Genomic DNA, 288,358 nt, shown 5'->3' with positions numbered 1-288,358 from the left:
CCAGACTTGTGATGAGGCTTCAGGGATGGATATTCTACAGCCAGACATGTGATGAGGCTTCAGGGATGGATGTTCTACAGCCAGACTTGTGATGAGGCTTCATGGATGGATATTCTACAGCCAGACATGTGATGAGGCTTCAGGGATGGATATTCTACAGCCAGACTTGTGATGAGGCTTCAGGGATGGATATTCTACAGCCAGACTTGTGATGAGGCTTCAGGGATGGATATTCTACAGCCAGACTTGTAATGAGGCTTCAGGGATGGATATCAAACAGCCAGACTTGTGATGAGGCTTCGGGGATGGATATCATACAGCCAGCCTTGTGATGAGGCTTCGGGGATGGATATCATACAGCCAGACTTGTGATGAGGCTTCAGGGATGGATATTATACGGTCTGTATCACAACCGGCCGTGATCAGGAGTCCCATCGGGCGGCGCACAATTGGCCCAGCGTTGTCCGTGTTAGGGGAGTGTTTGGCCAGGGGGGCTGTACAAGTAGGCCATCAGTGTAAATAAGAACTTGCTTAGTCAAATAAACAAAAAATTTAAAAGTTCAGAATCATAACACATACTCAACTTTGACTTGGAATCGAACTTCAATCTTTACAAAGAGAGATATTCATAGTGACAGACGAAGGGTTGTTCTGAATCAGACAGGAATAGAAGTTTTACTGTCTTCTTGGGGATGTATTACAGCTATTTGATTCGATTATCTTCCTTTTCAAAATATCTTTGATAACACACAGGCCTATTGGTACTCTGTGTTGCTGTTCCAGTACTGTTATACTGTACATTAGACCTGTTACTGTTCCAGTACTGTTATACTGTACATTAGACCTGTTACTGTTCCAGTACTGTTATACTGTACATTAGACCTGTTACTGTTCCAGTACTGTTATACTGTACATTAGACCTGTTACTGTTCCAGTACTGTTTTACTGTACATTAGACCTGTTACTGTTCCAGTACTGTTATACTGTACATTAGACCTGTTACTGTTCCAGTACTGTTTTACTGTACATTAGGCCTGTTACTGTTCCAGTACTGTTATATCAAATCAAATCAAATGTATTTATATAGCCCTTCTTACATCAGCTGATATCTCAAAGTGCTGTACAGAAACCCAGCCTAAAACCCCAAAGGGCAAACAATGCAGGTGTAGAAGCACAGTGGCTAGGAAAAACTCCCTAGAAAGGCCAAAACCTAGGAAGAAACCTAGAGAGGAACCAGGCTATGAGGGGTGGCCAGTTCTCTTCTGGCTGTGCCGGGTGGAGATTATAACAGCACATGGCCTAGATGTTCAAATGTTCATAAATGACCAGCATTGTCAAATAATAATAATAATAATAGTAGTTGTCGAGGGTGCAACAAGTCAGCAACACAAGAGTAAGTGTCAGTTGGCTTTTTCATAGCCGATCTTTGAGAGTATCTCTACCGCTCCTGCTGTCTCTAGAGAGTTGAAAACAGCAGGTCTGGGACAGGTAGCACGTCCGGTGAACAGGTCAGGGTTCCATAGCCGCAGGCAGAACAGTTGAAACTGGAGCAGCAGCACAGCCAGGTGGACTGGGGACAGCAAGGAGTCATCATGTCAGGTAGTCCTGAGGCATGGTCCTAGGGCTCAGGTCCTCCAAGAGAGAGAAAGAAAGAAAGAAAGAAAGAAAGAAAGAAAGAAAGAAAGAAAGAAAGAAAGAAAGAAAGAAAGAAAGAAAGAAAGAAAGAAAGAAAGGGAGAGAGAAAGAGAGAATTAGAGAGAGCATACTTAAATTCGCACAGGACACCGGATAAGACAGGAGAAATACTCCAGATATAACAGACTGACCCTAGCCCCCTGACACAAACTACTGCAGCATAAATACTGGAGGCTGAGACAGGAGGGGTCAGGAGACACTGTGGCCCCATCCGACGATACCCCCGGACAGGGCCAAACAGGAAGGATATAATCCCACCCACTTTGCCAAAGCACAGCCCCCACACCACTAGAGGGATAGCTTCAACCACCAACTTACCATCCTGAGACAAGGCCGAGCGTTGCCCACAAAGATCTCCGCCACGACACAACCCAAGGGGTTGTTCATTAGACCTGTTACTGTTCCAGTACTGTTATACTGTACATTAGACCTGTTACTGTTCCAGTACTGTTATACTGTACATTAGACCTGTTACTGTTCCAGTACTGTTATACTGTACATTAGACCTGTTACTGTTCCAGTACTGTTATACTGTACATTAGACCTGTTACTGTTCCAGTACTGTTATACTGTACATTAGACCTGTTACTGTTCCAGTACTGTTATACTGTACATTAGACCTGTTACTGTTCCAGTACTGTTATACTGTACATTAGACCTGTTACTGTTCCAGTACTGTTATACTGTACATTAGACCTGTTACTGTTCCAGTACTGTTATACTGTACATTAGACCTGTTACTGTTCCAGTACTGTTATACTGTACATTAAGCCTGTTACTGTTCCAGTACTGTTATACTTTACATTAGACCTGTTACTGTTCCAGTACTGTTATTCTGTACATTAGACCTGTTACTGTTCCAGTACTGTTATACTGTACATTAGACCTGTTACTGTTCCAGTACTGTTATACTGTACATTAGACCTGTTACTGTTCCAGTACTTTTGTACTTTACATTAAGCCTGTTACTGTTCCAGTACTGTTATACTTTACATTAGACCTGTTACTGTTCCAGTACTGTTATACTGTACATTAGACCTGTTACTGTTCCAGTACTGTTATACTGTACATTAGACCTGTTACTGTTCCAGTACTGTTATACTGTACATTAGACCTGTTACTGTTCCAGTACTGTTATACTGTACATTAGACCTGTTACTGTTCCAGTACTGTTATACTGTACATTAGACCTGTTACTGTTCCAGTACTGTTATACTGTACATTAGACCTGTTACTGTTCCAGTACTGTTATACTGTACATTAGACCTGTTACTGTTCCAGTACTGTTATATTGTACATTAGACCTGTTACTGTTCCAGTACTGTTATACTGTACATTAGACCTGTTACTGTTCCAGTACTGTTATACTGTACATTAGACCTGTTACTGTTCCAGTACTGTTATACTGTACATTAGACCTGTTACTGTTCCAGTACTGTTATACTGTACATTAGACCTGTTACTGTTCCAGTACTGTTATACTGTACATTAGACCTGTTACTGTTCCAGTACTGTTATACTGTACATTAGACCTGTTACTGTTCCAGTACTGTTATACTGTACATTAGACCTGTTACTGTTCCAGTACTGTTATACTGTACATTAGACCTGTTACTGTTCCAGTACTGTTATACTGTACATTAGACCTGTTACTGTTCCAGTACTGTTATACTGTACATTAGACCTGTTACTGTTCCAGTACTGTTATACTGTACATTAGACCTGTTACTGTTCCAGTACTGTTATACTGTACATTAGACCTGTTACTGTTCCAGTACTGTTATACTGTACATTAGACCCATGTTAACAGTAACATACATAGAGGTTATCAATTTCATGCAAACATGTAAATATCATCATTCAGCATCTAGGAACCCAACAATAAAAAGCCTGACCTCTGTCTGTTTGGTCCATGGAAAGATAATCAGGTTCAATGTTATCAATGACTTACACCATGTTGATGTTTAGCAAAAGACTCCTCATCATTATGAAAGCATTTCATTAAAATGCTGAAAGTCCAGTGGTTCATTCTGTCTAGTTTGTCCTAAACATACTCATTAAGAATGGTGGGTCATTTTTACATAGCTCCGATCAGATAGGTAGTGAACAGCTGTTTCGTTACTGCAGCCTTTGTCCTGGTGAGACCTAGTCAACTAACTAATGACACAGAGGTCCTTTACATCACAAAACATGAACGTGGATATATCTGGACGAGGGAAAACGTAGCGAAGGTAAAATTAGCCCGTAACAAATGAACAATATGGGACTAGGTCTTCCTGGCATTAATTGTCATCTAAAGAGTACGGTTCATTAGATGACTATTAAAGGGTTTGACAAAATATATTCTCTGCTCATTGGGGTATGCATGCTTTGTTATCTTCCTCCTTTGATGTAAAATGTATAAATAACGTGAATAACGATAGCGGTGTGTCTATGAGCTATTCATGTCAGATGGATTCAGGAAGCCTATTGGCCGAGACGTTATCAAGAGGTTTGCACTATTAACAAACCTTTTGTTCTCCTTGAATACATGAAGTAATGAAAATTATATAAATTGATATCAAATGAATAGTGCGGCCAAAATGGGGACAGTATAATTTGATTGAAATGGGGACAGTATAATTTGATTGAAATGGAATGAAAGTAACGGTATTAATTATTCAAGATGTATGTGTTGAATATTATTGAAAACGTCTCCATGCAAAGTTATTTGTGGTTGGAGGTTTGACCCACATTTCATACTGTATATATCAGGGACAGCTATGTAAGAAAGCCTCCAGCAAACATCTGCTCTCACACACACACACACACACACACACACACACACACACACACACACACACACACACACACACACACACACACACACACACACACACACACAGAGAGAGACAAAAGACAGATGGAGACAAAGAAAGATTTCCGTTTCCATGTGTGTGTTTAAGAGAAAGAGTGAGAGAAAAGGAGAGAAAGAACGAGATGGAGAGAGTACGGATGAATAAGAAATTGAGAGACAGAGACAGGACTCGGGTGGACAGACATGATTCCCCCAGGTGCATGTTGGGTAAGTCTTGGATAACTAGGAGTGACAGGGAACAGAAGGAAGTGATCTCCTCTCATGTCATATCCTCTATCTCTTCTCACTTCCTGCCCACTGTCAACAGGACTTTAAACAGGTGTTTGCTGAATTGGGACGTCAGGAGCAACCAATGGAAGGATTTGTTACACCCAATGACGCTGGGTGTAAACTGGTGTGTGTGCTGTTGCGTTTTACATGGTGTGGTGTGTGTGCACACGCATATGTGTGTGTGTGTGTCTTCCAGCATGCTGTGGACACACTAACATGTTGTCGTCCAGGGTTAGGGGGGACTGAGCAAGTGAGTGAGAAACAGCCTCTAAAGTCCTTAGCTCCAGACATCAAGCAGCCATACTGAATGAATAAGATACACACAACCACCTAAAACATCAAGCAGCCATACTGAATGAATAAGATACACACAACCACCTAAAACATCAAGCAGCCATATTGAATGAATAAGATAGACAAAACAACCTAAAACATCAAGCAGCCATACTGAATGAATAAGATACACACAACCACCTAAAACATCAAGCAGCCATACTGAATGAATAAGATAGATACAACCACCTAAAACATCAAGCAGCCATACTGAATGAATAAGATACACACAACCACCTAAAACATCAAGCAGCCATACTGAATGAATAAGATAGACACAACCACCTAAAACATCAAGCAGCCATACTGAAGGAATAAGATACACACAACCACCTAAAACATCAAGCAGCCATACTGAATGAATAAGATACACACAACCACCTAAAACATCAAGCAGCCATACTGAATGAATAAGATACACACAACCACCTAAAACATCAAGCAGCCATACTGAAGGAATAAGATACACACAACCACCTAAAACATCAAGCAGCCATACTGAATGAATAAGATACACACAACCACCTAAAACATCAAGCAGCCATACTGAATGAATAAGATACACACAACCACCTAAAACATCAAGCAGCCATACTGAATGAATAAGATACACACAACCACCTAAAACATCAAGCAGCCATACTGAATGAATAAGATACACACAACCACCTAAAACATCAAGCAGCCATACTGAATGAATAAGATACACACAACCACCTGAAACATCAAGCAGCCATACTGAATGAATAAGATAGACACAACCACCTAAAACATCAAGCAGCCAAACTGAATGAATAAGATAGACACAACCACCTGAAACATCAAGCAGCCATACTGAATGAATAAGATACACACAACCACCTAAAACATCAAGCAGCCATACTGAATGAATAAGATAGACACAACCACCTAAAACATCAAGCAGCCATACTGAACGAATAAGATAGACACAACCACCTAAAACATCAAGCAGCCATACTGAATGAATAAGATACACACAACCACCTGAAACATCAAGCAGCCATACTGAAGGAATAAGATGCACACAACCACCTAAAATACCAAGCAGCCATACTGAAGGAATAAGATACACACAACCACTTAAAACATCAAGCAGCCATACTGAATGAATAAGATACACACAACCATCTAAAACATCAAGCAGCCATACTGAATGAATAAGATACACAAAACCACCTAAAATATCAAGCAGCCATATTGAATGAATAAGATACACACAACCACCTAAAACATCAAGCAGCCATATTGAATGAATAAGATACACACAACCACCTAAAATATCAAGCAGCCATATTGAATGAATAAGATACACACAACCACCTAAAATATCAAGCAGCCATACTGAATGAATAAGATAGACACAACCACCTAAAACATCAAGCAGCCATACTGAATGAATAAGATAGACACAACCACCTAAAACATCAAGCAGCCATACTGAATGAATAAGATAGACACAACCACCTAAAACATCAAGCAGCCATATTGAATGAATAAGATACACACAACCATCTAAAACATCAAGCAGCCATACTGAATGAATAAGATACACACAACCACCTAAAATATCAAGCAGCCATATTGAATGAATAAGATACACACAACCACCTAAAATATAAAGCAGCCATATTGAATGAATAAGATACACACAACCACCTAAAACATCAAGCAGCCATACTGAATGAATAACATACACACAACCACCGAAAACATCAAGCAGCCATACTGAATGAATAAGATACACACAACCACCTAAAACATCAAGCAGCCATACTGAAGGAATAAGATACACACAACCACCTAAAACATCAAGCAGCCATACTGAATGAATAAGATACACACAACCACCTAAAACATCAAGCAGCCATACTGAATGAATAAGATACACACAACCACCTAAAACATCAAGCAGCCATACTGAATGAATAAGATACACACAACCACCTAAAACATCAAGCAGCCATACTGAATGAATAAGATACACACAACCACCTAAAACATCAAGCAGCCATACTGAATGAATAAGATACACACAACCACCTGAAACATCAAGCAGCCATACTGAATGAATAAGATAGACACAACCACCTAAAACATCAAGCAGCCATACTGAATGAATAAGATAGACACAACCACCTAAAACATCAAGCAGCCATACTGAATGAATAAGATACACACAACCACCTGAAACATCAAGCAGCCATACTGAAGGAATAAGATGCACACAACCACCTAAAATATCAAGCAGCCATACTGAAGGAATAAGATACACACAACCACCTAAAACATCAAGCAGCCATACTGAATGAATAAGATAGACACAACCACCTAAAACATCAAGCAGCCATATTGAATGAATAAGATACACACAACCATCTAAAACATCAAGCAGCCATACTGAATGAATAAGATACACACAACCACCTAAAATATCAAGCAGCCATATTGAATGAATAAGATACACACAACCACCTAAAACATCAAGCAGCCATATTGAATGAATAAGATACACACAACCACCTAAAATATCAAGCAGCCATACTGAATGAATAAGATACACACAACCACCTAAAACATCAAGCAGCCATACTGAATGAATAAGATACACACAACCACCTGAAACATCAAGCAGCCATACTGAATGAATAAGATAGACACAACCACCTAAACCATCAAGCAGCCATATTGAATGAATAAGATACACACAACCATCTAAAACATCAAGCAGCCATACTGAATGAATAAGATACACATAACCACCTAAAACATCAAGCAGCCATATTGAATGAATAAGATACTCACAACCACCTAAAACATCAAGCAGCCATATTGAATGAATAAGATACACACAACCATCTAAAACATCAAGCAGCCATACTGAATGAATAAGATACACACAACCACCTAAAACATCAAGCAGCCATATTGAATGAATAAGATACACACAACCACCTAAAACATCAAGCAGCCATACTGAATGAATAAGATAGACACAACCACCTAAAACATCAAGCAGCCATACTGAATGAATAAGATACACACAACCACCTAAAATATCAAGCAGCCATACTGAAGGAATAAGATAGACACAACCACCTAAAACATCACGCAGCCATACTGAATGAATAAGATACACACAACCACCTAAAGCATCAAGCAGCCATACTGAATGAATAAGATAGACACAACCACCTAAAACATCAAGCAGCCATACTGAAGGAATAAGTTACACACAACCACCTATAACATCAAGCAGCCATACTGAAGGAATAAGATACACACAACCACCTAAAACATCAAGCAGCCATACTGAATGAATAAGATAGACACAACCACCTGAAACATCAAGTAGCCATACTGAATGAATAAGATAGACACAACCACCTAAAACATCAAGCAGCCATACTGAATGAATAAGATAGACACAACCACCTAAAACATCAAGCAGCCATACTGAATGAATAAGATAGACACAACCACCTAAAACATCAAGCAGCCATACTGAATGAATAAGATAGACACAACCACCTAAAACATCAAGCAGCCATACTGAATGAATAAGATACACACAACCACCTGAAACATCAAGCAGCCATACTGAAGGAATAAGATACACACAACCACCTAAAATATCAAGCAGCCATACTGAAGGAATAAGATACACACAACCACCTAAAATATCAAGCAGCCATACTGAATGAATAAGATACACACAACCACCTAAAACATCAAGCAGCCATATTGAATGAATAAGATACACACAACCACCTAAAACATCAAGCAGCCATATTGAATGAATAAGATACACACAACCACCTAAAACATCAAGCAGCCATATTGAATGAATAAGATACACACAACCACCTAAAATATCAAGCAGCCATACTGAATGAATAAGATACACACAACCACCTAAAACATCAAGCAGCCATACTGAATGAATAAGATACACACAACCACCTGAAACATCAAGCAGCCATACTGAATGAATAAGATAGACACAACCACCTAAAACATCAAGCAGCCATATTGAATGAATAAGATACACACAACCATCTAAAACATCAAGCAGCCATACTGAATGAATAAGATACACACAACCACCTAAAACATCAAGCAGCCATATTGAATGAATAAGATACACACAACCACCTAAAACATCAGGCAGCCATATTGAATGAATAAGATACACACAACCATCTAAAACATCAAGCAGCCATACTGAATGAATAAGATACACACAACCACCTAAAACATCAAGCAGCCATATTGAATGAATAAGATACACACAACCACCTAAAACATCAAGCAGCCATACTGAATGAATAAGATAGACACAACCACCTAAAACATCAAGCAGCCATACTGAATGAATAAGATACACACAACCACCTAAAATATCAAGCAGCCATACTGAAGGAATAAGATAGACACAACCACCTAAAACATCAAGCAGCCATACTGAATGAATAAGATACACACAACCACCTAAAACATCAAGCAGCCATACTGAATGAATAAGATAGACACAACCACCTAAAACATCAAGCAGCCATACTGAATGAATAAGATAGACACAACCACCTAAAACATCAAGCAGCCATACTGAATGAATAAGATAGACACAACCACCTAAAACATCAAGCAGCCATACTGAATGAATAAGATACACACAACCACCTGAAACATCAAGCAGCCATACTGAAGGAATAAGATACACACAACCACCTAAAATATCAAGCAGCCATACTGAAGGAATAAGATACACACAACCACCTAAAACATCAAGCAGCCATACTGAAGGAATAAGATACACACAACCACCTAAAACATCAAGCAGCCATACTGAAGGAATAAGATACACACAACCACCTAAAACATCAAGCAGCCATACTGAATGAATAAGATAGACACAACCACCTAAAACATCAAGCAGCCATATTGAATGAATAAGATACACACAACCACCTAAAATATCAAGCAGCCATACTGAATGAATAAGATACACACAACCACCTAAAACATCAAGCAGCCATACTGAATGAATAAGATACACACAACCACCTGAAACATCAAGCAGCCATACTGAATGAATAAGATAGACACAACCACCTAAAACATCAAGCAGCCATATTGAATGAATAAGATACACACAACCACCTGAAACATCAAGCAGCCATACTGAAGGAATAAGATACACACAACCACCTAAAATATCAAGCAGCCATACTGAAGGAATAAGATACACACAACCACCTAAAACATCAAGCAGCCATACTGAATGAATAAGATACACACAACCACCTAAAACATCAAGCAGCCATATTGAATGAATAAGATACACACAACCACCTAAAACATCAAGCAGCCATATTGAATGAATAAGATACACACAACCACCTAAAACATCAAGCAGCCATATTGAATGAATAAGATACACACAACCACCTAAAATATCAAGCAGCCATACTGAATGAATAAGATACACACAACCACCTAAAACATCAAGCAGCCATACTGAATGAATAAGATAGACACAACCACCTAAAACATCAAGCAGCCATATTGAATGAATAAGATACACACAACCATCTAAAACATCAAGCAGCCATACTGAATGAATAAGATACATACAACCACCTAAAACATCAAGCAGCCATATTGAATGAATAAGATACACACAACCACCTAAAACATCAAGCAGCCATATTGAATGAATAAGATACACACAACCATCTAAAACATCAAGCAGCCATACTGAATAAATAAGATACACACAACCACCTAAAACATCAAGCAGCCATATTGAATGAATAAGATACACACAACCACCTAAAATATCAAGCAGCCATACTGAATGAATAAGATACACACAACCACCTAAAACATCAAGCAGCCATATTGAATGAATAAGATACACACAACCACCTAAAACATCAAGCAGCCATATTGAATGAATAAGATACACACAACCATCTAAAACATCAAGCAGCCATACTGAATAAATAAGATACACACAACCACCTAAAACATCAAGCAGCCATATTGAATGAATAAGATACACACAACCACCTAAAATATCAAGCAGCCATACTGAATGAATAAGATACACACAACCACCTAAAACATCAAGCAGCCATACTGAATGAATAAGATACACACAACCACCTGAAACATCAAGCAGCCATACTGAATGAATAAGATAGACACAACCACCTAAAACATCAAGCAGCCATATTGAATGAATAAGATACACACAACCATCTAAAACATCAAGCAGCCATACTGAATGAATAAGATACACACAACCACCTAAAACATCAAGCAGCCATATTGAATGAATAAGATACACACAACCACCTAAAACATCAAGCAGCCATACTGAATGAATAAGATAGACACAACCACCTAAAACATCAAGCAGCCATACTGAATGAATAAGATACACACAACCACCTAAAATATCAAGCAGCCATACTGAAGGAATAAGATAGACACAACCACCTAAAACATCAAGCAGCCATACTGAATGAATAAGATACACACAACCACCTAAAACATCAAGCAGCCATACTGAATGAATAAGATAGACACAACCACCTAAAACATCAAGCAGCCATACTGAAGGAATAAGATACACACAACCACCTAAAACATTAAGCAGCCATACTGAATGAATAAGATACACACAACCACCGAAAACATCAAGCAGCCATACTGAATGAATAAGATAGACACAACCACCTAAAACATCAAGCAGCCATACTGAATGAATAAGATAGACACAACCACCTAAAACATCAAGCAGCCATACTGAATGAATAAGATAGACACAACCACCTAAAACATCAAGCAGCCATACTGAATGAATAAGATACACACAACCACCTGAAACATCAAGCAGCCATACTGAAGGAATAAGATACACACAACCACCTAAAATATCAAGCAGCCATACTGAAGGAATAAGATACACACAACCACCTAAAACATCAAGCAGCCATACTGAATGAATAAGATACACACAACCACCTAAAACATCAAGCAGCCATATTGAATGAATAAGATACACACAACCACCTAAAACATCAAGCAGCCATATTGAATGAATAAGATAGACACAACCACCTAAAACATCAAGCAGCCATACTGAATGAATAAGATAGACACAACCACCTAAAACATCAAGCAGCCATACTGAATGAATAAGATAGACACAACCACCTAAAACATCAAGCAGCCATACTGAATGAATAAGATACACACAACCACCTGAAACATCAAGCAGCCATACTGAAGGAATAAGATACACACAACCACCTAAAATATCAAGCAGCCATACTGAAGGAATAAGATACACAAAACCACCTAAAACATCAAGCAGCCATACTGAATGAATAAGATACACACAACCACCTAAAACATCAAGCAGCCATATTGAATGAATAAGATACACACAACCACCTAAAACATCAAGCAGCCATATTGAATGAATAAGATACACACAACCACCTAAAACATCATGCAGCCATATTGAATGAATAAGATACACACAACCACCTAAAATATCAAGCAGCCATACTGAATGAATAAGATACACACAACCACCTAAAACATCAAGCAGCCATACTGAATGAATAAGATAGACACAACCACCTAAAACATCAAGCAGCCATACTGAATGAATAAGATACATACAACCACCTAAAACATCAAGCAGCCATATTGAATGAATAAGATACACACAACCACCTAAAACATCAAGCAGCCATATTGAATGAATAAGATACACACAACCATCTAAAACATCAAGCAGCCATACTGAATAAATAAGATACACACAACCACCTAAAACATCAAGCAGCCATATTGAATGAATAAGATACACACAACCACCTAAAACATCAAGCAGCCATACTGAATGAATAAGATAGACACAACCACCTAAAACATCAAGCAGCCATACTGAATGAATAAGATACACACAACCACCTAAAATATCAAGCAGCCATACTGAAGGAATAAGATAGACACAACCACCTAAAACATCAAGCAGCCATACTGAATGAATAAGTTACACACAACCACCTAAAACATCAAGCAGCCATACTGAATGAATAAGATAGACACAACCACCTAAAACATCAAGCAGCCATACTGAAGGAATAAGATACACACAACCACCTAAAACATCAAGCAGCCATACTGAATGAATAAGATACACACAACCACCGAAAACATCAAGCAGCCATACTGAATGAATAAGATACACACAACCACCTAAAACATCAAGCAGCCATACTGAAGGAATAAGATACACACAACCACCTAAAACATCAAGCAGCCATACTGAATGAATAAGATACACACAACCACCTAAAACATCAAGCAGCCATACTGAAGGAATAAGCTACACACAACCACCTAAAACATCAAGCAGCCATACTGAATGAATAAGATAGACACAACCACCTGAAACATCAAGTAGCCATACTGAATGAATAAGATTGTCACAACCACCTAAAACATCAAGCAGCCATACTGAATGAATAAGATAGACACAACCACCTAAAACATCAAGCAGCCATACTGAATGAATAAGATAGACACAACCACCTAAAACATCAAGCAGCCATACTGAATGAATAAGATAGACACAACCACCTAAAACATCAAGCAGCCATACTGAATGAATAAGATACACACAACCACCTGAAACATCAAGCAGCCATACTGAAGGAATAAGATACACACAACCACCTAAAATATCAAGCAGCCATACTGAAGGAATAAGATACACACAACCACCTAAAACATCAAGCAGCCATACTGAATGAATAAGATACACACAACCACCTAAAACATCAAGCAGCCATATTGAATGAATAAGATACACACAACCACCTAAAACATCAAGCAGCCATATTGAATGAATAAGATACACACAACCACCTAAAACATCAAGCAGCCATATTGAATGAATAAGATACACACAACCATCTAAAACATCAAGCAGCCATACTGAATTAATAAGATACACACAACAACCTAAAACATCAAGCAGCCATATTGAATGAATAAGATACACACAACCACCTAAAACATCAAGCAGCCATATTGAATGAATAAGATACACACAACCATCTAAAACATCAAGCAGCCATACTGAATCAATAAGATACACACAACCACCGAAAATATCATGCAGCCATACTGAAGGAATAAGATACACACAACCACCTAAAACATCAAGCAGCCATACTGAATGAATAAGATAGACACAACCACCTAAAACATCAAGCAGCCATACTGAATGAATAAGATACACACAACCACCTAAAACATCAAGCAGCCATACTGAAGGAATAAGATACACACAACAACCTAAAACATCAAGCAGCCATACTGAATGAATAAGATAGACACAACCACCTAAAACATCAAGCAGCCATACTGAATGAATAAGATAGACACAACCATCTAAAACATCAAGCAGCCATACTGAATGAATAAGATACACACAACCAGTCTCCTGAACCATGTTGAATATAGATCTGACCCCACTGGAGTGTCCTGAACCATGTTGAATATAGATCTGACCACACTGGAGTGTCCTGAACCATGTTGAATATAGATCTGACCACACTGGAGTGTCCTGAACCATGTTGAATATAGATCTGATTACACTGGAGTCTCCTGAACCATGTTGAATATAGATCTGACCCCACTGGAGTGTCCTGAACCATGTTGAATATAGATCTGACCACACTGGAGTGTCCTGAACCATGTTGAATATAGATCTGATGACACTGGAGTGTCCTGAATCATGTTGAATATAGATCTGACCACACTGGAGTGTCCTGAACCATGTTGCATATAGATCTGACCCCACAGGAGTCTCCTGAACCATGTTGAATATAGATCTGATGACACTGGAGTGTCCTGAATCATGTTGAATATAGATCTGACCACACTGGAGTGTCCTGAACCATGTTGAATATAGATCTGACCCCACAGGAGTCTCCTGAACCATGTTGAATATAGATCTGACCCCACTGGAGTCTCCTGAACCATGTTGAATATAGATCTGATGACACTGGAGTATCCTGAACCATGTTGAATATAGATCTGACCCCACTGGAGTCTCCTGAACCATGTTGAATATAGATCTGACCACACTGGAGTCTCCTGAACCATGTTGAATATAGATCTGATGACACTGGAGTCTCCTGAACCATGTTGAATATAGATCTGACCCCACTGGAGTCTCCTGAACCATGTTGAATATAGATCTGACCACACTGGAGTGTCCTGAACCATGTTGAATATAGATCTGATGACACTGGAGTCTCCTGAACCATGTTGAATATAGATCTGACCCCACTGGAGTCTCCTGAACCATGCTGAATATAGATCTGACCCCACTGGAGTCTCCTGAACCATGTTGAATATAGATCTGACCCCACTGGAGTGTCCTGAACCATGTTGAATATAGATCTGACCCCACTGGAGTCTCCTGAACCATGTTGAATATAGATCTGACCATACTGGAGTGTCCTGAACCATGTTGAATATAGATCTGACCCCACTGGAGTCTCCTGAACCATGTTGAATATAGATCTGATTACACTGGAGTCTCCTGAACCATGTTGAATATACATCTGACCCCACTGGAGTCTCCTGAACCATGTTGAATATAGATCTGACCCCACTGGAGTGTCCTGAACCATGTTGAATATAGATCTGAACATACTGGAGTCTCCTGAACCATGTTGAATATAGATCTGACCCCACTGGAGTCTCCTGAACCATGTTGAATATAGATCTGACCCCACTGGAGTCTCCTGAACCATGTTGAATATAGATCTGACCATACTGGAGTCTCCTGAACCATGTTGAATATAGATCTGACCCCACTGGAGTCTCCTGAACCATGTTGAATATAGATCTGACCCCACTGGAGTGTCCTGAACCATGTTGAATATAGATCTGATGACACTGGAGTGTCCAGAACCATGTTGAATATAGATCCCCTGGAGCATCCAGTGGACACCCCTGTCTGTGGAGCAGGTCCACCCTGTCTGTCTCTCCAGGAACCTACCAATGAGTACTGCCCCTGGACATCCCTGTTAATCACTCAACCCTAAACAAGCACTTCTAAATGACCTCAGTGAGGAGACTAGAGACAGACAGAGCACCCAGCCAAACAAGGCCCTCAGGCCCAACACCAATCTACTGGATGTCCCAATTAACCTTCCATTTTCTCCTTTTCTGTTGTTCTTGTGTGTGTCAGACAACCAGTTCCATATACTAACAACAGAAGTCATGCCCTGTGTGAGTCTGTGTATGTTGTCCTTATTAGCGTGTGTGATATTGTTTTGACCACTATTGTTAGTCATCAGAGAAATGACCTATAACTGTACAAAAGAATACAGGGCCAAATAACCCTCATTGTCAATGTCTCTCTACATAACAAGGGGATCCCTTTAAAAAGAAGCATTAAAGCCACACTCCAGAGGTTGGGACAGTGGCAGCCTGAAAGGATCAGTGTGACTCAACCCTGCAAGTTCCCATCAGAAGCCCCCTACCTACCAGATATTGCAGATGGAGTAGTTATATATGACATGTTTGGCAGTTACCTGTCTGTACATTATGTCATGTTCTTTCTACATTTTACATGACATGTGCCATGCTCTAACAACTCAGTCAATCTGTACAACCTGTCCATAGCTTAATGTAGAATATCTGTATGCCCCCCCCCCCCCCCCCATTAGGAGGGCAGATGGATCCTCCTCCCCCTCACCTCTAACTCCAAGGTTCCCATGGCGACAGGTCAAACAGGCCCCACCTTAACTGACCATTTCTGGTTCACAGGTGAGCCCCCTCTCTCTGTTTCTATCTCCTGCCTTCTTTCTAGTCATCCCCCATCCCTCTACCTCTCTGATGGTAGATGAGTGCAGGTCAGGATGAGTTCTTCTGTCGGCCAGGTGGGATCAAAGGGAAGGGCATTTGGTAGATGACCCACCTGATGCAACATATTGCAACTAATCCCTAACGTACACAAACACACATGTGCATCCACTTCAAATGTTATCACAGTACGCAACAACGCACATCCAGCAATATCTAGAATAAAAATCCAGTGCTGTTATCGTGAAGGGCTGACATACTGCTGAATAGAGGTGTTCAGTAATCACTACCGCTCTGTTTACATCTGGAGCAATGCACAAGCAAGATCAAATCCCACTAAGACTCATTTTCCCAGAGTCCTCTAGGGGGCAGTGTTGCCATGTCACACAGCCTTATAACATAGAATCTATCTGTGATTTGAACTGCCAAGTCAGACATCCTTATAACATAGAATCTATCTATGATTTGAACTGCCAAGTCACACAGCCTTATAACATAGAATCTATCTATGATTTGAACTGCCAAGTCACACAGCCATATAACATAGAATCTATCTATGATTTGAACTGCCAAGTCACACAGCCATATAACATAGAATCTATCTATGATTTGAACTGCCAAGTCACACAGCCATATAACATAGAATCTATCTATGATTTGAACTGCCAAGTCACACAGCCATATAACATAGAATCTATCTATGATTTGAACTGCCAAGTCACACAGCCTTATAACATAGAATCTATCTATGATTTGAACTGCCAAGTCTCACAGCCATATAACATAGAATCTATCTATGATTTGAACTGCCAAGTCACACAGCCATATAACATAGAATCTATCTATGATTTGAACTGCCAAGTCACACAGCCTTATAACATGATTTTGCACTGTCAAGCTGTGTTTATCTACTGTATGGTTCTGACGCCAATCATCAACACACCTTTTTATTATGACAGGAATACTGTGAACACAGCTAAAGGCTGATTATTGGAAACACCTTCTCTCTAACTCTACATCCCCTTCTCTGTTAACCAGCCTTCGACACACACACACACACACACACACACACACACACCACACACACACACACACACACACACACACACACACACACACACACACACACACACACACACACACACACACACACACACACACACAGTCTTGTACATCTAATCTTGTGCGGACACACAATTCAATCCCATCCCCCTAAGCCTAGCTCCGAACCCTAACTCCTAACCCTAACACTAAAACTAACCCTAACTCCTAACCCTAACACTAAAACTAACCCTAACTCCTAACCCTAACACTAACCCTAGCTCCTAACCCTAACACTAAAACTAACCCTAACTCCTAACCCTAACACTAAAACTAACCCTAGCTCCTAACCCTTACACTAAAACTAACCCTAACTCCTAACCCTAACACTAAAACTAACCCTAACTCCTAACCCTAACACTAAAACTAACCCTAGCTCCTAAACCCTAACACTAAAACTAACCCTAACTCCTAACCCTAACACTAAAACTAACCCTAACTCCTAACCCTAACACTAAAACTAACTCCTAACTCCTAACCCTAAAACTAACCCTAACTCCTAACCCTAAAACTAACCCTAACTCCTAACCCTAACTCCTAACCCTAACACTAAAACTAACCCTAACTCCTAACCCTAACACTAAAACTAACCATAGCTCCTAACCCTAACACTAAAACTAACCCTAGCTCCTAACCCTAACACTAATTCTAACCCTAACACTAATTCTAACCCTAACACTAATTCTAACCTTAACCCTAAACCCCCTAGAAATAGCATTTGACCTTGAGGGGACTAACAAAATGTCCCCAGTTGGTCAAATTTTTGTGAGTTTACTATTTACTATTCTATTCATAAGAATAGTTAAACACGTCCACACACTCATTCACGCACGCACGGACGCACGCACGCACGCACGCAATATTGTTTGTGTATTTCAGCATATTGTGCGAAGTTTAGCATGTTCTATTTGCAGTATACAGTACCAGCTGAAAGTTTCTCTCAACCAGCTTCATGAGGTAGTCACCTGGAATGCATTTAAATTAACAGGTGTGCCTTGTTAAAGGTCATTTGTGGAATTTCTTTCCTTCTTAATGCGTTTGAGCCAATCAGTTGTGTTGTGCCATGTTAGGGGTGGTATACAGAAGATAGCCCTATTTGGTAAAAGAACAAGTCCATATTATGGCAAGAACAGCTCAAATAAGCAAAGAGAAACGACAGTCCATCATTACTTTAAGACATGAAGGTCAGTCAATGCAGAAAATGTGCAAAGCTGTCATCAAGGCAAAGGGTGGCTACTTTATTGTATTGCACATTATGTACAGCAGTGTATGTTCATACTGTAGGCTGGGGTGTGAACTGAACAACACATCCATACAGTTAAATGGACTCTTCAACCCCAACGGCATCTTAACAATCTATATGAGAGAATACCAACCATAGAGATCCTATTAAATGACTAATTCCTAACTCTATGATGCCAACCTGGCCCTATGCATGAGAGAATCCTCCTCTCTTCCCAATCCTAAGGAAGTGCTTTCTATAGAAGCCACCACAAACATGTGAATGGTTAATTATGCAACAACATGTATCTTTTCTTGTGTGACACTGAGGCAGTCATGTTTTCACATGCCAATTCATTCTGTTTGGACAGGAATGTGTTCCACTGGCCTTAGGGCGACCCTTCGTTGCCGTAATGATAGATCCCCACTGGATTTTAACCCTTCTACTGTACATTCTATGGTTGATGACACAAGCACAAAATACCACTCATGAAGCCATGGCTATTGCTGATAATAACAGCTAGTTTAAACAAGGGAGTGACTAGGTTATGAGGCCTACAAAGTGAAGGAGTCAACAGGGTTGAATCATGTTAATGTGTTCTATCATCCTGACAGCTATCAGTCTGTGATGAGTTTTAGCTATCAGTCTGTGATGAATTTTAGCTATCAGTCTGTGGTGAGTTTTAGCTATCAGTCTGTGGTGAGTTTTAACTATCAGTCTGTGGTGAGTTTTAGCTATCAGTCTGTGGTGAGTTTTAGCTATCAGTCTGTGGTGAGTTTTAGCTATCAGTCTGTGGTGAGTTTTTTGGTTAGAGGTTTCTGTCTTAAAGGCCCAGTGCAGTCAAAAACGTGAGTTTCCTGTGTTTCATATATATTTCCACACTATGAGGTTGGAATAACGCCCTTTTAGTTTAAGAGCTGTTTTAGTGGTATGGAGTTTTGGCCTGCCTGGTGACATCACCAATACGAAAGAGAGTTCCAAAGCTCCCTGCTAGTTTTCAGTTTCCCCCTTCCCCACTCAGAACACTCCCAGACAGTCCTAGCAACATTTTTGCTTGAGAAATTGCTCTTTGCTAAGAAGCAATTTTCATTGTAAACAATCATAGTAAGGTAGTTAATTCTTACCCAGAAATGATTTGATATTCAAATGAAAATGTCTACATTGGACCTTCAAACTCAGAGGCCCAATCCCTATTTGTGGGCTAAGAGAGAAAGAGAGGGAGGGGGCAGTGTGAGAAAAGAGACAGTGAGAGAGAGAGAGAGAGAGAGAGAGAGAGAGAGAGAGAGAGAGAGAGAGAGAGAGAGAGAGAGAGACAGGTGGGGTGGAATAACGATTGCGTGCAAAGCAGTGCTCTGATGGGAAAAGCGAGAGGGAGACGAGTCGAAATCAAGCACGTGACAATGTGGACAATAGAGAGACACACAATTAGACTCATTATTGTTGCCGGGAGATCAGAAAGATGCATTGTGGGTGCCCCCTGCTGTGTCCTGGCACCCCAACTGGCAGGAGGTCACGTACCCACGTAGCTTCATCTAGAGGTTACCTGGGAAACACACTCCTCATTCACACGCCATCACACTCACTCACTACTCATCTATAACCTGTTAGGGACAGATGTTCCGCTAGCGGAACGCCTCACCAATATCCAATGGTATAGAGTGGCGCGAATTACAAATACCTCAAAAATGCAAAAACGTCAATTTTTCAAACATATGACTATTTTACACCATTTTAAAGACAAGACTCTCTTTTATCTAACCACATTGTCCGATTTCAAAAAGGCTTTACAACGAAAGCAAAACATTAGATTATGTCAGGAGAGTACCCAGCCAGAAATAATCACACACCCATTTTTCAAGCTAGCATATATGTCACAAAAAACAAAACCACTGCTAAATGAAGCACTAACCTTTGATGATCTTCATCAGATGACACTCCTAGGACATTATGTTATACAATACATGCATGTTTTGTTCAATCAAGTTCATATTTATATCAAAAACCAGCTTTTTACATTAGCATGTTTTGTTCAGAACTAGCATACCCATAGAAAACTTCCAGTAAATGTAATAAATTACTCACGATAAACGTTGACAAAATACATAACAATTATTTTAAGAATTATAGATACAGAACTCCTTTATGCAATCGCTATGTCCAATTTTAAAATAGCTTTTCGGTGAAAGCACATTTTGCAATATTCTGAGTAGATAGCCCGGCCATCATGGCTAGCTATTTTGACACCCACCAAGTTTGGCACTCAGTTACTATAAGAACAATTGGATTACCTTTGCTGTTCTTCGTCAGAATGCACTCCCAGGACTTCTACTTCAACACCCAATGTTGTTTTGGTTCCAAATAATCCATAGTTATATCCAAATAGCTCCGTTTTGTTCGTGCGTTCAAATCACTATCCGAAGGGTGACGCGCCGGCGCGTTTCGTGACAAAAAAATTCTAAATATTCCATTACCGTACTTCGAAGCATGTCAAACGCTGTTTAAAATCAATTTTTATACGGTTTTCTCGTAAAATAGCGATAATATTCCAACCGGGAGAGGTTGTATTCGTTCAAACACTGAAAGAAGAAAATGGAGTCGTCACATGCACGCCCACACCAGTGCCATTGTTCTCAGAAGTACCACTCTCCAAAACCCCTACTGTTTTTCGCCCAGAGACTGCAGAGTTATCATTCCACGTTCTGGCGCCTTCTGAGAGCCAATGAAATCCTTAGAAAATGTCACGTTACAGCAGAGATCCTGTATTTTCGGTAAAGAGGCTACAGAAGGCCAAGAAATGGTCAGACATGGCACTTCCCATATAGAATCTTCTCAGGTTTTGGCCTGCCATATGAGTTCTGTTATACTCACAGACACCATTCAAACAGTTTTAGAAACTTTAGGGTGTTTTCTATCCAAATCTACTAATTATATGCATATTCTAGTTTCTGGGCAGGAGTAATAACCAGATTAAATCGGGTACGTTTTTTATCCGGCCGTGAAAATACTGCCCCCTATCCCAAACAGGATAAAACAACATCAAATCACACTCACTCGCTCTCCTGCCATCCGCCCTCCAGCTGGTGCTCTCTGTCAGCCAGACTCTCTCCAACACAATACCCTGGTGCTCTCTGTCAGCCAGACTCTCTCCAACACAATACCCTGGTGCTCTCTGTCAGCCAGACACTCTCCAACACAACACTGGTGCTCTCTGTCAGCCAGACTCTCTCCAACACAACACTGGTGCTCTCTGTCAGCCAGACACTCTCCAACACAACACTGGTGCTCTCTGTCAGCCAGACTCTCTCCAACACAACACTGGTGCTCTCTGTCAGCCAGACTCTCTCCAACACAAGACCCTGGTTCTCTCTGTCAGCCAGACTCTCTCCAACACAAGGCCCTCGTGCTCTCTGTCAGCCAGACTCTCTCCAACACAAGACCCTGGTGCTCTCTGTCAGCCAGACTCTCACCAACACAAGACCCTGGTGCTCTCTGTCAGCCAGACTCTCTCCAACACAACACTGGTGCTCTCTGTCAGCCAGACTCTCTCCAACACAACACTGGTGCTCTCTGTCAGCCAGACTCTCTCCAACACAATACCCTGGTGCTCTCTGTCAGCCAGACTCTCTCCAACACAAGACCCTGGTGCTCTCTGTCAGCCAGACTCTCTCCAACACAACACTGGTGCTCTCTGTCAGCCAGACTCTCTCCAACACAAGACCCTGGTGCTCTCTGTCAGCCAGACTCTCTCCAACACAACACTGGTGCTCTCTGTCAGCCAGACTCTCTCCAACACAACACTGGTGCTCTCTGTCAGCCAGACTCTCTCCAACACAATACCCTGGTGCTCTCTGTCAGCCAGACTCTCTCCAACACAAGACCCTGGTGCTCTCTGTCAGCCAGACTCTCTCCAACACAAGACCCTGGTTCTCTCTGTCAGCCAGACTCTCTCCAACACAAGGCCCTCGTGCTCTCTGTCAGCCAGACTCTCTCCAACACAAGACCCTGGTGCTCTCTGTCAGCCAGACTCTCTCCAACACAAGACCCTGGTGCTCTCTGTCAGCCAGACTCTCTCCAACACAACACTGGTGCTCTCTGTCAGCCAGACTCTCTCCAACACAACACTGGTGCTCTCTGTCAGCCAGACTCTCTCCAACACAATACCCTGGTGCTCTCTGTCAGCCAGACTCTCTCCAACACAAGACCCTGGTGCTCTCTGTCAGCCAGACTCTCTCCAACACAACACTGATGCTCTCTGTCAGCCAGACTCTCTCCAACACAAGACCCTGGTGCTCTCTGTCAGCCAGACTCTCTCCAACACAACACTGGTGCTCTCTGTCAGCCAGACTCTCTCCAACACAACACTGGTGCTCTCTGTCAGCCAGACTCTCTCCAACACAATACCCTGGTGCTCTCTGTCAGCCAGACTCTCTCCAACACAAGACCCTGGTGCTCTCTGTCATCAGGACTCTCTCCAACACAACACTGGTGCTCTCTGTCAGCCAGACTCTCTCCAACACAACACTGGTGCTCTCTGTCAGCCAGACTCTCTCCAACACAACACTGGTGCTCTCTGTCAGCCAGACTCTCTCCAACACAAGACCCTGGTGTTCTCTGTCAGCCAGACTCTCTCCAACACAAGACCCTGGTGCTCTCTGTCAGTCAGACTCTCTCCAACACAACACTGGTGCTCTCTGTCAGCCAGACTCTCTCCAACACAACACTGGTGCTCTCTGTCAGCCAGACTCTCTCCAACACAACACTGGTGCTCTCTGTCAGCCAGACTCTCTCCAACACAAGACACTGGTGTTCTCTGTCAGCCAGACTTTCTCCAACACAAGACCCTGGTGCTCTCTGTCAGTCAGACTCTCTCCAACGCAAGACCCTGGTGCTCTCTGTCAGCCAGACTCTCTCCAACACAACACTGGTGCTCTCTGTCAGCCAGACTCTCTCCAACACAAGACCCTGGTGTTCTCTGTCAGCCAGACTCTCTCCAACACAAGACCCTGGTGCTCTCTGTCAGTCAGACTCTCTCCAACACAAGACCCTGGTGCTCTCTGTCAGCCAGACTCTCTCCAACACAACACTGGTGCTCTCTGTCAGCCAGACTCTCTCCAACACAACACTGGTGCTCTCTGTCAGCCAGACTCTCTCCAACACAAGACCCTGGTGCTCTCTGTCAGCCAGACTCTCTCCAACACAAGACCCTGGTGCTCTCTGTCAGCCAGACTCTCTCCAACACAACACTGGTGCTCTCTGTCAGCCAGACTCTCTCCAACACAACACTGGTGCTCTCTGTCAGCCAGACTCTCTCCAACACAATACCCTGGTGCTCTCTGTCAGCCAGACTCTCTCCAACACAAGACCCTGGTGCTCTCTGTCATCCAGACTCTCTCCAACACAACACTGGTGCTCTCTGTCAGCCAGACTCTCTCCAACACAACACTGGTGCTCTCTGTCAGCCAGACTCTCTCCAACACAACACTGGTGCTCTCTGTCAGCCAGACTCTCTCCAACACAACACTGGTGCTCTCTGTCAGCCAGACTCTCTCCAACACAAGACCCTGGTGCTCTCTGTCAGCCAGACTCTCTCCAACACAAGACCCTGGTGCTCTCTGTCAGCCAGACTCTCTCCAACACAACACTGGTGCTCTCTGTCAGCCAGACTCTCTCCAAAACAACACTGGTGCTCTCTGTCAGCCAGACTCTCTCCAACACAAGACCCTGGTGCTCTCTGTCATCCAGACTCTCTCCAACACAACACTGGTGCTCTCTGTCAGCCAGACTCTCTCCAACACAACACTGGTGCTCTCTGTCAGCCAGACACTCTCCAACACAACACTGGTGCTCTCTGTCAGCCAGACTCTCTCCAACACAACACTGGTGCTCTCTGTCAGCCAGACTCTCTCCAACACAAGACCCTGGTGCTCTCTGTCAGCCAGACTCTCTCCAACACAACACTGGTGCTCTCTGTCAGCTAGACTCTCTCCAACACAAGACCCTGGTGCTCTCTGTCAGCCAGACTCTCTCCAACACAACACTGGTGCTCTCTGTCAGCCAGACTCTCTCCAACACAACACTGGTGCTCTCTGTCAGCCAGACTCTCTCCAACACAAGACCCTGGTGCTCTCTGTCAGCCAGACTCTCTCCAACACAACACTGGTGCTCTCTGTCAGCCAGACTCTCTCCAACACAAGACCCTGGTGCTCTCTGTCAGCCAGACTCTCTCCAACACAACACTGGTGCTCTCTGTCAGCCAGACTCTCTCCAACACAACACTGGTGCTCTCTGTCAGCCAGACTCTCTCCAACACAAGACCCTGGTGCTCTCTGTCAGCCAGACTCTCTCCAACACAAGACCCTGGTGCTCTCTGTCAGCCAGACTCTCTCCAACACAACACTGGTGCTCTCTGTCAGCCAGACTCTCTCCAACACAACACTGGTGCTCTCTGTCAGCCAGACTCTCTCCAACACAATACCCTGGTGCTCTCTGTCAGCCAGACTCTCTCCAACACAAGACCCTGGTGCTCTCTGTCAGCCAGACTCTCTCCAACACAACACTGATGCTCTCTGTCAGCCAGACTCTCTCCAACACAAGACCCTGGTGCTCTCTGTCAGCCAGACTCTCTCCAACACAACACTGGTGCTCTCTGTCAGCCAGACTCTCTCCAACACAACACTGGTGCTCTCTGTCAGCCAGACTCTCTCCAACACAAGACCCTGGTGCTCTCTGTCATCCAGACTCTCTCCAACACAACACTGGTGCTCTCTGTCAGCCAGACTCTCTCCAACACAACACTGGTGCTCTCTGTCAGCCAGACACTCTCCAACACAACACTGGTGCTCTCTGTCAGCCAGACTCTCTCCAACACAACACTGGTGCTCTCTGTCAGCCAGACTCTCTCCAACACAAGACCCTGGTGCTCTCTGTCAGCCAGACTCTCTCCAACACAACACTGGTGCTCTCTGTCAGCTAGACTCTCTCCAACACAAGACCCTGGTGCTCTCTGTCAGCCAGACTCTCTCCAACACAACACTGGTGCTCTCTGTCAGCCAGACTCTCTCCAACACAACACTGGTGCTCTCTGTCAGCCAGACTCTCTCCAACACAAGACCCTGGTGCTCTCTGTCAGCCAGACTCTCTCCAACACAACACTGGTGCTCTCTGTCAGCCAGACTCTCTCCAACACAAGACCCTGGTGCTCTCTGTCAGCCAGACTCTCTCCAACACAACACTGGTGCTCTCTGTCAGCCAGACTCTCTCCAACACAACACTGGTGCTCTCTGTCAGCCAGACTCTCTCCAACACAAGACCCTGGTGCTCTCTGTCAGCCAGACTCTCTCCAACACAAGACCCTGGTGCTCTCTGTCAGCCAGACTCTCTCCAACACAACACTGGTGCTCTCTGTCAGCCAGACTCTCTCCAACACAACACTGGTGCTCTCTGTCAGCCAGACTCTCTCCAACACAATACCCTGGTGCTCTCTGTCAGCCAGACTCTCTCCAACACAAGACCCTGGTGCTCTCTGTCATCCAGACTCTCTCCAACACAACACTGGTGCTCTCTGTCAGCCAGACTCTCTCCAACACAACACTGGTGCTCTCTGTCAGCCAGACTCTCTCCAACACAACACTGGTGCTCTCTGTCAGCCAGACTCTCTCCAACACAACACTGGTGCTCTCTGTCAGCCAGACTCTCTCCAACACAAGACCCTGGTGCTCTCTGTCAGCCAGACTCTCTCCAACACAACACTGGTGCTCTCTGTCAGCCAGACTCTCTCCAACACAACACTGGTGCTCTCTGTCAGCCAGACTCTCTCCAACACAATACCCTGGTGCTCTCTGTCAGCCAGACTCTCTCCAACACAAGACCCTGGTGCTCTCTGTCATCCAGACTCTCTCCAACACAACACTGGTGCTCTCTGTCAGCCAGACTCTCTCCAACACAACACTGGTGCTCTCTGTCAGCCAGACTCTCTCCAACACAACACTGGTGCTCTCTGTCAGCCAGACTCTCTCCAACACAAGACACTGGTGTTCTCTGTCAGCCAGACTCTCTCCAACACAAGACCCTGGTGCTCTCTGTCAGTCAGACTCTCTCCAACGCAAGACCCTGGTGCTCTCTGTCAGCCAGACTCTCTCCAACACAAGACCCTGGTGCTCTCTGTCAGCCATACTCTCTCCAACACAAGGCCCTGGTGCTCTCTGTCAGCCAGACTCTCTCCAACACAACACTGGTGCTCTCTGTCAGCCAGACTCTCTCCAACACAACACTGGTGCTCTCTGTCAGCCAGACTCTCTCCAACACAACACTGGTGCTCTCTGTCAGCCAGACTCTCTCCAACACAAGACCCTGGTGCTCTCTGTCAGCCAGACTCTCTCCAACACAACACTGGTGCTCTCTGTCAGCTAGACTCTCTCCAACACAAGACCCTGGTGCTCTCTGTCAGCCAGACTCTCTCCAACACAACACTGGTGCTCTCTGTCAGCCAGACTCTCTCCAACACAACACTGGTGCTCTCTGTCAGCCAGACTCTCTCCAACACAAGACCCTGGTGCTCTCTGTCAGCCAGACTCTCTCCAACACAACACTGGTGCTCTCTGTCAGCCAGACTCTCTCCAACACAAGACCCTGGTGCTCTCTGTCAGCCAGACTCTCTCCAACACAAGACCCTGGTGCTCTCTGTCAGCCAGACTCTCTCCAACACAATGCCCTGGTGCTCTCTGTCAGCCAGACTCTCTCCAACACAAGACCCTGGTGCTCTCTGTCAGCCAGACTCTCTCCAACACAACACTGGTGCTCTCTGTCAGCCAGACTCTCTCCAACACAAGACCCTGGTGCTCTCTGTCAGCCAGACTCTCTCCAACACAACACTGGTGCTCTCTGTCAGCCAGACTCTCTCCAACACAAGACCCTGGTGCTCTCTGTCAGCCAGACTCTCTCCAACACAACACTGGTGCTCTCTGTCAGCCAGACTCTCTCCAACACAAGACCCTGGTGCTCTCTGTCAGCCAGACTCTCTCCAACACAAGGCCCTGGTGCTCTCTGTCTGCCAGACTCTCTCCAACACAAGACCCTGGTGCTCTCTGTCAGCCAGACTCTCTCCAACACAAGACCCTGGTGCTCTCTGTCAGCCAGACTCTCTCCAACACAAGTCCCTGGTGCTCTCTGTCAGCCAGACTCTCTCCAACACAAGACCCTGGTGCTCTCTGTCAGCCAGACTCTCTCCAACACAAGACCCTGGTGCTCTCTGTCAGCCAGACTCTCTCCAACACAACACTGGTGCTCTCTGTCAGCCAGACTCTCTCCAACACAAGACCCTGGTGCTCTCTGTCAGCCAGACTCTCTCCAACACAACACTGGTGCTCTCTGTCAGCTAGACTCTCTCCAACACAAGACCCTGGTGCTCTCTGTCAGCCAGACTCTCTCCAACACAACACTGGTGCTCTCTGTCAGCCAGACTCTCTCCAACACAACACTGGTGCTCTCTGTCAGCCAGACTCTCTCCAACATAAGACCCTGGTGCTCTCTGTCAGCCAGACTCTCTCCAACACAACACTGGTGCTCTCTGTCAGCCAGACTCTCTCCAACACAAGACCCTGGTGCTCTCTGTCAGCCAGACTCTCTCCAACACAAAACCCTGGTGCTCTCTGTCAGCCAGACTCTCTCCAACACAATGCCCTGGTGCTCTCTGTCAGCCAGACTCTCTCCAACACAAGACCCTGGTGCTCTCTGTCAGCCAGACTCTCTCCAACACAACACTGGTGCTCTCTGTCAGCCAGACTCTCTCCAACACAAGACCCTGGTGCTCTCTGTCAGCCAGACTCTCTCCAACACAACACTGGTGCTCTCTGTCAGCCAGACTCCCTCCAACACAAGACCCTGGTGCTCTCTGTCAGCCACACTCTCTCCAACACAAGACCCTGGTGCTCTCTGTCAGCCAGACTCTCTCCAACACAAGACCCTGGTGCTCTCTGTCAGCCAGACTCTCTCCAACACAAGACTGGTGCTCTCTGTCAGCCAGACTCTCTCCAACACAAGGCCCTGGTGCTCTCTGTCAGCCAGACTCTCTCCAACACAAGGCCCTGGTGCTCTCTGTCAGCCAGACTCTCTCCAACACAACACTGGTGCTCTCTGTCAGCCAGACTCTCTCCAACACAACACTGGTGCTCTCTGTCAGCCAGACTCTCTCCAACACAACACTGGTGCTCTCTGTCAGCCAGACTCTCTCCAACACAACACTGGTGCTCTCTGTCAGCCAGACTCTCTCCAACACAACACTGGTGCTCTCTGTCAGCCAGACTCTCTCCAACACAAGACCCTGGTGTTCTCTGTCAGCCAGACTCTCTCCAACACAAGACCCTGGTGCTCTCTGTCAGTCAGACTCTCTCCAACACAAGACCCTGGTGCTCTCTGTCAGCCAGACTCTCTCCAACACAACACTGGTGCTCTCTGTCAGCCAGACTCTCTCCAACACAACACTGGTGCTCTCTGTCAGCCAGACTCTCTCCAACACAAGACCCTGGTGCTCTCTGTCAGCCAGACTCTCTCCAACACAAGACCCTGGTGCTCTCTGTCAGCCAGACTCTCTCCAACACAACACTGGTGCTCTCTGTCAGCCAGACTCTCTCCAACACAACACTGGTGCTCTCTGTCAGCCAGACTCTCTCCAACACAATACCCTGGTGCTCTCTGTCAGCCAGACTCTCTCCAACACAAGACCCTGGTGCTCTCTGTCATCCAGACTCTCTCCAACACAACACTGGTGCTCTCTGTCAGCCAGACTCTCTCCAACACAACACTGGTGCTCTCTGTCAGCCAGACTCTCTCCAACACAACACTGGTGCTCTCTGTCAGCCAGACTCTCTCCAACACAACACTGGTGCTCTCTGTCAGCCAGACTCTCTCCAACACAAGACCCTGGTGCTCTCTGTCAGCCAGACTCTCTCCAACACAAGACCCTGGTGCTCTCTGTCAGCCAGACTCTCTCCAACACAACACTGGTGCTCTCTGTCAGCCAGACTCTCTCCAAAACAACACTGGTGCTCTCTGTCAGCCAGACTCTCTCCAACACAAGACCCTGGTGCTCTCTGTCATCCAGACTCTCTCCAACACAACACTGGTGCTCTCTGTCAGCCAGACTCTCTCCAACACAACACTGGTGCTCTCTGTCAGCCAGACTCTCTCCAACACAACACTGGTGCTCTCTGTCAGCCAGACTCTCTCCAACACAACACTGGTGCTCTCTGTCAGCCAGACTCTCTCCAACACAAGACCCTGGTGCTCTCTGTCAGCCAGACTCTCTCCAACACAACACTGGTGCTCTCTGTCAGCTAGACTCTCTCCAACACAAGACCCTGGTGCTCTCTGTCAGCCAGACTCTCTCCAACACAACACTGGTGCTCTCTGTCAGCCAGACTCTCTCCAACACAACACTGGTGCTCTCTGTCAGCCACACTCTCTCCAACACAAGACCCTGGTGCTCTCTGTCAGCCAGACTCTCTCCAACACAACACTTGTGCTCTCTGTCAGCCAGACTCTCTCCAACACAAGACCCTGGTGCTCTCTGTCAGCCAGACTCTCTCCAACACAACACTGGTGCTCTCTGTCAGCCAGACTCTCTCCAACACAACACTGGTGCTCTCTGTCAGCCAGACTCTCTCCAACACAAGACCCTGGTGCTCTCTGTCAGCCAGACTCTCTCCAACACAAGACCCTGGTGCTCTCTGTCAGCCAGACTCTCTCCAACACAACACTGGTGCTCTCTGTCAGCCAGACTCTCTCCAACACAACACTGGTGCTCTCTGTCAGCCAGACTCTCTCCAACACAATACCCTGGTGCTCTCTGTCAGCCAGACTCTCTCCAACACAAGACCCTGGTGCTCTCTGTCATCCAGACTCTCTCCAACACAACACTGGTGCTCTCTGTCAGCCAGACTCTCTCCAACACAACACTGGTGCTCTCTGTCAGCCAGACTCTCTCCAACACAACACTGGTGCTCTCTGTCAGCCAGACTCTCTCCAACACAACACTGGTGCTCTCTGTCAGCCAGACTCTCTCCAACACAAGACCCTGGTGCTCTCTGTCAGCCAGACTCTCTCCAACACAACACTGGTGCTCTCTGTCAGCTAGACTCTCTCCAACACAAGACCCTGGTGCTCTCTGTCAGCCAGACTCTCTCCAACACAACACTGGTGCTCTCTGTCAGCCAGACTCTCTCCAACACAACACTGGTGCTCTCTGTCAGCCAGACTCTCTCCAACACAAGACCCTGGTGCTCTCTGTCAGCCAGACTCTCTCCAACACAACACTGGTGCTCTCTGTCAGCCAGACTCTCTCCAACACAAGACCCTGGTGCTCTCTGTCAGCCAGACTCTCTCCAACACAACACTGGTGCTCTCTGTCAGCCAGACTCTCTCCAACACAACACTGGTGCTCTCTGTCAGCCAGACTCTCTCCAACACAATACCCTGGTGCTCTCTGTCAGCCAGACTCTCTCCAACACAAGACCCTGGTGCTCTCTGTCATCCAGACTCTCTCCAACACAACACTGGTGCTCTCTGTCAGCCAGACTCTCTCCAACACAACACTGGTGCTCTCTGTCAGCCAGACTCTCTCCAACACAACACTGGTGCTCTCTGTCAGCCAGACTCTCTCCAACACAAGACACTGGTGTTCTCTGTCAGCCAGACTCTCTCCAACACAAGACCCTGGTGATCTCTTTCAGTCAGACTCTCTCCAACGCAAGACCCTGGTGCTCTCTGTCAGCCAGACTCTCTCCAACACAAGACCCTGGTGCTCTCTGTCAGCCATACTCTCTCCAACACAAGGCCCTGGTGCTCTCTGTCAGCCAGACTCTCTCCAACACAACACTGGTGCTCTCTGTCAGCCAGACTCTCTCCAACACAACACTGGTGCTCTCTGTCAGCCAGACTCTCTCCAACACAACACTGGTGCTCTCTGTCAGCCAGACTCTCTCCAACACAAGACCCTGGTGCTCTCTGTCAGCCAGACTCTCTCCAACACAACACTGGTGCTCTCTGTCAGCTAGACTCTCTCCAACACAAGACCCTGGTGCTCTCTGTCAGCCAGACTCTCTCCAACACAACACTGGTGCTCTCTGTCAGCCAGACTCTCTCCAACACAACACTGGTGCTCTCTGTCAGCCAGACTCTCTCCAACACAAGACCCTGGTGCTCTCTGTCAGCCAGACTCTCTCCAACACAACACTGGTGCTCTCTGTCAGCCAGACTCTCTCCAACACAAGACCCTGGTGCTCTCTGTCAGCCAGACTCTCTCCAACACAAGACCCTGGTGCTCTCTGTCAGCCAGACTCTCTCCAACACAATGCCCTGGTGCTCTCTGTCAGCCAGACTCTCTCCAACACAAGACCCTGGTGCTCTCTGTCAGCCAGACTCTCTCCAACACAACACTGGTGCTCTCTGTCAGCCAGACTCTCTCCAACACAAGACCCTGGTGCTCTCTGTCAGCCAGACTCTCTCCAACACAACACTGGTGCTCTCTGTCAGCCAGACTCTCTCCAACACAAGACCCTGGTGCTCTCTGTCAGCCAGACTCTCTCCAACACAAGGCCCTGGTGCTCTCTGTCTGCCAGACTCTCTCCAACACAAGACCCTGGTGCTCTCTGTCAGCCAGACTCTCTCCAACACAAGACCCTGGTGCTCTCTGTCAGCCAGACTCTCTCCAACACAAGTCCCTGGTGCTCTCTGTCAGCCAGACTCTCTCCAACACAAGACCCTGGTGCTCTCTGTCAGCCAGACTCTCTCCAACACAAGACCCTGGTGCTCTCTGTCAGCCAGACTCTCTCCAACACAACACTGGTGCTCTCTGTCAGCCAGACTCTCTCCAACACAAGACCCTGGTGCTCTCTGTCAGCCAGACTCTCTCCAACACAACACTGGTGCTCTCTGTCAGCTAGACTCTCTCCAACACAAGACCCTGGTGCTCTCTGTCAGCCAGACTCTCTCCAACACAACACTGGTGCTCTCTGTCAGCCAGACTCTCTCCAACACAACACTGGTGCTCTCTGTCAGCCAGACTCTCTCCAACATAAGACCCTGGTGCTCTCTGTCAGCCAGACTCTCTCCAACACAACACTGGTGCTCTCTGTCAGCCAGACTCTCTCCAACACAAGACCCTGGTGCTCTCTGTCAGCCAGACTCTCTCCAACACAAAACCCTGGTGCTCTCTGTCAGCCAGACTCTCTCCAACACAATGCCCTGGTGCTCTCTGTCAGCCAGACTCTCTCCAACACAAGACCCTGGTGCTCTCTGTCAGCCAGACTCTCTCCAACACAACACTGGTGCTCTCTGTCAGCCAGACTCTCTCCAACACAAGACCCTGGTGCTCTCTGTCAGCCAGACTCTCTCCAACACAACACTGGTGCTCTCTGTCAGCCAGACTCCCTCCAACACAAGACCCTGGTGCTCTCTGTCAGCCACACTCTCTCCAACACAAGACCCTGGTGCTCTCTGTCAGCCAGACTCTCTCCAACACAAGACCCTGGTGCTCTCTGTCAGCCAGACTCTCTCCAACACAAGACCCTGGTGCTCTCTGTCAGCCAGACTCTCTCCAACACAAGGCCCTGGTGCTCTCTGTCAGCCAGACTCTCTCCAACACAAGGCCCTGGTGCTCTCTGTCAGCCAGACTCTCTCCAACACAACACTGGTGCTCTCTGTCAGCCAGACTCTCTCCAACACAACACTGGTGCTCTCTGTCAGCCAGACTCTCTCCAACACAAGGCCCAGGTGATGATCTCCATGCTGGGTAAAGCTCCCAGTCCCTTAAGTTAGCATGGCACTCACCCACCATTGCACATTATACCAAATGGTAGGTTGAACCTCACTTTATATGCACAGAAAGATACATTTGTATATGTTCATCTACAAAGCCCTTTTGGGTAAACTCCCTCTTTACCTCTGTAGTCTGGTCTCCTTCACCACCAGCAGTTACCATACCTCGTCTGCTAGGTGGTTGCTACTTAAAGTCCCCAGGACATTCACAGTATTAGGCAAGACTGCCTTCTCTTCTTGTGCACCAGACACATGGAATAATCTACAATCCATGCTTCATCTAGATATGTTAGTACCACTGAATGAATTTAAAATATTGATGAGAGACTCTGTTACAGAGGAGTGTTAATGCTTTTTTTTAGGCTGGATCATGTTGTTGTATTGTATTGTTGTATGTTTTAATTCTGTAATGTATTGATTGTTGCTGCCTTCTTGGCCAGGTCTCCCTTGAAAAATAGACTCTGGGCCTCAATGGGCTTTTCCTGGTTAAATAAAGGTTAAATAAATAAAAAAATGTAGCATCCTGCAACCTGTAGTGTCCTGGGTCTGTCTCATTGTAGTGTCCTGGGTCTGTCTCATTGCAGTGTCCTGGGTCTGTCTCATTGTAGTGTCCTGGGTCTGTCTCATTGTAGTGATCCTGGATCTATCTCATTGTAGTGTCCTGGTTCTGTCTCATTGTAGTGTCCTGGGTCTGTCTCATTGTAGTGTCCTGGGTCTGTCTCATTGTAGTGTCCTGGGTCTGTCTCATTGTAGTGTCCTGGGTCTGTCTCATTGTAGTGTCCTGGGTCTGTCTCAATGTTGTGATCCTGGGTCTGTCTCATTGTAGTGATCCTGGGTCTGTCTCATTGTAGTGATCCTGGGTCTGTCTCATTGTAGTGATCCTGGGTCTGTCTCATTATAGTGTCCTGATCTGTCCCATTATAGTGTCCTGGTCTGTCCCATTGTAGTGACCTGATCTGTCCCATTATAGTGACCTGGTCTGTCCCATTATAGTGTCCTGGTCTGTCCCATTATAGTGTCCTGGTCTGTCCCATTATAGTGTCCTGATCTGTCCCATTGTAGTGACCTGGTCTGTCCCATTGTAGTGACCTGGTCTGTCCCATTGTAGTGTCCTGGTCTGTCCCATTATAGTGTCCTGATCTGTCCCATTGTAGTGACCTGGTCTGTCCCATTGTAGTGTCCTGGTCTGTCCCATTGTAGTGACCCAGTATGTCCCATTGTAGTGACCTGGTCTGTCCCATTATAGTGTCCTGGTCTGTCCCATTGTAGTGACCTGATCTGTCTCATTATAGTGTCCTGATCTGTCCCATTGTAGTGTCCTGATCTGTCCCATTGTAGTGACCTGGTCTGTCCCATTATAGTGTCCTGGTCTGTCCCATTATAGTGTCCTGGTCTGTCCCATTATAGTGTCCTGGTCTGTCCCATTATAGTGTCCTGATCTGTCCCATTGTAGTGACCTGGTCTGTCCCATTATAGTGTCCTGGTCTGTCCAATTATAATGTCCTGGTCTGTCCCATTATAGTGTCCTGGTCTGTCCCATTATAGTGTCCTGGTCTGTCCCATTGTAGTCACCAGGTCTGTCCCATTGTAGTGACCTGGTATGTCCCATTGTAGTGACCTGGTCTGTCCCATTGTAGTGACCCGGTCTGTCCCATTGTAGTGACCTGGTACTGTACATTATAATGGGACAGACCTGGGCTCCTCCTGTCTCCGTCTCCTCCCAGCCTCCCCCTGTCTCCCTCTCCTCCCAGCCTCCTCCGGTCTCCCTCTCCTCCCAGCCTCCCCCTGTCTCCCTCTCCTCCCAGCCTCCTCCTGTCTCCCTCTCCTCCCAGCCTCCCCCTGTCTCCCTCTTCTCCCAGCCTCCTCCTGTCTCCCTCTCCTCCCAGCCTCCCCCTGTCTCCCTCTCCTCCCAGCCTCCTCCTGTCTCCCTCTCCTCCCAGCCTCCCCCTGTCTCCCTCTTCTCCCAGCCTCCTCCTGTCTCCCTCTCCTCCCAGCCTCCTTCTGTCTCCCTCTCCTCCCAGCCTCCCCCTGTCTCCCTCTCATCCCAGCCTCCTCCGGTCTCCCTCTCCTCCCAGCCTCCCCCTGTCTCCCTCTCCTCCCAGCCTCCTCCTGTCTCCCTCTCCTCCCAGCCTCCCCCTGTCTCCCTCTTCTCCCAGCCTCCTCCTGTCTCCCTCTCCTCCCAGCCTCCTTCTGTCTCCCTCTCCTCCCAGCCTCCTCCTGTCTCCCTCTCCTCCCAGCTTCCCCCTGTCTCCCTCTCCTCCCAGCCTCCCTGTGTGAAGGACTAGTGGGAGTGCCTGTATTACACTCCCCATAGAGCTCTACACTGGTAGATAACAGTTCACTGTATCATCATGGTGTGTACTGATCGGCTTATCCTCTCATTTATCCCAGTTGAATTGGAACCAGCCTTGCTGGATTCAGCCAAGCGTGTAGACATACACATCATTCTGCTGTTATTGAGCCTTCAGGAACAAGTGTGTGAAAAACAGACAAGTACAAAGATTGTTGAAATCAAAGCTCAGTGTCAAATTGCCCATATCAGTTCACTAAAGCCCCACTGTAAGTTCAGTAACAGGATTGCATTGTACTAATGGTTGTCCGGGGTAACGGTGCAAGAGTCAAGAAGCAATTACAGGATTCAGGTATGTTTTGGCTGCACATAAAATTACACTATGTAGCTGGCCTCAGACAATGCCAGCACATAAAATGACAGTATTTACACTGTAACTACATTCAGACAATGCCAACACAAGTGGTGGTTTGGTGACCATCACATTTCTACAATACATGACCAAAGCCTAATGCCCATATTCAGGCTGGTTCCACCTGATTGGCTAAGAATTGCGCATGCCTTCACCTGATTGGCTAAGCATTGCACATTCCCTCAGATCATCAAGACTATTAAGTATCAACCTCTCTTTCGTATCGTCCGAGATCCCTAAAGATTGGAAAGCTGCCGCGGTCATCCCCTCTTCAAAGGGGGTGACACTCTAGACCCAAACTGTTACAGACCTATATCCATCCTGCTCTGCCTCTCTAAAGTCTTCAAAAGCCAAGTTAATAAACAGATCACTGACCATTTCGAATCCCACCGTACCTTCTGCACTATGCAATCCGGTTTCCGAGCTGGTCATGGGTGCACCTCAGCCACGCTCAAGGTCCTAAACGATATCATAACCGCCATCGATAAGAGACATTACTGTGCAGCCGTCTTCATCGACCTGGCCAAGGCTTTCGACTCTGTCAATCACCGTATTCTTATCGGCAGACTCAATAGCCTTGGTTTCTCAAATGACTGCCTCGCCTGGTTCACCAATTACTTCGCAGACAGAGTTCAGTGTGTCAAATCGGAGGGCCTGTTGTCCGGACCGCTGGTAGTCTCTATGAGGGTACCACAGGGTTCAATTCTCGGGCCGACTCTTTTCTCTGTATATATCAACGATGTCACTCTTGCTGCGGGTGATTCCCTGATCCACCTCTACGCAGACGACACCATTCTGTGTACATCTGGCCCTTCTTTGGACACTGTGTTAACTAACCTCCAAACGAGCTTCAACACCATACAACACTCCTTCCGTGGCCTCCAACTGCTTTTAAATGCTAGTAAAACCAAATGCATGATTTTCAACCGTTCGCTGGCCGCACCCGTCCGCCTGACTAGCATCACTACTCTGGACGGTTCTGACCTAGAATACATGGACAACTACAAATACCTAGGTGTCTGGCTAGACTGTAAACTCTCCTTCCAGACTCATATCAAACATCTCCAATCCAAAATCAAATCTAGAATCGGCTTTCTATTTTGCAACAAAGCCTCCTTCACTCATGCCGCCAAACTTACTCTAGTAAAACTGACTATCCTACCGATCCTCGACTTCGGCGATGTCATCTACAAAATAGCTTCCAATACTCTACTCAGCAAATTGGATGTAGTCTATCACAGTGCCATCCGTTTTGTTACCAAAGCCCCTTATACCACCCACCACTGCGACCTGTATGCTCTAGTCGGCTGGCCCTCGCTACATATTCGTCGCCAGACCCACTGGCTCCAGGTCATCTATAAGTCTATGCTAGGTAAAGCTCCGCCTTATCTCAGCTCACTGGTCACGATAGCAACACGCACCCGTAGCACGCGCGCCAGCAGGTATATCTCACTGGTCATCCCCAAAGCCAACACCTAATTTGGCCGCCTTTCCTTCCAGTTCTCTGCTGCCAGTGGCTGGAACAAATTGCAAAAATCGCTGAAGCTGGAGACTTACATTTCCCTCACTAACTTTAAACATCAGCTATCTGAGCAGCTAACTGATCGCTGCAGCTGTACATAGTCCATCTGTAATTAGCCCACCCAATCTACCCACCTCATCCCCATATTGTTTTTATTTACTTTTCTGCTCTTTTGCACACCAGTATCACTACTTGCACATCATCATCTGCTCATCTATCACTCCAGTGTTAATCTGCTGAATTGTAATTACTATGGCCTATTTATTGCCTTACCTCCTCGTGCCATTTGCACACACTGTATATAGACTTTATTTTGTTCTATTGTGTTATTGACTGTATGGTTGTTTATTCCATGTGTAACTCTGTGTTGTTGTTTCTGTCGCACTGCTTTGCTTTATCTTGGCCAGGTCGCAGTTGTAAATGAGAACTTGTTCTCCACTAGCTTACCTGGTTAAATAAAGGTGAAATAAAAAAAATCAAATTAAAAGTATGGCTGTTTCCATACCATTAGATTTGTAGAATTGCCTCCAATGCCTTTGGTGCTGTAAATGCTTTAAATTGCACTGACCACCAGTATAAATGGAGTGGTTTGTAGTGTAAAGCTATCTGTCCAGGTTGGTTTGTAGTGTAAAGCTATCTGTCCAGGTTGGTTTGTAGTGTAAAGCTATCTGTCCAGGTTGGTTTGTAGTGTAAAGCCGTCTGTCCAGGTTGGTTTGTAGTGTAAAGCTGTCTGTCCAGGTTGGTTTGTAGTGTAAAGCTATCTGTCCAGGTTGGTTTGTAGTGTAAAGCCATTTGTCCAGGTTGGTTTGTAGTGTAAAGCCATCTGTCCAGGTTGGTTTGTAGTGTAAAGCTATCTGTCCAGGTTGGTTTGTAGTGTAAAGCTATATGTCCAGGTTGGTTTGTAGTGTAAAGCTATCTGTCCAGGTTGGTTTGTAGTGTAAAGCTGTCTGTCCAGGTTGGTTTGTAGTGTAAAGCTATCTGTCCAGGTTGGTTTGTAGTGTAAAGCTATCTGTCCAGGTTGGTTTGTAGTGTAAAGCTGTCTGTCCAGGTTGGTTTGTAGTGTAAAGCTATCTGTCCAGGTTGGTTTGTAGTGTAAAGCTATCTGTCCAGGTTGGTTTGTAGTGTAAAGCTGTCTGTCCAGGTTGGTTTGTACACAACCCAGTACTGCTGTCCCCTGTCAAAGCTCATTTAGGTAAACACTGATGTCTGTCTGGCAGAGCAGAGTGACAGGCACATGACTGAGGTACTTAGAAGCAGCCCCTCTCAGCAACTCTCCCTCTCCGTCTCCCAATGATATTGCTCAATACTGATTCTCTCTCTCTCTCCGTGACATTGCTCAATACTGGCATACTGTATGCATACTGTATGCATACTGTGTGCATATTCTGTCTATCTCTCTCATGACCTACTCCAGCGGACAGGGCAACCCTTTGGTCATCAAAGAGTACGGAACCTCTTTTTAAAAGCTGTATGTCTCTCTCTCTTCTCCTCTTGAAGACTGCAGGACAGTACCAAAGCCTCTTTAAAGTGAGCGGTAAAAGACATGAAATATGCGTCCGCGTCATCTGCTCGGGCGAGTGGACTGAATCCTTATGAATGGCTAATGTGTTGCAGTGACGGCAAGCGGCACCAGATTGATCACTCATGATGATATCTGCTCCATTGGCCATTAACACCCGGGAGGAGCATATCCACGGCCCCACCACACACCAGGATTAAATTGAGAGTGAAGAAGAAGTGTGGCTGAGATGCAGAGAGTGTGTGTTTCCAGGATCCACTTACAGCACAGCAATGTTACATGGTCAGAAGAACGGTATAGGGAGAGAGAGAGATGCAGAGAGAGAGATGGAGAGAGAGAGATGCAGAGAGAGAGATGCAGAGAGAGAGATACAGAGAGAGAGAGATGCAGAGAGAGAGAGAGAGATGCAGAGAGAGAGAATGCAGAGAGAGAGATGCAGAGAGAGAGATGCAGAGAGAGAGATGCAGAGAGAGAGAGATGCAGAGAGATAGAGAGATGCAGAGAGAGAGATGCAGAGAGAGAGAGATGCAGAGAGAGAGAGATGCAGAGAGAGTGAGATGCAGAGAGAGAGAGAGAGATGCAGAGAGAGAGAGAGAGAGATGCAGAGAGAGTGAGATGCAGAGAGAGCACGTTAAAGGTCCAGGTGTCTTGTATGTATGTAACCAGGTCTCTCATCAGTGATAGTGTCCTGCATTTATCACAGTGACTAAACACACAAAGACACAGTATGTCAGAACAGATCAAAGCCTCATTAACACAGATGGTTGTTGATTTAGCCTGGTTTCTGGATGTTTTGACCAAACCAATGGTTAATGGATGGTCATAGTTCTAAGTTGGATCATCTCCCGCCCTGGATGCTCCGGCTCACAGCTGATCCAGGGAGTGAATGAGACAAATGTAAACCCAAGAGCAAGTTAGGAGGTGTTTCTCTTCAAACGACAAACGCCGCAGGGCTGTTGACGAGAGAGCAGAATTTAATAACCTGGCTTTGACACCTGACACACACACACACATACACACACACTTATTTATGCACACGGACACACAAGTGCACGCGAGCACATACACACCTGCCTCATGTGAGGGATTGATTGCTATTACCTACAGTCCATTAAACCTGTCAATCATCCGATAGTGCAGCTGTCTGGTTTTTGCGTGACCCATCTGCATTCCTACAGAGATTAACTGTGGACCTCTCAGACAAAACGTTTTAAAACAAAGACTGAGACAAAAGTCCTAAAATATGTTGTATTGTCACATACACTAGATGGGTGCAGTGAAATGTGTTGTTTTACAGGGTCAGCCATAGTAGTACGGTGCCCCTGGAGCTAATTAGAGTTAAGTTAGGATTAAGTGCCTTGCTGAAGGGCACATCAACAGATTTTTGACCTTGTCGGCTCAGGGATTCGAACCAGCGACCTTTCTGTTACTGGCCCAACTCTCTAACTGCTAGGCTAGCTGCCGCCCACTCATACATAGGGCCAGGGGCCTAAAGTTTTTCCTGATGCTATGACCTGAAGAGGAAAACCTCTGGGCCCTTGTCATGCCACATACAGTAGTTGTAAGCGATCAAAACTATTTTTACGGATGTACTTAAATAAAGTGTCAAAGGTCATAGCTAGCACCATGTTATAATCTCTGAGAGAGAGGGGAGCTCTTGAATGAATTAATTAATTAATGGGGGGGGGGGGGGGCTCACATTAACCAGCTCCATGCTCATAACAAAGCTCAAACCACTGCTGTCATACATGATGGGACTGCAATGAATGATGGGAATGTCTGTGCTTCCTTTGCCGGTGTCTGTCTGGCTAATAGAGAAACACAACAGGATACAGGAGTTTCTCAACTGTCAGGGATAGAAAGAGCGATTAGAGACCTGAACAGACATGCACACACATTCACAAATACATACAGCACACACACGTATGGGACACATTCAGACACACACACACACACACACACACACACACACACACACACACACTCACAAACAAGAAATCCAGGAAACCACTAGCATACTATTGTCCCACACCCACTAGTCAGTGCTTCGATCACACACTGTCAGAACTTGTTAGCTCACTGGAGAACTCAGAGTGACAGGTGACTCTCTCCTCTACACACACACACACACTTCTTTCCACACTCGTACAGGACATACACAAATGTACACGTGCGCGCACACACACCATACCACACCCACACCACACCACACCCACACCACACACACACACACCACACCACCACACCCACACCCACACCACACCGCCTGGAGGATTTTTCAGCACCAGAGGGGGCCGATGAAGGTGCAGCCAACTTCCCCAGAGAACTGTAGCGTGGCAGTGCCCAAAGACCGGCCATGCGTGTCGTCATGGAAACCAGGCCTGGTCGGTAGTAGTTCAAGAGTTCTGAGGAGAGAGTTGGAGCTCCGCGACAAAGCTCCTTAAATAACCATGAGGGTATGATGGTACTACTGTAGGCCGAGGACAATGACAAAAAACAGACAGACAATATATACACACACAGACACACACAGACACACACACACATATCACTCCCATGCACTAACTAGATTAGACATTGAACTTTAAAAGACTTCTGTGTTCGCGCTAGAATGAACTGTGTCTGAAAAAGAAGAGGTGATCTTGCTTATCCAGATTAGTAAAGGCTGTGAAGTGTTTTCTTTGTGGAGATGTCAGAGTTGCCATGAGTCCTGCTTACTCTTCTCTGCTCTCTCCATGGTCTCTGTTTACACACACAGGCCTCATACAGGGCGAGGGGACCCCTATTCAACCCATCCCAAAGACCACTCTGATGGGATAGCCTCTTCCAGGGGAGAGAGGGGGCATAGTGTCTGCCAAGGTTGTGTGGAGGTCCTTGTGTAGATAATAGCAGTCGGCAGGGGGAACAAAGTAACATTAGCACCAGGCCAGACTGCTGTCACTCAGTCAGATCCTCTACTCTCTCCTGCATCCATCTTCTCTCTTTTCTCTTACAACCGTTTCCTCTCCTCTTCGCTCAACTCCCTCTCTCTCTCTTCTTTCCTGTGCTGGCCCTCTGCTCTCTCTCACCCTCTATCCATAAATCTTATTTCCTAATTTCATGTCTTCTATCCACTCTTCCACTTCTAACCTCTGAACCCAGAATGGACTTGAATAGACCAGAATGGACTTGAATAAACCAGAATGGACCAGAATGGACTTGAATGGACCAGAATGGACTTGAATGGACCAGAATGGACCAGAATGGACTTGAATGGACTTGAATGGACCAGAATGGACTTGAATGGACCAGAATGGACCAGAATGGACTTGAATGGACTTGAATGGACCAGAATGGACTTGAATGGACCACAATGGACTTGAATGGACCAGAATGGACTTGAATATACCAGAATGGACCAGAATGGACTTGAATGGATTTGAGTGGACTTGAATGGACCAGAATGGACTTGAATGGACCAGAATGGACCAGAATGGACTTGAATGGACCACAATGGACTTGAATGGACCAGAATGGACCAGAATGGACTTGAATATACCAGAATGGACCAGAATGGACTTGAATGGACTTGAATAGACCAGAATGGACCAGAATGGACTTGAATAGATTTGAGTGGACTTGAATGGACCAGAATGGACTTGAATGGACCAGAATGGACTTGAATGGACCAGAATGGAATTGAATGGACCAGAATGGAATTGAATGGACCAGAATGGAATTGAATGGACCGGAATGGAATTGAGTGGACCAGAATGGAATTAAGTGGACCAGAATGGAATTGAGTGGACCAGAATGGATTTGAGTGGACCAGAATGGAATTGCGGTGACATTGTGTCTCCTCACAGTGGATTATGGCTCCAGTCATTATCTATGAGGGCGTCTCTGTCTCTCTATAAACTTCAGCTGCATTCGGAGTGAAAGACGACTAATGTGCAGTAAACGTGCTGGGGCATGGAACTCCAACAGGCATTGATTAAACCACAGTTGAAGATAAACATTAATTATAGCTCATTAGGGAAAAAATATGTTTTAAACGGGCCAACAGTCTCCTACTTGTAAGGTCATCTGGGATGAAATAATCAAATAAAACTAGCATCAGAATGTTCCACCACATTCTACTCTCTCGTCTGTTCTCTCCACCTCTCCCCTTCCCACAATCCCACAACAAACAACTATTAACAACTGTTCATCTCTAATATCTAGTTAGTAATCACCAGATTGATAATTAAATCGTTGTGCAGTGGCATGAAACAAAATGCCAGGAGGATAAATAACCACTTCCTCATCAGTTAAATTTGTTCCTTTCAATCCGAATCATCCCTTTCAAAAAACAAAAACAGATCACTTGGAAACAAGAACAGGAAGGAGATTAAAGGGGTGACATTTGATGGAAGGGTTGTGTCTTGTGCCAGCGTTGCGTCATCAGCATGCTCAACGTTCCTCAAACATTCAAAGAATTCCATGAGACTTTGAGGTTGAAACCTTTCATTAGTATTGAAGCAACTTGAGTTCTGAGGTTAGGAAGGTGACAAGTATTGAATAGAAAGATGACAGGTATGGCATATTAAGGTGACAGGTATGGCATACGGATGACTGGCATGGATGGCACCAAGGAGAGTGTGTGCCAGAATGTTTCAGTCTATAATGGGATTACAACAAGGTCAACTGTTTTAAGAGAGAAGACTATGTCCTGAATGTATCTGGTTTGTAACACACATACAGTACCAGGTGTTACCATGAAGAAAGAGAGGCATTAGCAAGCAAAGAGCCTTACATTATAATAATAATAATAATACTCATTTATTCAACTTGTATAGCGCTTTTCATTACAGAAAATAATCTCAAAGAGAACAGAAATCAAAACAAACCAAAACAAATAGAAATTGAGATGGTAGAGATGGAGATTGAATGTCTATTTATATATTTATTGATGTTTATATTTCATCGGCCCTATAGTGACCATTATCGAACACCAACCCATTTCACTATAATCTCATTCATTACTGTTCTACTTATCATAACGTGAGAAGGTACTTAGCTGAACTTTAGACTGGATACAGAGACAGAACTACAGTTTATCACACATTTCTCTAAGTTAAAAACGAAAGAGAAAACCAGCCTTAAAACATCTGAGAGAAGCACCTCATTTCCTGTTCCACATTCCCTTCCAGCATCCTGGGCTGTTGAAACCCAGAGCTCACTTTGGGAGACAGACAAACAGTCATCTCTGTAAATGCCAGCCAAGTTTAGATGGCGAGGCGCATTTGCTTGGGAGATGTCACCGTATCCCTGAGAGACTGGAGAGTAACACCACACATGTTCTTTAGACTAGCACTCTCCCATCACCACCGCCTGGTATGACAGCTACCAGGAGGCACCACGTGTGTGTGTGTGTGTGTGTGTGTGTGTGTGTGTGTGTGTGTGTGTGTGTGTGTGTGTGTGTGTGTGTGTGTGTGTGTGTGTGTGTGTGTGTGTGTGTGTGTGTGTGTGTGTGTGTGTGTGTGTGTGTGTAGAACCACTCATAGCCTTCAGCAAACAGTGAACAATGGACATTTCCAAGAAACGCTCTTTAAATCATTTTAAATGTGTGATGGCTACTAAGCATCCAATTCCAGGAAAGAGACATGAAACACATTGACAGTCTTTTGTGACATACAGTATGATGGCTGAGAACACCAAATCATTGATTTCACATTTTACAGGGGTATGTAGCCTAGGTTAAGTAACCAAAGATGGTGGATAAATGAAGATAGTTCACTCAGGCCGTTTACCATTTAAAAGGTTTTGTTTATGGTCAGTTCTGTTCTGCTTAACAGTGTGGCTCTCCCATAGACATCAGTGCAATAGCAGCTGGGTCTAGTCTACTTAGTTCATTGACTTGTATATGAACCAGAAAACACAGAGTGGGATGTCTAGCTTCCTCTTCCATCTCTGAAGTAACTACACAAATATAAAGTTGCCTGAGTCACCACGACAACCATGCAATGTATTATGGGATGGATCAGTCCAATAAAAGGAGAACGTCACTGCTTTACATTACTTTGAAGTTTGTGTACACTGAGTGTACAAAACTTTAGGAACACCTTTGGTCCTCAGAACAGCCTCAATTCGTTGGGGCATGCTCTACAAGGTGTCGAAAGCGTTCCACAGGGATGCTGGCCAATGTTGACTCCAATGCTTCCCAGAGTTGTATCAAGTTGACTGGATTTCCTTTGGGTGGTGGACCATTCTTGATACACACAGGAAACTGTTGCGTGTGAAAAACCCAGAAGAGTTGCAGTTCTTGACACACTCAAACCGGTGCGCCTGGCACCTACTACCATACACCGTTCAAAGGCACTTAAATATTTTGTTTTGCCCATTCACCCTCTGAATAACACACATACACAATCCATGTCTCAATTGTCTCAAGTCTTAAAAATCCGTATTTAACCTGTCTCCTCCCCTTCATCTACACTGATTGAAGTGGATTTAACAAGTGACATCAATAAGGGATCATAGTTTCCACCTGGATTCACCTGGTCGGTCTATGTCATGGAAAGAGCAGGTTCTGTTAATATGTTGTACACTCAGTGTTATCCTCTGCAGCACTATATGTGAATACAGCAGCATGTACGTGTCAGAGAGTGAATACTTTAAGGTAAAAAAACAAACCGCCAGACTCATGAAATATACCACGCAGATGACACACACACACACACACACACACACACACACACACACACACACACACACACACACACACACACACACACACACACACACACACACACACACACACACACACACACACACACACACACACACACACACACACACACACACACAGCCTGTATGTATGGTGCAGTACCTGAAAATCATAGTGCATCTTAATAGTGTCTGATTGAGACCATTGATGCCTTATGTTTACATAGCTAGGATAATGTCCACCTGTATATAATAATGCCCACCTGTATATGATCATGTCTGCCTGTGGAGGATAATGCCCACCTGTATATGATAATGCTCACCTGTATATGATCATGTACGCCTGTATATGATAATGTCCACCTGTAGAGGATAATGTCCACCTGTATATAATAATGCCCACCTGTATATGATCATGCTCACCTGTATATGATCATGTCCGCCTGTGGAGGATAATGCCCACCTGTATATGATAACATCCACCTGTAGAGGATAATGTCCACCTGTTGATGATAATGTCCACATGTATATGGTAATGTCCACCCATAGATGATGATGTTCACCTGTAGAGGATGATGTCCACCCATAGAGGATAATGTCCACCTGTAGATGATAATGCCCACATGTTTATGATAGTGTCCACCCGTAGAGGATAATGTCCACTTGTAGAGGATAATGGTCACCCGTAGAGGATAATGACCACCTGTAGATGATAATGTCCACCCATATAGGATAATGTACACCCGTAGAGGATAATGTCCACCCGTATATGATCATGTAGAGAATAATGTCCACTTGTAGAGGATCATGTCCATGTGTAGAGGATAATGTCCACGTGTAGAGGAAAATGTTCACCTGTAGAGGATAATGTCTGCTTGTAGATGATAATGTTCACATGTATATGATAATGTCTACCGGTAGATGATAATGTTGACCTGTTTAGGATAATGTCCACCTGTAGATGATAATGTCCACCTGTAGAGGATAATGTCCGCCTGTAGAGGATCATGTACACCTGTTGATGATAATGTCCACCTGTAGAGGATAATGTCCGCTTGTAGAGGATAATAACCACGTGTAGAGGATAATGTCCGCTTGTAGAGGATAATAACCACGTGTAGAGGATAATGTCCGCTTGTAGAGGATAATAACCACGTGTAGAGGATAATGTCCGCTTGTAGAGGATAATAACCACGTGTAGAGGATAATGTCTACCTGTATAGGAGTTTCAGATTGGATGTGGTTTTTCTGCCTGAAATATGATGTGTGAAGAAACCTCTCAGGCCTTCCTTCATTAATGAATTTCCCCATATTAGAGTGCATTGCAGGGAAGTTAGTATTTCTTTCTTTCTTTCTCTCTCAGACTTTGCTTCATCCCTTCCCCTCTGTTGTCTTCCACTGTTTTTATTTCATATCATGTGGTGTGTACTATACTGGACAAGCCAATACTGGACAAGACAAAAGCTTTTAACATTGTCCAGGACTTCCAGCCAAAAGCATTAACTATATTCATCCCACAGTGCACCTCTCAATCTATATAGTTGGGAGTGGATGTAAACCTCTTTGAGGATGGTGTCCACTCTGACCCTTTTAGGTAAATTAAATCAATGGCCACCCGTTCATGTTGTGTTAAATGTGGCAGAAGATGCTTCAAGTCAGTTGTTAAGTAAAGGGAGACCTTGAGGAAAAAAGCCTGAGAGAGTCTAATGATGGTATTTTCTGTCCTCCTTGAGGTGACCCTGTAAGCACCTTTCTAAACTCCTCTTTTACTTCAACGTCCTCTTCCATGGTCATTGAGTTGTTTGGACTCTCTGCCCTCGGGAGCAATTTTAGCTGACACCCATTTTTAATAGAGCAGCAAAGCACTTTGGCATCTACAGAATGGATAGAGCACCCTTCTTACAACAGCAGAAATGCCACCTGGATCGGGTCCCAAGCCCAACAAGCCCCTTTAATGATCAAGTCTCTCAACCCAGGCATGGGGCTGATTTTTGGCTTGTACCGTGGCTGATATCTCCTCCACCCTCCCACTCCATCCTTTCAAGTCTACCCATTTGACAAAGTGAAAACAGCAACAAAAACACAAACAAGAACCTCTCCTCCAAAAGAGCAGGCACGCAGAGCCAACCAAGACATTCTAATTAATTTTTAAAGTAATTGCTTGAAATGATTAGTTGAGTTGGGCACTCTCCCCTGTTACCTCTGAATTGGAAATATAATTGTGGCGGACAGTAATTGGCCAGGCCGAGACTGTTGGTTATTGTAGTCTGCTGTGGCCGACTGCATCATTACCCTGCCTTGGACATGGTTCAGCTTTTGAACTGAAGTGACCGAAGAGGAACACAAACACACACGCAATGCTCTGCTTCCCTGTGCCAGCACTCCATCACCACTCAGCCCCATGCCCCGCTCTAAGGATCTAACTTGTTTTCCATCTCCTCCCTCACTCTTTCCCCCTCTCCCTGTCCTCCTCTAACCCAGGGGCAAATACAAGGCCCGTTGTGGGCCACAGCAGAGCACCTTTCTCTAATAGACGGAGGCACAACTCAAAGATTACGGAGGACAAATTAGAGAGATAGAGAAGGAGAGAGCGATAGAAAGAGGAGGAAAGAGAGAAGGATAGAGAGAGAGTGAAGGAGAGAGAGAAGGTGAGAAGGAGAGAGAGATAGAGAGAAAGGGTGAGGAGAGAGAGGGTGAGAAGGAGAGAGACAGAGAAGGAGAGAGAGAAGGAGAGAAAGATATAGAAGGAGAAAGAGGGAGAAGACAGAGAGAGAGCTGTGAGACTCAGTCCTCCTCAGGCCATTCCAGTCTCGTCAATCAAACACTATCCATCCCCTCTTCTACACTGTTAATATCCTTAACATCTAGAAGAACTACACTGTAAACATTCTTACCATCTAGCAGAACTAGACTGTAAACCTGTGGCTCAGTTGGTAGAGCATGGTGTTTGCAACGCCAGGGTTGTGGGTTCGATTCCCACAGGGGGCCAGTACAAAAAAAAAAACAATGCTTTGGATAAGAGCGTCTGCTAAATGACTAAAATGTAATGTAAATGTAAGCATTTCTATAATCTAGTAGAACTACACTGTAAACATTCTTAACATCTAGTAGAATTACACTGTAAACATCCTTAACATCTAGTAGAACTACACTGTAAACATTCTTAACAGCTAGTAGAACTACACTGTAAACATCCTTAACATCTAGTAGAACTACACTGTAAACATCCTTAACATCTAGTAGAACTACACTGTAAACATCCTTAACATCTAGTAGAACTACACTGTAAACATCCTTAACATCTAGTAGAACTACACTGTAAACATTCTTAACAGCTAGTAGAACTACACTGTAAACATCCTTAACATCTAGTAAAACTACACTGTAAACATCCTTAACATCTAGCAGAACTACACTGTAAACATTCTTAACAGCTAGTAGAACTACACTGTAAACATCCCTGTGTGTTTACTCTTCTCTCAAGCTAAGTGAGAAAGCTTTCTTTTGTTCCCACTGTTTTGTACCGAAGGGACAAGAGAGCATAAGAGAGCAGAGAATACATGACCAATCCTCCAAAACAGAGCAGAAAACACATGACCAATCCTCCAAAACAGAGCAGAGAATACATGACCAATCGTCCAAAACAGAGCAGAGAATACATGACCAATCCTCCAAAACAGAGCAGAGAATACATGACCAATCCTCCAAAACAGAGCAGAGAATACATGACCAATCCTTCAAAACAGGTTAGAGATACATGACCAATCCTCCAAAACTGTCACGACTTCCGCCGAAGTCGGTTCCTCTCCTTGTTTGGGCGGTGTTCGGCGGTCGACATCACCGGTCTTCTAGCCATCGCCGATCCACCTTTCATTTTCCATTTGTTTTGTCTTGTTTTCCTACACACCTGGTTTCAATTCCCTCATTATTTGACGTGTATATAACCCTCTGTTATATACACGTCCTCTACTTCACCCGCCTCCTCGAGTTTCTTTTTTGTTAAGAAGAAGGAGGGAGGTCTACGCCCGTGTATTGACTATCGAGGCATAAACCAGATCACTGTGAGGTACAGTTACCCGCTACCTCTGATAGCCACAGCGATTGAGTCAATGCACGGGGCGCGCTTCTTCACCAAACTAGATCTCAGGAGCGCGTTCAACCTGGTGCGTATTCGGGAGGGAGACGAGTGGAAGACGGCGTTCAGTACTACCTCAGGGCATTATGAGTACCTCATCATGCCATACGGGTTGATGAATGCTCCATCAGTCTTCCAAGCCTTTGTAGACAAGATTTTCAGGGACCTGCACGGGCAGGGTGTAGTGGTGTATATTGATGACATTCTGATATACTCCGCTACACGCGCCGAGCATGTGTTCCTGGTGCGCAGGGTCCTTGGTCGACTGTTGGAGCATGACCTGTATATCAAGGCTGAGAAATGCCTGTTCTTCTAACAGTCCGTCTCCTTCCTAGGGTATCGCATTTCCACCTCAGGGGTGGAGATGGAGAGTGACCGCATTTCAGCCGTGCGTAATTGGCCGACTCCCACCACGGTAAAGGAGGTGCAGCGGTTTCTAGGGTTTGCCAATTACTACCGGAGGTTTATCCGGGGTTTTGGTCAGGTAGCAGCTCCCATTACCTCACTGCTGAAGGAGGGACTGGTATGTTTGCAGTGGTTGGCTGAGGCGGACAGGGCTTTTGAAACCTGAGGGCTCTGTTTACCTCGGCTCCCGTGCTGGCCCATCCGGATCCTTCTTTGGCGTTCATAGTGGAGGTGGACGCGTCGAGGCTGGGATAGGAGCCGTGCCTCTCAGCGCTCGGGTACGCCACCGAAGCTCCGCTCCTGTGCCTTCTCCTCGAGGAAGCTCAGCCCGGTGGAGCGAAACTATGACGTGGGGGACCGGGAGCTGTTGGCTGTCGTCAAGGCTTTGAAGGCGTGGAGACATTGGCTTGAGGGGGCTAAACACCCTTTTCTCATCTGGACTGACCACCGCAATCTGGAGTACATCCGGGCAGCGAGGAGACTGAACCCTCGCCAGGCAAGGTGGGCCATGTTTTTCATCCGTTTTGTTTTCACCCTTTCTTACAGACCAGGTTCCCAGAACATGAAGGCAGACGCACTGTCCTGGCTGTATGACACAGAGGAGCGGCCCATGGATCCCAACCCCATACTCCCGGCCTCCTGCCTGGTGGCACCGGTCGTGTGGGAGCTGGACGAGGACATTGAGCAGGCGCTACGTGCAGAGCACACTCCCCTCCAGTGTCCCGCTGGGCGTCTGTACGTTCCGTCTGCTGTCCGTGACCGGCTGATCTATTGGACCCACATGTCACCTTCCTCTGGTCATCCAGGCATCGGGCGGACGGTGCGCTGAGTGGGAAGTACTGGTGGCCCGCTTTGGCTAAGGATGTAAGGGTTTATGTTTCCTCCTGCTCGGTGTGCGTTTAGTGTAAGGCTCCTAGGCACCTGCCCAGAGGTAAGCTACACCCCTTACCCATTCCACAACGGCCATGGTCGCACCTGTCGATCGATTTCCTTACCGATCTCCCCCCATCACAGGGAAACACCACGATCCTGGTTGTTGTGGATCGTTTCTCTAAGTCCTGCCGTCTCCTTCCTCTGCCCGGTCTCCCTACGGCCCTACAGACTGCGGAGGCCTTGTTTACGCACGTCTTCCGGCACTACGGGGTGCCTGAGGATATAGTGTCTGATCGGGGTCCCCAGTTCACTTTGAGGCTCTGGAGGGCGTTCATGGAACATCTGGGGGTCTCGATCAGCCTTACCCCTGGGTTTTCACCCTGAGAGTAACGGGCAGGTGGAGAGAGTTAACCAAGATGGTAGGTTTCTGCGGTCTTATTGCCAGGACCGGCCAGGGGAGTGGGCAGTGTTCGTGCCCTGGGCAGAGATGGCCCAGAACTCGCTTCGCCACTCCTCCACTAACCTCTCCCCCTTCCAGTGCGTACTGGGGTACCAGCCGGTTCTGGCTCCTTGGCATCAGAGTCAGACCAAAGCTCCTGCGGTGGACGACTGGTTCTGGCACGCGGAGGAGACATGGGACGCCGCCCATGTTCACCTTTAGCGCATCGTGCTGAGCCAGAAAGCCAGCGCAGACTGTCACCGCAGTGAGGCCGGGTCTGGCTCTCGACCCAAAACCTGCCCCTCTGCCTGCCCTGCCGGAAGCTGGGTCCGCGGTTTGTGGGACCGTTCAAAGTCTTGAGGAGACTGAACGAGGTGTGTTACAGGTTACAGAGCTCCCCGATTACCGTATTAACCCCTCGTTCCATGTGTCTCTCCTCAGGCCGGTGGTGGCTGGTCCGCTCCAGGAGTCTGAGGTGCGGGAGGTTTCTCCGCCCCCTCTGCACATCGAGGGGTGTTTGTTGTTTCGTGTATGTGCACGTTATACTGGTTTGCACTGGGTTATGTCAACCCGTATTTTGTTTAGTGTTCTTAGTGCCATGTGTTTTGTTCGCCTTAATAAAAGGCTCCGGTTGCTACCCAAATTCTGCTCTCCTGCACCCGACTTCCCTGCAGCCAGTTACACATACCTTACAAAAACAGAGCAGAGAATACATGACCAATCCTCCAAAACAGAGCAGAGAATACATGGCCAATCCTCCAAAACAGAGCAGAGAGACGAAGAAACCCCCAAAACAAGAATGGTGTCCCAGATGAGAGGAGGGGTTGTATTCTTTCCATCTACTACAGAAAACACTTTCTTAGCAAAGTGTGTGTGTATTTATGCGCATGAGATAGTGTGTGTGTGTGTGTTCTAGTCAGTGTATGTGTGTGTGCGTAAGTGTTGGGTGAGTGGGGTATATAGGTCAGGCATGTCAGACCAAGGCTGCCATTGCCCCCCCCCCCTTTCATCCCTCCATCCCTCCTCCGTCCCCGTCCCCCCCTCCCCCTCCCCCATGCCCTGCAGATAGTGGTCCCAAAGCTTTCCATTAGGACTCTCTCTGAGTGTACAAGACCCCCCCCCCCCCCCCCCCACACACACACACACACACACACACACACACACAGAGTACGTCCCAACATTAGGAGAAGTACAAATAGTGTTGACTGCCTTTAGGGGGGTAACACCAGCCATGACAGGAACATGTACCATGCTGGATGGAAGACTATTACAGAGGAAAAGCTTCTGCATTAGATATTGCATTAGGGAAAGGATTAGCACCTATTGTCTCTCCATGTTATATGTCCAGTTACTATAGACCAGGGATGGGCAACTCCAGTCCTCGAGTGCCGGAATGGTGTCACACAGCTGATTAAACTAATTACGTTCTAAACTGAAGATCTTGATTAGTTGATTATTGGAGTCAGGTGTGTTAGAAGGGGCTGGGGCAAAAGTGTGACACCAGTCAGGCCCCTGAGGACCAGAGTTTCCCATAGCTGCTATATAAACGCTGTTATCAGGCTCACTTTGTGGCTCACTTTGCCGACGTCCTATTGAAACAACAACAACAGACAGAAGAAGTTTGCATCATGTAGTTATTAAAACGCATGTAAATAGAATGAATCTATTCTATGTTAAAACTACACTACATGACCAACAGTAAGAGGACACCTGCTCCTTGAACATCTCATTCCAAAATCATGGGCATTAATATTGGAGTTGCCCCCCCCCTGCCTTTGCTGCTATAACAGCCTCCACTCTTCTGGGAAGGCTTTCCACTAGATGTTGGAACATTGCTGCGGGGACTTTCTTCCATTCAGCCACAAGAGCATTAGTGAGGTCTGGAACTGATGTTAGGCGGTTAGGCCTGGCTCGCAGTCGCCGTTCCAATTCATCCCAAAAGTGTTCGATGGGGTTGAGGTCAGGGCTCTGTGCAGGCTAGTCAAGTTCTTCCACACCTATATCTGTATGGACCTTGCTTTGTGCACAAGGGCATTGTCATGCTGAAACAGGAAAGGGCTCTCCCCAAACTGTTGCCACAAAGTTGGAAGCACAGAATCGTCTAGAATGTCACTGTATACTGTAGCGTTAAGATTTCCCTTCACTGTAACTAAGGGGCCTAGCCCGAACCATGAAAAACAGCCCCAGACCACTATTCCTCATCCACCAAACATTATAGTTGGCACTATGCATTCGGACAGGTAGCGTTCTCCTGGCATCTGACAAACCAAGATTAGTCCAACGGACTGCCAGAGGGTGAAGCGTGATTCATCACTCCAGAGAACACGTTTCCACTGCTCCAGAGTCCAATGCCGGCGAGCTTTACACCCCTCCAGCCGATGCTTGGCATTGCACATGGTGATCTTAGGCTTGCGTGCCGCAGCTCGGCCATGGAAACCCATTTCATGAGGCTCCCGACGAACAGTTATTGTGCTAATGTTGCTTCAAGAGTCAGTTTGGAACTCGGTAGTGAGTGTTGCAACCGAGGACAGACGATTTTTGCGCACTATGCGATTCAGCACTCGGCGGTTCTGTGAGCTTATGTGGCCTACCACTTCACAGCTGAGCCGTTGTTGCTCCTAGACGTTTCCACTTATCAATAACAGCACATATTGTTGACCGGGGCAGCTTTAGCAGGGCAGACATTTTACGAACTGACTTGTTGGAAAGGTGGCATCCTGTGACGGTGCCACAATGAAGGTCACCTGTCAACGACAGGTGTGGCTGAAATAGCCGAATCCACTAATTTGAAGGGGTGTCCACATACTTTTGTAAATATGGTGAATTTGGAATGCACTTCCTCGTGTTTCAGCGTTTCAGCTTTTCATTACATTTCCCAACTTTAGCTGTGCTTGAATAAGATAGTGTTTGTGTTGTACTGCTGCTTTGATCAGTGGGCTGTGAGTAGACAACCTTGTGTGTGTCTGATCACAACAAACAGACATCCCACCCATCCCCCTGAGCACACCAATACCATCTGTCTGGTATGGATCTCTGGGGCTGCCTGAGTGTGTGTGTGTTTGGGAAGTCTGTGTATGTGTGTCTGTGTGTGTGAGCAACTTCAAACTGACAACAGAAGTGATGTCAGATGTCCGCCCCGCGACACAGGCGGGAACACGCACGCACACGCAGGCGCATGCACACACAGAGCTGAAATCTGCTGAGTTCAAACAGGACTGTGAAGTCTTAATTAAGAAGCTCTAACGGAGGAGTGATTAAAAGAAGAACCTGAAAGGATTCGTTAATGAAAGGAGTGATTCCCTCATCAGCTAAAAGAGAGGAGGGGAAGGAGAAGAGAGGGATGAGAGAGATGAGGGGGTGGGATGGAGAGAAGGAAAGAGATAAAGAGCCAGAAAGGATGAGTAGAGGGAGATGATATTATATCTTCCTGAGTGGAGCAGCTGTCCCCTGTGTTGCTATAGGAGTGATATGGCCAGGGTAAATAACAGTATTTACACAAAGAGCAATGTCTGATAACTATTTGAAACAGATTGTACTATTGACCTCCCTCCTGATTCTATTTGTTTGGGAGAGCGATGTACTATGTCTCAGGGCTCTCCAACCCTGTTCCTGGAGAGCTACTCTCCTGTAGGTTTTAACTCCAACCCTGTTCCTGGAGAGCTACCCTCCTGTAGGTTTTAACTCCGACCCTGTTCCTGGAGAGCTAGCCTCCTGTAGGTTTTCACTCCGACCCTGTTCCTGGAGAGCTACCCTCCTGTAGGTTTTAACTCCAACCCTGTTCCTGGAGAGCTACCCTCCTGTAGGTTTTCACTCCGACCCTGTTCCTGGAGAGCTACCCTCCTGTAGGTTTTAACTCCAACCCTGTTCCTGGAGAGCTACCCTCCTGTAGGTTTTAACTCCAACCCTGTTCCTGGAGAGCTACCCTCCAGTAGGTTTCTGCTCCAACACCAGTTTTAACTAACCTGGTTCAGCTTATCAACCAGCTAATTATTAGAATCAGATGTGCTAGATTAGGGTTGGAGTTAAAACCTACAGGAGAGTAGCTCTCCAGGAACAGGGTTGGAGGGAAAGACGAACGGAGCAAAGTACAGAGAGATCCTTGATGAAAACCTGCTCCAGAGCACTCAGGACCTCCAACTGGGGTGAAGGTTCACCTTCCAACAGGACAACAACTCTAAGCACACAGCCAAGACAACGCAGGATGGCTTTGGGACAAGTCTCTGAATGTCCTTGAGTGACCCAGCCAGAGCCTGGACTTGAAACTGATCGAACATCTCTGGAGAGACCTGAAAATAGCTGTGCAGCAACCCTCCCCATCCAACCTGACAGAGCTTGAGAGGATCTGCAGAGAAGAATGGGAGAAACTTCCCAAATGCATGTGTGCCATGCTTGTAGCGTCATAGCCAAGAAGACTCGAGGCTTCAACAAAGTACAGGGGTCTAAATACTTTCAGTTTTTAAGTTTTTATTACATTTGTCTAATCTTCTAAAAATCTTTTTTTGCTTTGTCATTATGGGGTCTTGTGTGTAGATTGATGAGGAAGAAAAACAATTTAATCCATTTCAGAATAAGGCTGTAACGTAACAAAATGTGGGAAAAGTCAAGGGGTCTGAGTACTTTCCAAATGCGCTGTGCACCTCTACTCTCCTCTCCTATTATATCCCTTCCTCACATCCTACACTCCTACCACCATAACTTATACTAGCTGGTAATATTCTAAATTATATGTTGGTCAAAGAATTCCCAATCATAACAGCATTAAAAAAGTGTTGCTAATTTAAAATAGGGGTCTTCATTTTTCTTCAAGAGCACTGACGTCCATCCAGCTGTTTACGTACTGGCTAGGTAGTGTACATAGCTAGAGACATGTCCATAGGTGGGAATTCATCCGTCTCTCTCTCTGTATCTCTCTCTCTGGATTCCTCTCTGGACCTCTCTCTCTGTGGACCTCTCTCTGGCTGGTGATCTCCCCTGGCTGGACCTCTCTCTGGGATCTCTCTGGCTCTGGATTCCTCTCTGGTGGAGATCTCTCGGCTCTCTGGACCTCTCTCTGCTGGACCTCTCTCTCTGTGATCTCCCTCTGGACCTCTCTCTGGATCTCTTTGCTCTGGATTCCTGGCTCTGGACCTCTCTGGGCTCTGTATCTCCCTCTGGACCTCTCTCTGGATCTCTCTCTCTGGATTCCTCTCTGTATCTCTCTCTCTGGACCTCTCTCTCTGGACCTCTCTCTCTGTATCTCCCTCTGGACCTCTCTCTGGATCTCTCTTTCTGGATTCCTCTCTGGACCTCTCTCTCTGGACCTCTCTCTCTGTATCTCCCTCTGGACCTCTCTCTGGATCTCTTTCTCTGGATTCCTCTCTGGACCTCTCTCTCTGTATCTCCCTCTGGACCTCTCTCTGGATCTCTTTCTCTGGATTCCTCTCTGTAACTCTCTCTCTGGACCTCTCTCTCTGGATTTCTCTCTGGACCTCTCTCTCTGGACCTCTCTCTCTGGACCTCTCTCTGGAGCGGAAGACATCTCTCTCCAGATAACACACAGCCTGACCCCGTGCTGCTGCATACCTCAGCACAGCTCTGTCTGTTTCTTCCCTTCCCTCTCTCTCTACTTTCCTCACTCCCTTCTCCTTCCCTCACTCTCTCTCCTTCTCTCACTCCCTCTCTTCTGCTCAATCAGCATAATTGTGACATACTGCACACATCTATGCCCTTCATCTCTTCAGTGATTATGTGAGGTACATCTCTGCCACGTCATCTCTTCAGTGATTATGTGAGGTACATCTATGCCCTTCATCTCTTCAGTGATTATGTGAGGTACATCTATGCCCTTCATCTCTTCAGTGATTATGTGAGGTACATCTCTGCCCCTTCATCTCTTCAGTGATTATGTGAGGTACATCTCTGCCACGTCATCTCTTCAGTGGTTATGTGAGGTACATCTCTGCCCCGTCATCTCTTCAGTGATTACGTGAGGTACATCTCTGCCCCTTCATCTCTTCAGTGATTATGTGAGGTACATCTCTGCCACGTCATCTCTTCAGTGATTATGTGAGGTACATCTCTGCCACTTCATCTCTTCAGTGGTTATGTGAGGTACATCTCTGCCCCGTCATCTCTTCAGTGATTATGTGAGGTACATCTCTGCCACTTCATCTCTTCAGTGGTTATGTGAGGTACATCTCTGCCACGTCATCTCTTCAGTGGTTATGTGAGGTTGTACAGCTGTGTGGGTGGGTGTCATTGCTGGAATTCAACTTCATTAAATAAAGTATGCATCTCCAAGGGTGACTTTGGGACTTTGGGGTCAGTAGACCTGCCATTAAATAGAGATCAATTGTGGTTATCACTTTACAGTTGATATGGAATTTCATGTCTGTATTTCAAACGTGGTGGAATTCAATTTAAACTGTGAAAGGTAGACAGGAATGATCTCCTAGTAGTAAATTAAGTGTTATATGCCTAGTTATATGCTCATCATGTATCTGTGGGAGCTAATCCCCAAATTAACAGTATCCACCATCTGTGGGAGCTAATCCCCAAGTTTACAGTATCCACCATCTGTGGGAGCTAATCCCCAAGTTAACAGTATCCACCATCTGTGGGAGCTAATCCCCAAGTTAACAGTATCCACCATCTGTGCCCCCGGGGAGCTAATCCCCAAGTTAACAGTATCCACCATCTGTGGGAGCTAATCCCCAAGTTAACAGTATCCACCATCTGTGGGAGCTAATCCCCAAGTTTACAGTATCCACCATCTGTGGGAGCTAATCCCCAAGTTAACAGTATCCACCATCTGTGTATCCACCATCTGTGGGAGCTAATCCCCAAGTTAACAGTATCCACCATCTGTGGGAGCTAATCCCCAAGTTAACAGTATCCACCATCTGTGTATCCACCATCTGTGGGAGCTAATCCCCAAGTTAACAGTATCCACCATCTGTGGGAGCTAATCCCCAAGTTAACAGTATCCACCATCTGTGGGAGCTAATCCCCAAGTTAACAGTATCCACCATCTGTGGGAGCTAATCCCCAAGTTTACAGTATCCACCATCTGTGGGAGCTAATCCCCAAGTTAACAGTATCCACCATCTGTGGGAGCTAATCCCCAAGTTAACAGTATCCACCATCTGTGTATCCACCATCTGTGGGAGCTAATCCCCAAGTTAACAGTATCCACCATCTGTGTATCCACCATCTGTGGGAGCTAATCCCCAAGTTTACAGTATCCACCATCTGTGGGAGCTAATCCCCAAGTTTACAGTATCCACCATCTGTGGGAGCTAATCCCCAAGTTAACAGTATCCACCATCTGTGGGAGCTAATCCCCAAGTTTACAGTATCCACCATCTTGTATCCACCATCTGTGGAGCTAATCCCCAAGTTTACAGTATCCACCATCTGTGGGAGCTAATCCCCAAGTTAACAGTATCCACCATCTGTGGGAGCTAATCCCCAAGTTTACAGTATCCACCATCTGTGGGAGCTAATCCCCAAGTTAACAGTATCCACCATCTGTGGGAGCTAATCACCAAGTTTACAGTATCCACCATCTGTGGGAGCTAATCCCCAAGTTAACAGTATCCACCATCTGTGGGAGCTAATCCCCAAATTAACAGTATCCACCATCTGTGGGAGCTAATCCCCAAGTTTACAGTATCCACCATCTGTGGGAGCTAATCCCCAAGTTTACAGTATCCACCATCTGTGGGAGCTAATCCCCAAGTTTACAGTATCCACCATCTGTGGGAGCTAATCCCCAAGTTTACAGTATCCACCATCTGTGGGAGCTAATCCCCAAGTTTACAGTATCCACCATCTGTGGGAGCTAATCCCCAAGTTAACAGTATCCACCATCTGTGGGAGCTAATCCCCAAATTAACAGTATCCACCATCTGTGGGAGCTAATCCCCAAGTTAACAGTATCCACCATCTGTGGGAGCTAATCCCCAAGTTAACAGTATCCACCATCTGTGGGAGCTAATCCCCAAGTTAACAGTATCCACCATCTGTGTATCCACCATCTGTGGGAGCTAATCCCCAAGTTAACAGTATCCACCATCTGTGGGAGCTAATCCCCAAGTTTACAGTATCCACCATCTGTGGGAGCTAATCCCCAAGTTTACAGTATCCACCATCTGTGGGAGCTAATCCCCAAGTTTACAGTATCCACCATCTGTGGGAGCTAATCCCCAAGTTTACAGTATCCACCATCTGTGGGAGCTAATCCCCAAGTTAACAGTATCCACCATCTGTGGGAGCTAATCCCCAAATTAACAGTATCCACCATCTGTGGGAGCTAATCCCCAAGTTTACAGTATCCACCATCTGTGGGAGCTAATCCCCAAATTAACAGTATCCACCATCTGTGGGAGCTAATCCCCAAGTTAACAGTATCCACCATCTGTGTATCCACCATCTGTGGGAGCTAATCCCCAAGTTAACAGTATCCACCATCTGTGTATCCACCATCTGTGGGAGCTAATCCCCAAGTTTACAGTATCCACCATTGCTTGTGCAGCAGATCACAGTGCGATTCTCCCTCTAGTCCTCAAACTGCCGAAGGACAGTGAGCTCCCTCTATGGGGCACTAGGTTATGAAAATATAAACAGATTCCCTGTGTCAGCATTTCACTTGGACACTGGCACTGTGTTGACACACAGCAGATGAAGTTAAGATAGGAAAAATAGATGTGCTTCAAGCCAAACCCTCTCTGCTACTGTAAATAAAACATGTATACACACACATATGCAAATGATGTCACGCACACAAACACACGAGTGGCCCTCCCAGAAGGCACGATCACACTCAGGCAGAGAATTCAGTGTCACAGAAAGCCAGTTTCTGACCCTACATCCCCGCCAGACAGATGAGGCAGCTGGACAGGGACGGGCAGCCGTCTGGCCCTCACAGCCCCTGGGGAACTGTGAGGAGGAGGCCCTCTCTCTTCTGGAGAGTGACCAGCTGAGCTGCTTTACTAGGTGTATGAGAACGGCGTCATGTCCTTAGGTCAGGGCTGTCTAAGCAGGATAAACAGTGGGCTTTGAACTACTGCTGAAGAAGGCCTTGTGGAGGAGCCAGCCCAGTAAGACAGTCTTTACTTTATCTTAAAGAGGAAATCAGGACAGAAGAAAAAGGATATCAAAGTGAAACAGTTCTCTAAAGACACAAGAGACAATAATACAAGAAACAACACTTCTGTAGCTTGTCAACTATGTGTCTGTCTATCCCTGTTCTCTCCTCTCTGCACAGGCCATACAAACGCTTCACACCGCGTGGCCGCTGCCACTCTAACATGGTGGTCCCAGCGCGCACGACCCACGTGGAGTTCCAGGTCTCCGGCAGCCTCTGGAACTGCCGGTCTGCAGCCAACAAGGCTGAGTTCATCTCAGCCTATGCTACCCTCCAGTCCCTAGACTTCCTGGCGCTGACGGAAACATGGATTACCACAGATAACACTGCTACTCCTACTGCTCTCTCCTCGTCTGCCCACGTGTTCTCGCATACCCCTAGAGCATCGAGCCAGCGGGGTGGTGGCACTGGAATCCTCATCTCTCCCAAGTGGACATTCTCTCTTTCTCCCCTGACCCATCTGTCTATCTCCTCATTTGAATTCCATGCTGTCACAGTTACCAGCCCTTTCAAGCTTAACATCCTTATCATTTATCGCCCTCCAGGTTCCCTTGGAGAGTTCATCAATGAGCTTGACGTCTTGATAAGTTCCTTTCCTGAGGATGGCTCACCTCTCACAGTTCTGGGTGACTTTAACCTCCCCACGTCTACCTTTGACTCATTCCTCTCTGCCTCCTTCTTTCCACTCCTCTCCTCTTTTGACCTCACCCTCTCACCTTCCCCCCCTACTCACAAGGCAGGCAATACGCTTGACCTCATTTTTACTAGATGCTGTTCTTCCACTAATCTCATTGCAACTCCCCTCCAAATCTCCGACCACTACCTTGTATCCTTTTCCCTCTTGCTCTCATCCAACACTTCTCACTCTGCCCCTACTCGGATGGTATTGCGCCGTCCCAACCTTCGCTCTCTCTCTCCCGCTACTCTCTCCTCTTCCATCCTATCATCTCTTCCCTCTGCTCAAACCTTCTCCAACCTATCTCCTGATTCTGCCTCCTCAACCCTCCTCTCCTCCCTTTCTGCATCCTTTGATTTTCTCTGTCCCCTATCCTCCAGGCCGGCTCGGTCCTCCCCTCCTGCTCCGTGGCTCGACGACTCACTACGAGCTCACAGAACAGGGCTCCGGGCAGCCGAGCGGAAATGGAGGAAAACTCGCCTCCCTGCGGACCTGGCATCCTTTCACTCCCTCCTCTCTACATTCTCCTCTTCTGTCTCTGCTGCTAAAGCCACTTTCTACCACTCTAAATTCCAAGCATCTGCCTCTAACCCTAGGAAGCTCTTTGCTACCTTCTCCTCCCTCCTGAATCCTCCTCCCCCTCCCCCCCTCCTCCCTCTCTGCGGATGACTTCGTCAACCATTTTGAAAAGAAGGTTGACGATATCCGATCCTCGTTTGCTAAGTCAAACGACACCGCTGGTCCTGCTCACACTGCCCTACCCTGTGCTTTGACCTCTTTCTCCCCTCTCTCTCCAGATGAAATCTCGCGTCTTGTGACGGCCGGCCGCCCAACAACCTGCCCACTTGACCCTATCCCCTCCTCTCTTCTCCAGACCATTTCCGGAGACCTTCTCCCCTTCCTCACCTCGCTCATCAACTCATCCTTGACCGCTGGCTACGTCCCTTCCGTCTTCAAGAGAGCGAGAGTTGCACCCCTTCTGAAAAAACCTACACTCGATCCCTCCGATGTCAACAACTACAGACCAGTATCCCTTCTTTCTTTTCTCTCCAAAACTCTTGAACGTGCCGTCCTTGGCCAGCTCTCCTGCTATCTCTCTCAGAATGACCTTCTTGATCCTAATCAGTCAGGTTTCAAGACTGGGCATTCAACTGAGACTGCTCTTCTCTGTGTCACGGAGGCTCTCCGCACTGCTAAAGCTAACTCTCTCTCCTCTGCTCTCATCCTTCTAGACCTATCTGCTGCCTTTGATACTGTGAACCATCAGATCCTCCTCTCCACCCTCTCCGAGTTGGGCATCTCCGGCGCGGCCCACGCTTGGATTGCGTCCTACCTGACAGGTCGCTCCTACCAGGTGGCGTGGCGAGAATCTGTCTCCGCACCATGCGCTCTCACCACTGGTGTCCCCCAGGGCTCTGTTCTAGGCCCTCTCCTATTCTCGCTATACACCAAGTCACTTGGCTCTGTCACATCCTCACATGGTCTCTCCTATCATTGCTATGCAGACGACACACAATTAATCTTCTCCTTTCCCCCTTCTGATAACCAGGCGGCGAATCGCATCTCTGCATGTCTGTCAGACATATCAGTGTGGATGACGGATCACCACCTCAAGCTGAACCTCGGCAAGACAGAGCTGCTCTTCCTCCTGGGGAAGGACTGCCCGTTCCATGATCTCGCCATCACGGTTGACAACTCCCTTGTGTCCTCCTCCCAGAGTGCTAAGAACCTTGGCGTGATCCTGGACAACACCCTGTCGTTCTCCACTAACATCAAGGCGGTGACCCGATCCTGTAGGTTCATGCTCTACAACATTCGCAGAGTACGACCCTGCCTCACACAGGAAGCGGCGCAGGTCCTAATCCAGGCACTTGTCATCTCCCGTCTGGATTACTGCAACTCGCTGTTCGCTGGGCTCCCTGCCTGTGCCATTAAACCCCTACAACTCATCCAGAACGCCGCAGCCCGTCTGGTGTTCAACCTTCCCAAGTTCTCTCACGTCACCCCGCTCCTCCGCTCTCTCCACTGGCTTCCAGTTGAAGCTCGCATCCGCTACAAGACCATGGTGATTGCCTACGGAGCTGTGAAGGGAACGGCACCTCCATAGCTTCAGGCTCTGATCAGGCCCTACACCCAAACAAGGGCACTGCGTTCATCCACCTCTGGCCTGCTGGCCCCCCTACTTCTGAGGAAGCACAGTTCCCGCTCAGCCCAGTCAAAACTGTTCGCTGCTCTAGCACCCCAATGGTGGAACAAGCTCCCTCACGACGCCAGGACAGCGGAGTCAATCACCACCTTCCGGAGACACCTGAAACCCCACCTCTTTAAGGAATACCTAGGATAGGATAAAGTAATCCTTCTAACCCCCCCCCCCCCCTTAAAAGATTTAGATGCACTATTGTAAAGTGGTTGTTCCACTGGATATCATAAGGTGAATGCACCAATTTGTAAGTCGCTCTGGATAAGAGCGTCTGCTAAATGACTTAAATGTAAATGTAAATGTTTACACTGGTGTCATAAAAATCCTGGTTGACTGACAGTTGGGCTACATACAGTCCTAGTTCACCTCTTGACAAACCAAATCATTGTTGTTGAGGAAAATGTGTTTAATAATATATTTGGCTGCATTATGTTAAATAGGTACATTTGTACTGCGGAACATATAGTGCATTCAGAAAGTGTTCAGACCTCTTGATGTTTTCCACATTTTGTTACGTTATAGCCTTATTCTTAAACGGATAAACAAATTAAATACTCAATCTACACACAATACCCCATTATGACAAAGCGAACACAGGTTTTTAGAAATGTTTGCTAAATAATTAAAAATAAAAAACATAAATACCTCCATATACATATACCTTATTTACATAAGTATTCAGACCCTTTGCTATGAGACTCAAAACTGAGCTCAGGTGCATCCTGTTTCCATTGATCATCCTTGAGATGTTTCTACAACTTGATTGGAGTCTACCTGTGGTAAATTCTATTGATTAGACAGGATTTGGAAAGGCACACATCTGTCTATATAAGGTCCCACACTTGACAATGCTGTAGCGTCATGCTGTGGGGATGTTTTTCAGTGGCAGGGACTGGGAGACTAGTCAGGATCGAGGGAAAGATGAACGGAGCAAAGTACAGAGAGATCCTTGATGAAAACCTGCTCCAGAGTGCTCAGGACCTCAGACTGGGGTGAAGGTTCACCTTCCAACAGGACAACAGCCCTAAATATACAGCCAATACAAAGCAGGAGTGGCTTTGGGACAAATCTCTGAATGTCCTTGAGTGGCCCAGCCAGAGCCCGGACTTGAACCCGATCGGACATCTCTGGAGAGACCTGAAAATAGCTGTGCAGCGACGCTCCCCATCCAACCTGACAGAGCTTGAGAGGATCTGCAGAGAAGAATGGGAGAAACTTGCCAAATACAGATGTGCCAAGCTTGTAGCGTCATACCCAAGAATTGAGGCTGTAATTACTGCCAAAGGTGCTTCAACAAAGTACTGGTCTGAAAACTTACATAAATGTGATGTTTTTTATTTTTAATACATTTGCAAACATTTCTAAAAACCTGTTTTGAGGAGGAAAAACACCAATTTAATAAATTTTTGGAATAAGGCTATAAAAGTTAAGGGATCTCAGCACTTCCTGAATGCACTGTATGCAGTCATATTTTCAGCGGCTGATGGTGGACTGGACATGTTATAGGTTTGATATTAAAGATATTTTGTGTATTTGCAGTTGACCCTGAAAACTTGTCACACGGATTGCAAAGCATTCCCAAAAATGCCAAACATCCCTCTTCCTCCCCACATCAATTGAAGAGTAGTGTAGAGTGTATACACTACCTATTCAGTTGTGAGCTTTGCCTTACTAAGTGCTTATAAATATTCAATGGCTAAATGGGAAATGTTAACATTTGTCCAATTGCCTTGTTGGCCCAATGAAATATTAATCAGCAAGAAAAGCTTTTGTTTTACCACAACAGTGAGAAAAGGTAAACCTGAAATGAATAACACTTTTTTGTATCCCTTTGTAGATGTTGAGCTTCTTTGATCCTTCTTGATTCCCATTTTCCATGTCTGTCAGGGATGATACATACAGCACGCCCTGCATTGTGGGCCAGTCAATTATACATGTAGAGATTCTAAAAGTAGGGATCTCAGGTCTACAGTGGCAGAAGATGTCAAATCCAGGACAATTCAACTGATTTAAATGAATGGCCTCTACTTCAGGATGCTGGATTTCAGTTATTCACTGTAATCTGATGAGTTAGCTGGGTCAGAGATGATTTCTTCTGTCATCCCAAGAAATTAACTTAGTCCAAAATCATATCAAAGTGGAGCGTGAGAGAAACAACTCTCTCCTTCTCCTCCCTCTCTCCTTCCCTCCTCTACCACTAGCAGCTCCACAGAGGCACAGTTTACCTCCCTCCTCACGTGATGTTGTTCCTACAGAGCAGGGTGCTGCTCCTGCCAACACACTGGAACCCCCAGATCACTATGCCTGGTACGTTATCAACCTGCAGATCAACTATCCATGCATTTTCACATTTGACTCAAACATACCCTACAATTCAACCCAAATGAACTCAAAAATTGTCAGTCAAATTGAGGGACAAAATTCTTAATGATAAATACGCCTTTATTTAGAAAATATTACAAAATGATGCATGTACACAGGTCAGTAGACTCAGTCACTCCTTTTTACGACTCGTCCTGTGGGACTTTGGTTGAGGGCACCAACATGATGTAGAGGCCAGAGCTGGAAAGAGAGAAAAACACCAAAACAAACAAAGGAGAAGGAGAAGACAGAAGACGTTGGGTTAATAGGACTCTCATAAAAGAAGAACAAACAACATTTATCCGTTACATAATGTGTTTATCATGACTATTCCAACATCCTCACTTCCTGGATACGCTTGGTAACGTGGATTTTAATGTTGTATGCGACTTCATAAAACCGTCGTCAAGTCTCGTCATTGGGCCCCCAGCGGACGGCTGCTGTCCAGTCAAACGGACAGAAGGTTGGCTGACCTGTTTCCAGGGTCATGGTTGCTATGACATCCAGTGACATGACAACACAGCAGAATGGACAGCTAGACAATAGGTTGCCCAGGCCTTGGTCTACGAGACAGATCTGCCTTGAACTTCCAACTTGTTTGAGTGTTTGCATTTACTCAACTTGCCACAGAATGGGGAATAAGGAATATTTGGAATCCAGGCAAAGCACCAGTAAACCTACAATCAATTTCAGTGCAAGGCATTTCATATTTCATCACGGCCATGGGCAAAGTCAAAAGGAGGCTGTGATATCGTAAAAGTGGCACAGATCTCTCTTTATACAGACTAGAGCATTCTACTAACTCTTTATACAGACCAGAGCATTCCACTAACTCTTTACACAGACCAGAGCATTCTACTAACTCTTTACACAGACCAGAGCATTCTACTAACTCTTTACGCAGACCAGAGCATTCTACTAACTCTTTATACAGACCATTAGACTAACTCTTTATACAGACCATTAGACTAACTCTTTATACAGACCATAAGACTAACTCTTTATACAGACCATTAGACTAACTCTTTATACAGACCATTATACTAACTCTTTATACAGACCATTATACTAACTCTTTATACAGACCATTATACTAACTCTAAAGGTTCAAATTAATGTGAGCCGGGTCGGGCGATGTTGCCCTCCTTACCTTTAAGCAGACACGACCTCGTATCAGGGCATAGGGAACTGGGCCGTAGCTCCTGGAGTCTGTGGAATTCCTAAGATTATCCCCTTCCAGCCACACGTGCCCTTTTGGAACCTAGACACACACCCACGGCAAGACACACACCCACGGCAAGACACACACCGACGGGATGACACGGGAAAAAACACAACGATAGAAAATATTGAATTTGTTCCACGACGACTGCAACAGCCAGCTATACTGTAAACAACACCATTCCCTGACCTAGCTTTTAAACTTTGTTTACATGAAGGAGTGAGACACTACAGAGCTAGCACCCGTCACCCACCATTATGTAAAGAGAGCCCACCTCAGCCGCCTCACCCCCTACCTTCCCTCACCCCAACTGAACATCACCCCCTACCTTCCCTCACCCCAACTGAACATCACCCCCTACCTTCCCTCACCCCAACCCCTGGTCTGTCCTCCTTTAACCCCGGACGGTCATAGGAGCAAGGGGTCATGGGTAACGGGGCAGAGGGATTTAGTGGGACTTCAAAAGGGGCCATTAGGCTGTTGGCTGAGATCTAACCCCCTCTTACCAAGAGAGGGGGGGGAAAGTAGGAGCGAGAGAGTGAGCGAGCGAGAGAGAGAGCGAGAGAGAGAGCGAGAGAGAGAGCGCGAGAGAGGCCAGGGCTGAAGCTTTTCAGTCAGAATCGTCCACGGGTCTCCACTAGTGAGGCCCGAGCTGCCAGTGGGGCGGCCAATCGGAGCGAGCGCTAATCCACAGTGACACCAATTATGATTAATCTCATCACTTTACTAGAGTAATCTTGTCAAGGCCATAATTAAGTTCCTCGTCCCTCCTATATGTGAAGACAGGATCAACAACACATTATATTGTCATAATGGGCATCACAATCTGCAACTCTATGTTTGTGTTGCCTAACTTTTTAATGGACAAAGTCTTGGGGAGAAAGGAGAGGGAGATGAAATCAGATGAGAATATTATCAGAACAGAGGGTGGGGGGGGAGACACAAACACTGATGTCTTGATTCCAATTGTGCACATCCATCGTATCGCAATCGTCCCAACATCCAGAATCATTATGCAGTATTAACCTATGCATTGTGTTGCGGTTCATATTCCATAGATGAGCTGACACTAATCGTGATGCAGTGACATATTGACCTAACACGAGGTAAACAACTCGGCCCCCGAGAACAACGATGACACAAACGAATGTCACTAAGAGAGTCATCTGAGAAGCATATGTCAGCCTGCTGCATTCCCACCATTACCCCTCAGTAGCATGGCAACATATGGCCGCTCCCAAGGACACGGGAACCAGAGAGGAACGCCGGCGCCATTTGTCATCTGCTGGACCATAAGCCCCTGCTACGCTCCAGCCTCAGCCTCCATCTTAGACTGACTCACTGCCTTTGTCCTGCTCAGAAAGGTCAGAGGTGTGATATCATCAACACCACCCTGTCGGTAGGCACGCTCATCTATGTTTTAGGAGACACAAAAGGGCCGGCTGCTTGAACACAGGTTCAGACTACTTCTGGGTTCAAAGCAGGTTCAAGTCTCCATAGAAACACATGACAATGTCGTTATTGAAAGTGCTTTTTAGTCTAGCAGAAGGTCTAATCTGAGTCCATTACACTGCCTCAAAGTTTAGCAAACACTTTAATACTAGTTAGCATACACTAGTGGTGGTCAAAGTTTAGGGCCCATGGAGTGAAGGTTTGGAGGAACTCTACCTAACTAATCCAACATAAAGGTATAGGTCAACTCTATTCAGGATCTAGACTCCATTCTGTCCACTACTAACAAGGTCAATCAATTTAGATCCATCTGTTGCGGGTCAATCAAGAGTGATCAACAAATACACAGACACACAAACACCAAAGCTCCGATTGATTCGGAGCATCAAACTAATGACCCTGTAGAGAACATTCCACAGGCAGGGCATCGCAAAGTAACTTCTCTGAAATCTATAGTTAGATTTATTTACCACTAATGAACTGGTAATTAATTGGTTATTGTTAAAAGGCCTGTAAAAGGCCTGTGAAAGCTGATCTGCCATGTGTGGCTCAGTTGGAAGAGCATGGTGCTGGCATCGACAGGGTTGTGGGTTCGATTCCCTGGGCCACCCATATGTTTAAATGTATGCATGCATAACTGTAATCCGCTTTGGATAAAAGCGTCTGCTAAATGCCATATATTATTATTCCAGTATATTATGATGTGGTGAAAGACAGAGGGTTTACACATCACCTTGCAGGTTAACACATGTCAGAAACGTACACTTTATTATGAATGAGAGGGTGTAAAGAGAGGTGAGACTATCATTTGTAGAAACGGACGTCCCTGACGTTCTCCTCTTGAACCCTAACTTAACCAGAGGGTAGAACAAACCTCCCCTTTCATTTTACCTGCACCGGATGTTCAAATGGATCCTTGTTATTACCTAGGGGTATGATATCGGGGTGTGGTTAGAGTGTTGGACTAGTAACCGAAAGGTTGCAAGATCGAATCCCCGAGCTGACAAGGTAAAAATCTGCCGTTCTGCCCCTGAACAAGGCAGTTAACCCACTGTTCCTAGGCTGTCATTGAAAATAAGAATTTGTTCTTAACTGACTTGCCTAGTTAAATAAATCCAAAATACTGGAGGTAGTGGAAGGAGGTAGACATGTTTAAATTCTGTCCCCGTCATAGTTGGTGGAACTCTTCTTCCCTGATTAAACACCTGCAAGCTCACCGCAGGCCATCGTAACCACAGCAGTCTCTGAAAACTCATTTATGGATCACACACCAGTGTTGAGTGAAGGTAGAGAGGAGGATGTCAAGGATAAGCACCTGCATGATTGACAAGCAGAGAAGCAAACACTCCTCATGAACTGTTTACCTACTTCTCCATGACACTAAGCCCTGAGTCTGACATGCCCTCTCCCAACTCCCTACACTGAGTCACCAGAACAGAATGAGAGCGCTCAGTCAAAGCATAATCAACAGGCATTGTTACTTCCCACAACACACTTCCAGCCAGCCCAGTCATCCAGTCAGGCTGTGTGCCCAGCTAGGGTTTAGGGTTGAGTGGCGTATCTTAGCTCAGCCTGGCGGCTATGTTGTGATGGGACTCTGTTCTGAGGGAGTGATGGAACCTGAGGGAGTGATGGAACCTGTTCTGTGGTTGGGTGGTTGAAGGGGTGGGGGCGAGGCTATGTGTACCTGTCAGAGACGTGTCAAGGTGGGAAAGCTGAGCTCACCTAGATAGTGAAGTCTGCCGTTCAACAGCCTGGTCTGGCCTCACCCTGCTCCGCTCATTAAGCTAACATGATTGAGGTACAGTGCTGTTTAAGGCCTTACCCTGCTCCGCTCATTAAGCTAACATGATTGAGGTACAGTGCTGTTTAATGCCCCACCCTGCTCTGATCATTAGAATAATATCATTGAGGTACAGTGCTGGTTAAGGCCTCACCCTGCTCTGATCATTAGACTAATATCATTGAGGTACAGTGTTTTGTCTAACATGGAGGGAATAGCTTTAGACTCTGAAGGCTCTCTCTCTCACTCCCCCTCTGTCTCTCTCATCTCTCTCAAAGACACCCACCATCATATCATGGATCAAATGTCTGTTGTGACAATGCATCAGACATACTGTAGGAAAGACTCCTAAGAGGTGACAAGCCAATTTGTCCATCTCCTCATCATCAACGTGGGAGGAAAGAACCTGCCTGCCTGTCAGAAGAAAGAGGAGGTGAGGACAGGCTCTCATATAGTACACAAACAAAAACACACACGCCTAACGTCTAGGTGCATGGTGGGATGCCTTATGTCACACAAGGCTTCTATTTCATTAACACCACAACCAACTGTGTTGACAGACATTTTGGTGTGTGTTTTGACAGGGGAAATCCTACAGAGATTGGTCTGGTCTTATTCATTGTTGACCCATGTCTTGCACTGAGACACATTTCAGAGGTACAAATCTGCCATCTTAATTTGACCAGTTTCTCACAGCAGGGAAATAATCCTGCAGTATCAGGAAATGTGAATTATTATGTGGATTATTATTATTATTATGGACATTTTTGTATGGGTTGATACATTTTACGTAAGGGTAAATCAAGTCTGATATTTTAAAGTGTGAATTACAAACATTAGAATACATTTTAAAACTTGAATACACAACATGTATGCATTTTCTGCGACAACAGAGTGATCCAATTAAGAGAGTACATCTGTAGGCTGAGACCTTTGACCAACACATGTGTAGAGATTAAACCTGTTCTGCAGTAACCAGTTCAATATAGCTTTACTGCCTGTGTGTAGAGATGAAACCTGTTCTGCAGTAACCAGTTCAATATAGCTTTACTGCCTGTGTGTAGAGGTGAAACCTGTTCTGCAGTAACCAGTTCAATATAGCTTTACTGCCTGTGTGTAGAGATGAAACCTGTTCCCAGAGGAAAATTAGTTTCTTTCATTTCCTGGATGACACCAGCACATCCTGTGTGTGGTTACATTCCCCTATACCTCCACTGTTCATGTGAGAGTGTGTGTACACACACACACACACACACACACAACACACACACCTCAGCCCACCCATCAACCTGTCCACTCGGTTGGCACTAACTCTAACAGGCTTCAGAGAGATTGGTAGGCTGAGCGGTGGCTGAGGGCGGCGTGGCCGGGGGAGAGCAGTAATAAGAATGCAATGACAGTGGTTCCACAACAACCACGGCTCTGAGGAAATGCAGTCGCTGTCAAAGCATGATATTTGGACTGACGACACAAGATGGATGTGCATGGTCTAGAATGTAAACACCCAGAACACACTGGGATTGAGTTGAAGACACAGGGGTTTGGCTACTTATGAAGATGATTTACTGAAATGAGAGACTATCTGAAACACAACATGAAGTGTCTTGACAAGGCTTAATCATTCATCCAGAATGTATTGCTTTACTGGCTCATTTCAAGCCCTCGTCTGAAACTCTTCTCTAGGTTGTTGTTGTAAATGTGCTCTCAATACTCTTACCTGGTAAACTAAAGGTAGAATACTGTACATGTGGCTGAGAGTCCTGGAGAGTCCTGGGGCATGACTGCTGATGAATACTTACGTATTGGTGGGTCTTGAAGATATCCGAGGGGCCACTGGTACAGACTTTGTCTCCCTCCAAACCGATGACTCTTTTACAGACGTTCATATGTGGATCAAACGGACTCTTAGCGATGACTATATCACCACTGAAGACAGAGAAGACAGGATCCATGGGGTGTGATGTCATTGACAGACATTAGGGAGAACATCAAGGGGTTATGGTGCAAAAAGCCACCACTTAGGGTAAGCTACGTTTCGCTTTACCAACTTTGAGAATTTCAAATTGAAAACTAAAACACACTTCTCGATTCTGCAGAGATGGTGGCTCAAGCGTTCTGAGAAGACAACGTCGTGGCTTGTGATGGTGGGCTCCATAGAAGGACCAGAGCACTGTGGGTAAATTCACAGACATTAACATTGAAGTTGTTACTCGGGAATTCACAGACCATGACCACAGAGGGAAAAGTATCCTACACACCGCAACAAACTCTCCGATGTACTCAAAGGCACAGTGGGCGATGCAGCCGTACTGGATGGTGTATCCCACGAAGCCCAGGGTCTTCCCCAGCGCACTGCGGAACATCTCACCACCTACAAAAACACAACACACATCATTACAGCGCTTCATTCAGGGGACAGAGAGGTGAGGGGTGGGCTGTCACTGCAGCTAGTCTATTAGCAGCTCTAGGAGCAGTGTGCAGCGGAGACGAGTGTCACACTCCCTGGTGTTTCATTCTCAGGGGCTCTACAGCCTGTTGACACCACAGAACCAGCCTAACCTTAGACCCTGTGTGAGATTGACCAATCGACACCTTGCAGGGGACGGACAAACATACCAGCCTAGCAGCTTCATATGAGCATCAGTCCCTAACACTGCCCTCCCTGCATCAGCCATGCTGACCAGGGTTTTCAGTACAGCTTCATACGAGCATCAATCCCTAACACTGCCCTCCCTGCATCAGCCATGCTGACCAGGGTCTTCAGTACAGCTTCATACGAGCATCAATCCCTAACACTGCCCTCCCTGCATCAGCCATGCTGACCAGGGTTTTCAGTACAGCTTCATACGAGCATCAATCCCTAACACTGCCCTCCCTGCATCAGCCATGCTGACCAGGGTTTTCAGTACAGCTTCATACGAGCATCAGTCCCTAACACTGCCCTCCCTGCATCAGCCATGCTGACCAGGGTCTTCAGTACAGCTTCATACGAGCATCAATCCCTAACACTGCCCTCCCTGCATCAGCCATGCTGACCAGGGTCTTCAGTACAGCTTCATACGAGCATCAATCCCTAACACTGCCCTCCCTGCATCAGCCATGCTGACCAGGGTCTTCAGTACAGCTTCATACGAGCATCAATCCCTAACACTGCCCTCCCTGCATCAGCCATGCTGACCAGGGTCTTCAGTACAGCTTCATACGAGCATCAATCCCTAACACTGCCCTCCCTGCATCAGCCATGCTGACCAGGGTCTTCAGTACAGCTTCATACGAGCATCAGTCCCTAACACTGCCCTCCCTGCATCAGCCATGCTGACCAGGGTCTTCAGTACAGCTTCATACGAGCATCAGTCCCTAACACTGCCCTCCCTGCATCAGCCATGCTGACCAGGGTTTTCAGTACAGCTTCATACGAGCATCAGTCCCTAACACTGCCCTCCCTGCATCAGCCATGCTGACCAGGGTCTTCAGTACAGCTTCATATGAGCATCAATCCCTAACACTGCCCTCCCTGCATCAGCCATGCTGACCAGGGTCTTCAGTACAGTTATCCAGTTCTGTGGGAGCCATGGAAATGGAACGAGTAGTCTTTGTTGACTGCCACACACACACACACACACACACACACACACACAACAGTGTGTCGTCTGAACAAACACTGCAGCACCACTCAGGGTATTGACTTTTACTCAGAACACAACCTGCCGGATGGGGAGAGAGTGACTCAATCTTTACACACACGGTCAAGACACACACACACACACACACGCAAAAAAACTGAAATATAATTTTTTTTCCCCAACGTAAGGGACATTTCAAAGGAAATATCAACTGCATAATAAAAGGTATGGTAGAGATAATACATCTAATGTTTCCCCCAAAAAATATAGCCTTGCTCTAGCCCTGGTGAGAATGACTTCCATATACACTACCATTCAACAGTTTGGGGTCACTTAGAAATGTCCTTGTTTTTGAAAGAAAAGCACAGATACTCAACTAGTCTAAAGAAGGCCAGTTATATTGCTTCTTTAATCAGAACAACAGTTTTCAGCTATGCTAACATAATTGCAAAAGGGTTTTCTAATGATCAATTTGCCTTTTAAAATGATAAACTTGGATTAGCTAACACAACGTGCCATTGGAACACAGGAGTGATGGTTGCTGATAATGGGCCTCTGTATGCCTATGTAGCTATTCCATTAAAAATCGACCGTTTCCAGCTACAATAGTCATTTACAACATTAACAATGTCTACACTGTATTTCTGATCAATTTGATGTTATTTTAATGGACAAAATGTTTTGCTTTTCTTTCAAAAACAAGGACATTTCTAAGTGACCCCACACTTTTGAACGGTAGTGTTGATCCTGATGGAGGGATTACAAAGTAGGCTACACAGCCAGTAGACTATGTGTTCTGCAAAGGGTTTAGAGGTGTACGTGTTCCGGGGAGGGTTTAGAGGTGTACGTGTTCCGGGGAGGGTTTAGAGGTGTACGTGTTCCGGGGAGGGTTTAGAGGTGTACGTGTTCCGGGGAGGGTTTAGAGGTGTTCGTGTTCCGGGGAGGGTTTAGAGGTGTTCGTGTTCCGGGGAGGGTTTAGAGGTGTACGTGTTCCGGGGAGGGTTTAGAGGTGTTCGTGTTCCGGGGAGGGTTTAGAGGTGCTCGTGTTCCGGGGAGGGTTTAGAGGTGTTCGTGTTCCGGGGAGGGTTTAGAGGTGTTCGTGTTCCGGGGAGGGTTTAGAGGTGTTCGTGTTCCGGGGAGGGTTTAGAGGTGTTCGTGTTCCGGGGAGGGTTTAGAGGTGTTCGTGTTCCGGGGAGGGTTTAGAGGTGTTCGTGTTCCGGGGAGGGTTTAGAGGTGTTCGTGTTCCGGGGAGGGTTTAGAGGTGTTCGTGTTCCGGGGAGGGTTTAGAGGTGTTCGTGTTCCGGGGAGGGTTTAGAGGTGTACGTGTTCCGGGGAGGGTTTAGAGGTGTTCGTGTTCCGGGGAGGGTTTAGAGGTGTTCGTGTTCCGGGGAGGGTTTAGAGGTGTACGTGTTCCGGGGAGGGTTTAGAGGTGTTCGTGTTCCGGGGAGGGTTTAGAGGTGTACGTGTTCCGGGGAGGGTTTAGAGGTGTACGTGTTCCGGGGAGGGTTTAGAGGTGTTCGTGTTCCGGGGAGGGTTTAGAGGTGTACGTGTTCCGGGGAGGGTTTAGAGGTGTACGTGTTCCGGGGAGGGTTTAGAGGTGTTCGTGTTCCGGGGAGGGTTTAGAGGTGTACGTGTTCCGGGGAGGGTTTAGAGGTGTACGTGTTCCGGGGAGGGTTTAGAGGTGTACGTGTTCCGGGGAGGGTTTAGAGGTGTACGTGTTCCGGGGAGGGTTTAGAGGTGTTCGTGTTCCGGGGAGGGTTTAGAGGTGTTCGTGTTCCGGGGAGGGTTTAGAGGTGTTCGTGTTCCGGGGAGGGTTTAGAGGTGTTCGTGTTCCGGGGAGGGTTTAGAGGTGTACGTGTTCCGGGGAGGGTTTAGAGGTGTAGGCTACTTTATAGAGCATATCACACCTGCCTATATTCAGACACCATACTTTTGGTTTAGGACTCTGTCCTGCAAGACCACCACAGGCTAATGAATTCCTCTCTTTCTCTCTATTCATCCCTCTTTCTCTCCATGTCTCACATCCCACCCATAGCATGATTAACCAAAGCTAGCAGAGCGGAAACCAAAGCCCCAAATCCTCAGAGCTCTGGGAATGACTTCCCAAAGATGGACACGGATTAGACCCCCGCATCCTGTACCCCGTCCCTCCCTCTGTCCCCCACAATCCCCAGATCCCCAACAGACCGAGTGTCAGGTGGCTCTCCCTGCGCCCGCGAGAGGCGTTACTCCTAATCCCATTACTCTGTCTTTTCAACACACACACACACACACACACACACACACACACACACACACACACACACACACACACACACACACACACACACACACACACACACACACACACCTCTCACCCAAAATACAAACTGAATCCATATCCTGTTGCTGATATCGCTCATATACCCCTGCCTCTATCCCTACATCCTGCTCATATACCCCTGCCTCTATCCCTACATCCTGCTCATATACCCCTGCCTCTATCCCTACATCCTGCTCATATACCCCTGCCTCTATCCCTACATCCTGGTCATGCTTCATCCCTCCACCCTGACATGTCTTTACCTCTACACTAGGAGTCCTGGAATAATCTGTGGTGAATGTGTGTGACTGTCTCTCGATGTGTGTCACTGTGAAAATATGCTCTTATTGGAGGAAAGAGAAAAGGGTCTGACGAACAGCAGTGAACCCAGTTGTGTGAACTTCTCTGATCATAGCAGCCCCCTGGTCCTACAGGTCAGTCCAGTCCTACTAGGAACCTAGAGTAGAACTGAATCCTACAGGTCAGTCCAGTCCCACTAGGATCCTAGAGTAGAACTGAATCCTACAGGTCAGTCCAGTCCTACTAGGAACCTAGAGTAGAACTGAATCCCACAGGTCAGTCCAGTCCTACTAGGATCCTAGAGTAGAACTGAATCCTACAGGTCAGTCCAGTCCTACTAGGATCCTAGAGTAGAACTGAATCCCACAGGTCAGTCCAGTCCTACCAGGAACCTAGAGTAGAACTGAATCCTACAGGTCAGTCCAGTCCTACTAGGAACCTAGAGTAGAACTGAATCCTACAGGTCAGTCCAGTCCCACTAGGATCCTAGAGTAGAACTGAATCCCACAGGTCAGTCCAGTCCTACTAGGATCCTAGAGTAGAACTGAATCCTACAGGTCAGTCCAGTCCTACTAGGATCCTAGAGTAGAACTGAATCCTACAGGTCAGTCCAGTCCTACTAGGAACCTAGAGTAGAACTGAATCCCACAGGTCAGTCCAGTCCTACTAGGATCCTAGAGTAGAACTGAATCCCACAGGTCAGTCCAGTCCTACTAGGAACCTAGAGTAGAACTGAATCCTACAGGTCAGTCCAGTCCTACTAGGAACCTAGAGTAGAACTGAATCCTACAGGTCAGTCCAGTCCTACTAGGATCCTAGAGTAGAACTGAATCCTACAGGTCAGTCCAGTCCTACTAGGAACCTAGAGTAGAACTGAATCCTACAGGTCAGTCCAGTCCTACTAGGAACCTAGAGTAGAACTGAATCCCACCACCACAGACTAAATCAAGGGCCTTTACCGAGGGCCCTCTGAACACCTATCATGGAGTATCAAGGATCAGAGAACATTTAGGACTATCACAACCACTCAACATCACACAGCCATATCCCTACAGTATCCCCCAAACCAGTGTACAATCCCCTATATCCTTCATTATCTCTCCATTTCATCCCTCCATTCCACTGTGCATTCATCATAGGTTGGGATTAGGGTCTTAACATAATAAGATCACACAGCCAGTGACTGATATCAAGAGAGAGGCCACATGCAGCCACCTGGTTTTATCTGGCAGCCTCTGTCACCCATGGGGTGTGTGTGTTACATTACACAAGGAACTCAAATTGGGATTGAGAATGAGTTGGGACACACCACCAGAGACATCTGATAGGATCTCTACCCCCCGATCCCCCTGGCTGTGGGTCCAGGACAAACCCCACTGGGCTATCTCCTCCATAATACCCTGCCTGTGTCTTTGGGGTAGCTGTTGACATTCAGCTGGAAATTAAACACTAAATCTCTGTCTGTTAATCCAGGATTACACACCAAACATGTTCCTGGAAAAACAATGAGTGGTAGCGGCATCTGAGTGGAACCATCTGTGTCAGCCGTCTCCTACAGTCACATGGCTCCCAGAGCCGCCGGCCTCCTACAGTCACAGGCTCACAGACCCGCCGGCCTCCTCCAGGCTCACAGACCCGCCGGCCTCCTCCAGGCTCACAGACCCGCCGGCCTCCTACAGTCACCCGCCGGCCTCCTACAGTCACCCGCCGGCCTCCTACAGTCACCCGCCGGCCTCCTACAGTCACCCGCCGGCCTCCTACAGTCACCCGCCGGCCTCCTACAGTCACCCGCCGGCCTCCTACAGTCACCCGCCGGCCTCCTACAGTCACCCGCCGGCCTCCTACAGTCACAGGCTCCCAGCGACAGCGGTCGCGCAACTACAGGGGATCCCAAATCCACCAGTCAATAGAAACGCCCCATTGGGTGTCTTTTACCTCTATGATCATTGCCTGGGGGACAACATTCAGACAATAGTTCAGGAATCACAAGCAGCTGAATTTACATTCAACTTAATTACATTTGTCAACTGTATGATTGTCAAGTGTCAACATGGAGCACAGTTCGACACTAAAAACATTCATACACCCAAAACTAGGCCTAAATAGGCCTAGACCAAGGCCTATATCATCATTACCAGTCAGTAAGAAAGGGGCTTCTAACAGAGAGAATAGGGATAACAGAACCAGCTGGCTGAAGCTCTATTTACATGTTGTGTCATTTAGCAGATGTTCTTAACCAGATCGACTTACAGTAGTGAGTACATAATACATTTACCTACTGGTCCCCCGTGGGAATCCAACCCACAACCCTGTCGTTGCAAGCGCCATGTTCTACCAACTGATCCACACGGGACTGCAGTAGGTTCATTACATTTACATTTTAGTCATTTAGCAGACGCTCTTATCCAGAGCGACTTACAGTAGTGAATGCATACATTTCATACATTATTATTATTTTTTTCCCGTACTGGTCCCCCGTGGGAATCGAACCCACAACCCTGGCGTTGCAAACACCATGCTCTACCAACTGAGCCACACGGGACCCATTGGAATCACTGCCCCTGGTCTCCAAAAGTTATTTTATATAAAAGTCTGTAACGTCTATGTTTTAAATGTATGTCAATTGTAAAGTATTTTTGTCTGTAATGTATTTTTCGTTAGGCCTATGTGTCAGACCCCAGGAAGACTAGCTGTCTCTAATGGGGATCTAATAAAATCACAGAAAAAGGTTCCACTCTACGAAGGCAGTCATTATCAAACATGACCAGTCTATTAGGAGCACAAAGGGAGTCCCAATTCAAACAGCCTACAAGGCCCTTGCTCTCTTTACAAGCCTACATTAGGAAAACATGGGCTGAAAGAGGGCTGGGCCACTGGAGGGCTAAGAGGCTTACAGACCCCATGTCAGAGATGGTGCTTCTCCCTGTGGACCCCAGATGGGGAGGGAATGAATCCCACCTCTGATGTCCCCTCTCTGGGCAGCAGAAGGCAGCGGAAGGGTGGGTGCTAAAGCTCGATTTGATCTTAATGGGAGTTTTAAAGGGGGACTGACCAGGGATCTGTGTGCAACTATCAGCCCAATCAGAGGTAATCCTACTGATTTAGACACGGACACCTGTCTGGGACCGAGAGTGACAGATGCAAAACAAATCACAAGTCACAGCCTTACAATGTAGCCATCTAGCCCCCCCTCTCCCCTGTTCCTGAACACAGAGATGATTGAACAGACTGATCTGCACATTGCTCTTTTCATTGTTGCTAGCAGCAACCCAGCCGCCAAACAGCTGAGCAGGGTGCCTATTTGAGGAGTCGGAGGCTTAGAGCCAGCAATCAATGGGTCAGCCCAGAGCAAATAACAGTCTAGTGATATGAATACGACTGCTTTGAATTGAAACGGACGTGTCTGGGGCTGCTGGGCCCATGTCCCCATACAATGACATGGAATAGAATACTAGTGACTAATCTTTATTGTATTGGCCGCTGGCTGGTGTGTGCGGTGCTGGGCCGGTGTTGAGAGAGTGGACTGATCTTATCAGGGTCTTGTATTGCTTTCACAATTAGGTCGGTGTTCATGCCAATGACTCAGACACCTCAACAGACTAGAACTAGTCATTATAAATGTTTCACTCGGCATCTGTTGGAAATTCAAAGAAAGCCAAAAATATATACATTTTGAAAAAATTGCTATTGGAAAAAAGTCCTTAAATACAACGTCCTGAAGAAAAACCCTAGCCCCACTAATTGTCCATGAAGACCATTACTTTCCTTTCAATGCTACTCAAACAAACATGGAGTACATTGATGGAGATCTGACTTCCCCTCTAGTCACAGCCATTCTATTCCCTCTCCCAGTGACACACAGCTAGCGCTATAGCGGAATAAGACTGGAGAAACCAGAACAATATACAGCGGAAGAGGCTGACATGTTATGACTGCCTGCATTATATGGCACAATCAGATACACTGATGGATAAAACTGATATAATATAAATAATACACAGGGACGGATGACATTCAAAATGGAGGGAAAGAGATGTTATTTTAGAAATCCTGGCGGTCATGTTGATACTACTGCCACACATTGACCTGTAAGGCCACATACAGTAGGCCCCAGGGTTCAATTGGGAATTTAGACGTGGTGGAATTATTCACTGTTAAAACAGGTTGATTTAGGCCTCCCGAGTGGTCTAAGGCAATGCATCGCAGTGCTAGAGGAGTCACTACAGACACGGGTTCGATTCCGGGCTGTATCACAACCGGCCGTGATCAGGAGTCCCATAGGGCGGCACACAATTTGCCCAGTGTCGTCCGGGTTAGGGGAGGGTTTGGCCGGAGGGGGGGGGGGGCTTTACTTGGCTCATCGCGCTCTAGCGACTACTTATGGCGGGCCGGGCGCCTACAGGCTGACCTCGGTCGTCAGTTGAACTGTGTTTCCTCCGACACATTGGTGCAGTTTGCGGGCGGGTGTTAAGAAGTGCAGTTTGGCAGGTCATGTTTTGGAGGATGCATGACTCAACCTTCGCCTCCCGAGCTCTTTGGGGAGTTGCAGCGATGAGACAAGATAAAAAGGGGGTCAAAATTAAAATAAAATAATAAAGGGGTGATTTTCCCACTGACACTGTCCTCTCCTACAATTCAATAGTGACGAAACTTGACACTATATCCTAACCCCTGGTAATACCCTTATTATTATACATTAAACAGTCAATTATTTTATCGTTTTCATTTTTAGATGTCTCTTAGATCCAGCTTACCTCTTGTGGGTCTTGCACAATGCCCTGTGTTGTCAGTAGAAGGCCTGGCTATATTCCCCGGGTCTCCTGTCAGCCCATGTTTACCTCAAAGCGCTGTCACAACAACAGGACTGCCTCTGCTAAGAGCATTTTGTAAAGTGAGCAGTTGGGCCATCACTTCTAGCCTAGAGCATATCAGCATCCTTACTGAGCTGTAAGTCTCTCTCATCTTAACCCACCACACATACAGCTCCCTATGAGAGGCATGCCTCTTCTCTTGCAGTGCGCATAGAGCTCTCTGGAGTAGGATGAAGTTTCCCATAGACACTGGTCTACAGTTTTACGTTTTCCCTCCTAATGGGTATGGTTACAATTTGGGAAGGTTAGCTGATCCCAGATCGGTGTCTAAGGACAAATTCTACCAGGAGCTACTGTACCTCTGTTTTATAGTATTGGATCTGTGTGACAGGGAAAGTTAGCTGAGACTCAGTCTGTGTTCCCTCTGCAAGGGGTCAGACCCTGACCGGAGATGACTGGAGTCACAGTATGAGAGAGACAGAGGTTAACAAAGACTAGTCTCCTTCATCAGACTGTCCAACAGCTCCTTGTTTTGATAACACTGAGTCTAATTAGGAAAGTAGCTTGAGAGACAAAGACAAAGGCTAATTTGAAGACTAATGTCAATCCCCAAAACTTCAGCTCAAACTGTGGCCGACTGGATACATATAGCCACTCCTCCCAACCCCACCCCTGTCATGCTAGATTTAACCCCTTCCACCCACCGCACACCTGCTCAGCAAATGAGTGTCTAGTCACAGGCATGATTTTTTTATGTCATGTAGAATAGGAAATTGTGTCAGTTCTACAAATTAGGCTGCATTTATATGTGTAGACATTGCACCCCACTAATTAAGTCCTGGCGTTGCCATGGTTCTGCCCCAAGGTCACATGACCAGAAACGAATCTCATTTGCTGGCTGATGTGGCCCTCTGCTTGCTGCCTACTACAGTATCTTTAAGTAGTAAAGTGGTTGTGAACATGATAAACATAATGTCCAATAGTTCAAATAATCACTTTAAGATTAATAAATGGGGGTATAAGGAAGGTTGTGATGTTACACATGCATGTATTTAACTTCATGTAATTTTAGGTTCTTGACCAAATGGCTGTCCAGGCATCAGTGAGGGTAACCTGGCAAAGGTTTGGAGGGGGAAAATTAAAAAAATAAAAAATAAATAAATAAATAAAAAAAAGAGTAAACTTTACTAGCTTATGTATCACAAAATACTAGTTGGCATGAGGTCTGAAAGGGGGGACTTTTGGTTTGAGGCTTTGAGCAGCCTCTTTAAAATATAGCCAAGATGAAAGATTGATGAAAGATGACAAAAGAGATTCTTTCTGATGATTAGAACAACATGATTGCAACATGCATTTGGCTGATTTCATAACACATATGATAAAACATAGATCTAAATCTTTGTTAGGCTAGATCAGGACTCTCCAACCCTGTTCCTGGAGAGTTACCCTCCTGTAGGTTTTTGTTTCAACCCCAGTTGCAACTAACCTGGTTTATTAAGCAGCCAATTATTAGAATCAGTTGCGCTAAATTAGGGTTGGAGCGAAAACCTACAGGACGTAGTTCTCCCGATACAGGGTTGGAGAGCCCTGGGCTATATGCAATATTTATGCACATCAAATATTATAGATCTATAAAAGCCTATGTTTGAAGGTCATAGCCTGCTACTTTCTAGTCTAGAATAGTCTACATGTGTGTCATTTGAAAGCTAAGTGTCTACCCACATTGCAGACCGATGACCGTATTCCCTAGAATGCAAATGAGCTGGCAGGCTGGGATATTTTATTTAAAATACATTATTGTAACCCTAATCTAAAGATAAACAAAGCTGTAATCGTTTTGTACGGTTGAAGACTGGGCAAAACAAAGGCAACTCACAAACAGAACCCCATCTACATGTTCGAGTTTCCTAACCAGCAGTTTGTTGTAAATCAGAGTTATGTCTTTATTTCACAGAATCGCAGCTTCTTATTCAGCAAAATACGTTCACTAAATGTTAATAGACATTTAAAACATGTATTTGTCTTATTGGATAATCAACTCACCGCTATCCAGCGCCGACAGCTACAGAAGCTGCCCTCACCCAGACGCGCTATCTAACAACCGCTTCTGTGATTGGTAGCGACTGAGCAATCCCAGCTCTGATTGGGTTGATGTAATTCAAAACATCAACATTCGTCACCACGGGAAAAAAAAAGCATGGCGGCCCCCAAGATGAGCATGGGTAAACCTACCGCGGACCGTTTACCGTGCAATACCACCAGTTTTCAGAAGAAATCACGAAGCAAATTAGTTTCAATACCTGGCACAAGACCTTCGATTCAAAATGGGCAACTTATTGTTTCGACTGGTGTCACATCTCTCGACTACGTGATTGGTCAGTCTGCCACGAATGTGTTGACAGCTAGCTAACGCGAGTTGTTTTGCTATTTCTGATGGATTAAACTATCTAACAATAATAATTGTTTTAAAGGAATGTTATCGTTGTCACTATTCGACTGCATGTCTTCAACCACTGAGTCGCATGAAGGTAGCCGGCTAGCTTCACGTTATTTACTATAACATTCATGTAACGTCAACAATAATTCGTGTGCTCCATTTGAAACAACCGGCACACCTTCACGCCATGGTAAAGGTTGTCAGCTGGCTCTGGAGTATTCGTCAGTCATGGTACTGGGCACTCGTAACTAGTTTATAGGTTTTTGTTCCAGTCCAACACTTATTCAACAATTAGTTTGATTAGTTAGAGCTGGATCAAAACCAGGACCACATTTTTAAATCAAAATACCAATCGTGTTTCAGAGCAAGCAGTCATTTTTGCTTTTTAACACCTACATATGAAACAGGCCTATGTAAGGACAAAATGTGAAATATGCTAATATTAATTCTCTATGTTTTGTCAAATATATTTCAACAATCCTTCCTCCAAAGAACCATTCTATGGATGAAATGTTGTGAAAATCCCTCCAAATCATGGTCTTTAAAAAAAAAAAAAAATCCTGCTTTCGTGAGGAATCACCCTGCATGTCAGGCCTATGCTACACTTGGTTATCTGTAAATGATATGGCGTTGTCATGAACAAAAATCAACCTATTTGTAATATTTTTTTTATTCTTGAAATAGGTGGTGGTTTAGCAGTTGGAACCCTTCTACTCATAGGTAAGTCTAATTCTACATTTTCTATTGTACATTTAGACCATTTATGAGTAGAGGTACTACTGTACCTTGTCCAAGATGTACTAGCCTAGGTAACCTACTCCTTTTAATATCCAAGAACCTTATGATCAGACATAAACTGGCTCTGGCAGCCAAAACAGCCAAATAATCTATCTAAACGGGAATCGATTCTCAATTGCGATACAGTTCTATAAGGCACTCTATGGGCGTCTCTCTTCCGTTACACACTGGTGATTGGAGACGCTAGATAGCTAATTAGAACTGGTGGGCGCCTCTCTCTTCCATAAACAAGCTGTAACATCAACAGTGTTAAGTGTTAAAAAGGTGTATAGTAATTTAATCTTTCTCGATGATATGAGAGTAAAGTTCCAAAAGTTTCCAAAACCTAGTAAAGTTCCAAGTTTCCAAGTTAAGAGTATTAAAGTGTAGACAGAGCGTCAGGACTGTTATACACATTGGCCGCGCTGTCGTCAATGTTTCGAATGAGCCCCAGGGATTATTGCAGTCACTATCTCCACCTGAAAGTACCCGAGACTGATGCTATGGCATTAGATTGTCCTTATCACTTAGATTACCTTTGACCTGTGCTTCTCACTTGCTTTAGTGGGTTCAGCAGAGGGCACTGCTTGTTTTTGACCAACAAGCACAAAGCTGTTTTGCCTGACACCTGCCATCCAAGTCCCTTAAAACAATACACCCTTGTAGATAAGTTGATCCTTCTGATCACCCAGAAAGCGAATGATCTGGCCCTCATTGGTTCAGGTGTGTATAACCTAGCCTGGCAGTCAGATGTGTTTGTTCTTAGCCAACTCCCCCATCATGTTTGGCATGACAAACAGTAGTGTAATGGAGGGTAAACGCATTTTACCCATCTTTTTTATTTAGTGATAATTTACCCATCTTTTTTATTTTGTGATAATTTACCCACCTTTTTTATTTTTTGATAATTTACCCATCTTTTTTATTTTGTGATAATTTACCCACCTTTTTTATTTTTTGATAATTTACCCACCTTTTTTATTTTGTGAAAGTTTACCCACCTTTTGCAGAGAAAAAAACTAACATTTTAGAGCAATTTAGGGTGGTGTATATAATATTACTGGTCTAAGGCTCCCTAGGTGTATATAATATTACTGGTCTCAGGCTCCCTAGGTGTATATAATATTACTGGTCTCAGGCTCCCTAGGTGTATATAATATTACTGGTCTCGGGCTCCCTAGGTGTATATAATATTACTGGTCTCAGGCTCCCTAGGTGTATATAATATTACTGGTCTCGGGCTCCCTAGGTGTATATAATATTACTGGTCTCAGGCTCCCTAGGTGTATATAATATTACTGGTCTCAGGCTCCCTAGGTGTATATAATATTACTGGTCTCAGGCTCCCTAGGTGTATATAATATTACTGGTCTCGGGCTCCCTAGGTGTATATAATATTACTGGTCTCAGGCTCCCTAGGTGTATATAATATTACTGGTCTCGGGCTCCCTAGGTGTATATAATATTACTGGTCTCGGGCTCCCTAGGTGTATATAATATTACTGGTCTCAGGTTCCCTAGGTGTATATAATATTACTGGTCTCGGGCTCCCTAGGTGTATATCATATTACTGGTCTCGGGCTCCCTAGGTGTATATAATATTACTGGTCTCGGGCTCCCTAGGTGTATATAATATTACTGGTCTCGGGCTCCCTAGGTGTATATAATATTACTGGTCTCGGGCTCCCTAGGTGTATATAATATTACTGGTCTCAGGTTCCCTAGGTGTATATAATATTACTGGTCTCGGGCTCCCTAGGTGTATATAATATTACTGGTCTCCCTAGGTGTATATAATATTACTGGTCTCCCTAGGTGTATATAATATTACTGGTCTCCCTAGGTGTATATAATATTACTGGGCTCCCTAGGTGTATATAATATTACTGGTCTCCCTAGGTGTATATAATATTACTGGGCTCCCTAGGTGTATATAATATTACTGGGCTCCCTAGGTGTATATAATATTACTGGTCTCGGGCTCCCTAGGTGTATATAATATTACTGGTCTCGGGCTCCCTAGGTGTATATAATATTACTGGTCTCGGGCTCCCTAGGTGTATATAATATTAATGGTCTCAGGCTCCCTAGGTGTATATAATATTACTGGTCTCAGGCTCCCTAGGTGTATATAATATTACTGGTCTCGGGCTCCCTAGGTGTATATAATATTACTGGTCTCGGGCTCCCTAGGTGTATATAATATTACTGGTCTCGGGCTCCCTAGGTGTATATAATATTACTGGTCTCGGGCTCCCTAGGTGTATATAATATTACTGGTCTCGGGCTCCCTAGGTGTATATAATATTACTGGTCTCGGGCTCCCTAGGTGTATATAATATTACTGGTCTCGGGCTCCCTAGGTGTATATAATATTACTGGTCTCGGGCTCCCTAGGTGTATATAATATTACTGGTCTCGGGCTCCCTAGGTGTATATAATATTACTGGTCTCAGGTTCCCTAGGTGTATATAATATTACTGGTCTCGGGCTCCCTAGGTGTATATAATATTACTGGTCTCCCTAGGTGTATATAATATTACTGGTCTCCCTAGGTGTATATAATATTACTGGTCTCCCTAGGTGTATATAATATTACTGGGCTCCCTAGGTGTATATAATATTACTGGTCTCCCTAGGTGTATATAATATTACTGGGCTCCCTAGGTGTATATAATATTACTGGGCTCCCTAGGTGTATATAATATTACTGGTCTCGGGCTCCCTAGGTGTATATAATATTACTGGTCTCGGGCTCCCTAGGTGTATATAATATTACTGGTCTCGGGCTCCCTAGGTGTATATAATATTAATGGTCTCAGGCTCCCTAGGTGTATATAATATTACTGGTCTCAGGCTCCCTAGGTGTATATAATATTACTGGTCTCGGGCTCCCTAGGTGTATATAATATTACTGGTCTCGGGCTCCCTAGGTGTATATAATATTACTGGTCTCGGGCTCCCTAGGTGTATATAATATTACTGGTCTCGGGCTCCCTAGGTGTATATAATATTACTGGTCTCGGGCTCCCTAGGTGTATATAATATTACTGGTCTCAGGTTCCCTAGGTGTATATAATATTACTGGTCTCGGGCTCCCTAGGTGTATATCATATTACTGGTCTCGGGCTCCCTAGGTGTATATAATATTACTGGTCTCGGGCTCCCTAGGTGTATATAATATTACTGGTCTCGGGCTCCCTAGGTGTATATAATATTACTGGTCTCGGGCTCCCTAGGTGTATATAATATTACTGGTCTCAGGTTCCCTAGGTGTATATAATATTACTGGTCTCGGGCTCCCTAGGTGTATATAATATTACTGGTCTCCCTAGGTGTATATAATATTACTGGTCTCCCTAGGTGTATATAATATTACTGGTCTCCCTAGGTGTATATAATATTACTGGGCTCCCTAGGTGTATATAATATTACTGGTCTCCCTAGGTGTATATAATATTACTGGTCTCCCTAGGTGTATATAATATTACTGGGCTCCCTAGGTGTATATAATATTACTGGTCTCCCTAGGTGTATATAATATTACTGGTCTCGGGCTCCCTAGGTGTATATAATATTACTGGTCTCGGGCTCCCTAGGTGTATATAATATTACTGGTCTCGGGCTCCCTAGGTGTATATAATATTACTGGTCTCGGGCTCCCTAGGTGTATATAATATTACTGGTCTCGGGCTCCCTAGGTGTATATAATATTACTGGTCTCGGGCTCCCTAGGTGTATATAATATTACTGGTCTCGGGCTCCCTAGGTGTATATAATATTACTGGTCTCGGGCTCCCTAGGTGTATATAATATTACTGGTCTCAGGCTCCCTAGGTGTATATAATATTACTGGTCTCAGGCTCCCTAGGTGTATATAATATTACTGGTCTCAGGCTCCCTAGGTGTATATAATATTACTGGTCTCAGGCTCCCTAGGTGTATATAATATTACTGGTCTCGGGCTCCCTAGGTGTATATAATATTACTGGTCTCGGGCTCCCTAGGTGTATATAATATTACTGGTCTCGGGCTCCCTAGGTGTATATAATATTACTGGTCTCGGGCTCCCTAGGTGTATATAATATTACTGGTCTCAGGCTCCCTAGGTGTATATAATATTACTGGTCTCAGGCTCCCTAGGTGTATATAATAATACTGGTCTCGGGCTCCCTAGGTGTATATAATATTACTGGTCTCAGGCTCCCTAGGTGTATACAGTGTAAGTCAGAAGTTTACATACACCTTAGCCAAATACATTTAGGCAAAGGTAACTGGATTTAATGACTATCGCCCCATAGCACTCACCTCTGTCATCATGAAGTGCTTTTAGAGACTAGTCAAGTATCACGTCACCTCTACCTTACCTGCCACCCTCGACCCACTTGGCTTACTGCCCCAATAGATCCACAGATGATGCAATCACCATCACTCTGCTCTATCCCATCTGGACAAGAGGAATACCTACATAAGAATATTGTTTATTGACTATAGCTCAGCATTCAACACCATAGTACCCTCCAAGCTCATCATTAAACTGGAGGCCCTGGGTCTGAACCCCGCCCGTGCAATTTGGTCCTGGACTTCCTGGGGGCAGCCCGTCAACGTATCCGTGTATGCGTCTAGATTATTTTCGCAAGCTACCCGGAACATATCCCAGTCCATGTGATCAAAACAATCCTGAAGCGTGGCTAACCATCTCCACCCCCCCCCACCATTTCCACCCCCTTCAGCTACGTGAGACAGGGCCATTCTATCTCCATGTTAAAAGCCAAATCCTAGAGTTCACTCCCCTTTACAATCCCACGTCAAAATGAGCAAAATTAGAGCACCAAAAAAGGAAAACCTGTTAAGACAAAAAGGAATTCCCCCTCTAACTGTTCAGAGAGTGACTGAACTTTCCTGGAGTCCTGTGGTCACGACCCACCAAGAGGTGACTCTGCCGCCTCACCCCTCCATACCCTGCCCCCCTTCACTCCCCACTCTCTCTTCTTTTCTCAGCCCCCTCCTCCTCAGCAGCCTAATGACTCCCTCAGGTTCTATTTGGAAGGGCTCCCATAGAAAGGCAGGGCACAATGGGCCTCATCTGGAGAGGGCCAATTTGGGAGGCTTTGTGGGCCCTGCTGAAAGCCACAAAGGTCCCACTGACCTAGAAAGCCATCAATAAGAGGATGGGGAGCCCCACCGACGACAAATTGAAGAGGCAGGGAATTTCCTGGGCCATCCCGGGAGCTGTCCCATCATGGGTGAGGAATGAGGAAACAGGCCAGGAACGTCGGGGGGCGGAGAGGGAAGTACATTCTCCAGGTGTTCCTGGATGGCTCTGCGTTATTCCCGAGCTGTCGGATGTGATGTCAGCTGTATGGCCTTCACCTTTAACTGTCACTGTCCTTTGTGTGTGTGCCCACTGTCTGCCATTGTGTGTAGAGGCCAGAGACTGCTTTACAAAATGGTGGTTTGTGGCTGTGACAAGAAGCAGCAGTGGCATGCTGAGTAGTGGTATGTGGGGGCGTGGAAGCTGGAAGTGGGCCTACGTTGTGGTTCTGTGGTTGGGTGGTGGGTGCTTTGTGTGGTCTGAGGTAGCCATCCGTGGTGGAATGTGTCCCTCACTCACTAGTCACTAGTCCTCACTGTCACTCAGGATTTCAATACAGACGTAAATAAGACCAGAATGCAAGCTCTTCCAAGTGTTAGCCTATTTTGTCCTGAAGCTGCAAACAGCTCTCAGAGTTCCACTAGAATTAGGCCTGGTGTCTCACTGTTGTGTTGTGTTTGACATTTAGACTGCACGTCTTTTTGGATGTAAATGTCACCTGATGCCATTTTATACACACCTAAACCAGCATTATCTTCTGAATTGAATAGTGTTCATATGAATTACATCAACAAACACAAGGCCATCTGAAAAGCCATCATCACCATCCTAATCCTGAGAGAACAACAGTGAATTAAAGTGAGCTGGATGTCAAGAAATTGGCTACCATTGAAATGAGTTGACTTGACTCACACATCAACAAAATAAACAGACAACAGTCATTTCATTGGCGTGAAGAAACACTCCCGACTCTGAATGCATGGTTGAGTTCCATATCCCTATGTCATTTAGCTGACAGGGCTCATACCTCCATGAGAACTCTGGTGAATCCTCCACACAGGATGTCCTATCCTCTCTTCAAGATGGTGGAGGAGATGATGTGTGGCTCACCCCTTTCTGTGAGAGGTGTGGCTGTCGTCTCATATGATTGGGAGCTCTGGTTCAGGAGATGACACCTGTGTCTCTGTGTCGTGTCCATTCTCCCCACCTCCCTCACTAAGCGTGACTGGTCATTACATCCATTCCAGACAGGCAGTGTGACAGATCCCCATCTGTTGTGTTGTAATTAGGCTCAGCCAGGTGTAAGGTGTTACGTTGGGAAACACTGTGGCTTTATGTGAACAGTGAATCCTGTCTTTTACTGTCAATGTATATAGACATTTAAACTTCATCACCTCTATGCTGTGTACATGATGTGTTTATAATGTCATTTGTTTCTTCCATTTTTGAGACTAAAGTGGCAGTGATCTGTGTCAATGACGCTGTTCTCTGTGTAGGTAGGAGGACACTATGACAGTGGGACCTAATGTTATGTTGTATGTGTTGTCTCTCAGAGGAGGACCGATATGACAGCTACTCTCGTATGCTGCTCAAGTACTTCCTGGCAGAGGGGGTGGTGTGTGGACATGAACTCTACGTGGCGTCTGCTCTGGACCACCCCAATGACATCCTACAGGTGTGTGTGTGTGCATGCGTGCATACTGTCAGTCTGTCCCACTGGCCTGCACATCTTTTACCATACGGTCTTTATGGATTTGTAGTCCATGATGCTATGGATTTCAGGAGCTCCCACAGCAATGATGCTGCCTTGTTTTTGGGGGGTTCGAGGGTGGTGTGTGTTGGGGGGGTTGGCATTGTTGAGATGTTTCCGGATACATCACTCTGAAGGGGAGCAGAGCTCCTAAAGCTGTTTCCCACTCGGCACCACAGGATTGATAGTGGGAGGGGTCACAACTTAACCCCCTCTTTACATATCAAAGGGTTAGAGGTGGAGAGTAAGAGAGGAGGGAGGTCTCTGGTCTGGCATAATCAAATCATATTGGTCCCCAATTCAATCAATTGCAGAAAAGGAAAGTTGCTGAGCCAGGAACTGTACGGCAGTTTCTTTTCTCTGCGATTAATTGAACTGCGACTCTAGAAAGATGGGGCCAATGGAGAAGTTCCAACCCAACTTTGCTATATAGTGACTTTTATTGTGTTTATCTTGACTTTTTTGTACAGAAAGTTCATACTATTATCACATATGACCGCCAAGTACTTCTGGACATCAGATCGACAGTTACTACCCTTGATTTCGACTTCAAATACGACTTCAACTCCGACTCAGCTGTTCCACTGATCATACCGGACCCTATTCCTTTGTTCCATGGGCTAGCAAAACGCCGCAGGTAGAAACGTGGGAGATGCTGCAATGTTATGTCTTACTGAAACGTGGCTGGAAGATGACGCTCTGCACCCAGTACTCTGTGGATTCTCCATGCAGCGGCAGGATCGCAAGGCGGCTTCGGGGAGAACAAAAGGAGGCTGTGTGTTTTTTCCTAAATAACAACTGGTGTGCTGCTTCAGGTGTGAAGGAAATCTGGAGCTTTTGCTCACCTGATATAGAATACCTAATGGTAAGCTGCAGACCCTTATCTACCAAGAGATTTCTCAGCTGTAATTATCACGGCTGTCTACATTCCTCCACAGGCCAACACCACTCTGGTTCTCAACAAACTGTATGGGGCCATAAACAAACAAGAAACCTCTCACCCAGAGGCAGCGTTCCTGGTGGGTGAGACTTTAAGGCAGTGAGACTTAACCTCACTTCTACCAACACGTCTCCTGCACCACTAGGGGTGATAAAACTCTAGACTACTTTTATTCTATCCACAGAAATGCATACAAGACCCTCCCTCGTCCTCCGTTCAGCAAATCTGACCATGACTCCATTCTCCTGCTTCCTGTTTACAAACAAAAGCTCAAACAGGAAGTACCAGTGACGCGCTCTATGCGGAAGCGGTCAGACGAAGCAGATGCGAGGCTACAAGACTGTTTTGCTAGTACAGACTAGGATGTGTTGTGCGATTCATCCGATAACATTGAGTAGTTTACTACAACAGTCATGGGCTTCATTAATAAGTGAATAGTTGATATCGTCCAGACAGTGACTATAAGAACGTATCCCAACCAAAAACCATGGATTACAGGCAATATCCATGCTGGACTAAAGGCTAGAGCTACCGCTTACAATGAACAGGACACGGACATGAAATCCTGCTACGACCTTCGAGACATCAAACATGCAAAAGGCCAAGGAGGAAGGTGGAATCCTATTACACCGGCTATGATGCTCGCCGTATGTGGCAGGGCTTGCAGACGATAACGGATTACAAAGGGACACCCAACCATGAGGTTCCCAGCGACGCAGAACTCCCAAACGAGCTAAATGCCTTTTATGCTCTCTTCAAGGAATATAAAACTGTGCCTTGCGCGAAAGCCCATGTTTTTCTGGATGACTGTGTGATCTCGCTTTCCATGGCAGATGTGAGCAAAACTTTTAAACAGGTTAACAATCACAAGGCCGGAATACCAGGGCGCGTTCTCAAAGCATGCGCACACCAGCTGGCAGGTGTCTTCAGAGATTTTAAATATCTCCTTGTCCCAATCTGTAATGCCAATGTGTTTCAAGCTGACCACCATTGTCCCTGTTCCCAAGAGCTCCAAGGTAACCTGCCTACATGACTATCACCCTGTAGCACTCACATCTGTAATTCTGAAGTGATTTGAAATAGACGTCGACCAATTATGATTTTTCAACGCCGATACCGATTTATTGGAGGACCAACCAAATCCGATACCGATTAATCGGCCGATTCTTTTATTATTTTTTATATATATATATTTGTAATAAGGACAATTACAATAATACTGAATGAACACGTATTCTAATTTAATATAATGCATCAATAAAATCTATTTAGTCTCAAATAAATAATGAAACATGTTCAATTTGGTTTAAATAATTAAAAACAGTGTTGGAGAAGAAAGTTAAAGTGCAATATGTGCCATGTTAAAAAGCAAAAGTTTAATTTCCTTGCTTAGAACATGAGAACATATGAAAGCTGGTGGTTCCTTTTAACATGACTCTTCAATATTCCCAGATAAGAAGTTTTAGGTTGTAGTTATTATAGGACTATTTCTCTCTATACCATTTGTATGGTGGAACAAGCTCCCTCACGACGCCAGGACAGCGGAGTCAATCACCACCTTCCGGAGACACCTGAAACCCCACCTCTTTAAGGAATACCTAGGATAGGATAAAGTAATCCTCCTAACCCCCCCCAAAAGATTTAGATGCACTATTGTAAAGTGGTTGTTCCACTGGATATCATAAGGTGAATGCACCAATTTGTAAGTCGCTCTGGATAAGAGCGTCTGCTAAATGACTTAAATGTAAATGTATTTCATATACCTTTGACTATTGGATGTTCTAATAGGTACTTTAGTATTGCCAGGCTAATCTCGGGAGTTGAATGGCTTGAAGTCGTAAACAGCGCAATGCTTGAAGCACAGCAAAGAGCTCCTGGCAAGTGCTGTTTGAATGAATGCTTACGAGCCTGCTGCTGCCTACCACCGCTCAGACTGCTCTATCAAATCATAGACTTGATTATAATATAATAACACTCAGAAATACGAGCCGTAGTTCATTAATATGGTCAAATCCGGAAACTTATCATTTCGAAAACAAAACGTTTATTCTTTCAGTGAAATACGGAACCATTCCGTATTTTATCTAACGGGTGGCATCCATAAGTCTAAATATTGCTGTTACATTGCACAACCTTCAATGTTATGTCATAATTACGTAAAATTCTGGCAAATTAGTTCGCAACGGGCCAGGCGGCCCAAACTGTTCTATATACCCTGACTCTGCGTGCAATGAATGCAAGTGACACAATTTCCCTATTTAATATTGCCTGCTAACATGAATTTATTTTAACTAAATTTGCAGGATTATATGCAACGCAGGACAAGCTAGATAAACTAGTAATATCATCAACCATGTGTAGTTAACTAGTGATTGTTAAGATTGATTGTTTTTTATAAGATAAGTTTAATGCTAGCTAGCACCTTACCTTGGCTCCTTGCTGCACTCGCATAACAGGTAGTCAGTCTGCCACGCAGTCTCCTCGTGGAGTGCAATGTAATCGGCCATAATCGGTGTCCAAAAATGCAGATTACCGATTGTTATGAAAACTTGAACATGGCCCTAATTAATCAACCATTCCGATTAATCAGTCGACCTCTAATTTGAAAGACTGGCTATGACACACATCAACACCATAATCCCAGATACCCCACTCCAATTTGCATACCGCCCCAACAGAACCACAAATGACGCGATCTCAATTGCACTTCACACTGCCCTCTCCCACCTCGCCCAACGCTCTAACCATTAGGCTACCTGCCGAAATAACTATGTAAGAATGCAGTTCATAGACTACAGTAGAGGTCGACCGATTATGATTTTTCAGCGCCGATACGATTATTGGATGGCCAAAAAAACCCGCTACCGATTAATCGGTCAATTTTAAATTGAAAATGTATTCATTTATTTGTAATAATGACAATTACAACAATACTGAATGAACACTTATTTTAACTTAATATAATACATCAATAAAATCAATTTAGCCTCAAATAAATAATGAAACATGTTCAATTTGGTTTAAATAATGCAAAAACAAAGTGTTGGAGAAGAAAGTAAAAGTGCAATATGTGCCATGTAAAAAAGCTAACGTTTAAGTTCCTTGCTCAGAACATGAGAACATATGAAAGCTGGTGGTTCCTTTTAACATGAGTCTTCAATATTCCCAGGTAAGAAGTTTTAGGTTGTAGTTATTTTCGGAATTATAGGACTATTTCTCTCTATACGATTTGTATTTCATATACCTTTGACTATTGGATGTTCTTATAGGCACTTTAGTATTGCCAGTGTAACAGTATAGCTTCCATCCCTCTCCTCGCTCCTACCTGGGCTCGAACCAGGAACACATCGACAACAGCCACCCTCGAAGCAGCGTTACCCATGCAGAGCAAGGGGAACAACTACTCCAAGTCTCAGAGCGAGTGACGTTTGAAACGCTATTAGCTCGCACCCGGCTAACTAGCTAGCCATTTCACATCGGTTACACCAGCCTAATCTTGGGAGTTGACAGGCTTGAAGTCATAAACAGCGCAATGCATTGCGAAGGGCTGCTGGCAAACGCATGAAAGTGCTGTTTGAATGAATGCTTACGAGCCTGCTGCTGCCTACCATCACTCAGTCAGACTCCTCTATCAAATCATAGACTTAATTATAACATAATAACACACAGAAATACGAGCCTTTGGTCATTAATATGGTCAAATCCGGAAACTATCATCTCGAAAACAAAATGTTTTTCCTGTCAGTGAAATACGGAACCGTTCTGTATTTTATCTAACGGGTGGCATCCCTAAGTCTAAATATTCCTGTTACATTGCACAACCTTCAATGTTATGTCATAATTACGTACAATTCTGGCAAATTAGTTCGCAATGAGCCAGGCGGCCCAAACTGTTGCATATACCCTGACTCTGCGTGCAATGAACGCAAAATGACACAATTTCACCTGGTTAATATTGCCTGCTAACCTGGATTTCTTTTAGCTAAATATGCAGGTTTAAAAATATATACTTCTGTGTATTGATTTTAAGAAAGGCATTGATGTTTATGGTTAGGTACATTCGTGCAACGGTTGTGCTTTTTTCGCAAATGCGCTTTTGTTAAATCATCCCCCGTTTGGTGAAGTCGGCTGTCTTTGTTAGGAAGAAATAGTCTTCACAGTTCGCAACGGCCCAAACTCCAGGCGGCCCAAACTGCTGCATATACCCTGACTCTGTTTGCAAGAGAAGTGACACATTTTCCCTAGTTAAAGGAGATTCATGTTAGCTGGCAATATTAACTAAATATGCAGGTTTAAAAATAAATACTTGTGTATTGATTTTAAGAAAGGCATTGATGTTTATGGTTGGAGCAACGTGTACCTAAGCGATTATATGCAACGCAGGACAGGCTAGATAAACTAGTAATATCATCAACCATGTTTTTTTACATTTTACATTTTAGTCATTTAGCAGACGCTCTTATCCAGAGCGACTTACAGTAGTGAATGCATACATTTCATACAATTTCATAATTTTTTTTGCTGGCCCCCCGTGGGAATCGAACCCACAATCCTGGTGTTGCAAACACCACGCTCTACCAACTGAGCTACATGTGTAGTTAACTAGTGATTATGATTGATTGATTGTTTTTTATAAGATAAGTTTAATGCTAGCTAGCAACTTACCTTGGCTTCTTACTGCATTCGCGTAACAGGCAGGCTCCTCGTGGAGTGCAATGTAAAGCAGGTGGTTAGAGCGTATGACTAGTTAACCGTAAGGTTGCAAGATTGAATCCCCGAGCTGACAAGGTAAAAATCTGTCGTTCTGCCCCTGAACAAGGCAGTTAACCCACCGTTCCTAGGCCGTCATTGAAACTAAGAATGTGTTCTTAACTGACTTGCCTAGTTAAATAAAGGTCTAAAAAAAAAAAAAGATTCCGCCAAATCGGCTGCCAAAAATAACAATTTCCGATTGTTATGAAAACTTGAAATCGGCCCTAAGTAATCGGCCATTCCAATTAATCGGTTGACCTCTAGACTACAGCTCAGCGTTCAACACCATTGTCCCCTCCAAGTTTATCACCCAGCTAGGGACCCTGGGACTGAACTCCTCTCTGCAATTGGATCCTGGACTTCCTGATGGGTCGTCCCCAGGTGGTGAGGGTAAGCAACAACACCTCCACCACACTAAACCTCAACACGGAGGCCCCTCAGGGGTGTGTGGCTAGTCCCTTCCTGTACTCCCTGTTCACCCATGACTGCGTGGCGTGCACGACTCCAACACCATCATCACGTTTGCTGACAACACGACGGTGGTAAGCCTGATCACCAACGGCGATGAGTCAGCCTACAGGGAGGAGGTCAGAGACTTAGCAGTGTGGTGCCAGGACAACAACCTCTACCTCAATGTCAGTAAGATCAAGGAGCTGATCATGGACTACAGGATAAAGAGGGGAGAGCACACCCCCATTCAAATCAATGGGGCTGTTGTGGAGCGGGTTGAGAGCTTTAAGTTCCTTCGCGTCCACGTCACTAAGGACTTGACATGGTCCACACACACCCGCACAATCGTGAAGAGGGCACGCAATGCCTCTTCCCCCTCAGTAGGCTGAAAAGATTTGGCATGGGCCCTCAGATCCTCAAAACGTTCTATAGCTGCACCATCAAAAGCGTCTTGACCGGCTGCATTATCACTTGGTATGGCAATTGCACCGCCCTTGACCACAAAGAACTACAAAGGGGGGTGCGGACAGCCCAGTACATCACTGGGGCCGAGCTCCCTGCCATCCAGGACCTCTATATCAGGCGGTATCAGAGGAAGGCCCGAAAAACTGCCAAAGACTCTAGCCACCAAAGCCATAAACTGTTCACTCGGCTACCCTCCGGCAAACGGTACCGGAGCATCGGCTTTTGGACCAACAGGCTCCGAGATAGCTTCTACCCCCAAGCCATAAGACTGCTAAAAAGCCAGACTGCTAAATAGTAAATTGTTAATGGTTCCCAAACTATCTGTACTGACTCTATCTTGCACTGACCCTTCACACACTCACTAGACTTTATGTAAACACCATATACACACTCACTAGACTACATTTATACACTCACTGGACTATATATACACACACACCGAATACACACTCACTAGACTATATATACACACACACTAGACTATATATAGACACACACCCTATACACACTCACTAGACTCTAAATACACATTATACTATATATACATACACCCTATGCACACTCACTAGACTATATATACACACTAGACTATATATACACATACCGTATACACACTCACTAGACTATATATACACACTAGACTATATACACACTCACTAGACTATATATACACACACCGTATACACACTCACTAGACTATATACACACACCGTATACACACTCACTAGACTATATATACACACACACTAGACTATATATAGACACACACCCTATACACACTCACTAGACTACATTTATACACTCACTGGACTATATATACACACACCGAATACACACTCACTAGACTATATATACACACACACTAGACTATATATAGACACACACCCTATACACACTCACTAGACTCTAAATACACATTAGACTATATATACATACACCCTATGCACACTCACTAGACTATATATACACACTAGACTATATATATACATACCGTATACACACTCACTAGACTATATATACACACTAGACTATATACACACTCACTAGACTATATATACACACACCGTATACACACTCACTAGACTATATACACACACCGTATACACACTCACTAGACTATATACACACACTAGACTATATATACACACTCACTAGACTATATATACACACTAGACTATATATACACACTCACTAGACTATATATACACACTCACTAGACTATATACACACACCGTATGCACAATCACTAGACTATATATACACACACCGTATACACACTCACTAGACTATATATATACACACTAGACTATATATACACACTCACTAGACTATATATACACACTAGACTATATATACACACACACTAGACTATATATACACACTAGACTATATACACACACCGTATACACACTCACTAGACTATATACACACACCGTATACACACTCACTAGACTATATATACACACTAGACTATATACACACACCGTATACACACTCACTAGACTATATACACACACCGTATACACACTCACTAGACTATATACACACACCGTATACACACTCACTAGACTATATATACACACACACTAGACTATATATACACACTCACTAGACTATATACACACACCGTATACACACTCACTAGACTATGTATACACACTCACTAGACTATATATACACACTCACTAGACTATATATACACACACCGTATACACACTCACTAGACTCTAACCAGGCGGCGAATCGCATCTCTGCATGTCTGTCAGACATATCAGTGTGGATGACGGATCACCACCTCAAGCTGAACCTCGGCAAGACGGAGCTGCTCTTCCTCCCGGGGAAGGACTGCCCGTTCCATGATCTCGCCATCACGGTTGACAACTCCCTTGTGTCCTCCTCCCAGAGTGCTAAGAACCTTGGCGTGATCCTGGACAACACCCTGTCGTTCTCCACTAACATCAAGGCGGTGACCCGATCCTGTAGGTTCATGCTCTACAACATTCGCAGAGTATGACCCTGCCTCACACAGGAAGCGGCGCAGGTCCTAATCCAGGCACTTGTTATCTCCCGTCTGGATTACTGCAACTCGCTGTTGGCTGGGCTCCCTGCCTGTGCCATTAAACCCCTACAACTCATCCAGAACGCCGCAGCCCGTCTGGTGTTCAACCTTCCCAAGTTCTCTCACGTCACCCCGCTCCTCCGCTCTCTCCACTGGCTTCCAGTTGAAGCTCGCATCCGCTACAAGACCATGGTGATTGCCTACGGAGCTGTGAAGGGAACGGCACCTCCATACCTTCAGGCTCTGATCAGGCCCTACACCCAAACAAGGGCACTGCGTTCATCCACCTCTGGCCTGCTGGCCCCCCTACCTCTGAGGAAGCACAGTTCCCGCTCAGCCCAGTCAAAACTGTTCGCTGCTCTGGCACCCCAATGGTGGAACAAGCTCCCTCACGACGCCAGGACAGCGGAGTCAATCACCACCTTCCGGAGACACCTGAAACCCCACCTCTTTAAGGAATACCTAGGATAGGATAAAGTAATCCTTCTAACCCCCCCCCCCCCCCTTAAAAGATTTAGATGCACTATTGTAAAGTGGTTGTTCCACTGGATATCATAAGGTGAATGCACCAATTTGTAAGTCGCTCTGGATAAGAGCGTCTGCTAAATGACTTAAATGTAAAATGTAAATGTAAATACACACTAGACTATATACACACACCGTATACACACTCACTAGACTATATACACTGCTCAAAAAAATAAAGGGAACACTTAAACAACACAATGTAACTCCAAGTCAATCACACTTCTGTGAAATCAAACTGTCCAATCAAACTGTCCTCTTAGGAAGCAACACTGATTGACAATACATTTCACATGCTGTTGTGCAAATGGAATAGACAACAGGTGGAAATTATAGGCAATTAGCAAGACACCCCCAATAAACGAGTGGTTCTGCAGGTGGGGACCACAGACCACTTCTCAGTTCCTATGCTTTCTGGCTGATGTTTTGGTCACTTTTGAATGCTGGCGGTGCTTTCACTCTAGTGGTAGCATGAGACGGAGTCTACAACCCACACAAGTGGCTCAGGTAGTGCAGCTCATCCAGGATGGCACATCAATGCGAGCTGTGGCAAGAAGGTTTGCTGTGTCTGTCAGCGTAGTGTCCAGAGCATGGAGGCGCTACCAGGAGACAGGCCAGTACATCAGGAGACGTGGAGGAGGCCGTAGGAGGGCAACAACCCAGCAGCAGGACCGCTACCTCCGCCTTTGTGCAAGGAGGAGCAGGAGAAGTACTGCCAGAGCCCTGCAAAATGACCTCCAGCAGGCCACAAATGTGTATGTGTCTGCTCAAACGGTCAGAAACAGACTCCATGAGGGTGGTATGAGGGCCCGACGTCCACAGGTGGGGGTTGTGCTTACAGCCCAACACCGTGCAGGACGTTTGGCATTTGCCAGAGAACACCAAGATTGCAAATTCGCCACTGGCGCCCTGTGCTCTTCACAGATGAAAGCAGGTTCACACTGAGCACGTGACAGACGTGACAGTCTGGAGATGCCGTGGAGAACGTTCTGCTGCCTGCAACATCCTCCAGCATGACCGGTTTGGCGGTGGGTCAGTCACGGTGTGGGGTGGCATTTCTTTGGGGGGCCGCACAGCCCTCCATGTGCTCGCCAGAGGTAGCCTGACTGCCATTAGGTACCGAGATGAGATCCTCAGACCCCTTGTGAGACCATATGCTGGTGCGGTTGGCCCTGGTTTCCTCCTAATGCAAGACAATGCTAGACCTCATGTGGCTGGAGTGTGTCAGCAGTTCCTGCAAGAGGAAGGCATTGATGCTATGGACTGGCCCGCCCGTTCCCCAGACCTGAATCCAATTGAGCACATCTGGGACATCATGTCTCGCTCCATCCACCAATGCCACGTTGCACCACAGACTGTCCAGGAGTTGGCGGATGCTTTAGTCCAGGTCTGGGAGGAGATCCCTCAGGAGACCATCCGCCACCTCATCAGGAGCATGCCCAGGCGTTGTAGGGAGGTCATACAGGCACGTGGAGGCCACACACACTACTGAGCCTCATTTTGACTTGTTTTAAGGACATTACATCAAAGTTGGATCAGCCTGTAGTGTGGTTTTCCACTTTAATTTTGAGTGTGACTCCAAATCCAGACCTCCATGGGTTGATAAATTGGATTTCCATTTATTATTTTTGTGTGGTTTTGTTGTCAGCACATTCAACTTTGTAAAGAAAAATTTTTTTAATAAGATTATTTCTTTCATTCAGATCTAGGATGTGTTGTTTAAGTGTTCCCTTTATTTTTTTGAGCAGTATATATTCACACTCACTAGACTATATATACACACTAGACTATATATACACACACCGTATACACACTCACTAGACTATATGTACACACTAGACTATATATACACACTCACTAGACTATATATACACACTAGACTATATAAACACTCACTAGACTATATATACACACTCACTAGACTATATATACATACACCGTATACACACTCACTAGACTATATACACTCACTAGACTATATATACACACCGTATACACACTCACTAGACTATATATACACACTAGACTATATATACACACTCACTAGACTATATATACACACTAGACTATATACACACTCACTAGACTATATATACACACTCACTAGACTATATATACACACCGTATACACACTCACTAGACTATATATACATACACCGTATACACACTCACTAGACTATATATACACACTAGACTATATATACACACACCGTATACACACTCACTAGACTATATATACACACTCACTAGACTATATATACACACTAGACTATATACACACTCACTAGACTATATATAAACACTCACTAGACTATATATACACACCATATACACACTCACTAGACTATATACACACACCGTATACACACTCACTAGACTATATATACACACTCACTAGACTATATATACACACACTAGACTATATACACACTCACTAGACTATATATACACACTCACTAGACTATATATACACACACCGTATACACACTCACTAGACTCTAAATACACACTAGACTATATATACACACTCACTAGACTATATATACACACTAGACTATATATACACACACCGTATACACACTCACTTGACTATATATACACACTAGACTATATATACACACACACTAGACTATATATACACACTAGACTATATACACACACTCACTAAACTATATATACACACACCGTATACACACTAACAAGACTATATATACTCACACCGTATACACACTCACTAGACTATATACACTGCTCAAAAAAATAAAGGGAACACTTAAACAACACAATGTAACTCCAAGTCAATCACACTTCTGTGAAATCAAACTGTCCACTTAGGAAGCAACACTGATTGACAATAAATTTCACATGCTGTTGTGCAAATGGAATAGACAACAGGTGGAAATTATAGGCAATTAGCAAGACACCCCCAATAAACGAGTGGTTCTGCAGGTGGGGACCACAGACCACTTCTCAGTTCCTATGCTTCCTGGCTGATGTTTTGGTCACTTTTGAATGCTGGCGGTGCTTTCACTCTAGTGGTAGCATGAGACGGAGTCTACAACCCACACAAGTGGCTCAGGTAGTGCAGCTCATCCAGGATGGCACATCAATGCGAGCTGTGGCAAGAAGGTTTGCTGTGTCTGTCAGCGTAGTGTCCAGAGCATGGAGGCGCTACCAGGAGACAGGCCAGTACATCAGGAGACGTGGAGGAGGCCGTAGGAGGGCAACAACCCAGCAGCAGGACCGCTACCTCCGCCTTTGTGCAAGGAGGAGGAGGAGAAGCACTGCCAGAGCCCTGCAAAATGACCTCCAGCAGGCCACAAATGTGCATGTGTCTGCTCAAACGGTCAGAAACAGACTCCATGAGGGTGGTATGAGGGCCCGACGTCCACAGGTGGGGGTTGTGCTTACAGCCCAACACCGTGCAGGACGTTTGGCATTTGCCAGAGAACACCAAGATTGGCAAATTCGCCACTGGCGCCCTGTGCTCTTCACAGATGAAAGCAGGTTCACACTGAGCACGTGACAGAGTCTGGAGATGCCGTGGAGAACGTTCTGCTGCCTGCAACATCCTCCAGCATGACCGGTTTGGCGGTGGGTCAGTCATGGTGTGGGGTGGCATTTCTTTGGGGGGCCGCACAGCCCTCCATGTGCTCGCCAGAGGTAGCCTGACTGCCATTAGGTACCGAGATGAGATCCTCAGACCCCTTGTGAGACCATATGCTGGTGCGGTTGGCCCTGGGTTCCTCCTAATGCAAGACAATGCTAGACCTCATGTGGCTGGAGTGTGTCAGCAGTTCCTGCAAGAGGAAGGCATTGATGCTATGGACTGGCCCGCCCGTTCCCCAGACCTGAATCCAATTGAGCACATCTGGGACATCATGTCTCGCTCCATCCACCAATGCCACGTTGCACCACAGACTGTCCAGGAGTTGGCGGATGCTTTAGTCCAGGTCTGGGAGGAGATCCCTCAGGAGACCATCCGCCACCTCATCAGGAGCATGCCCAGGCGTTGTAGGGAGGTCATACAGGCACGTGGAGGCCACACACACTACTGAGCCTCATTTTGACTTGTTTTAAGGACATTACATCAAAGTTGGATCAGCCTGTAGTGTGGTTTTCCACTTCAATTTTGAGTGTGACTCCAAATCCAGACCTCCATGGGTTGATAAATTGGATTTCCATTTATTATTTTTGTGTGGTTTTGTTGTCAGCACATTCAACTTTGTAAAGAAAAATTTTTTTAATAAGATTATTTCTTTCATTCAGATCTAGGATGTGTTGTTTAAGTGTTCCCTTTATTTTTTTGAGCAGTATATATTCACACTCACTAGACTATATATACACACTAGACTATATATACACACACCGTATACACACTCACTAGACTATATGTACACACTAGACTATATATACACACTCACTAGACTATATATACACACTAGACTATATAAACACTCACTAGACTATATATACACACTCACTAGACTATATATACATACACCGTATACACACTCACTAGACTATATACACTCACTAGACTATATATACACACCGTATACACACTCACTAGACTATATATACACACTAGACTATATATACACACTCACTAGACTATATATACACACTAGACTATATACACACTCACTAGACTATATATACACACTCACTAGACTATATATACACACCGTATACACACTCACTAGACTATATATACATACACCGTATACACACTCACTAGACTATATATACACACTAGACTATATATACACACACCGTATACACACTCACTAGACTATATATACACACTCACTAGACTATATATACACACTAGACTATATACACACTCACTAGACTATATATAAACACTCACTAGACTATATATACACACCATATACACACTCACTAGACTATATACACACACCGTATACACACTCACTAGACTATATATACACACTCACTAGACTATATATACACACACTAGACTATATACACACTCACTAGACTATATATACACACTCACTAGACTATATATACACACACCGTATACACACTCACTAGACTCTAAATACACACTAGACTATATATACACACTCACTAGACTATATATACACACTAGACTATATATACACACACCGTATACACACTCACTTGACTATATATACACACTAGACTATATATACACACACACTAGACTATATATACACACTAGACTATATACACACACTCACTAAACTATATATACACACACCGTATACACACTAACAAGACTATATATACTCACACCGTATACACACTCACTAGACTATATACACTGCTCAAAAAAATAAAGGGAACACTTAAACAACACAATGTAACTCCAAGTCAATCACACTTCTGTGAAATCAAACTGTCCACTTAGGAAGCAACACTGATTGACAATAAATTTCACATGCTGTTGTGCAAATGGAATAGACAACAGGTGGAAATTATAGGCAATTAGCAAGACACCCCCAATAAACGAGTGGTTCTGCAGGTGGGGACCACAGACCACTTCTCAGTTCCTATGCTTCCTGGCTGATGTTTTGGTCACTTTTGAATGCTGGCGGTGCTTTCACTCTAGTGGTAGCATGAGACGGAGTCTACAACCCACACAAGTGGCTCAGGTAGTGCAGCTCATCCAGGATGGCACATCAATGCAAGCTGTGGCAAGAAGGTTTGCTGTGTCTGTCAGCGTAGTGTCCAGAGCATGGAGGCGCTACCAGGAGACAGGCCAGTACATCAGGAGACGTGGAGGAGGCCGTAGGAGGGCAACAACCCAGCAGCAGGACCGCTACCTCCGCCTTTGTGCAAGGAGGAGGAGGAGAAGCACTGCCAGAGCCCTGCAAAATGACCTCCAGCAGGCCACAAATGTGCATGTGTCTGCTCAAACGGTCAGAAACAGACTCCATGAGGGTGGTATGAGGGCCCGACGTCCACAGGTGGGGGTTGTGCTTACAGCCCAACACCGTGCAGGACGTTTGGCATTTGCCAGAGAACACCAAGATTGGCAAATTCGCCACTGGCGCCCTGTGCTCTTCACAGATGAAAGCAGGTTCACACTGAGCACGTGACAGAGTCTGGAGATGCCGTGGAGAACGTTCTGCTGCCTGCAACATCCTCCAGCATGACCGGTTTGGCGGTGGGTCAGTCATGGTGTGGGGTGGCATTTCTTTGGGGGGCCGCACAGCCCTCCATGTGCTCGCCAGAGGTAGCCTGACTGCCATTAGGTACCGAGATGAGATCCTCAGACCCCTTGTGAGACCATATGCTGGTGCGGTTGGCCCTGGGTTCCTCCTAATGCAAGACACTGCTAGACCTCATGTGGCTGGAGTGTGTCAGCAGTTCCTGCAAGAGGAAGGGATTGATGCTATGGACTGGCCCGCCCGTTCCCCAGACCTGAATCCAATTGAGCACATCTGGGACATCATGTCTCGCTCCATCCACCAACGCCACGTTGCACCACAGACTGTCCAGGAGTTGGCGGATGCTTTAGTCCAGGTCTGGGAGGAGATCCCTCAGGAGACCATCCGCCACCTCATCAGGAGCATGCCCAGGCGTTGTAGGGAGGTCATACAGGCACGTGGAGGCCACACACACTACTGAGCCTCATTTTGACTTGTTTTAAGGACATTACATCAAAGTTGGATCAGCCTGTAGTGTGGTTTTCCACTTCAATTTTGAGTGTGACTCCAAATCCAGACCTCCATAGGTTGATAAATTTGATTTCCATTGATTATTTTTGTGTGATTTTGTTGTCAGCACATTCAACTATGTAAAGAAAAAAGTATTTAATAAGATTATTTCTTTCATTCAGATCTAGGATGTGTTGTTTAAGTGTTCCCTTTATTTTTTTGAGCAGTATATATTCACACTCACTAGACTATATATACACACTAGACTATATATACACACTCACTAGACTATATACACACTAGACTATATATACATACACCCTATACACACTCACTAGACTCTAAATACACACTAGATTATATATACACACTCACTAGACTATATATACACACTAGACTATATACACACTCACTAGACTCTAAATACACCCTAGACTATATATACACACACCGTATACACACGCACTAGACTATATACACACTAGACTATATACACACTGGACTATATATACATACACCCTATACACACTCACTAGACTATATATATATATATATATATACATACACTCACTAGACTATATAAACATATATATATATATTTATACACACTCACTAGACTATATATACATACACCCTGTACACACTCACTAGACTATATATACACACTAGACTATATATACATACACACAAGACACACTCACTAGACTATATACACTAACTAGACTATATATAAACACCATATACACACTCACTCACATACACTGTCACTCCCACACAAATCCCTCACACATTCACATACACTACATATGCACACCACACACACACACACAGAACACACACGCATACCAACACAGCACAAACATACACACAAACACTTTTACACTCATAATTTGCTGCTGCTGCTCTGTTGTTTATTTGACTCGTATCTATCCTGATGCCTCGTCACTTTACCTTGCCTTCATGTACATATCTACCTCAAATATATCATACCTCTGGTATGATCTGGCACATTGACCCCATAATGACAATGCAAATACATTTTTTTATTACATATTTTTTTAATTATCAAAAATAAAAAACAGAAATGCCATTTATTTACATAAGTATTCAGCCCCTTTGCTATGATATTCGAAATTGAGACCAGGTGCATCCTGTTTCCATTGATCATCCTTCAGATTTCATTTCATTCATTCTTCGTTTTCATCCAAGATGGCGTAGCAGTTCAGACGTCCTCTACCCTCCTCTTGTCGTGTCCCGTGTATATATATATTTACATATTTTTTTCTTCACTAATCTTTTAATATATATATATTTTTTTTTATTCTAAACTCAACCTCAAAGCACTCTCCTGCAACCCGCCTCACCAATTTAAAAAAGAAAGTATTATTTACCTCATCTGAATTCCACAACAGAAGCTAGCAAGAGGTTAGCCATTTTCACTGGCTAACGTTGAAGTTCAGCTAGCCACGGTTAGCTGTCCTCAGCTATCCATTAGCTCGAAAAGCTATCGCCAGTTTTTGTACAGCGCGACTCAGACCAGAGCATACCGGACCTATTCTCTCTCCTTTCCCCGATTTCTACCGCAGGCTCTGGACATTTACACCTGAATCTTGCAGCTAATTAGCTGCTACCTGAGTGACTATTGGCAACGTCGGTCACGGAATTAACACACATTATTACGGAGCTAGCCAGCTAGCCAGCTGAAGAGTTCCGTCAGCCACTCCTGGGCTATTCCTGAGCTAGCCAGCTGAAGTGTCTCCTGGGCTACAACTCACCTATATTGACCCGTTTTACTGCCGATGCGGAGCCCCATCGGGTCTTCACGACTGGACCACCGACGTTATCTGCCCGAGGGAGTTATCCAACTGGCCCCTCCGTCGCGACGTAACCTGATCGCCCATCTGCGGCCCGCTAATCGTTAGCTGTCTTTTCGGCTGCGATCTGAATAGGTCTATCGGACACTTTTCTTGGGCCACTATAACTAACTATTTTGCCAACTTGGACTGGTCCCCCCTTCCACACGGAACCCCACTAACCCACAGACGGAAACTCACGAGGTGGCTAAAAACAGACCTCCCTCCCATCTTCCACCAGCTTGCTACCTATGGCCCGGCTAGCTGTCTGAATCTCACTGGACCCTTTGATCACTCGGCTAAGCATGCCTCTCCTTAATGTCAATATGCCTTCTCCATTGCTGTTCTGGTTAGTGTTTATTGGCTTATTTCACTGTAGAGCCTCTAGCCCTGCTCATTATACCTTATCCAACCTCTCAGTTCCTCCACCCACACATGCTATGACATCTTCTGGTTTCAATGATGTTTCTAGAGACAATATCTCTCTCATAATCACTAAATGCCTAGGTTTACCTCCTCTGTACTCACATCCCACCATAACTTTGTCTGTACATTATACCTTGAAGCTATTTTATCGCCCCCAGAAACCTGCTCCTTTTTCTCTCTATTCTGGACGTCACAGACGACCAATTCTTATAGCTTTTAGCCGTACCCTCATACTTATTCTTCTCTGCTCCTCTGGGGATGTAGAGGTGAATCCAGGCCCTGCAGTGCCTGGCTCCACTCCTACTCCCCAGGCGCTCTCTTTTGATGACTTCTGTAACCGTAATAACCTTGGTTTCATGCATGTTAACATTAGAAGCCTCCTCCCTAAGTTTGTTTTATTCACTGCTTTAGCACACTCTGCCAACCCGGATGTCCTAGCTGTGTCTGAATCTTGGCTTAGGAAGTCCACCAAAAACTCTGAAATCTTCATCCCTAACTACAACGTTTTCAGACAAGATAGAACGACCAAAGGGGGCGGTGTTGCAATCTACTGCAGAGATAGCCTGCAGAGTTCTGTCCTGCTATCCAGGTCTGTACCCAAACAATTTGAACTTCTACTTTTAAAAATCCACCTCTCCAAAAACAAGTCTCTCACCGTTGCCGCCTGCTATAGACCCCCCTCGGCCCCTAGTTGTGCTCTGGACACCATATGTGAACTGATTGCCCCCCATCTATCTTCAGAGCTCGTGCTACTAGGTGACCTAAACTGGGACATGCTTAACACCCCAGCCATCCTACAATCCAAGCTTGATGCCCTCAATCTCACACAAATTATTAATGACCCCACCAGGTACAACCCCAAAGCCGCAAACACTGGCACCCTCATAGATATCATCCTAACCAACGTGCCCTCTAAATACACCTCTGCTGTTTTCAACCAAGATCTCAGCGATCACTGCCTCATTGCCTGCACCCGTAATGGGTCAGCGGTCAAACGACCTCCACTCATCACTGTCAAACGCTCCCCGAAACATTTCAACGAGCAAGCCTTTCTAATCGACCTGGCCCTGGTATCCTGGAAGGATATTGACCTCATCCCGTCAGTAGAGGATGCCTGGTTATTTTTTTTAAATGCCTTCCTCTCCATCTTAAATAAGCATGCCCCTTTCAAGAAATTTAGAACCAGGAACAGATATAGCCCTTGGTTCTCCCCAGACCTGACTGCCCTTAACCAACACAAAAATATCCTGTGGCGTTCTGCATTAGCATCGAACTGCCCCCGCGATATGCAACTTTTTAGGGAAGTTAGAAACCAATACACACAGGCAGTTATAAACGCCAAGGCTAGCTTTTTCAAACAGAAATTCGCTTCGTGCAACTCCAACTCTAAAAAGTTCTGGGACATTGTAAAGTCCATGGAGAATAAGAACACCTCCTCCCAACTGCCCACTGCACTGAGGATAGGAAACTCTGTCACCACCGATAAGCCCACTATAATTGAGAATTTCAACAAGCATTTTTCTACGGCTGGCCATGCTTTCCACCTAACTACCCCTACTGCATTCAACAGCACTGCACCCCCCACAGCTACTCGCCCAAGCCTCCCCCATTTCTCCTTCTCCCAAATCCATTCAGCTGATGTTCTGAAAGAGCTGCAAAATCTGGACCCCTACAAATCAGCTGGGCTTGACAATCTGGACCCTTTCTTTCTAAAATTATCTGCCGAAATTATTGCAACCCCTATTACTAGCCTGTTCAACCTCTCTTTCGTGTCGTCTGAGATTCCCATAGATTGGAAAGCAGCTGCTGTCATCCCCCTCTTCAAAGGAGGTGACACTCTTGACCCAAATTGCTACAGACCTATATCCATCCTACCCTGCCTTTCTAAGGTCTTCGAAAGCCAAGTTAACAAACAGATTACCGACCATTTCGAATCCCACCGCACCCTCTCCGCTATGCAATCTGGTTTCAGAGCTGGTCATGGGTGCACCTCAGCCACGCTCAAGGTCCTAAACGACATCGTAACCGCCATCGATAAGAAACAATACTGTGCTGCCGTATTCATTGACCTGGCCAAAGCTTTTGACTCTGTTAATCACCACATCCTCATCGGCAGACTCAGTAGCCTTGGTTTCTCAAACGATTGCGTCGCCTGGTTCACCAACTACTTCTCTGACAGAGTTCAGTGTGTCAAATCGGAGGGCCTACTGTCTGGACCTCTGGCAGTCTCTATGGGGGTACCACAGGGTTCAATTCTTGGGCCAACTCTTTTCTCTGTATACATAAATGATGTCGCTCTTGCTGCTGGTGAATCTCTGATCCACCTCTACGCAGACGACACCATTCTGTACACTTCTGGCCCTTCTTTGGACACTGTGTTAACAACCCTCCAGACGAGCTTCAATGCCATTCAACTCTCCTTCCGTGGTCTCCAACTGCTCCTAAATACAAGTAAAACTAAATGCATGCTCTTCAACCGATCGCTGCCTGCACCTGCCCGCCTGTCCAGCATCACTTCTCTGGACGGTTCTAACTTAGAATTTGTGGACAACTACAAATACCTAGGTGTCTGGTTAGACTGTAAACTCTCCTTCCAGACTCACAATCAATCATCTCCAATCCAAAGTGAAATCTCGAATCGGCTTCCTATTTCGCAACAAAGCATCCTTCACTCATGCTGCCAAACATACCCTCGTAAAACTGACCATCCTACCAATCCTCGACTTCGGCGATGTCATTTACAAAATAGCTTCCAATACCCTACTCAACAAGCTGGATGCAGTCTATCACAGTGCCATCCGTTTTGTCACCAAAGCCCCATATACTACCCACCACTGCGACCTGTACGCTCTCGTTGGCTGGCCTTCGCTTCATAATCGTCGCCAAACACATTGGCTCCAGGTCATCTACAAGACCCTGCTAGGTAAAGTCCCCCCCTTATCTCCGCTCACTGGTCACCATAGCAGCACCCACCTGTAGCACGCGCTCCAGCAGGTATATCTCTCTGGTCACCCCTAAAGCCAACTCCTCCTTTGGTCGTCTCTCCTTCCAGTTCTCTGCTGCCAATGACTGGAACGAACTACAAAAATCTCTGAAACTGGAAACACTTATCTCCCTCACTAGCTTTAAGCACCAGCTGTCAGAGCAGCTCACAGATCACTGCATCTGTACATAGCCCATCTATAATTTAGCCCAAACTACTACCCCTTCCCCTACTGTATTTATTTATTTTATTTATTTTGCTCCTTTGCACCATATTATTTATATTTTATCTCTGAACTTTCTTCAAACTACAAATCTACCATTCCAGTGTTTTTCTTGCTATACTTTATTTACTTTGCCACCATGGCATTTTTTTGCCTTTACCTCCCTTATCTCACATAATTTGCTCACATTGTATATAATCTTTTTTTTATTATTATTATTTTTTTTTTCTACTGCATCATTGATTGTATGTTGTTTTACTCCATGTGTAACTCTGTGTTTTTGTATGTTGTCGAACTGCTTTGCTTTATCTTGGCCAGGTCGCAATTGTAAATGAGAACTTGTTCTCAACTTGCCTACCTGGTTAAATAAAGGTGAAATAAATAAATAAAAATAAATAAATAAAAGATGTTTCTACATCTTGGAGTCCACCTGTAGTAAATTCAATTGACTGGACATTATTTGGAAAGGCACACACCTGTCTATATAAGGTCCCACAGTTGACAGTGCATGTCAGAGCAAAAAGCAAGCCATGAGGTCGAAGGAATTGTCCGTAGAGCACTGAGACAGGATTTTGTCGAGGCACAGATCTGGGGAAGGGTGCCAAAACGTTTCTGTAGCATTGAAGGTCCTCAAGAACACAGTGGCCTCCATCATTCTTAAATGGAAGACGTTTGGAAGCACCAAGACTCTTCCTAGAGCTGGCCTCCAGTCCAAACTGAGCAATCAGGGGAGAAGGGCCTTGGTCAGGGAGGTGACCAAGAACCCGATGACAGAGCTCCAGAGTTTCTCTGTGGAGATGGGAGAACCTTCCAGAAGGACAGCCATCTCTGCAGCACACCACCAATCAGGCCTTTATGGTAGAGTGGCCAGACGGAATCCACTCCTCAGTAAAAGGCACATGACAGACCGCTTGGAGTTTGGCAAAAAGCACCTAAAGGACTCTGACCATGAGAAACAAGATTCTGTTCTGATGAAACCGAGATTGAACTATTTGGCCTGAATGCCAACTGTCACATCTGGATGAAACCAGGCACCACTCATCATCTGGCCAATAACATCCCTACGGTGAAGCATTGTGGTGGCAGCCTCATTCTGTGGGTATGTTTTTCAGCGGCAGGGACTGAGAGACTAGTCAGGATCGAGGGAAAGATGAATGGAGCAAAGTACAGAGAGATCCTTAATGAAAACCTGCTCCAGAGCGCTCAGGACCTCACACTGGGGCAAAGTTTCACCTTCCAACAGGACAGCCCCCCCTAACACACAGCCAAGACAACTCAGGAGTGGCTTCGGGACAAGTCTCTGAATGTCCTTGAGTGGCCCAGCCGATCTAACATCTCTGGAGAGACCTGAAAATAGCTGTGCAGTGATGCTCCCCATCCAACCTGACAGAGCTTGAGAGGATCTGCAGAGAAGAATGTGAGAAACTCCTCAAATACAGATGTTGCAAGCTTGTAGCGTCATACCCAAGAAGACTCGGCTGTTATCGCTGCCAAAGGTGCTTCAACAAAGTACTGAGTAAAAGGTCTAAATACTTACAGTAGCACTCAAAAGTTTGGACACACCTACTCATTCAAGGATTTATTTTTAAGGGTTTATTTTTACTATTTTATACATTGTAGAATAATATTGAACTCTTTAAAACTATGAAGTAACACATATGGAATCATGTAGTAACCAAAAAAGTGTTAAACAAATCAAAATATATTTTATAATTTGTTTTTCAACAGGACAATGACCTAAGTGTTATTTGACCAAGAAGGAGAGGGATGGCGTGCTGCATCAGATGACCTGGCCTCCACAATCACCAGACCTCAACCCAATTGAGATGGTTTGGGATGAGTTGGATCACAGAGTGAAGGAAAAGCAGCCAACAGGTGCTCAGTGTATGTGGGAACTCCTTCAAGACTGTTGGAAAAGCATTTCAGGTGAAGCTGTTTGAGAGAATGCCAAGAGTGTGCAAAGCTGTCATCAAGGCAAAGGGTGGCTACTTTTGAAGAATCTCAAATATAAAATATATTTTGATTTGTTTAACACCTTTTTGGTTCTACATGATTCCATATGTGTTATTTCATAGTTTAGATGTCTTCACTATTATTCTACAATGTAGAACATTGAGTTAGTAGGTGTGTCAACTTTCAACTGGTACTGTTTGTAAATGTGATATTTCAGTTTCAAACCTGTTTTTGCTTTGTCATTATGGGGTATTGTGTGTAGATCGATTAGGAAAATAAACAATTGAATCCATTTTAGAATAAGGCTGTAACGTAACAAAATGTGGAAAAAGTGAAGGGGTCTGAATACTTTCTGAATGCACTGTAGATCCATTCATGTGTATTTTATTTTATCCCTGTTAGTTTCTGTTAAATGTTTTTTATTGTTTAACTCTGCATTGTTGGGAAATGCTCGTAAGCATGCATTTCAATGTTAAGTCTACACCAGTTGTATTCAACGCATGTGATGAATACCATTAGATTTAATTTAGATTTAGAAGCTTTGGTGTGAACTGGTCATATTGGTGGTGTTTGCAACCCTACACCATGCTTCTGGGCTCTACATTGTTTTGACCAGACTGTTGGTGTAGCCTACGTCATAGCTGTGTGTCTGATGTGTATGAATGAAGGTCAAGCTGGTGTGTGTGTGTGTGTGTGTGTGTGTGTGTGTGTGTGTGTGTGTGTGTGTTACAGTGTAGTTCATGTTAGAGGAGGTGTCTGAGGGGACTGTCTGTCTGAACTCTGAAGGGCAGGTTGCTCAGTCCTGTGTTTTCCATGTCAGTCTCTCTATCTAGCTCTCTCTGTCTCTCAATTCAATTTAAGGGCTTTATTGGCATGGGAAACATATTGTTTACATTGCCAAAGCAAGTGAAATGGATAAACAAAAGTGAAATAAACATGAACAGTAAACATTACATTCACACAAGTTCCAAAATAATACAGAATTTCAAATGTCATTATGTACAAAAGGGGAAGTAAATAAACATAAATATGGGTTGTATTCTCGCTCTCCCTCTGTCTCTATCTCTCGTTCTCTTTCACAATCTCTTTCCATCTCTCTCTCTCCACCCTCCCCCCCTCTCCGTGGCTTATTAAACCTGTCTACTCAGGTGTGTGTGTGTGTTAAACAGTCCCCCTCCTCTCAGGTTCCATCCCATTTGTAACAGACTCAGTCAGCTCTCTGAGAGCTGTGCTCTGAGACCTGTCTAGTCAGTGTCTGCTAATTGATTTAACCTCTGTGTCTCTGTCTGGAGGGACATGCCAAGGTTAATGAGAAAACAACATGACACCTCATATACACCAGCTTCCTAGTCTACTACATGACAAGGACTCTTGTTTCACATAGTAACACAACATTTATGTGTTGATTCAAATTATTTGCCATCATGCTGAATTCCACACAATACAGCTTGAAGACTGAATAAAATACAATAGTTTATAAACAATGCAATTCTGTTATCTATAGGAACTCCCTGCCCCCATCCTGGATGACATCGCCAGCCCCAAAACAGTGGAGGACCAGGCAAAGTCATGTGACCCTGAGAGTCAGGACGCCATGAAGATCGCCTGGCGCTACCAGCACCTGCCAAAAGTACAGGTAAACATGTGTGTGTAGGCAGTCAGGGCATGGGGTCACAGGTCTAGCTCTTGGTGACGATTGTCTTCACCACTAAATCCATCAGCTCCTAAACTCCTGTGTAGCCTCTCCATTCATAGCTGGTGAAGATTACTCACGCTTAGCTGCTGCTAGGTGGGCCCTGTCGACACACCCACACACACACCCTGCCTAGCCTGGGAAACCAGGGTACCTGCAGCCCATCTAATGGCACGCCACCTGCCTTAACCCTCATAACCCAGATCTGTCCCTCTGTCCCCTCTTAAATCCCTGTCTATCCCCTTACCAGGGGTGCTGGCGATACTCTTTCTTCCGCTCTAAGGAATGGTGACCCTCTCCTCCCCTCTCTCCCCTGCCCAGGCTATAATCCACATCGCTATGTGGATTAACAGCACACAGCAAGTCCCTGGAGATCTCTCTTTCTCTGTCTCACTCTGGAAACGTCTTTATCTCTGTGTCTTTCCCTCACCTCTCCCCCTTCCCCACCCTCCCAAACCAGACTTTACAAACCAAACTACCAATAAGCTCCAGCCAGAGGATTTACATCCCAAATTCACTCCCCGAGTCCCCCTCTATCCCCATTCCCCCTACATACCTCTCCTGCCAACCCTTTCCGAGTCGCCCTGTCCAATGAAGACATCAGATCAAAGGTGAGGCGGCCGGGGCGGGCCTGGAACACTAAGCGGTTCTCTCTCCCCCCCCCCGACTCGCCCATCCTGTCAGGAGAGGTGCACACCGGGGGCCCTAATCCAGATTAGTGGTAGATTTAAGAGCCCGTTTGACAATGGGGCCCCTGGCTGCTTTCACTGGGGAGAGCAGGGCTACAGAACTCTCCCTTTCACCCAGGAGAAAACATCCTCCTACTCTCCCCCAGAACCAGACACGGCTGTTTTCACTGGGGAGAGCAGGGCTACAGAACTCTCCCTTTCACCCAGGAGAAAACATCCTCCTACTCTCCCCCAGAACCAGATACGGCTGTTTTCACTGGGGAGAGCAGGGCTACAGAACTCTTCCTTTCACCCAGGAGAAAACATCCTCCTACTCTCCCCCAGAACCAGACATGGCTGTTTTCACTGGGGAGAGCAGGGCTACAGAACTCTCCCTTTCACCCAGGAGAAAACATCCTCCTACTCTCCCCCAGAACCAGACATGGCTGTTTTCACTGGGGAGAGCAGGGCTACAGAACTCTCCCTTTCACCCAGGAGAAAACATCCTCCTACTCTCCCCCAGAACCAGACACGGCTGTTTTCACTGGGGAGAGCAGGGCTACAGAACTCTCCCTTTCACCCAGGAGAAAACATCCTCCTACTCTCACCCAGAACCAGACATGGCTGTTTTCACTGGGGAGAGCAGGGCTACAGAACTCTCCCTTTCACCCAGGAGAAAACATCCTCCTACTCTCCCCCAGAACCAGACATGGCTGTTTTCACTGGGGAGAGCAGGGCTACAGAACTCTCCCTTTCACCCAGGAGAAAACATCCTCCTACTCTCCCCCAGAACCAGACATGGCTGTTTTCACTGGGGAGAGCAGGGCTACAGAACTCTCCCTTTCACCCAGGAGAAAACATCCTCCTACTCTCCCCCAGAACCAGATACGGCTGTTTTCACTGGGGAGAGCAGGGCTACAGAACTCTCCCTTTCACCCAGGAGAAAACATCCTCCTACTCTCCCCCAGAACCAGACACGGCTGTTTTCACTGGGGAGAGCAGGGCTACAGAACTCTCCCTTTCACCCAGGAGAAAACATCCTCCTACTCTCCCCCAGAACCAGACACGGCTGTTTTCACTGGGGAGAGCAGGGCTACAGAACTCTCCCTTTCACCCAGGAGAAAACATCCTCCTACTCTCCCCCAGAACCAGACATGGCTGTTTTCACTGGGGAGAGCAGGGCTACAGAACTCTCCCTTTCACCCAGGAGAAAACATCCTCCTACTCTCCCCCAGAACCAGACATGGCTGTTTTCACTGGGGAGAGCAGGGCTACAGAACTCTCCCTTTCACCCAGGAGAAAACATCCTCCTACTCTCCCCCAGAACCAGACACGGCTGTTTTCACAGCCACAAGTGGACAGTTATGTGGAGACATGATTAAGATGGGGGTTGTAGTAGTTTAACTTCTCTGCAAGTTATTTGATTAAACAGTCATTTGAAACACTTGTATGAACTATGAGCAGGTCATTCTTTTAAAGTTTGTATACTCAAATGGATAAACACGGCTTTTCTCTCAACACTAACTGTTGACCCTCAGACGGCCCTGGCGTCCTCGTCGAGGTTCGGACACTACTACGACGTCTCCAAGACAATGGACCCTGAGATCTGCCAGGCGGCCAGGTGCCACGGCTTCTACCTTCCAGAACACTCCACTGCTGTGACATCACCCACTGCCACCAGGCAGAGGTAACCCGGCAATCCCTGAACACTACCCCACCCTTACCTCTTCATGGTGCTCAGTATTATTTACACAATATATCGTGCAAATGTACTGTATGTCTAAGAGAACTTAGTCAAAACCTGAGAAGCCAACCGTACTATGACCGTGACACACACATTTAGTAGTATACTTATCACGTTCCGGAAGCATCTAAGAGACACTATTGTCATTTCTTAGAGAAGCTTTTGGATTAGGTTGGGATTAACCTACAGTTTGCCCATCCACAATTACTCTTCAATGCTTAGACAGTTACTCTAACCCCCCCACTCCCACCCCCCCATCAGATCAGGATGGTCTATTATGGTCCATTTCTGATGTTTATAACCAGCTAATAAAGCCCGTATAAAAACAGGGTCAGTCTCAAGGTAGGTAGGCTAGTAGGCTGAGATGAGACATTCAGCAGAGTAAAAGGCTTTGGTGGTGAATGTAGAGGGACCGTTTGCTGTGAATTTGTTTTGTTCAACGTTGAGTGTGCTTAGGGTTCAGAGGTCAGGCACACTATTTACATTAGAGTGAGCGGTGAGACACACAAGCGCACACACACACACACACACACGCACACAGTCAGACACTGAGTCAGACACGGTTGGCAAACAGGCCAATCTGGAGCGGAGCGGAGAAGAGGTTTTATTGAACCCCTCTGCTTTCATATCTACAAACAGACACCCTTTAACTCTGGACCATGCAGACGTGAGTGAGTGAGTGTGCCTGGCTAATTTCAGTTGACTCATATTTACTATCACTGAGCAGTGTTGAGTAAATCATTGTCATAGGAAATATTTTTTATATAGTCCTTTACGTTGTTAGACAGAATCCATCCTTCTCCTGTCGTTCTGTGGGTTAGTAATTAAGTCTGACAGTGGCATTGCCATCATAGTGGCATTGCCATCATAGTGGCACTGCACATCAGGTTCTCTGAATAGGACACTGATCTGCCAGACAACATGACAGCTGGTCAGCAGGAAACTATACCTGCACCACACACACACACACACACACACACACACACACACACACACACACACACACACACACACACACATACAGACATCCGCACACACACACATACAGACTGACACACACATACAGACACACACAGACACACACACACACATACAGACACACACACACATACAGACATCTACAGACACACATACAGACATCCACACACATACAGACATCCACACACACACACACATACAGACATCCACACACACACATACAGACACACACACACACACACACATACAGACACACACACACACATACAGACACACACACACACACACACACACATACAGACACACACACACACACATACAGACATCCACACACATACAGACATCCACACACACACATACAGACATCCACACACACACACACACACACACACACACACACACACACTACAGACACACATACAGACACACACACACATACAGACACAAACACACACATACAGACACACACATACAGACACACACACACACACATACAGACACCTACAGACACACATACAGACATCTACAGACACACATACAGACATCTACAGACACACATACAGACATCCACACACATACAGACATCCACACACACAGACACACACACATACAGACATCCACACACACACACACATACAGACATCCACACACACACATACAGACATCCACACACACACATACAGACATCCACACACACACATACAGACACACACACACAGACACACACATACAGACACACACACACACATACAGACACACACACATACAGACACACACACACACACATACAGACACACACACAAACACACACATACAGACATCCACACACATACAGACATCCACACACACACATACAGACATCCACACACACACACACACACACACACACACACACACACACACACACACACACACACATACAGGCACACACACATACAGACACACACACATACAGACACACACACACATACAGACACACACACACACAGACAGACATCTACAGACACACATACAGACATCTACAGACACACATACAGACATCTACAGACACACATACAGACATCCACACACATACAGACATCCACACACACAGACACACACACATACAGACATCCACACACACACATACAGACATCCACACACACACATACAGACATACACATACAGACACACACACACACACACACACACACACACATACAGACACACATACAGACACACACACACACACACACATACAGACATCCACACACATACAGACATCCACACACACACATACAGACATCCACACACACACATACAGACATCCACACACACACACACACACACACACACACACACACACACACACACACACACACACACAGAGAGACAGACATCCACACACACACAGACATCCACACACATACAGACATCCACACACATACAGACATCCACACACATACAGACATCCACACACATACAGACACACACATACAGACACACAAAGACATCCACACACACACACACACACACACACACACACACACACACACACACACACACACACACACACACACACACACACACACATACAGACATCCACATACAGACATACACACACATACAGACATACACACACATACAGACATCCACACACATACAGACATCCACATATATCCACACACATTGAGACAGACAGACAGACGTGGCCAAAAGTTTTGACAATGACACAAATATTAATTTCCACAAAGTCTGCTGCCTCAGTGTCTTTAGATATTTTTGTCAGATGTTACTATGGAATACTGGAGTATAATTATAAGCATTTCATAAGTGTCAAAGGCTTTTATTGACAATTACATGAAGTTGATGCAAAGAGTCAATATTTGCAGTGTTGACCCTTCTTTTTCAAGACCTCTGCAATCAGCCCTGGCATGCTGTCAATTAACTTCTGGGCCACATCCTGACTGATGGCAGCCCATTCTTGCATAATCAATGCTTGGAGTTTGTCCACCCGCCTCCTGAAGATTGTTTACAAGTTCTCAATGGGATTAAGGTCTGGGGAGTTCCCTGGCCATGGACCCAAAATATTGATGTTGTTCCCCGAGCCACTTAGTTGCCACTTTTGCCTTATGGCAAGGTGCTCCATCATGCTGGAAAATACATTGTTCGTCACCAAACTGTTCCTGGATGGTTGTGAGAAGTTGCTCTCGGAGGATGTGTTGGTACCATTCTTTATTCATGGCTGTGTTCTTAGGCAAAATTGTGAGTGAGCCCACTCCCTTGGCTGAGAAGCAACCCCACACATGAATGGTCTCAGGATGCTTTACTGTTGGCATGACACAGGACTGATGGGAGCGCTCACCTTGTCTTCTCCGGACATGCTTTTTTCCGGATGCCCCAAACAATCAGAAAGGGGATTCATCAGAGAAAATGACTTTACCCCAGTCCTCAGCAGTCCAATCCCTGTACCTTTTGCAGAATATCAGTCTGTCCCTGATGTTTTTCCTGGAGAGAAGTGGCTTCTTTGCTGCCCTTCTTTGCTGCCCAGGCCATCCTCCAAAAGTCTTCGCCTCACTGTGCGTGCAGATGCACTCACACCTGCCTGCTGCCATTCCTGAGCAAGCTCTGTACTGGTGGTGCCCCGATCCTGCAGCTGAATCAACTTTAGGAGACGGTCCTGGCGCTTGCTGGACTTTCTTGGGCGCCCTGAAGCCGCCTTCACAACAATTGAACCGCTCTCCTTGAAGTTCTTGATGATCCGATAAATGATTGATTTAGGTGCAATCTTACTGGCAGCAATATCCTTGCCTGTGAAGCCCTTTTTGTGCAAAGCAATGATGATGGCACGTGTTTCCCTGCAGGTAACCATGGTTGACAGAGGAAGAACAATGATTCCAAGCACCACCCTCCTTTTGAAGCTTCCAGTCTGTTATTCGAACTCAATCAGCATGACAGAGTGATCTCCAGCTTTGTCCTCGTCAACACTCACACCTGTGTTAACGAGAGAATTACTGACATGATGTCAGCTGGTCCTTTTGTGGTAGGGATGAAATGCAGTGGAAATGTTTTTGGGGGATTCAGTTCATTTGCATGGCAAAGAGGGACTTTGTAATTCATTGCAATTCATCTGATCCCTCTTCATAACATTCTGGAGTATATGCAAATTGCCATCCTACAAACTGAGGCAGCAGACTTCGTGAAAATGTATATTTGTGTCATTCTCAAAACTTTTGGCCACGACTGTACATACATACATACACACATACATACATACACACAGACATATACACTCTCACTCCCTAGCCTCTCCTCTTGCACGTGGCCACCACCCCATGTTGCTACCCTGGCTGTTAAATTGCTCCGTTTCACTCGCTGGCATAATTGGCAAAAATTGCTCTCTAGGTGATACAGCCCCTGTTGTTGAAGACCAAGCCTCCCCTCTCTCTCCTTTCTCCTTAGAGTGGAGGAGGAGGGAGGTAGCATTGAGCTAATGTGGCCTCCCTGAGTATGATACTAATTAGCACATGCGCTAGCCCCCGTGGCTAAGCACCTAGCCCCCAGCACCACCTGAATGGAGGGTGCCCAGTGGGGGCGGACGATGCACAATGCCCTCAAACACAATGGCCACCAAGTGGAGGAGGCCAGCCCGGGGCTGCCTCTGGCTCCATAGGGAGGGAAGGAAAGCTGCTGGAATGGTTCTGCTATGAACCCCTGCAGGGTCAGAAGGCACCATTGTTTTTGTTAATGATGAACAGTCTGAGGCAATGTGTTTGTTCTATGTGTAGCTATATGAGGAAGTGTGTACTGTGTGTGCCTGGTGTTTGTTTAGGCATACGTATATGTGCCTGCTGTCTGGCAGAAAGTGTGTGTCTGTCTGTTCCCCTGTGGATAAGAATGTTCTGTAGTTCTGTTAGCCTGTAATTGTTGGCTAGCGTAGCGACCTACTATAAGAGAGTGGTTGTTACTATAGCCAGCCTATCTTAAGGAAGGATTTCTGTGTAAAATGACGGGGTTAACTTTACCCTGGCCATGATGTTGGCACATGGTTGACTTGGTTTGTGGTTATTAGGGAGAGGCAGAGATCTATTGTGAGTGACTTGTGTCCCTTGTCAATGGTGCACATCTTACCCTTCATTAACCATTCAAACACTGTGCCCATCCAATCATAACCAGCAACCCATTAAATAACCCTTCTCTGTGTGTGTGTGTGTGTGTGTGTGTGTGTGTGTGTGTGTGTGTGTGTGTGTGTGGTGTGTGTGTGTGTGTGTGTGTGTGTGTGTGTGTGTGTGTGTGTGTGTGTGTGTGTGTGTGTGTGTGTGTGTGTGTGTCACTACACCTCGAATCGGACCCTCAGGGAGCTGACAGGCGAACAGGTTTTAATTAGATTACCTGAATAAATGAATTGAATCTCTTGATAAGGCTCCTCCATTATATTAATCTGCTCTAGTGGTCATTGTAAAGCCCTGTCATGGGGGACAAGGAGCATTTGACTTCATCTGTTGAGACTTGATACATGTCCTGCAATAACCTCATGTTCTACTTCCTCCTTCTCTCTTTCTCCTCTCCTCCTCCTTCCTTCTCTCCTTTCCTCTTCCCTCTCTTTACCTCTCCTCTTCACCCTCTCTCCAGCCCTATGCCAGAGACCTACTCCTCTCTGCTGAACAATCTCCAGGAGGTCATCCACAGGGAAGGCTTTGATGGATCTGTCCCCCAGGTAAGTACACTCACTCTCACACATCCATAGTCCTGTCACTACCCCTACACTCCCAACCCATATTACAGATATCCTCTACCCAAAGAGTTCCCCATACAGGCGTCCCAAAGACCTCCTGCCCTTACAATGACCATATATCCCAGTCCGCCCGGGCAACATTACTGTTAGCTATACTCTAACCTGCTCCTCTCTTCTGTTAGCTATACTCTAACCTGCTCTTCTCTACTGTTAGCTATACTCTAACCTGTTCCTCTCTACTGTTAGCTGTACTCTAACCTGCTCCTCTCTACTGTTAGCTATACTCTAACCTGCTCCTCTCTACTGTTAGCTATACTCTAACCTGCTCTTCTCTACTGTTAGCTATACTCTAACCTGCTCCTCTCTACTGTTAGCTATACTCTAACCTGCTCCTCTCTCCTGTTAGGTATACTCTAACCTGCTCCTCTCTCCTGTTAGATATACTCTAACCTGCTCCTCTCTACTGTTAGATATACTCTAACCTGCTCCTCTCTACTGTTAGATATACTCTAACCTGCTCCTCTCTACTGTTAGCTATACTCTAACCTGCTCCTCTCTACTGTTAGCTATACTCTAACCTGCTCCTCTCTACTGTTAGATATACTCTAACCTGCTCCTCTCTACTGTTAGATATACTCTAACCTGCTCCTCTCTACTGTTAGCTATACTCTAACCTGCTCCTCTCTACTGTTAGATATACTCTAACCTGCTCCTCTCTACTGTTAGATATACTCTAACCTGCTCCTCTCTACTGTTAGCTATACTCTAACCTGCTCCTCTCTACTGTTAGCTATACTCTAACCTGCCCCTCTCCTCTGTTAGCTGTACTCTAACCTGCTCCTCTCTACTGTTAGATATACTCTAACCTGCTCCTCTCTACTGTTAGCTATACTCTAACCTGCTCCTCTCTACTGTTAGCTATACTCTAACCTGCTCCTCTCTACTTTTAGCTGTACTCTAACCTGCTCCTCTATACTGTTAGCTATACTCTAACCTGCTCCTCTCTACTGTTAGCTATACTCTAACCTGCTCCTCTCTCCTGTTAGCTATACTCTAACCTGCTCCTCTCTCCTGTTAGCTATACTCTAACCTGCTCCTCTCTACTGTTAGCTATACTCTAACCTGCTCCTCTCTACTGTTAGCTATACTCTAACCTGCTCCTCTCTACTGTTAGCTATACTCTATCCTGCTCCTCTCTACTGTTAGCTATACTCTAACCTGCTCCTCTCTACTGTTAGCTATACTCTAACCTGCTCCTCTCTACTGTTAGCTATACTCTAACATGCTCCTCTCTCCTGTTAGCTATACTCTAACCTGCTCCTCTCTACTGTTAGCTATACTCTAACCTGCTCCTCTCTCCTGTTAGCTATACTCTAACCTGCTCCTCTCTACTGTTAGCTATACTCTAACCTGCTCCTCTCTCCTGTTAGCTATACTCTAACCTGCTCCTCTCTACTGTTAGCTATACTCTAACCTGCTCCTCTCTCCTGTTAGCTATACTCTAACCTGCTCCTCTCTACTGTTAGCTATACTCTAACCTGCTCCTCTCTACTGTTAGCTATACTCTAACCTGCTCCTCTCTACTGTTAGCTACACTCTAACCTGCTCCTCTCTCCTGTTAGCTATACTCTAACCTGCTCCTCTCTACTGTTAGCTATACTCTAACCTGCTCCTCTATACTTTTAGCTATACTCTAACCTGCTCCTCTATACTGTTAGCTATACTCTAACCTGCTCCTCTATACTGTTAGCTATACTCTAACCTGCTCCTCTCTACTGTTAGCTATACTGTAACCTTCTATACTCTAACCTACTCCTCTCTTCTTTTAGCTATTCTCTAACCTGCTCCACTCATCTGTTAGCTATACTCTAACCTGTTCCTCTCTACTGTTAGCTATACTCTAACCTGCTCCTCTCTACTGTTAGCTATACTCTAACCTGCTCCTCTCCACCGTTAGCTATACTCTAACCTGCTCCTTGCTGCTGTTATTTATACTCTAACCTTCTATACTCTAACCTGCTCCTCCCTGCTGTTAGCTATACTCTAAACTGCTCCTCACTGCTGTTTGCTATACTCAAACCTTCTATACTCTAACCTGCTCCTCTCTGCTGTTAGGTATACTCTAACCTGCTCCTCTCTACAGTTAGCGATACTCTAACTTTCTATACTCTAACATGCTCCTCTCTACTGTTAGCTATAATCTAACCTGCTCCTCTCTTCTGTTAGCTATACTCTAACCTGCTCCTCTCTACTGTTAGCTATACTCTTACCTGCTGCTCTCTTCTGTTAGCTATACTCTAACCTGCTCCTCTCTACTGTTAGATATACTCTAACCTGCTCCTCTCTACTGTTAGCTATACTCTAACCTGCTCCTCTCTACTGTTAGCTATACTCTAACCTGCTCCTCTCTGCTGTTAGATATACTCTAACCTGCTCCTCTCTACTGTTAGCTATACTCTAACCTGCTCCTCTCTACTGTTAGCTATTCTCTAACCTGCTCCTCTCTACTGTTAGCTATACTCTAACCTGCTCCTCTCTACTGTTAGCTATACTCTAACCTTCTATACTCTAACCTACTCCTCTCTTCTTTTAGCTATACTCTAACCTGCTCCACTCATCTGTTAGCTATACTCTAACCTGTTCCTCTCTACTGTTAGCTATACTCTAACCTGCTCCTCTCTACTGTTAGCTATACTCTAACCTGCTCCTCTCCACTGTTAGCTATACTCTAACCTGCTCCTCTCTACTGTTAGCTATACTCTAACCTGCTCTTCTCTACTGTTAGATATACTCTAACCTGCTCCTCTCTACTGTTAGCTATACTCTAACCTGCTCCTCTCTTCTGTTATTTATACTCTAACCTTCTATACTCTAACCTGCTCCTCCCTGCTGTTAGCTATACTCTAACCTGCTCCTCACTGCTGTTTGCTATACTCAAACCTTCTGTACTCTAACCTGCTCCTCTCCACTGTTAGCTATACTCTAACCTGCTCCTCTCTGCTGTTAGATATACTCTAACCTTCTATACTCTAACCTGCTCTTCTCTACTGTTAGCTATACTCTAACCTGCTCCTCTCCACTGTTAGCTATACTCTAACCTGCTCCTCTCTGCTGTTAGCTATACTCTAACCTGCTCCTCTCTCCTGTTAGCTATACTCTAACATGATCCTCTTTACTGTTAGATATACTCTAACCTTCTATACTCTATCCTGCTCCTCTCTACTGTTAGCTATACTCTAACCTTCTATACTCTAACCTGCTCCTCTCTGCTGTTAGATATACTCTAACCTTTTATAGTCTAACCTGCTCCTCTCTACTGTTAGCTATACTCTAACCTGCTCCTCTCCACCGTTAGCTATACTCTAACCTGCTCCTTGCAGCTGTTATTTATACTCTAACCTTCTATACTCTAACCTGCTCCTCCCTGCTGTTAGCTATACTCTAAACTGCTCCTCACTGCTGTTTGCTATACTCGAACCTTCTATACTGTAACCTGCTCCTCTCTACTGTTAACTATACTCTAACCTGCTCCTCTCTACTGTTAGCTATACTCTAACCTGCTCCTCTCTCCTGTTAGCTATACTCTAACCTGCTCCTCTCTACTGTTAGCTATACTCTAACCTGCTCCTCTCTCCTGTTAGCTATACTCTAACCTGCTCCTCTCTACTGTTAGCTATACTATAACCTGCTCCTCTCTACTGTTAGCTATACTCTAACCTGCTCCTCTCTCCTGTTAGCTATACTCTAACCTGCTCCTCTCCACTGTTATCTATACTCTAACCTGCTCCTCTCTCCTGTTAGCTATACTCTAACCTGCTCCTCTCTACTGTTAGCTATACTCTAACCTGCTCCTCTCTACTGTTAGCTATACTCTAACCTGCTCCTCTCTCCTGTTATCTATACTCTAACCTGCTCCTCTCCACTGTTATCTATACTCTAACCTGCTCCTCTCTACTGTTAGATATACTCTAACCTGCTCCTCTCTACTGTTAGATATACTCTAACCTTATATACTCTAACCTGCTCCTCTCTACTGTTAGCTATACTCTAACCTGCTTCTCTCTACTGTTAGCTATACTCTAACCTGCTCCTCTCTACTGTTAGATATACTCTAACCTTCTATACTCTAACATGCTCCTCTCTACTGTTAGCTATACTCTAACCTGCTCCTCTCTACTGTTAGATATACTATAACCTGCTCCTCTCTACTGTTAGCTATACTCTAACCTGCTCCTCTCTACTGTTAGCTATACTATAACCTGCTCCTCTCTACTTTTAGCTATACTGTAACCTGCTCCTCTCTACTGTTAGCTATACTCTAACCTGCTCCTCTCTACTGTTAGCTATACTCTAACCTGCTCCTCTCTACTGTTAGCTATACTCTAACCTGCTCCTCTCTACTGTTAGCTATACTCTAACCTGCTCCTCTCTACTGTTAGCTATACTCTAACCTGCTCCTCTCTCCTGTTAGCTATACTCTAACCTGCTCCTCTCTACTGTTAGCTATACTCTAACCTGCTCCTCTCTCCTGTTAGCTATACTCTAACCTGCTCCTCTCTACTGTTAGCTATACTCTAACCTGCTCCTCTCTACTGTTAGATATACTCTAACCTGCTCCTCTCTACTGTTAGATATACTCTAACCTGCTCCTCTCCACTGTTAGCTATACTCTAACCTGCTCCTCTCTACTGTTAGCTGTACTCTAACCTGCTACTCTCTACTGTTAGATATACTCTAACCTGCTCCTCTCTACTGTTAGGTATACTCTAACCTGCTCCTCTCTACTGTTAGCTATACTCTAACCTGCTCCTCTCTACTGTTAGCTATACTCTAACCTGTTCCTCTCTACTGTTAGCTATACTCTAACCTGCTCCTCTCTACTGTTAGATATACTCTAACCTGCTCCTCTCTACTGTTAGCTATTCTCTAACTTGCTCCTCTCTCCTGTTAGCTATACTCTAACCTGCTCCTCTCTACTGTTAGCTATACTCTAACCTGCTCCTCTCTACTGTTAGCTATATTCTAACCTGCTCCTCTCTACTGTTAGCTATATTCTAACCTGCTCCTCTCTACTGTTAGCTATACTCTAACCTGCTCCTCTCTACTGTTAGCTATATTCTAACCTGCTCCTCTCTACTGTTAGCTATACTCTAACCTGCTCCTCTCTACTGTTAGCTATACTCTAACCTGCTCCTCTCTACTGTTAGGTATACTCTAACCTGCTCCTCTCTACTGTTAGCTATACTCTAACCTGCTCCTCTCTACTGTTAGCTATACTCTAACCTGCTCCTCTCTACTGTTAGCTATACTCTAACCTGCTTCTCTCTACTGTTAGCTATACTCTAACCTGCTCCTCTCTACTGTTAGATATACTCTAACCTTCTATACTCTAACATGCTCCTCTCTACTGTTAGCTATACTCTAACCTGCTCCTCTCTACTGTTAGATATACTCTAACCTTCTATACTCTAACATGCTCCTCTCTCCTGTTAGCTATACTCTAACCTGCTCCTCTCTACTGTTAGCTATACTCTAACCTGCTCCTCTCTACTATTAGCTATACTCTAACCTGCTCCTCTCTACTTTTAGCTATACTCTAACCTGCTCCTCTCTACTGTTAGCTATACTCTAACCTGCTCCTCTCTACTGTTAGCTATACTCTAACCTGCTCCTCTCTCCTGTTAGCTATACTCTAACCTGCTACTCTCTACTGTTAGATATACTCAAACCTGCTCCTCTCTACTGTTAGCTATATTCTAACCTGCTCCTCTCTACTGTTAGCTATACACTAACCTGCTCCTCTCTACTGTTAGCTATACTCAAACCTGCTCCTCTCTACTGTTAGCTATACTCTAACCTGCTTCTCTCTACTGTTAGCTATACTCTAACCTGCTCCTCTCTACTGTTAGATATACTCTAACCTTCTATACTCTAACATGCTCCTCTCTACTGTTAGCTATACTCTAACCTGCTCCTCTCTACTGTTAGCTATACTCTAACCTGCTCCTCTCTACTGTTAGCTATACTCTAACCTGCTCCTCTCTCCTGTTAGATATACTCTAACCTGCTCCTCTCTACTGTTAGCTATACTCTAACCTGCTCCTCTCTACTGTTAGCTATACTCTAACCTGCTCCTCTCTACTGTTAGCTATACTCTAACCTGCTCCTCTCTACTGTTAGGTATACTCTAACCTGCTCCTCTCTACTGTTAGCTATACTCTAACCTGCTCCTCTCTACTGTTAGCTATACTCTAACCTGCTCCTCTCTCCTGTTAGCTATACTCTAACCTGCTCCTCTCTACTGTTAGCTATACTCTAACCTACTCCTCTCTACTGTTAGCTATACTCTAACCTGCTCCTCTCTCCTGTTAGCTATACTCTAACCTGCTCCTCTCTACTGTTAGCTATACTCTAACCTGCTCCTCTCTCCTGTTAGCTATACTCTAACCTGCTCCTCTCTACTGTTAGCTACACTCTAACCTGCTCCTCTCTCCTGTTAGCTATACTCTAACCTGCTCCTCTCTACTGTTAGCTATACTCTAACCTTCTATACTCTAACCTACTCCTCTCTTCTTTTAGCTATACTCTAACCTGCTCCACTCATCTGTTAGCTATACTCTAACCAGCTCTTCTCTACTGTTAGCTATACTATAACCTGCTCCTCTCTACTTTTAGCTATACTATAACCTGCTCCTCTCTACTTTTAGCTATACTGTAACCTGCTCCTCTCTACTGTTAGCTACACTCTAACCTGCTCCTCTCTACTGTTAGCTATACTCTAACCTGCTCCTCTCTACTGTTAGCTATACTCTAACCTGCTCCTCTCTCCTGTTAGATATACTCTAACCTGCTCCTCTCTCCTGTTAGCTATACTCTAACCTGCTCCTCACTACTGTTAGCTATACTCTAACCTGCTCCTCTCTACTGTTAGCTATACTCTAACCTGCTCCTCTCTCCTGTTAGCTATACTCTAACCTGCTCCTCTCTACTGTTAGCTATACTCTAACCTACTCCTCTCTACTGTTAGCTATACTCTAACCTGCTCCTCTCTCCTGTTAGCTATACTCTAACCTGCTCCTCTCTACTGTTAGCTATACTCTAACCTGCTCCTCTCTCCTGTTAGCTATACTCTAACCTGCTCCTCTCTACTGTTAGCTACACTCTAACCTGCTCCTCTCTCCTGTTAGCTATACTCTAACCTGCTCCTCTCTACTGTTAGCTATACTCTAACCTTCTATACTCTAACCTGCTCCTCTCTACTGTTAGATATACTCTAACCTGCTCCTCTCTACTGTTAGCTATACTCTAACCTGCTCCTCTCTACTGTTTGCTATACTCAAACCTTCTATACTCTAACCTGCTCCTCTCCACTGTTACCTATACTCTAACCTGCTCCTCTCTGCTGTTAGCTATACTCTAACCTTCTATACTCTAACCTACTCCTCTCTTCTTTTAGCTATACTCTAACCTGCTCCACTCATCTGTTAGCTATACTCTAACCTGCTCCTCTCTACTGTTAGCTATACTCTAACCTGCTCCTCTCTACTGTTAGCTATACTATAACCTGCTCCTCTCTACTTTTAGCTATACTGTAACCTGCTCCTCTCTACTGTTAGCTACACTCTAACCTGCTCCTCTCTTCTGTTAGCTATACTCTAACCTGCTTCTCTCTACTGTTAGCTATACTCTAACCTGCTCCTTTCTACTGTTAGCTATACTCTAACCTGCTCCTCTCTACTGTTAGCTATACTCTAACCTGCTCCTCTCTCCTGTTAGCTATACTCTAACCTGCTCCTCTCTACTGTTAGCTATACTCTAACCTGCTCCTCTCTCCTGTTAGCTATACTCTAACCTGCTCCTCTCTACTGTTAGCTATACTCTAACCTGCTCCTCTCTACTGTTAGATATACTCTAACCTGCTCCTCTCTACTGTTAGATATACTCTAACCTGCTCCTCTCCACTGTTAGCTATACTCTAACCTGCTCCTCTCTACTGTTAGCTGTACTCTAACCTGCTACTCTCTACTGTTAGATATACTCTAACCTGCTCCTCTCTACTGTTAGGTATACTCTAACCTGCTCCTCTCTACTGTTAGCTATACTCTAACCTGCTCCTCTCTACTGTTAGCTATACTCTAACCTGTTCCTCTCTACTGTTAGCTATACTCTAACCTGCTCCTCTCTACTGTTAGATATACTCTAACCTGCTCCTCTCTACTGTTAGCTATTCTCTAACTTGCTCCTCTCTACTGTTAGCTATACTCTAACCTGCTCCTCTCTACTGTTAGCTATACTCTAACCTGCTCCTCTCTACTGTTAGCTATACTCTAACCTGCTCCTGTCTACTGTTAGCTATACTCTAACATGCTCCTCTCTCCTGTTAGATATACTCTAACCTGCTTCTCTCTACTGTTAGATATACTCTAACCTGCTCCTCTCTACTGTTAGCTATATTCTAACCTGCTCCTCTCTACTGTTAGCTATACTCTAACCTGCTCCTCTCTACTGTTAGCTATACTCTAACCTGCTCCTCTCTACTGTTAGGTATACTCTAACCTGCTCCTCTCTACTGTTAGATATACTCTAACCTGCTCCTCTCTACTGTTAGCTATATTCTAACCTGCTCCTCTCTACTGTTAGCTATACTCTAACCTGCTCCTCTCTACTGTTAGCTATACTCTAACCTGCTCCTCTCTACTGTTAGGTATACTCTAACCTGCTCCTCTCTACTGTTAGCTATACTCTAACCTGCTCCTCTCTACTGTTAGCTATACTCTAACCTGCTCCTCTCTACTGTTAGATATACTCTAACCTGCTCCTCTCTACTGTTAGCTATACTCTAACCTGCTCCTCTCTACTATTAGCTATACTCTAACCTGCTCCTCTCTACTTTTAGCTATACTCTAACCTGCTCCTCTCTACTGTTAGCTATACTCTAACCTGCTCCTCTCTACTGTTAGCTATACTCTAACCTGCTCCTCTCTACTGTTAGCTATACTCTAACCTGCTCCTCTCTACTGTTAGCTATACTCTAACCTGCTCCTATCTACTGTTAGCTATTCTCTAACCTGCTCCTCTCTACTGTTAGCTATACTCTAACCTGCTCCTCTCTACTGTTAGCTATACTCTAACCTGCTTCTCTCTACTGTTAGCTATACTCTAACCTGCTCCTCTCTACTGTTAGATATACTCTAACCTTCTATACTCTAACATGCTCCTCTCTACTGTTAGCTATACTCTAACCTGCTCCTCTCTACTGTTAGATATACTCTAACCTGCTCCTCTCTACTGTTAGCTATAGTTAGCTATACTCTATCCTGCTCCTCTCTACTGTTAGCTATACTCTAACCTGCTCCTCTCTACTGTTAGCTATTCTCTAACCTGCTCCTCTCTACTGTTAGCTATACTCTAACCTGCTCCTCTCTACTGTTAGCTATACTCTAACCTGCTTCTCTCTACTGTTAGCTATACTCTAACCTGCTCCTCTCTACTGTTAGATATACTCTAACCTTCTATACTCTAACATGCTCCTCTCTACTGTTAGCTATACTCTAACCTGCTCCTCTCTACTGTTAGATATACTCTAACCTGCTCCTCTCTACTGTTAGCTATAGTTAGCTATACTCTAACCTGCTCCTCTCTACTGTTAGCTATACTCTAACCTGCTCCTCTCTACTGTTAGCTATACTCTAACCTGCTCCTCTCTACTGTTAGCTATACTCTAACCTGCTCCTCTCTACTGTTAGCTATACTCTAACCTGCTCCTCTCTCCTGTTAGCTATACTCTAACCTGCTCCTCTCTCCTGTTAGCTATACTCTAACCTGCTCCTCTCTACTGTTAGCTATACTCTAACCTACTCCTCTCTACTGTTAGCTATACTCTAACCTGCTCCTCTCTCCTGTTAGCTATACTCTAACCTGCTCCTCTCTACTGTTATCTATACTCTAACCTGCTCCTCTCTCCTGTTAGCTATACTCTAACCTGCTCCTCTCTACTGTTAGCTACACTCTAACCTGCTCCTCTCTCCTGTTAGCTATACTCTAACCTGCTCCTCTCTACTGTTAGCTATACTCTAACCTTCTATACTCTAACCTACTCCTCTCTTCTTTTAGCTATACTCTAACCTGCTCCACTCATCTGTTAGCTATACTCTAACCTGTTCCTCTCTACTGTTAGCTATACTCTAACCTGCTCCTCTCTACTGTTAGCTATACTCTAACCTGCTCCTCTCTACTGTTAGCTATACTCTAACCTGCTCCTCTCTACTGTTAGCTATACTCTAACCTGCTCCTCACTGCTGTTAGCTATACTCTAACCTGCTCCTCTCTACTGTTAGCTATACTCTAACCTGCTCCTCTCTCCTGTTAGCTATACTCTAACCTGCTCCTCTCTACTGTTAGCTACACTCTAACCTGCTCCTCTCTCCTGTTAGCTATACTCTAACCTGCTACTCTCTACTGTTAGATATACTCAAACCTGCTCCTCTCTACTGTTAGCTATATTCTAACCTGCTCCTCTCTACTGTTAGCTATACACTAACCTGCTCCTCTCTACTGTTAGCTATACTCTAACCTGCTCCTCTCTACTGTTAGGTATACTCTAACCTGCTCCTCTCTACTGTTAGCTATTCTCTAACCTGCTCCTCTCTACTGTTAGCTATACTCTAACCTGCTCCTCTCTACTGTTAGCTATACTCTAACCTGCTTCTCTCTACTGTTAGCTATACTCTAACCTGCTCCTCTCTACTGTTAGATATACTCTAACCTTCTATACTCTAACATGCTCCTCTCTACTGTTAGCTATACTCTAACCTGCTCCTCTCTACTGTTAGATATACTCTAACCTGCTCCTCTCTACTGTTAGCTATAGTTAGCTATACTCTAACCTGCTCCTCTCTACTGTTAGCTATACTCTAACCTGCTCCTCTCTACTGTTAGCTATACTCTAACCTGCTCCTCTCTACTGTTAGCTATACTCTAACCTGCTCCTCTCTACTGTTAGGTATACTCTAACCTGCTCCTCTCTACTGTTAGCTATACTCTAACCTGCTCCTCTCTACTGTTAGCTATACTCTAACCTGCTCCTCTCTCCTGTTAGCTATACTCTAACCTGCTCCTCTCTCCTGTTAGCTATACTCTAACCTGCTCCTCTCTACTGTTAGCTATACTCTAACCTACTCCTCTCTACTGTTAGCTATACTCTAACCTGCTCCTCTCTCCTGTTAGCTATACTCTAACCTGCTCCTCTCTACTGTTATCTATACTCTAACCTGCTCCTCTCTCCTGTTAGCTATACTCTAACCTGCTCCTCTCTACTGTTAGCTACACTCTAACCTGCTCCTCTCTCCTGTTAGCTATACTCTAACCTGCTCCTCTCTACTGTTAGCTATACTCTAACCTTCTATACTCTAACCTACTCCTCTCTTCTTTTAGCTATACTCTAACCTGCTCCACTCATCTGTTAGCTATACTCTAACCTGTTCCTCTCTACTGTTAGCTATACTCTAACCTGCTCCTCTCTACTGTTAGCTATACTCTAACCTGCTCCTCTCTACTGTTAGCTATACTCTAACCTGCTCCTCTCTACTGTTAGCTATACTCTAACCTGCTCCTCTCTCCTGTTAGCTATACTCTAACCTGCTCCTCTCTACTGTTAGCTACACTCTAACCTGCTCCTCTCTCCTGTTAGCTATACTCTAACCTGCTCCTCTCTACTGTTAGCTATACTCTAACCTTCTATACTCTAACCTACTCCTCTCTTCTTTTAGCTATACTCTAACCTGCTCCACTCATCTGTTAGCTATACTCTAACCTGCTCCTCTCTACTGTTAGCTATACTCTAACCTGCTCCTCTCTACTGTTAGCTATACTCTAACCTGCTCCTCTCTACTGTTAGCTATACTCTAACCTGCTCCTCACTGCTGTTAGCTATACTCTAACCTGCTCCTCACTGCTGTTTGCTATACTCAAACCTTCTATACTCTAACCTGCTCCTCTCTGCTGTTAGGTATACTCTAACCTTCTATACTCTAACCTGCTCATCTCCACTGTTACCTATACTCTAACCTGCTCCTCTCTGCTGTTAGCTATACTCTAACCTTCTATACTCTAACCTACTCCTCTCTTCTTTTAGCTATACTCTAACCTGCTCCACTCATCTGTTAGCTATACTCTAACCAGCTCTTCTCTACTGTTAGATATACTCTAACCTGCTCCTCTCTACTGTTAGCTATACTCTAACCTGCTCCTCTCTTCTGTTAGATATACTCTAACCTTCTATACTCTAACCTGCTCTTCTCTACTGTTAGATATACTCTAACCTGCTCCTCTCTTCTGTTAGATATACTCTAACCTTCTATACTCTAACCTGCTCTTCTCTACTGTTAGCTATACTCTAACCAGCTCTTCTCTACTGTTAGATATACTCTAACCTGCTCCTCTCTGCTGTTAGCTATACTCTAACCTTCTATACTCTAACCTACTCCTCTCTTCTTTTAGCTATACTCTAACCTGCTCCACTCATCTGTTAGCTATACTCTAACCAGCTCTTCTCTACTGTTAGATATACTCTAACCTGCTCCTCTCTACTGTTAGCTATACTCTAACCTGCTCCTCACTGCTGTTAGCTATACTCTAACCTGCTCCTCTCTACTGTTAGCTATACTCTAACCTGCTCCTCTCTGCTGTTAGCTATACTCTAACCTGCTCTTCTCTAATGTTAGCTATACTCTAACCTGCTCCTCTCTGCTGTTAGCTATACTCTAACCTGCTCCTCTCTACTGTTAGCTATACTCTAACCTGCTCCTCTCTACAGTTAGCTATACTCTAACCTGCTCCTCTCTCCTATTAGCTATACTCTAACCTGCTCCTCTCTACTGTTAGCTATACTCTAACCTGCTCTTCTCTACTGTTAGCTATACTCTAACCTGCTCCTCTCTACTGTTAGCTATACTCTAACCTGCTCCTCTCTACTGTTAGATATACTCTAACCTGCTCCTCTCTACTGTTAGCTATACTCTAACCTGCTCTTCTCTACTGTTAGCTATACTCTAACCTGCTCCTCTCTACTGTTAGATATACTCTAACCTGCTCCTCTCTACTGTTAGCTATACTCTAACCTGCTCCTCTCTACTGTTAGCTATACTCTAACCTGCTCCTCTCTGCTGTTAGATATACTCTAACCTTCTATACTCTAACCTGCTCTTCTCTACTGTTAGCTATACTCTAACCTGCTCCTCTCCACTGTCAGCTATATTCTAACCTGCTCCTCTCTGCTGTTAGCTATACTCAAACCTGCTCCTCTCTACTGTTAGATATACTCTAACCTTCTATACTCTATCCTGCTCCTCTCTGCTGTTAGATATACTATAACCTTTTATAGTCTAACCTGCTCCTCTCTACTGTTCGCTATACTCTAACCTGCTCCTCTCCACCGTTAGCTATACTCTAACCTGCTCCTTGCTGCTGTTATTTATACTCTAACCTTCTATACTCTAACCTGCTCCTCCCTGCTGTTAGCTATACTCTAAACTGCTCCTCACTGCTGTTTGCTATACTCGAACCTTCTATACTCTAACCTGCTCCTCTCTGCTGTTAGGTATACTCTAACCTGCTCCTCTCTACAGTTAGCTATACTCTAACTTTCTATACTCTAACATGCTCCTCTCTACTGTTAGCTATAATCTAACCTGCTCCTCTCTTCTGTTAGCTATACTCTAACCTGCTCCTCTCTACTGTTAGACATACTCTAACCTTCTATACTCTAACATGCTCCTCTCTACTGTTAGATATACTCTAACCTGCTCCTCTCTACTGTTAGCTATACTCTAACATGCTCCTCTCTCCTGTTAGCTATACTCTAACCTGCTCCTCTCTACTGTTAGATATACTCTAACCTGCTCCTCTCTACTGTTAGCTATACTCTAACCTGCTCCTCTCTACTGTTAGCTATACTCTAACCTGCTCCTCTCTACAGTTAGCTATACTCTAACTTTCTATACTCTAACATGCTCCTCTCTACTGTTAGCTATAATCTAACCTGCTCCTCTCTTCTGTTAGCTATACTCTAACCTGCTCCTCTCTACTGTTAGCTATACTCTAACCTGCTCCTCTCTTCTGTTAGCTATATTCTAACCTGCTCCTCTCTACTGTTAGCTATACTCTAACCTGCTCCTCTCTGCTGTTAGATATACTCTAACCTTCTATACTCTAACCTGCTCTTCTCTACTGTTAGCTATACTCTAACCTGCTCCTCTCCACTGTCAGCTATACTCTAACCTGCTCCTCTCTGCTGTTAGCTATACTCTAACCTGCTCCTCTCTACTGTTAGATATACTCTAACCTTCTATACTCTATCCTGCTCCTCTCTACTGTTAGCTATACTCTAACCTTCTATACTCTAACCTGCTCCTCTCTGCTGTTAGATATACTCTAACCTTTTATAGTCTAACCTGCTCCTCTCTACTGTTCGCTATACTCTAACCTGCTCCTCTCCACCGTTAGCTATACTCTAACCTGCTCCTTGCTGCTGTTAGCTATACTCTAACCTGCTCCTCCCTGCTGTTAGCTATACTCTAAACTGCTCCTCACTGCTGTTTGCTATACTCGAACCTTCTATACTCTAACCTGCTCCTCTCTGCTGTTAGGTATACTCTAACCTGCTCCTCTCTACAGTTAGCTATACTCTAACTTTCTATACTCTAACATGCTCCTCTCTACTGTTAGGTATAATCTAACCTGCTCCTCTCTTCTGTTAGCTATACTCTAACCTGCTCCTCTCTACTGTTAGCTATACTCTAACCTGCTCCTCTCTTCTGTTAGCTATACTCTAACCCGCTCCTCTCTTCTGTTAGCTATACTCTAACCTGCTCCTCTCTACTGTTAGCTATACTCTAACCTGCTCCTCTCTACTGTTAGCTATACTCTAACCTGCTCCTCTCTACTGTTAGCTATACTCTAACCTTCTATACTCTAACCTACTCCTCTCTTCTTTTAGCTATACTCTAACCTGCTCCACTCATCTGTTAGCTATACTCTAACCTGTTCCTCTCTACTGTTAGCTATACTCTAACCTGCTCCTCTCTACTGTTAGCTATACTCTAACCTGCTCCTCTCTACTGTTAGCTATACTCTAACCTGCTCCTCTCTACTGTTAGCTATACTCTAACCTTCTATACTCTAACCTACTCCTCTCTTCTTTTAGCTATACTCTAACCTGCTCCACTCATCTGTTAGCTATACTCTAACCTGTTCCTCTCTACTGTTAGCTATACTCTAACCTGCTCCTCTCTACTGTTAGCTATACTCTAACCTGCTCCTCTCTACTGTTAGATATACTCTAACCTGCTCCTCTCTACTGTTAGCTATACTCTAACCTGCTCCTCTCTACTGTTAGCTATACTCTAACCTGCTCCTCTCTACTGTTAGCTATACTCTAACCTGCCCCTTTCTACTGTTAGCTATACTCTAACCTGCTCCTCTCTACTGTTAGCTATACTCTAACCTGCCCCTTTCTACTGTTAGCTATACTCTAACCTGCTCCTCTCTACTGTTAGCTATACTCTAACCTGCTCCTCTCTACTGTTAGCTATACTCTAACCTTCTATACTCTAACCTACTCCTCTCTTCTTTTAGCTATACTCTAACCTGCTCCACTCATCTGTTAGCTATACTCTAACCTGTTCCTCTCTACTGTTAGCTATACTCTAACCTGCTCCTCTCTACTGTTAGCTATACTCTAACCTGCTCCTCTCTACTATTAGCTATACTCTAACCTGCTCCTCTCTACTGTTAGCTATACTCTAACCTGCTCCTCTCTACTGTTAGCTATACTCTAACCTGCTCCTCTCTACAGTTAGCTATACTCTAACCTGCTCCTCTCTCCTATTAGCTATACTCTAACCTGCTCCTCTCTACTGTTAGCTATACTCTAACCTGCTCTTCTCTACTGTTAGCTATACTCTAACCTGCTCCTCTCTACTGTTAGCTATACTCTAACCTGCTCCTCTCTACTGTTAGCTATACTCTAACCTTCTATACTCTAACCTACTCCTCTCTTCTTTTAGCTATACTCTAACCTGCTCCACTCATCTGTTAGCTATACTCTAACCTGTTCCTCTCTACTGTTAGCTATACTCTAACCTGCTCCTCTCTACTGTTAGCTATACTCTAACCTGCTCCTCTCTACTGTTAGCTATACTCTAACCTGCTCCTCTCTACTGTTAGCTATACTCTAACCTGCTCCTCACTGCTGTTAGCTATACTCTAACCTGCTCCTCTCTACTGTTAGCTATACTCTAACCTGCTCCTCTCTACTGTTAGCTATACTCTAACCTGCTCCTCTCTACTGTTAGCTATACTCTAACCTGCTCCTCTCTACTGTTAGCTATACTCTAACCTGCTCCTCTCTACTGTTAGCTATACTCTAACCTTCTATACTCTAACCTACTCCTCTCTTCTTTTAGCTATACTCTAACCTGCTCCACTCATCTGTTAGCTATACTCTAACCTGTTCCTCTCTACTGTTAGCTATACTCTAACCTGCTCCTCTCTACTGTTAGCTATACTCTAACCTGCTCCTCTCTACTGTTAGATATACTCTAACCTGCTCCTCTCTACTGTTAGCTATACTCTAACCTGCTCCTCTCTACTGTTAGCTATACTCTAACCTGCTCCTCTCTACTGTTAGCTATACTCTAACCTGCCCCTTTCTACTGTTAGCTATACTCTAACCTGCTCCTCTCTACTGTTAGCTATACTCTAACCTGCCCCTTTCTACTGTTAGCTATACTCTAACCTGCTCCTCTCTACTGTTAGCTATACTCTAACCTGCTCCTCTCTACTGTTAGCTATACTCTAACCTTCTATACTCTAACCTACTCCTCTCTTCTTTTAGCTATACTCTAACCTGCTCCACTCATCTGTTAGCTATACTCTAACCTGTTCCTCTCTACTGTTAGCTATACTCTAACCTGCTCCTCTCTACTGTTAGCTATACTCTAACCTGCTCCTCTCTACTGTTAGCTATACTCTAACCTGCTCCTCTCTACAGTTAGCTATACTCTAACCTGCTCCTCTCTCCTATTAGCTATACTCTAACCTGCTCCTCTCTACTGTTAGCTATACTCTAACCTGCTCTTCTCTACTGTTAGCTATACTCTAACCTGCTCCTCTCTACTGTTAGCTATACTCTAACCTGCTCCTCTCTACTGTTAGCTATACTCTAACCTTCTATACTCTAACCTACTCCTCTCTTCTTTTAGCTATACTCTAACCTGCTCCACTCATCTGTTAGCTATACTCTAACCTGTTCCTCTCTACTGTTAGCTATACTCTAACCTGCTCCTCTCTACTGTTAGCTATACTCTAACCTGCTCCTCTCTACTGTTAGCTATACTCTAACCTGCTCCTCTCTACTGTTAGCTATACTCTAACCTGCTCCTCACTGCTGTTAGCTATACTCTAACCTGCTCCTCTCTACTGTTAGCTATACTCTAACCTGCTCCTCTCTCCTGTTAGCTATACTCTAACCTGCTCCTCTCTACTGTTAGCTACACTCTAACCTGCTCCTCTCTCCTGTTAGCTATACTCTAACCTGCTACTCTCTACTGTTAGATATACTCAAACCTGCTCCTCTCTACTGTTAGCTATACACTAACCTGCTCCTCTCTACTGTTAGCTATACTCTAACCTGCTCCTCTCTACTGTTAGGTATACTCTAACCTGCTCCTCTCTACTGTTAGCTATTCTCTAACCTGCTCCTCTCTACTGTTAGCTATACTCTAACCTGCTCCTCTCTACTGTTAGCTATACTCTAACCTGCTTCTCTCTACTGTTAGCTATACTCTAACCTGCTCCTCTCTACTGTTAGATATACTCTAACCTTCTATACTCTAACATGCTCCTCTCTACTGTTAGCTATACTCTAACCTGCTCCTCTCTACTGTTAGATATACTCTAACCTGCTCCTCTCTACTGTTAGCTATAGTTAGCTATACTCTAACCTGCTCCTCTCTACTGTTAGCTATACTCTAACCTGCTCCTCTCTACTGTTAGCTATACTCTAACCTGCTCCTCTCTACTGTTAGCTATACTCTAACCTTCTATACTCTAACCTACTCCTCTCTTCTTTTAGCTATACTCTAACCTGCTCCACTCATCTGTTAGCTATACTCTAACCTGTTCCTCTCTACTGTTAGCTATACTCTAACCTGCTCCTCTCTACTGTTAGCTATACTCTAACCTGCTCCTCTCTACTGTTAGCTATACTCTAACCTGCTCCTCACTGCTGTTAGCTATACTCTAACCTGCTCCTCTCTACTGTTAGCTATGCTCTAACCTGCTCCTCTCTCCTGTTAGCTATACTCTAACCTGCTCCTCTCTACTGTTAGCTACACTCTAACCTGCTCCTCTCTCCTGTTAGCTATACTCTAACCTGCTCCTCTCTACTGTTAGCTATACTCTAACCTTCTATACTCTAACCTACTCCTCTCTTCTTTTAGCTATACTCTAACCTGCTCCACTCATCTGTTAGCTATACTCTAACCTGTTCCTATCTACTGTTAGCTATACTCTAACCTGCTCCTCTCTACTGTTAGCTATACTCTAACCTGCTCCTCTCTACTGTTAGCTATACTCTAACCTGCTCCTCTCTACTGTTAGCTATACTCTAACCTGCTCCTCACTGCTGTTAGCTATACTCTAACCTGCTCCTCACTGCTGTTTGCTATACTCAAACCTTCTATACTCTAACCTGCTCCTCTCTGCTGTTAGGTATACTCTAACCTTCTATACTCTAACCTGCTCATCTCCACTGTTACCTATACTCTAACCTGCTCCTCTCTGCTGTTAGCTATACTCTAACCTTCTATACTCTAACCTACTCCTCTCTTCTTTTAGCTATACTCTAACCTGCTCCACTCATCTGTTAGCTATACTCTAACCAGCTCTTCTCTACTGTTAGCTATACTCTAACCTGCTCCTCTCCACTGTTAGCTATACTCTAACCTGCTCCTCTCTGCTGTTAGCTATACTCTAACCTGCTCTTCTCTACTGTTAGATATATTCTAACCTGCTCCTCTCTACTGTTAGCTATACTCTAACCTGCTCCTCTCCACTGTTAGCTATACTCTAACCTGCTCTTCTCTACTGTTAGCTATACTCTAACCTGCTCCTCTCTACTGTTAGCTATACTCTAACCTGCTCCTCTCTTCTGTTAGATATACTCTAACCTTCTATACTCTAACCTGCTCTTCTCTAATGTTAGCTATACTCTAACCTGCTCCTCTCCACTGTTAGCTATACTCTAACCTGCTCCTCTCTGCTGTTAGCTATACTCTAACCTGCTCCTCTCTACTGTTAGCTATACTCTAACCTGCTCCTCTCTACAGTTAGCTATACTCTAACCTGCTCCTCTCTCCTATTAGCTATACTCTAACCTGCTCCTCTCTACTGTTAGCTATACTCTAACCTGCTCTTCTCTACTGTTAGCTATACTCTAACCTGCTCCTCTCTACTGTTAGCTATACTCTAACCTGCTCCTCTCTGCTGTTAGATATACTCTAACCTTCTATACTCTAACCTGCTCTTCTCTACTGTTAGCTATACTCTAACCTGCTCCTCTCCACTGTCAGCTATATTCTAACCTGCTCCTCTCTGCTGTTAGCTATACTCAAACCTGCTCCTCTCTACTGTTAGATATACTCTAACCTTCTATACTCTATCCTGCTCCTCTCTGCTGTTAGATATACTATAACCTTTTATAGTCTAACCTGCTCCTCTCTACTGTTCGCTATACTCTAACCTGCTCCTCTCCACCGTTAGCTATACTCTAACCTGCTCCTTGCTGCTGTTATTTATACTCTAACCTTCTATACTCTAACCTGCTCCTCCCTGCTGTTAGCTATACTCTAAACTGCTCCTCACTGCTGTTTGCTATACTCGAACCTTCTATACTCTAACCTGCTCCTCTCTGCTGTTAGGTATACTCTAACCTGCTCCTCTCTACAGTTAGCTATACTCTAACTTTCTATACTCTAACATGCTCCTCTCTACTGTTAGCTATAATCTAACCTGCTCCTCTCTTCTGTTAGCTATACTCTAACCTGCTCCTCTCTACTGTTAGACATACTCTAACCTTCTATACTCTAACATGCTCCTCTCTACTGTTAGATATACTCTAACCTGCTCCTCTCTACTGTTAGCTATACTCTAACCTGCTCCTCTCTCCTGTTAGCTATACTATAACCTGCTCTTCTCTACTGTTAGGTATACTCTAACCTGCTCCTCTCTTCTGTTAGCTATACTCTAACCTGCTCCTCTCTACTGTTAGCTATACTCTAACCTGCTCCTCTCTTCTGTTAGCTATACTCTAACCTGCTCCTCTCTACTGTTAGATATACTCTAACCTGCTCCTCTCTACTGTTAGATATACTCTAACCTGCTCCTCTCTACTGTTAGCTATACTCTAACCTGCTCCTCTCTACTGTTAGCTATACTCTAACCTGCTCCTCTCTACAGTTAGCTATACTCTAACTTTCTATACTCTAACATGCTCCTCTCTTCTGTTAGCTATACTCTAACCTGCTCCTCTCTACTGTTAGCTATACTCTAACCTGCTCCTCTCTTCTGTTAGCTATATTCTAACCTGCTCCTCTCTACTGTTAGCTATACTCTAACCTGCTCCTCTCTGCTGTTAGATATACTCTAACCTTCTATACTCTAACCTGCTCTTCTCTACTGTTAGCTATACTCTAACCTGCTCCTCTCCACTGTCAGCTATACTCTAACCTGCTCCTCTCTGCTGTTAGCTATACTCTAACCTGCTCCTCTCTACTGTTAGATATACTCTAACCTTCTATACTCTATCCTGCTCCTCTCTACTGTTAGCTATACTCTAACCTTCTATACTCTAACCTGCTCCTCTCTGCTGTTAGATATACTCTAACCTTTTATAGTCTAACCTGCTCCTCTCTACTGTTCGCTATACTCTAACCTGCTCCTCTCCACCGTTAGCTATACTCTAACCTGCTCCTTGCTGCTGTTATTTATACTCTAACCTTTATACTCTAACCTGCTCCTCCCTGCTGTTAGCTATACTCTAAACTGCTCCTCACTGCTGTTTGCTATACTCGAACCTTCTATACTCTAACCTGCTCCTCTCTGCTGTTAGGTATACTCTAACCTGCTCCTCTCTACAGTTAGCTATACTCTAACTTTCTATACTCTAACATGCTCCTCTCTACTGTTAGCTATAATCTAACCTGCTCCTCTCTTCTGTTAGCTATACTCTAACCTGCTCCTCTCTACTGTTAGCTATACTCTAACCTGCTCCTCTCTTCTGTTAGCTATACTCTAACCTGCTCCTCTCTACTGTTAGATATACTCTAACCTGCTCCTCTCTACTGTTAGCTATACTCTAACCTGCTCCTCTCTACTGTTAGCTATACTCTAACCTGCCCCTTTCTACTGTTAGCTATACTCTAACCTGCTCCTCTCTACTGTTAGCTATACTCTAACCTGCCCCTTTCTACTGTTAGCTATACTCTAACCTGCTCCTCTCTACTGTTAGCTATACTCTAACCTGCTCCTCTCTACTGTTAGCTATACTCTAACCTTCTATACTCTAACCTACTCCTCTCTTCTTTTAGCTATACTCTAACCTGCTCCACTCATCTGTTAGCTATACTCTAACCTGTTCCTCTCTACTGTTAGCTATACTCTAACCTGCTCCTCTCTACTGTTAGCTATACTCTAACCTGCTCCTCTCTACTGTTAGCTATACTCTAACCTGCTCCTCTCTACTATTAGCTATACTCTAACCTGCTCCTCTCTACTGTTAGCTATACTCTAACCTGCTCCTCTCTACTGTTAGCTATACTCTAACCTGCTCCTCTCTACTGTTAGCTATACTCTAACCTGCTCCTCTCTACAGTTAGCTATACTCTAACCTGCTCCTCTCTCCTATTAGCTATACTCTAACCTGCTCCTCTCTACTGTTAGCTATACTCTAACCTGCTCTTCTCTACTGTTAGCTATACTCTAACCTGCTCCTCTCTACTGTTAGCTATACTCTAACCTGCTCCTCTCTGCTGTTAGCTATACTCTAACATGCTCCTCTCTACTGTTAGATATACTCTAACCTGCTCCTCTCTGCTGTTAGATATACTCTAACCTTCTCCTCTCTACTGTTAGCTATACTCTAACCTGCTCCTCTCTACTGTTAGCTATACTCTAACCTGCCCCTTTCTACTGTTAGATATACTCTAACCTTCTATACTCTAACCTGCTCCTCTCTACTGTTAGATATACTCTAACCTTCTATACTCTAACCTGCTCCTCTCTACTGTTAGATATACTCTAACCTTCTATACTCTATCCTGCTCCTCTCTACTGTTAGCTATACTCTAACCTTCTATACTCTAACCTGCTCCTCTCTGCTGTTAGATATACTCTAACCTTTTATAGTCTAATCTGCTCCTCTCTACTGTTAGCTATACTCTAACCTGCTCCTCTCCACCGTTAGCTATACTCTAACCTGCTCCTTGCTGCTGTTATTTATACTCTAACCTTCTATACTCTAACCTGCTCGTCCCTGCTGTTAGCTATACTCTAAACTGCTCCTCACTGCTGTTTGCTATACTCAAACCTTCTATACTCTAACCTGCTCCTCTCTGCTGTTAGGTATACTCTAACCTGCTCCTCTCTACAGTTAGCTATACTCTAACTTTCTATACTCTAACATGCTCCTCTCTACTGTTAGCTATAATCTAACCTGCTCCTCTCTTCTGTTAGCTATACTCTAACCTGCTCCTCTCTACTGTTAGCTATACTCTAACCTGCTCCTCTCTACTGTTAGCTATACTCTAACCTGCTCCTCTCTACTGTTAGCTATACTCTAACCTGCTCCTCTCTACTGTTAGCTGTACTCTAACCTGCTCCTCTCTACTGTTAGCTATACTCTAACCTTCTATACTCTAACCTACTCCTCTCTTCTTTTAGCTATACTCTAACCTGCTCCACTGATCTGTTAGCTATACTCTAACCTGTTCCTCTCTACTGTTAGCTATACTCTAACCTGCTCCTCTCTACTGTTAGCTATACTCTAACCTGCTCCTCTCTACTATTAGCTATACTCTAACCTGCTCCTCTCTACTGTTAGCTATACTCTAACCTGCTCCTCTCTACTGTTAGCTATACTCTAACCTGGTCCTCTCTACAGTTAGCTATACTCTAACCTGCTCCTCTCTCCTATTAGCTATACTCTAACCTGCTCCTCTCTCCTATTAGCTATACTCTAACCTGCTCCTCTCTACTGTTAGCTATACTCTAACCTGCTCCTCTCTGCTGTTAGCTATACTCTAACCTGCTCTTCTCTACTGTTAGCTATACTCTAACCTTCTATACTCTAACCTGCTCCTCTCTACTGTTAGATATACTCTAACCTTCTATACTCTATCCTGCTCCTCTCTACTGTTAGCTATACTCTAACCTTCTATACTCTAACCTGCTCCTCTCTACTGTTAGCTATACTCTAACCTGCTCCTCTCCACCGTTAGCTATACTCTAACCTGCTCTTTGCTGCTGTTATTTATACTCTAACCTTCTATACTCTAACCTGCTCCTCACTGCTGTTTGCTATACTCAAACCTTCTATACTCTAACCTGCTCCTCTCTGCTGTTAGCTATAATCTAACCTGCTCCTCTCTTCTGTTAGCTATACTCTAACCTGCTCCTCTCTGCTGTTAGCTATACTCTAACCTTCTATACTCTAACCTGCTCCTCTCTGCTGTTAGCTATAATCTAACCTGCTCCTCTCTACTGTTAGCTATACTCTAACCTGCTCCTCTCTACTGTTAGCTATACTCTAACCTGCTCCTCTCTACTGTTAGCTATACTCTAACCTGCTCCTCTCTTCAGTTATTTATACTCTAAACTTCTATACTCTAACCTGCTCCTCCCTGCTGTTAGCTATACTCTAACCTGCTCCTCACTGCTGTTTGCTATACTCAAACCTTCTATACTCTAACCTGCTCCTCTCTTCTTTTAGCTATACTCTAACCTGCTCCACTCATCTGTTAGCTATACTCTAACCTGCTCTTCTCTACTGTTAGCTATACTCTAACCTGCTCCTCTCTACTGTTAGCTATACTCTATCCTGCTCCTCTCTGCTGTTAGCTATACTCTAACCTGCTCCTCTCTACTGTTAGCTATACTCTAACCTGCTCCTCTCTACTGTTAGCTATACTCTAACCTGCTCCTCTCTGCTGTTAGCTATACTCTAACCTTCTATACTCTAACCTGCTCCTCTCTACTGTTAGCTATACTCTAACCTGCTCCTCTCTACTGTTAGATATACTCTAACCTGCTCCTCTCTACTGTTAGCTATACTCTAACCTGCTCCTCTCTACTGTTAGCTATACTCTAACCTGCTCCTCTCTACTGTTAGCTATACTCTAACCTGCTCCTCTCTGCTGTTAGCTATACTCTAACCTGCTCCTCTCTACTGTTAGCTATACTCTAACCTGCTCCTCTCTACTGTTAGCTATACTCTAACCTGCTCCTCTCTACTGTTAGATATACTCTAACCTGCTCCTCTCTACTGTTAGATATACTCTAACCTGCTCCTCTCTACTGTTAGCTATACTCTAACCTGATCCTCTCTACTGTTAGATATACTCTAACCTGCTCCTCTCTACTGTTAGATATACTCTAACCTGCTCCTCTCTACTGTTAGATATACTCTAACCTGCTCCTCTCTACTGTTAGATATACTCTAACCTGCTCCTCTCTACTGTTAGCTATACTCTAACCTGCTCCTCTCTACTGTTAGCTATACTCTAACCTGCTCCTCTATACTTTTAGCTATACTCTAACCTGCTCCTCTCCAATGTTTGCTATCCTCTCTTTCATATCAAATAATTGCCCTTCCCATCACCCCTCTTCAAGTTACCATGTTAATTCCTCTCACCTGACTAGAATGACTTCATCAGTGTTATGGTGATGCTGGCAGCAGAGCAGACAGCTGTGTGTGTGTGTGTGTGTGTGTGTGTGTGTGTGTGTGTGTGTGTGTGTGTGTGTGTGTGTGTGTGTGTGTGTGTGTGTGTGTGTGTGTGTGTGTGTGTGTGTGTGTGTGTGTGTGTGTGTGTGTGTGTGTGTGTGTGTCATTTTGAAACATATCTTTGTTTTTAATGATTATCAATCCTCTTCAGAATGTCAGTATTGCCATCTGTCTCTCTCGGTGTTTCTATTTGAGTTTTTCCACTGAGGTGTGTGGACCTGTGGAGAGATACTGTGACCCCTCTGCTCCTCACCTGGAGCCCCCTCCCACCCCCCCTCCCCCTGTCACTCACACACAGGATTACCCCCCCTGACCCAGCGCTGTCAATCATTCGCCAGATTAAGCACTGACATCATCAAAGCGCTTTTGGCAGAGCAGAGGAATGCAGACAGGCACAGATGGACATGGGCACCGTCAGAAGAATTTCCAGTATAGGCATGACTGTGTGTGTGTGTGTTTACAGCCCTGATCATACTGTTTGCCTTGGATGTTGGCTACAGAAACCAGGCATAATATTATCACTTCATAATGTAGTCTCTTTGGGCCCTAGATGTTACTCCTTCTTTTGGTGTTTTGGTGTTTTCTGGCTTGACTGTCAGGGGTCTTTTATTTTGGGGCAGAACAGCTTGGCTGTATGGTGGGGCTCTGGTTGGTGGGTTTGGGCTGTGTTCTGGCACTGTTCCCCGACTCCCTATAGGAGTACTAAACAGCTCCTCCCTATAGGAGTACTAAACAGCTTCTCCCTATAGGAGTACTAAACAGCTCCTCTCTATAGGAGTACTAAACAGCTCCTCCCTATAGGAGTACTAAACAGCTTCTCCCTATAGGAGTACTAAACAGCTTCTCTCTATAGGAGTACTAAACAGCTTCTCTCTATAGGAGTACTAAACAGCTTCTCTCTATAGGAGTACTAAACAGCTTCTCTCTATAGGAGTACTAAACAGCTTCTCTCTATAGGAGTACTAAACAGCTTCTCTCTATAGGAGTACTAAACAGCTTCTCCCTATAGGAGTACTAAACAGCTTCTCTCTATAGGAGTACTAAACAGCTTCTCTCTATAGGAGTACTAAACAGCTTCTCTCTATAGGAGTACTAAACAGCTTCTCCCTATAGGAGTACTAAACAGCTTCTCTCTATAGGAGTACTAAACAGCTCCTCCCTATAGGAGTACTAAACAGCTTCTCCCTATAGGAGTACTAAACAGCTTCTCTCTATAGGAGTACTAAACAGCTTCTCTCTATAGGAGTACTAAACAGCTCCTCCCTATAGGAGTACTAAACAGCTCCTCTCTATAGGAGTACTAAACAGCTTCTCTCTATAGGAGTACTAAACAGCTTCTCTCTATAGGAGTACTAAACAGCTTCTCCCTATAGGAGTACTAAACAGCTTCTCTCTATAGGAGTACTAAACAGCTTCTCTCTATAGGAGTACTAAACAGCTTCTCTCTATAGGAGTACTAAACAGCTTCTCTCTATAGGAGTACTAAACAGCTCCTCCCTATAGGAGTACTAAACAGCTTCTCCCTATAGGAGTACTAAACAGCTTCTCTCTATAGGAGTACTAAACAGCTTCTCTCTATAGGAGTACTAAACAGCTCCTCTCTATAGGAGTACTAAACAGCTTCTCTCTATAGGAGTACTAAACAGCTTCTCTCTATAGGAGTACTAAACAGCTTCTCTCTATAGGAGTACTAAACAGCTTCTCCCTATAGGAGTACTAAACAGCTTCTCTCTATAGGAGTACTAAACAGCTTCTCTCTATAGGAGTACTAAACAGCTTCTCTCTATAGGAGTACTAAACAGCTTCTCTCTATAGGAGTACTAAACAGCTCCTCCCTATAGGAGTACTAAACAGCTCCTCCCTATAGGAGTACTAAACAGCTTCTCTCTATAGGAGTACTAAACAGCTTCTCTCTATAGGAGTACTAAACAGCTTCTCTCTATAGGAGTACTAAACAGCTTCTCTCTATAGGAGTACTAAACAGCTTCTCTCTATAGGAGTACTAAACAGCTTCTCTCTATAGGAGTACTAAACAGCTTCTCTCTATAGGAGTACTAAACAGCTTCTCTCTATAGGAGTACTAAACAGCTTCTCTCTATAGGAGTACTAAACAGCTTCTCTCTATAGGAGTACTAAACAGCTTCTCTCTATAGGAGTACTAAACAGCTCCTCCCTATAGGAGTACTAAACAGCTCCTCCCTATAGGAGTACTAAACAGCTCCTCCCTATAGGAGTACTAAACAGCTTCTCTCTATAGGAGTACTAAACAGCTCCTCCCTATAGGAGTACTAAACAGCTTCTCCCTATAGGAGTACTAAACAGCTTCTCTCTATAGGAGTACTAAACAGCTTCTCTCTATAGGAGTACTAAACAGCTCCTCTCTATAGGAGTACTAAACAGCTCCTCCCTATAGGAGTACTAAACAGCTTCTCTCTATAGGAGTACTAAACAGCTTCTCTCTATAGGAGTACTAAACAGCTCCTCCCTATAGGAGTACTAAACAGCTTCTCCCTATAGGAGTACTAAACAGCTTCTCTCTATAGGAGTACTAAACAGCTTCTCTCTATAGGAGTACTAAACAGCTCCTCTCTATAGGAGTACTAAACAGCTCCTCCCTATAGGAGTACTAAACAGCTTCTCTCTATAGGAGTACTAAACAGCTTCTCTCTATAGGAATACTAAACAGCTTCTCTCTATAGGAGTACTAAACAGCTTCTCTCTATAGGAGTACTAAACAGCTTCTCTCTATAGGAATACTAAACAGCTTCTCCCTATAGGAGTACTAAACAGCTTCTCTCTATAGGAGTACTAAACAGCTTCTCTCTATAGGAGTACTAAACAGCTTCTCTCTATAGGAGTACTAAACAGCTTCTCTCTATAGGAGTACTAAACAGCTTCTCTCTATAGGAGTACTAAACAGCTTCTCTCTATAGGAGTACTAAACAGCTCCTCCCTATAGGAGTACTAAACAGCTTCTCTCTATAGGAGTACTAAACAGCTCCTCCCTATAGGAGTACTAAACAGCTTCTCCCTATAGGAGTACTAAACAGCTTCTCTCTATAGGAGTACTAAACAGCTTCTCTCTATAGGAGTACTAAACAGCTCCTCCCTATAGGAGTACTAAACAGCTCCTCCCTATAGGAGTACTAAACAGCTTCTCTCTATAGGAGTACTAAACAGCTTCTCTCTATAGGAGTACTAAACAGCTCCTCCCTATAGGAGTACTAAACAGCTTCTCCCTATAGGAGTACTAAACAGCTTCTCTCTATAGGAGTACTAAACAGCTTCTCTCTATAGGAGTACTAAACAGCTCCTCTCTATAGGAGTACTAAACAGCTTCTCCCTATAGGAGTACTAAACAGCTTCTCTCTATAGGAGTACTAAACAGCTCCTCTCTATAGGAGTACTAAACAGCTTCTCTCTATAGGAGTAGTAAACAGCTTCTCCCTATAGGAGTACTAAACAGCTCCTCCCTATAGGAGTACTAAACAGCTTCTCCCTATAGGAGTACTAAACAGCTTCTCTCTATAGGAGTACTAAACAGCTTCTCTCTATAGGAGTACTAAACAGCTTCTCCCTATAGGAGTACTAAACAGCTTCTCCCTATAGGAGTACTAAACAGCTTCTCCCTATAGGAGTACTAAACAGCTTCTCCCTATAGGAGTACTAAACAGCTCCTCTCTATAGGAGTACTAAACAGCTTCTCTCTATAGGAGTACTAAACAGCTCCTCTCTATAGGAGTACTAAACAGCTTCTCTCTATAGGAGTACTAAACAGCTTCTCTCTATAGGAGTACTAAACAGCTCCTCTCTATAGGAGTACTAAACAGCTTCTCCCTATAGGAGTACTAAACAGCTTCTCTCTATAGGAGTACTAAACAGCTTCTCTCTATAGGAGTACTAAACAGCTTCTCTCTATAGGAGTACTAAACAGCTTCTCCCTATAGGAGTACTAAACAGCTTCTCTCTATAGGAGTACTAAACATCTTCTCTCTATAGGAGTACTAAACAGCTTCTCCCTATAGGAGTACTAAACAGCTTCTCTCTATTGGAGTACTAAACAGCTTCTCTCTATAGGAGTACTAAACAGCTTCTCTCTATAGGAGTACTAAACAACTTCTCTCTATAGGAGTACTAAACAGCTTCTCCCTATAGGAGTACTAAACAGCTTCTCTCTATAGGAGTACTAAACAGCTTCTCTCTATAGGAGTACTAAACAGCTTCTCTCTATAGGAGTACTAAACAGCTTCTCCCTATAGGAGTACTAAACAGCTTCTCTCTATAGGAGTACTAAACAGCTTCTCTCTATAGGAGTACTAAACAGCTCCTCTCTATAGGAGTACTAAACAGCTTCTCTCTATAGGAGTACTAAACAGCTTCTCTCTATAGGAGTACTAAACAGCTTCTCTCTATAGGAGTACTAAACAGCTTCTCTCTATAGGAGTACTAAACAGCTTCTCTCTATAGGAGTACTAAACAGCTTCTCTCTATAGGAATACTAAACAGCTTCTCTCTATAGGAGTACTAAACAGCTTCTCTCTATAGGAGTACTAAACAGCTTCTCTCTATAGGAGTACTAAACAGCTTCTCTCTATAGGAGTACTAAACAGCTTCTCTCTATAGGAGTACTAAACAGCTTCTCTCTATAGGAGTACTAAACAGCTTCTCTCTATAGGAATACTAAACAGCTTCTCTCTATAGGAGTACTAAACAGCTTCTCTCTATAGGAGTACTAAACAGCTTCTCTCTATAGGAGTACTAAACAGCTCCTCTCTATAGGAGTACTAAACAGCTCCTCCCTATAGGAGTACTAAACAGCTTCTCCCTATAGGAGTACTAAACAGCTCCTCCCTATAGGAGTACTAAACAGCTCCTCCCTATAGGAGTACTAAACAGCTTCTCCCTATAGGAGTACTAAACAGCTTCTCTCTATAGGAGTACTAAACAGCTTCTCTCTATAGGAGTACTAAACAGCTTCTCTCTATAGGAGTACTAAACAGCTTCTCCCTATAGGAGTACTAAACAGCTTCTGGCATGTTACCATGGTTCCCTTCCCACTGGGGCCCAGGGGTCTGATGAACTGTGGTGGGATGTCTCTGACACACATACAAGCAGACAGGAAGTGAGTCAGGGATAAACGTGTGAGAGAATAGAAAAGGAGAAAGACAACAGGAATGACTGAGTGATTGACTAAGTTGGGCAAGAAGAGGAGGAGAAAGAGAGAGAGGGTTAGGGAAGAGGACAGAAGAGTGATACCCCTCCCTTGGGATTGTGCAGGGCCAACAGTGGAATCTCCCAGTAACAATGAGGTTTATTTAACTTAGATAGCACCAAAGCTGAAAAAGGCCCTAGATCAATGGACGAGAGGAGAGAAAGAGAGAGGGCATAGAAAGAGGCAGGGTAAGAGGGATGAGAGAATAGAGAAAAGCATGCTGGGACGTAAGGAAAAGCGAGAGACTGAGAAAAAGGGAACACCAAAGCAGGGAGAAACTTTATTCTATAGTCTTAGGGTGTTTTGTGAGGGTGGGCAAGACTTTGAGGATAACACTCTACCCCTCCGTCCACCACCCCTCCCCACGGCCCCCCTTGGCCAGCCAGCCTCGTTCTGGTGCCAAGAATGTGCCGGCGTTTCTGGGTGGCGGCCATATTGGAATCCTGTCTGACAGGTCCATTGTGCCCCTGTCAGATGGCCTCTGTGATTGGGCAGTTGTGTCCAATCACGTTTGGCGGCTGTGTTCCGATGGTCTGTGCTGGTGAGCAGACTCTCCTGTCCTGTTGGGCTGCTAGTGTCTGTAAACTCTGCACTGTTTTGTTTACTACCACAACGTGAGGGGTTTTAATTACCAACAGAAATATAATATGTCTTCTCTACGGTCATAGACACATGCCCAATATTTTAGTTAAAAATGCAATGATAATGTGTCATTTCAACAACATATGAGGCATATATCAAGACTCTCAGTATCTTTCTGTCCCTCTCTGTCGCTCTCTGTCTCTGTGTTTCTCTCTCTCCTCTCTCTTCTCTCTCTCTCTCAGACCAAGTCACGGAACATCCTACGGATCGGGCTGCACTCCCTCGGCTCCGCCCTGTGGGGTGACGACCTATGTTGCCGTGAAAACCCAAGCCACGGCCACGCCCTCACCACCTTCCTTTACGGCCTTCGGGCCATGCTGAGGTCATCGCTCTCTGTCGCCGTGGTTACCGTGCCCTCACACCTCATCCAGGTAAGAGTATGTGCCGTGCACTAAGAGTGTCACAAAGGGCACGTAGGTGTGTCACATGCAACCCAGCATTTTCAATTCATGTTCATCACCTTTCACATTGTATCATTGTTCTATGGATTATCAGTAGTGCTGTTAACAGGAATCAACACCCTGGATCACAGTGTCACCAGGGTTAGACTACAGTATGTGTATGGTCAACACCCTGGAGCACAGTGTCACCAGGGTTAGACTACAGTATGTGTATGGTCAACACCCTGGAGCACAGTGTCACCAGGGTTAGACTACAGTATGTGTATGGTCAACACCCTGGAGCACAGCGTCACCAGGGTTAGACTACAGTATGTTATGGTCAACACCCTGGATCACAGTGTCACCAGGGTTAGACTACAGTATGTGTATGGTCAACACCCTGGAGCACAGTGTCACCAGGGTTAGACTACAGTATGTGTATGGTCAACACCCTGGATCACAGTGTCACCAGGGTTAGACTACAATATGTGTATGGTCAACACCCTGGAGCACAGTGTCACCAGAGTTAGACTACAGTATGTGTATGGTCAACACCCTGGATCACAGTGTCACCAGAGTTAGACTACAGTATGTGTATGGTCAACACCCTGGATCACAGTGTCACCAGGGTTAGACTACAGTATGTGTATGGTCAACACCCTGGATCACAGTGTCACCAGAGTTAGACTACAGTATGTGTATGGTCAACACCCTGGAGCACAGTGTCACCAGGGTTAGACTACAGTATGTGGTCATATGAAGCCAGTGGGTCTCACTGTTTCAGAATTGAAAGAGTGGTCCACTTTGCTGTGTGTTTGTGTGTGTGTGTGTGTGTGTGTGTGTGTGTGTGTGTGTGTGTGTGTGTGTGTGTGTGTGTGTGTGTGTGTGTGTGTGTGTGCGTGTGCGTGTCCGTTTGTGTTTACACGTCCGTCCGCCCTTGTGTGTGTTGGGCCTACTGGAGGCTGCTCTGCCCTGTCCTCAGTGGGGCACTACGTTGCCCCCTTTTGTTTTGACTGGGCCTCTTGACCTTGTTGGCAATGCCACCCTGTGGGACAAGGCACTATGTTGGCTTAGCCACCCAGTCTCTCAATGGGACAAGGCTCGATGTTGGCTTAGCCACCCAGTCTCTCAATGGGACAAGGCTCGATGTTGGCTTAGCCACCCAGTCTCTCAATGGGACAAGGCTCGATGTTGGCTTAGCCACCCAGTCTCTCAATGGGACAAGGCTCGATGTTGGCTTAGCCACCCAGTCTCTCAATGGGACAAGGCTCTATGTTGGCTTAGCCACCCAGTCTCTCAATGGGACAAGGCAGTATGTTGGCTTAGCCACCCAGTCTCTCAATGGGACAAGGCTCGATGTTGGCTTAGCCACCCAGTCTCTCAATGGGACAAGGCTCTATGTTGGCTTAGCCACCCAGTCTCTCAATGGGACAAGGCTCGATGTTGGCTTAGCCACCCAGTCTCTCAATGGGACAAGGCTCTATGTTGGCTTAGCCACCCAGTCTCTCAATGGGACAAGGCTCGATGTTGGCTTAGCCACCCAGTCTCTCAATGGGACAAGGCTCGATGTTGGACTCTTATTCTGGGAGTCCTCAGCCATTCATCCATTGGACAAGCAGGGATGGCATGTGGCTTTGGCTCTAATGGACTGTTCACTGCATTCAGAGGACCGTTTCACTGTTAGTCTACACCTGGTGTTTACGATGCATGTGACTTATACACATTTGATTTGATCCTCTTTGTTGTTGGTTGTTGTTGTTGCAGTAATGACATGCATCTATACATATTCTGTGTGTTCTATTTGATTAGATTTATTAGGATCCCCATTAGCCGATGCCAATGGCGACAGCTATTCTTATATGGGGTCCGACACATAACGAAAAAGACAAGAATTTCCATATATTTAAAACATGAACATGTAGTGTGTGTTCATCTATCAGTTCCACATACATGTCAGTACATACCCACAACAAGTAGGTCACATGGGGGAGAGGCTTCGCCCCGTGAGGTGTTGCTTTATTTGTTTTTTTCAAACCAGGTTTGTTGTTCACTTGCACGCTATATGAGATAGGAGATCCATGCACTCATGGCTCTGTATAATACTGTACATTTCTTAGAATTTGTTCTGGGCTTGGGGACTGTGAAAAGTCCCCTGGTTGCATGTCTAGTGGGGTAAATGTGTGTCAGTGCTGTGTGTAAATTGAATATTCAAATAATTTGGAACGTACAACACATTGCATCACTTCTTGTTTTTAAAAGAAACATTTTTACATTTACATTTTAGTCATTTAGCAGACGCTCTTATCCAGAGCGACTTACAAATTGGTGCATTCACCTATAATATCCAGTGGAACAACCACTTTACAATAGTGCATCTAAATCTTTTAAGGGGGGGTTAGAAGGATTACTTTATCCTATCCCAGGTATTCCTTGAAGAGGTGGGGTTTCAGGTGTCTCCGGAAGGTGGTGATTGACTCCGCTGTCCTGGCGTCGTGAGGGAGCTTGTTCCACCATTGGGGTGCCAGAGCAGCGAACAGTTTTGACTGGGCTGAGCGGGAACTGTGCTTCCTCAGAGGTAGGGAGGCGAGCAGGCCAGAGGTGGATGAACGGAGTGCCCTTGTTTGGGTGTAGGGCCTGATCAGAGCCTGAAGGTACGGAGGTGCCGTTCCCCTCACAGCTCCGTAGGCAAGCACCATGGTCTTGTAGCGGATGCGAGCTTCAACTGGAAGCCAGTGGAGAGAGCGGAGGAGCGGGGTGACGTGAGAGAACTTGGGAAGGTTGAACACCAGACGGGCTGCGGCGTTCTGGATGAGTTGTAGGGGTTTAATGGCACAGGCAGGGAGCCCAGCCAACAGCGAGTTGCAGTAATCCAGACGGGAGATGACAAGTGCCTGGATTAGGACCTGCGCCGCTTCAGTCTTTCCTCAACTCTTAGCCAAGACAGACTGTCAAGCACAGTATTAATATTAGCCCTCTGATTACAATGAAGAGCAAGACGTGATGCTCTGTTCTGGGCCAGCTGCAGGAGTTGCTTTGTGGAGTGTGGTGTCAAAAAAGCAGAACATCTCTTTATTGTGGACAGACCTCTCCCCATCTTTACAACCATTGAATTAATATGTTCTAACCATGACTGTTAACAATCTAAGGTAACACCAAGTAACCAGATTCAGCTGAGGTCTAGAACTTAGGGAATGATTTGTACCAAATACAATGCTCTTAGTTGTATAGATGTTCAGGACCAGTTTATTACTGACCACCCATTCCAAAACAGACTGCAACTCTTTGTTAAGGGTTTCAGTGACTTCATTAGCTGTGGTTGCTGACGCGTATATGGTTGAATAATTAGCATACATGGACACACATGCTTTGTTTAATGCCAGTGGCAGGTCATTGGTAAAAATAGATAAGAGTAAAGGGCCTAGAGAGCTGCCCTGCAGTACACCACACTTTACATGTTTGACATTCGAGAAGCTTCCATTAAAGAAAACCCTCTGAGTTAAATTAGATAGCTCTGAATCCACGATATGGAAGTTGAAAAGAAATAACACATATGTTTTCTCAACCATAGGTAATGGTCAATAATATCAAAGGCCACACTGAAATCTAACAGTACAGCTCCCACAATTTTCTTATTATCAATGTCTTTCAACCAATCATCATTTGTGTCAGTGCAGTACATGTTGAGTGCCCTTCTCTATAAGCATGCTGAAAGTCTGTTGTTCATTTGTTTACAGAGAAATAGCATTGTATTTGGTCAAACATAATTTTTTCAACAGTTTGCTAAGAGCTGGCAGCAAGCTGATAGGTCTGCTGTTAGAACCAAGGCCACTTTACCACTGTTGGGTAGCGGAATGACTTTGGCTTCCCTCCAGGCCTGAGGACAAAGACTTTCCTCTAGGCTCAGATTAAAAATATGACAGATAGGAGTGGCTATAGAGTCAGCTACCATCCTCAGTGCCAGGAGGTTTGTCATTATTGATCGATAACGATCATTTTTTCACCTCTCCCACACTTCAAACTTACAATGCTCATCTTTCATTATTCGTTTTTTATACGATTGCTCACTGTTCGTTGTTGGCATTTCCTGCCTAAGTTTGACTACTTTGTGTGTGTGTGTGTGTGTGTGTGTGTGTGTGTGTGTGTGTGTGTGTGTGTGTGTGTGTGTGTGTGTGTGTGTGTGTGTGTGTGTGTGTGTGTGTCCTTACTCTGGACCCTCAGTGTGGAGGTGGTAGAGTCATCTGCTGGGACATATGGCAGACGGTGGCTCTCCCAGAAACTCAGCCAAAGAAACACACTCACTAGAACAGACATCCAGACCGATCTGATGTAGGGCTGGGCGATATGGCCTAAAAATCATATCTTCATTTATTTTATTTTATTTTATTTCTAATTTATGGGCGATTTCCTGATATACAGTATATTTTTTTAACGTTTTCTGTAAATAAGCTTTGTTGCACAATTTCAGGTCAAATACACTGCATTTCAAACAGTCAATAATGTGCATTTCAATAATGTAATGAATTCAGGGCTTATAAAATTATATCTAGGCTAAATATAAGCCTTCCGCAACCATAAGACCCACTAATAATTTAATTATTTGATCAATGTAGTTTAACCTTTATTTGATCAATGTAGTTTAACCCAATAATCGCTGATCTGTCTTTCAAGTCTGTCTATGAAAATGCCCTTTTTGTTCCAAATGTAACCAGAACCAGGCATAATGCACATCCAGTAGTAATGAACTAACTTCTGGTAGCAGACATTATAGAAGATTAACACTATTTATGAGACCTATCTATCAAGCACCACATGCTAGTGAGTAGCCAGCTAATCTTTATATTTAAAGTCTAGCCAACTAGGATCAGTTTGTTTGCTAACAAGGTAGAACAGTTGAACAGTTATGAATACACCCTCCTGTCTGTCTGTTTTAACCACATAGCCTGTTCACTTTGTTTACATGTTCAAATCAAGTGGCCTTCCTGGATAAGATGATGCTTATTTCTCAGAATGAGAACGAGTTGGCAATTTCTGATATAACTGCGTCTTTTTTTGCTTATTGCACATTTTATAAAACACAGACTTGAACGCTAGCTAGCTAGATGTGTGTGCTACCGCAATGCTTCGCACAACAGAAACTGCGCATACATTTTCCATGATCATGTTCATTGATACACTTGTTTTAGTAGGGTCTGTTCTACATTTTGGGAGTTGAGACATTAAAAGGGGATCGTTAGAAGGGGAATCTACTGATTCTGGTGGACCAAACCTCAAATGCATATAGATAGTTGAAACTGCTTGTTGTCAGAGGGCAAGAAGATGATCTTTCTTCTTTGTTGTGAGTGGCAGGGGAAGGGGCTTGGTGTCTGTGTGCCAGGCGGAAGGGGCTTGGTGTCTGTGTGCCAGGGGAAGGGGCACGGTGTCTGTGTGCCAGGGGAAGGGGCTTGGTGTCTGTGTGCCGGGGGAAGGGGCTTGGTGTCTGTGTGCCAGGGGGAAGGGGCTTGATGTCTGTGTGCCAGGGGGAAGGGGCTTGGTGTCTGTGTGCCAGGGGGAAGGGGCTTGGTAGAAGAGGCTTGGTGTCTGTGTGCCAGGGGGAAGGGGCTTGGTGGAAGGGGCTTGGTGTCTGTGTGCCAGGGGGAAGGGGCTTGGTGTCTGTGTGCCAGGGGGAAGAGGCTTGGTGTCTGTGTGACAGGGGGAAGGGGCTTGGTGTCTGTGTGCCAGGGGGAAGGGGCACGGTGTCTGTGTGCCAGGGGGAAGGGGCTTGGTGTCTGTGTGCCAGGGGAAAAGGGAACGGTGTCTGTGTGCCAGGGGGAAGGGGCTTGGTGGAAGGGGCTTGGTGTCTGTGTGCCAGGGGGAAGGGGCTTGGTGTCTGTGTGCCAGGGGGAAGGGGCACGGTGTCTGTGTGCCAGGGGGAAGGGGCACGGTGTCTGTGTGCCAGGGGGAAAGGGCATGGTGTCTGTGTGCCAGGGGGAAAGGGCATGGTGTCTGTGTGCCAGGGGGAAAGGGCTTGGTGTCTGTGTGCCAGGGGGAAAGGGCTTGGTGTCTGTGTGCCAGGGGGAAAGGGCATGGTGTCTGTGTGCCAGGGGGAAGGGCTTGGTGTCTGTGTGCCAGGGGGAAAGGGCATGGTGTCTGTGTGCCAGGGGGAAAGGGCATGGTGTCTGTGTGCCAGGGGGAAAGGGCTTGGTGTCTGTGTGCCAGGGGGAAAGGGCATGGTGTCTGTGTGCCAGGGGGAAAGGGCTTGGTGTCTGTGTGCCAGGGGGAAGGGCTTGGTGTCTGTGTGCCAGGGGGAAAGGGCTTGGTGTCTGTGTGCCAAGGGGAAAGGGCTTGGTGTCTGTGTGCCAGGGGGAAGGGGAACAGTGAACACAGCACAGAAGGAGCAAAGGACACAAAGCCAAAAAGACGAAACGCTCATAAAAACAGTTGTTGTTTTTTTACCTTGATTCTTGAGAGACAGGCATTTGGAAGATCGCACCAAAATATTTTTTACATGGCAGAAATTCAAACACGAAGCAGACCAAACTCTTTGGTGCTTTAAAAACCTGCTGTATGTAAATATTGTGTGCTATAGCTTGGAACATAAATACATGGGACTCTAGATGACATCATAATGAGGTTTTGTTTCCAACATTTGGGCTGTTTTCCTAAAGAAGTTAAATCCACTTTGTGTTTCGTTTCCTTGCCACAATACTAACAAGAATTGTGATAATGGTATGTTCCCGGCCCTACCCGGTACCCCTTAACCCTGTCCTGAGAGGTAGTATGGACAACGATGCCTTCTCTGATGGGAGTGACCACTGACTGTCCGTCTCTGGTCTGATTCTCTATCCCCCTCCACCCTGTAACAACCACATGATTTTGGAGGTATAGCATCATGTGACTGTGATAGAGGAAGCTGTATTTAGCTAGTTGGTTAGTCTGGTCTCTCTCAGCCACAGACAGTCTAGACTGGCAGCAGTGTGGGGCTCGTTGGTTAGTCTGGTCTCTCTCAGCCACAGACAGTCTAGACTGGCAGCAGTGTGGGGCTCGTTGGTTAGTCTGGTCTCTCTCAGCCACAGACAGTCTAGACTGGCAGCAGTGGGATTAGTTGGGCTACACTGGCCGCTCTATCCATTATTAAACACCCAGGGAGGAAGAGTGATGCACAGAAAGCCTCCTCACACCACCCAGTGCCACAGTCCACCTGAAACTTTAATCAGGACCTCGGTCCCCTTGCTCATTACACACACCTGTCATTCAGAGCCCCACTAGTTTTGATCCCTACCTTTCTAGCTAAAAATAATAATAATATATATTATTTTTGGGGGGACGCATGTTTTGCGTGTAATGTTGACATTAATACGTGTCACATATCAGTTTGGAAACAATGTAAAAATGTTTAATAATTATTGAGTTAATAAAGCCGCATACAAACTTGGTCTCTGTCTCTTGAGTAAGCCAGCTCCAAAATGCAGGTGTTTCAGCCTAGCTCAGTGCTTTCTGTGGTGGCGGGGCAGCCAGTGGAAAATACAGAACATAGGGGTTGGTAATGTTCTCTAGTTGCGCCGTGATTGGCTCAGTGTTCTGTCACTCATGGGGACACTACGTCACCGCCAAATCTAAGGGTAGAGCTCGAAAATTCATGCCCCTTGGGTGCTGCCTTAGAGTTACATTAGAAGTGCCCATCCAAGGAGATTTAAGGTCATTGGCTACAGATAAAATTACGTCAAATCGCATACAGTTGAAGTCGGAAATGTACATACACTTAGGTTGGAGTCATTAAAACTCGATTTTCAACCACTCCACAAATTTCTTGTTAACAAACTATAGGTTTGGCAAGTCGGTTAGGACATCTACTTTGTGCATGACACAAGTAATTCTTCCAACAATTGTTTACAGACAGATTATTTCACTTATAACTCACTGTATCACAATTCCAGTGGGTCAGAAGTTTACATACACTAAGTTGACTGTGCCTTTTAAACAGCTTGTAAAATTCCAGAAAATTATGTCATGGCCTTAGAAGCTTCTTATAGGCTAATTGACATCATTTGAGTCAATTGGAGGTGTACCTGTGGATGTATTTCAAGGCCTACCTTCAAACTCAGTGCCTCTTTGCTTGACATCATGGGAAAATCTAAAGAAATCAGCCAAGACCTCAATCTGGTTCATCCTTGGGAGAAATTTCCAAACGCCTGAAGGTACCACGTTCATCTGTACAAACAATAGTACGCAAGTATAAACACCATGGGACCACACAGCTGTCATATCGCTTAGGAAGGAGACTCGTTCGTCCCCTAGAGATGAATGTACTTTGGCGCAAAAAGTGCAAATCAATCCCAGATCAACAGCAAAGGACCTTGTGAAGATGCTGGAGGAAACAGGTACAAAAGTATCTATATCCACAGTAAAACGAGTCCTATATCGACATAACCTGAAAGGCCGCTCAGCAAGGAAGAAGCCACTGCTCCAAAACCGCCATAAAAAAGCCAGACTATGGTTTGCAACTGCACACAGGGACAAAGATCGTACTTTTTAGAGAAATGTCCTCTGGTCTGATGAAGCAAAAATAGAACAGTTTGGCCATAATGACCATCGTTATGTTTGGAGGAAAAAGGGGGACGCTTGCAAGCTGAAGAACACCATCCCAACCGTGAAGCACGGGGGTGGCAGCATCATGTTGTGGGGGTGCTTTGCTGCAGGAGGGACTGGTGCACTTCACAAAATAGATGGCATCATGAGGGAGGAAAATTAAGTGAATATATTGAAGCAACATCTCAAGACATCAGTCAGGACGTTAAAGCGTGGTCACAAATGGGTCTTCCAAATGGACAATGACCCCAAGCATACTTCCAAAGATATGGCTTAAGGACAACAAATTCAAGGTATTGGAGTGGACATCACAAAGCCCTGACCTCAATGCTATAGAAAATGTGTGGGCAGAACTGAAAAAGTGTATGTGTGCAAGGAGGCCTAAAAAACCTGACTCAGTTACACCAGCTCTGTCAGGAGGAATGGGCCAAAATTCACCCAACTTATTGTGGGAAGCTTGTGGAAGGCTTCCCTGAAATGCTTGACCCAAGTTAAACAATTTAAAGGCAATACTACCAAATACTAATTGAGTGTATGTAAACTTCTGACCCACTGGGAATGTGATGAAAGAAATAAAAGCTGAAATAAATCATTCTCTCTACTATTATTCTGACATTTCACATTCTTAAAATAAAGTGGTGATCCTATTTGACCTAAGACAGGGGATATTTGCTAGTATTAAATGTCAGGAATTGACTTTAGATGTATTTAGATGTACTTCAACTATCTACAGCAGCTTTGATTGGACAAAATCTTAGCTAGCAGGCTAGCAGTCATCATGAATGAAGTTGACAATCTAGCCTGTCACTAGCCTGCTGTTCAGTGGGGTGGGTGTGTGGTCCTAAGTCTGGGTTTAAGGGTCTCTTTTCCAAGCTTAAAAAGATAAACATTCAGCATTGGCCATGGTGTCAGTCCAGCATGACTTCTGCCTCGCTCAAAACAACTGGAATCTCAGAACTGTGAAATGTGATTTTTGTGAATTCAAGACAACTGCGAACTCTGAAAAAAACAAGCTCAGACTGGGAAAATACATGTTGAACGGTCATCCAACTCAGAATTGCAAGTCGGGAACTCTGGCCTCTTTCTAGAGCTCCGACCTGAAGGTCACTGACGTCATCATGATTCAACCCCAATTGTCTTGAAAGCACCATAAATCCAGAGAATGCCAGAATTTGATGACAAAGTTTGATAACAAACTTTGCTCATGAAGGGCCGCCGCGCCACCTTCCTGTTCAAGTGAGCACAGCACAACAAGGTGAGTCCAAAAATGTCTTGTATGCTGCTCTATAAATTATGTAATATGCCAGGGAGATATGTAGCTAAGAAAGTAATACTAATTGTATGTCGTGTTGTTAGTAGCCCATGTGCCTCACCCTAATAATTTGGTCCCGTTTCCCCTCCTAATGTCGCCTACTGTTCTGACTTTCTGGTGCACATGTAGCCTATAGCCTGTGTTAGAGAGATGTTATCATTGAATATTGTAAGAGCTTTCATTGTCTGCTTATATGCCCCCTTTATTTATCCTACGATTCTGACTTGTTTTACAGGGACAATACTGTAAGAACGGCTCGTGTTCTCAATTCTGTCGCTGTACATTTCAAAAGTGCTGAACAAATAGTTATATTGACTACGTCCGTCGTCGCTCGCTCATTAATGTCTTAATCGAAATTAGATTGCCTCTTATCAGCTTGTCCTCCCCTTATGCCATAGTTTGTACATATCAATTGTCAGTAGAAACCACATTTGTTTAAGCAAGTCAGCTATGTTTTTTTAAAAGGCAATACATGAGGCTGAATGAACTGTTTTTCTGCCAGACAAGGCTCTGCTGATAGCCAGGTGTAGCAGTGGTAAGGTGTTGGGACTGCTGTTGGGACTCTGCTGTTGGGACAGCTTTATGTAGGCCCTAACAGTTTGTGAGCACCGTTTTGTCACCATTGTAGTGCAATTAATGTATTTAGTGTTGTTTGTTGGCATGCATAAAAAAAAGGTTGCCCCATCGAGATTTACGTGTTCAATTCGCAACTGATTAACATACTACTGTTTACTACATAACACAGACCAATATTTGTGTTAACACACACACATACACATAGTCTAACACCTACACTCTCAGGCTCATACACAACATGAAGTAAACACATTCATGCAGCACCTAATACATTTGTACAAACAAGTGGACACAGACACATTTGAATGCACCTATGTCAATGCACTGTATATAGGGGAAAGGATAACTGCATTGAAGCGGCAATAAATCTGCATTTGGTTTATTGATTGTGATATGTTGCCTGATGACCTACAGGTAACTGCCAAAATCAGGGAAACACTTGAGTAAATGAGGCATTCATAGTACAGTCGTGGCCAAAAGTTTTGACAATGACACAAATATTAATTTCCACAAAGTTTGCTGCTTCAGTGTCTTTAGATATTTCTGTCAGATGTTACTATGGAATACTGAAGTATAATTACAAGCATTTCATAAGTGTCAAAGGCTTTTATTGACAATTACATGAAGTTGATGCAAAGAGTCAATATTTGCAGTGTTGACCCTTCTTTTTCAAGACCTCTGCAATCCGCCCTGGCATGCTGTCAATTAACTTCTGGGCCACATCCTGACTGATGGCAGCCCATTCTTGCATAATCAATGCTTGGAGTTTGTCAGAATTTGTGGGTTTTTGTTTGTCTACCCGCCTCTTGAGGGTTGACCACAAGTTCTCAATGGGATTAAGGTCTGGGGAGTTTCCTGGCCATGGACCCAAAATGTTGATGTTTTGTTCCCCGAGCCACTTAGTTATCACTTTTGCCTTATGGCAAGGTGCTCCATCATGCTGGAAAAGACCTTGTTCATCACCAAACTGTTCCTGGATGGTTGGGAGAGGTTGCTCTCGGAGGATGTGTTGGTACCATTCTTTATTCATGGCTGTGTTCTTAGGCAAAATTGTGAGTGAGCCCACTCCCTTGGCTGAGAAGCAACCCCACACATGAATGGTCTCAGGATGCTTTACTGTTGGCATGACACAGGACTGATGGGAGCGCTCACCTAGTCTTCTCCGGACAAGCTTTTTTTCCAGATTCCCCAAATAATCGGAAAGGGGATCCCATCAGAGAACATGACTACCCCAGTCCTCAGCAGTCCAATCCCTGTACCTTTTGCAGAATATCAGTCTGTCCCTGATGTTTTTCCTGGAGAGAAGTGGCTTCTTTGCTGCCTTTCTTGACACCAGGCCATCCTCCAAAAGTCTTCGCCTCACTGTGCGTGCAGATGCACTCACACCTGCCTGCTGCCATTCCTGAGCAAGCTCTGTACTGGTGGTGCCCCGATCCCACAGCTGAATCAACTTTAGGAGATGGTCCTGGCGCTTGCTGGACTTTCTTGGGCGCCCTGAAGCCGCCTTCACAACAATTGAACCGCTCTCCTTGAAGTTATTGATGATCCTATATGCTATCTTACTGGCAGCAATATCCTTGCCTGTGAAGCCCTTTTTCTGCAAAGCAATGATGACGGCACGTGTTTCCCTGCAGGTAACCATGGTTGACAGAGGAAGAACAATGATTCCAAGCACCACCCTCCTTTTGAAGCTTCCAGTCTGCTATTCGAACTCAATCAGCATGACAGAGTGATCTCCAGCCTTGTCCTCGTCAACACTCACACCTGTGTTAATGAGAGAATCACTGACATGATGTCAGCTGGTCCTTTTGTGGCAGGGCTGAAATGCAGTGGAAATGTCTTTTGGGGGATTCAGTTTATTTGCATGGCAAATATGGACTTTGCAATTAATTGCAATTCATCTGATCACTCTTTATAACATTCTGGAACATATGCAAATTGCCATCCTACAAACTGAGGCAGCAGACTTTGTGAAAATTTATATTTGTCATTCTCAAAACTTTTGGCCACGACTGTATATTGAAAGCAGGTGCTTCCACACAGATGTGGTTCTTGAGTTAATTAAGCAATTAACATCCCATCATGCTTAGGGTCATGTATAAAAATTCCCAGTTGCCTGTTATTTTGGCTACTATGGCTAGAAGAAGAGATCTCAGTGACTTTGAAAGAGAGGTCTCAAAGGAGCATAGGGGGTTTAAAGGGTGTGTCACCAGATCTCAACCCAGTTGAATACTTATGGGAGATTTTGGAGCCGTGTCTGAGACCGTATTTTCCATCAACAAAACCCCAAATTATGAAATTGATCGCGAAAGAATGTTGCCGCATCCCTCCAATAGACTTCCAGAGACTTGTAGAATCTATGCCATGGCTCATTGAAGTTGTTCTGGTGGCTCATGGTGGCCCAATGCCTTATTAAGATACTTTAGATTGGTGTTTCCTTTATTTTGGCAGTTACCTGAATGTGAAGGAGAAGCTGACGTGGCAGATCGGACAGTGAGGAGACAGACAGGATGTTCATTCAGTTGGCCATCCTAAAATCACAGACCACACACACACTATTGGTGGCCCACCCCTCTAAACAGTACAATTATAATGTGTGCTAAATAATTTTGCTCACCCCGGGTTTAATTTCTGTGTGTGACTGACCTCAGTCCTTTAAGTGCTCTGAGGCCTGGCTGGGGGGACATGCATACTTTAAAAGTAGAACACAAGTGAAAAGGATGGAGAACAAGAAAGGATGATAAGACAGGAAGGCATCAGGCGGTGGCAGGCAGCCAACACAGAGAGGAGGATGTTCATGATTTAAGAGGCTGAGGAGATGAATAATAGAAGACTCCCGCCATCCCTGTGTCCCGCTCTTCCTCTCTCCCTGTGTCCCCCTCTTCCTCTCTCCCTGTGTCCCCCTCTTCCTCTCTCCCTGTGTCCCCCTCTTCCTCTCTCCCTGTGTCCCGCTCTTCCTCTCTCCCTGTGTCCCGCTCTTCCTCTCTCCCTGTGTCCCGCTCTTCCTCTCTCCCTGTGTCCCCCTCTTCCTCTCTCCCTGTGTCCCGCTCTTCCCCTCTCCCTGTGTCCCGCTCTTCCTCTCTCCCTGTGTCCCCCTCTTCCTCTCTCCCTGTGTCCCGCTCTTCCTCTCTCCCTGTGTCCCGCTCTTCCTCTCTCCCTGTGTCCCCCTCTTCCTCTCTCCCTGTGTCCCCCTCTTCCTCTCTCCCTGTGTCCCCCTCTTCCTCTCTCCCTGTGTCCCCCTCTTCCTCTCTCCCTGTGTCCCGCTCTTCCTCTCTCCCTGTGTCCCGCTCTTCCTCTCTCCCTGTGTCCCCCTCTTCCTCTCTCCCTGTGTCCCGCTCTTCCTCTCTCCCTGTGTCCCCCTCTTCCTCTCTCCCTGTGTCCCGCTCTTCCTCTCTCCCTGTGTCCCCCTCTTCCTCTCTCCCTGTGTCCCGCTCTTCCTCTCTCCCTGTGTCCCCCTCTTCCTCTCTCCCTGTGTCCCCCTCTTCCTCTCTCCCTGTGTCCCGCTCTTCCTCTCTCCCTGTGTCCCGCTCTTCCTCTCTCCCTGTGTCCCCCTCTTCCTCTCTCCCTGTGTCCCGCTCTTCCTCTCTCCCTGTGTCCCCCTCTTCCTCTCTCCCTGTGTCCCCCTCTTCCTCTCTCCCTGTGTCCCGCTCTTCCTCTCTCCCTGTGTCCCGCTCTTCCTCTCTCCCTGTGTCCCCCTCTTCCTCTCTCCCTGTGTCCCGCTCTTCCTCTCTCCCTGTGTCCCCCTCTTCCTCTCTCCCTGTGTCCCGCTCTTCCTCTCTCCCTGTGTCCCCCTCTTCCTCTCTCCCTGTGTCCCGCTCTTCCTCTCTCCCTGTGTCCCCCTCTTCCTCTCTCCCTGTGTCCCGCTCTTCCTCTCTCCCTGTGTCCCGCTCTTCCTCTCTCCCTGTGTCCCGCTCTTCCTCTCTCCCTGTGTCCCCCTCTTCCTCTCTCCCTGTGTCCCGCTCTTCCTCTCTCCCTGTGTCCCCCTCTTCCTCTCTCCCTGTGTCCCCCTCTTCCCCTCTCCCTGTGTCCCCCTCTTCCTCTCTCCCTGTGTCCCCCTCTTCCTCTCTCCCTGTGTCCCGCTCTTCCTCTCTCCCTGTGTCCCCCTCTTCCTCTCTCCCTGTGTCCCCCTCTTCCTCTCTCCCTGTGTCCCGCTCTTCCTCTCTCCCTGTGTCCCCCTCTTCCTCTCTCCCTGTGTCCCGCTCTTCCTCTCTCCCTGTGTCCCCCTCTTCCTCTCTCCCTGTGTCCCGCTCTTCCTCTCTCCCTGTGTCCCGCTCTTCCCCTCTCCCTGTGTCCCCCTCTTCCCCTCTCCCTGTGTCCCCCTCTTCCTCTCTCCCTGTGTCCCCCTCTTCCTCTCTCCCTGTGTCCCCCTCTTCCTCTCTCCCTGTGTCCCCCTCTTCCTCTCTCCCTGTGTCCCCCTCTTCCTCTCTCCCTGTGTCCCCCTCTTCCTCTCTCCCTGTGTCCCCCTCTTCCTCTCTCCCTGTGTCCCCCTCTTCCTCTCTCCCTGTGTCCCGCTCTTCCTCTCTCCCTGTGTCCCGCTCTTCCTCTCTCCCTGTGTCCCACTCTCCCTCTCCCTGTGTCCCCCTCTTCCTCTCTCCCTGTGTCCCCCTCTTCCTCTCTCCCTGCGTTCCTCTCTTCCTCTCTCCCTCTCTCCCTGTGTCCCTCTCTCCCTGTGTCCCCCTCTTCCTCTCTTCCTGCGTCCCTCTCTTCCTCTCTCCCAGTGTCCCCCTCTCCCTCTCTCCCTGCGTTCCTCTCTTCCTGCGTCCCCCTCTCCCTCTCTCCCTGCATTCCTCTCTTCCTCTCTTCCTGCGTCCCTCTCTCCCTCTCTTCCTCTCTCCCTCTCTCCCTCTCTCCCTCTCTTCCTCTCTCCCTCTCTCCCTGCGTTCCTCTCTCCCTGCGTTCCTCTCTCCCTGCCCTCCTCTCTCCCTGCGTTCCTCTCTCCCTGCGTTCCTCTCTCCCTGCCTTCCTCTCTCCCTGCGTTCCTCTCTCCCTGCGTCCCTCTCTCCCTGCATCCCTCTCTTCCTCTCTCCCTCTCTTCCTGTCTCCCTCTTCCTCTCTCCCTCTCCCTGCGTCCCTCTCTTCCTCTCTTCCTCTCTCCCTCTCTTCCTCTCTCCCTCTCTTCCTCTCTCCCTCTCTCCCTGCGTCCCTCTGCCCTGTGTCCATCTCTCCCTCTCTCCCTGCGTCCCTCTCTCCCTGCGTCCCTCTCTCCCTGCGTCCCTCTCTCCCTGTCTCTCTCTCTCTCTCCCTCTTCCTCTCTCCCTGTGTCCCTCTCTCCCTGTGTCCCTCTCTCCCTCTTCCTCTCTTCCTGCGTCCCTCTCTCCCTCTCTTCCTCTCTCTCTCTCCCTGTGTCCCTCTCTCCCTGTGTCCCTCTCTCCCTCTTCCTCTCTTCCTGCGTCCCTCTCTCCCTCTCTTCCTCTCTCTCTCTCCCTGCGTCCCTCTCTCCCTGCGTCCCTCTCTCCCTGCGTCCCTCTCTCCCTGCGTCCCTCTCTTCCTCTCTTCCTGCGTCCCTCTCTCCCTCTTCCTCTCTCCCTCTCCCTGCGTCCCTCTCTTCCTCTCTCCCTCTCTTCCCTCTCCCTCTCTCCCTGCGTCCCTCTCCCGTGTCCCTCTCTCCCTCTCTTCCTCTCTCCCTCTCTCCCTGCGTCCCTCTCCCCTGTGTCCCTCTCTCCCTCTCTTCCTCTCTCCCTCTCTCCCTGCGTCCCTCTCTCCCTGCGTCCCTCTCTCCCTGTCTCTCTCTCGCCCTCTTCCTCTCTCCCTGTGTCCCTCTCTCCCTGTCTCTCTCTCCCTCTCTTCCTCTCTCCCTCTCTCCCTGCGTCCCTCTCTTCCTCTCTCCCTCTCTCCCTGCGTTCCTCTCTCCCTGCGTTCCTCTCTCCCTGCCCTCCTCTCTCCCTGCGTTCCTCTCTCCCTGCGTTCCTCTCTCCCTGCCTTCCTCTCTCCCTGCGTTCCTCTCTCCCTGCGTCCCTCTCTCCCTGCATCCCTCTCTTCCTCTCTCCCTCTCTTCCTGTCTCCCTCTTCCTCTCTCCCTCTCCCTGCGTCCCTCTCTTCCTCTCTTCCTCTCTCCCTCTCTTCCTCTCTCCCTCTCTTCCTCTCTCCCTCTCTCCCTGCGTCCCTCTGCCCTGTGTCCATCTCTCCCTCTCTCCCTGCGTCCCTCTCTCCCTGCGTCCCTCTCTCCCTGCGTCCCTCTCTCCCTGTCTCTCTCTCTCTCTCCCTCTTCCTCTCTCCCTGTGTCCCTCTCTCCCTGTGTCCCTCTCTCCCTCTTCCTCTCTTCCTGCGTCCCTCTCTCCCTCTCTTCCTCTCTCTCTCTCCCTGTGTCCCTCTCTCCCTGTGTCCCTCTCTCCCTCTTCCTCTCTTCCTGCGTCCCTCTCTCCCTCTCTTCCTCTCTCTCTCTCCCTGCGTCCCTCTCTCCCTGCGTCCCTCTCTCCCTGCGTCCCTCTCTCCCTGCGTCCCTCTCTTCCTCTCTTCCTGCGTCCCTCTCTCCCTCTTCCTCTCTCCCTCTCCCTGCGTCCCTCTCTTCCTCTCTCCCTCTCTTCCCTCTCCCTCTCTCCCTGCGTCCCTCTCCCGTGTCCCTCTCTCCCTCTCTTCCTCTCTCCCTCTCTCCCTGCGTCCCTCTCCCCTGTGTCCCTCTCTCCCTCTCTTCCTCTCTCCCTCTCTCCCTGCGTCCCTCTCTCCCTGCGTCCCTCTCTCCCTGTCTCTCTCTCGCCCTCTTCCTCTCTCCCTGTGTCCCTCTCTCCCTGTCTCTCTCTCCCTCTCTTCCTCTCTCCCTCTCTCCCTGCGTCCCTCTCTCCCTGCGTCCCTCTCTCCCTGTCTCTCTCTCGCCCTCTTCCTCTCTCCCTGTGTCCCTCTCTCCCTGTCTCTCTCTCCCTCTTCCTCTCTCCCTGTGTCCCTCTCTCCCTGTGTCCCTCTCTCCCTGCGTCCCTCTCTCCCTCTTCCTCTCTTCCTGCGTCCCTCTCTCCCTCTCTCCTTGCGTCCCTCTCTCCCTCACTTCCTCTCTCCGTCTCTCCCTGCGTCCCTCTCTCCCTGTGTCCCTCTCTCCCTCTCTTCCTCTCTCCCTCTCTCCCTGTGTCCCTCTCTTCCTCTCTCCCTGTGTCCCTCTCTTCCTCTCTCCCTGTGTCCCTCTCTTCCTCTCTCCCAGTGTCCCTCTCTCCCTGCGTCCCTCTCTCCCTCTTCCTCTCTCTGTGTCCCTCTCTCCCTGCGTCCCTCTCTTCCTCTCTCCCTGCGTTCCTCTTTCCCTGCGTTCCCCTCTCCCTCCCTCTCTCTCTTTCCCTGCATTCCTCTCTCCCTGCATTCTTCTCCCCCTCTCTCCCCCTCTCCCTCCATCCTCTCTCTTGCTCGTTCTCTGCTGTCACAACAGAGGGAGATCTGACCAGCAGGGGGAGCCCTCCTCCTCGAGCGATCCTCTCCCCTTCACTCCTTCAACTGTGTGTTTGTGTTCTTGTGTGCATGTTGCGTGTGTGTTTGTCTTTGTGCATGAGTGTACATATACACATCTCTCTACTTGTGTGTTTATGTGGTACAAAGATATTATGCAGCATCTCCTCCCTGTTGCACCTAATGTTTACCTTTACCCCCCCCCACACCTTTCTCCATGTGACCTCAACAACTACCCCCCACACCTTTCTCCATGTGACCTCAACAACCCCCCCCACACCTTTCTCCATGTGACCTCAACAACTACCCCCCACACCTTTCTCCATGTGACCTCAACAACTACCCCCCACACCTTTCTCCATGTGACCTCAACAACTACCCCCCCACACCTTTCTCCATGTGACCTCAACAACTACCCCCCCACACCTTTCTCCATGTGACCTCAACAACTACCCCCCCCACACCTTTCTCCATGTGACCTCAACAACTACCCCCCCACACCTTTCTCCATGTGACCTCAACAACTACCCCCCCACACCTTTCTCCATGTGACCTCAACAACTACCCCCCACACCTTTCTCCATGTGACCTCAACAACCCCCCCACACCTTTCTCCATGTGACCTCAACAACTACCCCCCACACCTTTCTCCATGTGACCTCAACAACTACCCCCCACACCTTTCTCCATGTGACCTCAACAACTACCCCCCCACACCTTTCTCCATGTGTTCTCAACAACTACCCCCCCACACCTTTCTCCATGTGACCTCAACTACCCCCCCACACCTTTCTCCATGTGACCTCAACAACTACCCCCCCACACCTTTCTCCATGTGACCTCAACAACTACCCCCCCACACCTTTCTCCATGTGACCTCAACAACTACCCCCCCCACACCTTTCTCCATGTGACCTCAACAACTACCCCCCCACACCTTTCTCCATGTGACCTCAACAACTACCCCCCCACACCTTTCTCCATGTGACCTCAACAACTACCCCCCCACACCTTTCTCCATGTGACCTCAACTACCCCCCCACACCTTTCTCCATGTGACCTCAACAACTACCCCCCACACCTTTCTCCATGTGACCTCAACAACTACCCCCCCACACCTTTCTCCATGTGACCTCAACAACTACCCCCCCACGCCTTTCTCCATGTGACCTCAACAACTACCCCCCCACACCTTTCTCCATGTAACTCAACAACTACCCCCCACACCTTTCTCCATGTGACCTCATCAACTACCCCCCCACACCTTTCTCCATGTGACCTCAACAACTACCCCCCCACACCTTTCTCCATGTGACCTCAACAACTACCCCCCCACACCTTTCTCCATGTGACCTCAACAACTACCCCCCCCACACCTTTCTCCATGTGACCTCAACAACTACCCCCCCACACCTTTCTCCATGTGATCTCAACAACTACCCCCCCACACCTTTCTCCATGTGACCTCAATAACTGCCCCTCCCTCCACATCGCCCCTCACCCGATCGGCAGGTAGTGAAGTCCTGAGTCGGGTAATGATGACCTAATTTAATTTCAGCGCTGACGTCAGGAGGTTTTCAATTACCTGTGATCACTCATCTTTCTCTCTCCTCTCTCTCTTTTTGTCTCTTTCCCTCGCCCTCACTCTCCATCTCTCTCTCTTTCTCTCCATCTCTCTCTCTCCTACAGAACAGAGCTCTGATGGGCAATATAACCAGGTTGTGTGACACGGCCATCGCTCTAGAGTCCTTCAGAGGCTCAGAGAGAGAGACCAACCCCCTGTACAAAGATTACCACGGTAACCCACACACACACCTCTTGTCCTTATGCACTGGCTGTGTGTGTGTGTGTGTGTGTGTGTGTGTGTGTGTGTGTGTGTGTGTGTGTGTGTGTGTGTGTGTGTGTGTGTGTGTGTGTGTGGGGAGGCTGGTCTGCTAGGCAGGCAGGCCCCTCACAGGGCAGCCCAGGCTGTCAGGGCCTGTTAGTGGGCTGCTGCTCAATCAGACGTGCTCCTCACTAGACAGGCCGGGGGGGATTCAGCTGCCACGCCGCACTCTCACCCCCCAGCAGAGCTCCCCTCTCCCGCCCTCCCTCCACACACATGCAACCCCAGTCCCATATACCCCTGAGGCCTGGTGTAGAGCAGAGTGGACCAACGCTGGGGAATCCATATTCTTTACCATCACTCTCTCCATCTTTTTCTCTGTCCATTCCTCTCTCCATAGATGGTATACATATATACATATATATATATACAACCTCTCTCATATACACATTCCCTCTCGCCATCACTCCCTCACACTCTCTCTCTCTCATACACACATTCCCTCTCTCCATCACTCCCTCACACTCTCTCTCTCTCTCTCATACACACATTCCCTCTCTCCATCACTCCCTCACACTCTCTCTCTCTCATACACACATTCCCTCTCTCCATCACTCCCTCACTCTCTCTCTCCCACACATAAAGGTCAGTTTAAGAGATGGAGGTATTTTTAGTCATGCCTCTCTTTCTCTCTTGCTCTTTTCCTCTGGTTTATTCCTCTCCTCCTTTCCTCTGGTTTATTCCCCTTCTCCTCTCCTCCTTTCCTCTGGTTCATTCCCCTTCTCCTCTCCTCCTTTCCTCTGGTTCATTCCCCTTCTCCTCTCCTCCTTTCCTCTGGTTCGTTCCCCTTCTCCTCTCCTCCTTTCCTCTGGTTCATTCCCCTTCTCCTCTCCTCCTTTCCTCTGGTTCATTCCCCTTCTCCTCTCCTCCTTTCCTCTGGTTCGTTCCCCTTCTCCTCTCCTCCTTTGCTCTGGTTCGTTCCCCTTCTCCTCTCCTCCTTTCCTCTGGTTCATTCCCCTTCTCCTCTCCTCCTTTCCTCTGGTTCATTCCCCTTCTCCTCTCCTCCTTTCCTCTGGTTCATTCCCCTTCTCCTCTCCTCCTTTCCTCTGGTTCATTCCCCTTCTCCTCTCCTCCTTTCCTCTGGTTCATTCCCCTTCTCCTCTCCTCCTTTCCTCTGGTTCATTCCCCTTCTCCTCTCCTCCTTTCCTCTGGTTCATTCCCCTTCTCCTCTCCTCCTCCTCGGTTCATTCCCCTTCTCCTTTCCTCCTTTCCTCTGGTTCATTCCCCTTCTCCTTTCCTCTGATTTGTTCCCCTTCTCCTCTTCTCCTTTCCTCTGGTTCATTCCCCTTCTCCTTTCCTCTGGTTCATTCCCCTTCTCCTCTCCTCCTTTCCTCTGGTTCATTCCCCCTCTCCTCTCCTCCTCTCCTCTGGTTCATTCCCCTTCTCCTTTCCTCTGATTCGTTCCCCCTCTCCTCTCCTCCTTTCCTCTGGTTTATTCCCCTTCTTCTTTCCTCTGGTTCGTTCCCCCTCTCCTCTCCCCCTTTCCTCTGGTTTATTCCCCCTCTCCTCCTCCTTTCCTCTAGTTTATTCCCCCTCTCCTCTGGTTTATTCCTAATTTCCTCTGGTTTATACCTACTTTCCTCTCAGTCTGGTTAGTCAGCACTAGTTGAGACAGATGAAGAGTGATTAAATTACTTTTAGTTTCTCCTCTAACACCATGGTTAATTTACATGCTGACACGACCCACGTCCCTAACCTGTCCCACTGATCGCTATTGTTTTGCTTTGTGTTCACCCAGCGCACAATAATACGGTTCAATATAATACCCAGCTGAGGGTTGAATCTCTCTGTTAGGAAGATGTTGATCTGATATTTAACTATACTGGCAGTATTTCACCTATATCAAAATATACATTCTCTGTTTAAGAATTCGCAAATGTGTGTTCATTGTGTGTTTGTGTGTGCGCGTTTTGTAGCAGCAGTTCAGGGCTGCTCAAAGCATGCTGGGATGCCTGTCACAGCGAATCAGGCGATAGGAAATCACCCAAGTGCACGGAGGAGAGAACTCACCATCCCCCTCTCTTTCTCCATCTATTCCCCCCTCTCTCTCTCTTTCTCTCTCACTCTCTCTTGCTCTCATTCTCTCCTCTCCTTTTGTACCATCCCTGCCTCTGCTTTTCAGTTTTCTGAAATGTCACTTTACGGAGGGAGGGAGAATCTCTTAAGGTCTCTTCCTATGAAAAGTGAACCTATTTATTCCTCTCGCCCACCACCCCTCCCATCTACAACATATTATGTATAGCAAGCCCTACAGCCGCGCACACACACACACACACACACACACAGTCATTCCAGCCTGCCGGTCTTCCTTCCTGAAATAAGAACTCAATTAGTTTGTCCCCTGGAATAGAAGTCCCTGTTTATCTTGTTCTGCCTCATTACTTGAGTATAATCACAACATTTTGCCTGAGTGCTTCAAGTGCTGAATCTTGCAGCTCCTGATTAGAAGGGAGGATAGAGTGAGGGAGGGAGAAAGGAGAGAGGGAAACATGGAGGGCGAAGGAACCTGTCTCCTGAGCTCCCTCCTAATAGGAGGTCTATGAGGGCCTGGCACATACCTGGTGGTTACAACTCCTTTGGTGCATGAGGGGTGCATCTGAATAATCTATAGTGACTTCCTCTTCCCATGTCCACGCCTTCATCTGATCTGAAAATATAAGATAGGTTTAAGGAAGGTGGTGAATGCCTCCCAGGTATAACCTGTTCACAATCCACTTTGTTTCCACATCAGTCCAGAGAAAGGAAAGGAGACAATTGAGGAAGCCACTTTGACTATTGAGATGCACCCATGGATGATGTGTACTTTGTCCTTTATCCAAATTGGTTTCCCTCTGTCCTCCTCTCTCCCAGGTCTGCTAGATGTACGTCAGCTGCCCTATCTGAACTGCCTGGTGTGTGATCTGCCCGACAACAAGGACCTGGCCTTCAAACTCAAGAGGAAGCAGTTCACCATTGAGGTAGGCCTCTGCCGCCACGACAACCCACTGGAGCGTGTGGTTACGTAATCTAGCAAACAAACAAGTGTCATATCCTGTTATCTTTTCACACGCTTTCTCTCATACTCTTTCACACACTCTGTCTTTCACACACTCCGTCTTTCACACACTCCGTCTTTCACACACACCGTCTTTCACACACACTGTCTTTCACACACACTGTCTTTCACACACACTGTCTTTCACACACACTGTCTTTCACACACACTGTCTTTCACACACACTGTCTTTCACACACTCTGTCTTTCACACACTCTGTCTTTCACACACTCTGTCTTTCACACACTCTGTCTTTCACACACTCTGTCTTTCACACACTCCGTCTTTCACACACTCCGTCTTTCACACACTCCGTCTTTCACACACACTCTGTCTTTCACACACACACTGTCTTTCACACACACTGTCTTTCACACACACTGTCTTTCACACACACTGTCTTTCACACACTCTGTCTTTCACACACTCTGTCTTTCACACACTCTGTCTTTCACACACTCTGTCTTTCACACACACTGTCTTTCACACACTCTGTCTTTCACACACTCTGTCTTTCACACACTCTGTCTTTCACACACTCTGTCTTTCACACACTCTGTCTTTCACACACTCTGTCTTTCACACACTCCGTCTTTCACACACTCCGTCTTTCACACACACTCTGTCTTTCACACACACTCTGTCTTTCACACACACACTGTCTTTCACACACACACTGTCTTTCACACACACACTGTCTTTCACACACACTGTCTTTCACACACTCTGTCTTTCACACACTCTGTCTTTCACACACTCTGTCTTTCACACACTCTGTCTTTCACACACTCCGTCTTTCACACACTCTGTCTTTCACACACACTCTGTCTTTCACACACACTCTGTCTTTCACACACACACTGTCTTTCACACACACTGTCTTTCACACACACTGTCTTTCACATACACTCTGTCTTTCACACACACTCTGTCTTTCACACACACTCTGTCTTTCACACACACTCTGTCTTTCACACACGCTGTCTTTGAAATATACACATTCAGGCACATACTCATACACGCAGAGAAAAAGCACCTTATCTCAACAGCCAAAGCATATTATAATTTAATGAAAGTGTTAACTTATTACAGATCTCCATTGAGAACAGAAGTAATGATTTATTTAAAACCTTTTGCATTTAATTTCTTCTGCATTCTTCCTGTCCACAGCATGGCTCACAGTAAGTGCTGATGGTTATTTTGAATTGTCTCTGGCGTTAGCCTCGCTTCACTAGTCTCTTAACTTTCTCCAGCTATCGGTTGGCAATGAGAAAGGTGAAACTATAGATTATACACCAGTGTTGTCACACCTACTGCCGAGCAACTTCAAAGGTACCAGAGAAGAAACAGCTCATGAACAGGAGAGTACTTTAGTTACTATGGACCTTTATCCCGCCCCTATGACACCTACTTCCTGTTATTGTTGAGTACTTTAGTTACTATGGACCTTTATCCCGCCCCTATGACACCTACTTCCTGTTATTGTTGAGTACTTTAGTTACTATGGACCTTTATCCCGCCCCTATGACACCTACTTCCTGTTATTGTTGAGTACTTTAGTTACTATGGACCTTTATCACGCCCCTATGACACCTACTTCCTGTTATTGTTGAGTACTTTAGTTACTATGGACCTTTATCACGCCCCTATGACACCTACTTCCTGTTATTGTTGAGAACTTTAGTTAATATAGTAAGAAATGTGTGGATAGTGCAGTGTATATGCCTGTACATCTAATGAGATAATTATACCAGGGTCTGGCAGGTGTTAAGGTAAATCTTGGGACTCTGTCAAGCACGGCGACGGCTCTGTTTCGGCATCGGTACACACCACACCACCATCACTAGACTGACCATTTTCAGTCTCTATTGTAGATATTCAGTGTCCTGACTGAGCTCTTCTGACATTAGAGGTTTGACTATGCTAATTCAACCCCTCCCTGATCCTCTGGCTTCTCTAGCCAGCCCCTCTCTCTGTGTCTGTCTCCTCCCTCGCTTTACTCCCTCCTCAGACCCCCCCAATCCAAGTACTTGAGTGCAGATGCCCTCCCCTCTTGCCCTTGCCCTTATCCGTCGCGCGCACACACACACACACACACACACACACACACACACACACACACACACACACACACACACACACAGATTCACTCTCCCTCACTGTAATCCATCACTCAGTGGCTCTTCTCTCCAGATGAAGGGCCTCTCCTCTGTCAAACTCATCATTGTCCCTCATTACTGTATCATTATCTTATTATTAACTTATCATACTCTGGCCTTATAGTGGTTAATCAGGGAGTTATCGTCTCTGGTAGGAGGAGAGAGGGAAAGGAGGGACTTCCACTCTTTATACTTTTACCCTTTGTCACCCCTCTACTCTTTATCACCCTCTCATCTCCCTCTCTCTCACCCCCTCTTCCTCCTCTCTCCTCCCTTTCCTCCTCTCCTCTTCTCCCCTCTGAAAAGCCCTCTCCAGTGTAGATTTATAAGGTCCATAAAAGTCAAGGTGGTTATTCTGAATGGCCTTTTAATTCCCCTCCTTAGTGGAGCTGTATGTCTGCTGGGCTTCTCCCTGCTGGGCTTCTCCCTGCTGGGCTTCTCCCTGCTGGGCTTCTCCCTGCTGGGCTTCTTCCCTGAGCCTCGGTGGGATTGGGTGATGTTGTACTGCTGCATACTGTCTGTGAAGGACAGGCTTTGTGTGGGCTTGTCTTGGGAATGACAGGCAGCACTCTTAATAAAAGTAAGACATGGAGAGGAAAGAGAGGGAGAGGAAAGAGGTCAAGTCAAACTGGCTACAACACATGTTGACATAAGCGAGCACACGATATGAAATGCCAATCAAATTCCCTGGTGGTGATCTGTATTGTGTGTGTGTGTGGAGGGAATTTCCAGAGTATCTCTCATGACATCAACAGTCGCCCATCAAACCAATCAAACATTTATTTAACCTTTATTTAACTAGGCAAGTCAGTTAAGAACAAATTCTTATTTACAATGACGGCCTACACCGGCCAAACCCATCCGACGCTGGGACAATTGTGCCCCGCTCTGGGACTCCCAATCACGGCCGGTTGTGATACAGCATGGATGCCAATCAGCCGTTGTATCCCATTGTTACATAATGCTCTGCACTCTCTCGATGCTGTGATTGGCTTGTGAGTGTTAGCGCTTGGCATTCTGGGTAATGCATGGTGGGGGTACGGCGGCCATTTCTGCTGAGTCACTGCCTCACCCCAGGTGTGTGCGTGTGTGTTTACCTTTGCGTTCCGTCTGCGTGTCTCGGCGTGGCTGTGACCTGTTGGACAACTGTCCCAGAGGGATGTTGATTGGCATGTGAGATAGCGATGAGATTCCCTCCCAGCCCTGTGTGACGTCCCACACCAAGCCACTAATCACTCCAGGACACGGCCACCCCGGGCGGCAGCTCAGCCTCTTTCTCTACCTCTACCTGCATCTCTGGCTCTCTCTCCCTCCGTCTCTCTCCTTTAACTATTCATCTGTCTATCTCTCTAGTGGTGTCTCTCCTTCTCCACCTTCAACTATTCATCTGTCTATCTCTCTAGTGGTGTCTCTCCTTCTCCAGCTTCAACTATTCATCTGTCTATCTCTCTAGTGGTGTCTCTCCTTCTCTACCTTCAACTATTCATCTGTCTATCTCTCTAGTGGTGTCTCTCCTTCTCCAGCTTCAACTATTCATCTGTCTATCTCTCTAGTGGTGTCTCTCCTTCTCTACCTTCAACTATTCATCTCTCTAGTGGTGTCTCTCCTTCTCTACCTTTAACTATTCATCTGTCTATCTCTCTAGTGGTGTCTCTCCTTCTCTACCTTTAACTATTCATCTGTCTATCTCTCTAGTGGTGTCTCTCCTTCTCTACCTTTAACTATTCATCTGTCTATCTCTCTAGTGGTGTCTCTCCTTCTCCAGCTTCAACTATTCATCTGTCTATCTCTCTAGTGGTGTCTCTCCTTCTCTACCTTTAACTATTCATCTGTCTATCTCTCTAGTGGTGTCTCTCCTTCTCCAGCTTCAACTATTCATCTGTCTATCTCTCTAGTGGTGTTTCTCCTTCTCTACCTTTAACTATTCATCTGTCTATCTCTCTAGTGGTGTCTCTCCTTCTCCAGCTTCAACTATTCATCTGTCTATCTCTCTAGTGGTGTCTCTCCTTCTCTACCTTTAACTATTCATCTGTCTATCTCTCTAGTGGTGTCTCTCCTTCTCTACCTTCAACTATTCATCTGTCTATCTCTCTAGTGGTGTCTCTCCTTCTCCAGCTTCAACTATTCATCTGTCTATCTCTCTAGTGGTGTCTCTCCTTCTCTACCTTTAACTATTCATCTGTCTATCTCTCTAGTGGTGTCTCTCCTTCTCTACCTTCAACTATTCATCTCTCTAGTGGTGTCTCCTTCTCTACCTTCAACTATTCATCTGTTTGTCTTTCTAGTGGTGTCTCTCTCTCTCATGCTGTCCTTCTCTCTCTTTCCTTTCTATTTTTCTCTCGCTCTTAATTTCTGACAGACAACGCTGACAGGTGATTGACAGCTCTAAATCAGACAGGATAGCAACAGCGACACGTCATAACGACCTCACAAAGCAAAGGAGCTCTGAGTAACGTTAGAAACCGCAAACTCACGTTTCAACCAGCTTGTACTTCAGGAACGCGGAAATGTGGTTTTATGTTCACACAGAGAGATAGAGTACACCACCATGCCAAACAATTATCCCTTTTATACCAAGACAAAATCCTGCAGTCTTTACCATACCATTGTCTTTATATGAGTGGACCTGCTAACCTCTGTGACTGGGCCTATTAGTCCAGTACTTCCTAAACCCTATGTAGAGTTGGGATCAATTGCATTTCAGTTCAGGAAGTAAATTGTATTTTAGTTTACTACCTAAATTGACTGAATTGAAAGGAATTGACCCCAACCCTGATGTCTACCCTATAGCTAAACCCTATATGAACTGAAACATAAACCCCTGGACAGACTGACAGACACTCGTTGTCATGGTGGTTTGACAGGTTCCGTGATACGGTTGCCGTGGCTACCATTGTAGTCCTGAAAAGTTCAGGTGTCAGTTGACGAACGGTCATTACCCACAATGCCTTAGGGCAGAATTAACCCATGTCTGAGCAGGTAGATGGCTAGGTGTTAAGACCAGATTAACACACTCACAGGGACACACACACTCACAGGGACACACACACTCACAGGGACACTCACACACACACACACACACACACTTGTGGTGTGACACGCAGATACCTATTTACACACTGACACAGACAAAAACAAACACACCTACAAATAGTGTGCATTCTTAGTCATACTTTACTCCTACTAGACACACGCTCACACACCTGTCAGTCATTCAGTTTCGCAATGAAGGCTGCTCACCTCACCTGACGAAGCTCTGTAGAATGTGAGACTTACCCAATGAAGTCCCCTTACCCTGCTGTGACCCCCTCAGACTGATGGATAACCCCCCGGTGGGGTACTGGGGTGCCATGGCGGGGTAAGAGGTCAGGGGTCAGCTGTAGTATGAGACTAGGGGATGTGTGTGAAATTAGTCCTCTTAGAGAGGTGAGACAGGCAGATCCTCTGTGATGTGTGACACAGACTGTCTGTCTGTCAGCTAGTTGTGGAGGAGTAATCATCAGGAGTAGTCCTGACGTCTGGGGTTTAGCAGTGGAAGAGGGTTTTTTAGTTTGGTTCTTTTCCAGATCATCTTTTGAGGACTAAAGAAGGAAGTGAAAGAGAGGGGGATGAGGAGAGGAAAGGGGGATGGGAAGAGGAGAGGTGGACGGGGCGAGGAGAGGGGGAGATTAAGGGGGAACCAGAGGAGAAATAGAAGTTGAGAAAGAAGAGGATGAAAGGGGAAGGAGGAAGATGTGGGTTAATGTCCAGGAATGGAAGATGAGAGGACAGAAAGGGATAAGGGTGGAAGACTAGAGGACAGAGAGGACAGAAAGGGATAAGGGTGGAAGACTAGAGGACAGAGAGGACAGAAAGGGATAAGGGTGGAAGACTAGAGGACAGAAAGGGATGAGGGTGGAAGACTAGAGGACAGAAAGGGATGAGGGTGGAAGACTAGAGGACAGAAAGGGATGAGGGTGGAAGACTAGAGGACAGAAAGGGATGAGAGTGGAAGACTAGAGGTCAGAAAGGGATAAGAGTGGAAGACTAGAGGACAGAAAGGGATGAGGGTGGAAGACTAGAGGACAGAAAGGGATGAGGGTGGAAGACTAGAGGACAGAAAGGGATGAGGGTGGAAGACTAGAGGACAGAAAGGGATGAGAGTGGAAGACTAGAGGTCAGAAAGGGATAAGAGTGGAAGACTAGAGGACAGAAAGGAATGAGGGTGGAAGACTAGAGGACAGAAAGGGGTGAGGGTGGAAGACTAGAGGACAGAAAGGGATGAGGAGTAATAAGTGGAGTGGTGATGAGAGGAAGCTGAAGATGAGAGGGTGGACCCCAGAGGGGTGGGAGAGCAGGCTAATGTCTCATAGCGTGGCCTCAAAACGTCTTAAAGACAACGCCTTATTGGTCTACCCCGCACCAGAGTACCCCACCAGAGTACCCCACCAGAGTATGTGAGCGGCGTTGAGCGTTCGGAAATCCAGCTCATGGAGCGGTGCTTGCATACCACTCCGGCGCTCCACGTCCTTTCCAACCGCTCCTCACTCACAGGAAACCAAACTGACGCTCCAAATTGGCTCCATTAAAATCACAGTTTAACCAACACCCATCTGTTGTGACTACCTGGACATACCATTTGGTTTTGAGGTATTGAAACCAAACCATATGATTTGAATGAAAAGTATTTTAATAAACAAAAGGAAAAGGTGACTGTAAGAAGCTCTCATCATTTCAAATAGGCTACATGTCATATTAAACGGCATATAAACACTCTAAATAGGTCAGGAGCCAGACAGGAAGTCTACGAAGGAACGAACATGAATTATTTAGGCTATGATATTTCAATTATTTCAAGGCTTTAGCCTACAAAATAAATACATTTTGAAGCATTTGCAAGTGCGACACAATAGACTGGCAGGGATATTAAGCTCTCAACATTTAAACAACATTTTGTTGTATTAAATCATTATAGTCTATAAATTGCCCATCTAGGCTGTGACTTACTTAAAATGAAATAGAAATTAAACAAAAAATATCTTATTTTGCTCAGTGCCTTTTGAATGAATTTTTAGAGCAGGCCAGCAGCTGAGAATACCCTCTCCGTGCTAGCAGAGCCACTGGGGATGCTAAACACCCTTCGCGCCACTCTTGCCAAGCTGGAAAGGATGCGTAGTTGTTCGTTTTTTTCTGTAGGTAGGTCTAAAGGATTTTAGGTCAAATAACCTTATCAAAACGGAAAGCTCCTTGAGAGGTAATATGCCAGGCCTATTGGACCAAAATCAATGATGGCCTATTGAATAGATAATAAAATGAAAATGAACTAAACTTTTAAGAGATTTTGTGTTTATAAATACTTTGCTACAATGACACTTAGCTAGCTACCCACCTCCTTCCTTTCTGTTAGCATGTCCACGTAGTAAGTACACCATCATGCTTTTTGGATGTGTCTTTTCAGATTCCACAATGATTCTTTAGTTGTGGACACTACATCACCACACTCCCTCTCTTGCTCTTGGTCCTCATCTTTGTAAGTCACCTTGTTTTAGCACCTGTGTGTTTTATCAGTTTCTTAATGAAAGTATTTAGTGAACTCCATGACAGTAGCTAAAGCAAGGGGCTATAGCAGCACACACGTAGACTACAAATGCATGCTGGACCTGGGCATGCCTTGAGGAAGTGAGCACTAATGGCCGACGCCAGCCTTTGGGGAAACTCCCTCCACGCTCCAGTCAAATTGGACACGCTCTGCTCCTTGCTCTGCTCACATGCTCTGCCCCCCACCCCTCTACCCCCGCCCCCCTGTATAAGGCTGGGGGTACCGAGGGAGGAGTGTTAATGGACATATGTGAAGAGCGGAGCTGAGGGATGGGGAAGGAGAAGAGGAGGGGTGAGGTGAGGTGGAAGCAGAGAGGAGCTGTTAAGTGATTTTGAGGTCAGGTCTAATTAAAATGAGGGCTCCTCAGAGGCTCTAAACAGAGAGAGGGAGGGAGGCTTAGTGAATGTTTGAGTTTGTTTGTATTCCATGTCTGAGTACCTATCTGTGTATTTCAATGTATGTGTGTTAGGTTATGCATGGTGGTAGTATTAAAGCTCCCATTGAGGAGAGCTGAGCCTGAGCTGAGACTGTACTGTAGGACTGGGTCATTCAATATTGACTCCAATAGAGTACACTCTGTATGACATTTACAGTAAAATGTAGTCCAGCCAAGACACAGGAAGTAAATAAAACACCAGCTAGGTTTCCATCCAATTAATTAAACATTTTCATGCAGATATTCAAAAAATCTGCATAAAAACAATATGGGCATTTTCCCACCAGAGATGTTTCCATCAAATTGACTTCTTGCGGATAAAAGGCTGTGCATGATGATGTAGTGCACATAAAATGTACTTTATCGCCTAAGTTTTCATCTACCGAATAAAAATCTAAATTTCAATGCATTTCCATCCATTTTGAACTCTACGGATAGTTTTGTCACAATAACGGTTGTGTTAAATAGCACATGTACCCACTCTGGTATTGGCACAAGCGCTCTAGCCAGCAGATACAGTTTGGGTAGGCTAGTCTACATGATGAGATTATTCTGGATAATAGAGAGAATATTTTTAATTGTCAAACAGCAGTCAAGCATTGATCATCATGACACCAGAATAAGACTCTTGTTATGTATTGAAAAGGAGTATCACGATCATCGTGCTCTTTCACCAGCCTGTGAATTTCATCTGTAGTTTAATAAACTGCATGGTTTCCCCAGTCGTAATGGGAGGACCACACACCATATAATCGTGTGACTCCAAGTTTACTTCGATATGATGGTTATTGTGTCAATATTTGCGCATAAAGGCGTTTCCACCGCCATTCCTCGCATAATTAATTCCACAGACACAAAAAGATCTCACCATGTCGAACAAACAAATTCTCTGTCTGCATTTATAAAATTGTACCGAAACTTCCTGTTACCTTCACAGCTGTCGTGATTTGTTTTTATATACGTGATTATTTTACATAAAATCTTTGGATGAACACGTGGTTAGTGATCAAAATCGCAGTAGCCAGACTATCTAAAACTACAATACCCTAACATGAAAACACAAGGACTCGTCACATTTCCAATACATCTGCCAAAGGAACTATAGCCTGTCTTGGGAGTCACAATCGGATCGGAACGGACTCCTTGAAAAATAATCCACATAAATAATTCATACTCTTCCTCTACCTCGAAGCACACAGGCCCTGTCGTGTTTTGGGCGAGGTGTGTAGGTGAGTCCGTGGCACGCGATCGGACCCCTCAGCTGAATACTTACCAATTGGATATATGTTGTGAATATTCCCCCCATCAGCTTTTATCATGCAGTAGGTTTTTATATACAGTATTCTGATATACAGTGCATTCGAAAAGTATTCAGACCCCTTCCCTTTTTCCACATTTTGTTATGTTAGAGCGTTATTATAAAATTGATTAAATAACAAAATATTTCAATATCAATCTCCACGCAATACCCCATAATGACAATACCCCATTTTAGACATTTTTGCAAATGTATTAACAATAAAAACCATATACCTTATTTACATAAGTATTCAGACCCTTTGCTATGAGACTCCGGTGCATCCTGTTTCCATTGATTATCCTTGAGATGTTTCTACTACTTACATTTACATTTACGTCATTTAGCAGACGCTCTTATCCAGAGCGACTTACAAATTGGTGCATTCACCTTATGATATCCAGTGGAACAACCACTTTACAATAGTACATCTATATCTTTTTTGGGGGGGAGGGTAGGAGGGGGGGGTTAGGATTACTTTATCCTATCCCAGATATTCCTTAAAGAGGTGGGGTTTCAGGTGTCTCCGGAAGGTGGTGATTGACTCCGCTGTCCTGGCGTCGTGAGGGAGCTTGTTCCACCATTGGGGTGCCAGAGCAGCGAACAGTTTTGACTTGGCTGAGCGGGAACTGTGCTTCCGCAGAGGTAGGGAGGCGAGCAGGCCAGAGGTGGATGAACGCAGTGCCCTTCTTTGGGTGTAGGGACTGATCAGAGCCTGAAGGTACGGAGGTGCCGTTCCCCGCACAGCTCCGTACTCAAGCACCATGGCCTTGTAGCAGATGCGAGCTTCAACTGGAAGCCAGTGGAGTGTGCGGAGGAGCGGGGTGACGTGAGAGAACTTGGGAAGGTTGAACACCAGACGGGCTGCGGCGTTCTGGATGAGTTGTAGGGGTTTAATGGCACAGGCAGGGAGCCCCGCCAACAGCGAGTTGCAGTAATCCAGACGGGAGATGACAAGTGCCTGGATTAGGACCTGCGCCACTTCCTGTGTGAGGCAGGGTCGTACTCTGCGAATGTTGTAGAGCATGAACCTACAGGATCGGGTCACCGCCTTGATGTAAGCGGAGAACGACAGGGTGTTGTCCAGGGTCACGCCAAGACTCTTAGCACTCTGGGAGGAGGACACAATGGAGTTGTCAACCGTAATGGCGAGATCATGGAACGGGCAGTCCTTCCCCGGGAGGAAGAGCAGCTCCGTCTTGCCGAGGTTCAGCTTGAGGTGGTGATCCGTCATCCACACTGATATGTCTGCCAGACATGCAGAGATGTGATTCGCCACCTGGTTATCAGAAGGGGGAAATTAGAAGATTAATTGTGTGTCGTCTGCGTAGCAATGATAGGAGAGACCATGTGAGGATATGACAGAGCCAAGTGACTTGGTGTATAGCGAGAATAGGAGAGGGCCTAGAACTGAGCCCTGGGGGACACCAGTGGTGAGAGCACGTGGTGCGGAGACGGATTCTCGCCACGTCACCTGGTAGGAGCGACCTGTCAGGTAGGACGCAATCCAAGAGTGAGCCGCGCCGGAGATGCCCAACTCGGAGAGGGTGGAGAGGAGGATCTGATGGTTCACAGTATCAAAGGAAGCAGATAGGTCTAGAAGGATGAGAGCAGAGAGAGAGTTAGCTTTAGCAGTGCGAAGAGCCTCCGTGACACAGAGAAGAGCAGTCTCAGTTGAATGACTTGTCTTGAAACCTGACTGATTTGGATCAAGAAGGTCATTCTGAGAGAGATAGCAAGAGAGCTCAAGAGTTTTGGAGAGGAAAGAAAGAAGGGATACTGGTCTGTAGTTGTTGACATCGGAGGGATCGAGTGTAGGTTTTTTGAGAAGGGGTGCAACTCTCGCTCTCTTGAAGACGGAAGGGACGTAGCCAGCGGTCAAGGATGAGTTGATGAGCGAGGTGAGGTAAGGGAGAAGGTCTCCGGAAAGGATACAAGGTAGTGGTCGGAGACTTGGAGGGGAGTTGCAGTGAGATTAGTAGAAGAACAGCATCTAGTAAAGATGAGGTCAAGCGTATTGCCTGCCTTGTGAGTAGGGGGGACGGTGAGAGGGTGAGGCCAAAAGAGGAGAGGAGTGGAAAGGAAAGGAGGAGGCAGAGAGAAATGAGTCAAAGGTAGACGTAGGGAGGTTAAAGTCACCCAGAATTGTGAGGGGTGAGCCATCCTCAGGAAAGGAACTTATCAAGGCGTCAAGCTCATTGATGAACTCTCCAAGGGAACCTGGAGGGTGATAAATGATAAGGATGTTAAGCTTGAATGGGCTAGATACTGTGACAGCATGGAATTCAAAGGAGGAGATAGACAGATGGGTCAGGGGACAACGAGAGAATGTCCACTTGGGAGAGATGAGGATTCCAGTCCCGCCACCCCGCTGACCAGATGCTCTCGGGGTATGCGAGAACACGTGGTCAGACGAGGAGAGAGCAGTAGGAGTAGCAGTGTTTTCTGTGGTAATCCATGTTTCCGTCAGCGCCAAGAAGTCGAGGGACTGGAGGGTAGCATAGGCTGAGATGAACTCTGCCTTGTTGGCCGCAGACCGGCAGTTCCAGAGGCTGCCGGAGACCTGGAACTCCACGTGGGTCGTGCGCGCTGGGACCACCAGGTTAGAGTGGCAGCGGCCATGCGGTTTGAAGCGTTTGTGTGGCCTGTGCAGAGAGGAGAGAACAGGGATAGACAGACACATAGTTGACAGGCTACAGGAGAGGCTACGCTAATGCAAAGGAGATTTGGAATGAAAATTAACTAAACAACTGGGGAAGCGAGAGAGCAGGGCCTCCCTCACTAACCAGTCACTGAAACACTCAAATATAACTATTCCAACTTCCACTATAATTGATGTAAACTACAGTGGTTCAATGTTTCCAGGAATAGGCTCAAACTTAGTTTATTCAGCTAGATAACTTGGTAGAGTATTCTTCCGTGAAACCCACCCAGTGCACCGTATCCTATGACGCCGTAGCTAACTAGCATGCTAGCATCCAATAACACACGGTTAGCACCAATACTTGGTTACAACAAACTACCAGTGGATAATTCGTGTCCGTGTCTAGTTCCTTTCATAACACAGAAGTAATTAAACGTTGGCTAGCTAACACAAAGTCAGTCCTGCTAGCTACACAAGTGGACTACACAACTCGAAAGCTTACGTTGCAGAAATCTTATTGACTAAAAATGATGCAGTACTGCTAGCTGGTAGCTGGTAGAGTTGGCTAGCTAGCAGTGGCTACGTTTACCTTTATCTTTGATACAAAGACAACTATGTAGCTAGCTAATGTTACACTAATCAAATCGTTCCGTTGTAATGTATTTAGTTTCTACAGTACTGCTAGTTGGTAAAGTTGACTGGCTAGCAGTGGCTGTGGTGTTGTGATGTTGACGCCGTTTGGAAAACGGCGCGAACGAACGAATACAGCTGGCTAGCTGGCTAGCTAACCTTGTTAGTTTCTCAAAGTTAGTTTCTCAAAGCTACACCTTTAGCTACACCTTTATCCTTGATGCAAAGACAACTATGTAGCTAACTAGCTAAAATTACAATAGTCAGATCGTTCCGTTGTAATGAAATTAAATGAAATGTGATATTACCTGCAGAGCGAAGAACAGCACGACTACTCACTCCAGCATACCTGTGGTAAATTCAATTGATTGGACATGACTTGGAAAGAGCCACACCTGTCTATATAAGGTCTCACCGTTGACAGTGCATGTCGGAGCAAAAACCAAGAAATTAGTTGGAAGGAATTGTCCGTAGAGCTCCGAGACAGGATTGTTTCTCGGCACAGATCTGGGAAAGGGTAACAAAACATCCCTGCAGCATTGAAGGTCCCCAAGAACACAGTGTCCTCCATCATTCTTAAACAGACGAAGTTTGGAACCATCAAGACTCTTCCTAGAGCTGGCCACCCGGCCAAACTGAGCAATCGGGGGAGAAGGGCCTTGGTCAGGGAGGTGATCAAGAACCCAATGGTCACTCTGACAGAGCTCCAGAGTTCCTCTGTGGAGATGGGAGAACCTTCCAGAAGGACAACCATCTCTGCAGCACTCCACCAATCAGGCCTTTATGGTAGAATGGCCAGGTTGAAGCCACTCCTCAGTAAAAGGCAGAACAGCCCACTTGGAGTTTGCCAAAAGGCACCTAAAAAACTATCAGACTATGAGAAACAACATACTCTTTGACCTGAATGCCAAGCGTCACGTCTGGAGGAAACCTGGCACCATCCCTACGGTGAAGCATGGTGGTGGCAGCATCATGCTGTGGGGATGTTTTTTCAACGGCAGGGACTGGGAGATTAGTCAGGACCTGTTTTTGCTTTGTCATTATGGGGTATTGTGTGTCGATGAAGTTGTTTTAATAAAATGTTAAAATATAGTTTTAACATAACAAAATGTGGGAAAAGTGGTCTGAATACTTTCTGAATGCAGTGTGTGTATATATGTGTGTAGGTTTTTATGTACAGTATTCTGCCATTGTGTTTGCATGAGAGAGACTGTGCCTTACAGGGTTTAGGTAAGACTGTGTAAGAGTGTCTACATGTAACACTCCCTGAGTAGCATGTAAGGACAGTAAGGTGAAATGGCCATCAGCTCTAAGTCAGTATGGCTGGAGGCCTCTAATTGGCCAAAAACACATTAGATGTACATGATGGATATTTGGATTATGGATAGACTGATGGGGAGGGGGAGGGTTGTTGATCCTGTCAGGGAACATTTTCAAGTTTGGAGGTCAGAGATGACATTGGGTAAAAGACAACTTTTTATCTACAGTACCAGTCAAAAGTTTGGACACACCTACTCATTCAAGGGTTTTTCTTTATTTTTACTATTTTCTACATTGTAGAATAATAGTGAAGACATCAAAACTGTGAAATAACACATGGAATAATGTAGTAACCAACAAAGTGTCAAACAAATCAAAATATGTTAGACTTTATATTTTTCAAAGTATCCACCCTTTAGCTTGATGACAGCTTTGCACACTCTTGGCATTCTCTCAACCAGCTTCATGAGGAATGCTTTTCCAACAGTCTTGAAGGAGTTCCCACATATGCTGAGTACTTGTTAGTTGCTTTTCCTTCACTCTGCGGTCCAGCTCATCCCAACCCATCTCAATTGGGTGTTTGGTCGGGTGATTTTGGAGGCCAGGTCATCTGATGCAGCACTCCATCACTCTCCTTCTTGGTCAAATAGCCCTTACACAGCCTGGAGGTGTTTTGGGTCATTGTTCTGTTGAAAAAAATTATAGTCCCACTAAGCGCAAACCAGATGGGATGGCATATCGCTGCAGAATGCTATGGTAACCATGCTGGTTAAGTGTGCCTTGAATTCTAAATAAATCGCCGACAGTGTCACCAGCAAATCACCATCACACCTCCTCCTCCATGCTTCACGGTGGGAACCACACATGCAGATATTATCAGTTCACCTACTCTGCGTCTCACAAAGAAACGGCGGTTGGAACCACAAATCGCAAATTTGGACTCATCAGACCGAAGGACACATTTCCACCGGTCTAATGTCCATCAAGGCGCCTTTGAAGAATCTCAAATATAAAATATATATATATATATATTTTGATTTGTTTAACACTTTTTGTGGTTACTACATGATTCCATATGGGTTATTTCATAGTTTTGATGTCTTCACTATTATTCTACAATGTAGAAAATAGTAAAGAAAAAAAAAAGACTTGATTGAGTAGGTGTCCATACTTTTGGATGGTACTGTACATCACTTACCGTCTTCCCCCGATAAGGGAGCAACAGTATTAGTGTTTGCAGTAGTTGTAGTCTAAACCAGTCAAACTCCAGAAAGCGGATGAGACAGGAATGTTGCCAGACATGCTACCCTACATCCAGCCTCCATCAACACAAAACAAACTTCTCACGAGCAGCAGATATGAAAACAAGATGGTGGGATAATAACCTAGTAAGACGTATGTGCTGCCCTCCTGCCAGACTGTGTAAGGCTGTGGTCCGCCTGAGCTGGCCCTGGAAGTGAAGCTGTTGCAGCGGTGAGCAGTGAACCCTTAACAGTGCGCGTCTAGTACTCACCATCCATTACATTACACTGGGCTAGCCCGGCCAAACTCGATTCAGACCAGATTAAACGATCATACCGATCTTCAACTCGGATTAGGATGAGAGTACAAGTACAACAACCAGGAAGGGGTGGTTGGTTGATTGGGGTGGTTGTGTGTGTGTGTGGTGTAGTGATGCTGGGAGACGGGATGAGGCCATCTCATAAACACCCCTAAATTAGCATCATGGTAGTGACTAGTAGCTACTGTAGAACCCAGCTGGTGCTTTTAGATTGTGTCTAAGTGGCTGTGGGATATGGAAAGGTTTATTACTATTTTCTAAGGCAGTGGTCTCCAACATGTTATAGCATGAGAGCTACTTTCAAAAAATGAAACACTTTTCTATTTTTCTAATTGGCCCATTCTTCTCTCTTCTGCAACTCTTCCCTGGGTCATTAGTGTACAAGAGAAAGTAGTGCACTATGTTATCAACTCTTCCCTGGGTCATTAGTGTACAAGAGAAAGTAGTGCACTATGTTATCAACTCTTCCCTGGGTCATTAGTGTACAAGAGAAAGTAGTGCACTATGTTATCAACTCTTCCCTGGGTCATTAGTGTACAAGAGAAAGTAGTGCACTATGTTATCAACTCTTCCCTGGGTCATTAGTGTACAAGAGAAAGTAGTGCACTATGTTATCAACTCTTCCCTGGGTCATTAGTGTACAAGAGAAAGTAGTGCACTATGTTGTCAACTCTTCCCTGGGTCATTAGTGTACAAGAGAAAGTAGTGCACTATGTTGTCAACTCTTCCCTGGGTCATTAGTGAACAAGAGAAAGTAGTGCACTATGTTGTCAACTCTTCCCTGTGTCATTAGTGAACAAGAGAAAGTAGTGCACTATGTTGTCAACTCTTCCCTGTGTCATTAGTGAACAAGAGAAAGTAGTGCACTATGTTATCAACTCTTCCCTGGGTCATTAGTGTACAAGAGAAAGTAGTGCACTATGTTTTCTGTCAATATACCTGGTAAAATAACGGTTCATATATATTTTTTTCCCTCCAAGTTCTGTTTATTTTCCATAATTATGTTTTCTCAGTTTTATTTTTCCTGGTTTTAGATTTGTTTTGGTTTTTCACTTTCAAAATGACAATTGTTCATAGAGAAACATGTGATGTTCTGAGTCCATGTGAGTGATTACATCACATCTGAATACCTTTGTTTTCTTCCAGACCTAAAAAAATTATACTTTTTTTGTTGGTGTAATACCCCTTTAATCGCACCTCTGGCCCTTTTAATTGCGCATCTATAGAGTGAGGAATGTGAGTCTAATGTCATGGTTCTGTACTGCTGCTCCTCATTTCATGGCAAAGTTTACTTCCTCATGATCTACTTCTGCCAGGTAAGCCTACTTTGCAGTTAACATTTAATTGAGATGGTTTTGGGGGAAGTATTTCTGTCAACCCACAAGATGGTTGTCACATCAACAGGCTACACACGGAGTGATGGACAAGCATGCGCACCACCCAGACAGACGGGCAATTTTTATGGGAATTGATTGGCAAATATTGTTAGGTTTGGCTTTTAAGCCAATAGTGGCTAACCAGGGGTGGGATAATGTCATTGTTGCGTTGATTAGATAGTAGCTGGGAGCTTGTGGTGTAGCTGGGAGCTTTTATTTATAACAATTTGCAGTGGAACATGTGAAAATTGCATGTACTTTGAGAATTGTTTGGTGAGCTACTCATATGTGTGCTAGTGGTAGCTGGCGAACAACCTGTTGGAGTCCCCTGGCCTATGGTCTGCTGGGTAACGTGGGCTGTTACGTCTGTTAGGGTAACAATGAACAAACCAATGAATCCATCTATTACAACTGGAGTAAGTTACGGTGTCTGTGTTTTAAGTTGTGCCTAATTAACACGTTAGCGGAGAGAATGGAACTTGCCAAAAAGGTGACCCCCTCCACCCCTGTGCCCGCCCCCTAATAGTTTTCCATCCTAAGAGGAAAGGAGAAATTGTCATCATGGGCAAAAACGGCCGAAGTCTGAGCGGTTCAAAGGTGGAATGTTGATCTGGAGCAGGAGAGTCAAAGCCCAGGAACGCTCTCTGCTTCTGCCCTAAAAATAACTTTCCCACACTCTCACTGCTCCGTGTCCTGGGGGGGGGGGCCAGGTGTGTGTGTGTGTGTGTGTGTGTGTGTGTGTGTGTGTGTGTGTGTGTGTGTGTGTGTGTGTGTGTGTGTGTGTGTGTGTGTGTGTGTGTGTGTGTGTGTGTGTGTGTGTGTGTGTGTGTGTGTGTGTGTGTGTGTGTGTGAATACTGAGGTTTCTGTTTAGTTTGGTCGTATTCAGCCGGCCGGGAAAGATGTGGCTAAAATAACCTCTAGTTTGGAACCTTCATAACAGAGCTTTGAGCCTGCTTTGTCTTTAGCTGACTGAAGGATTGGAGGACAGTGTGACCATCTCCTCAGCTGAAGGATAGCTGGTCTTGGATAGGCTCATTCCGGGCAGACACTACACTACTTTTAAAATCCTAACATCGCTGAGCCTCTCACATTAAACAACCATCTTTCCTGTCGTTTTTTTGTCTTGCCAACGTAGTGGTGGGCACACTAAACCAGGTGTCACACACTACAAGATTCTTCACTTGACCACGAGTTGTGGCTCAAAGCAGCCTCATAAACGTTTTCAGTCAGACATTCATGCTTGCCATAAAGAGTTGAAATATCTAGCCAATACATTTTGAATTGAATAACATTGCGTGTAAAGAGCTTGTCAGAGCTGTAGCGATTTGACACTATGGCAAGTACAAACGCATTCTAGTAGTAGTCATCGCTCCTGCTCGAGAGTACACATTCTGGGTGATGCCATACTCACTTGCTTCTTCTCTGGCGAGCTCTCTTTGGCTATTGCTGATCACCGTTCTCAAAACTTGTCGTGACACATCTCACACTACAAGAGCATTGCGGATTTTGTGGCAACAAAATCAATGGTTTGAAAATATTGGGATGTCTGGGAGTGCTTAAAGACGGGATCGGTAGCCCTCAGATTGTGTCTCTGTCCCGCTAACATTAAATTAGCGTCGGTGACTGCCGCGTACCCCGTGTAGGCAACGACATAGGGATTTTGTTTCCATTCTCAAAAACATGTCTGGGATGACTAAATCAAGGCCCAAATCGCGTTGTGAACACCCGGTTTAACTCGCACACAAAAATAATAAATACTAGAGTAAAACTTTACCTCAGGAAATGTTGATAGAGACTCTAAACACAGTTATTATACTTCAATATAAACATGTATAGTTTCAATGAGACAGATTGCATTCCATCCTGTATTGTATTGCATCATCAATACCTCAGTACTATCTCTATCCAATGAGGCCCAGTCAATACCACAATGTGCTGGCCTCATTGGCTAAAGAAACCCAGCTGGTCCATTGTTTCTTTGTCTTCCAGAAAGAGAAGTGAAAGAGACCACAGAGACATTGCTGTCTGCTAAATCATGACACTCTCTTAACCCCTACCAGGCTCAATACGCTTGGCTGTAGGAAGGTCTGTTTAGAAAGACTGTCTCTTACAATCTTAAAGATGAGTTGGCTGTATAAAACAGTGCTCATTGAGTGTGATTGAACAGGCAGACTGACTGTTGAACAGAACGTGTTAGTGGCTGTGAATTTTATGGCGTCTCTCCGAGGTCACAGGTGGCCATTGAAAGGGCCAAAGCAGATGATGGGGGACAGTTAGAACACCACTAGATGAGCCCTGAATGGACTTTAATTACAGACACTATATTATTCAGATAGAATGGGACAGCCCCCAAACTTCAAAAGGAGAGGGGTTTTTTTGGGGGGGGGGGCACTCCACTTGCGGAGTGGTGCAGTGATCTCCAATGTGTGTCCCTTAGACAAACTCTCCTTTTGTCCCACATGAGAGTGAGTGATGATGAGTGACAGGATGTTAGTCCTGGGACGAGGGGAGAACAACGTGCTGGGGTAGAGGACTGGAGCTTCACTCAAATGAACAGCACAACCAGGACAGTAGAGGACTGGAGCTTCACACAACCAGGACAGTAGAGGACTGGAGCTTCACACAAATGAACAGCACAACCAGGACAGTAGAGGACTGGAGCTTCACACAACCAGGACAGTAGAGGACTGGAGCTTCACACAACCAGGACAGTAGAGGACTGGAGCTTCACACAAATGAACAGCACAACCAGGACAGTAGAGGACTGGAGCTTCACACAACCAGGACAGTAGAGGACTGGAGCTTCACACAACCAGGACAGTAGAGGACTGGAGCTTCACACAAATGAACAGCACAACCAGGACAGTAGAGGACTGGAGCTTCACACAACCAGGACAGTAGAGGACTGGAGCTTCACACAACCAGGACAGTAGAGGACTGGAGCTTCACACAAATGAACAGCACAACCAGGACAGTAGAGGACTGGAGCTTCACACAACCAGGACAGTAGAGGACTGGAGCTTCACACAACCAGGACAGTAGAGGACTGGAGCTTCACACAAATGAACAGCACAACCAGGACAGTAGAGGACTGGAGCTTCACACAACCAGGACAGTAGAGGACTGGAGCTTCACACAACCAGGACAGTAGAGGACTGGAGCTTCACACAACCAGGACAGTAGAGGAGTGTGTATTTCCTGACAGTTTTATGATTCCTTTCATAGAATCATTCATAATGATGATGTCATTTAGGAGTCAGGGAAAGGACAATCTGTAGTATATCCAGGCTGTGTGACATCATAGAATGACCTGATTGTCAGACTAGAGTATTATTATGATAGCCTGAAATCCAGAACCTGTTTTGTGACTACCTTCCTCTCCTTGTACTCTGTGAGGAATGATAGCTAAACAGACTGGTACCCAAGCTATTATGAGGCCGTGGCTCTAAAATGACTGTTTTCAACTTGTCAGGTAGAACAAGCAGTTGTTCCTCCTCTGTTGTATTGTTTGAGTGGAGGTGGATGGCCGACACATATCTCCTCCTCATATCCTAACATGGTTTATCATCCACTGTTCTATAAGGAGTTTGTCTGTAGTCCTGGAATATACAGCTGGATTATAAACTGGGTGGTTTGAGCCCTGAATGCTGATTGGCTGACAGCCGTGGTATATCAGACTGTATAGCACCGGTATGAAAAAACATGTATTTTTACTGCTCTAATTACATTGGTAACCAGTTTATAATAGCAATAAGTCACCTCGGGGGTTTGTGGTATATTGCCAATATACCACGGCTAAGGGCTGTATCCAGGCATTGCGTTGTGCATATGAACAGTCTTTTGCTGTTGTATATTGGCCATATACCACACCCCCTCGTGCCTTATTGCTTAAATCTACAGCTGGACTATACAGATGGAATATACAGCTGGACTATACAGATGGAATATACAGCTGGACTATACAGATGGAATATACAGCTGGACTATACAGATGGAATATACAGCTGGACTATACAGCTGGACTATACAGATGGAATATACAGCTGGACTATACAGATGGAATATACAGCTGGACTATACAGATGGAATATAGAGATGGAATATACAGCTGGAATATACAGATGGAATATACAGCTGGACTATACAGATGGAATATACAGCTGGACTATACAGATGGAATATACAGATGGACTATACAGATGGACTATACAGATGGAATATACAGATGGAATATACAGCTGGACTATACAGATGGAATATAGAGATGGAATATACAGCTGGAATATATAGATGGAATATACAGCTGGACTATACAGATGGAATATACAGCTGGACTATACAGATGGAATATACAGCTGGACTTTACAGATGGAATATACAGCTGGACTATACAGATGGAATATACAGCTGGACTATACAGATGGAATATACAGCTGGACTATACAGATGGAATATACAGCTGGACTATACAGATGTAAACACATTCATGAGGAAAGTGAATGATTAAATATGGAAGACATGCCTGTCTTTTCTATGAATCATGGACTGAGTGTTAACTTTTCCATCTTTCCATTTAGTGGTGAGCCTAGAATCCCCGTCACAGGGTTAGGGTGGCTGTGTAGGAGGGTTGATCTGTATCTGGGTCTTTAGTACTCTGTGTGCATGTGTGATAGTGTACCACTGAGTTGAATAAGTAGGTGTGTCAGTGTAGGTTATGTTAGACCTCCAATACAACAGTAATGCATTATCTAAGCCTCCTCTAACCCTCCCCACATGAAACTTTAATCATCACAGCACTCTGTGTGTGGCTCTCGCCTACTGTTGGCAACACCTCTCCCAAACTATCCTCCCTCCTCCTGTTCATTTCTACATCTTCCACATTCTGCTTCTCAGCCCTGCCGCACGCACGCACACACACACACACACACACACACACACACACACACACACACACACACACACACACCAACCCTCTCACTTCCCTCACACAACCCTTTGATACTACTAACAATTGCTGAGGAGGGAGTGTTTGTGTGTTAGCGTGCGAGCCAGTCCCTAGAGGCGTGAGGGTTCTGAGTCCTGGGGATGGGCTCTGGATGGGGGTTAGCGAGGATCCAGCTTTTCATCCCTCCCTCCCTCTCTCTCGGAGCGGCTGCGGTGATGCTAATGGTGGGTGACAGCTCACCTCTCCCTGCCATGCCTACAGTCCTCAGAGCGGACAGACCGCCCACACAGCCCCCAAGCCCCGGAAGGGGACCAACGTGGTACTACCAAGGTTACTTCATATCTTAGTCACACGATTCTTTTTAGATTTGTAATGTTTTTGGGGTTGGGGGGTTCTTGAGACCTTTAGTCAGGTGTGTGTGTGTGTGTGTGTGTGTGTGTGTGTGTGTGTGTGTGTGTGTGTGTGTGTGTGTGTGTGTGTGTGTGTGTGTGTGTGTGTGTGTGTGTGTGTGTGTGTGTGTTTTCATTCACCATAGCCCTCTCATCCACTTTGTACCCTGGTTCTGTATTAGTTGTTTTGCTTCGTTGTCCTCTGTTTCCTGACTATGGTGTGAAAACATCCCAGTGTCACATCTGTTAAAGTCTTCATGTTTGGAGAGGACAACCATCTGACGTTTGGCGGGGACGGTCATCTGACGTTTGGCGGGGACGGCCATCTGACGTTTGGCGGGGACGGCCATCTGACGTTTGGCGGGGACAGCCATCTGACGTTTGACGAGGTCGGCCATCTGACGTTTGACGGGGACGGCCGTTTGGTGGGGACGGCCATCTGACGTTTGGCGGGGACGGCCATCTGACGTTTGGCGGGGACGGCCATCTGACGTTTGACGAGGTCGGCCATCTGACGTTTGACGGGGACGGCCATCTGACGTTTGGTGGGGACGGCCGTTTGGTGGGGACGGCCATCTGACGTTTGGCGGGGACGGCCATCTGACGTTTGGCGGGGACGGCCATCTGACGTTTGGCGGGGACGGCCATTTGGCGGGGACGGCCATCTGACGTTTGGCGGGGACGGCCATCTGACGTTTGGCGGGGACGGCCATTTGGCGGGGACGGCCATCTGACGTTTGGGGAGGTCGGCCATCTGACGTTTGGGGAGGTCGGCCATCTGACGTTTTGCGGGGACGGCCATCTGACGTTTGGCGGGGTCGGCCGTTTGGCGGGGACGGCCATCTGACGTTTGGCGAGGACGGCCATCTGACGTTTGGCGGGGACGGCCAACTGACGTTTGGCGGGGACGGCCAACTGACGTTTGGCGGGGACGGCCATCTGACGTTTGGCGGGGACGGCCATCTGACGTTTGGCGAGGTCGGCCATCTGACGTTTGGCGAGGACGGCCTGATGTTGGGAGAGACCCTGTACATTAGGGTGCTTGTGCATGCATGAGTCTGTGCATACTAAAGGTATGACCAGAGGTATTTGTCTCTGAAATGTAGCATATTTAAAGCTGCAATAGGTCACTTTTTGGGCGATCTGTCATTCTCATTGAAAGCAAGTCTAAGAAGCCGTATATGTTCTATGGGCGCTATTTCTTTGCTTCCCGTTCTTAAGTTTTGTTTTTGTGTCTTTTACTTTCGGTTTTGTACACTAACTTCAAACAGCTGAAAATACAATATTTTTGTTTATGTAAAATATATTTCACAGAGGTTTAGATGGTATAATGATTCTCTACGCTATACTTGCTTGTTTTTTCACATAAACAAAAATTAGGCGAACTATTAGAATTTTAGCAACCAGGAAATGTCTGCATAGTGCAGCTTTAAAGCACATACAGTAGAAAGTACATGCTTGGGCCAAGAAAGATGAGCAATGAATGTTAGACCGGTGGAAATCTGTCCTTTGGTCTGATGAGTCCAAATTTGCGATTTTTGGTTCCAACCTCTGTGTCTTTGTGAGAGGCAAAGTAGGTGAACAGATGATCTCTGCATGTGTGGTTCCCACCGTGAAGCATGGAGGAGGAGGTGTGGGGGTGCTTTGCTGGTGACACTGTCACTGATTTATTTTGAATTCAAGGCACTCTTAACCAGCATGGCTACCACAGCATTCTGCTGCGATACGCGTGAGACAACGCAAAAAGTGTGCAAAGCTGTCATCAAGGAAATGGGTAGCTATATTTAAGAATTTATTTAACACTTTTTTGGTTGCTACTTGATTCCATATGTTATTTCATAGTTTTGATGTCTTCACTATTATTCTACAATATAGAAAATAGTCAAAATAAAGAACCCCTTGAATGAGTAGGTGTATCCAAACTTTTGAATGGTACTGTGTGTGTGTGTGTGTGTGTGTGTGTGTGTGTGTGTGTGTGTGTGTGTGTATATATATCTCATTACTTTAAGACATGAAGGTCATATGTGTATTGCCAAAGCACAAGTGTAATGCAACAAAAGAAAGTGTTGAAGTTAGATCAGATTGACTCTTAGTTGTGAACTGAGATCTTTCGTGTCGGATTGTATTCGAGGATTTTAACTCGCAGAGTCAGAAATCAGACTTCTCTCTGTCTTTGAGATCTGAGTCTTTGATGTCTTTGAGAGTTCTCAGAGCCCAGCGTCCTTGTCTTCCGCTGTGGCATGCAACGCTCTGAGGACATTGGAAGTTAAACAGCTTAAACAGCAAGTTAAACAACACTCAGCTCTAAAACCTTTTTAAAACCACATTCATATTCATCCCTTGTCCTCTCAGCCGTTGTCGTCACCAGAAATATCACACAGAGAGAGAGTAGATCAGTAATGTACAAAGTTATGTTTAAATCAGTGTAGTGTGCTTCCTGTACCCCTCTGAAGACATGTGAGAGAGAGAGAGAGAGAGAGAGAGAGAGAGAGAGAGAGAGAGAGAGAGAGAGAGTGTGTGTGTGATCATGCATGTACAGTTGAAGTCGGAAGTTTACATACACTTATGTTGGAGTCATTAAAACTCGTTTTTCAACCACTATAAATGTCTTGTTAACAAACTATAGTTTTGGCAAGTCGGTTAGGACATCTACTTTGTGCATGACACAAGTCATTTTTACAGCAATTGTTTACAGACAGATTATTTCACTTATAATTCACTTTATCACAATTCCAGTGGGTCCGAAGTTTACATATACTAAGTTGACTGTGCCTTTAAACCGTTTGGAGAATTCCAGAAAATGTCATGGCTTTAGAAGCTTCAGATTGATTCAAATTATGTCAATTAGCCTATTGGAGGTGTACCTGTGGATGTATTTCAAGGCATACCTTCAAACTCAGTGCCTCTTTGCTTGACATCATGGGAAAATCAAAAGAAATCAGCCAAGACCTCAGAAAAAATATTTTTGTCCTCCACAAGTCTGGTTCATCCTTGGGAGCAATTTCCAAACGCTTGAAGGTACCATGTTCCTCTGTACAAACAATAGTACGCAAGTATAAACACTATGGGACCACGCAGCCATCATACCGCTCAGGAAGGAGACGCGTTCTGTCTCCTAGAGATGAACATACTTTGGTGCGAAAAGTGCAAATCAATCCCAGAACAACAGCAAAGGACCTTGTGAAGATGCTGGAGGAAACAGGTACAAAAGTATCTATATCCACAGTAATACGAATCCTTTATCTACATAACCTGAAAGGCCGCTCAGCAAGGAAGAAGCCACTGCTCCAAAACCGCCATAAAAAGCCAGACTACGGTTTGCAACTGCACATGGGGACAAAGATCGTACTTTTTGTAGAAATGTCCTCTGGTCTGATGAAACAAAAATAGAACTGTTTGGCCATAATGACCATTGTTATGTTTGGAAGAAAAAGGGGGAGGCTTGCACGGGGGTGGCAGCATCATGTTGTGGGGGTGCTTTGCTGCAGGTTGACTGGTGCACTTCACAAAATAGATGGCATCATGAGGTAGGAAAAGAATGTGGATATATTGAAGCAACATCTCAAGACATCAGTCAGGAAGTTAAAAGCTTGGTCGCAAATGGGTCTTTCAAATGGCCAATGACCCCAAGCATACTTCCAAGGTGTGGCAAAATAGCTTAACCTCTTACATCTAGACGTTCCGCTAGCGGAACACCTGCTCCAATATCCAATGATAGGCGTGGCGCGAATTACAAATTCCTCAAAAATCCCAAAACTTCAATTTTTTTCAAACATATGACTATTTTACACCATTTTAAAGACAAGACTCTCCTTTATCTAACTACACTGTCCGATTTCAAAAAGGCTTTACAGCGAAAGCAAAACATTAGATTATGTCAGCAGAGTACCCAGCCAGAAATAATCAGACACCCATTTTTCAAGCTAGCATATAATGTCACAAAAAACAAAACCACAGCTAAATGCAGCACTAACCTTTGATCTTCATCAGATGACACTCCTAGGACATTATGTTATACAATACATGCATGTTTTGTTCAATCAAGTTCATATTTATATCAAAAACCAGCTTTTTACATTAGCATGTGACGTTCAGAACTAGCATTCCCACCGAGCACTTCCGGTGAATTTACTAAATTACTCACGATAAACGTTCACAAAAAACATAACAATTATTTTAAGAATTATAGATACAGAACTCCTTTATGCAATCGCTATGTCCGATTTTAAAATAGCTTTTCGGTGAAAGCACATTTTGCAATATTCTGAGTAGATAGCCTGGCCATCATGGCTAGGTATTTTGACACCCACCAAGTTTGGTACTCACCAAACTCAGATTTACTATAAGAAAAATTGGATTACCTTTGCTGTTCTTCGTCAGAATGCACTCCCAGGACTTCTACTTCAATAACAAATGTTGGTTTGGTTCCAAATAATCCATAGTTATATCCAAATAGCGGCGTTTTGTTCGTGCGTTCAAGACACTATCCGAAGGGTAAAGAAGGGTGACGCGCCCGTTCGAAGCATGTCAAACGTTGTTTAAAATCAATTTTTATGCGATTTTTCTCGTAAAAAAAGCGATAATATTCCGACCGGGAAACCCTGTTTTCGTTCAAAGACGAAAAAATAAAAACTTGGAGTCGTCTCGTGCACGCGCCCCCAGTCTCATTGTTCTCTGATCGACCACTATCCAAATGCGCTACTGTTTTTCAGCCATGGCCTGCAAAGTCATCATTCAACGTTCTGGCGCCTTCTGAGAGCCTATGGGAGCGTTAGAAAATGTCACGTTACAGCAGAGATCCCCTGTTTTGGATAGAGATGATCAAGAAGGCCAAGAAATAGTCAGAGAGGGCGCTTCCTGTTTGGAATCTTCTCAGGTTTTGGCCTGCCAAATGAGTTCTGTTATACTCACAGACACCATTCAAACAGTTTTAGAAACGTTGGAGTGTTTTCTATCCAAAGCTAATAATTATATGCATATTCTAGTTTCTGGGCAGGAGTAATAATCAGATTAATTCGGGTACGTTTGCTATCCGGCCGTGAAAATACTGCCCCCTATCCATAACAAGTTAAGGACAACAAAGTCAAGGTATTGGAGTGGCCATCACAAAACCCTGACCTCAATCCTATAGAAAATGTGTGGGCAGAACTGAAAAAGCATGTGCGAGCAAGGAGGCCTACAAACCTGACTCAGTTACACCAGCTCTGTCAGGAGGAATGGGCCAAAATTCACCCAACTTATTGTGGGAAGCTTGTGGAAGGCTACCCAAAACATTTGACCCTAGTTAAACAATTTAAAGCCAATGCTACCAAATACTCAATGAGTGTATGTAAACTTCTGACCCACTGGGAATGTGATGAAAGAAATAAAAGCTGAAATAAATCATTCTCTCTACTATTATTCTGACATTTCACATTCTTAAAATAAAGTGGTGATCCTAACTGACCTAAGACAGGGAATTTCTACTAGGATTAAATGTCAGGAATTGTGAAAAACTGAGTTTAAATGTATTTGGCTAAGGTGTATGTAAACGTCCGACTTCAACTGTATTTGCTTCTCTCTGTGTGGCTCAGAACTTTGTCTGGTGAGATTGTGTTGTGTGTGTGAGAGTGGAAGGGGGCCTTGCATGCTTAGGCGAGTGAGGAGTGGAGCACTAAAGCATGTGTAGCAGTGAATATTAGAGCGGGCTGAGTTTCAGCAAGTTTCCTGTGTGTACAGGAGGGCTCTCTGCATTTCTCTCTCTTCTCCCCCCTTTCTCATTCTTCTCGCTCCATCTATCATCATAGTGAGCTTTTTTAAGTTGGCCTTTTGTCTTTCCGTAAGAAATTATAGTAACAGTTTGTAACAGTGTCTGTTCTCATTTGTTGTGACTGTAGTGTCAGGTTCACCTGATTTGCTAACCATAATCATTCACATCCTACCTGACAAACATCAGTGGGTGTGTGCTTTGGATGGTTCGTGGAGACGAGTGCTGCTGATGTCACTGCTATGGGCATCAGAGAGGAGGGTGTGTCTAGCAGGTGCCAAAGGGGGTGTGTGCCTGGAACTCTGCCCAAACCCCTGCAGGGTATCCAGGGATCGCCCTACCCTGGCCTCTCCTTCCTGCCCCACCCCTCACATCACCCCATGAGGGGGGCGTGTTTGAGAAAAAGCCTTCGCCTCACTCGCCCAACATCACCTCTCCTCTGTGTTTCCCCCTTCTCACTCCTCCCCTCTGTCTTTCCCCCTTTCTCACTCCTCCCCTACTCACACACCCTCCACTGTAATAGCTTTGTCCCTGTCTTCTCTTTACAGTATAAGAGCAAACGTTTGAGTTGTGCATGGTTAGCTTTTAGTCCTGTAAATATAGTAGCTATAGTACCTTCTCCTCTTCTCCTCAGTAGATACACCCTCTCCTCGAGTACCTTCTCCTCTTCTCCTCAGTAGATACACCCTCTCCTCGAGTACCTTCTCCTCTTCTCCTCAGTAGATACACCCTCTCCTCGAGTACCTTCTCCTCTTCTCCTCAGTAGATACACCCTCACCTCTAGTACCTTCTATTCTCCTCTAGTACCTTCTATTCTCCTCTTCTCCTCAGTAGATACACCCTCACCTCTAGTACCTTCTACTCTCCTCTTCTCCTCAGTAGATACACCCTCACCTCTAGTATCTTCTACTCTCCTCTTCTCCTCAGTAGATACACCCTCACCTCTAGTACCTTCTGCTCTCCTCTAGTACCTTCTACTCTCCTCTTCTCCTCAGTAGATACACCCTCTCCTTTAGTACCTTCTACTCTCCTCTTCTCCTCAGTAGATACACCCTCACCTCTAGTACCTTCTCCTCTTCTCTAGTACCTTCTACTCTCCTCTTCTCCTCAGTAGATACACCCTCACCTCTAGTACCTTCTATTCACCTCTAGTACCTTCTACTCTCCTCTTCTCCTCAGTAGATACACCCTCTCCTCTAGTACCTTCTACTCTCCTCTTCTCCTCAGTAGATACACCCTCTCCTCTAGTACCTTCTACTCTCCTCTTCTCCTCAGTAGATACACCCTCACTTCTAGTACCTTCTACTCTCCTCTAGTACCTTCTACTCTCCTCTTCTCCTCAGTAGATACACCCTCACCTCTAGTACCTTCTACTCTCCTCTTCTCCTCAGTAGATACACCCTCTCCTCTAGTACCTTCTACTCTCCTCTTCCCTTCAGTAGATACACCCTCACCTCTAGTACCTTCTGCTCTCCTCTTCTCCTCAGTAGATACACTTTTACCTCTAGTACCTTCTACTCTCCTCTTCTCCTCAGTAGATACACCCTCTCCTCTAGTATCTTCTACTCTCCTCTTCTCCTCAGTAGATACACCCTCACCTCTAGTACCTTCTATTCTCCTCTTCTCCTCAGTAGATACACCCTCTCCTCTAGTATCTTCTACTCTCCTCTTCTCCTCAGTAGATACACCCTCACCTCTAGTATCTTCTACTCTCCTCTTCTCCTCAGTAGATACACCCTCACCTCTAGTACCTTCTACTCTCCTCTTCTCCTCAGTAGATACACCCTCACCTCTAGTACCTTCTCCTCTCCTCTAGTACCTTCTCTTCTCCTCAGTAGATACACCCTCACCTCTAGTACCTTCTACTCTCCTCGTCTCCTCAGTAGATACACCCTCACCTCTAGTACCTTCTACTCTCCTCTTCTCCTCAGTAGATACACCCTCACCTCTAGTACCTTCTATTCTTCTCCTCAGTAGATACACCCTCACCTCTAGTACCTTCTATTCTTCTCCTCAGTAGATACACCCTCACCTCTAGTACCTTCTGCTCTCCTCTTCTCCTCAGTAGATACACCCTCTCCTCCAGTACCTTCTATTCACCTCTAGTACCTTCTCCTCAGTAGATACACCCTCACCTCTAGTACCTTCTACTCTCCTCTTCTCCTCAGTAGATACACCCTCTCCTCATGTACCTTCTCCTCTCCTCTTCTCCTCAGTAGATACACCCTCACCTCTAGTACCTTCTACTCTTCTCCTCAGTAGATACACCCTCTCCTCTAGTACCTTCTCTTCTCCTCAGTAGATACACCCTCTCCTCTAGTACCTCTTCTCCTCAGTAGATACACCCTCTCCTCCAGTACTTTCTATTCTCCTCTAGTACCTTCTATTCTCCTCTTCTCCTCAGTAGATACACCCTCTCCTCTAGTACCTTCTACTCTCCTCTTCTCCTCAGTAGATACACCCTCACCTCTAGTACCTTCTACTCTCCTCTAGTACCTTCTACTCTCCTCTTCTCCTCAGTAGATACACCCTCACCTCTAGTACCTTCTACTCTACTCTTCTCCTCAGTAGATACACCCTCTCCTCTAGTACCTTCTCTTCTCCTCAGTAGATACACCCTCTCCTCTAGTACCTCTTCTCCTCAGTAGATACACCCTCTCCTCCAGTACTTTCTATTCTCCTCTAGTACCTTCTATTCTCCTCTTCTCCTCAGTAGATACACCCTCTCCTCTAGTACCTTCTACTCTCCTCTTCTCCTCAGTAGATACACCCTCACCTCTAGTACCTTCTATTCACCTCTAGTATCTTCTACTCTCCTCTTCCCCTCAGTAGATACACCCTCACCTCTAGTATCTTCTACTCTCCTCTTCTCCTCAGTAGATACACCCTCACCTCTAATACCTTGTACTCTCCTCTAGTATCTTCTACTCTCCTCTTCTCCTCAGTAGATACACCCTCACCTCTAGTACCTTCTATTCACCTCTAGCATATTCTACTCTCCTCTTCCCCTCAGTAGATACACCCTCACCTCTAGTACCTTCTATTCACCTCTAGCATATTCTACTCTCCTCTTCTCCTCAGTAGATACACCCTCTCCTCTAGTACCTTCTACTCTCCTCTTCTCCTCAGTAGATACACCCTCTCCTCTAGTATCTTCTACTCTCCTCTTCTCCTCAGTAGGTACACCCTCTCCTCTAGTACCTTCTACTCTCCTCTTCTCTTCAGTAGATACACCCTCTCCTCCAGTACCTTCTATTCTCCTCTAGTTCCTTCTCCTCAGTAGATACACCCTCTCCTCTAGTACCTTCTACTCTCCTCTTCTCCTCAGTAGATTCACCCTCACCTCTAGTACCTTCTACTCTCCTCTAGTACCTTCTACTCTCCTCTTCTCCTCAGTAGATACACCCTCACCTCTAGTACCTTCTACTCTCCTCTTCTCCTCAGTAGATACACCCTCTCCTCTAGTATCTTCTACTCTCCTCTTCTCCTCAGTAGGTACACCCTCTCCTTTAGTACCTTCTACTCTCCTCTTCTCCTCAGTAGATACACCCTCTCCTCTAGTACCTTCTACTCTCCTCTTCTCCTCAGTAGATACACCCTCTCCTCTAGTACCTTCTACTCTCTTCTTCTCCTCAGTAGATGCATCCTCTCCTCTAGTACCTTCTACTCTCCTCTTCTCCTCAGTAGATACACCCTCACCTCTAGTACCTTCTACTCTCCTCTTCTCCTCAGTAGATACACCCTCACCTCTAGTACCTTACCTTCTAGTACCGTCCCGTGTGGCTCAGTTGGTAGAGCATGGTGTTTGCAACGCCAGGGTTGTGGGTTCGATTCCCACGGGGGACCAGTATGGGGGGGGAAAAGTATGAAATGTATGCATTCACTACTGTAAGTCGCTCTGGATAAGAGCGTCTGCTAAATGACTAAAATGTAAATGTAAATTTTTTACATTTTAGTCATTTTAGCAGACGCTCTTATCCAGACTAAGTGAGTGCATACATTTCATACATTCTTTCTCCGTACTGGTCCCCCGTGGGAATCGAACACACAACCCTGGCGTTGCAAACACCATGCTCTACCAACTGAGCCACCACGGGACCAATGTACTCTCCTCTTCTCCTCAGTAGATACACCCTCACCATTTCTGCCTTTTAATGTCAGATGACACATCTCGGAGAGGAGTCATTATGATGTAATAATACAATGTGTCTTAATCACCGGCAGTATAAACTGGATTATAAAGTGGGTGGTTCGAGCCCTCCCTGAATGCTGATTGGCTGACAGCCGTGGTATATCAGACCGTATACCACAGGTATGACAAAACATGTATTTTTACTGCTCTAATTACATTGGTAACCAGTTTATAATAGCAATAAGGCACCTTGGGGGTTTGTGGTATGTAGTCTTACGGCTAAGGGCTGTATCCAGGCACTCTGCATTGCGTTGTGCATAAAGAACAGCCCTTAGCCGTGGTATATTGGCTGTATAACACACACCCTCATGCCTTATTGCTTAAATAATAGTCTGCTCCTATAGATAAAATGTGAAAGTTTCTTCTCTGAAGGGGAAGGAGCTGATTGGCTATGAGGAAGGTGATGAAGAATCCATGCCTCATCTCATAGTTCTCACTGATCTGTGGAGGAGGTGAGGTAAAGGCGAAGGTGAAGGGAGAGTGTGAAAATGAATAACGAGTTTACCTTAGGTGGGCCTTGACAAGGCATTATGAGGGGTATGGTGTGAGAGGAGGAGAGGAAGTTGGAGTAAGGAGATGTGTTTTAGGACTGATGAGAGTCTACAGGAAGCAGTTAAAGCGCTTCTTAGGGCTAGGGGTCCCGCTAGCGGGACAACTTCCGGTGAAACTGGAGGGTGCGCAATTCAAATAAATAATCATAAATACTATGGATTTTAAACATTTATGTACATATAAGTGTCTTATATCGGCTGACAACTTAAATTCTTGTTAATCTAACTGCGCTGTCCGATTTACAGTAGCTATCACAACACAAACATGCCATGCGATTGTTTGAGTATGGCGCCCCACATCAAAATAGTTTTCCACCGGCACAGGTTTCATACATTCACAAATAACGATTAAATATTCACTTACTTTTTGAAAATCTTCCTTTGATTTGTCATCCACAGGGTCCCAGCTATAACATGTAGTGTTGTTTTGTTAGATAAAATTCTTATTTATATCCCAAAAGGTCTGTTTAGTTGGCGCTGTCGATTTGAGTAATCCACTCATTCAACATGCAGAGAAATTAATCCAAAAATCTACCCCTAAACGATGTTTCTACATGTCAAAATACATTTCTATTAACTCCTCAGATATCTTAAACTGTAATCAAACTATAATATTTCTTACGGAAAGAAGTTTGTTCAATAGCATTAGCAGGTGCGTAATGTCTTTTTAGCGTGCGCAAACAAGAATTTCCAAGACTGTGTCCTTCTGCTAAAATTGATATTTCTTATTCGTTTTTGAAGTTACAGCCTGAAACCTTGAACATAGACTGCTGACACCCTGTGGAAGGCATAGGAATTGCATCCAGGGAGCTAATTTTCAATATGACCTTTCTCTTTCATTTCTAAGAGGATGGTCTCTCAACAGAAAAAAGATTCCCGGTTGGTTTTACTTGGGATTTTCTCCTACCATATCTATTGTGCTATAGTCTCCTACATTATTTTACATTTATACAAACTTCAAAGTGTTTTCTTTCCAATGATACCAATTATATGCATATCCTGGCTTCAGGGCCTGAGCTACAGGCAGTTTACTTTGGGCACGTCATTCAGACAGGAAGTGGAGAAAAAAGGGGCCTAGCCCCAATTAAAGTGTTTAAGAGAAAGTCCACTTCCTCTCACTGTTTTTAAAGTCTATTCAAGGACACCGTTGTGGTTTGTTCTTTTAGCTGACATGGGCTGGTGGTTTGAGGTTTGGAACTGAACTCCGTCTGAAACCACAGAGGGAAGTGGGAGCCTTGGGCAGGTTCTCTCTGAACACTGGTTTATGGGGTCAGTACACACAGATTTTTCCATAATAATTTGTCATCTATTAACTTTCATCAACTTACCATGTCAGCCCTTTTAGGCTGAAGAGCTTTGGTAGTGAAGGAGATGGGTAAGCCTAGAGTAGCCTGTCTCCATCTCTGTCTCCATCTCTTTGACCCTTTTTCATTCTCTATTCATACTACACTGGCAGTTGTTCTGATAATATCCACGAGACGCCAGTCAACGACATGCACCCCTTTAAGATGATCCTCTCATTATGAGTCTGAATATGACTAATTAAGAGGCCATACGTTAGAGGAAGCTGGCATTTGATTGACAGCTGATACACACTCCCGGCTCTAGTCACCGCATTTGAAATGTGTTTATAATTTTTCTCCTTCCTATTTGGCACGTTACCTACGGGTGGCGGCTCACACCTTGTTGGTATTTAAGATATAATTAACAGTATATTACCGGATCATGCCGGTGGCTGGTTCCAGGGACGTCTCGCCGCCGGTACCGATGGCGGCAAGGAGTCGTCTGCCGCCGCATCAGCATCTGGATGAGGGAGCACAGCGGAGTCCCATCTCATTACCGTAGCAACGCCCTAACGTAGCGCCAAACACACGGCTCGCCGTGATTAAGATGTAAATCTCCCCTAATTGGTATGTAAATATGTACTTGTATATCAAATCAAACTTTATTAGTCACATGTGCTGAATACAATATATGTAGACCTTACTGTGAAATGCTGACTGACAAGCCCTTAACCAACATTGCAGTTCAACAAGAGTTAAGACAAGATTTACCAAGTAGACTAAAATAACACAATAACATAACAATAACGAGGCTATATACAGGGGGCACCGGTACCGAGTCAGTGTGCGGGGGTACAGGTTAGTTGAGGTAATTTGTACATGTAGGTGGGGGTGAAGTGACTATGCATAGATAATAAACAGCGAGTAGCAGTAAATAGTCTGGTGGATTTGATTAGCTGTTCAGCAGTCTTATGGCTTGGGGATAGAAGCTGTTGAGGAGCCTTTTGGTCCTAGACTTGGTGCTCCGGTACCGCTTGCCGTGTGGTAGCACAGAAAACAGTCTATAACTTATGACTATGGTGGTCTGCTTGAAACATGTAGGTGTTACAGACTCGGTCAGGGAGAGGTTGAAAATGTCAGTGAAGACACTTGACAGTTGGTCCACGCATGCTTTGAGTACACATCCTGGTAATCTGTCTGGCCCAGCGGCTTTGTGAATGTTGACCTGTTTAAAAGGTTTTGTTCACATCGGCTACCGAGAGTGTTATCACACAGTCATCCAGAACAGCTGGTGCTCTCGTACATGCTTCAGTGTTGCTTGCCTCGAAGTGAGCATAAAAAGCATTTAGCTCGTCTGGTTGGCTCGCGCCACTGGGCAGCTCGCGTCAGGGTTTCCCTTTGTTGTCCATAATAGTTTTCAAGCCCTGCCACATCTGACGAGCGTCAGAGCCAGTGTAGTAGAATTCAATCTTAATCCTGTATTGACGCTTTGCTTGTTTGATGGTTCGTCTGAGGGCATAGTGGGATTTCTTATAAGCGTCCGGATTATTCTCCCGCTCCTTGAAAGCGGCAGCTCTAGCCTTTAGTTTGATGCAGATGTTGCCTGTAATCCATGGCTTCTGGTTGGAATATGTACGTACGGTCACTGTGGGGACGACGTCGTCAATGCACTTATTGATGAAGCCGGTGACTGAGGTAGTAAACTCCTCAATGCCATTGGATGAATCCCGGAACATATTCCAGTCTGTGCTAGCAAAACAGTCCTGTAGTGTAGCATCCGTGTCATCTGACCACTTCCGTATTGAGCGAGTCACTGGTACTTCCTACTTTAGTTTTTGCTTGTAAGCAGGAATCAGAAGGATAGAATTATGGTCAGATTTACCAAATAGAGGGCGGGGGAGAGCTTTGTATGCATCTGTGTGTGTGTGGAGTAAAGGTGGTCTAGGAATTTGTTAACTCTGAATGCACATATGACATGCTGGTAAAAATTTGGTAAAACTGATTTAAGTTTGCCTGCGTTAAAGTCCCTGGTCACTAGGAGTGCCGCTTCTGGGTGAGCATTTTCTTCTTTGCTTATGGCCTTATAGAGTTGGTTGAGAGCGGTCTTAGTGCCAGGTTCGTTCTGTGGTGGTAAATAGACGGCTACGAATAATATAGATGAGAACTCTCTTGGTAGATAGTGTTGTCTACAGCTTATCTTAAGGTACTCCACCTCAGGCGAGCAATACCTCGAGACTTCTTTAATATTAGACATCACACACCAGCTGTTATTGACAAATAGATACACACCCCCACCCCTCGTCTTACCGGACGTAGCTTCTCTGTTCTGCTGGTGCATGGAAAATCCCCTTTCTCTCATCTCCTTAACCCCTATAGGCTGACTCCTCTCTCTCATCTCCTTAACCCCTATAGGCTGACTCCTCTCTCTCATCTCCTTAAGCCCTATAGGCTGACTCCTCTCTCTCTCATCTCCTTAACCCCTATAGGCTGACTCCTCTCTCTCTCTCATCTCCTTAACCCCTATAGGCTGACTCCTCTCTCTCTCATCTCCTTAACCCCTATAGGCTGACTCCTCTCTCTCTCATCTCCTTAACCCCTATAGGCTGACTCCTTTCTCTCATCTCCTTAACCCCTATAGGCTGACTCCTCTCTCTCTCATCTCCTTAACCCCTATAGGCTGACTCCTCTCTCTCTCATCTCCTTAACCCCTATAGGCTGACCCTCTCTCTCTCATCTCCTTAACCCCTATAGGCTGACTCCTCTCTCTCATCTCCTTAACCCCTATAGGCTGACTCCTCTCTCTCTCATCTCCTTAACCCCTATAGGCTGACTCCTTTCTCTCATCTCCTTAACCCCTATAGGCTGACTCCTCTCTCTCATCTCCTTAACCCCTATAGGCTGACTCCTCTCTCTCTCATCTCCTTAACCCCTATAGGCTGACTCCTCTCTCTCTCATCTCCTTAACCCCTATAGGCTGACTCCTCTCTCTCTCATCTCCTTAACCCCTATAGGCTGACTCCTCTCTCTCTCATCTCCTTAACCCCTATAGGCTGACTCCTTTCTCTCATCTCCTTAACCCCTATAGGCTGACTCCTCTCTCTCTCATCTCCTTAACCCCTATAGGCTGACTCCTCTCTCTCTCATCTCCTTAACCCCTATAGGCTGACTCCTCTCTCTCTCATCTCCTTAACCCCTATAGGCTGACTCCTCTCTCTCTCATCTCCTTAACCCCTATAGGCTGACTCCTCTCTCTCTCATCTCCTTAACCCCTATAGGCTGACTCCTCTCTCTCTCTCTCTCATCTCCTTAACCCCTATAGGCTGACTCCTCTCTCTCTCATCTCCTTAACCCCTATAGGCTGACTCCTCTCTCTCTCATCTCCTTAACCCCTATAGGCTGACTCCTTTCTCTCATCTCCTTAACCCCTATAGGCTGACCCTCTCTCTCTCATCTCCTTAACCCCTATAGGCTGACTCCTCTCTCTCTCATCTCCTTAACCCCTATAGGCTGACTCCTTTCTCTCATCTCCTTAACCCCTATAGGCTGACTCCTCTCTCTCATCTCCTTAAGCCCTATAGGCTGACTCCTCTCTCTCTCATCTCCTTAAGCCCTATAGGCTGACTCCTCTCTCTCATCTCCTTAACCCCTATAGGCTGACTCCTCTCTCTCTCATCTCCTTAACCCCTATAGGCTGACTCCTCTCTCTCATCTCCTTAACCCCTATAGGCTGACTCCTCTCTCTCATCTCCTTAACCCCTATAGGCTGACTCCTCTCTCTCTCTCATCTCCTTAACCCCTATAGGCTGACTCCTCTCTCTCTCATCTCCTTAACCCCTATAGGCTGACTCCTTTCTCTCATCTCCTTAACCCCTATAGGCTGAGTCCTCTCTCTCATCTCCTTAACCCCTATAGGCTGACTCCTCTCTCTCTCATCTCCTTAACCCCTATAGGCTGACTCCTCTCTCTCTCATCTCCTTAACCCCTATAGGCTGACTCCTCTCTCTCTCATCTCCTTAACCCCTATAGGCTGACTCCTCTCTCTCTCATCTCCTTAACCCCTATAGGCTGACTCCTCTCTCTCTCATCTCCTTAACCCCTATAGGCTGACTCCTCATTCTCTCATCTCCTTAACCCCTATAGGCTGACTCCTCTCTCTCTCTCATCTCCTTAACCCCTATAGGCTGACTCCTCTCTCTCATCTCCTTAACCCCTATAGGCTGACTCCTCTCTCTCTCATCTCCTTAACCCCTATAGGCTGACTCCTCTCTCTCTCATCTCCTTAACCCCTATAGGCTGACTCCTCTCTCTCTCCCTCTCATCTCCTTAACCCCTATAGGCTGACTCCTCTCTCTCTCATCTCCTTAACCCCTATAGGCTGACTCCTCTCTCTCTCATCTCCTTAACCCCTATAGGCTGACTCCTCTCTCTCTCTCTCTCTCTCATCTCCTTAACCCCTATAGGCTGACTCCTCTCTCTCTCATCTCCTTAACCCCTATAGGCTGACTCCTTTCTCTCATCTCCTTAACCCCTATAGGCTGACTCCTCTCTCTCTCATCTCCTTAACCCCTATAGGCTGACTCCTTTCTCTCATCTCCTTAACCCCTATAGGCTGACTCCTCTCTCTCTCATCTCCTTAACCCCTATAGGCTGACTCCTCTCTCTCTCATCTCCTTAACCCCTATAGGCTGACTCCTTTCTCTCATCTCCTTAACCCCTATAGGCTGACTCCTCTCTCTCTCATCTCCTTAACCCCTATAGGCTGACTCCTCTCTCTCTCATCTCCTTAACCCCTATAGGCTGACTCCTCTCTCTCTCATCTCCTTAACCCCTATAGGCTGACTCCTCTCTCTCATCTCCTTAACCCCTATAGGCTGACTCCTCTCTCTCTCATCTCCTTAACCCCTATAGGCTGACTCCTCTCTCTCTCCCTCTCATCTCCTTAACCCCTATAGGCTGACTCCTCTCTCTCTCCCTCTCATCTCCTTAACCCCTATAGGTCTCTCTTCCAGAGAGAGGCCAAGGAGAGGTGAGGGCTAGAGATATAGGTGTTTACACACTTTACATTAACACACAGTCACCACACATTAACACACAGTCACCATACATTAACACAGTCACTTTACCTTAACACACAGACTTAGTCACCCTTCTATGACTCTATGATATGTCTACATAAGACTGTATGTTTAGTTCATTATTAACGTCTGCTTTGTTAAATTACATCTATGAATCTTTCACTGCGTTATAACAACCTACAGACGATTACAGGGTCCTTTTTCAATAACAAATGTTATTTTTTTCTTCTCTCTCTCTAGACATTGGTTCTCTGTATCTGTGTGGACTTGTATGAGTGATACATGCTTAGACAACTGAACCAGAAATGATGCCGGTTCATCCATGGGTGTGTACTCTAATTTCTAGGATCTTACATATTCCCAGAACATTCCTTTTAAGGCTTAAATGTCTTCTATGTAACCTCACGGGTCACGCAAACCATTCCACAGAGAAGGTTAACATTGCCAGAGTGCATTGCTAACATGTTTGGCTGCGCATCTTTCATTTTTCTGACACATTCTACATAGCGGGAACTCCCTGATTAAACTGAAGTCACCTACGTGTTGTTTTTCTGTTGTGTGACAGTGTTCATACTGCTCCATAGCTCTACACATTCTCCCGTGGAACTCTGTAGCAGGCTGAGCTGGGACATCTCCCTCCCTTTCCCCTCTTGTCTTCTCCCTCCCTTTCCCCTCTTGTCTTCTCCCTCCCTTTCCCTTCTTGTCTTCTCCCTCCCTTTCCCCTCTTGTCTTCTCCCTCCCTTTCCCCTCTTGTCTTCTCCCTCCCTTTCCCCTCTTGTCTTCTCCCTCCCTTTCCCCTCTTGTCTTCTCCCTCCCTTTCCCCTCTTGTCTTCTCCCTCCCTTTCCCTTCTTGTCTTCTCCCTCCCTTCCCCTTCTTGTCTTCTCCCTCCCTTTCCCCTCTTGTCTTCTCCCTCCCTTTCCCCTCTTGTCTTCTCCCTCCCTTTCCCCTCTTGTCTTCTCCCTCCCTTTCCCTTCTTGTCTTCTCCCTCCCTTTCCCCTCTTGTCTTCTCCCTCCCTTTCCCCTCTTGTCTTCTCCCTCCCTTTCCCCTCTTGTCTTCTCCCTCCCTTTCCCCTCTTGTCTTCTCCCTCCCTTTCCCTTCTTGTCTTCTCCCTCCCTTTCCCCTCTTGTCTTCTCCCTCCCTTTCCCCTCTTGTCTTCTCCCTCCCTTTCCCCTCTTGTCTTCTCCCTCCCTTTCCCCTCTTGTCTTCTCCCTCCCTTTCCCTTCTTGTCTTCTCCCTCCCTTTCCCCTCTTGTCTTCTCCCTCCCTTTCCCCTCTTGTCTTCTCCCTCCCTTTCCCCTCTTGTCTTCTCCCTCCCTTTCCCCTCTTGTCTTCTCCCTCCCTTTCCCCTCTTGTCTTCTCCCTCCCTTTCCCTTCTTGTCTTCTCCCTCCCTTTCCCCTCTTGTCTTCTCCCTCCCTTTCCCCTCTTGTCTTCTCAGTTGGGCGAACAGCCCCCCCCAAGACATTTGGAACAACACAAATAAATAATCATAACATTTAAAACTATAGAAATATAAAAATGACTCATAAATATCAAAAAGAAGTAACAAAGACAAATAGAAGCAAATTGTAGTATATAAATGTAAATAAAAGAGAATATAATTATTACACTATTACCCTATTGCTAACGAAAACACAAATAAAACTAAATTGTACAAATCCTATATCACACAAATACACAAATAAAATAAGACACTTATAAAGATGAGAACCTGATTATTACACATCAAACAAGAAACACACAAACGAAATAGCACAACTAATTGCATTACTAATTGCATTAGTCCTCTACAAAGGTAGAGGTGCGCTATTTGATAGATTCCCCCGCTCCCCCTACCTCGGGCTTCCAGTGGGGAGACCTGAGGTCAACCTACCCCCGCCCCCCTCCCCATCTCATACTTCTGAGTGGGAGACCTTCCCAGGCAGTAGCCTGCCTTGCTCACAAACTAGAATCAGGGTGCCGACAAGGTTAATTGACCCACAGTCCCACACGGTGACATGATATCATTGACATGATGTGCAAATGCGCAATAGAAAACCGATCGCGCAAATGTCACCATTTGGAATATTTTTTTATTTTTAAAAACATTTTTTTTAAATAAGCCGCCCTGGGCTGCTGCCCATGTCGCATATGCCTAAATCCGCCACTGGTGTCTGTCTATCTGTGTCTGTTTATCTGTGTCTGTGTCTGTTTATCTGTGTCTGTGTCTGTTTATCTGTGTCTGTGTCTGTCTATCTGTCTCTGTGTGTCTGTCTATCTGTGTCTGTGCCTGTCTATCTGTGTCTGTGTCTGTTTATCTGTCTCTGTGTCTGTCTATCTGTCTCTGTGTCTGTCCATCTGTGTCTGTGTCTGTTTATCTGTCTCTGTGTCTGTTTATCTGTCTCTGTGTGTCTGTTTATCTGTCTCTGTGTCTGTTTATCTGTGTCTGTGTCTGTTTATCTGTCTCTGTGTCTGTTTATCTGTGTCTGTGTCTGTTTATCTGTGTCTGTGTCTGTTTATCTGTCTCTGTGTGTCTGTTTATCTGTCTCTGTGTCTGTTTATCTGTGTCTGTGTCTGTTTATCTGTCTCTGTGTCTGTTTATCTGTCTCTGTGTCTGTTTATCTGTCTCTGTGTGTCTGTTTATCTGTCTCTGTGTCTGTTTATCTGTGTCTGTGTCTGTCCATCTGTGTCTGTGTCTGTTTATCTGTGTCTGTGTCTGTTTCTGTCTCTGTGTCTGTTTATCTGTCTCTGTGTCTGTTTATCTGTGTCTGTGTCTGTTTATCTGTGTCTGTGTCTGTTTATCTGTCTCTGTGTCTGTCTATCTGTCTCTATGTGTCTGTCTCTGTGTGTCTGTCTCTGTGTGTCTGTCTCTGTGTTTGTCTATCTGTCTCTGTGTCTGTCTGTCTTTGTATTGCATGCATGGGGATTTTAGGTCAGTGATGAGCACAGCACTGACTCCCAGGTGCCCTGATACCAACTGGAAACAGTACAGTAGACCGTGGCAGGTGCCCTGATACCAACTGGAAACAGTACAGTAGACCGTGGCAGGAGTCCTGATACCAACTGGAAACAGTACAGTAGACCGTGGCAGGAGTCCTGATACCAACTGGAAACAGTACAGTAGACCGTGGCAGGAGTCCTGATACCAACTGGAAACAGTACAGTAGACCGTGGCAGGAGTCCTGATACCAACTGGAAACAGTACAGTAGACCGTGGCAGGAGTCCTGATACCAACTGGAAACAGTACAGTAGACCGTGGCAGGAGTCCTGATACCAACTGGAAACAGTACAGTAGACCGTGGCAGGAGTCCTGATACCAACTGGAAACAGTACAGTAGACCGTGGCAGGAGTCCTGATACCAACTGGAAACAGTACAGTAGACCGTGGCAGGAGTCCTGATACCAACTGGAAACAGTACAGTAGACCGTGGCAGGAGTCCTGATACCAACTGGAAACAGTACAGTAGACCGTGGCAGGAGTCCTGATACCAACTGGAAACAGTACAGTAGACCGTGGCAGGAGTCCTGATACCAACTGGAAACAGTACAGTAGACCGTGGCAGGAGTCCTGATTATGCTGACGTGGCATGTCTGTGCTGTTCCACCCATCCTACCATGACATGGCATAAAGGCCCTGCCCTCTTGTTCTCAATTAGACCTCCATCAGAGAGGATTTCTGCCAAGCCTGTTCCAATGGGGCTCCCGAGTGGCGCAGCGGTCTATGGCACTGCATTTCAGTGCTAGAGGCGTCACTACAGACCCTGGTTCGATTCCAGGCTGTATCACAACAAGCCGCGATTGGGAGTCCCATAGGGCGGCGCACAATTGGACCAGTGTCGTCCGAGTTAGGGTTTGGCCGGGGTAGGCTGTCATTGTAAATAAGAATTTGTTCTTAACTGACTTGCCTAGTTAAATAAAGGTTAAATAAAAAAAATGAAAAATTCCATCTATCAACTCCTGTGTGCTACCTGGAACCGACGGGGCAGAAAAAAACAAACGTTCCCAACCGCAGTTTCCGTTAAACTGGAATCTGCCTCTGGTTAGGCTAGGTGACTTTCTCAGGTGTTGTGGGTGTAGCCCATGTTGGGATGAGCAGATAGGAGTACAATTATGTTGGCCCTACATGCTGATGTAAGGTCCATTTAGTTTTTTTCTCTTTAATGGGGAAGGTTAGGAATTAGGGGTGGTAAGCTGATCCTAGATCTGTGCCGAAAGGCCAACTTCTACCCTGAGCGTGATGCATCCTGATAATTTGCAGAGAGCCTATCAGGAGTCATGGCCTGACACATCAGTGCTCTGCCCCGCCCCATCACCTGCTTGGCCAGGTGTCAAACAACAAATGATTCATATGAGAGCAGATATTAACACACTCTCTCAAACATACACTACCGTTAAAAAGTTTGGGGTCACCTAGAAATGTCCTTGTTTTTGAAAGAAAAGCACTTTTCTGTCCATTAAAATAACATCAAATTGATCAGAAATACAGTGTAGACATTGTTAATGTTGTAAATGACTATTGTAGCTGGAAACGGTAGATTCTTAATGGAATATCTACATAGGAGTACAGAAGCCCATTATCAGCAACCATCAGTTCTGTGTTCCAATGGCACGTTGTGTTAGCTAATCCAAGTTTATCATTTTAAAAAGCTAATTGATCATTAGAAAACCCTTCTGCAATTATGTTAGCACCGCTGAAAACTGTTGTTTTGATTAAAGAAACAATAAAACTGGCCTTCTTTAGACTAGTTGAGTATCTGGAGTATCAGCATTTGTGGGTTCGATTACAGGCTCAAAATGGCCAGAAACAAAATACTTTCTTCTGAAACTCTTTGGAACTCTGCCTAGAAGGCCAGCATCCTGGAGTCGCCATTTCACTGTTGACGTTGAGACTGGTGTTTTGCGAGTACTATTTAGAGGTCGACCGATTAATCGGAATGGCCAATTAATTAGGGACGATTTCAAGTTTTCATAACAATCGGCATTTTTGGACACCGATCATGGCCGATTACATTGCACTCCACGAGGAGACTGCATGGCAGGCTTGACTACCTGTTATGCGAGTGCAGCAAGGAGCCAAGGTAAGGTGCTAGCTAGCATTAAACATATCTTATAAAAAACAATCAATCTTAACATAATCACTACTTAACTACACATGGTTGATGATATTACTAGTTTATCTAGCTTGTCCTGCGTTACATATAATCGATGCGGTGCCTGTTAATTTATCATTGAATCACAGCCTACTTCGCCAAACGGGTGATTTAACAAGCGCATTCGCGAAAAAAGCACTGTCGTTGCACCAATGTGTACCTAACCATAAACATCAACGCCTTTCTTAAAATCAATACACAAGTATATCTTTTTAAACCTGCATATTTAGTTAATATTGCCTGCTAACATGAATTTCTTTTAACTAGGGAAATTGTGTCACTTCTCTTGCGTTCTGTGCAACAGAGTCAGGCTATATGCAGCAGTTTGGGCCCCCTGGCTCGTTGCGAACTGTGTGAAGACCATTTCTTCCTAACAAAGACAGCTAACTTCGCCAAACGGGGGATGATTTAACAAAAGCGCATTTGCGAAAAAAGCACAATCGTTGCACGAATGTACCTAACCATAAACATCAATGCATTTCTTAAAAATCAATACACAGAAGTATATATTTTTTAACCTGCATATTTAGTTAAAAGAAATTAATGTTAGCAGGCAATATTAAACTAGGGAAATTGTGTCACTTCTCTTGCATTCATTGCACGCAGAGTCATGGTATATGCAACAGTTTGGGCCGCCTGACTCGTTGCGAACTAATTTGCCAGAATTTTACGTAATTATGACATAACATTGAAGGTTGTGCAATGTAACAGCAATATTTAGACTTATGGATGCCACCCGTTAGATAAAATACGTAACGGTTCCGTATTTCACTGAAAGAATAAACGTTTTTTTTCGAAATGATCATTTCTGGATTTGACCATATTAATGACCTAAGGCTCGTATTTCTGTGTGTTATTATATTATAATTAAGTATGATTTGATAGAGGAGTCTGACTGAGCAGTGGTAGGCAGCAGCAGGCTCGTAAGCATTCATTCAAACAGCACTTTACTGCGTTTGCCAGCAGCTCTTCGCAATGCTTCAAGCATTGCGCTGTTTATGACTTCAAGCCTATCAACTCCCGAGATTAGGCTGGCAATACTAAAGTACCTATTAGAACATCCAATAGTCAAAGGTATATGAAATACAAATGGTATAGAGAGAAATAGTCCTATAATAACTACAACCTAAAACTTCTTACCTGGGAATATTGAAGACTCATGTTAAAAGGAACCACCAGCTTTCATATGTTCTCATGTTCTGAGCAAGGAAATTAAACATGAGCTTTTTTACATGGCACATATTGCACTTTTACTTTCTTCTCCAACACTTTGTTTTTGCATTATTTAAACCAAATGGAACATGTTTCATTATTTATTTGAGACTACATTTATTTTATTGATGTATTATGTTAAGTTAAAATAAAAGTGTTCATTGTTCATTCAGTATTGTTGTAATTGTCATTATTACAAATATATATATATATAAAAATCGGGCGATTAATCGGGATCCGCTTTTTTTGGTCCTCCAATAATCGGTATCGGCGTTAAAAAATCCTAATCGGTCGACCTCTAGTACTATTTAATGAAGCTGCCAGTTGAGGACAGTATATACAAATGATATGAGTAATGTAAGATATTTAAACATTATTAAAGTGTCATTATTTAAAGTGCCATTGTTTAATTACAGTGACTAGTGATCCATTTATTCTAGTGGCCAGATATTGGGTCTCAATGTAGGCAGCAGCCTACCTCTGAGTTAGTGATGGCTGTTTAGCAGTCTGATGGCTTTGAGATAGAAGCTGTTCTTCAGTCTCTCGGTCCCAGCTTTGATGCACCTGTGGGGCCCCAGTGTTGAGGGTCAATGAGGTGGGGATGTTGTTTCCTGCCTTCACCACCTAGGGGGCAGTCCGTCAGAAAGTCCAGGACCAAATTGCACAGGGCGGGGTTGAGACCCAGGGCCTCCAGTTTAATGATGAGCTTGGAGGGTACTATGGTGTTGAGTGCTGAACTGTAGTCAATGAACAGCATTCTTACATAGGTATTCCTGTTGTCCAGATGGGATAGGGCAGTGTGATGGCTATTGCATTGTCTGTGGATCTGTTGGGGCGGTATGCAAACTGAAGTGGGTCTAGGGTGGCTGGTAATGTGGCGGTGTTATCATCCTTGACTAGACTCTCAAAGCACTTCATGATGACAGAAGTGAGTGCTACGGGGCGGTAGTCATTTAGTTCAGTTACCTTAGCTTTCTTGGGTACAGGGACAATGGTGGCCATCTTGAAGCATGTGGGGACAGCAGACTTGGATAGGGAGCGATTGAATAGGTCTGTAAACACACCAGCCAGCTGGTATGCGCATGCTCTGAGGATGCGGCTAGGGATGCCGTCTAAACAAGCAGCCTTGCGAGGGTTAACACGTTTGAATGTTTTACTCTTGTCGGCCATGGAGAAGGAGAGGGGGGGCGCAGTCCTTGTTAGCGGGCCACGATGGTTGCACTGTATTATCCTCAAAGCGGGCAAAGAAGGTGTTTAGTTTGTCTGGAAGCAAGACATCGGTGTCCTTGACGTGGCTGGTTTTTCTTTTGTAGTCTGATTGTCTGTAGTCCCTGCCACGTCTCGTTTCTGAGCCGTTGAATTGCGACTCCACTTTGTCCCTGTACTGGCATTTCGCTTGTTTGATTGCCTTGCGGAGGGAATAACTATACTGTTTATATTCAGACATATTCCCAGACCTCTTTCCATGGTTAAATGCGGTGGATCGCTCTTTCAGTTTTGCGCGAATGCCACCATCCATCCACGGTTTCTGGTTAGGGTAGGTTTTAATAGTCACAGTGGGTACAACATCTTGCCATCATTTCTGCCGGTGTCTTGGAGCTAGAATCAGGATCATGTATACTCTGCTAATGACGACTCACAAAAAGAGCAAAGGAGAGCATTTTACAATATGGTGAACTGAGCAAACAAGGCATTTGTGGTAAGTACATGGGTGCCGCCATCTTTTTGGCACTCCGCTATTGTGATGTCATCACACGCAAATGTAATTGTATTCTTTTGATTTAGAATGGCCATGGACATGAAATAGAATGGATGTAAAGTGTTTCAAATCAACACTCTTATGTTGTAGTAGTGTCGTACATGTAGCCTGTACTTGGCAGCTAAAAGCTGAATTGCAATACACAACACATACAAGTAAACAAAACAACATCATCTTGAATTGCTTGAAAAGTATCAAACAAGCATCAAGTCTCTAGCTTCAGTGGGTGCCACTGCTTGGTTAAGGCATTTGCCTGCATTGCTGGCAGCCCGAGCTGGGTGGGTGGTAGTCGAGCTGGGTGGGTGGTAGTCGAGCTGGGTGGGTGGTAGTCGAGCTGGGTGGGTGGTAGTCGAGCTGGGTGGGTGGTAGTCGAGCTGGGTGGGGGTGGGTGGTGTAGAGCTGGGTGGGTGGTAGTCGAGCTGGGTGGGTGGTAGTCGAGCTGGGTAGGTGGTAGTCGAGCTGGGTAGGTGGTAGTCGAGCTGGGTGGGTGGTAGTCGAGTTGGGTGGGTGGTAGTCGAGCTGGGTGGGTGGTAGTCGAGCTGGGTGGGTGGTAGTCGAGCTGGGTGGGTGGTAGTCGAGCTGGGTGGGTGGTAGTCGAGCTGGGTAGGTGGTAGTCGAGCTGGGTAGGTGGTAGTCGAGCTGGGTGGGTGGTAGTCGAGTTGGGTGGGTGGTAGTTGAGCTGGGTGGGTGGTAGTCGAGCTGGGTGGGTGGTAGTCGAGCTGGGTGGGTGGTAGTCGAGCTGGGTGGGTAGCAGCCGAGTTGGGTGGTAGTCGAGTTGGGACAGGGTTGGTAATTGCGGTGGTGGAGTTGTCTTCAGATGTTGTTCTCAGCCCTCTGTAGCCACTGAACGACTACTCCACTAGTGGCGTGTAGCACCCACTTGGGTGATGCTTTTTCTGCTGGCAATACGGGTGCTAAAAGCTCCCCACACATCATTCAGAGTACTAGTCATCCTCACAGTGAGGGAGCCCTCTGCCAGCTCAGCACTGCAGTCCTCTCACGCTCTGGGTGGTGAAACAAGAATCTGTCTCAAGGATGCATATTCTGAATGCATACAGTCAGCTGGCTAGCGAAGCAAACCAAACAAATTGAGCTGCTGTCATTTCTGCAGCTCCGATGCGCAAGACAGGTAGATATATTGGATCAAAATTAAATTAGTTATCAAACACAAAAACCACCTAAAATCAACTAATTATGTAGAATATTTACAGGAGCTCTCAGCCTATGCTGCCATTACGGCCTCGTGAGACTTATCAACCACACCTTCTAAATGGAAACATTCAAATCAAACGTTATTTGTCACATGCGCCGAATACATAAAGTGTAGACCTTATCTTGAAATGCTTACTTACAAGCCCTTAACCAATAGTGCAGTTCAAGAAGAGTTAAGAAGATATTTACCAAATAAACTAAAGTAAAAAATAAAAAGCAACACAATAACGAGGCTATATTTACAGGGGGTACCAAGTCAAGTCAGTGTGCGGGGGTACAGGTTAGTTGAGGTAATTTGTACATGTAGGTGGGGGTGAAGTGACTATGCATAGATAATAAACAGCGAGTAGCAGCAGCGTACAAAACAAATGGGGGGGTCAATGTAAATAGTCTGGTGGCCATTATGATTAATTGTTCAGCTTTACAACTTTACAACTGACATTCTACCACATTCCCTTTGTTTGATTGGCATCCTGTCATGTTCAAATACAGTTGAAGTCGGAAGTTTACATGCACCTTAGCCAAATACATTTAAACTCAGTGTTTCACAATTCCTGACATTTAATCCTAGTAAAAATTCCCTGTCTTAGGTCAGTTAGGATCACCACTTTATTTTAAGAATGTGAAATGTCAGAATAATAGTAGACAGAATGATTTATTTCTGCTTTTATTTCTTTCATCACATTCGCAGTGGGTCAGAAGTTTGCATACACTCAATTAATATTTGGTAGCATTGCCTTTAAATTGTTTAACTTGGGTCAAACATTTCAGCTAGACTTCCACAAGCTTCCCACAATAAGTTGGGTGAATTTTGGCCCATTCCTCCTGACAGAGCTGGTGTAACTGAATCAGGTTTGTAGGCCTCCTTGCTCGTACACACTTTTTCAGTTCTGCCCACAAATGTTCTATAGGATTGAGGTCAGGGCTTTGTGATGGCCACTCCAATACCTTGACTTTGTTGTCCTTAAGCCATTTTGCCACAACTTTGGAAGTATGCTTGGGGTCAATGTCCATTTGGAAGACCCATTTGCGACCAAGCTTTAACTTCCTGACTGATGTCTTGAGATGTTGCTTCGATATATCCACATAATTTTCCTACCGGGCTTCCCCATTCAAATCAATGATGGCATAATGTGTGGACTGGCAGCCATTGCGAGTGTACCCATATGAGCAAAGCAGGACGTAAAAGCAGGAAGTGTACCCATCAATCTGTGCTGTGATTTGTTGAATCAACTTTACAACTGACATTACAAAAAATGCATTCCATTGCATTTCCCCCTTCCCCTTTCCCTCTTCAAAAGGACCACAATGGAAATAAGCTGTTAAGCTTTATTGTGTTATCTTTGATGATTTGCTTAAATTGTATGGTTTTTACAAATTGTCAAATAAATTCAATCAATCACATCAGTTAGCATCATTTGAATGAACATTCTACATTACAATGGAAATTATTGCATCACAATACCAGGCAGCCATTGTGAGTGTACCCATGAGTTAACCAGTCAAATTGTCAGGGTTAGATGTTCCATGCCCCTTCTATTCAGTCTATATCTATGGTCCTACACACCCCTCCTTCATATTTTGGCACACTCTCTCCATCTTGTTAGTGTGTACTATTTAGGACCACTCTGTGGCCCAGGGACAAACGGCTGTTCCTCTCGCCCCAAGCGGTCCGTCTTTCATGCTAATATATAAGTCAGATCTGAAATGATCACTGTTTCAGTGTGTGGCGGTCAGATCTCATCATGGCTCCATGCGTAAAAACAATTAAACCTCCTCCCTCTGTCCTCCTCCACCCACAACAATCACTCTAGGACATGTCAGGTGAAATTGAGCAAGAAATGATCCGTTTTCTAAATCACTTCTCTCCTCTCCCACAACATTCAATTCATTCTTTCTCTTTGTCCCTTTCCTCTTTTAGCTTCCACTTTAAAAGGTCCCACCCAAATCCCTCGCTTCTTCTCCTTTCCTCCAGCCTCTTTTCTCATCTCTCTCTCTGTCGTCATTCTTCCAACAGGACTTCTCTGTTGCGTGTGAATGCTCTCTGAACGGCCTGCTTTCTTCCCTTTCAGGCTGGATGGCATTGTTGCTGCCTACTGTGGGGTTGGCTGTATTTATTTAGGGGTAATTGGTGTGTGGATGAGTGGGGTAATGAGGTGCATCCACACTTGGCTGCTCCCCTCTGAGAGAGACAGAATGGGGGATGGAGGATGACTGCTGCAGGCCTGTACCACTCTGCTGTCTGTTCCAGTCCCAGACATCCAGGCTGGGCAGAATGGCTGTTTCATACCCAGGTGGACAAACCCAATATCAAATCAAAGTTTATTTGTCACCTGCTCCGATTACAACAGGTGAAATGCTTTCTTACAGGCTCTAACCAATAGTACAAAAAAGGTATTAGGTGAACAATAGGTAAAGAAAAAAAAACGACAGTGAAAAATAACAGTAGCGAGGCTATAAAAGTAGCGAGGCTATAACAGTAGTGAGGCTACATACAGACACCGGTTAGTCAGGCTGATTGAGGTAGTATGTACATGTAGATATGGTTAAAGTGACTATGCATATATGATGAACAGAGAGTAGCAGTAGCGTAAAAGAGGGGCGTCAATAAGACGGGCCGCCGTGGTTTCAGGGTGCCCTCCCTGCCACCCCAGATCTATCCCCGGTGCCCTCCCTGCCACCCCAGATCTATCCCCAGTACACTCCCTGCCACCCCAGACCTATCCCCGGTGCCCTCCCTGCCACCCCAGATCTATCCCCGGTGCCCTCCCTGCCACCCCAGACTTATCCCCGGTGCCCTCCCCCGCCACCCCAGATCTATCCCCGGTGCCCTCCCTGCCACCCCAGACCTATCCCCGGTGCCCCCCCTGCCACCCCAGACCTATCCCCGGTGCCCTCCCTGCCACCCCAGACCTATCCCCGGTGCCCTCCCTGCCACCCCAGACCTATCCCCGGTGCCCTCCCCCGTACCCCAGATCTATCCCCGGTGCCCTCCCTGCCACCCAAGACCTATCCCCGGTGCCCTCCCTGCCACCCCAGATCTATCCCCGGTGCCCTCCCCCGTACCCCAGATCTATCCCCGGTGCCCTCCCTGCCACCCCAGACCTATCCCCGGTGCCCTCCCCCGCCACCCCAGACCTATCCCCGGTGCCCTCCCTGCCACCCCAGACCTATCCCCGGTGCCCTCCCTGCCACCCCAGATCTATCCCCGGTGCCCTCCCTGCCACCCCAGATCTATCCCCGGTGCCCTCCCTGCCACCCCAGACCTATCCCCGGTGCCCCTCCCCCGCCACCCCAGATCTATCCCCGGTGCCCTCCCCCGCCACCCCAGATCTATCCCCGGTGCCCTCCCTGCCACCCCAGATCTATCCCCGGTGCCCTCCCTGCCACCCCAGACCTATCCCCGGTGCCCTCCCTGCCACCCCAGACCTATCCCCGGTGCCCCTCCCCCGCCACCCCAGACTTATCCCCGGTGCCCTCCAGAGTATCTAATGATTTCTCTTACACCACCTTCCTTATCTGTCTGGACCACGGAGCGCCTCCAGTCTGCTGTCTCCTGCCTCCAGTCTCCTGCCTCCAGTCTGCTGCCTGCCTCCCATTTATTACATGCCATTTGCTGCCTCATATCCTATGAAATTCAATTGCACAGCTCACACTGAAGCCAGAGCAGAGGATTTCTCTCTCTTTCTCTCTTTCTCTCTTTCTCCCTCTCCCAACTTCCCCACCTCTTGAAAATGAAGCTGCTTAATGATAATAGATCATTTAGTAGTACTGCAGTATGTATCTCGGACATTTTGAATGGAAATGGGGGAACTGTCCACATGGGTTTAGGGTGCTAATGTTATGCACGGGTCATTTTGTTCCAGCATAATTCATGTGGACTCACCCTTGAGACAGTCCCTGTGAGAGGAGTAGCAGGACTCATTTTAGAGGCAGACTTTGAGTTGCTAATGATAGCGTTATTCAACTGGTTTGTCCCAGAAACCGTCTGGCTGAATCAAACGGGCCGCTGTTGGGTAATTGAGGCCCATTCCGCACCCCCTGTGGTGACCATGGCAGAACTGTAATACCCCAACAACTCTGACTCAGTCCCAACCTGGCAACACGCCCATCTCCCAGTAAAACACTCTGACTCAGTCCCAACCTGGCAACACGCCCATCTCCCAGTAAAACACTCTGACTCAGTCCCAACCTGGCAACACGCCCATCTCCCAGCAAAACACTCTGACTCAGACCCAACCTGGCAACACACCCATCTCCCAGTAAAACACTCTGACTCAGTCCCAACCTGGCAACACGCCCATCTCCCAGTAAAACACTCTGACTCAGACCCAACCTGGCAACACGCCCATCTCCCAGTAAAACACTCTGACTCTGTCCCAACCTGGCAACAGGCCCATCTCCCAGTAAAACACTCTGACTCAGACCCAACCTGGCAACACGCCCATCTCCCAGTAAAACACTCTGACTCAGACCCAACCTGGCAACACGCCCATCTCCCAGTAAAACACTCTGACTCAGTCCCAACCTGGCAACACGCCCATCTCCCAGTAAAACACTCTGACTCAGACCCAACCTGGCAACACACCCATCTCCCAGTAAAACACTCTGACTCAGACCCAACTTGGCAACACGCCCATCTCCCAGTAAAACACTCTGACTCAGTCCCAACCTGGCAACACGCCCATCTCCCAGTAAAACACTCTGACTCAGACCCAACCTGGCAACACGCCCATCTCCCAGTAAAACACTCTGACTCAGCATCTGTCAGGAGAATGAAGAGGGGGCATCTCAGATCTGGAGTACATCTCAATGTGCTACACAGGTTTATTCCACCTGTTCCAAGTGACTGTTTGATTTGATAATTAGGACGGTAGAGAGTCAGTCCTGTTTTTTATTGTGGATTGTAATCAGCATACCAAACACACTCATACCAAACACGCCAGAGGTAGACCTTGGCCTGATTTCGGTTCCAGGTGTGTTGGTGTGTCATATGTTACAATATAATGTACTGCTCTCCTGTACATACAGTACAGTCTGACAAACCCTCTGTGACAGCACCATCAGTACCACCCCCTCTGTCTAAACTAACCCCCCAGCCTGACACTGAACACCTGTCCAGCTCCTCTATGAATTACTCTAACCTCTGATTCAGGTGGGATCCCATACATGCTGAGAACACAGCTACCTGGAACTGGGGCTACTGTAAAACACATCTGTTTGAGACCAAGGTCATTCAAAGGGGATTACAGGTACTCATAACCTCTGTATGAAGCCTCATAAGCATGACATAAAGACATGTTCAGTTATTTTGGGATTATTAATCCCAAAACAGCCACACCCTACCAATGGCCACCGCATACAGCTACTGTATACAGCTACTGTCATGACCAGAGAGGGTACCACATACAGCTACTGTATACAGCTACTGTCATGACCAGAGAGGGTATCACATACAGCTACTGTATACAGCTACTGTCATGACCAGAGAGGGTATCACATACAGCTACTGTCATGACCAGAGAGGGTATCACATACAGCTACTGTATACAGCTACTGTCATGACCAGAGAGGGTATAACATACAGCTACTGTCATGACCAGAGAGGGTACCACATACAGCTACTGTAGGTGTCATAACCAGAGAGGGTATCACATACAGCTACTGTATACAGCTACTGTCATGACCAGAGAGGGTATCACATACAGCTACTGTCATGACCAGAGAGGGTATCACATACAGCTACTGTATACAGCTACTGTCATAACCAGAGAGGGTATCACATACAGCTACTGTATACAGCTACTGTCATGACCAGAGAGGGTATCACATACAGCTACTGTATACAGCTACTGTCATAACCAGAGAGGGTATAACATACAGCTACTGTATACAGCTACTGTCATGACCAGAGAGGGTACCACATACAGCTACTGTAGGTGTCATGACCAGAGAGGGTATCACATACAGCTACTGTATACAGCTACTGTCATGACCAGAGAGGGTACCACATACAGCTACTGTAGGTGTCATGACCAGAGAGGGTATAACATACAGCTACTGTCATGACCAGAGAGGGTATCACATACAGCTACTGTAGGTGTCATGACCAGAGAGGGTATCACATACAGCTACTGTCATGACCAGAGAGGGTACCACATACAGCTACTGTCATGACCAGAGAGGGTATCACATACAGCTACTGTCATGACCAGAGAGGGTACCACATACAGCTACTGTCATGACCAGAGAGGGTATCACATACAGCTACTGTAGGTGTCATGACCAGAGAGGGTATAACATACAGCTACTGTCATGACCAGAGAGGGTATCACATACAGCTACTGTCATGACCAGAGAGGGTACCACATACAGCTACTGTATACAGCTACTGTCATGACCAGAGAGGGTATCACTTACAGCTACTGTATACAGCTACCGTCATGACCAGAGAGGGTATCACATACAGCTACTGTATACAGCTACTGTAGGTGTCATGACCAGAGAGGGTATCACATACAGCTACTGTATACAGCCACTGTCATGACCAGAGAGGGTATCACATATAGCTACTGTAGGTGTCATGACCAGAGAGGGTACCACATACAGCTACTGTCATGACCAGAGAGGGTATCACATACAGCTACTGTAGGTGTCATGACCAGACAGGGTATATCATACAGCTACTGTCATGACCAGAGAGGGTATCACATACAGCTACTGTAGGTGTCATGACCAGAGAGGGTACCACATTCAGCTACTGTCATGACCAGAGAGGGTATCACATACAGCTACTGTCATGACCAGAGAGGGTATCTCATACAGCTACTGTAGGTGTCATGACCAGAGAGGGTATCACATACAGCTACTGTCATGACCAGAGAGGGTATCACATACAGCTACTGTAGGTGTCATGACCAGAGAGGGTATCACATACAGCTACTGTATACAGCTACTGTAGGTGTCATGACCAGAGAGGGTATCACATACAGCTACTGTATACAGCTACTGTAGGTGTCATGACCAGAGAGGGTATCACATACAGCTACTGTATACAGCCACTGTCATGACCAGAGAGGGTACCACATACAGCTACTGTCATGACCAGAGAGGGTATCACATACAGCTACTGTAGGTGTCATGACCAGAGAGGGTATCTCATACAGCTACTGTCATGACCAGAGAGGGTATCACATACAGCTACTGTCATGACCAGAGAGGGTACCACATACAGCTACTGTCATGACCAGAGAGGGTATCACATACAGCTACTGTAGGTGTCATGACCAGAGAGGGTACCACATACAGCTACTGTCATGACCAGAGAGGGTATCACATACAGCTACTGTAGGTGTCATGACCAGAGAGGGTACCACATTCAGCTACTGTCATGACCAGAGAGGGTACCACATACAGCTACTCTATACAGCTACTGTCATGACCAGAGAGGGTACCACATACAGCTACTGTAGATGTCATGACCAGAGAGGGTATCACATACAGCTACTGTAGGTGTCATGACCAGAGAGGGTATCACATACAGCTACTGTCATGACCAGAGAGGGTATCACATACAGCTACTGTAGGTGTCATGACCAGAGAGGGTACCACATACAGCTACTGTATACAGCTACTGTCATGACCAGAGAGGGTACCACATACAGCTACTGTCATGACCAGAGAGGGTACCACATACAGCTACTGTATACAGCTACTGTAGGTGTCATGACCAGAGAGGGTATCACATACAGCTACTGTATACAGCTACTGTCATGACCAGAGAGGGTATCACATACAGCTACTGTAGGTGTCATGACCAGAGAGGGTACCACATTCAGCTACTGTCATGACCAGAGAGGGTATCACATACAGCTACTGTATACAGCTACTGTAGGTGTCATGACCAGAGAGGGTATCACATACAGCTACTGTATACAGCTACTGTCATGACCAGAGAGGGTATCACATACAGCTACTGTAGGTGTCATGACCAGAGAGGGTACCACATTCAGCTACTGTCATGACCAGAGAGGGTATCACATACAGCTACTGTATACAGCTACTGTAGGTGTCATGACCAGAGTGGGTACCACATACAGCTACCTTCATGACCAGAGAGGGTATCACATACAGCTACTGTCATGACCAGAGAGGGTACCACATACAGCTACTGTATACAGCTACTGTCATGACCAGAGAGGGTATCACATACAGCTACTGTATACAGCTACTGTCATAACCAGAGAGGGTATCACATACAGCTACTGTATACAGCTACTGTCATGACCAGAGAGGGTATCACATACAGCTACTGTATACAGCTACTGTCATGACCAGAGAGGGTATCACATACAGCTACTGTCATGACCAGAGAGGGTATCACATACAGCTACTGTAGGTGTCATGACCAGAGAGGGTACCACATTCAGCTACTGTCATGACCAGAGAGGGTAGCACATACAGCTACTGTATACAGCTACTGTAGGTGTCATGACCAGAGAGGGTATCACATACAGCTACTGTCATGACCAGAGAGGGTATCACATACAGCTACTGTCATGACCAGAGAGGGTATCTCATACAGCTACTGTAGGTGTCATGACCAGAGAGGGTATCACATACAGCTACTGTAGGTGTCATGACCAGAGAGGGTACCACATACAGCTACTGTAGGTGTCATGACCAGAGAGGGTATCACATACAGCTACTGTATACAGCTACTGTAGGTGTCATGACCAGAGAGGGTATCACATACAGCTACTGTCATGACCAGAGAGGGTACCACATACAGCTACTGTAGGTGTCATGACCAGAGAGGGTACCACATACAGCTACTGTCATGACCAGAGAGGGTATCACATACAGCTACTGTAGGTGTCATGACCAGAGAGGGTACCACATTCAGCTACTGTCATGACCAGAGAGGGTATCACATACAGCTACTGTATACAGCTACTGTAGGTGTCATGACCAGAGAGGGTACCACATACAGCTACCTTCATGACCAGAGAGGGTATCACATACAGCTACTGTCATGACCAGAGAGGGTACCACATACAGCTACTGTATACAGCTACTGTCATGACCAGAGAGGGTATCACATACAGCTACTGTATACAGCTACCGTCATGACCAGAGAGGGTATCACATACAGCTACTGTATACAGCTACTGTAGGTGTCATGACCAGAGAGGGTATAACATACAGCTACTGTATACAGCTACTGTCATGACCAGAGAGGGTATCACATACAGCTACTGTATACAGCTACTGTCATGACCAGAGAGGGTACCACATTCAGCTACTGTCATGACCAGAGAGGGTATCACATACAGCTACTGTATACAGCTACTGTAGGTGTCATGACCCGAGAGGGTATCACATACAGCTACTGTATACAGCTACTGTAGGTGTCATGACCAGAGTGGGTACCACATACAGCTACTGTCATGACCAGAGAGGGTACCACATACAGCTACTGTAGGTGTCATGACCAGAGAGGCTACCACATTCAGCTACTGTCATGACCAGAGAGGGTACCACATTCAGCTACTGTAGATGTCATGACCAGAGAGGGTATCACATACAGCTACTGTAGGTGTCATGACCAGAGAGGGTATCACATACAGCTACTGTCATGACCAGAGAGGGTACCACATACAGCTACTGTAGGTGTCATGACCAGAGAGGGTATCACATACAGCTACTGTCATGGCCAGAGAGGGTATCACATACAGCTACTGTATACAGCTACTGTCATGACCAGACAGGGTACCACATACAGCTACTGTATACAGCTACTGTCATGACCAGAGAGGGTATCACATACAGCTACTGTATACAGCTACTGTCATGGCCAGAGAGGGTATCACATACAGCTACTGTCATGGCCAGAGAGGGTATCACATACAGCTACTGTATACAGCTACTGTCATGACCAGACAGGGTACCACATACAGCTACTGTATACAGCTACTGTCATGACCAGAGAGGGTATCACATACAGCTACTGTCATGGCCAGAGAGGGTATCACATACAGCTACTGTCATGGCCAGAGAGGGTATCACATACAGCTACTGTATACAGCTACTGTCATGACCAGACAGGGTACCACATACAGCTACTGTATACAGCTACTGTCATGACCAGAGAGGGTGTCACATGCAGCTACTGTAGGTGTCATGATCAGAGAGGGTATCTCATACAGCTACTGTCATGACCAGAGAGGGTATCACATACAGCTACTGTAGGTGTCATGACCAGAGAGGGTACCACATACAGCTACTGTATACAGCTACTGTCATGACCAGAGAGGGTACCACATACAGCTACTGTAGGTGTCATGACCAGAGAGGGTACCACATTCAGCTACTGTCATGACCAGAGAGGGTATCACATACTGCTACTGTATACAGCTACTGTAGGTGTCATGACCCGAGAGGGTATCACATACAGCTACTGTATACAGCTACTGTAGGTGTCATGACCAGAGTGGGTACCACATACAGCTACTGTCATGACCAGAGAGGGTATCACATACAGCTACTGTATACAGCTACTGTAGGTGTCATGACCAGAGAGGCTACCACATTCAGCTACTGTCATGACCAGAGAGGGTACCACATTCAGCTACTGTAGATGTCATGACCAGAGAGGGTATCACATACAGCTACTGTAGGTGTCATGACCAGAGAGGGTATCACATACAGCTACTGTCATGACCAGAGAGGGTATCACATACAGCTACTGTAGGTGTCATGACCAGAGAGGGTATCACATACAGCTACTGTCATGGCCAGAGAGGGTATCACATACAGCTACTGTATACAGGCTACTGTCATGACCAGACAGGGTACCACATACAGCTACTGTATACAGCTACTGTCATGACCAGAGAGGGGTATCACATACAGCTACTGTATACAGCTACTGTCATGACCAGAGAGGGTATCACATACAGCTACTGTCATGGCCAGAGAGGGTATCACATACAGCTACTGTATACAGCTACTGTCATGACCAGACAGGGTACCACATACAGCTACTGTATACAGCTACTGTCATGACCAGAGAGGGTATCACATACAGCTACTGTATACAGCTACTGTCATGACCAGAGATGGTGTCACATGCAGCTACTGTAGGTGTCATGATCAGAGAGGGTATCTCATACAGCTACTGTCATGACCAGAGAGGGTATCACATACAGCTACTGTAGGTGTCATGACCAGAGAGGGTACCACATACAGCTACTGTCATGACCAGAGAGGGTATCACATACAGCTACTGTAGGTGTCATGATCAGAGAGGGTATCACATACAGCTACTGTAGGTGTCATGACCAGAGAGGGTATCACATACAGCTACTGTATACAGCTACTGTAGGTGTCATGACCAGAGAGGGTACCACATACAGCTACTGTAGGTGTCATGATCAGAGAGGGTACCACATACAGCTACTGTAGGTGTCATGACCAAAGAGGGTATCACATTCAGCTACTGTAGGTGTCATGATCAGAGAGGGTATCTCATACAGCTACTGTCATGACCAGAGAAGGTATCACATACAGCTACTGTATACAGCTACTGTCATGACCAGAGAGGGTACCACATACAGCTACTGTATACAGCTACTGTCATGACCAGAGAGGGTATAACATACAGCTACTGTATACAGCTACTGTCATGACCAGAGAGGGTATCACATACAGCTACTGTCATGACCAGAGAAGGTATCACATACAGCTACTGTATACAGCTACTGTCATGACCAGAGAGGGTACCACATACAGCTACTGTATACAGCTACTGTCATGACCAGAGAGGGTACCACATACAGCTACTGTATACAGCTACTGTCATGACCAGAGAGGGTATAACATACAGCTACTGTATACAGCTACTGTCATGACCAGAGAGGGTATCACATACAGCTACTGTCATGACCAGAGAAGGTATCACATACAGCTACTGTATACAGCTACTGTCATGACCAGAGAAGGTACCACATACAGCTACTGTATACAGCTACTGTCATGACCAGAGAGGGTATCACATACAGCTACTGTCATGACCAGAGAGGGTATAACATACAGCTACTGTATACAGCTACTGTCGTGACCAGAGAGGGTACCACATACAGCTACTGTCATGACCAGAGAGGGTACCACATACAGCTACTGTATACAGCTACTGTCGTGACCAGAGAGGGTATCACATACAGCTACTGTCATGACCAGAGAGGGTATCACATACAGCTACTGTCATGACCAGAGAGGGTACCACATACAGCTACTGTATACAGCTACTGTCGTGACCAGAGAGGGTATCACATACAGCTACTGTCATGACCAGAGAGGGTATCACATACAGCTACTGTCATGACCAGAGAGGGTATCACATACAGCTACTGTATACAGCTACTGTCATGACCAGAGAGGGTATCACATACAGCTACTGTAGGTGTCATGACCAGAGAGGGTATCACATACAGCTACTGTCATGACCAGAGAGGGTATCACATACAGCTACTGTATACAGCCACTGTCGTGACCAGAGAGGGTATCACATACAGCTACTGTCATGACCAGAGAGGGTACCACATACAGCTACTGTCATGACCAGAGAGGGTACCACATACAGCTACTGTAGGTGTCATGACCAGAGAGGGTACCACATACAGCTACTGTAGGTGTCATGACCAAAGAGGGTATCACATTCAGCTACTGTATACAGCCACTGTCGTGACCAGAGAGGGTATCACATACAGCTACTGTCATGACCAGAGAGGGTACCACATACAGCTACTGTATACAGCTACTGTCATGACCAGAGAGGGTATCACATACAGCTACAGTATACAGCCACTGTCATGACCAGAGAGGGTATCACATACAGCTACTGTATACAGCTACTGTCATGACCAGAGAGGGTATCACATACAGCTACTGTAGGTGTCATGACCAGAGCGGGTACCACATACAGCTACTGTAGGTGTCATGACCAGAGAGGTTATCACATACAGCTACTGTATACAGCCACTGTCATGACCAGAGATTGTATCTCATACAGCTACTGTAGGTGTCATGACCAGAGAGGGTACCACATACAGCTACTGTAGGTGTCATGACCAGAGAGGGTACCTCATACATTTAACACTGTCTGTCTGATTTAAACTTTAGTAAGTAGGTTACTTGCCCATGGCTCTGTCTCAATGTTTTAATGACCATAGTAATGTTTCACAATTAACACCCAGCCAGTGCTGTGGGTCAGACGATAGCAGGTGTGTTTCAGGCTAAATGTGGGAACGGTAAAACACACACCATGTTTGGCGGTTTCAGGAGCTTGGGGGTGTGGCGAGAATGGAGGGCAGTGAATTTTTTGACAAGGTGGCCGAGGTGATGCCTCATTCCCTCTGACATCGTTGTACACCCTAAAGGTGACTGGCTGTGTCCACCATCTACCCAGGGTGCACCTCTCCTAGCTCTGGCTATATTTCCACAGCCCAGCCACCTGCCCATAGGGAGGGAGGTAGAGAGGATGGATGGAGGAAGGGAGGTGGAGAGATGGAGCGATTGGAGGCTCAGGGGGAAGGGTAAAACAGGGTTATACTGTCTGGTTATTCTGTTTGTCTGAGAAGTGTTGTAGTTTACAGCAAGGTAAACCTCGTCTAGCTATTCCTATGTTAGGTGGAGCCTTGCTGTTAACAACAATTTCATGACTTAAATCTGGACTTCAATTATTCCATTTCCACTTATGTATCATTCCACCTTTGGAACTATTTTCCATCTCTCTTTCTGCATTAGTTTACACCCTGTAACTCCGTCCTGCCTTAGTTTACACCCTGTAACTCCGTCCTGCGTTAGTTTACACCATGTAACTCCGTCCTGCGTTAGTTTAGACCCTGTAACTCCGTCCTGCCTTAGTTTACACCCTGTAACTCCGTCCTGCTTTAGTTTACACCCTGTAACTGTCCTGCGTTAGTTTACACCATGTAACTCCGTCCTGTGTTAGTTTCAACCCTGTAACTCCGTCCTGCATTAGTTTACACCCTGTAACTCCGTCCTGCGTTAGTTTCAACCCTGTAACTCCGTCCTGCGTTAGTTTACACCCTGTAACTCCGTCCTGCGTTAGTTTACACCCTGTAACTCCGTCCTGCGTTAGTTTACACCCTGTAACTCCGTCCTGCGTTAGTTTACACCCTGTAACTCCGTCCTGCGTTAGTTTACACCCTGTAACTGTCCTGCGTTAGTTTACACCATGTAACTCCGTCCTGCGTTAGTTTACACCCTGTAACTCCGTCCTGTGTTAGTTTACACCCTGTAACTCCGTCCTGCGTTAGTTTACACCCTGTAGCTCCGTCCTGCGTTAGTTTACACCCTGTAACTCCGTCCTGCGTTAGTTTACACCCTGTAACTCCGTCCTGTGTTAGTTTACACCCTGTAACTCCGTCCTGTGTTAGTTTACACCCTGTAACTCCGTCCTGCCTTAGTTTACACGCTGTAACTCCGTCCTGCCTTAGTTTACACACAGTAACTCCGTCCTGCCTTAGTTTACACCATGTAACTCCGCCCTACCTTAGTTTACACCATGTAACTCCGCCCTACCTTAGTTTACACCCTGTAACTCCGTCTTACTTTGGTTTCAACCCTGTAACTCCGCCCTGCCTTAGTTTACACCCTGTAACTCCATCCCGTGTGGTAGTGTGTTGATATCACTGACAGTAGTGATGGTAAATGGACCTGATGCCGTCTCCCTAGCTGAGTGTGATCAGGGTTTAGTGGGTTAGTAGAGCACAGCAAGCCCAGCTCCCAGTCATCCCAGTGGAACTCTACTACGAGACTAAGATCTCTCTTCTCATAGCTCTCCTCTCTCCCACAGCTCGCTGTAACTGTTAAAGACATGACCTCCCCTTTCAGTGTCACTACCCAGAGGAGTAGGGTGGAGTCATACTCAAGGCACTCTGTGCTATGGAAGGTCCCACATGTGATGTCTGTCTCTCTTTTATGGTAACAGGGTTTCCCCTATCAACCATTGTGTGTAATGTGTTTTGGCCATATGTGAACTGACTGAGTAGTACTGTAGCACTATTAGCACTATAGGCTGGATTGCTGTAATTAACTACACATGAATGCATCATCCCATTACATGTATCCCAGTGGAAAAGATCATCACTTTATTTGTTGGGTCATACATATCGTTGGGTACTGTAGCTGCATAGTTTAAGATACATCAATAATTCTCATGTTCAATACTTTCATGTCAAATCTATAGATTCAAGCTTCTAAGAAAGAGACAGAGGAGCTAAATATCCCATTTAGCAGACCATTTTATCCAAAGCCACTTAAAGTCAGGTGAGCATATATTTTGTACATATGGCTGGTCCCGGGAATCGAACAGACTGTCCTAGCATTGCGAGTCATGCTCTACTACAGTGAGGGAAAAAAGTATTTGATCCCCTGCTGATTTTGTACATTTGCCCACTGACAAAGAAATGATCAGTCTATAATTTTAATGGTAGGTTTATTTGAACAGTGAGAGACAGAATAACAACAAAAAAATTCAGAAAAACGCATGGCAAAAATTTTATAAAAGGATTCGCATTTTAATGAGGGAAATAAGTATTTGACCCCTCTGCAAAACATGACCAAGTACTTGGTGGCAAAACCCTTGTTGGCAATCACAGAGGTCAGACGTTTCTTGTAGTTGGCCACCAGGTTTGCACGCATCTCAGGAGGGATTTTGTCCCACTCCTCTTTGCAGATCTTCTCCAAGTCATTAAGGTTTCGAGACTGACGTTTGGCAACTTGAACCTTCAGCTCCCTCCAAAGATTTTCTATGGGATTAAGGTCTGGAGACTGGCTAGGCCACTCCAGGACCTTAATGTGCTTCTTCTTGAGCCGCTCCTTTGTTGCCTTGGCCGTGTGTTTTGGGTCATTGTCATGCTGGAATACCCATCCACGACCCATTTTCAATGCCCTGGCTTGAGGGAAGGAGGTTCTCACCCAAGATTTGACGGTACATGGCCCCGTCCATCGTCCCTTTGATACGGTGAAGTTGTCTTGTCCCCTTAGCAGAAAAACACCCCCAAAGCATAATGTTTCCACCTCCATGTTTGACGGTGGGGATGGTGTTCTTGGGGTCATAGGCAGCATTCGTCCTCCTCCAAACACGGCGAGTTGAGTTGATGCCAAAGAGCTCCATTTTGGTCTCATCTGACCACAACACTTTCACCCAGTTGTCCTCTGAATCATTCAGATGTTCATTGGCAAACTTCAGACGGGCATGTATTTGTGCTTTCCTGAGCAGGGGGACCTTGCGGGCGCTGCAGGATTTCAGTTCTTCACGGTGTAGTGTGTTACCAATTGTTTTCTTGGTGACTATGGTCCCAGCTGCCTTGAGATCATTGACAAGATCCTCGCATGTAGTTCTGGGCTGATTCCTCACCGTTCTCATGATCATTGCAACTCCACGAGGTGAGATCTTGCATGGAGCCCCAGGTCGAGGGAGATTGACAGTTCTTTTGTGTTTCTTCCATTTGTGAATAATCGCACCAACCGTTGTCACCTTCTCACCAAGCTGCTTGGCGATGGTCTTGTAGCCCATTCCAGCCTTGTGTAGGTCTACAATCTTGTCCCTGACATCCTTGGAGGGCTCTTTGGTCTTGGCCATGGTGGAAAGTTTGGAATCTGATTGATTGATTGCTTCTGTGGACAGGTGTCTTTTTATACAGGTAACAAACTGAGATTAGGAGCACTCCCTTTAAGAGTGTGCTCCTAATCTCAGCTCATTACCTGTATAAAAGACACCTGGGAGCCAGAAATCTTTCTGATTGAGAGGGGGTTAAATACTTATTTCCCTCATTAAAATGCAAATCAATTTATAACATTTTTGACATGGGTTTTTCTGGATTTTTTTGTTGTTATTCTGTCTCTCACTGTTCAAATAAACCTACCATTAAAATTATAGACTGATAATTTCTTTGTCAGTGGGCAAACGTACAAAATCAGCAGGGGATCAAATACTTTTTTCCCTCACTGTAACTGAGCTACAGAGGACCGTGCTCTACGAACTGAGCTACAGAGGACCGTGCTCTATTAACTGAGCTACAGAGGACCATGTTCTACTAAATGAGCTACAGAGGACCATGCTCTACTAACTGAGCTACAGAGGACCGTGCTCTACTAACTGAGCTACAGAGGACCGTGCTCTACTAACTGAGCTACAGAGGACCATGCTGTACTAACTGAGCTACAGAGGACCGTGCTCTACTAACTGAGCTACAGAGGACTGTGCTCTACTAACTGAGCTACAGAGGACCGGGCTCTACTAACTGAGCTACAGAGGACCGTGTTCTACTAACTGAGCTACAGAGGACCGGGCTCTACTAACTGAGCTACAGAGGACCGTGCTCTACTAACTGAGCTACAGAGGACCGTGCTCTACTAACTGAGCTACAGAGGACAGTGCTCTACTAACTGAGCTACAGAGGACCGTGCTCTACTAACTGAGCTACAGAGGACCGTGCTCTACTAACTGAGCTACAGAGGACCGGGCTCTACTAACTGAGCTACAGAGGACCGTGCTCTACTAACTGAGCTACAGAGGACCGTGCTCTACTAACTGAGCTACAGAGGACCGTGCTCTACCAACTGAGCTACAGGGGACTGTGTTCTACTAACTGAGCTACAGAGGACCGTGCTCTACTAACTGAGCTACAGAGGACCGTACTCTACTAACTGAGCTACAGAGGACCGTGCTCTACTAACTGAGCTACAGAGGACCGTGCTCTACTAACTGAGCTACAGAGGACCGTGCTCTACTAACTGAGCTACAGAGGACCGTGCTCTACTAACTGAGCTACAGAGGACCGTGCTCTACTAACTGAGCTACAGAGGACCGTGCTCTACTAACTGAGCTACAGAGGACCGGGCTCTACTAACTGAGCTACAGAGGACCGTGCTCTACTAACTGAGCTACAGAGGACCGTGTTCTACTAACTGAGCTACAGAGGACCGGGCTCTACTAACTGAGCTACAGAGGACCGTGCTCTACTAACTGAGCTACAGAGGACCGTGCTCTACTAACTGAGCCAGATTGAAATGGGTACTATACAGATGCAGAGTTCACACTGCCAGCCTGATAGCCTGAATGTCTTTCTTCAAAGCCAGAGTTCACACTATCAACCTGTTAGCCTCAATGTCTTTCTTCATAGGCTCTAGGCTGGTATGCATTCATTAGTGCAAACCGTAGAAAAACATTTTGCAACAGAAAAGGGTCTCTGTGCCTACTGGTCTGAATACCACCCTGGTCAATGTGTCTCTGTGCCTACTGGTCTGAATACCACCCTGGTCTCTGTGGGCCGGCTGGTCTGAATACCACCCTGGTCAATGTGTCTGTGGGCCGGCTGGTCTGAATACCACCCTGGTCAATGTGTCTGTGGGCCGGCTGGTCTGAATACCACCCTGGTCAATGTGTCTCTGTGGGCCGGCTGGTCCAAGTCAGCACCAATGACTGACCGTGGCCTGCATGCCTGTTGCTGTGAATGGGGTTGCTCTGGGCAACACCTTTTCAGCCAGTCCTATGAAGTCCCCAGTATGCTGGTCTTTGTCCCCACAAGGGCTGTCCTCTCAGCCAAAAGGGGTTCCTTTCTTATGGGGACAATCAACTGGTGATAGATTGCACCCAGCCATTTTTATTCACGCCACAGTCAATCACATAGACACGCACATACACACTGACCACACACACACTGACCACATACACACTGACCACATACACACTGACCACACACACACTGACCACATACACACTGACCACACACACACTGACCACATACACACTGACCACATACACACTGACCACATACACACTGACCACACACACACTGACCACATACACACTGACCACACACACACTGACCACATACACACTGACCACATACACACTGACCACATACACACTGACCACACACACACTGACCACATACACACTGACCACATACACACTGACCACACACACACTGACCCCACACACACACTGACCACATACACACTGACCACATACACACTGACCACATACACACTGACCACACATACACACTGACCACATACACACTGACCACATACACACTGACCACATACACACTGACCACACACACACTGACCACATACACACTGACCACACACACACTGACCACATACACACTGACCACATACACACTGACCACACACACACTGACCACACACACACTGACCACATACACACTGACCACACACACACTGACCACATACACACTGACCACATACACACTGACCACACACACATACTGACCACACACACACACTGACCACATACACACTGACCACACATACACACTGACCACATACACACTGACCACATACACACTGACCACACACACACTGACCACACACACAGTGACCACACACACACTGACCACACACACACTGACCACACACACACTGACCACATACACACTGACCACACACACACACTGACCACACACACTGACCACATACACACTGACCACATACACACTGACCACATACACGCTGACCACATACACTCTGACCACATACACGCTGACCACACACACTCTGACCACACACACACTGACCACACACACACTGACCACATACACGCTGACCACATACACGCTGACCACACACACGCTGACCATATACACTCTGACCACATACACACTGACCACATACACACTGACCACATACATACAGGCTGACCACATACACACTGACCACATACACACTGACCACACACACACTGACCACATACACACTGACCACACACACACTGACCACACACACACTGACCACACACACACTGACCACATACACACTGACCACATACACACTGACCACACACACACTGACCACATACACACTGACCACATATACACTGACCACATACACACTGACCACATACACACTGACCACACACTTGGTCTTAGACATTCATCCCATAAACAGACACTCCAAGAGACGGTACCACACACACTCAAACACACACTCAAACCCTTTATATCCTGATCTCCTGCCTCCTCCACATGTCTTCTACAGAAAGGAGCTGTCTGCTGTTCTCCTCTACTTCTGTTCCTCCAGGCCGGAACATTCCTTCTATTCCTCATCCCTCTTACAACAACCTCTCTCTCCTGCCTCTGCCATCCTCCTCCCTCTTGTCCTCCACTTCCCCTCTTCCCCCTTTCCCACTCATTCTCCTCAGCCTTTTACTCCATCCCTTCATCTTTACCTCCTCTCACCAACTCATCCCCCCATCCCCTCCGCCTCTGTTCCTCTCCTCCTCTGCTGTTGTCTAGACAGCTGAACTAGCTGCTGCCTCATTAGGCTGGTGATCACGCTTCTGAGCTTGGATAAAGGAGAGGAGTGTGGACTGTTACTTACACACACACACACACAGAGCACTCACAATACATTGGGATGCTTTCTGACAGCAGTTACCCTATGGATGAAATATCGTCTCTATGGATGAAATATCGTCTCTATGGATGAAATATCGTCTCTATGGATGAAATATCGGCTCTATGGATGAAATATTGGCTCAATGGATGAAATATTGGCTCAATGGATGAAATATCGGCTCTATGGATGCAAATCAATTTGGAGTCAATGAGGGAAGGGAACACACTTACTGTGGAAAACTAGCCTCTCTTCACACTCACCTTTCTACACCTCTGGTCCCTCTCTTATCATTTCCTCATCTCACCTCTCATCCTTTCCTGCTCTCTCCATTTATCTCCTCTCCCCTCCTCTTCCCTCGTTCTCTCCCTCTCTCCTCCTCTCCTCCTCTCCCCTCCTCTTCTCTCGTTCTCTCCCTCTCTCCTCCTCTCCTCCTCTCCCCTTCTCTTCCCTCGTTCTCTCCCTCTCTCCTCCTCTCCTTCTCTCCCCTCCTCTTCCCTCGTTCTCTCCTCCTCTCTCCTCCTCTTCCCTCGTTCTCTCCCTCTCTCCTCCTCTCCTCCTCTCCTCTTCTCTTCCCTCGTTCTCTCCCTCTCTCCTCCTCTCCTCCTCTCCCCTTCTCTTCCCTCGTTCTCTCCCTCTCTCCTCCTCTCCTCCTCTCCCCTTCTCTTCCCTCGTTCTCTCCCTCTCTCCTCCTCTCCCCTTCTCTTCCCTCGTTCTCTCCCTCTCTCCCCTTCTCTTCCCTCGTTCTCTCCTCCTCTCCCCTTCTCTTCCCTCGTTCTCTCCCTCTCTCCCCTTCTCTTCCCTCGTTCTCTCCCTCTCTCCTCTCCTCCTCTCCCCTTCTCTTCCCTCGTTCTCTCCCTCTCTCCTCCTCTCCTCCTCTCCCCTTCTCTTCCCTCGTTCTCTCCCTCTCTCCTCCTCTCCCCTTCTCTTCCCTCGTTCTCTCCCTCTCTCCCCTTCTCTTCCCTCGTTCTCTCCTCTCCCCTTCTCTTCCCTCGTTCTCTCCTCCTCTCCCCTTCTCTTCCATCGTTCTCTCCCTCTCCCCCCCTCCTCCTCTCCCCTTCTCTTCCCTCGTTCTCTCCCTCTCTCCTCCTCTCCTCCTCTCCCCTTCTCTTCCCTCGTTCTCTCCCTCTCTCCTCCTCTCCTCCTCTCCCCTTCTCTTCCCTCGTTCTCTCCTCCTCTCTCCTTCTCTTCCCAGTCCTTAGTCAGTGCCACATAAATGTTTTTCTGAGAGCTATCCTCTTCACTTCTGAGGGGTCAACATCTTACCCCATCTGACACAGTAAAGTCATTACCACCTTTTATTTGTCAAACGTAATTCCTGTAAACTGTTTGTGAACCCCCAGTCAGAGGAGAGGAGAGGAGAGGAGAGGAGAGGAGAGGAGAGGAGAGGAGAGGAGAGGAGATGAGATGAGATGAGATGAGATGAGATGAGATGAGATGAGATGAGATGAGATGAGATGAGATGAGATGAGATGAGATGAGATGAGAGGAGAGGAGAGGAGAGGAGAGGAGAGGAGAGGAGAGGAGAGGAGAGGAGAGGAGAGGAGAGGAGAGGAGAGGAATTATGTTTTTTTTAGGAAGGCCAAGTTGCCCGAGTCAGCTCTGTGAATTCACATTGTAAATATCACTCTGTCACATCTGAGGTCAGTGTGTGTGTATGTGTGCACTGAAAAGCATTAATAAGCCATGATAAAACAGCCCTAGTAAATCTGCCCTGTATTTCATTCATAGTGACTGATGCTATGAGAAAGAATCAGAGGGCAGAGGCTTCCTCAACCCACAACCTGAGATGATGCACTGTGGGAGATTGAGTTCTATGGAATGTTAGCTTGATCCATGTGAATTCACCTAGAGGGCCAAAAGGCTTTGTAACTTATAAGAGAGAAACTGGTTACATTGTTTATGGTCTAACAGTGGTGTTTGAGACTAAGATATCCACAGGCTTGCTGACTGACCTGATGTGAAGGATAGACGAGGATGTCCAAGCTTTTTCAGTCTTCGCTCTATCCTTTTATACAGAGCCATTTTAAACCTTAGTACTGATTTCAGTGTCTGACATTCCTAGAATACAGAGGGAAATATGTGCATACCAGATGTGTCTGTGTTACTCTTCATTGTTATACAGTACTATGGTATCAAAGTCATGGTTTGAGGGTTAAAATGTGTATTTGGGGCTAGAGGTCTCCCAGATATGCTGTCATAACCTATGCAGCCATGTACTCTGCTATGGGCCTATTGGAAGTGAAGGCAACACTTAAACGTGTTTGTACCCCGCGCCCTCTACCCCCTTCCACCCCGTCTTGCCCCGTCCCTGGGCTCCATGTCACCCCAGGGTCCAACGTCTGCCTGGCCACCCACTGACTGTGCCTCAATCCATAACGCCAACGTCACCCCCTCCTCTTCCCCCACTGGGGTCATCATACTCTCACCCATTGCTCCCTAACACTATATTGCCCAAGGTCAAAGCTAGCACTGCCCTCTAAAAAGAAACGAAACAAAATGAAACTGAAAGCAGCTAAAAATGGCCCGACCCTGCACTCCCCCTTAAAGCTACTGACTGAGCTGGCTACCTCAAGGCTACTGACGGGGCTGGCCAGAGGAACCCAGAAGATAGTGTAGGGCAGGGATGGGTAACTTTGATGGGGGTGGGGGCCACAAAAACATCTGACCTCATCATGAGGGGCTGCAGTTGCTCGCGGGTTTGCTTACTCACATACATAGAATTTCATGTACTACTCATTTTGCCATAGGGGGGAGAGAAATGTTTGCCATTTTGAATATATCTGTGTGAGACTGACTAAGAAAATCAATGGGGGCCCCCGGCCGGTAATTCAACCATGATAACACGTTTAGATCGCTGGCCGCTAAACTAACTTAGCAATCTAAAACTGTTACCTGACGTGGGCTAACTGGTCAGTCTCTGGCTCAAGCAGGAAAACTGTTGATGTTTAAACACCTTTCTAAATTACAGCCTGTGTGTTCCACTACTGTCACTGGCAACAGTCAGCTGAGACCCAGACTGAGATTGATTTGAGGGCCTTCAAAAGGGGTCCGCGGCAGCCAGTTGTCCATCCATGGTGTAGGGGGAGATGGTGATGATGATGATGTTATTGTCTTCTGTTGTGCTTCGTCTGCCCTCTTGCACTAGTAGTTACATCTTTTATGCCGCTTCAGGCAGGTTTTTCACACAACTGTAATGTTTCATGGGTCTTATTTCAGGAACATGATCACCGTTTAGGACAAATGTGTCTGAATTTGCAACCGATGCAAGTTTTTCGTCTTGGATTTCAGAGGCATGGAGCGTGAGGTCTACTCAAGAGAAACACAAACATTCCATTTGAAATTAAAAACCCTCCAGAAATAATTGCATCTCATCAGTTTCCTGTTTTAACAAGTTGAATTCAATGGAATAGTTTGTTAAGAATTAGTCCCATCCCTTTCATTCCAATTTCTGGACTATAATTACCCCCAGAATATTCCTAGCTCGTCCTCCTGCCTTGTCTGTCTGAAACATTAGCCACTGAGCCGTGTCTCCGTCTGTGTCTCTGTCTGTTGCAGCGTCTCCGTCTGTGTCTCTGTCTGTTGCTGCGTCTCCGTCTGTGTCTCTGTCTGTTGCCGTGTCTCCGTCTGTGTCTCTGTCTGTTGCCGTGTCTCCGTCTGTGCATCTGTCTGTTGCCGTGTCTCCGTCTGTGTCTCTGTCTGTTGCCGTGTCTCCGTCTGTGTCTCTGTCTGTTGCCGTGTCTCCGTCTGTGTCTCTGTCTGTTGCCGTGTCTCCGTCTGTGTCTCTGTCTGTTGCTGCGTCTCCGTCTGTGTCTCTGGCTGTTGCCGTGTCTCTGTCTGTGTCTCTGTCTGTTGCTGCGTCTCCGTCTGTGTCTCTGTCTGTTGCTGCGTCTCCGTCTGTGTCTCTGTCTGTTGCTGCGTCTCCGTCTGTGCATCTGTCTGTTGCCGTGTCTCCGTCTGTGTCTCTGTCTGTTGCCGTGTCTCCGTCTGTGAATCTGTCTGTTGCTGCGTCTCCGTCTGTGTCTCTGTCTGTTGCTGCGTCTCCGTCTGTGTCTCTGTCTGTTGCCGTGTCTCCGTCTGTGTCTCTGTCTGTTGCTGTGTCTCCGTCTGTGAATCTGTCTGTTGCTGCGTCTCCGTCTGTGTCTCTGTCTGTTGCCGTGTCTCCGTCTGTGTCTCTGTCTGTTGCCGTGTCTCCGTCTGTGAATCTGTCTGTTGCCGTGTCTCCGTCTGTGTCTCTGTCTGTTGCCGTGTCTCCGTCTGTGCATCTGTCTGTTGCCGTGTCTCCGTCTGTGCATCTGTCTGTTGCCGTGTCTCCGTCTGTGTCTCTGTCTGTTGCCGTGTCTCCATCTGTGTCTCTGTCTGTTGCTGCGTCTCCGTCTGTGCATCTGTCTGTTGCCGTGTCTCCGTCTGTGTCTCTGTCTGTTGCCGTGTCTCCTTCTGTGCATCTGTCTGTTGCCGTGTCTCCGTCTGTGTCTCTGTCTGTTGCTGCGTCTCCGTCTGTGCATCTGTCTGTTGCCGTGTTTCCGTCTGTGTCTCTGTCTGTTGCCGTGTCTCCGTCTGTGTCTCTGGCTGTTGCCGTGTCTCCGTCTGTGAATCTGTCTGTTGCCGTGTCTCCGTCTGTGTCTCTGGCTGTTGCCGTGTCTCCGTCTGTGTCTCTGGCTGTTGCCGTGTCTCTGTCTGTTGGACCTGACAAAGACCCAGCTCAGATCCAAGTCTTGTCTACTATTAAAGGTGCTACGAGTAACATAATGGACCTTTTTAGTTTCAGTTTCTCTCTGTAAGTATAATGTGATGCTTACGACAACATTGCTGTGTTCGTCTGTCTGTGCCTGTGTCTGTGGTTACCTTGGGTCACTCAGACAGGCAGGTGACACAGAGAATAGATTACTTTCAGTTCAGTTAGAGAAAGGGTGTGGCATCTTCTCATGACTGAAACATGAGATCCATCCTAATTGTCCCCTCTGTTTCTTTCTCTGTTTCTCTCTCACCTCCTAAATATACCAACAGCTCATAGGTAGCTAGTCACTGTCATGTCCACCTCCTAAATATACCAACAGCTCATAGGTAGCTAGTCCCTGTCATGTCCACCTCCTAAAATATACCAACAGCTCATAGGTAGCTAGTCCCTGTCATGTCCTCCTAAAATATACCAACAGCTCATAGGTAGCTAGTCACTGTCATGTCCACCTCCTAAAATATACCAACAGCTCATAGGTAGCTAGTCCCTGTCATGTCCACCTCCTAAATATACCAACAGCTCATAGGTAGCTAGTCCCTGTCATGTCCACCTCCTAAAATATACCAACAGCTCATAGGTAGCTAGTCCCTGTCATGTCCACCTCCTAAATATACCAACAGCTCATAGGTAGCTAGTCCCTGTCATGTCCACCTCCTAAATATACCAACAGCTCATAGGTAGCTAGTCACTGTCATGTCCACCTCCTAAAATATACCAACAGCTCATAGGTAGCTAGTCCCTGTCATGTCCACCTCCTAAAATATACCAACAGCTCATAGGTAGCTAGTCCCTGTCATGTCCTCCTAAAATATACCAACAGCTCATAGGTAGCTAGTCCCTGTCATGTCCACCTCCTAAATATACCAACAGCTCATAGGTAGCTAGTCACTGTCATGTCCTCCTAAAATATACCAACAGCTCATAGGTAGCTAGTCCCTGTCATGTCCACCTCCTAAATATACCAACAGCTCATAGGTAGCTAGTCCCTGTCATGTCCTCCTAAAATATACCAACAGCTCATAGGTAGCTAGTCCCTGTCATGTCCACCTCCTAAATATACCAACAGCTCATAGGTAGCTAGTCCCTGTCATGTCCACCTCCTAAATATACCAACAGCTCATAGGTAGCTAGTCCCTGTCATGTCCACCTCCTAAAATATACCAACAGCTCATAGGTAGCTAGTCACTGTCATGTCCACCTCCTAAAATATACCAACAGCTCATAGGTAGCTAGTCCCTGTCATGTCCACCTCCTAAAATATACCAACAGCTCATAGGTAGCTAGTCCCTGTCATGTCCTCCTAAAATATACCAACAGCTCATAGGTAGCTAGTCACTGTCATGTCCACCTCCTAAAATATACCAACAGCTCATAGGTAGCTAGTCACTGTCATGTCCACCTCCTAAATATACCAACAGCTCATAGGTAGCTAGTCCCTGTCATGTCCTCCTAAAATATACCAACAGCTCATAGGTAGCTAGTCACTGTCATGTCCACCTCCTAAAATATACCAACAGCTCATAGGTAGCTAGTCACTGTCATGTCCACCTCCTAAAATATACCAACAGCTCATAGGTAGCTAGTCCCTGTCATGTCCTCCGAAAATATACCAACAGCTCATAGGTAGCTAGTCCCTGTCATGTCCTCCTAAAATATACCAACAGCTCATAGGTAGCTAGTCCCTGTCATGTCCACCTCCTAAAATATACCAACAGCTCATAGGTAGCTAGTCCCTGTCATGTCCACCTCCTAAAATATACCAACAGCTCATAGGTAGCTAGTCCCTGTCATGTCCACCTCCTAAAATATACCAACAGCTCATAGGTAGCTAGTCACTGTCATGTCCACCTCCTAAAATATACCAACAGCTCATAGGTAGCTAGTCACTGTCATGTCCACCTCCTAAAATATACCAACAGTTCATAGGTAGCTAGTCACTGTCATGTCCACCTCCTAAAATATACCAACAGCTCATAGGTAGCTAGTCACTGTCATGTCCACCTCCTAAAATATACCAACAGCTCATAGGTAGCTAGTCCCTGTCATGTCCACCTCCTAAATATACCAACAGCTCATAGGTAGCTAGTCACTGTCATGTCCTCCTCCTAAAATATACCAACAGCTCATAGGTAGCTAGTCACTGTCATGTCCACCTCCTAAAATATACCAACAGCTCATAGGTAGCTAGTCCCTGTCATGTCCACCTCCTAAAATATACCAACAGCTCATAGGTAGCTAGTCCCTGTCATGTCCACCTCCTAAAATATACCAACAGCTCATAGGTAGCTAGTCCCTGTCATGTCCACCTCCTAAAATATACCAACAGCTCATAGGTAGCTAGTCCCTGTCATGTCCACCTCCTAAAATATACCAACAGCTCATAGGTAGCTAGTCCTGTCATGTCCACCTCCTAAAATATACCAACAGCTCATAGGTAGCTAGTCCCTGTCATGTCCACCTCCTAAAATATACCAACAGCTCACAGGTAGCTAGTCCCTGTCATGTCCACCTCCTAAATATACCAACAGCTCATAGGTAGCTAGTCCCTGTCATGTCCACCTCCTAAAATATACCAACAGCTCATAGGTAGCTAGTCCCTGTCATGTCCACCTCCTAAAATATACCAACAGCTCATAGGTAGCTAGTCACTGTCATGTCCACCTCCTAAATATACCAACAGCTCATAGGTAGCTTGTCACTGTCATGTCCACCTCCTAAAATATACCAACAGCTCATAGGTAGCTAGTCCCTGTCATGTCCACCTCCTAAAATATACCAACAGCTCATAGGTAGCTAGTCCCTGTCATGTCCACCTCCTAAAATATACCAACAGCTCATAGGTAGCTAGTCCCTGTCATGTCCACCTCCTAAAATATACCAACAGCTCATAGGTAGCTAGTCCCTGTCATGTCCACCTCCTAAATATACCAACAGCTCATAGGTAGCTAGTCCCTGTCATGTCCACCTCCTAAAATATACCAACAGCTCATAGGTAGCTAGTCACTGTCATGTCCACCTCCTAAAATATACCAACAGCTCATAGGTAGCTAGTCCCTGTCATGTCCTCCTAAAATATACCAACAGCTCATAGGTAGCTAGTCCCTGTCATGTCCACCTCCTAAATATACCAACAGCTCATAGGTAGCTAGTCCCTGTCATGTCCTCCTAAAATATACCAACAGCTCATAGGTAGCTAGTCCCTGTCATGTCCACCTCCTAAATATACCAACAGCTCATAGGTAGCTAGTCCCTGTCATGTCCTCCTAAAATATACCAACAGCTCATAGGTGGCTAGTCCCTGTCATGTCCACCTCCTAAATATACCAACAGCTCATAGGTAGCTAGTCCCTGTCATGTCCACCTCCTAAATATACCAACAGCTCATAGGTAGCTAGTCCCTGTCATGTCCACCTCCTAAAATATACCAACAGCTCATAGGTAGCTAGTCACTGTCATGTCCACCTCCTAAAATATACCAACAGCTCATAGGTAGCTAGTCACTGTCATGTCCACCTCCTAAAATATACCAACAGCTCATAGGTAGCTAGTCCCTGTCATGTCCACCTCCTAAAATATACCAACAGCTCATAGGTAGCTAGTCACTGTCATGTCCACCTCCTAAAATATACCAACAGCTCATAGGTAGCTAGTCCCTGTCATGTCCACCTCCTAAAATATACCAACAGCTCATAGGTAGCTAGTCCCTGTCATGTCCACCTCCTAAAATATACCAACAGCTCATAGGTAGCTAGTCCCTGTCATGTCCACCTCCTAAAATATACCAACAGCTCATAGGTAGCTAGTCCCTGTCATGTCCACCTCCTAAAATATACCAACAGCTCATAGGTAGCTAGTCACTGTCATGTCCACCTCCTAAAATATACCAACACCTCATAGGTAGCTAGTCCCTGTCATGTCCACCTCCGTTGCTGAACGGAACAGAAATAAAACAACAACAGGTTTTTTTATTGACACATTCTATTCATGCTAGAATTCCCAAAAGCAGGTGGTTCCTGAGCCAAGCCACAGGGAGGTAAATGGTCTTCAGTCGTAGGGTTATTGTGAGGTCACGACCGGCCGGAGATCGTGTTACACTCTCTCTCCCAGCACAAAAGAAGAGGAAGGCAGAGCTTCTCGTCAGCTTTTGTTATATCCAAGGTGGGCTAGAATTACCAACGTAATGGGATTTTTATTAAAGCTGCTTCTGCATTTTCTGTCTGGCCAGCGGAAGTTTTCTCTGAAATTGCCGTTGCAATGTGACGACAGTTTGTCCCTGAAATAGAAAAGACCGTCACCTGATTTATGTGGGGTTTGAGTTAGTCTGAGTTAATACTAGGTCCTCTAACTTTGACAAATGCTTTCCCACACAATGTAGTGTAACTCGATAGCAGTGGGGGATTAAGGTTTTGGGAGTTGATTTGGTGGTGTAGGCTGAATGAACAAGTCTGGTGACTGACTGGGACATTTCTACACGTTTTCAGCTGGCAGACTTTCTCTTTCGGTTTTGACCCTTGACCTAAAGGACAGATTGGGTTGTGGATGGGAGGGATATTGGACTGGTGTCATGGACAGCCAATCTTTTTACACTGGCTGCACTGCATCCCAATGTTGAAAAGGAGAAGGGAATTGGTTTTGGATATATGATATGACCAGTGTGGTTTTTCATGAATACTGAACAAAGCTCCACAGACTGTAGGCTGTTGTCCATCACCTCCATCTTGAATGTGGAATTACCCCACGAACACCACAAATATTCTACAGTTGTTGGAATGCCTTGATGTTTTGTTTGTTATTGGGAATAGTATTGTATGTTTACGGTTTAATCTTAGTTCCTATCTCCAACTTTCCTGATTCCAATTGATGAAGTGGTTAGTCTTAAGGCTGAGATTGTTTTCACATTAGTAATAGTTTCAATGGCTGATTCAGGATCATACGTTTCCTAATAGTTTTTGCAATTTGCAAGTGACATGAACGGTGCTAATATGTTCTTGGAAGTACAAACCAAACATTCTAAGTCCATTAAGTAGGTGTTTATGGTAAATATGTCATTTCCCTGAGCACGTTCCTACATCGGTTAATCTGATTGGAGCAGCTTGACCAATCTACCAATCGTTATGTGTTCCAACTAAGTGTTGGGTTTCCCAGAGTTGTAAGCAGTCCAGTGACACACACACACACACACACACACACACACACACACACACACACACTGTACGTTTGTTTATTCCCTGTGTAACTCTGTGTTGTTTGTGTCGAACTGCTTTGCTTTATCTTGGCCAGGTTGCAGTTGTAAATGAGAACTTGTTCTCAACTGGCCACCTGGTTAAATAAAGGTGAAATAAATAACACAGAGCCCTTTTAGAAGTGTGACTAAAATGAATGTGGACGAAATTACTTGTTAAATGATTACCTAGTACCGCAGTCATTAGCAGCGACTTACCGCATGTGGAGGACTGCTTTGTGAGAGCGGGTTGGTTCCCTCTAAGCTCTGTTTGGGGCAAATCAGATCTATATGAATCATGGAAATGTGCTTCCATAAAGTGGTATAAACACACTTAGACCCCAAACAAGTCTTTCTGTTGGAGAACTTTTCTGCCCCCTGCTTTCAATGCTAGCCCAGCTTCTTTTCACACGCAATTCTTCCTGGGCCCACATTCACAAAGCATCTCAGAGTAGAAGTACTGATCTAGGATCAGACCCCCCCCCCCCCCCCCCCCCCCGTCCATATAGTCTCATTATAACCCAAAGGAAGCTAAACTGATCCTAGATCAGCACTCCTACTCTGAGATACTTTGTAATGAGATTCTCTTCTACCTGCCATTTGTTATCTGAAGTGACCAGCTATGCCCACTGTCGAACGCCATCTCCCATCAGTAGCTGAGGCTTGAGGTGAGGCAGGGTGTAAGGAGGGGGGTAAATAAGCTGTGGGGGTTTGTCCATTGTGGGGGGATATTAGTAACCCTCTTAGGCAAAGCCAGTCTCTGGGCCTGACCCTGAGGGCTCATTTGAAGTGCTTAGCGCTCGTTTGGGGCTTTGTCGCACCCCTCACCCCATTGGCAGTGTCGACCCCAGCCCAGCCAGCCCCTGTGGCTGTGGAGCAGCGCCGAGCCACGGACCTTTACCCCTGCGTGCCACGGGGGAGTGGACACCCACGTCATACACACACACACACACACACACACACACACACACACACACACACACACACACACACACACACACACACACACACACACACACACTCATAACCTAGCTAACACACACTTGCATACATACACCAGCTAGCACACATACACACATTCTCTATCTAACACACACACACACACAAACACACAGAGTCCTCCGTTCCCCCAACCCAGCCAATGGTCTTATTTCCCTCTGTCCACTCCCACCCCCAGCCCTCTGTTCCCTTCTCTTTCTCCACCCCCTGAGGGTTGCCAGGCAACAGGAAAATACTTCACACACAACCTCACACACGTCCTATGTCTGAGAGGGCTTTCTGGATGTCCTTGTTTCCATCATGGAGTGTGGCGGTCATAAAGGGCTCAGAGAGAGCCTGTCTGTCTGTGTCTCTGTGTGACTGTCATCCACTGACCAACATATCACCACGTAGACTGCTCTTAATGGGAACTTATATCACAGCTGTGAGTTATATGAAACAATGTGTGTAACTGCACTGCAATTCCACTGTCAATCTATACCAATACTGTATATACTACATACCAATGGGTATCAGCAATGTCTTTGTCACTGCCATGTGAATGAATGGATATAGGGTCACTTCCACTTTTAATCAAGGAAGGTTTGTCACCTCTCTGATAGTCTGAGATGTCTTCTCAGACCTGCTGTCACAGAGGCCCCAGGGAGGGCTGTTGGTACGCTGCCTCTCCCTCTCTTGTCGCCATCGATTGCACGAGTCTGCCCATGGACTCAAACGTTAGGGGAGCAGCTCTTCTGGATTGGTTTGACCTTCCGCTTCACACATGCTCAGTGGGGGTCTGCGATCCCTGAGCCAAACACGCACACACAGTACACACCTACACACACACACACACCAGGCAGGTAGCGAGGTCTGTAGGTGTCTGACAGCCAGACAACGGTGTGATGTGTTTTCTGTCCTCACCAACTGAGGAACGATGTATATGTCATTGATTTTCTCTCTAACCAGTTTCCGCTGCTGTGCACTTAGCAGGGCTGACTCCTGGCCTGATCAATGCATTGTTTTTCTTTTTCAATCACACTCCACTGAGCTGGAGACACGAAAGGTCACACAGGCGAAGTTTTGGCAGGGGTGGAGGGGGCATATGGAGTCCCTGTAGCATGATGTGGGTGGGTGTTGTAGGAATGTGCTTTTATTTCCCACTGAAAAGAAAAGACCGTTCACCACTGATGTTTTGACAACCTGTTATCTATCATGGTTGTGCTGTGATGCTTAGTCAAATCCAGCTAACTTCATCTAGTCTGTATCAAATGACCTGAATCACCAGGGGTTATGACCTTCACCCGTTCCTGTAGGCACTACCGGTAGACATCGTCTGTCCTTACCCTCTCTCACCATTCCTGTAGACACTACGGTAGACATCGTCTGTCCTTACCCTCTCTCACCATTCCTGTAGACACTACGGTAGACATCGTCTGTCCTTACCCTCTCTCACCATTCCTGTAGACACTACGGTAGACATCGTCTGTCCTTACCCTCTCTCACCATTCCTGTAGACACTACCGGTAGACATCGTCTGTCCTTACCCTCTCTCACCATTCCTGTAGACACTACCGGTAGACATCGTCTGTCCTTACCCTCTCTCACCATTCCTGTAGACACTACGGTAGACATCGTCTGTCCTTACCCTCTCTCACCATTCCTGTAGACACTACGGTAGACATCGTCTGTCCTTACCCTCTCTCACCATTCCTGTAGACACTACGGTAGACATCGTCTGTCCTTACCCTCTCTCACCATTCCTGTAGACACTACGGTAGACATCGTCTGTCCTTACCCTCTCTCACCATTCCTGTAGACACTACGGTAGACATCGTCTGTCCTTACCCTCTCTCACCATTCCTGTAGACACTACCGGTAGACATCGTCTGTCCTTACCCTCTCTCACCTTAGGTTAAGCATGGCCTTAACAACATCCTCTCTAGACTTTAGCATCTCCAGATGAACCTCTTGCTCCTCATCTATAGTCTCCAGGCTCAACCTGCCCATAGATAACCTCTGGGCTCTGATTCCTCCTGTTTCCTGCTGCTGCCTGTCAGACACGTAGGTCATTGGTATGGTGTATCTTTATGGTCTGACATACTTCACCCTGACAACACAGGAGACGTGTTCACCGGACAGGAGAGGTTCAGTTGTCCATGTGACAGACTGACTGCTGACCTAGGAGCTGCTGGAGCTGGAGGGGCCTGAGAATCCCTTTACAATAGACATTTAGAAAGGAAATAAAACATTTCACTACAAACTTTGTTGAATGCAACAGTAATGGTGCTAGTTTGTTAAAGGTTCTATTAAAAGAAGCCTTATCAGATAAACTGTAAAGCCCCAATCTAGAAGCCCTGATAATGCTGTAGCCAAGTGGAATGTGCATGTTCACCCCCAGAGGCTTTTTGGAGTGGGACGTCATCTCATGTAGTCATGCTGTTAACCCCTGTACCTAAACACATAGTCATTAGAGGACAGATGAGGATCTCTGGGAGGAGAGGGGATCTCCTTAAGCTGCGTGGCTGGAGGGGGTGAGGGCGGTCGGGCAGGCACAGGGGGTTAAGAGAGGTGGGTGGGGGTGTGGACCACTGGGTTTCGGATGTCTAGTAGATTCCACCTGAGGTAAATTATAGGGTTTTAGGTTCTACTGGGGAGAGCGGCCCACTGCCATCCCACACATTTCCTCACCATACAGTACACACACTCATTTCCCCAATACACATAAACTCTGATAACACACACACACAATCTTAATTTCGAGAGATCATCGCTTACAGCCCAGAGATACTCAGAAGCAGCCTCTGTCCGTAAACACTCCACCCCACATACACACACTGGGCCGACTCATCGCCTCCTCTTCACATTGTTCCTGTAGTGCCATTAACGGCCACTCTTATGACCCCTCGGGTGGACCAGGGCAGCCCCTCTTAGCCTGTTGAGTTGTTAGCGTGTTAGCGTTGAGGCTTTACGTGAGTAGGCCTCATTAGCCTAGCATCTTTGTGTTGTTATGACCCTCCGAGAGGACCAGGGCAGCCCCTCTTAGCCTGTTGAGTTGTTAGCGTGTTAGCGATAAGGCTTTACGTGAGTAGGCCTCATTAGCCTAGCGTCTTTGTGTTGTTATGATCCTCCGAGAGGACCAGGGCAGCCCCTCTTAGCCTGTTGAGTTGTTAGCGTGTTAGCGATAAGGCTTTACGTGAGTAGGCCTCATTAGCCTAGCGTCTTTGTGTTGTTATGACCCTCCGAGAGGACCAGGGCAGCCCCTCTTAGCCTGTTGAGTTGTTAGCGTTGAGGCTTTACGGGAGTAGGCCTCATTAGCCTAGCGTCTTTGTGTTGTGTTATGTTGGCACAGAGCAGCTCCAAAGATGAACCCTGCTGGGGAACAAGTTACTCTTGCTGCTAAAGAGCTTGATTCTAATGACTCCAGTATTAGCCCTAGTCAAGTGTGTTACACACACACACTCTCCACACAAATTCTCAAACTTCTACAATCCCACGCATACACATTACTCTATTCACACCTTGACAAAGCACACACACACACACCGTGTCCCCTCTGAGCATGTCACAGAGCTAAATCTCTCTGAGGTATTTAGCGACACGCTAGCAGGTTTCCTCCACACTGGCCGTGCTGAGCAGAAGGGAGTACTAAAGCAGCTGAAAGCACTTACACCAGGGCTCTCAACCCTGTTCCTGGAGAGCTACCCTCCTGGAGCTTTTCTCTCCAACCCTGTTCCTGGAGAGCTACCCTCCTGGAGCTTTTCTCTCCAACCCTGTTCCTGGAGAGCTACCCTCCTGGAGCTTTTCTCTCCAACCCTGTTCCTGGAGAGCTACCCTCCTGGAGCTTTTCTCTCCAACCCTGTTCCTGGAGAGCTACCCTCCTGGAGCTTTTCTCTCCAACCCTGTTCCTGGAGAGCTACCCTCCTGGAGCTTTTCTCTCCAACCCTGTTCCTGGAGAGCTACCCTCCTGGAGCTTTTCTCTCCAACCCTGTTCCTGGAGAGCTACCCTCCTGGAGCTTTTCTCTCCAACCAGCTAATTAGAATCAGGTGTGCTAGATTAGATTTGTAGAAAAAACCTGCAGGACGGTAGCTCTCCAGGAACAGCGTTGGAGAGCCCTGATTTACACCCAACATGGGCTCTCTGTGACCACAACATCACTGGAGTGGAGAGTGCCACTGTCTATGTTGATGTGTTTCTGTCAACAAATTAAATAATGTCTCTCTCTCCCTCTTTTTTCCCCCTCCATCTCCCCTCTCACTTTTTCGCACTCTCTCACCCTTTCCTCTTTCTCTCTCCCCTCCCCTCTCTCTCTCACCCACTCTCTCTCGCTCTCTTTCCTCTCTCTCCCTCTCTGTTGCCCTCTCTCTCTCTCTCTCTCTCTCTCTCTCTCTCTCTCTGTCTCTCTCTGTCTCTCTCTCTGTGTACAGAGACTACATCTGCCTCCAGACCTGTCAGAGACAGTGAGTCGTGTGAGCCGGGGAGAGCTGACAGGGACAGCCATGGTGGGCTCCTCAGGCTGTGGCTCCGGCTCCACTGGCAACAGACATCTGGACTTCTAGAACCCCCCTCACCATCGTCACCGCTGGCAACAAACATCTGGACTTCTAGAACCCCCCTCACCATCATCACCGCTGGCAACAGACATCTGGACTTCTAGAACCCCCCTCACCATCATCACCGCTGGCAACAAACATCTGGACTTCTAGAACCCCCCTCACCATCATCACCGCTGGCAACAAACATCTGGACTTCTAGAACCCCCCCTCACCATCATCACCGCTGGCAACAAACATCTGGACTTCTAGAACCCCCCTCACCATCATCACCGCTGGCAACAAACATCTGGACTTCTAGAACCCCCCTCACCATCATCACCGCTGGCAACAAACATCTGGACTTCTAGAACCCCCCCCTCACCATCATCACCGCTGGCAACAAACATCTGGACTTCTAGAACCCCCCTCACCATCATCACCGCTGGCAACAAACATCTGGACTTCTAGAACCCCCCTCACCATTATCACGGCTGGCAACAAACATCTGGACTTCTAGAACCCCCCTCACCATTATCACGGCTGGCAACAAACATCTGGACTTCTCGAACCCCCTCACCATTATCACTGCTGGCAACAAGCACATGGACTTCTAGAACCCCCCACCCCCGCTGGCACCCCTGGCCAGCCCCCCTCCCTCATCACCGCGGCCCCCTGGCCAGACCCCCCACACACACGCTGGCGCCCCTGGACTTCTAGAACCCCCTCACCATTATCACCGCTGGCAACAAACACCTGGACTTCTAGAACCCCCTCATCATCATCACCGCTGGCAACAAACACCTGGACTTCTAGAACCCCCTCACCATTATCACCGCCGGCAACAAACACCTGGACTTCTAGAACCCCCTCACCATTATCACCGCCGGCAACAAACACCTGGACTTCTAGAACCCCCTCACAATTATCACCGCCGGCAACAAACACCTGGACTTCTAGAACCTCCTCACCATTATCACCGTTACACCACTGTCACATTGTCAACCATTTACCTGCCAACCGTTTTCGCCCGCCAATATTTTCCCTTCAAGTGGCCTAGCACCCTCCTTCCTTTTACTAGGACAGTTTGACATTTGATATTTTAGTCATTTTAGTAAAGGCTATTATCTAGCGCGACTTACAATACCTGTATTGAAGTAAGGAGGCAGCGACACTCCATCCAAGCCCTCTATGTAACTCTGTCATCTTGGTGTGACTGGGCCTGTCCCAGGGAGAGAGAGAGAGACGGGGGGGGGTCATTTCAATGGGATATCTGTAATGAAACACACGATACACCTTTCTGCTATTTCACCATCCTGCTGTTTCACCATCCTGCTATTTCACCATTCAATCAAAGGCATCTTGAAAATATGTTTTTTGATAAGTTGAATAAATGTGTATAAATCCATATCTCCATGTTTCATAGCCTGTTTTCCTAGCTTATTGAGAACTTTGGAAGTTTCTATCGTAACACCCATATTCTCCACAGATCTTTTCTGTCTGGCTTGTTCGCTATTAATGTTTGAGGTGAGCGTTTGGATAGGGGAAGCTGATCCTAGACCTGTAGTTAGGGGCAACCAGGAGTAAAGGGTTGGATGTGGGCGCAGGCTTCACAGCTCATCAGGTCTGTTATCTGGATGGGCGGCTCTGCTATGACAAGACCAAAACAACAAATGAGGTCAGATGGTGACATGGAGAAGACTGAATATACAGCATGTAAAATAAAACTGTCACTGTGTTTCTTTTCTGCGGTTGGTGTGGATGTGTTGCTCTATGAGAACTGAAGGTGTGTGTGTGTGTGGGTGGGTGGGTGGGTGGGGTGGGTGTGTGTGTGTGGGTGTGTGTTTCCCCCAAGCAATTCACATTTACTGGTGTAAGGTCACTAGGTCACTCTTGTCGTGTCTTTGGCTATGCCGGATTAAGTGATATGACATGCTAACCTATAAAATTCTTTCTCTGTAATTAATATTACCTGATTAAGCTAATCATGTAAATGTAATTAACTAGAAAGTCGGGGCACCACGGAAGAACGTTTATAGAGCCGTTATCTTCCGAATAAACTCTTAAAATACTTTGTAATATTTTACATCGATAGCAGTCAATATTAACCCTTATCTTATTTTCAGTCTCATAATGAAAGTTGTAAATTCTTGGCTATCTTCACGAACCCTGGCTAACAAGTTGAATCAGCAATACAAATTGGGTTTAATTATTTATTTACTAAATACCTAACTAATCACACAGAATTACAAATACACAGAATACAATGATGTCATACAGAATTCACCCCTGGTGAACGGAACCTGTATGAAAGCTGGTTACACAAAGGAAAGGGGGTTGGGCTTGAATGAAAGAGCGGGAAGATTTAGGAACACAGAAACAGCAGCTATGCTATCGTAAATACATTATCTTATGCATTCTAAATTACCGCCCATTTGGAAAAGGAAAATGCAATAAATATTTACTCTGAGCTGCGCTTCGGTAGATTGGTCGTAGATGCTGGCCGGGTTGGCCAACAGATCTTCCTGTAAACTCTTAAGAATGTCTCTGGTGGTAAATTGGATACGTGGTGGTATCTTCGTCCGTCTGTTAGACTGGATCCGTCGTCCGTCCTTTCCTAGCCCACGTCTACAGCGGCTAGGAAGTATCACTTCTGTAGTGAATAAGCTCAAAGTTCATACCAGTTCATACCATAGCTCATGCCGAGGTTGGCTTAGTTGACATGTGTGTCCTTCTAACATAGAGGCTGCAGGCCTCCCGTACTGGAACAACTGGTTATCTTTTCGTCAAAGGCTTATATAGTGGAGAGGGGGGAAGGATGTGTTTCATCGTTTATAACCCCTCCTCTTCACAGGGGTGGGCCACTGATCAAGCAGGGCACTTTCCTTATGAAAACCCAATTCTCTCATTTGGAAACTAAAATTACATTTAATCTCCTAACAAACAATTTCAATATCAAACATTTCAATTGCATAACAATTCCATGTTACTCTGATAACTAGAGAGTGTATACTTTCTCAGGTACAGTTTATGTCGTCCTGTCATCAATCATAATGTCTCAGATGACAACCGAACCTTACATACATACTCATTACGTTCCAAAGCATATTTCCAACTGGTTTTATTACCAAAATATGGTTCCTTTCCCCATTTGTTTGATGTTCCCAGACTCTCTATATTTAACAGGACAGCAGTCCTTCAGTAGGGTCAGTAAGAGAGGGGAAGGGAGAAAGGTATTTATGGGGGGGGGTCATAAACCTTACCCACAGGCCAACGTCATGACACTCTTGACTTCATACAAGGTGGTCAGAGATTTGTGACGCCATAAATATGATGTATGGCCTCTGAAGTGTTTGGTATAAGAGATTTTGTAGATGTGAAGTCTTTTGAAAGGCTATCGATAGCAGCAATGGAAACCGGAGGCCTTATATTGCAAGTAGTCTAAAATATTACACTAAGCTTGTTGTTTGGGTCTGTCTGTAACATGCACACCTTGTCCCAGCTCATATTTCAGTTGACACAACCTTATTTGACTCCAGGGGAAATTGTATTGGTAATGTAGAAATGGTGAGCCCTGCATTATGCATCCTAGGGGTTACGTAAATCTCCTTACGGAGGGGGGAGAGGCTGATTCCTAACTCTAGTTCTCTGTGTGAAGTAACTACAGGGTCTTCATCTAGGTGCCCTAGTAAAGTCACATGACTGTGTTCCTGTACTGTAATCCCAAGGTGAGACTAACTCAATATACTTTAAAATGACAACAACCAAATGGAAAGTGTGTAGGAATGATCATGGACCTACATTCACACAGATTCTTGGTTGTGCCCAGCTCACTAATAATCACCCAAATGAAAGCTAGACAGTCAGGCAGCATCAAACATTTAAGAAAAAGATGGATAGAGGAATATTTTTGTGCCAATTTTGACAGCGAGGAAATATAACACATATTGACTGTGGCCCTCTGGACCTTGTGGAAGACCAAATGGGAAATATAGGGAGTTGTTAAAAAATATAGATATATTTCACCTTTATTTAACCAGGTAGGCCAGTAGAGAACAAGTTCTCATTTGCAACTGCGACCTGGCCAAGATAAAGCAAAGTGGGGCAGCACAAACAACAACACAAAGTTACACATGGGATAAACAAACATAAAGTCAATATCACAATAGAAAAATCTATTTGAAGTGTGTGCAAATATAATAAGATTAGGGAGGTAAGGCAATAAATAGGCCATAGAGGCAAAATATAAGGCGTAATGAAATATGTGGTATGAAATATAAGGCTTTGTGAAATATGTGGTATGAAATATAAGGCGTTGTGAAATATGTGGTATGAAATATAAGGCTTTGTGAAATATGTGGTATGAAATATAAGGCGTTGTGAAATATGTGGTATGAAATATAAGGCTTTGTGAAATATGTGGTATGAAATATAAGGCTTTGTGAAATATGTGGTATGAAATATAAGGCTTTGTGAAATATGTGGTATGAAATATAAGGCTTTGTGAAATATGTGGTATGAAATATAAGGCTTTGTGAAATATGTGGTATGAAATATAAGATCTTGTGAAATACGTGGTATTAAATATAAGGTCTTGTTAAATTTAAGGTGGTATGAAATTTAAGGTGGTATGAAATTTAAGGTGATGTTAAATATAAGATGATGTTAAATATAAGGTGTTGTTAAATATAAGGTGATGTAAATATAAGGTGTTAAATATAAGGTGATGTTAAATATAAGGTGGTGTTAAATATAAGGTGATGTTAAATATAAGGTGGTGTTAAATATAAGGTGGTGTTAAATATAAGGTGATGTTAAATATAAGGTGATGTTAATATAAGGTGATGTGATGTTAAATATAAGGTGATGTTAAATATAAGGTGGTGTTAAATATAAGGTGGTGTTAAATATAAGGTGATGTTAAATATAAGGTGATGTAAATATAAGGTTAAATATGAGGTGATGTTAAATATAAGGTGATGTTAAATATAAGGTGATGTAAATATAAGGTGATGTTAAATATAAGGTGATGTAAATATAAGGTGATGTTAAATATAAGGTGATGTTAAATATAAGGTGGTGTTAAATATAAGGTGTTGTTAAATATAAGGTGGTGTTAAATATAAGGTGATGTTAAATATAAGGTGATGTTAAATATAAGGTGATGTTAAATATAAGGTGGTGTTAAATATAAGGTGGTGTTAAATATAAGGTGATGTTAAATATAAGGTGGTGTTAAATATAAGGTGGTGTTAAATATAAGGTGGTGTTAAATATAAGGTGGTGTTAAATATAAGGTGATGTTAAATATAAGGTGATGTGATGTTAAATATAAGGTGGTGTTAAATATAAGGTGATGTTAAATATAAGGTGATGTTAAATATAAGGTGGTGTTAAATATAAGGTGGTGTTAAATATAAGGTGGTGTTAAATATAAGGTGATGTGAAATATGTGGTATGAAATATAAGGCTTTGTGAAATATCTGGTATGAAATATAAGGCGTTGTGAAATATGTGGTATGAAATATAAGGCTTTGTGAAATATGTGGTATGAAATATAAGGCTTTGTGAAATATGTGGTATGAAATATAAGGCTTTGTGAAATATGTGGTATGAAATATAAGGCGGTGTGAAATATGTGGTATGAAATATAAGGCTTTGTGAAATATGTGGTATGAAATATAAGGCTTTGTGAAATATGTGGTATGAAATATAAGGCTTTGTGAAATATGTGGTATGAAATATAAGGCTTTGTGAAATATGTGGTATGAAATATAAGGCTTTGTGAAATATGTGGTATGAAATATAAGGTCTTGTGAAATACGTGGTATTAAATATAAGGTCTTGTTAAATTTAAGGTGGTATGAAATTTAAGGTGGTATGAAATTTAAGGTGATGTTAAATATAAGATGATGTTAAATATAAGGTGTTGTTAAATATAAGGTGATGTAAATATAAGGTGTTAAATATAAGGTGATGTTAAATATAAGGTGGTGTTAAATATAAGGTGATGTTAAATATAAGGTGGTGTTAAATATAAGGTGGTGTTAAATATAAGGTGATGTTAAATATAAGGTGGTGTTAAATATAAGGTGGTGTTAAATATAAGGTGATGTGAAATATGTGGTATGAAATATAAGGCTTTGTGAAATATGTGGTATGAAATATAAGGCGTTGTGAAATATGTGGTATGAAATATAAGGCTTTGTGAAATATGTGGTATGAAATATAAGGCTTTGTGAAATATGTGGTATGAAATATAAGGCTTTGTGAAATATGTGGTATGAAATATAAGGCGGTGTGAAATATGTGGTATGAAATATAAGGCTTTGTGAAATATGTGGTATGAAATATAAGGCTTTGTGAAATATGTGGTATGAAATATAAGGCTTTGTGAAATATGTGGTATGAAATATAAGGCTTTGTGAAATATGTGGTATGAAATATAAGGTCTTGTGAAATATGTGGTATTAAATATAAGGTCTTGTTAAATTTAAGGTGGTATGAAATTTAAGGTGGTATGAAATTTAAGGTGATGTTAAATATAAGATGATGTTAAATATAAGGTGTTGTTAAATATAAGGTGATGTAAATATAAGGTGATGTTAAATATAAGGTGATGTTAAATATAAGGTGGTGTTAAATATAAGGTGATGTTAAATATAAGGTGGTGTTAAATATAAGGTGGTGTTAAATATAAGGTGATGTTAAATATAAGGTGGTGTTAAATATAATGTGATGTTAAATATAAGGTGGTGTTAAATATAAGGTGATGTTAAATATAAGGTGATGTTAAATATAAGGTGGTGTTAAATATAAGGTGATGTTAAATATAAGGTGATGTTTAAATATAAGGTGTTGTTAAATATAAGGTGATGTTAAATATAAGGTGGTGTTAAATATAAGGTGATGTTAAATATAATGTGATGTTAAATATAAGGTGGTGTTAAATATAAGGTGATGATAAGTGTTAAATATAAGGTGATGTTAAATATAAGGTGATGTTAAATATAAGGTGATGTTAAATATAAGGTGATGTTAAATATAAGGTGATGTTAAATATAAGGTGATGTTAAATATAAGGTGGTGTTAAATATAAGGTGATGTTAAATATAAGGTGATGTTAAATATAAGGTGGTGTTAAATATAAGGTGATGTTAAATATAAGGTGATGTTAAATATAAGGTGATGTTAAATATAAGGTGGTGTTAAATATAAGGACATGTGATGTTAAATATAAGGTGGTGTTAAATATAAGGTGGTGTTAAATATAAGGTGATGTTAAATATAAGGTGGTGTTAAATATAAGGTGATGTTAAATATAAGGTGATGTTAAATATAAGGTGATGTTAAATATAAGGTGATGTTAAATATAAGGTGGTGTTAAATATAAGGTGTTGTTAAATATAAGGTGATGTTAAATATAAGGTGGTGTGTAAATATAAGGTGATGTTAAATATAAGGTGATGTTAAATATAAGGTGATGTTAAATATAAGGTGATGTTAAATATAAGGTGATGGTGTTAAATATAAGGTGATGTTAAATATAAGGTGGTGTTAAATATAAGGTGGTGTTAAATATAAGGTGATGTTAAATATAGGGTGATGTGATGTTAAATATAAGGTGGTGGTTAAATATAAGGTGATGTTAAATATAAGGTGATGTTGGAAATATAAGGTGATGTTAAATATAAGGTGATGTTAAATATAAGGTGATGTAAATATAAGGTGATGTTAAATATAAGGTGATGTAAATATAAGGTGTGTTAAATATAGGTGGTGTTAAATATAAGGTGTTGTTAAATATAAGGTGATGTTAAATATAAGGTGGTGTTAAATATAAGGTGATGTTAAATATAAGGTGATGTTAAATATAATGTGATGTTAAATATAAGGTGGTGTTAAATATAAGGTGGTGTTAAATATAAGGTGATGTTAAATATAAGGTGGTGTTAAATATAAGGTGGTGTTAAATATAAGGTGGTGTTAAATATAAGGTGATGTTAAATATAAGGTGATGTTAAATATAAGGTGATGTGATGTTAAATATAAGGTGGTGTTAAATATAAGGTGATGTTAAATATAAGGTGTTGTTAAATATAAGGTGGTGTTAAATATAAGGCGGTGTTAAATATAAGGCGGTGTTAAATATAAGGTGGTGTTAAATATAAGGTGATGTGATGTTAAATATAAGGTGATGTAAATATAAGGTGATGTTAAATATAAGGTGATGTTAAATATAAGGTGATGTTAAATATAAGGTGGTGTTAAATATAAGGTGATGTTAAATATAAGGTGGTGTTAAATATAAGGTGATGTTAAATATAAGGTGATGTGATGTTAAATATGAGGTGTTGTTAAATATAAGGTGATGTTAAATATAAGGTGATGTTAAATATAAGGTGTTGTTAAATATAAGGTGGTGTTAAATATAAGGTGGTGTTAAATATAAGGTGATGTGAAATATGTGGTATGAAATATAAGGCTTTGTGAAATATGTGGTATGAAATATAAGGCTTTGTGAAATATGTGGTATGAAATATAAGGCTTTGTGAAATATGTGGTATGAAATATAAGGCGGTGTGAAATATGTGGTATGAAATATAAGGCTTTGTGAAATATGTGGTATGAAATATAAGGCTTTGTGAAATATGTGGTATGAAATATAAGGCTTTGTGAAATATGTGGTATCTAATATAAGGCTTTGTGAAATATGTGGTATGAAATATAAGGTCTTGTGAAATACGTGGTATTAAATATAAGGTCTTGTTAAATTTAAGGTGGTATGAAATTTAAGGTGGTATGAAATTTAAGGTGATGTTAAATATAAGATGATGTTAAATATAAGGTGTTGTTAAATATAAGGTGATGTAAATATAAGGTGTTAAATATAAGGTGATGTTAAATATAAGGTGGTGTTAAATATAAGGTGATGTTAAATATAAGGTGGTGTTAAATATAAGGTGGTGTTAAATATAAGGTGATGTTAAATATAAGGTGGTGTTAAATATAAGGTGATGTTAAATATAAGGTGATGTTAAATATAAGGTGATGTTAAATATAATGTGATGTTAAATATAAGGTGGTGTTAAATATAAGGTGATGTTAAATATAAGGTGATGTTAAATATAAGGTGGTGTTAAATATAAGGTGGTGTTAAATATAAGGTGATGTTAAATATAAGGTGATGTTAAATATAAGGTGATGTTAAATATAAGGTGATGTGATGTTAAATATAAGGTGGTGTTAAATATAAGGTGATGTTAAATATAAGGTGATGTTAAATATAAGGTGGTGTTAAATATAAGGCGGTGTTAAATATAAGGCGGTGTTAAATATAAGGTGGTGTTAAATATAAGGTGATGTGATGTTAAATATAAGGTGATGTTAAATATAAGGTGATGTTAAATATAAGGTGATGTTAAATATAAGGTGGTGTTAAATATAAGGTGATGTTAAATATAAGGTGGTGTTAAATATAAGGTGGTGTTAAATATAAGGTGGTGTTAAATATAAGGTGGTGTTAAATATAAGGTGATGTTAAATATAAGGTGATGTGATGTTAAATATAAGGTGGTGTTAAATATAAGGTGATGTTAAATATAAGGTGATGTTAAATATAAGGTGGTGTTAAATATAAGGTGGTGTTAAATATAAGTTGGTGTTAAATATAAGGTGATGTGAAATATGTGGTATGAAATATAAGGCTTTGTGAAATATGTGGTATGAAATATAAGGCTTTGTGAAATATGTGGTATGAAATATAAGGCTTTGTGAAATATGTGGTATGAAATATAAGGCTTTGTGAAATATGTGGTATGAAATATAAGGCGTTGTGAAATATGTGGTATGAAATATAAGGCTTTGTGAAATATGTGGTATGAAATATAAGGCTTTGTGAAATATGTGGTATGAAATATAAGGCTTTGTGAAATATGTGGTATGAAATATAAGGCTTTGTGAAATATGTGGTATGAAATATAAGGCTTTGTGAAATATGTGGTATGAAATATAAGGTCTTGTGAAATACGTGGTATTAAATATAAGGTCTTGTTAAATTTAAGGTGGTATGAAATTTAAGGTGGTATGAAATTTAAGGTGATGTTAAATATAAGGTGTTGTTAAATATAAGGTGATGTAAATATAAGGTGTTAAATATAAGGTGATGTTAAATATAAGGTGGTGTTAAATATAAGGTGATGTTAAATATAAGGTGGTGTTAAATATAAGGTGGTGTTAAATATAAGGTGATGTTAAATATAAGGTGATGTTAAATATAAGGTGGTGTTAAATATAAGGTGGTGTTAAATATAAGGTGATGTTAAATATAAGGTGATGTTAAATATAAGGTGATGTGATGTTAAATATAAGGTGGTGTTAAATATAAGGTGATGTTAAATATAAGGTGTTGTTAAATATAAGGTGGTGTTAAATATAAGGCGGTGTTAAATATAAGGCGGTGTTAAATATAAGGTGGTGTTAAATATAAGGTGATGTGATGTTAAATATAAGGTGATGTAAATATAAGGTGATGTTAAATATAAGGTGATGTTAAATATAAGGTGATGTTAAATATAAGGTGGTGTTAAATATAAGGTGATGTTAAATATAAGGTGGTGTTAAATATAAGGTGATGTTAAATATAAGGTGATGTGATGTTAAATATAAGGTGTTGTTAAATATAAGGTGATGTTAAATATAAGGTGATGTTAAATATAAGGTGTTGTTAAATATAAGGTGGTGTTAAATATAAGGTGATGTAAATATAAGGTGATGTTAAATATAAGGTGATGTTAAATATAAGGTGATGTTAAATATAAGGTGGTGTTAAATATAAGGTGATGTTAAATATAAGGTGGTGTTAAATATAAGGTGATGTTAAATATAAGGTGATGTGATGTTAAATATAAGGTGTTGTTAAATATAAGGTGGTGTTAAATATAAGGTGATGTGAAATATGTGGTATGAAATATAAGGCTTTGTGAAATATGTGGTATGAAATATAAGGCTTTGTGAAATATGTGGTATGAAATATAAGGCTTTGTGAAATATGTGGTATGAAATATAAGGCGGTGTGAAATATGTGGTATGAAATATAAGGCTTTGTGAAATATGTGGTATGAAATATAAGGCTTTGTGAAATATGTGGTATGAAATATAAGGCTTTGTGAAATATGTGGTATGAAATATAAGGCTTTGTGAAATATGTGGTATGAAATATAAGGTCTTGTGAAATACGTGGTATTAAATATAAGGTCTTGTTAAATTTAAGGTGGTATGAAATTTAAGGTGGTATGAAATTTAAGGTGATGTTAAATATAAGATGATGTTAAATATAAGGTGTTGTTAAATATAAGGTGATGTAAATATAAGGTGTTAAATATAAGGTGATGTTAAATATAAGGTGATGTTAAATATAAGGTGGTGTTAAATATAAGGTGGTGTTAAATATAAGGTGGTGTTAAATATAAGGTGATGTTAAATATAAGGTGATGTTAAATATAAGGTGGTGTTAAATATAAGGTGATGTTAAATATAAGGTGGTGTTAAATATAAGGTGGTGTTAAATATAAGGTGATGTTAAATATAAGGTGGTGTTAAATATAAGGTGATGTTAAATATAAGGTGATGTTAAATATAAGGTGATGTTAAATATAATGTGATGTTAAATATAAGGTGGTGTTAAATATAAGGTGATGTTAAATATAAGGTGATGTTAAATATAAGGTGGTGTTAAATATAAGGTGGTGTTAAATATAAGGTGATGTTAAATATAAGGTGATGTTAAATATAAGGTGATGTTAAATATAAGGTGATGTGATGTTAAATATAAGGTGGTGTTAAATATAAGGTGATGTTAAATATAAGGTGATGTTAAATATAAGGTGGTGTTAAATATAAGGCGGTGTTAAATATAAGGCGGTGTTAAATATAAGGTGGTGTTAAATATAAGGTGATGTGATGTTAAATATAAGGTGATGTAAATATAAGGTGATGTTAAATATAAGGTGATGTTAAATATAAGGTGGTGTTAAATATAAGGTGATGTTAAATATAAGGTGGTGTTAAATATAAGGTGTTGTTAAATATAAGGTGTTGTTAAATATAAGGACATGTGATGTTAAATACAAGGTGGTGTTAAATATAAGGTGGTGTTAAATATAAGGTGATGTTAAATATAAGGTGATGTTAAATATAAGGTGATGTTAAATATAAGGTGGTGTTAAATATAAGGTGATGTTAAATATAAGGTGGTGTTAAATATAAGGTGGTGTTAAATATAAGGTGGTGTTAAATATAAGGTGGTGTTAAATATAAGGTGATGTTAAATATAAGGTGATGTGATGTTAAATATAAGGTGGTGTTAAATATAAGGTGATGTTAAATATAAGGTGATGTTAAATATAAGGTGGTGTTAAATATAAGGTGGTGTTAAATATAAGTTGGTGTTAAATATAAGGTGATGTGAAATATGTGGTATGAAATATAAGGCTTTGTGAAATATGTGGTATGAAATATAAGGCTTTGTGAAATATGTGGTATGAAATATAAGGCTTTGTGAAATATGTGGTATGAAATATAAGGCTTTGTGAAATATGTGGTATGAAATATAAGGCGTTGTGAAATATGTGGTATGAAATATAAGGCTTTGTGAAATATGTGGTATGAAATATAAGGCTTTGTGAAATATGTGGTATGAAATATAAGGCTTTGTGAAATATGTGGTATGAAATATAAGGCTTTGTGAAATATGTGGTATGAAATATAAGGCTTTGTGAAATATGTGGTATGAAATATAAGGTCTTGTGAAATACGTGGTATTAAATATAAGGTCTTGTTAAATTTAAGGTGGTATGAAATTTAAGGTGGTATGAAATTTAAGGTGATGTTAAATATAAGGTGTTGTTAAATATAAGGTGATGTAAATATAAGGTGTTAAATATAAGGTGATGTTAAATATAAGGTGGTGTTAAATATAAGGTGATGTTAAATATAAGGTGGTGTTAAATATAAGGTGGTGTTAAATATAAGGTGATGTTAAATATAAGGTGATGTTAAATATAAGGTGGTGTTAAATATAAGGTGGTGTTAAATATAAGGTGATGTTAAATATAAGGTGATGTTAAATATAAGGTGATGTGATGTTAAATATAAGGTGGTGTTAAATATAAGGTGATGTTAAATATAAGGTGTTGTTAAATATAAGGTGGTGTTAAATATAAGGCGGTGTTAAATATAAGGCGGTGTTAAATATAAGGTGGTGTTAAATATAAGGTGATGTGATGTTAAATATAAGGTGATGTAAATATAAGGTGATGTTAAATATAAGGTGATGTTAAATATAAGGTGATGTTAAATATAAGGTGGTGTTAAATATAAGGTGATGTTAAATATAAGGTGGTGTTAAATATAAGGTGATGTTAAATATAAGGTGATGTGATGTTAAATATAAGGTGTTGTTAAATATAAGGTGATGTTAAATATAAGGTGATGTTAAATATAAGGTGTTGTTAAATATAAGGTGGTGTTAAATATAAGGTGATGTGAAATATGTGGTATGAAATATAAGGCTTTGTGAAATATGTGGTATGAAATATAAGGCTTTGTGAAATATGTGGTATGAAATATAAGGCTTTGTGAAATATGTGGTATGAAATATAAGGCGGTGTGAAATATGTGGTATGAAATATAAGGCTTTGTGAAATATGTGGTATGAAATATAAGGCTTTGTGAAATATGTGGTATGAAATATAAGGCTTTGTGAAATATGTGGTATGAAATATAAGGCTTTGTGAAATATGTGGTATGAAATATAAGGTCTTGTGAAATACGTGGTATTAAATATAAGGTCTTGTTAAATTTAAGGTGGTATGAAATTTAAGGTGGTATGAAATTTAAGGTGATGTTAAATATAAGATGATGTTAAATATAAGGTGTTGTTAAATATAAGGTGATGTAAATATAAGGTGTTAAATATAAGGTGATGTTAAATATAAGGTGGTGTTAAATATAAGGTGATGTTAAATATAAGGTGGTGTTAAATATAAGGTGGTGTTAAATATAAGGTGATGTTAAATATAAGGTGGTGTTAAATATAAGGTGATGTTAAATATAAGGTGATGTTAAATATAAGGTGATGTTAAATATAATGTGATGTTAAATATAAGGTGGTGTTAAATATAAGGTGATGTTAAATATAAGGTGATGTTAAATATAAGGTGGTGTTAAATATAAGGTGGTGTTAAATATAAGGTGATGTTAAATATAAGGTGATGTTAAATATAAGGTGATGTTAAATATAAGGTGATGTGATGTTAAATATAAGGTGGTGTTAAATATAAGGTGATGTTAAATATAAGGTGATGTTAAATATAAGGTGGTGTTAAATATAAGGCGGTGTTAAATATAAGGCGGTGTTAAATATAAGGTGGTGTTAAATATAAGGTGATGTGATGTTAAATATAAGGTGATGTAAATATAAGGTGATGTTAAATATAAGGTGATGTTAAATATAAGGTGATGTTAAATATAAGGTGGTGTTAAATATAAGGTGATGTTAAATATAAGGTGGTGTTAAATATAAGGTGTTGTTAAATATAAGGTGTTGTTAAATATAAGGACATGTGATGTTAAATACAAGGTGGTGTTAAATATAAGGTGGTGTTAAATATAAGGTGATGTTAAATATAAGGTGGTGTTAAATATAAGGTGATGTTAAATATAAGTTGGTGTTAAATATAAGGTGTTGTTAAATATAAGGTGATGTTAAATATAAGGTGGTGTTAAATATAAGGTGATGTTAAATATAAGGTGATGTTAAATATAAGGTGATGTTAAATATAAGGTGGTGTTAAATATAAGGTGATGTTAAATATAAGGTGGTGTTAAATATAAGGTGGTGTTAAATATAAGGTGGTGTTAAATATAAGGTGGTGTTAAATATAAGGTGATGTTAAATATAAGGTGATGTGATGTTAAATATAAGGTGGTGTTAAATATAAGGTGATGTTAAATATAAGGTGATGTTAAATATAAGGTGGTGTTAAATATAAGGTGGTGTTAAATATAAGTTGGTGTTAAATATAAGGTGATGTGAAATATGTGGTATGAAATATAAGGCTTTGTGAAATATGTGGTATGAAATATAAGGCTTTGTGAAATATGTGGTATGAAATATAAGGCTTTGTGAAATATGTGGTATGAAATATAAGGCTTTGTGAAATATGTGGTATGAAATATAAGGCGTTGTGAAATATGTGGTATGAAATATAAGGCTTTGTGAAATATGTGGTATGAAATATAAGGCTTTGTGAAATATGTGGTATGAAATATAAGGCTTTGTGAAATATGTGGTATGAAATATAAGGCTTTGTGAAATATGTGGTATGAAATATAAGGCTTTGTGAAATATGTGGTATGAAATATAAGGTCTTGTGAAATACGTGGTATTAAATATAAGGTCTTGTTAAATTTAAGGTGGTATGAAATTTAAGGTGGTATGAAATTTAAGGTGATGTTAAATATAAGGTGTTGTTAAATATAAGGTGATGTAAATATAAGGTGTTAAATATAAGGTGATGTTAAATATAAGGTGGTGTTAAATATAAGGTGATGTTAAATATAAGGTGGTGTTAAATATAAGGTGGTGTTAAATATAAGGTGATGTTAAATATAAGGTGATGTTAAATATAAGGTGATGTGATGTTAAATATAAGGTGATGTTAAATATAAGGTGGTGTTAAATATAAGGTGGTGTTAAATATAAGGTGATGTTAAATATAAGGTGATGTGATGTTAAATATAAGGTGATGTAAATATAAGGTTAAATATAAGGTGATGTTAAATATAAGGTGATGTTAAATATAAGGTGATGTTAAATATAAGGTGAATGTAAATATAAGGTGATGTTAAATATAAGGTGATGTAAATATAAGGTGATGTTAAATATAAGGTGGTGTTAAATATAAGGTGTTGTTAAATATAAGGTGATGTTAAATATAAGGTGGTGTTAAATATAAGGTGATGTTAAATATAAGGTGATGTTAAATATAAGGTGATGTTAAATATAATGTGATGTTAAATATAAGGTGGTGTTAAATATAAGGTGATGTTAAATATAAGGTGATGTTAAATATAAGGTGGTGTTAAATATAAGGTGGTGTTAAATATAAGGTGGTGTTAAATATAAGGTGATGTTAAATATAAGGTGATGTGATGTTAAATATAAGGTGGTGTTAAATATAAGGTGATGTTAAATATAAGGTGATGTTAAATATAAGGTGGTGTTAAATATAAGGCGGTGTTAAATATAAGGCGGTGTTAAATATAAGGTGATGTTAAATATAAGGTGGTGTTAAATATAAGGTGTTGTTAAATATAAGGTGTTGTTAAATATAAGGACATGTGATGTTAAATATAAGGTGGTGTTAAATATAAGGTGGTGTTAAATATAAGGTGATGTTAAATATAAGGTGGTGTTAAATATAAGGTGATGTTAAATATAAGGTGCTGTTAAATATAAGGTGATGTTAAATATAAGGTGGTGTTAAATATAAGGTGATGTTAAATATAAGGTGGGTGTTAAATATAAGGTGATGTTAAATATAAGGTGATGTTAAATATAAGGTGTTGGTTGAAATATAAGGTGGTGTTAAATATAAGGTGATGTTAAATATAAGGTGGTGTTAAATATAAGGTGATGTTAAATATAAGGTGATGTTAAATATAAGGTGATGTAAATTGCCTGGGAATCTAAGTTATTATGAGATCTAAGCTGACGTGTACTGTTACCTAGTATCTCCTATCTAATGAACACATACAGGCTTGTGTTGTGTTGTCCATTTCAGGTCGTCCAACCTCTCTCTTCATTCACACAGTATCTTCCTCAAACAGGTCAAATTGTGATTCATGCATCACTTCCTTGGATCCCCCTCTTCCTCCCTGTCGTCTTATTGGTCGAGACAGCTTTTATTTTCTCTTTCTCACTTCAGTGTGTTCAACATGTCAACATGGTGTGCCCCAGAATCTGGACAAATACCTCCTCGTCCATCCTCTAGTCTACTACAACAAGTGTTGTTGACACGGTCCCTCTTCTGTTCCTTCTCTGTTGATAACTTTGCAGGGTAACTTTGGAGGCTCGTAGGGGGTTAAATGATATGGTGCTGCTGGATATACAGGAGGCTCATAGGGGGTTAAATGATATGGTGCTGCAGGATATGCAGGAGGCTCATAGGGGGTTAAATGATGTGGTGCTGAAGGATATACAAGAGGCTCATAGGGGGTTAAATTATGTGGTGCTGATGGATATACAGGAGGCTCATAGGGGGTTAAATTGTATGGTGCTGCTGGATATACAAGAGGCTCATAGTGGGTTTAATTATATGGTGCTGCTGGATATGTAGGAGGCTCATAGGGGGGTTAAATTATATGGTGCTGCTGGATATGTAGGAGGCTCATAGGGGGTTAAATTGTATGGTGCTGCTGGATATACAAGAGGCTCATAGTGGGTTTAATTATGTGGTACTGCAGGATATGCAGGAGGCTCATAGTTAAATTATGTGGTGCTGCTGGATATACAGGAGGCTCATAGGGGGTTAAATTGTATGGTGCTGCTGGATATACAAGAGGCTCATAGTGGGTTTAATTATATGGTGCTGCTGGATATGTAGGAGGCTCATAGGGGGGTTAAATTATATGGTGCTGCTGGATATGTAGGAGGCTCATAGGGGGTTAAATTATGTGGTGCTGCAGGATATGCAGGAGGCTCATAGTTAAATTATGTGGTGCTGCTGGATATACAGGAGGCTCATAGGGGGTTAAATTATATGGTGCTGCAGGATATGCAGGAGGCTCATAGTGGGTTAAATGATGTGGTGCTGCAGGATATACAAGAGGCTCATAGGGGGTTAAATGATATGGTGCTGCTGAATATGCAGGAGGCTCGTAGTGGGTTTAATTATATGGTGCTGCTCCATATGCAGGAGGCTCATAGTGGGTTTAATTATATGGTGTTGCTGGATATGCAGGAGGCTCATATGGGGTTAAATTATGTGGTGCTGCAGGATATGCAGGAGGCTCATAGGGGGTTAAATTATGTGGTGCTGCAGGATATGCAGGAGGCTCATAGGGGGTTAAATGATATGGTGCTGCTCCATATGCAGGAGGCTCATAGTGGGTTAAATGATATGGTGCTGCTCCATATGCAGGAGGCTCATAGTGGGTTTAATTATATGATGCTGCTCCATATGCAGGAGGCTCATAGTGGGTTTAATTATATGGTGTTGCTGGATGAGCAGGAGGCTCATATGGGGTTAAATTAAATTGTGCTAATGGACATGCAGGAGGCTCATAGGGGGATAAATGAAATTGTGCTAATGAGAATGCATATGCTAGGTGCTCATGAATTAGATATTCATATGGTGTTCCTATATTCCATAGTGATGGGAAACCAGCGGAGTGCTTTTATCATAGAATACTGTACAGAACACACTGCAGAGACGTCTGGCTTTCAGAGAGAGAGTGCTACTGCTCCATTGAAAGTGACTGATCCAGTTGACACCTCTGAATGGGTGAGAGTCTGCTTATGTTTGCCGTTGTGGGTGTGCAGACCAACACCTTACAAACAAGCCATGATCGTTGTGTCACTGCTCAAACATAGATGGACCAAAGATGGCAGAGAAAAATGTAGATTTGATCACGACAAGAATTTCACTACTCCCACAATAACATCTGCTAAATATGTGTATGTGACCAATAGCATTTGATTTGATTTGATATTTTATTTGACTTGGCCCTGTTTAAATGGCGACTCACGCTCTTGCATGTACCATGTAGCTGTTTAGAATGTATGCTTTTTTTATTTTTGCATGTTACTGTACCTGTATTGCTCAATCCTCATCCCTCTTGCCTGCTCTCTCTCTCTCGCCTGTAAATATTGATGTTCTTTCTCTCTGTCAATGCAGCTGTCTAAACTGTTCTGTCTCCCTCCTTTCTCACGACATCCCTGATCCAGCCTTGTGTTGAAGAGTGGCAAACGTATTGTGTTGTAATAGTTTGCATAAAGAACTGAACAATGGTTTGAATAGAGAGACTGTCTCCCCTTCCCCTAAAAAACTCTGTTATTAACATTACCTTCATTTGCTTCTATTGGTCTTCAACGAGAGTTTGTTCTGAAATCACTGGTGTGGTGTGTAATGTACAGATCTGCAGCAGGTAGCCTAGCGGTTAGAGCGATAGGCCAGTAACAGAAAGGTTGTTAGTTCGAATACCTGAGCTGACAAGGTGAAAAATCTGTCGATGTGCCCTTCAGGGCAAGGCACTTAACCCTAATTTGCTCCAAGGGCGCCATACAACTATGGGTGACCCTGTAAAACAACACATTTCACTGCACCTACTGTGTGTAAGTGACAATAAAAACTGTATTCTATTTTCTTTAACAGTTTCTCACAGCAGGGAAATAATCCTGCAGTAACAGGAAATGTGAATTATTATGTGGATTATAATTAATGGATATTTCTGTAGGGGTTGATACATTTTTCGTAAGGGAAAATGAAGTCTGACATTTTACAGTGGAAATTACAAACTTGAAAAGCCTTTTAAAACTTGAATACACAAGTTTAATTTTCTGCGACAAATGGAACACCTGCATGTCCTGTTAGTGTTAGAGCAAACACAAGCCAACAATAACTCAGAGGTGATACCTGACCTAGCTTTGTCCAGGTCCCCTCCCCCTCCAGCTATTACCATCCCTCTCAACACAGACACACACAACCCCCTGCTGTGGCAGCAAGTGAAGCAAAATAACTCATTCTGCCACACAATCACTCCTCTGCCTCACTCTGAGTATTCCTATTTTTTCCTCTCTCTCTCCCTCTCCTCCTCTCTGTATTCCTACCATTGTTGCAATTCTACCAAAACAAGGGGCAGTGGTGGTGAATTGAGTGACCTTTTCCATTGTTGCGTGTTGTTAAACTGTGTGGTCTGTGTGGAGCCGGTGAGGGCCATGCATCACATAGGATAGGGCTTGGCTGTTTGGAAGACATATCAGGTTGGAACTGGCCCCACTTTGGTTTGTTTGTATGGAAATTCTCTATCAGCTCATTTGCAGTTGAGTGGTACAACAAATCCACTTTGTACCATTGAAAATGGGCTGTGGTAATACAACAAATCCACTTTGTACCATTGAAAATGGGCTGTGGTAATATGTTGTGTAGCTATTCTCACCTGGTGCCTCGTATTTGATGTTGGCTAAAGAATTAATAACACCAAAAAAGCTTTCACTATATTTACTGTACAAAATTGTTATTTTTTTATAATTTTCACAAAATACATTTAGAAAGCTCCATTTTAAATAAAATTAAATTGAAATATTTAAGAGACAGTTTAGACGTTTCATCTCAAAAGCATTTCTCAGACGTAGATCCTGTATATGTGTCCACGTTCTATGTACACATTTCTGAAAAACAACGCAGAACTCAAAAAAGCATGACAGACGACGCTAGAAAACCCCACCCATGGTCTTCAATTATAAATAAGGACTGCTCGATTAATCCGCAGTCACCCATGGTCTTCAATTATAAATAAGGACTGCTCGATTAATCCGCAGTCACCCATGGTCTTCAATTATAAATAAGGACTGCTCGATTAATCCGCAGTCACCCATGGTCTTCAATTATAAATAAGGACTGCTCGATTAATCCGCAGTCACCCATGGTCTTCAATTATAAATAAGGACTGCTCGATTAGTCCGCAGTCAAACATACTCTAGGTCACTGTAATAGAACATCAAATGTTTACAAAATGATGCAACACAAGACTAATATCTTCAACAACAAAAACATTGTGTAATAGATGAAATACAAAGGCTTTGGTCTGTTTTACAATCAACAATGATTCAATCTGATATGTACTTGTAAACAACTGCCAAACACTTATGTTTCAAACTTTGTCAAGCATGTTTAATCATAATTATAGGAATGAAATATTTCTAGTTGCACAAAATGATTTGACAATAGAACACTATAATACAACTATACCTAAGAGACTAATTGTACCTGACCTAAAGAAATGTATTTTTATGATGCATGAAAATGTGTAGAAAACATTTATAGAATATTCTTGGGGGGATAAAAATGTAAATGTATTTTATTGTAGAAATCTTTTGATTTCTAGGGAAGACATACTTACAATTCGACATGAACAACTTGGATTATATCGAGACAGTCTACCATTTAGCGATTCACCTGTTTTACTCCACAGCTCCTCTGCATTTATAGCTCTTCACTTGGACCGAGAATCAGTCCATCCACCACAGCAGAAGTCCATGAACAAGTCTTGAACCTAGAATCAATCCATCCACCACAGCAGAAGTCCATGAACAAGTCTTGAACCTAGAATCAATCCATCCACCACAGCAGAAGTCCATGAACAAGTCTTGAACCTAGAATCAATCCATCCACCACAGCAGAAGTCCATGAACAAGTCTTGAACCTAGAATCAATCCATCCACCACAGCAGAAGTCCATGAACAAGTCTTGAATGTCCCACTGCCCTTGCAAACTGTTAGTGGTAGTTGTCTGTACAATTCATGTGATAATGTGGTTGTCTGTGACCACAGTTAAATACCCAGGCCTATACAGTTTATGTGATATTGCAGGAGTCAAAGGCCCAAGGCTGAGGTGGGTGGATTGACTGGAGGTCCTCCTCTGCTGACGTCCATTTTGAAGGAGTATGACCAATAAATAGGTTTAATAAACACACTGAGTCTATTCCCCACAGCTCTCCTCTCGGGTGATATGCAACCGTTTCGCATGAGTCCACAGACCATGCAAAGTCTGGTAGAAAGTCTCGATGTTAGCAGATAAAAAAATAGTCATGGCAGAAATCTCTTGGGTTCTCCTTTACCCCAAATACAAACACAAGACCAACATGGTTTTCTAGCAGTCCATCTATCAGTAGTTGATCTGGGGTTTCGTCATAACATACACACGGCCATATACAAACACAAGAGACAGACAGAAAAAAAGAAACAATTACTTGGAAAGTGAGAAGGAAAAAATGAAGTTTTTGTTCCATGAAAATGTTAAACACCGGGCACTTTACAGAGGTCCACGTTTTGTCTTCTTCTTCCCCCTCTCTTCCCATCGTTGTTCTCCCCAGTCCTCATATGTGCCAGGAGCTACAGAACAACACACTGTCCCAGTGGAAACAACCCCACCCTGTAGTCCTAGGGCACTCCCAGAGTCTCTCTCTCCTCCACTTCTCTCCATGTGTGTGTGAGCTCCCAGCGGAGGGCGGTGGGTGAGAGGTTACAGGGTGAAGTAGCTCTTCTCTCTATTGTAGTCTTGACCAGTACTGAGACATGTCAGGCTCGCCGCCTGGGACTTGGACAGGGACAGACACTCCAGGAGAGATGAGTCCTGAGGAGAGAGGGAAGAGAGACACATATCAATCCAAATGACCCAGTGTCTCTGTACTGTACTGTGTTTGGTACAGAGAGCTTGAGTTCAGTCCAAATGGCCCAGTGTCTCTGTACTGTACTGTGTTTGGTACAGAAAGCTTGAGTTCAGTCCAAATGGCCCAGTGTCTCTGTACTGTACTGTGTTTGGTACAGAGAGCTTGAGTTCAGTCCAAATGGCCCAGTGTCTCTGTACTGTACTGTGTTTGGTACAGAGAGCTTGAGTTCAGTCCAAATGGCCCAGTGTCTCTGTACTGTACTGTGTTTGGTACAGAGAGCTTGAGTTCAGTCCAAATGGCCCAGTGTCTCTGTACTGTACTGTGTTTGGTACAGAGAGCTTGAGTTCAGTCCAAATGGCCCAGTGTCTCTGTACTGTACTGTGTTTGGTACAGAGAGCTTGAGTTCAGTCCAAATGGCCCAGTGTCTCTGTACTGTACTGTGTTTGGTACAGAGAGCTTGAGTTCAACATTTCTTTAGCCTGAGAAATTACCATCATGTTGAGAGACTAACCATTACACAAAATAGGACATTGAGAGGTAAGTGCCGTAGCACATAGCATGCATCTGAGTTGAGGAATGCTTTAGCACAGAGCGCACAGCCATAGAGTATAGGTCATTAGAAAGCTTAAAGGTCCAATGCAGTCGTTTTTTATCTCAATATCAAATCATTTTCTGTGCAACAATTAAGTACATTACTGTGATTGTTTTCAATTACAATGTTCAAAAAGAAACAAAAATAGCAATTTCTCAAGCAATAATCCTTCTAGGACTGTCTGGGACTGAAAACTAGCTGTTATTGGCAGAGAGGTTTGGAACTGTCTTTCTTATTGGTCTATTAACTAATGGTGATGTCACCAGGCAGGCCAAAACTCCATCCCACCAAAACAGGCTGAAATTTCAGGCGGCCTTTTCAAACAGTTTTTACATGAAAAGGACATCATAATTTTCCCAATTTCACAGTATTATTCCAACATAGTGTGGAAATATATATAAAACACAGTAAATCACATTTTTGACTGCACTGGGCCTTTAAGCACAGAGGACTTGGCCTTTGAGTATTCAGCGATAAGAAGTTTAGCACACAGAACAGTAGCTTTATGAATCACATTGTTTAACACTTCAGGACATCAGTAATAAGTTAGCTAGATTGATTGAGGCCTCGCAGAGAGTACAACAGAAAATTCATCAAATGAATTAACGATTTAGCTTAGAGGAAATGTGTCAATGGTCCATTAACCCTTCATGACTATGACCAGTATATATGGCCCTCCACAGCAACGTAATGGGTTGGAACTAAAACCTCCGGCTAGAAGGGTTCAAATGACATTATGACGTTGAGCTGGGATGGAATGGGGTGCGGTGCGTTCATGCACTAAGACTAGAATGTCAGGAGAGAGAAAATGGTGTGTAACGTAGAGGTACAGTATGTGTCTGTAGTCTGATCAAAGAGAAAAAAGAAAATGGCGGATTATGGCGAAAATGTAGAGCATGAATTAAGAAAGAGAATGTGTGTATGGCTATGCAGCCTCCCCTATTTAAAGGTTCGGTGGCAGATGGTTAGTTAGCTAAGAGACTACACGTGATTTGTTCATTTTCGCTAATGGCCAAACGTGTTTCGGAAACAATGGACTTTCTGCCTACCTGTTGAGGTGGTACCAGAAGTGGTCATTGATTGGCTGTTCATATGTGCCTGCATATGAGGGGGCGTATATGTGTCGTAGCTCCGCCCATTCACAGACGGACTGGTAGGCAGCATGCAGGAATAGGTCTGGCTGGGCTATAGATAGGGAGAGAATAACGTTTATATATTAGCTTAGCCAACTATATACCCTGTTCAGCTCAGCAGTCAGTCCTTACAGCAATGCCCAGCTAGGGATGCAGGCTATTATATTCCTTTAGGCATTTACAAATGTTTATGACTACAGTTTGATTTCTCCTCAACCTCTTATTAGGATTATAAGAGAACATAATCATTGTACCTACGAAGGTTGATTACAACTAGCTTGGCGATAATGGTATTT

General features: G+C 44.8%; 2 protein-coding genes and 1 long non-coding RNA gene across 15 annotated transcripts in view; 1 reads left to right on the top strand and 2 right to left on the bottom strand.

Moving 5' to 3' along the window:
* Positions 1-66,926: 66,926 nt before the first annotated feature.
* Positions 66,927-84,506, bottom strand: LOC106587724 (mitochondrial inner membrane protease subunit 1). Its single transcript, XM_014176327.3, has 6 exons — positions 84,403-84,506; positions 73,582-73,694; positions 73,405-73,493; positions 73,123-73,249; positions 68,017-68,127; positions 66,927-67,067 (listed from the first exon to the last, which is right to left on the bottom strand). Exons 2-6 carry the CDS (start codon positions 73,684-73,686, stop codon positions 66,996-66,998), a joined length of 504 nt encoding a protein of 167 aa, XP_014031802.1. The 5' UTR covers positions 73,687-73,694; positions 84,403-84,506; the 3' UTR covers positions 66,927-66,995.
* Positions 84,507-84,545: 39 nt separating this feature from the next.
* On the top strand, positions 84,546-264,502 carry LOC106562399 (elongator complex protein 4). 2 transcript variants are annotated; one of them, XR_006762277.2, is made up of 10 exons: positions 84,546-84,734; positions 85,481-85,516; positions 92,222-92,343; positions 117,205-117,336; positions 119,600-119,748; positions 125,395-125,479; positions 156,591-156,779; positions 176,293-176,401; positions 179,339-179,445; positions 263,778-264,502. It is a non-coding gene; the product is annotated as an elongator complex protein 4 (long non-coding RNA). The 2 variants fall into 2 exon arrangements; XR_006762280.2 differs by lacking the exon at positions 84,546-84,734 and adding an exon at positions 84,793-84,887.
* Positions 264,503-284,705: 20,203 nt separating this feature from the next.
* LOC106596673 (paired box protein Pax-6) overlaps positions 284,706-288,358 on the bottom strand; it is a 24,101-nt gene continuing 20,448 nt past the window's right edge. For 11 of the 12 annotated variants that reach the window (XM_082969704.1, XM_082969706.1, XM_045708456.2 and 8 more), the window contains 2 exons: positions 287,979-288,114; positions 284,706-286,300 (listed from right to left, as the gene is read on the bottom strand). In XM_082969704.1, the coding sequence (XP_082825830.1) occupies positions 286,215-286,300; positions 287,979-288,114 (222 nt within the window). In that variant the 3' untranslated portion in view covers positions 284,706-286,214. The remainder of the gene's footprint in view (positions 286,301-287,978; positions 288,115-288,358) is intronic. The other variant, XM_045708471.2, reaches the window with a different exon arrangement.

The sequence above is a fragment of the Salmo salar genome, chromosome 26, assembly GCF_965601325.2.
Source record: "Salmo salar chromosome 26, fSalSal1, whole genome shotgun sequence".
In the NCBI taxonomy this organism is placed as follows: Eukaryota; Metazoa; Chordata; class Actinopteri; order Salmoniformes; family Salmonidae; genus Salmo; species Salmo salar.
Note: the sequence above shows the minus strand (reverse complement) of the source record. Positions and strands in the feature narration are given on the sequence as shown.

Bases quoted from the DNA above. Each gene is read 5' to 3' on its own strand.
- LOC106587724 (XM_014176327.3), bottom strand. From the start codon at position 73,686: ATGTTCCGCAGTGCGCTGGGGAAGACCCTGGGCTTCGTGGGATACACC. The intron at 73,494-73,581 runs GTGTGTAGGATA...ATTTACCCACAG, and splicing joins ACATCGGAGAGTTTGTTGCG to TGCTCTGGTCCTTCTATGGA. The intron at 67,068-68,016 runs GTAAGGAGGGCA...CTCTCTTTCCAG, and splicing joins GAGGTCGTGTCTGCTTAAAG to CTCTGGCCTCTACATCATGT.